This window comes from Truncatella angustata (genome assembly GCF_020726525.1).
Source record: "Truncatella angustata strain MPI-SDFR-AT-0073 chromosome Unknown BKA67scaffold_3, whole genome shotgun sequence".
NCBI lineage: Eukaryota > Fungi > Ascomycota > Sordariomycetes > Amphisphaeriales > Sporocadaceae > Truncatella > Truncatella angustata.
The window spans coordinates 1-240,164 of NW_025763383.1; the positions used below are offsets into that span (position 1 = coordinate 1).

A 240,164-nucleotide genomic window follows, 5' to 3' on the forward strand; every position below is an offset into this window, starting at 1 on the left:
TTTCTTCTTTGTATCGAGCGAGTTGGCTGGTTGACTGACTGACTGATTGACTGATTGCCCGTGCCTTGCTTTACTTTTGCTCTGCTCTGCTTTGCTTTGCTTTGAGAGATGTTGTACTATCGAAATTGATCTGGTAATGTGTGGCAGCGTGGGGTGGGATCGAAGATAGAAGAGATAGACACACTATGGGCGTAGAAAGCTAGTGAAGCAACGCTCGTTAGCGACAATGTGCATGTGACGATTGTGGTGTTGCTCGTGCCGAGTGGTGCTGGCGCTGAAGCTGGAGCTGGAGCTGGAGCTGGAGCTGGAGTTATGACTATGACTATGACTATGGCTACGATTACGGGCTATAGTTGTCCATGGTCCAGGGCAGAGAGCTCTCTCACCTTGATGCTGGGTATTGATGTGGGCAAGGTCAGCCAAGGCAAGGCGAGGTAATGTTAGCTAAGGTCAAGTCCAGTCCTGTTACCAGATAGTGGAGTCGCACAGTATCAGCAACTTGCTCAAGGCTTCCAGTGCCGGTGGCTTACTTTTGCCGGGGGGTGTGTGGCACACAGCCAAAGCCAATTGCGAGTGAACGGTTGAGGTGGGACTTGGTTGGGTCAGATAGTCCACTGTTTGTTGTACGCAATGAATTGAGTGAGCGATGCTTATACATATATGTGTCTTCTCTGCGTGGTTTTTATCTTCTTCTCCATGACCCCAAAGACCAAAGACCAAAGAGCAAGACCAAGACCCAGAGAGAGAGAGTCGCTCGCCTTTGCTTCCCCAAAAAGCTGGGGTAGGGGGTCTCGTCTTCTCAATCTCTTTCCTGGCAAGGCTGGCTTCTTTCTTAGGACTGATGGTACGGATGATAAGTTCTACTACTGTACATATCATCCTCAGTTCAGAGGATACAACTGCTGTAGGTAGCTTGATTTATACAACATACATGACCACGCCGCTCTTGCTCCCCTAAACGAATGCCGAAATGTGGCTTGCAGGAAAGGTCACGTGGTTCATAGGAATTTCCAAGCACAAAATTTTCACCCTTCCATGTTTCAGCCATTGACAAAGTGCAATAGCTCCTTGCTCTTGCTCAGCCACGAACCGTGTCCACCATGTACTATATATGTCTTGCCCCCCTGCAGCCTGGCAGCCTGGCAGCCCTGGCTCGCCTGGAAGGTACTTCCAGACACTGCCAATGCCGTTTTAGACGGTGCTACCGCATGTACGGATCCGCACTCCTTACATAAAACTTTCACAATCATCACACGCCGTCTTTGAATGGGACTTTGCCCTTTACACTGATTGAGCGTCCGATCTATGTATTGACGTATTTTCTCCCCCGCCCGCTTCTGCGAGAAGGACCCAAGAATACCAACCACATCCGCAACCCTTACAAAGGCCAGCTATGTCTAGACATGCTCAGTAGAACATGAAACCATGTGAGACTCAATTGATTTTTGACGGTGTGCAACGTGGGACCACAAAGGACCGATGAATGTGCGGCAAAATCGACTTTATATCAATCATGCTTTCGTGCGGTAACAACTGCACGCAACCATCGCAATCCATCCTAGACTAGTTCCGAGTGACACGAGTGCCGTTTGTGCACCTAGAGTAGCGTTCTAGGACCGAATGTCAAAATCAATATCTAACAGCTTTTTGCAAATAGCTTCATGGCACATCCTGTCACCAATGATTCGCCTAACCGTGAGGACAAACGCTCTTAAGGAACCAAGTACTGGCAGAGCGCAGCCAGGTTCAGCTTCGTGGTACACTCCGTTGATACCAATAAGGTCCTCCCGGACCACTGGTCCTGGGGCTTTCGTTCGACCATGTGCCAGATTGCAATCTGGGCCGTCGGCTACGTATTTCCATAGTGGCGGCCACTCTGGTTTTCCCCAGCTTTGCCTGCCACAAGCGTCCCAGCGAACAGGCAGGTATGCGGGGAAGACAGCCATGAAGCTATATACGACATATAACCCCAGATTTTGCGATCTATGTGCCAGCCCATCCAATCCACAACACCGTGCTTTCGGTCTGCCGCGGATTGTGTGTATTTAAGTTATCTGAATCAGGTTGGTGGTCGTATGGTGCCCACATTACGGACAAAACGTATTCTACTTATTCTACACGTTGATTTGGATCATATTCCGCTCCGACCTTTATCAGTTACATGGACCTACCGACTGCGGTTTGTAGGAATTCAGTAGTCCAACATGACGGATATTTGACCACGTTGTAAGGCTTACCTTTCGATCCACCGTTGGCTTTAAGATATAGCCCTAGAGTAGAGATCAAGAAGGCGTCCCGAAACGCGAAACTCGAAACGAAGACGGGCCCACGGCCAGTAACATCTCGAGAGCGCACGACGCAAGCGAAGGAGATGCGCATGATACGAGTGTTAATCTAGCGGGTTCATGGCAAGGGGTTTGGACCGTCGTCTCAGATGGATATGTTCATGCCGATGCCCATCAGCTACACGCGGCCAATAATCAAAACAGGCCCAGACAATAGAACCTCGACGGAGCGTGGTGACGGAGCTAACAACGAGACAGCTGGCGGAGAAGACAAACAAGTGACAGGCAAACAAGTCTCAACGGGCCGACGTCGCGCCTTTTCGGGCAGATCGAAGAAGTTACTAGTCAGATCAGGATCGGGATCCGAGTCCAGGTCGAGTTCGAGGCAGAGAACTGGCAAAAGGAAAATACAGAAGCGCACACAAAGCAGCAACGGTGATGGAGACAGCGGATCCGAGGCTGCGTCGAGAGCAATTGGGCGCAGGAGTAACGACTTGGGCGTACCGAAACCCAGCAGCACCAGCAACAATAGCACCAGCGCTAGCGGCGGCGGCGGCGGCAGCAGCAGCACAACCTCGCCTAGTCGGGAAGAACATGGCCGATTGCTGGACCTGAACCTGAATCTGAACTCGAACCTGAACCCGGACCCGAACCCTGTAGCCCCGCCGATTCCAATCATCACCAGGAAGGCCCCTTTCAACACCACAACCACCACTGCAGATTCCCCCGTATCTGCTGCGTCCCCATCTACAGTTGTGTCGCCAATTGGCGCAGACATTAGCCATAAACCCCTCCCTCAGATCCCGTCCGTACGTCCAACGAGAGAGAGCGCTTCCGTCATCCTCTCCGCCGCCAGCACAAACGCCGCAAGGAGAATTATCCCTCGCACTGGTCGTGGTACAGAGAGCCTATTTGCATCTGCATCTGCATCCGCATCCGCACCTACACCTACGTATACATCTACATCTGCGTCGTCCGCGTCTGCGTCTGCGTCTGCAATCGCTACAGCAGCTCTCCGGCCTCGCGCATCCTCCTCATCTCAATCACAACACGCTGCCAATGGGTCCTTGTCGGCCCTGAACGCATTCAAGAACCATCCGCCGATCCCGCCCTCGCCATCATACACCGGCGCTGGCCCCGGTGCTGGTCTTGGTGCTGGTCTAGGTGCTGGCGCTGGCGTTAGCATCCTGCCACTGAGAGGCTACCCTCAACAAGGGGAACGGCCAAGTCACAAGCAACGACAAGCACAACGGCGAACCTCGACGACGCAACATGCCGCTATGGTCCCCGCTCCTTCACAGAGCTCTTCTTCCACAAAATCCTCCTCCACCTCCGCTGCCTTCCGCCGTACCGGCAGCCTTTCCTCTACTTCCATCTCCGGAGTTGCCAGCTCTCATCGTACTGGCGTCATGACCTCCGATCACCTGCCCCCTTCCTCCCACGAGGGCTCCTCTCACATTTCAGTGGGAAACATATCCAACACATCTGGGCTTCTCAAGACCAAGATCAGCGTAGGGCCCAAGCCACTGATCATTTGCAACGGCCGCACCTACATCCACGATGACCAGCTTCCATACCCCTTGCCCGTCGATCTCGCAGAACTGCATCGCCAGTCTCTACGTACCCTCCTGCTGTTTCAGCTCTTTGGAGGGCCCATCATCTCGACCGCCTTCGCAGCAAAACCACCTCAGCGCATCCTCGAGGTCGGCTGCGGCTCTGGTTTCTGGAGTATGATGTGCCACCGCTACTTTGCCCAGCACGGCCATCACGGTATCTCCTTCACCGGCATCGATATCGTTCCTCTTTGTGGTACTGGTCCAGATCCGAATTCCAAACCCGACAAAGAAATGAACTGGCGCTTCATCCAACACGATATGCGCCGCGCCCCTTGGCCATTCCCGGACGGCGAGTTCGACCTCGTCATGGTCAAGGATATGGCTTGTGCTGCACCTGGTCAGTTTTCTCAGGTTTTCATGGACGAGTATCTGCGCATTCTGAGGCCAGGCGGCGTTCTCGAGATTTGGGAGACGGATATGAGCATGCGTATGCTGAGGCCGCATGTTCCTGCGACCCCCGCGACGCCCGTCGCAGCCGCACCCAGCGTGGCCAAGGACAGCGAGTCGGAAAGTGAGGAGGAGGACGATGCCACCCGACTAGGTGTATACGTTGTATCAGCTAATACCCCTTTGTCTGCACCACTCAACCAGTTTTTGGTAGAGTACAATGGCTGGCTGAGCAAGGCTTTGGACGCGCAGTACCTCTCTGCTGTACCTTGCACCATGATGGGCCCCATGCTTCTCCAGGAGGACGGTCTCATCGAGGTACGTTCCAAGCGGCTGGCTGTGCCACTTTCCGAAATCCGGTGGGAGCGTGAAGGCGTTGGCGGTGTCGTTACCAAAGATGGGAAGAGCTACATTGAGAGCATGAAAGGCAAGGGCAAGGCCCACGATACCAAGGCTGGTAAGGGAGGCAAGACGCTTACAGCGGCACAAGCAGCTATTCGGAGAACGGCTCTTGAGACCAGTGTCGGATTGGTACAGGCTCTCGAGCCCATGCTGCGGGAAGTCAGTGGAAAAAGCCAGGATGAATGGGACGGGTGGACGGGGAAGATGATGAACGATTTGCTTAGAGACGGCGGGACGAGCTGGGGCGAATGCCTCGAGATCGGAGCCTGGAGCGCGAGGAGGAAGAAGTGATTGGTTCAATTTTTGGCTTCCATCGGCTCGTTCTTCGTTTCGTCCTCTCATGGTGGTATTCACGCCTCTATTACCCAAGACATATTTTATTGACATGCAAACTAAAAATAAAAATAAATCCAGACAAAGTACATGCTTGTCTTGGATCTATTTGAGCTTTAATGCCTCTGCCAGGAACCGTCAATTACCTCGGTATTAAGGATCCAACCGGGATTGCAACTGTTCAGATAATAACACTGCATGCGAGGTAGAGTTCCGGAGTATGCTTATTAGTTTGCTGTCTGCTTCTTTGAGTGGGTATATGGGGGTTATCAACAGCCCCAGCAGCCGCTGGCAACTTTTCCTGCCCGTGGTTTGGATACCACGAAGGGCCGCACTGGCCTCCTCTCACATCACCTCAGTGCTTCTCAAGCTCCATCATATCTTTTCCTCAGAGTGCGGTACCGTTTCAGGTAATAACTGTGTTCTTCATATCAGCCGTTTACATTCTGGCATCAAAGGATTTGAGGTCACATGTGAGGGCGGGAGGATCATAGTCTTATACAATTGCCGTTCACTGATGCATGCGTGCTATCTTCGTTGTGCCACGGTCACTTGTGAGTAGTTCGTCATGTACACCATATGGACGAGGCCTCGCAGATGTGAGATGTTTGCTGCCAGTCACGGAGAATACAGTGTAAAAGGCGAGCCTCAGTCTTTTTGTAATGTGCAGCGTGAGAGCAGTGATCGCCGACAGCGTTGGCATAAGGGACATGGACTCACAGTGCCTCAATTTCTATCCCGCCCCCCCGGCCTGGTTAGCAATGAGTCGCTCCAATGGCGCCTTTCCTATGTAAAGTATCGGGGCGTCACGTGGAAAGGAAATAACACACCTTTGCGGACAAAATCTGCCCTGGCAATGCCCTTGCGGATGTCTTCCTCGTCACGCAAGTGGGCGTTTGCCATAAAGGCCTTGTGCAGGCGCGGGCGGAAGTAGTCAAAACCCTGCGGGTATTCCCTACCGAGGTTGAGGAGCTCTTGTTGACGAGTCAGCTGCAGCCAGTTATAACCAAGTTGCAACGGAGACACATTGCAGGCATACCTTTGTAGATGGCAATGACTTCTCTTCTGAGGGCCGGTTTAGGTGCCGGCATTTTTGCAATATTCTGACCCAAACTCTCTGTTCGGTTTGTAGTTCTCTTTTCGGACTTCGCCCTGATTAAGACGGATGACTGATCATTGACCGATGGTTGATTGGGTTAAGCGCAAATGCCACACATTTACTTGTGCAGTGGTAGTTAGACAGTATAGATGTCAAGGTCGATGTTGAGCCCGAGCTGGGTCGTCTCGGCTAAGAGTGACGCCATATTTAGCCTGCGAGATGACACGCGACGGCTAGCTTCGCCGATCCGTGGTCCCGTTCCCGCAAACATCTCCGTGGGTAGGATTTGCCCAGATGTCTACTTTTTGTGAAGTCCTTCTCTTGATGCATTTTCGATCCGGCCCAGGTGAGACCGCAATATGATTTTAAATAAGGGTCTAAAACCGGCTGCAGCAAGCCAGAGATTTGCAGGCCTTTATGCTTCGGTCAATCCAACTCCACGATTACCTGGTCTGGGCAAGCGGTGTCTTGCGACATTGACTTCCACAACTGCGGCACCGCCGGCTAGGTGGCTTGCTGATCTGAAAACGCGGCTTGGCAAATGTATCATCTTTGGCTGTTCCCCAGCAGAGGTACAGCGCGCTGCTGCCGTGCTTCGCGCGCTTGGAACCGAATGGCGGACCTTGGCTGCAGGTAGCGAGGGCTTTCTGACAGGAGGCAGGCGAGGCTTGGAAGGGCAGGCTGTGGTGTGGGGTGAAATGGACAGTTTTGTGAGTGGACGAGTAACCTTGTCAATTTTCTTGGAGATAAAATAAATACAATGTTTCTTTTGTTGTTAAGGGTACACGGACTTGAATATTCTCAAAGGCCCGTTGTCACAAGATCATGCCAAGCTATTCAAACATTACACAATGCCGTTGCTAACATGTCTCTCTAGCAACACGTCAACAACACTACATATATACGATACGCAGAATCAGCCAGAGTCAACTGGATTACACATTTCGCCTCTAGAGACCCGTCACGTGCCTCTGAATGGAAGTCATTGATGAGCCCTAAAGCTGTCGGGTTGATTTTGAAAAGCATCAAGGCCGATTACAAATTTGTATGTTCATGGCCCGGCTGCTAACAAGAAACCACTAATTCAAGTCTCATACCGTGTAGCCTTTAATGTATCCCGACCGAGTGTCGGTCTACCATAAGCTCCGCTCGCTGCCCACGCCCTCAGACACGTCTCTCATACTTGACTGTGTGATACTGTCTCACAAGCATAGGCGTATTGCTGCTCGTACGGAGGAGGACGTTGTGATATATGATTACAAGACCGCCAGGAAGACAGTGATGCCTCCATTTATCATGGAAGTATTCCAGGACACGTTCCGGCAACAGCAGGAGGAGACGAACAGATCCAGAGCCCGCATATGGCAGCTGATCAAAGAGGTAGAAAGCTTGGAGAGAGAGACGTGGGATCGTGAAGGTGCCGTGGAGGATACAGGTGCCGCAGGAAATAAATTGCCATGATGGAACGGATCAAAATTCGACCCATATGCTCCGTCGCCGTTGCTGGAGTTGAATTAATGGACCATTGGCGAGAAGTGTGGCCAGCTGAAAGCCCTGCTCTGATGTGTGAGGGGATCAACTCCGGTGCACTGTCATATAATCACGGGTTGAGTAAAAGTTGCGTCTCACCATAAGCTGCACGGTGTTTATAAAGCTGCTCGCCAAGCAGTACACATCAGTTTTCGTACATTCTCGGTTAAGACAAAGTCAAGTCCCAGCAGATGCGAGTTGGTCCATCATGGCGTAATATAGAATGAAGAGTTCCTTGAACGAATACATTGGAATAGCTTCGTGGAACATATTTGGTCATAGCAGTCACCAAACTACAGCGTGTTGATGCTACCCGAGGGACAGGTTGCAACACGGACCGTTGTCCATCGTAACGCCATATGGTTGTTCGGAATGTGCTGTCACCAGAAGGATGTCTGCTACATCTGTCGAATAATGGTTGGCAAATGCAGATCACTTGCTTCCCCGGGCTGCACACCCATTGTGAGTGTCTCCACAGGAAGAGCTTTCCATCTGCCTCGTTCAGAACCACATAAGTGGTATCATTATACGGTGGCACTACGTGACCGGTGATCACGGTCATTGCACGTATATGTTTCCATTGTCATTCTCCGTTGAATCAGATCCTATACGGTTCGGAAACTGACTTTGCTCGTTGGGCAAAACACATATGCGACCATGTATGAGCTGTTGACGCCACACCTGTGGGGCCGTTCGTTGTCTCTACTTGCGAGCGCTTGGAAGACCAAAAACTTGGGACATACATGACTGGTGTATCTTTAACCATCGGACAGCGATTAGGCCACAATGATGTCCATGCAGTGAATGGTTGATTATTGTACATGGTTGGCTGTCATTAACGGATTCGACAAAAATAACATACTAGTACTTGATGTCTACATAAGACGGGATGACGGTGTGCGGCAGGGGGTATGGCGCCATGGAGAATACGCTCAAATAGCAAACACAGAAGCTCGCATGATCCCACCGTTGATTGCGTGTGCAGCGGAACAGGTTTCGGGGGAGGAAGGGAAGACGCACGTGAACTCACTGGTAGAGGCTCAGTTGCTTGATTCACGATAATATATCCATGTGCCCCGCGCGCTGGGTGATATCTCGGGTGACTGACTGCACCGACTCTTGTGTTTTATGGCTCGACGACGCTGCAGCCCATCAAAACGTCCCGTTAACTATGCAGACTATTCAAATGCCAATAGGGCGTTGAACGCAGCTAGACCATATTTCGCCTAGCAAAGATGGAGTAGGGTGTGGACAACGGTAAAAGTCACGACTGTACTGCATAGTTACGTCCTGCAGGTAACATTTCTTGTTTCTTTCCTTTCTTTGTGCGAGTAGTATGTTAGACCTGGAGTTCAGGATCGGACTGTCTACAGAGTCTAACCATCGAGTGACCTTGACGAACATGGTCACTGTTCATCAACTAGCCACCAAGTAACTGGCTGGTAGTCATCGTGGTTCCAAGGAATTTGATGACAGATGTGGTGGAGATTGTATTTCATGATGCTGAGGGCTTTCCCAGAGCATACATACACAGAGTATTAGAAGTAAAGGATAGCAAAGATGAGAGCTGCAATCGGCCTGACTGCCTTGCCGCCATCGTCTGTCGTCGGAAATGACTTTGTGTGTTGTCTGACAAACGTGCACCAACGGAGGTTCACAAGTACTACCTACGTAGAGTTCAACGCCAGCATGCCTGGGCTATTCATGTGGGCAGGGATCAACAATGCAAGTTTAATTTGCTGCTTACTGAGTGGCCGTGACGGTCTTCGCATGACTTTGGCTGACTCCGCAAAAACCCCACTAACGATGTCGCTCAATCACCAGATAGCCAGTCAGAGATGAGCTTAATCTGGGAACTGCCGTCAATGAGGCGCTAACCAGTCCGACTGTGGATGGTACATAACCTTGTCTGCATCTCTTTTCTTCAGTCGTGCCGACGATCTGACGATTTCCCACGAGGGGGAATGCCCCGCGTTATCTCGCTCTGCTCGGCTTGTGATGTTCTGCCGTGGGTTTCGAGTGCCCACATTACACCAACCTTTGTGGTGTGCACTACAGTATTGTAGGTCTGGGCTGGGACTCTATGTCCAGCAGCCGCAAATACTATGGATAGGATTATCCGTGGAAACTGAAGTCTTGGTGACTCATGGCCGGACAAACGGCCGTCACGATACTATTGTAGCAAGCACCGCTGGATTGTACATGCCGAGGTGGGTATTTAGTTGGGCGGGACATGGTACGTAGGTCTGGGATGCGGACTACTGTAACTGGTTGCACTTGGATTGGAAGCGAAGAAAGGCTTGAAGAGGTCTCTCGGACCGCACGATGTCAAAACAAGCTCAGCGCCGGGGCTAGGTACACGAGTACATCATATGTGATATGACCGATAAGAAGTCTTGGGCCCCTCTTGGGACTGGTAGGTGGTCAACCTCGGAGGATAACTATGGTTGTAACATGGTCTAGACAAATTAAGTATTTACATATATGAAGCGCACAAGTCTCTCTGTACCGCGGCGATGCAACGAAAGATCCACTGCAGGGTTTTCAGTGCAACATAATCTGACTGGTCACGGTGCTTTATGGGGAAGTCGTTACGTGAAAGAGACCATACACGTGGAGAGAAGTGTACTAGACAGCAGAAAGAAGAAGAGGGAAAAGCGACTTGGGGAAAAAAAAAAAAAAAAAAAAAAACCTCGGCAAAAAAGTTGCTAGGTGGCCCATCAATCAAGAGCACGGCCGCCACCACTACTCGCTCGCCTCACGTGTAATTAGGTAGGGCTCGAGTCAGTGTGTCTCGGCGCAGTGGCCAAACCACACATGGCGATCTTCGCTGTGGTGAAAATATGGCCATGATCCATGGGTGCTACATTTAGATGACATTCTCGGAGAGATCACCGTCATTACGGAGGATCGCGGGGTTGTGCAGGCTATGAGGATGTTAGGAAGGCGCAGCATGAATGCCAGATGCGCATTGTGTATCATGTATGTGCAGAGAGCACACCAGACATGCATGTATTTGTTTAGCGGGAGTCGGCCGTGTGGGGGAAACCAATTTCTCACCTCAGGCTCTGACTCTTGAGGGGCCGTGTATAAGTGGTTAGGGGATGGAGCCGGACGACGACATATATTTTGAATGCGGAACAGTAAGTAATACATGGCTTACCTGCCCAAACAAAATTTCAAATGCTTAATCATTTTGTTCTATGAAATATCCATGTGTCAATTGGCCGGGATACTAATCTTCTAGACCGCCGATATGCCGTGAGGCTAAAATAAGCGTACCTGTGTACTATCTACGAAGAGCCCCCATCTCACCTACCGTATGCCAGACGCCAGGCGCCAGACGCCGGACAATGGCAGTGAGTGACTACATAAAAGCACGGTATGCACAAGTATCCCTACATATATCGGGTGAGTAAATAATATGTGTCACGTATCGTACTGTCGGTGGTCGAAGTTCCAAGGCCATCCTCCAAGACTCTCACAGTCTGCCTTCAGTGTAAATCAAACATGTTTAGTTGTGCTGTTACATAGTATGCCGCTAGGCCAAGCATACAAGTATATGCCCGGGTACAACCCACTGTAGGTGCGTACCTGGCACCAGACCCGATTGAATCCCGCTTCCCTGCTTTTTGCTTCTTTGCTTACTTAGTCTGCCCCCCTCCCTCCTAATTCATGATTTACTTGTAGGTATTCATTCCTATCACAACTTGCTCTGTGATTTTACAGACGCAGATGCAGACGCGGACGCGGACATATCCATTACAACCCACTTACTCATCCTTTTCCTTCCCCTTCACCCTGCATCCGGACCACCCACACTCATTTCGATCAATCGCCAATATTTATTATTTCACTGAACATCTCAATAACCTTGCATTACCGGACCCGGGTGCCCCCAACCATGCCAGTTCACCTCCCGGAATAATTTGTTCTGCTGTTCCGGGAAGGCTCCCACCCACACCCCCCATCTCCAGATTGCTTGCATATCGTGCATTCCACTTCGCAACCCTCCCCTAGGCGCATTCGACCTCCCCGTCAAGTCGACTCGACCGCTGCGCTGGCTCTCCGGGTCGGAACAGCCCCGACCGACTGTATTTTATGCCTCGTCCCTCTGCATCCGCCAAGCGACAGCAGGGTCCCTCCAATCAGCGCGACACGAGACATGAGGCCGGCTCTGTAGGTCCCGGCAAACGCATCTCCAAGCAAAAGAGCCAGAACCTCGCCGACTCTGCCGCCTCTTCCACCGCGAATCCCCCTCCGTCCGCCATCCCACCGCTCCCCCCGACCCCTCCCAACGTCAATGGTTATTCCAAGCACCCTGCCGACATGCCTACCGAGCCGCTGAGGAGAGGCTCTGCAGGAGGCTATTCCGAAGCCTCCTCTGCCGAATCTTTCAGTCTCGGTCACGGCCAGAACCAGGGCCAGGCTCAGGCTCAGGAGGAACAACATCGACGCATCGATGTCAATGCCACCAAGAACTCCAACGTTCACCGCGATACCGGACCATTTGACTTTGCTTTGACCGTTCTCCGCTCGTGTCCCTTGCAGGACACCATTGCCATTCTCATCATCTTGATGCAGATCCCTCCCGTGGCTTTGTCTGGCATCTACATGCTCTTCACCTTGCTGACTTTCGTCACCACCAACAGCGGCCTGTCTCTGAGCGATGTCTTCGAGTGGAATCTTGGGGCACCCTCGGTGGCTACCGTTGTCTGTATCGATGGCATCGTGCTTCTGATTTGGCTCTTTCTCTGGGGCCCCATCCAGCATGTCATACTCGATCTGGCTCAGATGGTGATAGCCCTCGGGCTAGGCGGAGGTTCAAGCTCGAGAGACGGCGGCTCCATGAAAAACAGCCTTATATGCCTGTCCATGATTTTGCTTTCCCACGTCTTGCGCCACACAAAGATGAAATATTCCCCAATCGGCTACCTGCTGGGTTCAAGCCGCTTTATGACGCCCGATCTGGACGATCCCCTCGAGTCACTTGAATCCATACGTGGTTATGACAAGATACGGTCGGGCTGGGTTAATTGGGTCCGGAGCATATTGGCTATTCACATCCTTAGCCAAGGTCTGATTAAAGCTGTACGCGATTGGTATCTACGGCGGGAGCGACGCGATAACCAGGTTCACGCCGGCGATCCGGAAGCCGGTAAAGCCTACGCTGTTCAACCTCCCACTGATGGCGGGTTTTCGACCCCTGACAGCGACGCCGCCTCCCTTCAGCAACCCCAAACCTCATTGAACTCGAAAAAGAAGAGAAAACAAAGCGCACAAATCAGAAACCGTCAGCCTTTATGGGCCGCCATAGCGAGTACCAAAATTGTCGTCGTGAAAGAGTATGAACTTAACCACAGCGCGGTCGATTCAGCTGGTTCCAACGCTACCGATATCCACAACTTGGGCAACGCACCCTTCAACACCGAGGCCGATCAGATATGGATCTCATACGTTGGTTGTGATGAGGTCTGCTTCAATACCAGCCACTTCCCTAACTTTACTGCCACCACGGGCCACCAGGAGAACGGCAACTCGTCGAGGATTGATCTTTCGAAACCTTTCTATGTCCGTGTCAACCACGCCGTCTGGCAACCGACACGCATCACTGCTGTCCAGCGCGAGGACGGCCAGGGCACAACATGGAGCGGTGATATCTATGGGCTGACGCCGCTTTCTAACTACGAGTGCGAGTTCGTCAGTACTGCCACTCATCAAGTCCTTTTCTCAACCAGTGTTCGCACCACCAGGGCCAAGACCGCAGCTATCGATTCGAATACTTCCAAGCCGAGCGGCCAATCCTCGCTTCGTCCTGATTCCCCTGCGACCACGCTCAAGACATCCATCGCTGCTTCCGAGGCCAGGCTGAACGAAGAAAAGGCAAGGCAAAAGGCTCTTCGAAAAGAGTGGCATCGTAAGGCCAATGCCCTCAAGAAAGAGAACGAGAAATTGAATGCCGCTGTGCAGTCAGCCGGTGCTGGAGACGACAAGCTTCGACAGAAGATCCAGCAGAACACCACGCAGCAGAAGCAGGCCGAGCAAGCCCTGACAACATTGGCAGCTGAGCTCAAGGAGCACGGTGTCATTCCCGAGTCTCTGAGAGCTGCCTGGAAGGCCAAGCAGACAACTTACACTGGCGAGAAATGCAAGTATGACCAGGCCAATTCTGAGTTCAAAGGATTCAAGGCAAACATCGACAGTCAGGTCAAAGCCCTGATGGACGAGAAAGCCAGCTTGGAGGCCAAGAGGAACAAGATCAGCACACGTATTGCCAAAGTCGATGGTGAACACGCACGCATTGCCGATGCGAATGCACGCGGGCTGGATGAAGCCGAACGCCGTCGTCAAGATCGAGCCGCCTTGGAGGCTCAGTTCTTCCGCTGGGAGCATGAGCTGTCTGAGAAGATTCACAGCCACGAGCAAGAGAGCCTCGGCCGCGACGAGGTTTTGCTTGCCCTCAAGGATCAACTTGATGCTTTCCACAACCAGCAACAATCCTTCTACAATGGTTCGTACGATTTTGTTGATCCTTCGGCCGCTGGTCACCTACCTACAACTTCGAGCGACCCTAGTTCTTCGATTCCTGCCACTTATGATGCTGCTACTGCCTGGTCCAACAGTGCTTATAACGCTTCTCTGTGGGGCCCCTCACCCTTGGCGCCTGGTTTCGTCCCTCAGTCTTCGGCCTTCGCACATATGCGGTCTGCTACCAAGAGAGGTCGGTCCTCCTCCATGCTTAGCGATGTCTCTGGCTTCACTCAGTCCAGCACCAACGACGAGGATCTAGCCAATGCTTTGCCGGGCGTAGGCGGTCCATTCCGGCCACCTCCCGGATTCGAGTATTCGCCGTACTTACAAAACGATGCAGATGTAATTAGTGACGAGAGTTCGAATGCAAGCGGGAGCGCAAGTGGTAGTTCGGGTAGTACGGGTAGTGATAGCATCAGGGATCCGATGAGCCCTCCACCAAGTTGATAGATTTCTCTGCGTTGTCTTCTTTCGTCGTTGAGGTGATTTGCCGTAGTAAGTTGTCTGCGTACTGCGGCTGACTAGACAGATATGATGCATCGACAAAAGTTCTCTTCGTTCTATGGAGTCGTCACTGCGCGTGATACCTTGTGGTCATGTTGCTCTACGCCATAGCCCAGGTTTTAAAGATGCATTGATGAGATTGGCGAAATTTGACCCACGTAACACGCAAGGCATCTCCCGTCAGCTTGCTTGAAATCGTGTAGTGATGTAAACTTGGGATCATCTACACCTGTGATCTGTTCCTGGTCAGTGATTGCAAATGGGAGGGAAGAAATCCACGTACCAACATCAGTCAATTATATGCAACCTATGTCACGATTGCATGTCATTCGAAGCCTTAGTTCAATTTGCTCTTTGCGGTTGGCCAACGGGGAGTCCATCGGGGGTGCTCCAGTGAGCTTTGTATTGGTCGATAGCGGTGGATCGTCAAGCTGGCTGTCGAAATTTGTCTGGACAACCATATAGTAAGAACTGTCGGATCGACTGACTGGCAGCTCTCGTATGATCATGCCAATGTATTCTTTTGTTATCCATATATGACTGGCAGGACCATACCATAGGCCAAGCAAAGCCGGTTGAAAAGGGAGTGTAAGTTTGCGGATGTCCCTTCAATGATATGTAAGCTTAGACATTCAAAAATCACAGATGCTCCATCGGCAACCCGAACTATGGCCCAAGCAGGAATGGCTGGTAAGGAGATACCGTTGGTGAAGCAATGTACTACAACTTTAGGATCGGGCTCAACGTTGATCTTGATATACCCTCATAGAGTAAATCATATCCCAGATGTTTTCATATATTGTCATAACTTAGTTTTTACTCTTGTCGCTGATTTGCTGTACGGGGCGGTTGGTCTGTAGTTATAGTTGGCCAATAGGTGCTTGTCCCATTCTTTACACACTCTCACAGAGCGTCCTAGTATTGAGACGAGTGTCTGGACGTTGCACCATTTGGCCACAATGAAATGAGTATGAGAAAAGGATGGAGCCGAGAGCTTGGCACCCCTTTGTATAGTAAATGACATGTGCTCGTAATCCAGATTGGCATCGGTCGTCGACGATAAGGGGTCGAGAGTTCGTTGGTAAGCACAGGGATTTCTTGAAGCCTATATTTACGTACCATAATTTCCACTCTCGTAATAAGAAGTGACGCGGAAGTTTACTTAACCCCAATGGCTTGTTTGAATGTGTCGCCCCTGAAGGGGGCGGGCGAGTGTGGTTGATGTACATAATTCACGATTCAATGACACAGCCGAGCTACGCCGTTGGTGATTGACACCCACGTGGTTGAACAAACTCTACATTTATCGCTTAACGATATAGTAGGTTCTAAGAAAGGCCATGCCACCTGCCTGGCTGGTGGGTAGCTCGTTCATACTGGTGGTTTGATTACATCGATTTCACAATCCACCTTGTGAGTTTCACTTGTCTTCGGCCGTATCGTCTAGAAAAGATTATAATTAATCTCCTTCCTTTACAGCTCTGTTCTTGGGGTGGCCGGTTGTGAGCATGTGGCCTCGTCACTGGTTTGATATGTGCTCCCTCGCAATACCACTCGGTATACTGATCTCCGACGTCTGCTTTGTTATGATTATATCAGAACTTACCGCGGGAACTGCCCATGACTTGCACGCAGATGAACCTGGCATGTAAGCAAGTGTGCAAAAACGCAGGACGTGAAATCCCCAACAGATAGAGCAGCGAGGCTCACTCGTGAAAATGTAGCAACGAGCAGTTTATGAACGCTGCAAAATGTCTTCTTTGGTACTATGCTGTGATTTAGGGGTTATGTGCGCGTAGAGAATCTAGGGCAACCAGCTTGGACGTAATATCGGGGACAATGAGCCACGAGCAAGAACTAGGCCACAATGGCGACATACCTTCCCTGCCAAAACAGTTCAAAGGGGACAATATGGCTGACTGAGCAGACCGCAGCAATGTGGAATGCTACTGGCACAGAAGCGGCCATTACGGTAGCTGGAATCTAATATTCCGTACTTGGCCGAATAATTAAAGCCTAGCATACGGCGCTCCGAAATGCAAGGCTGACTCTACTGCGATTTGCATTGACGGTAAACTATAGCGGTCTTATGATGACTCAAGAACCTTATACTATCTACAGGTACTCACCAATCTCGAAAATACACGCGTGTCGAGCACTAGAACATCAAACCGCCAGCTAGCCCACCGAGCATCAGCCCACCGAAAAGAGGACCAGCCATTGGCATCATTCCCATACCGCCACCGTAGCCGTAGCCATAAGGTCGGTTGTATGTGCCATATGGTCTCTGGTAAGGACCGCCGTAACCACCTGGATAGATGGGATCTGGTCTAATGTGCCTTGCCCTCTTGTTCAACGGACCGGGAGGCCTGTAAATAATCTCGGAAAGGTATGGACTGAGGCGCTCCACTCTCTGAACCCCGGAATATCGCGAACCTGGAGGTTCAAGGTAAACTTCAATTCCATCGTCATCCTGGCCCAAAAGTTGTGGCTGGTTTGTCTCGATGGCTGCTGCGAGACCACGGCGGAACAGCTGGTGTTGTTTGTACATGTCACGTTCATTCTGTTCGCGCTGCTGGCGATCCTTCGCTCGTTTCTCGTGCGTAGTTCCGGTGAATTTGTCCTTCATCTTGCGCCCCAAGCTCCGCTTTGGCCCGCTGGCATTGCTGGCCGAGGCAGACGCATGACTCTTCCCGTGTGAGTGACTATGCCCGTCTCCCTCTTCGTCCGTTGTTTCTGCGGTCACGTCGTGATGACTTGGATGGCGTGAGAGCCCGCGGATTCTTTCTCTTTCCTCAGATGACAGGGAATTCATATAGTCATCATCATCATAAGGGTGATGCCAAACAGCTCGTGGAGGATCAACCTTGGTGTTGACAAAGAATTGATGTTGTGAGTCCGGGTCAAAACTACGGACCCAGCCTGCGGGTAACGGTCGAGACTCATCCTCGATGCTTCGGCGAGCTTCAGGGGTGATGCCATTCCGGGGTTGGCGTGAGAAGGATGCAGAGCCTATGGCCTGCTCATAGGAAGGTGGATCAGCGTCAGCCATAATTGTCTAAATGCAGACTGTGGTTTCCTCTCTTCCTTTCTTCTTTTTTAGTGTCAAGGCAATTTCGCGTGTTCGGAGATATGTTCAAAGTAATATATTAATAGGTACAGAAATTTTGAAGATGATTGACTACAGACTGCAAGACATCCAAGGCAGAGAATGTTCGACGTCATATTGACGGTGGCGGGCGGACCCTAGCTTCGGGCGTACCTGCCCTATTACGAGTTGTAGAAATAAGTACAAGTTATAATGCCTGTGGTTTTCCAGTTTCGAGAAAGACCGAAAGACATATCTGGAAAAATTACATTTCTAATTATCATAAAGATGTGGTGCAAAAACAAGGCGAGCTGTTGTAGCCAAGCAATGGGTGGAGTGAAGAGACAGTCAGGAAAAATGGCTCAAGTGCGTAGTTGGGTAATAAAACATTGAGTAGTAACTAAATCATCAGCACACAACAAGCAAGTCTTCGTGGCTCAGTTGGTTAGAGCGTCAGTCTCATACTCTCTCTGTATGAAGTTTCTTAAACAGAATCGATATCTGAAGGCCGTGAGTTCGAACCTCACCGAGGACATTTCTTTTGCCAAAATGCCTTGCGCAGTGTTCTGTAACGCCCCGACAGACTCGTCGATGCGCAACAAACCCTCAACTACATGTGACGGATGTAGGTGAGGGTTTGCATGATCTTATTTTTATGTTGTTTTTATGGACCTTGAGGCTCGCATGCCGTCACTAAGTTTAGCACATACAGTGGACAGCCAACATTGGACAAGGTGGCCAGTGAAATGCCCCCACTTTCGTGGTACCCAAACCTTTGCAGAAGGCCACTTTGGCATCCAGCTGGGCAGAGGCTAGAATTAGAACTAGAATGGAGTAGGAGTGCTTAGCTAAATGCGCATCTTCTGAATTGGTGGCAGCTGCAACTTGTCCATAATAATATCCGACTCAATTCAGCTCATTCCCACTACTCACCTCATAAACGCCCCGACCTCTCTCAGCCGAGAAATCGAGAACGCGCCAGTCTCATATCACAACACGGTAAACACCCATTACTGTTGGTAGGACTTTGCGCACGCACTTGTCGCTGGCACACCAACCACGGACAACATGGACTACGAGGCTCTCAAGGAGCAGTGGAGCGAGGTAGAGGACCGCGATGGTGTGCGCCTCAGCTGGAATGTCTTCCCGAGCTCGCGTATGGAAGCTTCACGCTTGGTCGTCCCCATCGGAGCTCTCTACACTCCCCTGAAGGAGAAGCCAGATACGCCTCTGCTGCAGTTCGAGCCTGTCGCCTGCAAGCAGCCATGCCGTGCCATCTTGAACCCTTTCTGGTACGTCTAATCTACCCCTCCAAGTTCAAGTCCAAGTCAACGGCCAAGTTCAAGCTCAGGTTCAAGTTCAAATACCAACTACCTCTTTCCTTCTGCAGCCAGGTAGACGTCCGCGCTCGGCTTTGGATATGCCCTTTCTGCCTTTCCAGAAACCCGTTACCGCCTCACTATAAGGACATCACCGCCAATGCTATCCCCCCGAATTGCACCCCTCCAACACCACCATCGAGTACAGGCTGTCGCGCCCAGCTCCCAGTCCGCCCATCTTTTTATATGTCGTCGATACTTGCCAGGAGGAGGACAGTCTTGCTGCCCTCAAGGAGTCCTTGATCATGAGTCTGAGCCTCCTCCCCGAGAACGCCCTGGTCGGTCTTATCACCTACGGCACCATGGCTCAAGTACACGAGATTGGCTACAACGAGTGCGCAAAGTCATACGTCTTCCGTGGCAGCAAGGAGTATACTGCCAAGCAGGTCCAGGAGATGCTTGGTCTTCTCGGGCCTGGCTTGAGACCAGGTGTCCCCCAACAGCAGCCTGGCCGCCCGCCACTACCCATGGGCGCAGCCACTCGGTTCTTATTGCCTGTGCAGCAATGCGAGTTCCAGCTCACCAAGGCTCTGGAGCAGCTGCAGAAAGACCCCTGGCCTGTTGCCAGCGACCGAAGAGCCCAGCGCTGCTCCGGCGTCGCACTAAGCGTCGCTGTCGGTCTGTTGGAGTCGTCTTTCCAGAACTCAGGTGGCCGTGTTATGCTCTTCGCTGGTGGCCCTGCCACCGAAGGCCCCGGCATGGTTGTTGGTCCCGAGCTGAGAGAGCCCATCAGATCTCACCACGATATCGACCGCGACAACATCAAGTACTACAAGAAGGCTCTCAAGTTCTACGACACTCTGGCAAAGCGGACTGCTCACAACGGCCACATCATTGATATTTTTGCTGGCTGTCTCGACCAGGTCGGTCTCCTGGAAATGAAGGGACTGTGCAACTCTACTGGCGGTCATATGATCCTGACAGATAGTTTCACGTCTTCCATGTTTAAACAGTCCTTTGTACGGGTGTTCGAGAAGGACGGCGATGGGAACCTTCTCATGGGATTCAATGCTCTCTTCGAGGTCTTGACCACAAAGGAGCTCAAGGTCACCGGTCTCATTGGCCACGCAGTCTCCATGAATAAGAAGTCGACTTCTGTAGGCGAGACGGAGTGTGGCATTGGAAACACATGCGCCTGGAAGATGTGCGGTATAGATCCTACTGCAAGTTATGGCGTGTACTTTGAGATTGCAAGCCAAGGCGGTCCTACGCAGCACCAACAAGGGCAGCAGAAGGGTATGATGCAGTTCCTCACCTACTACCAGCACTCGGATGGGCAGTTCCACCTGCGTGTCACCACCGTGGCAAGAAACCTGAGTGGCCCGGCCGGAGATCCAGCGATTGCGCAATCATTCGACCAAGAGGCTGCAGCGGTGCTCATGTCCAGGATTGCCGTATTCAAGGCTGAAGTCGATGATGGGCCAGATGTTCTACGATGGGTGGATCGTATGCTCATCCGGTTATGTTCCCGCTTCGCCGACTACCGGAAAGACGACCCATCATCCTTCAGGCTGGAGAAGAATTTCACACTGTATCCGCAGTTCATGTTCCACTTGCGCCGAAGTCAGTTCTTACAAGTCTTCAACAACTCTCCCGACGAGACGGCATTTTACCGCCATGTACTTAACCACGAAGACGTCAGCAACTCTCTCATCATGATCCAACCCACGCTGGACTCGTATGTTCTTGCACAAGATGGCAGCCAGCCGGAAGGGCAGCCGGTGCTTTTGGACTCGACGTCGATCCAGCCTGACCACGTGTTGCTTCTGGACACGTTCTTCCACATTTTGATCTTCCATGGCGAGACAATCGCCGAATGGAGGAAGGCCGGATATCAAGAACAGGATGGCTACCAGAACTTTGCGGCTTTGCTTGAGCAGCCGAAGGAGGACGCCAGAGACCTGATCGGTGACCGATTCCCTCTGCCTCGTTTCATCGTGTGTGACGCTGGTGGCTCACAAGCCCGGTTCTTGCTTTCCAAGCTGAACCCCTCCACAACGCATACCACTGGTGCATACGGAGGTGTTGGAGCGCAAACGGCACAGACCATTTTCACGGACGATGTTTCCCTTCAGACATTTATGGACCACTTGATGAAGTTGGCGGTTAGTGGAACAAACTAATGAGAGGGCCTCGGTGGTTTCATAGTAGATGTTGCAGAGATACGAAAGCTATTTCTTGGGGCCTAGCGGGCGCAAAGATGCAAAGATACCGGAAATGACCATTGCTACCTATGATGTTACGTCTTCCCCACGGGCCATAATATATAACTGTGAAGTGTTGGACTGTTGTTCTGAAGCATAGAACTTGGCCGTCGTCGGCAGTGCGCCGGATCAAACAAAAGCAAGAGCCACACGGTAGAGGAATCACTGTCCTCGCCTTGATTGAGTAGATCCATTCGCTTGAGGGCCATCCTTCCCCCGTATGATATCAATTTGGTAGCATCGATTCACATGAGCTGCTGCGTAGGCCGGCTGTTTCTGTTCAGCTACCCATCTAACCCGTTCAGCGCATTCTCGGGCGGCTGCTGGTATGCAACAATGCGTAGCATGTGCAATTAAAAGAGGAGCTCCTTAGCGGTGACAGCGGTGACCGCAATGCGACTGCCCCGCCATGAAGCTTAAGCACGGCTCATAATTGGCCGATAATTTCAACCCTACCCCCCACAGGATTTCCAAAGTAAATTCTGCCATTTTTCCAGTCCAGCTTGACCTTTCTTGACCCGGTTTGAGAGAATCGCGACAAACACCACACCGACCGATCGATCGAACCCCAAAGACCACAGTCACAATGCGTGAGTAGCCTGCCCGACGTTGACGATGCTGCGATCCTGCGATTCCACTCTGTCGGAACTTTCACGAATCAAAGCAGGAGAAGACACAACGAGAAGAAAAAAGACCCGAATGACTGACATGATTTTCCACTCGCGCAGCTCCCAAGTTCGACCCCAATGAGATCAAGGTGATGTACGTACTTGCCGAAACGCACCAGACACGAGAGAAAGCAATTTCGACATTCCATGCCACCCGATCAACCACTGCCCACCGATGACGAACGATGAGACTAACACAAGATTTTCATAGCACTCTCCGTGCCACCGGAGGTGAAGTCGGTGCCTCTTCCGCCCTGGCTCCCAAGATCGGTCCCCTCGGTCTGTCTCCCAAGAAGGTCGGAGAAGATATCGCCAAGGCTACTGGTGACTGGGTATGAACATCTGAATCTCATCTGCCCACCCAAACCGAGACAAGAATAGTTGACTGACGGATATTTCGATCAACAGAAGGGCCTCCGTGTCACCGTCAAGCTCACCATCCAGAACCGTCAAGCTGCCGTCTCCGTCGTCCCTACCGCATCGGCACTTGTCATCAAGGCTCTCAAGGAGCCCCCGAGAGATCGCAAGAAGGAGAAGAACATCAAGCACACCAAGTCGATACCCTTGGATGAGATCATTGAGATCGCCCGCCAGCTCCGCTACAAGTCTTTCTCCAAGTCCCTCGAGGGTAGTGTCAAGGAGGTTCTCGGTACTGCTTTCAGTGTTGGTTGCCAGGTTGACGGACGTAGCCCCAAGGCTATCCAGGATGACATCGCCAGCGGTGCTATTGAGAGTACGTGCCCATTCCAGTTCATTCCGCATGTACTCTCGGTTCAACAGTCAAGCTAACATTACTCTCTAGTCCCCGAGGAGTAAAATGGGTTAAATGGATGGCCAAAACGTTTTCTCTTTCCGCATCTTTCTAGGAGTTCAGGAATGGCTTTACATTAGGCCTCGCCGTCAACGAATAAAGGAATAAGCCAAAGCCATTCATGTTGCGTCGTCCACTTGCATTTTTGTGCCTCATTACCATGAATGAAACGAACGATTCCCATTTCCTACCGGTCGATATGTTTCAAAGACGCTGGCATGTAATTGTTCCGCGCACAAGACGACAGACCGGGGGACAACGACTCACTCGTGACAGCCGTCAGTGAAATGATATACGGAGGCCTAGGTCAACTTTGTCGTGGCCAATCCATCCTTGTATGGCTCAGTTCGGTTATGTATCATGCTATGACTCATGTGCTACAAAGTGTATTTACTCATGACGGAAAACACCGCAAGGTTTGTATTCTTGTGACCATTTTCTGTTATTGGACATTTCTAATACAAACGTGTGAAACTGCCGAAAGTAGCCTGGAAAGAAAAGTGAAAGATGAAAAAGGGTTCCCAAGTGTTTTAACGAGTGCATATGGATTTTTAATTAAATGTGCCGTTTTATTTCACAATGTTCAATATCAGTTATAACCTCTTTGTATACCCACGTCTAAATCACCAGGTTTACGTATGCTGTTGAAAGGTACGTACGTATCTGGTACACATGCCAACAAGTGAATTGGACCGAATAGGCAGAACACTAGAGTAGAGAGTGGGTGCTAATTAAAGTATTGCTTAGTCGACGCCCATCCTCGCCGTTCATCTAATAAGCATTGCTTGGGTGGTGTGCTGCAAGATTATGCCGACCCAGCCGGCACCGTTTCATTCCCACCTTGGGCGATCTTCCAAACGGCCGATAAATGAACAATGCACACGTACGACATGACAAGGGGAAGAGAGACCACGGTCAAGTTTATGTTGTCATCATCCTGTTGGGGCAGGATCATCAGCCTCAGTAGGCAGTAGGAGGTCTGCCACTGCTTGTCGTGGCTATACTAGGCTATTCGTAGTAGGGTGGAATGTTTGCTGGAAAATTGAGCCATCGTCCGGGAAAAAGATATCAGTACCAACGGGTATCTTGGAAGTGCCTCACATTTTGGTCATAAATAAGTATGTGCTAACACGACATTGTCACACGGCATCCTGGTTGATTGCAGTCCTGGAGTGCAACACACTCATAGTTGCACTCGCCTGTGAGATGCAGGTGTGTGGCCGCGCCCCCAACCCGTCCCCAAGTCGCACATGGGTGTGGCGCCTCATCTCACGTTTGACCAAAGGATACGGCTTGTACCGAAGAAGTCAGGAACGACATTCCAATCATGCTTCATGGCAATTGGTAAGATTACACGAATATTGATGTCATGTCAGGTATACTTTTGTAGCAGACTGTGACTGTGGCGAGCGCAATATGAACCGAACTAAACCCAACTAAACTTTGGCTCACGTTCATATCCTCAAAAACGACATGAGCATGATTCCTCCGTGATTGGGACTTTGGGCGTATTGCGGGCAACGGTCGATCCCACGTACCACCGCTGAGCGCCAAGGATGCGCCCAGGTGGTTGAGGTGGTTCCAAACCTGGTGGTTTTTGCTTCCGTGCCGTTCCCCACCCAGTCACTGCGCACCGTCAATGCCACCATTGAAGCAGGGCGCAATTTAGTTTTTGCTCTACATGGCACTTCATATGTGACTGCGGGATAGTGTAAGTAGGGAGCAGTCAGAGTATACCGCGCAAACTTGGCGCCCTTCCCAGGACTGGCTCATGAGATAAGGAGGGGGGGTTTTCTTGTTATTGAATTTTGTTTTGCTTGCCGTATATGCTGTATTGACTTACTTTCATCTCCATGCTTGGCAGCAGGTCCTTGCTCACAAGCTGAAGCGGGGGGGGGGGACAAGGCACGACAGCGAGAAAGGTACTTTGAGCGTTTGAGAGAAAAATACATACATGGTAACGGATGAGGTGCACTAACTAGCAGCCCTGTAAAACCCCTGCCACTTTCTGCCGCCATCTCACCACACCTTACCTTAAAGGCATCCAGTGGAGAGGCAGGACCCTAGGTCGGCTGGTAGGCAGAGACGAGACTAGACGAGACTGTCAGATTCAGCGCTTGTCGTGCAGCAGCCCCGTTTCTCTGACATGCTTGACTTTGTGCCGGGTGTGTATACCTACAGTAGGTATATGGCAAACAACATCTGGCGTCCCAACAATACTAACCTTAGGCCAAGTCGTTCGCAACCCGACTTCAGCTACAACACAACGGTTGCTCAAGGAATACCTGGGCACGATTCGCAGCAGAGCACCCAACCATCGATTCCTTCCTTTGTGCGATGGGGCATCCAAGACACGGTTCCATCCAAGATCCCCACTGCACTCTATCGAGCGGAATCTCACATTTTTAGACCCTCCCGTCACTCCATAGTAGGACTCCTCCCGGCCTGCCATTGTCCCCACGCCGACCGCTATTGAAAGTCGACCGAATCCACGACTTTGTTGCGCCGTTACCATCATACTAAACTAGACTCTTATACTTGCGACTGCCGGCATACTCCTTTCACCTCCTGCCGTCGCCATCGCCGCCACCCTCGTGTCCGCATCGGCGACCTACCGAATATACATACCACGGACCTTGTCGTGTCACCACCAGCTTGCTCTCGTCATTGCCCGTTGTCCCTGGACCCCTCCGTACGTACCTCCAGCAGCCTTGCTCATCGCTAGGCACAGCGGAGGGCAGGGACAACCCTCGGGCAGAAGACGGCAGAAATAAAGCCAGCGAGGCCTCGCCACCTGGCCCGTCCGGCCACCGACATTGCTGGCTCTCCAATGCATCCTGGCCAGTCCTCCTCCTGCCGTGCTCCTGCCAGCAGCCTATGATGAAAAGACGAAAACCAAACGCTCCTTTCAACTGTCTTCCGCACCGATGCTGCCTCTAGTGCAACCGCACCAGATGGTGCAGTCGCCCTCATCCTACGACACGAACCATTCCTTCCAACAACGACAACATCAACAACAACATCAACAACAACAACAACAGCAACAACAACAGCAACAACAACAGCAACAACAACAACAGCAACAACAACAGCAACAACAACAACAACAGCAACAGCAACAGCAACAGCAACAACAAGAGCACCAGCAGTACCAGTACCAAACCCAGAACCAGTACCAGCACCACCATCGACAGCGACAGCAACAACAGCAGTCCTTCCCTTATCATGATCTACGTGCTCCGAAGCATGTCCTTCTCTCACCCCATCGCGCCTTTCCCATCCGCGCGTCCCAGCCGCCGTATTCAGCTCACCTGTCACAAGGCCATGGCCAGAAGGAGAATTATCTTAGGCGGAAGACGCCCAATGGTATTATAGATGCTGCGTATGACGGGACACACTCGCAGTTCGCCTCCGGACCACCGCCCTTGAAGCATATGATCCTCTCTGGTGCTGCCAGCCTTTCGTCCACCCCAGCTGCGGCAACGAATTACGAGTATGCTGGATACGCACAATCCAGCTGGGCCCCGCGTATGCCATCGACAGTGGATCAATCCGAGCCCAGAGGTTTCAATACCTCCGATATGGCTATGTTTTCCCAGAACGCAGGTTGGCACCAAGGTATCGAGCGTGGGCCCCGGCCTGGCATGGCCCTAGACTGCGCGCCGAACGCACCTTCGACTGCTTACTACCCATACAACACCAGTTTCCGTGTCCCGACAGTCAATCAACCAACTTACCAGCAGTCGCCAGGCCCAACCATTTTCAACAACGGCGGACTTGCACCTCCACCGGCATGGCCAGACATGCAATCAAACAGGCTGGAGCCTACTGCCTTCGGCTTTGCTTCCTTTCAGCCTTCGAATGGGCAAGCATTGCACAATCAAGCGCCTTGGACACTGCCCTTTGGAAGTGATGTTCGGCCTGGAAATCTACAAGGCTCAGCACAAAGACTCGAATCATTGAGTCTGGACACGGGCGGCTATAGCCACAGCGGAGCACACCTGTCGGACACATCGTCCCCCGCCAGGTTCCGGGAGAAGGCTTTGGCGAACGCCCATCGCACATATGTGGATCTGCTTGCCTTCTTGCACTCGAGCAAGAAATCAGCAGCAGGCCGCTTGTCCAGCGGTTCCAAGACGTCTTCCAAGATGGTCATCTATCCCAAGGTCCCAAATCCGCCTGCAACGGCGACCTTTGGTTTTGGACGTCGCCAGTCTGTCGGTTATGCCAACCCCTCGGGATCTTCAGTTTCGTATCTGGCTGAACACTCAAATATAACCGTGTCTTCACCTGTTGGCAGACAAATACAAAGAGGCATTGATGGGGCCAACTCGGCATACCTCCATCTTTGGACTGAGAGCTCACGCTACCATGCACACGATGTGCCCCGCCCGGTGGTAGTGACTTCACCTGTCCAAAACGCCAAGTCAGCTGCCGATGTGCTGCATCATTTGTGTGAACAAAGTGACTGGAAGTGGGTTGACGGTATGCTCCTGGGCGGCTGTTTATACTACGGCCTCGAAAAGTATGAAGAAGCTCTGGAGTGGTTTAAACGGATCCTGGTCATCGATAATACGTAAGTACTCGTGTAATTGCCGACCGACCGCGGCGGACGTTCTAACTAACATTTTGCACAGCCATGTCGAAGCGTTGTGCAATAAGGGTGCCACGCTTTATTGTCTACAGCGCAATAGTGAGGCAGAAGTACATTGGCTCGAGGCTGTAAAGCAGAAACCGAGCTATCTGGATGCCGTTGAACATCTGGTCGGCCTTCTTTGCTCTGCTCAGCGTAGCCAAGACGCTGTCCGAATCATCGATTCTGTGCAACGTGCACTACGTCTGCGCGAGGCCCACAGCACGGATGAGCATTCGCAATTTCTGGGCAGGGAAGCATTCGGAGAGTACTCTTCACGGTCGGATCGAGAGCTGGCTGTGGATCAAGGCTTTTTCGATGAAAGTGCCTCGGGGAGGTTGCTTCTGCCTGGATATGGCTCCAGTGGTTACCAAATTGCTGGCAACGAGAATGGACGGATGATTGCTTTGGTCCATGCCAAAGGTAACATGCTGTATGCACTGAAAGAGATCGACCAAGCATCAGAGGCCTTCGAGGAGGCTGTTTTGATCAGTGCGGGCAGAGGGGTCAAGTGCATACGATCTTTGATCGACAGAGTTCAATATGTCCTGTCGCCGCCTACTCCCTACAGAATTGCTGGTCAGGAATCTTGGATGGGCACTTCTGGACCGTTGTTACTCCCACCAGAAAAAGCCAGGCACACTGCAAAATTGGTTTTCACTAATCATGGCGAACTCCCTGGTCTTCGGTTTGTGCCGAGAGGGATTTCAAGAAAGTCTGCCATATCCACCACAAGCAATGCTCTGCTTTCACTCGCCAAGATCTTTCAGGATGGGATGTCTCATAGTGCGACTAATCGAAACCTTTTCAGGCAAAATTCCGGTGTTGGCGATATCTTAGCCCTTTACTATCTCTCCCTCTCCTTGTCGGAGAGCCCCTCGACCGCCAATAACGTCGGCATACTCCTCGCGAGCGTTCAGCAGTCAAGTGTCACACAACCCCAACCGGCGGCAGAAAGCTCAACGAATCACTTCATCCCCGGAATAGTCCCAGGGAGTGGCCTAGACCTAGCACTGGCATACTACAAATATGGTCTAGGCCTTGATCCCAAACATGTGCATCTCCATACTAACCTTGGCAGCTTGCTAAAGGATGTCGGTCAGCTTGATCTTGCTATTTCAATGTATGAACAAGCTGTTGCATGCGATGGCACATTTGATATTGCACTAACAAATCTCGCCAATGCTGTCAAGGACCGCGGCCGGATCAATGACGCCGTCATGTATTACAAGCGGGCTGTGCAGGCGAACCCACATTTCGCCGAAGCTGTTTGTGGTTTGTCTACGGCATTGAACTCAGTGTGCGATTGGCGGGATCGTGGTGGTGTCATATCACCAGGACTCAGGTACGATCGTTGGCACGTCGACGAGAATGGCATGCTTCAAGACGCCAGAAACCGCGGCAAGAGCTCTGGTCTCATCAGTCGAGTGGCTGAGATTGTCGCTAAGCAGCTGGCAGACTCCTCACACTGGGGAACCGGCGTTCTAGGAAATGGCGTACTCGAAAGTGTAATCATACAACTGCAGGCTGCTGGCGCCCATCGCACAGATCAGGGACTCAATCTCGAGGTGGAAGGTCGCCGCTGGATGGGCCGTCCTTGGGAGGGATCACGGGTTCTACGACTCATAGAGCGCTCCATCAAAAGCGCAACACGTTTGTGGTATCTGGATAAGTATGTGAACGGCCGTATACTGGAGAGTGGCTATCACAGGCCACGACTCCCAGCGTCACTTGCAGTCCCATCAGCACCGACTGTGCTCCCGTTTCACACATTCACCTGTCCGCTATCGGCCAAAGACATCCGTAGGATTTCTCAACGGAATGCCCTGCGTATATCCTGTTCCACGTTGCGATCTCCCTGGCTTCCAAACACAGTCTTTCCACCTCCCCCTCCCCCTCGGCCACACCTGAATATCGGTTACGTCTCTTCGGATTTCAACAACCATCCATTAGCTCACTTGTAGGTTTAATGTTCTTTCAATTTTCTGGTCATCTACCTCCTTCTTCTCTGTAAGATCGGTGCTAATTAGCAGCACATCTATAGAATGCAGTCTGTCTTCGGTATGCATGATATCTCACGTGCGAAGGCATTCTGCTACGCGACAACTGCTAGTGACAGGTCCACGCATCGAGAACAGATTGAGCATGAAGCCCCTGTATTTCATGATGCAAGCAACTGGTCTACAGAACGGTTGGTGGGTCAGATTGTGCAAGATGAAATTCACATCCTGGTCAACCTCAACGGTTATACGCGCGGTGCTCGCAATGAGATCTTTGCTGCACGACCGGCGCCCATCCAGATGTCCTTCATGGGTTTTGCAGGCACGCTTGGTGCTGAGTGGTGCGACTACTTACTGGCAGACCAAACAGCTGTCCCACTCTCAACTTTACGACCTGTCAGAAACAACATTAGTCTCGAGGATGTATTCCGTGACGAAGATTCGGCGGATGAAGAGGACTGGATGTACTCCGAGAACATTATTTTCTGTCGAGAGACATTTTTCTGCTGCGACCACGCGCAATCCAGCGGATCAGAGGAAAGAGACGTTAGTTGGGAAGACGAACAAGCACGCAGGTGGAAGATGCGGAAGGAATTGTTCCCTAATCTTCCCAATGACACTATTATTCTGGGCAACTTCAATCAGCTTTACAAGGTAATTTCATCCTGAACCCTTTGATGCCGAAGATGTCCCATACTAACCATATCGTAACGACAGATCGACCCGTCAACATTTAGATCATGGCTACGAATTCTTTCCAACGTTCCCAAGGCAGTACTCTGGCTCCTTCGATTTCCGGAACTTGGCGAGAGCAATCTTCGAAGGACTGCCAAGCTATGGGCTAGCGATGAGGTCGCTTCGCGAATCATTTTCACGGATGTAGCTCCTAAACAACAACATATCGCCAGGGCTCGGGTCTGCGACTTATTCTTGGATACGCCGGAATGCAATGCACACACAACGGCGGCTGATTGTTTATGGTCGAGCACCCCGTTGCTGACTTTGCCGAGATACCCATACAAGATGTGTTCACGAATGGCAGCGTCTATTTTGAAAGGCGCTCTTCCCAAGAATGTTGATGGTTTAAGGGCAGCAGGGGACCTTATAGCCAAGGACGAAGACGATTACGAAGTTCTAGCTACGAAACTGGCTAGCGGCTTGAGTTACAAGATGACCAACCCTCGATACGGGGAGGGTCGAGGTAGACTTGCTGAGTTGCGCAAAGTCTTGTTTGATGCGAAATGGACCTGTGCACTATTTGATACACGAAGATGGGTGCGTGACTTGGAGGACGCCTACGAAGAGGCCTGGCGTCGTTGGGTCTCCGGCGAAGGAGGGGATATACACCTAGCGGCCCTTTGAGCTGTTGGTATTTTCGGGAAGCGCAACTTGATGTTTCGTGTGAGGGAGGCACAGGCAAAGCAAGCAAAGGCGTTCGGGCGTTCGAATTTGAGTAACGATATTATTTTTGATCGTGGTTGGGAAATGGGTATAGCAGCCTTTACGCTAGGTTACTATTTGCATGGGCATTTTTAGATGACTCCATCACAGGTTGTTGGAATTACCAACATCGTAGCATTGGGCGTCCGACACGGTTCGGGTTTTTTTTGGGGGGGGGGGTTCTCTCTCTCTCTCTCTCTCTCTCTTTCTTTCTTTTTTATTGGTAAGGTTATAGATCATGTGACGGCTCGGACCAAGTGCTGGCAAGGGTTTAGTTACAAGTTTTGGATGGGAGTCGGCTTGTATTGGGATGCAGCTCGACCAGGAGTTGGCAGTCTGTGATGATCGGGTGTTCTGGCTAAGGCATAAATATACCCAGAGCCATTCTGGTAGATGGCTCGTGTTTTAATGGAATCGAACAGCTTTACTGGGGTTTCGGGTACGGTCAGAACCCCATGATTCTTATTTTTATTCTTTTGTCACGTTATAGCGAAGCAGCCTCACTGGAAATAATGCCACTTTGGCCGATGGCTGCATGAGCTGTTGAACCCACGTGTAGGCCATGCATGACGGCGGCACCGCCGGCAAATGAGCTGCACAAGCAGGCAAAATTGCAGCGCTCAAAATCTTGGGCTAGCCCTTTGTCCTGTCGAATAGGACTTCAGCACATGTCTCCCAACAAACAGCACCGCAATACTTGATCAGCTACGAACGGTGCCCAGCTTCAGCTGAAGGATTGCGACAATGCGCAATGCATTGTATAAGGCTATGTGCCAATGTATAGGCCAGGTACCCATAAGGAATGTACTTGTATCTCGGATCACAAGGCCAGAGGTGAGCTTTGTAGAGTAGAACATTACGGAGTTGAAGGTCAATGAGCACGATACTAAATGGTAAGATACGCTATGCTTGAAAAGCTGGGAGACATACATAGTAGAACCGAAATAATGGCATGGTGAATGGACGCAGTAGAGCTCTAATGCAGAATTTGGACCTGGGTATTATTATTGTACGAGACAGCGACTAGATGATAGAAGTCACATGCACTACATGAGTCAAAGAGTAGAAGTGCCCGTGATTCTGACCTGGTGAGCCAGGGCCCAGAACAAACCCTTATGGTTTTTTGTGTGTTTCCGTGCGGCCGATTACTGATCGAAAAATCTTGGGTGAACCCTTGAACAATATAGATCACTATATTAAGCGTCCATCGAGGACATTGCCCGGGGCGGACACTGCGGCGGTGGGAACTGCGGAACGGAGTAGGTGGGAGGGAACACCGCACGCGCAAGAGCAAGGTTCAAGACACAGTCAGCAACAACGATTGGGTGGCGTGTTGCCATGGGGCGTCGCAGGGACCTCAAATGCCCTTGTCCAAGAGGAGCGGGAGCGGTCTTGCGAGGCATGGCCAGGGTCACTGTTGAGTAGTATCGAAGAGGTGCTGCGCCCGCCCCGACAGAATGGTTTCGGCCGTTGCAATTTTCCAACTTAAGATCCCCCCCCCCCTGAAGCGAGCCCAGGCCGCGATTCAGCTGGGGAACCAGAGGGCTGGGATGTGGGAACGCCGGCTGCTGACGAGCGTTGTTGGACTGGCTGTCAACGTCGGCAAATTTGCCAGGTTAATTCGTTCATTCTCTCCAGGGAGTGTCGCAACAAGTCATTTATTTCATGGTGCCGCGGAACAAGCCCCCCTGCGTTCGCAAGATGCCTGCTGCGTTTCTCGGGACCGAGAAATGGTGGCCTAATTCCCAGACTCCATCACAGACTCCATCATGGACTCCATCACAGCGCAGTGTGGCACTTGCAGAGGCGCGCGCAAATTCGCTTGACTTTGCCATTTGAAGAAGACGTTGAGATGAAGTGGGGGGCGGGAAGGAAGATCACCAACCTAGCTGAGCTGAGCTGAGCTGAGTTGAGCTGATCTGGTAACGCTCCGCTCTTATGCTACATACCTACATATATTTCAAATACTTTCTTATGTCTGGCATATCGTGAGACGCGTTGTTACAGCGACTGCATTCCGAGAAAGAAGTCTTTAGAAATAGTCGTTATATTCTCTGCACATCATCTTTGATGAAGCTCAACGGAGGGCTAGATGGTTTAATGAGCAATAAGCGCAATATGTTGTGAACTTATAATACTTTCTTCTAAAATCGGTAGATTTCCGCTTGATCGCACAGCGAAACGAAACAGGTTTGAACCTGGTTAAAATTTGGGGGAGAGGAATTCTCCCTCTCTTTTTTTCTTCTTCCTTTTTTTTTTTGGTCTTCCCTATTCCTACTTCCAGCCGAGAGCTCGCTACACGCAAAACTCCCCGTGTTTTGACAGAACTCTAGGTTAACTTACTAACCTTAGAAACATATGTTATGAGTGGCACGATGCCAGCCGGCCCATGCAAACTCAAGCCCAGAAGTAATCAGGGCTAGAGGTAGAACTAGTGCCAATCGGCACGCCATTGTGGTCGATCCAGCTTCAGCTTCCCATGCTGACAACGGTTCTAATCTGGGTCAAAACGTCTTTTTAGTCGCCGACGCCATCCTCGTTTCTGCTGGAGCGCCCGAACCGTTCCCAAACCATTGGTTCAAGTGTCGTCATGACTACAAATAATTCGGGTTTTCTGTCTACATTGACTCAGGCCAATGTGATATTCGTGGAGTCTTTTAGTATCTACTGTATGTAGTAGTAGTGCTGGTCTTGTAGTAGATCAACGACAATTCTAGAAATGAAAGGATGACTACGTACAACACTGTCTCGAGGATCAGGGGTGTTCACTAATTAGCACTATGTAACTTGGGAATGCCTCACACAAACACCCACATGATACTTTTAGCACAGGGTCAAAGGCAAGGGGCTAACCTACAGGAGCTCCTTTGTGATGATCAGCTTCAGACAAGCAAGATGTTGCATACATAATGGAAAACTTCTGCAATCCAGCCAGGGGTCACTTGTGCTTCTAGAAAGCTTCCAATAAGTTATTTTTTCTTTCCCTGACTGAAAAAAAGCAACGATGACATGCAGGTGCATTGACGGCCAGGTTGCCAGGGTTTGATAGTTCGTCCGCTGCTTTCTTTTTCTGCGACAAATGCACCTGCAATTAATGAGGATTTCGCCCTGTGCTAATCGGTGGGCTGCGGCCAAGAATTGTAAAGCAGTTGGGAAAGGTCAGGTGTCTTGGCTATGGCCAATGACAGTTTGGATAGAAGAAGTTAGAAGAAAGGGAGTATGAGGGGGGGGGGGGGGGGAAAGGTGAATGTTGCTGATAATGTGAGTCTTGTTTGCAGATGGTAGTGATTGCAGTGACGAGCGTCGCCCGGTATTCTGTCAAACGAATTATCTACGATAGTTGGTAGGATTCTTTACTGTGTTGTTAAAGATATGCCGAGTAGCCTTGGAACCAAGCTGACGCCGTCTTGTTCATCCCCTATAATCGCCATGACAGATAACAATTCCAGCATTGCAGCATACGGATGCACGATCAGGGTAGCCTTGACAAATGAAAGTACGAGTCGTCATTTCGGTTGTGATGTAGAAGCAACATCAAGTAGGTTCGTATAGTTGCTCTTTAGAAACTGGGATCCGGGTTCCAGAGACTGGGCATGGGCATGGACATGGGATCTCACCAGTATTAATGATGCAAATAGTCACAATGATAGCTTGTGAGTTCTTTGCCATTGTCCGGGGATCTAAATCCGCCTGACCTTTCGTACGGCTGGGATGGACAATCAAAACCCAGCAGAATGGGTCGGTGGAAAGCCACCCGCGAGGATCGCCCGAAGCAGACAGGGACATTATGCTTGATAGCCGGTCATGCAAATCAGTGCAAGGATACCGAGCAAGGGCCATTCATGGCGGAGACTCTAGACCTGATTCAGGCCACCTCGTCAACTTACTGGCCCACAGAGCTGATGTGTGCTTTCCAAGGTTATCCCAGTCCTGGCCGCGGAAGAAGCCTATTCTGCTTCAAACCCTAGAGCTAGGAGCTGGACCTGACTGCCCCTCTCTACATGGCTCATCGCCTATGCTGGTTGATGCAACTGAATGTCGTTGATGAGATGAGGCTCCAGTCCGGAGACGAGCGGAATAGAACGTATCGTGCTCTGGTCTAGTAGAAAAAGAAACTCGCGATGCAGATGAGCTACGATGCCGAGCAAACATCCATGTTCTGTCGAAAAATGAAGGATAATCGCCAAGGATATACGTGCAGCTCGGTGTCTCCGCCCGCAGCTCACGTGGTATATCATGTTTGGCAGGAAAGTGCAGTCTCCAATGGTCTCCACGAGGCAAGGGAAAGAATATCCTATACCAAGGGTAATGTAGTACCTACAGCAGGTAGAGAACTGTGCTGTGGCACTGAGACATTTAAATAACACACTTACAAAACAGCGATGGGTGCTTAAGGTATGTTTTGGACGCTAACTACATACCTCACTCTGACAGCAGACACATTAGAAGAGAGGTCTTGCAGAAGAAGTGTTTCAGAAAAACTGTGCTGGGTAGCGCGGCGGCATACTGTGCTGTCCTGAATTTCGAGTGCGAACAATAAACAAAAGTGGTAGAGCGGGCCCGATGGAAAGCGTGGCATCCAAGTACTGTATCAAAAGATTTCCAAGGATATGGCCCTGTCAGATCTGTCCGGAAACAATCACACCCGCTAACCCCTGGCCTTTGCCCTGGAGGTTCATCATGACCATGGCCACACTTCTAAAAGTACGACGAGTTTGTGAGAATCCATACTGTAGCTACAGTAGGGATCGACAACAGCACTCTTGAAACCGAATTGGTGGGTAATCAATGATGATAATACTCAATGCTCCCCAATTTTCCGTCAAGAAAAAGAATGAACAAGGTTTGCATGGGGCATTTCCGGATTGCAGCTGATGTCAAGATCATCCCCATCCAGCCTGTATGTACTTGGGGGAAAGCTGGCGGCTTGCCGAGAATCCGCGTAGCTTGATAGATTATACCAAGTACACGTATTTTAGGGGCAACTTCGCTTTCTTTCCAACGTCAGTACGATGCACACCAGCGTACAGTGTCCGTCATGGAATCTGTTGAACAAGTTAGTCTCAGCCTAACAGCACGACAGCGTCGTCCACGCTCCGAGCTTGAGCTTGAGCTTGAGCTTGAGCTTGAGACTGAACCTTGATGCTTGGAGCTTAGGGGAAAAGCTGCACACCTTTGGCGGCTACCGTTTTCCCCACTGATCTGGACCCCATTGATATTTTACATAGTACCGACCTGTATCCCACTACTTGATCTACCTCGCAGAGTACCTGCTCAGTCTTTCGTGCTTAGACCGTAGTATCCCTCCGCTGAATACGCCGTCTCTCTAGTGCTATCCTGTTTGGGTCGCCCATTCCTGTCAGACTGGAATAGCCTTTCGTGGACGCACGCCACAGCCAAAGATGTGCCCTCAGAGCGCGTGTGCCAGATGAAGGCCTCGATGCTACGCAAAGACCAGATCAGTCAGTAGACGCTAGCTGCCTCGTGGTTATCCACTGCCCGGAGCAAGAGGCTGCTACTCATTTGGAGTTGGATACTGAAATTTTACACCTTTGGCTCGCCACTATGTCCACAAGCGCACACCCCTGGTTCCAGCTGCAAATCCCTACACACCCTCTCCGCAATACCAAACTACTGGCATTGTTTCGAGTACGTACGTACGTATAGAGTACTCGCCTATGCTCCTTTTCGTATTTCACGCCATGAACCCTGTCCCTTTCATCTCCATGTCTGGACATTTTGGCATTGACGCTGGCAGTTGTCCTTGGCATGTCTGGGCGCAAAAAGAGGCGCGCTCAAATCCCAGCTCTGGCTGAGAGGCAGACCATGTACATAGCTACGGTTCGCCGTTGTTTCGAGTCTGCATGCTCTGCGTCGTCCACCAGGTCGTCCGGGAACCCCTACGGATACTACATATTACTGAGAACACTATAAGTACTTTGTACTCACTCACCCTGAGTTGATCTGCAACTTGGCCCAGTGTCCGCCGCCTGGTCTCCGCCTGCCGCTGGGTCACCCTTGGAGTAGACTCCAGACTCCCTGGTCTCAACCAAGCATGGTAGCTTTTAGTAGTGGGAGTACATCTCTGCAATCCAGTACCGTGCCAGTTCCCGTCCACTGCCGAACTTTACTTTTTTTTTCGCTGGTAACCTCCCTGCACTTGCGAAGTACCCATCGAACCCAGTTACATAGTACCCCGTTAGTGATGCCAAACACCCACGTCTTCAGCCCCGTCGATAGATCGCCTAGTCCACTTGTTACTACTCTATATATCGTCCCCATCTGCCGATCGGGTTTGACTTGAGGCATACCCTTCATTCTCATCACAGTCCTGGTCGAGCATTAGTTCGTCATTATTCTCAGAGTCGACTGTCGTGCCGCTCAATCATAGCATCGACAAACCTTAAGTCGGTATATCACCTACTTTTGAGCAAGATTAGACAGGCCACGCCACGAGGTCAACGTGAGAACGTTTATTAGCTCAGCCGCTGCCCACAAACACAAAACCATCATATCTTTGCCACAAATCAGACCGTGAAAGTCATCATCTTTCACGTGAAACCAACAAGCTCTAGGTCCTCACCTTCGATACCATGGCAGACCAGAGAAGAGGACCGTGGTCCCAGCAAGAGGACAACTTACTCATGCAGCTAGTTGAGGAGCAAGGCGCTCTCAACTGGGTAAAAATATCCTCCATGCTTGGAACGAGGACGCCGAAACAATGCAGAGAGCGATTCCACCAAAACCTCAAGCCAACCCTCAATCATGAGCCTATCACACCAGAAGAGGGTGAGGAGATTGAAAGGCTAGTACATCAGATTGGCAAGCGCTGGGCTGAGATTGCTCGCCGTCTGCATAACCGGAGTGACAATGCCGTTAAGAACTGGTGGAATGGAAGCATGAACAGGCGTAAGCGGGTGGCACGTAAGAGACAGCCATACGACGACAACAATGATCTCTACCGATACTCACACACCCCTCGACTTCACTTGTCATCACTGTCCACTGTTCCCTACACGCAGACACAACAATACGCCCTGCCGTCACCTTCGGGCTCGTCCAGTCATCATCAATATTCTTCTTGGAGTACAGGATCGAACACGTCGATATCGCCTACTGTTGAATCTATCAACGACGGCGCACCTTCCCTGGTATCGGATGCAGGCTCATACTACTCGGAGTCTCCTACGGGATACCCTCCGGAGTCGCCCAGCTACACCACAAGCCTTCCACCACTAAGGTTTGGAGACAGCGCACCTTCTCCCCAGAACTACTACTACGACACAAGTTCGAAACAACAGCAACAACTACCATCTATCCGGGATGCTTTGGATGGCAGATCACAGCTGCCTACAGCGCCCAGCTCGCCGGTGATAATACCCGTACCGAGAATATACCGTTCGACACCTCGGAGTCCACCAAGGGCGGATTCACCACCACCCGTTGATCCGAGGATGAGATTGAACAACTTGTTACACTAGTGGAATGCATTTCTATTTTATTTCAACGGCGTCATGGGTTTGCTTCATCACAGCATTGCTTTATTAGCGGCTAGGTACATTGACTACGGCGGGAGCGCGGATGGGCATGCCTCCAGGCAGTTTGGAGAGTGGTAATTGAACCGAATGACGAGGATCATGATGATTATTGTAATTAATATTTGGCATACCCAAAAGTCCATCGCTGTACTTTAGATTGCGCCATGTTCGCGCTGACACACTATGATACCACAAACTATCATGAATTGCACTACTACTACACAATTACTACCACCACCACTACTGCTACTACGAATCTTTGATATTTTTTGTTTGGCCCAATACAAGTATTTCCTCGAAGGACGGCCAAGTGTCTTCTCATTTTTCTCATCCCTCTTGCGAAGATAACCCTGTTGATTAGTCTTACGGTCCAGGCAAAGGTCTAGTATGCACATGGCAGAACAGCGCGGGTCTGGCTAACCTTGACAGACCCATTGCAGGGCGCTATCAGCGCCGTTCTACATAATTATTTGTCTGCCAAAAGTTCAGGCCTTTGGCAGTACCAACCAGGATCGAACTTTGATGGAAGAGACACCAAGTGGAGGCTGCACGAGGAACGGCGTCACAGACCGGTCGGACTGCGTGCGCTGAGAACCACAGTATGACGACTAGCGTACGTTGCAGATGCATGTCTTTGCATCCTGGTTGGCAGAAAGGATCGTTGAGGACATTAATGAGCGTTGCGCTCAGGCTCTGCCACTCCGCAGACCAATCATCAGACTAATGAGGTGGTTCAACGCTGCACTTTAACGGCCGGGCGGTCTCCAGGACCAGCTCTCGCCAAGCTGAGCCGATGTCTCTCTGTTCCTGGGCCCAGATGTTTTCGTGTCAGATTCCGAACTAGTTTCGTCAGATGCCTGGCTCAGAAACGTTGGACGATCAAAACAGAGTTCGGGTCACCTTCAGATCCGACCTAGATTAGGGAGCGAGCCACCCGTGTTGAATTTAAAATCTGTCAGTTAGGTGCGAAACAGCAGAGGAACGTGCATGAACTTTTACTCAGTGCTTGACTGGTGGTGCATGCGTGCATCGAAGTCGTTCCCATGTTTATTTGATGAGATAGATAGAGTGCTGTGAAGATCGATCCTAGTCTAGCTGGGATCATATCTCAGAAACAATAGTACGGCACAGCAAGATCTGCAGGTAGATCTCCCATAGTTCGGCGACCTGAGATTGAATTCCAAATCAAAAGCCCCGATTCCGACAGGGATCCCCAAGTGCCTACTTTATATGGGGTCCCTAATGGGGAGGGCTGCTGTTCGTGCAAAGATGCTAGGACCGTTGGGAGAGGATCAACGACAGGGTATAAGCATATGGGAAAGAGACGTTGAATTCTTGGGCAGCACGAGCCCCCATACGGGACCGGCACGACGGATCAACATCCATTCGCAAATCTGGGCGATCTCCCTGAGCCGGGGTGCCTCGTCCTTCAGTAATAAGTACCGTCGCACATACACACGCACATACATACGTTGCGGAAAACAAGCTCTCCCGGCCGCAATGTGTTATTGAAATTGCGGTCGGGGAAAGAAAAGACAAGATTTAAGCCACATTTCGGGGAGAGATTCACGCATCTGTGTAGAACAATGCCCGTAAAACAAAATGATATAGTAAGGCGTCGCTAGACGTTTTATGAATTTTTTTTTAAAATTTTTTTTTTTAATTTGATTCAGTGTTTTCTTCGTCATGGGTATGCTGCACGATGATCCCGCTGGGACCTTGGTCTTTGAGATCGACATCAACCTCAACCCGCTGGAAGGGGATCGCGGATCACTAGCATCACCGTCCCACTCATTCGCCTTATTTACAACATGGCATTGTGAAGGAACAACAACAATGACCCTGAAGCTCCCCTCGGGATACTTGCCAAAATCCATGATGTGTCCTAGGAAATTTGAATTAACAAGTAATGGAGTACTGCTAGGCCGTTCCTTGAGTCATGAACCCGAAAAGCAACTTGATTGTTTCCACCACGGATGTCAGCTCTATGGGTCTAGTTGTCGACCATTCCTGGACAGGGTGTTTTGGGCACGATCAGTCTCATTCGTTGAATCGTTAGTGGTTGTTGCCAAGATATTTTGGTAGCGCATCGTGGGCAAGGATTGTTTTGCAGATTAGTGAACGTTAGCCAGCCATTTGGAAAAGATCTTCACTGGTCGGGGTCATTTCAGCTATCAACAAGCCAAAGAGGGTTCTCCTTTCAGCACTGTTGGTCGAACGATGCAATAATCATTGTGACGGTCACAAAGTTGCCTGCCAGGTATATATTGATTGGAACAAAGGTCCCAGACCGAGCCTCGTCATGGGGAGGCCACAGCACAGTGGACACCAAAGGATGACAGCACACTGGACTAAATAGTCCAAGGCAAGCGGCAGCGAAGAATTCGTGCGGTCCCAAGGATCTGACGAATTCATGTACTGAAGCAGACTCTTTGGAAAGATGAAATTTCTTGTACTGTCCCATCTATGCTGTTCTACTATGGACGTGGCAACTATGTTGCGACATTTGGGCATCACTGGCGATGGCCTTGGCAGCGTGCCGTGTGAATGCAAGAGTACCCACCACTTGGACGTGAATGAAGTAAGCCGATGGTTGATGAACGGTGCATCAGATCAACACAAAATGCATTGCTGAGCATGTGCAGCAACCGGTCAAATGCTACCAAATACCGAGTCAAGGACTGAGGTCTGATGTTCTGGCCGATGCACCTACTTGGAATGGTTGAAAGATTGGCATTGTGGTCATACAATGTAAACCACAACTGCATTGCCAACCATGATGGACCCAGGAGGCCAATGACGTACATTATACATATTGTCGTAACTTAACTAAGGTAGCCAGCCGCCCTGGCTAACCACCGTTGTGTCAGTAATGATCGAGAAATCTTCAAAGCATCGCCGCGTGCATGAACGCAACGGCCAGGCCTGCCGTTGACGCTTTTTCGGTCTTGCTGTGTCGCCGGTGCTGAAGGTAGCGTACAGTTTAATTTCGGCCTCGACACTACTTACAGTACCCGTCAGTCAGAGACCTATTTAGCGACTATGGGTTAAAAAAAATATGTCACAAAGGTCTGATGGCAAACCTGCTTTGGTGAGCCCAAGATGGAACGTGCAGTTCAGCTTCATCTCAATAGTGTAATATACCGTCCAGCTGGGATAGGGCCGCGCCGTCTCTCCCACCCCCAAACATGCATCAACGACAGCAAAAGAATAAAAACAAAATAATAATACTAAAAAATGAGTAACTGGTTGGGTGTTATTGCGCGACATCTTACACCCCAAAAGAATTTACCCAGGACGGTGCAGCATGCGTGTTCAGGAGCTTCCGGCCGAATCGATCACTTAAGGAGAGCCACCATCGGCTCCATCCTGCAGCCATCCATCCACTGCGAACTGGGGGGTTTCTGACACAGCGCATGCAACGATGAACTCTGTAGAGATGAGATCTTATTCAAGTTAATCATCCTGCGAAGGCTTTCAACCAAGACCTGCAGAATACTTGTAGACAGCGTCTCTCCAAAAGTTAGGGAGTTCAAGGACCAAACCTAATGTCAAGTAACTGTAAAGAAAGAGCATGAGCATGAGTCGTTCAAATAAGAAACGCGGTTCTTGGGAAGCACTGCTACTTGGTCACGAGTCACTGTAGTCCACCGGCAGCAAGTGGCCAGCAAGTCTCGCACCTCAAGCCCCCCCCTGCGACGCCAGCAGAATGGGTGAGGGGCCAGCACAGGGATAGAAATCCACTCAAATGTACTGTACTGCGTTGTACTGTGTTGTACTGTACTGCACTGTATTGTATGTGTGAGTGCGGCTGGGGATTACGGATGCTGCCCGCACCACCCTGTACAAAGGCCATCTGAAAAGTTGCTTTTTCCTTTGTTAAAGAATGCTGCAAATCGCGCTTGCCCGCGCAAGATGCTGGTCGTAGATGATATGCAAGATCAGCTGCAGAGGCAATCCCAATCCCTTGGCATGCCTGCACAGCTGGACGGTAGGCCGATGAGTAGGCTCAAGAATCTGGCTCCGAACGAAGTCACATGGATGCGCTGCACCCCGCCGTCGTGCTCGTGGAAATGTTTTATTGGTAAGAAAAACAACGCCCTCCGTTCAGATTTTGCCTCGTTATTACCCGCGTCAGCCGTTGACTGCTCGAGGTCACGCCAGCAATCTATTACCATGTACATAGTGCACGCAGTCACGGTCACAGCCTGTTCTGGACCACCCACCCCTCCCAATCCCCCTCCCCCAACGAGAGACATGCCGTCAAATAAAGCAGCACACGAGCCTCATGGTTTGCCTACGAGAAGTAGTTTGGGCGCTCGACTTTTGGACCTGGCAAACTGCAGGAGTCGGTGTCGGCGAATAATGACATCGTGACTGGTCGAGATGATGGTACACACGGCGGTAGATTAAGGGTGTGAAGCCGGCCAACCGCGATGATTCCGTGGTCCCAACAGTCTGGTTAAACTATCTTCGGCTATCGAGCCTTCCCGCGCCGTGACGTGACGTGACGCGACCTAGCATGGTTCAATTGTCAGCCGCCAGCAGTAAGCCGGACAATTGCACCTCGGACAAGTAACTACCCGCCGAAAGGGGGGGAGGGGGAGGGGGCAACGGGCTCCTAATGAACTCTTTCTGTTTGCCGGCCAATTAACCACCTTTATTATCAAATATACCTCACGTATGTCCTATCCCTTAACCCACACATACGAGTCTGAAGGAGCACGACAGCCTGCTTGTACCACCGTCATTTCTTTGGACTTGTGTTGCTACCAAGTAGCAATGCCTTGTGCTAGACTACCCTCACAACGCGTACCATTCTCCCAATTTAGTCCAGGGCGCTGTGTCTAATGCGCCGAAACGCCAACCGGTCACGAAAGGCTGGGTCTTCTTCTGTCGACCGGCGATACACTAACCTAACTACCTCCCGGAGGTGTCTAAAACACCCCGGTGTGCTCTCAAATAGAACATACAAATGAATCCGCTCCCGCAATCAACATCGCTGTTCGACAGCAAGTTGGCCCTTGAGCCACATATTGTGCCCCCTCAAACAAAAGAAAGTTGTAATCCCATAATTAATTATGAATCCGATGGTAACAGAGGAATCGCACCCTACTTTCCATCTGATCAGTTATGGCGAACGGTTGATTTCAAGTCAAGTTTGTAGTTGTTCAGGACTGGACAAGGAGCGAATCGGAAGAGGCCAGTGTGCATCTCAATGAATAGCATGCGCATGCGCGATGCTGCCGAATGGACCAAATTCAAAGTGGCCACATGTGACGATACCTTCGCAATACACCTGAAGGTCCAAAGCGAAAGAATGAGTCGTATCGAATCCATGATAGACATCACAACTTGACAAGGTTTGCGATGATGTGTGTGGTGGTGCAAGTCCAAGCTTGTCTCACTTGGGGATAGCATTTCGGCTGCATCCATGCAACAAACTAAAAGCCACATCCTCCTAGCCACGGATGGGCGCAACGGAATTACGCAGTACAGAGCATCGAACTGTGCGAACACGCGCGCCGGTTGACGGCATCCATAATAGGGTTGCTTCAGAATGTTCCACCATGCTTTTAGGATAACGTCTAGTACCATGAGAATTGCTGCTTGCTCCACGTTTTATGAATACAAAATGGTCTGATGTTGATGCAGCCACGAATGCTACCGATTCAGTAAGGCGCAGCGAGCTTGGTGTTTCGCTATTGTACTGAACATTTTGACTTTGACTACCGTTGAGGCTAATTGCGGATCTAGATTACTGCACCGGCGGACGAGTCATGCCCGATGCCATCATCTACTATTGTTCAGAGCCTCATGCCAAGTAGTCGTCTTCGAAGCTCGCCAGAAGACTGGTTCAAACTCTAATCCTTGACAGAAGCGAATGACCTAGCGTCTAATTTTCCTCGAATGTCTTTAGTTATATGCATGAATGCATGTGTATAGTCCGCAACGATATTGGCTTCCTTGCAACATCCATGTATTGCCAAAAGTCGCCGGTACTTCCTCATGGGATTTTCTATTCACGGACGCCGTGCTCGTAGACATGAAAGATACTTTTTCTTCTTCCTTTTTTTTTCCCCCCGAATTTTCTTCCTTCGATCTTTTTTTCAAGCTTTGTCGTTGCCATGGTCTGCTTGACTAGTTGCCAGAGTCTCATGAGTGACAGGATGTCTGAAAACCTAAACCACGCGCCGATGGCCACAGAAGTACCATGATGCGTCAATATTACTGCGAGGCAGACCTTCAGTTCGTTATCAACGTCTCGAGCCCCTTTCGAGTCCCCACTTGTGACATTTTCGAACTTTGCATCGCCAATCAAAATGTCACTATTGGCCCATTTATCAATACTGGCTGCTATATGCGACGGCTAACCGGGCCGTCCATGTAGCTCTGGTAGTTCGATGAGTCTCACATCCTACCAGAAACCCAGCTTTACCTGCTGGATTCGGATTCGCGCCAGATGTTTCTCTGCAGGGCGTGGGAGGCAGCGAGCTGCGCGCTATTCTGCCTCTGCGCCGGCTGGTTGAGCAAGCGAGAGTGTTGAACGTCACAGGGGGCTTCCGTACTTTTGTGGCGGCTTCGATGGTTCTGCCGACGATCATCTCGGATGAGGGCAATCTTACTGCTAGTGAAAGCATGTGTTCGGAGCTCTCGCCGATCCTCTGGACCAACGTTAACGACAGTATCAATGCTCCCAGCTGAGTCGGCACTCCGAAGACCAGGTCTAGTGGTATGGGTCTTGGTTCCGTGGCTCACTCTGTCGGGTGATGGAGCTTCGAGGTCAGGCACGGTCGGCGTCACACCCAGAAATATTCTAGAACCGTCATCCCATTGGCCTATCCTGTCAAGCTGTTGGCTCAATGATGTCTTATCGCTTAGTCGCAACTTTACTTCGTTTCTGGGCTCCATTTTTGTAGCTCGTATGATCGGGTTACGGCGGACCTCTTGGCATCCATGAACTGGGAAAGTAATATCGTCGCCAGGCATGAATGAGAAGCGGTTTCCAGAGGTGATATCGCTGGCCTGACGACCCATATCATGGACTGACAACATGCCAATGTCGCCGCCATTGCGACCAGTAGTATTCCCGGCCTGCGAGTACACGACGGAGGCACTAGTATCGGCGACATCGATTGGGTCGCTGTCAAGTATGGGGCGTAAGCTATCGAGGACATCGGTAGGCATGGGGGCTTGGTGTTCGCTGTCAGGGTTGGAGCTGCTTGAAGTACTATCAAAGTCAAGCTGCCCGTTGCTTTTGGGCTGCGTGCTATCGTCCTCTTCTTGCGCAAGGTTCGTCTCCAGCCTGGGCGGCCCTCCAGTGTTGTCTTGTTGAATGCCAGAGAACAGATGCTTGTTTTGGAGTCCAGGTTTATGTCGAAACTTAGTCCTGATCATCGCGTTCCTGCCCCTAAGCTCTTCACTAGTTTTGAAGTCCTTGTCTTCCCCGAGTATAGTGGGAATAACACGAGCTACGTTCTGTCAGTCTGCCTCACTTTGGTTGCGTCCCGGCTGTGGCTTTAGGTGGAAGAAGATGCTTACATGCAGATGTGCCAGGTTTTGTTTTGTTGGCGTGATTGGTGTTATCGACGCGACTCAAATCCTTCAAAATATTTTTATCCGTTATTAGTAGCCGGCCAAGGAACGCGTTGTAGTCTTCCATATCACCGAGGCTAGACGGTGACTTATGTCGTACATTCTGGTTGTGTAGTTGCTGTAGCTTGGAGACGAACTGCCTTGCGTCAGGTTCTCCTCGATCAACTATGCTGTCGGTTCTGGCCAAGGTCACTGTTTCCAAGCCATCCCGCGAGGTCCGTGCTATAATCACTTCGAGTCTTTTCACCTCGGACTTATATTGAGCTTCCCGTTTTGCCCATTCGTCTGCAACAGTCTTGAAGTCTTGCGATATCCGATCACGAGCTTCTTGTGCCTCATCCCGAGACGTGTAGGCTGCATCAATTCTATCCTGGACATCTTGAAAGCTTTCGATGAGATGGAGAATGTACGAATTATACTCGGTGGGCACTGGCTGAAGGACTCCCTTGGTCATCATAATAACCTGCAAAGCTTCGACCATCTGCTTTATGGATGGGTTGTACCATATCCTGTCTGCGTCGTTGACGAGGATATTCGCACTAGTCGATGGCGTGGGTGGCTCTGGCGAGAAGGAGAACCGGCTACTGAGGTTGATGTAGCTAGAAACTCGGTTGGGCTTTGGCCTGCGAAAGTCGTCCGCTTCCTGATTTGCAGACTGCTCTGGCGGCGGCGACCTTGGCACAACAGGCGTGCGGGCGCGTTGCCGGAACGAAAACCAACCAAGGTCTGCCATTGTTCATACTGGAAGCTGTTGTCGGTGAATGATCGACTATTACCTACTGGACGGCTTGGTGGGAAAGCAGCTGACGATAATTCGCCGGTGCGTTGTGTTGTGTCGCAATGGGAGATAACATCTGTTAGGGAAAACACCTGTTGTTATTGTGTACCGAACATCCAATGCTGGAATGGAAGCATCGGTCCAAGCCGCTATTCAATGCACTTCCGTTACCTACCATGGATGTCCCACTTGTATAATACCGGGAGTTAATATGGCGACCACACTTGTGCGTGAAACGACTGCTAGGTAGCATGGATCGTGTTGCCAAACACCTTTCATCACCGCTTGTTCCGCTGTCAGACCAGCCTGTCTACGCACAGCAGCATTGCTTTGAACTGCGGAAGAGCCTGACGAGGCGAAATTAGCATATTCCATACATCTCAGGAGTCACGTAATAGGGCTTCTGGACGGAGTTGCCAGAAATAAAGACTCATATGGTTACAAACATTCTGTCTGAGGGATGTATACAAACTGGAGATCGATATGGGCTTCCACTTTCCCCAGTGTCACTTGAGAGTTCCTTCCGCCTTGCCAGGTTCCAATCAATAATTTGTATTAATGTTTCTCGAGATATCACCCTCCTTCTGTCGAGAAGTATTCCATGAACGGCAACAAATCTTTCCAGTCTTTTGCTTGCAGTTTAATGTAATGCACAAGACTCGTGAGGTTGTACTCGGAAAAGGCCACGTGCGACGCAAAATCACCGTGCTTTGTTCAACTACTTTGTCATCCCGTACATCTCTCTTCTGGAGGCCTGTACTCCAGCCCCAAGCCCTCAAACACCCTCTTCTCTGCCGTCAACATATCAGGTGCTGGTATACCATTGGTACTCTCAAGATCCACCCAGTGTCCATCAACTCGGCTTCGAATGCCACTGCTGTCGAATTTGAGATGCCTCACGGCGTTACAATACCGCCGAATATCTCGCTGGAAAGTTGTGCCACCGCTCCAACCAAGAACAGCACACCCGGCTGTTTTCCAAGGAGCTATGATGATATCCACTCGTCGATGCGGGTTCGGGTTCTTTCTTGCCTTTGTTTCGTCCCATTTCGGATTTTGCCAAACAACCAATGCCTTGTCTAAAGTGTCGAAGCCAGATCCAGCGCTTCTATCCTCGCCCTTCCAGGCAACGGGGATCTGCCCTCGCTCCGAGTTCTTGGTGCTCAACGTTAGGGTATGGGTGATAAACTGATCCTTCTCTAAAACTACAACCAGCTCCTCAATGAAGTTGCGTGTGGCTTCGAGATCCGGATGACTCAGAACAACATCGACATCGCCACTCCCTCGTTTACCCCTTCTATAGCCACCGACAATGACCATCTGATAGCCCTTCCGTATTCGACGCGCATGTGCGAGTATGGTGTTTCCGATATCCTTCACTTCCGCGCGTGGTATCTTTAGCAGAAATTCGTCGTGGTATTTGACACCTATTTGTTGAACTCGTAATAAACTGCTCCACCCGAACTCGACAATGTCGTCCAAATCTCTCCAGCCTTTGTTATAAAAACTTCGCGCTGTGGTTTCCCCGACTCCCCAAATCTCGTAGAACAATTGTAGGACAAGTATCTGAGGGTCTGCAGTTGCCGCCTCGTTCCCTTGGATCTTGCCAGTTTCTTTCCATTCCTGGAACAGGACCGCTATTTTGGGGCCACAACCAGGCAACCTGGACACTTCTAACAACGAGGACATTAGACAGGAATGATTCAGTGTTTCGCCCATCATACCTTGAGCACTCCCAAGCAGATACGGATATGCCGCCAATGACGCAATGCAGGTTGAGTAAGCACGAACACCAACCTTATCACCTGTAAGGGCACGGATTGTTCGAATCTTCTTCAATTCTTCGATGAAGGCATTATTTGGGGGGTTGAGCGGCGTAGGACGTTGACAGGAATATGTTGTATGCAAATATTCCGGAATAGGAGGAAGATAGATATCACGATCGTGTTCCGAGGTTGTCTCTTTAAGCAGAGCAGGCCGATTCAGAGGAACGGCAGTTCTGGGATGCAGGTCGCTGCCTACGTAACCGTGGGAGGACCTATGCGATCGATTATCACTCTCACCTTCGTCTCTAGCGCGCTTGAGGATGTCCGCGGGTTTTTGAGCTTGCTTCTTGTGTGGTTCTTCTGTATCTCTGCATCCTTGGTAGATCAAATACCCTCGAACCGGGAGTACGTGCCCTTTGGCCACGGAATCTATGAACCAGCTCAGGTGGACAACCTTGACGAGGTCTGCCGGGCCTTTCTCATTGTGTGCGAAGTTCGACGCCCGGGCTTGGTGATTCGTCAGCTTAACAGTAGCCATGTCCTCTTCGCTGCCAGAGGCAGTGCTGGAGCCCTCAACTGCCGAGTGCAATTGGAAAACGGAACCCCTGCGTCGTTTAGCTGGGGGAGGCGATCCATGATCAACGTCCGAAGATACTTCAGTGGTCACGATACCCCGCCGTCTGAGCTCGAAACGGGCTCTTTCTTTCTTGGATATTTTTGCCAAGACAACGTCGGCCTCGCGGATGTCTGAGGTCAAAGACGGTATCTGACCCTCGAGCTTAGGAAGCTCGTCGGAATCGATGTGAGTCGGAAGTAAGTAGATTGCAGGCATGTCAAGTGTAGCCATAGCGACTATAGCATATGGGCTTGACTAAATGCGAGCTCACCTTCATTCTCGGTGTGATACGTGACAGATGGGATGAAGATGCCAACTGAAGTCGAGAGTGCCACCGGCGACAGTGCAACGCGGGAAAGTCTTGTGTTAGGTGGGCTTGTGGAAGTGAGCGGGGAGCAACCATAAAGGCTTGGGGGGAGTGTACGGGCCATACACGATGCTCAGCTTGCAACATCATGATGTCACATGCGGCTACAATCTTTCACTGAGAGTTTGAGGGAATAGTCCAGCGTTTACATCGTATGTCCTGATACTTTCGAGATTGGTGTGTCCTCTCCTTGGCAACAAAACAACTCAGTTTGACCTCCGGTCTTGCAACCTGCATGAATGTATCAAACGTTGAAAATTGTGGCCGTAACTGCAGGCGCCAATGCTTGTGACTTGCTCACCGCTTACATAACCAAGGTTAGACCGGGGAACGGCAACTCTCGGTTCCGACATGGCTCTTACTTGCATTCCTCCAAGCCGTTACATGCCCATCGACTTCGCGTCGTCCATCTCTAGAATTGCACATTTGATTACAGCGCCGCGTTGCTGCATTCAGGTTAACAGTAAGAAGCCGCCCTTAGGGTAGTTTTCGGACATTGAGGTTTGCGGCGAATTTGAACCTGCAGTGGTAATTGCTCAATATGCGTGGGTCGCAGCCAAGGTGAAGGCACACATGTCGCAGGGTTTCAGCTTGACCTAATTTTGCAAACTTGCTGCCTCACGACCAGGAGTGTGGACGTGAACAGGAGAATAATAAGCGAATTTGAACTGCACAAAGGCATCATCGAAAAGAAAGACGACCAAGGCTCTCTGCTTTGTCTCATCACAAAGATTCTCTGCGCGTTCCTGTCTGGAATTGCACTTGCCGGCACAACCACAACCACCACCGTCACCACCACCACCACCAAAACAACAACAAAGACGGCACAAGGTAGCTATCACTCTCTCGCACCCGACATCCACGTTCGCCATGGATCTAGCACAGACCCTCCTGCGATCTGTAGTTCGCGCCTTTTACGACCCCAAGGAGGTGGACACGAGGCACATCGTTATTGTCGATGCACTCATAACCCACTCAGCCTTGCGTGATGACGACCTGTCGTACCTGATGGCGCAAAACACCAAGGACATGACCAAGATCTGCGCCAATCTACAAGCCGACCGCTTCATACATCAACATGTACGGGCAGAACTGCGCGAGGGTCAGCAGAAGGCCACATCGCGTAGATACTACTACATCGACTATCGACAGGCAATTGATGCCATTAAGTGGAGGGTCTACCACATCGATAAGTCTGTGCAGGGTAACGCTGTTCCAACGGCGGAGAAGAAGGAGTACTTCTGCACATTCTGCCAGTCAGACTGGACTGCCATGGATGTTCTCGACAACAGCAGTGACAAAGGTTTCCTGTGCCATCGTTGTGGTAGTGTTCTTGTTCACGACCCGGAGCGCCAGTCGGGTGGACATGAGCAGTCGACGCGCCTGAACAACCAGCTCAGATTTATCACGGATCTCCTTCCACAGCTAGATAGTGTCGAGATCCCCAATAACACATTTGAGATAGCCTTGGGAGCAGCCCGGCCTGTCATACGGGACGCCACCAACCAGGTCGCACCTTCTGTGGTGGTGGAATCCACAGATAAGCCGACGGCGGTGCGTGGAATGACTGACACAGGCCCCAAGAGTATCGCCATTAGTATTACTGCCGCCGACGGCCCTAGCGAGGCGGAGAAGGATGCCGAGAAGGCTCGTAAAGAGAAAATTGCTCATCAAAATGCTCTTCCTTCGTGGCATACTACAAGCACCGTTACTGGTATATCCTACGATGACACCACTAGTAATAACGTGCCGGGCATGACAATCGAGGATAAAAAGCCTGACGCCAGCTTGCTAGATGCGCAGGAAGACGAAGACATGACGGCTGTATTCGAAAAGATCAGGCAGGAGCAAGAAGCCGAGGCTGCGCGTAAAGCCGCACTAGCCGACGAAGACGACGAAGAAGAAGAAGAAGACGACGAAGAAGAAGAGTTTGAAGATGCAATCCCCGCAGCTGCAAGCACAAATAACAGCTTCGTTGGCGAGAAGCGAGCGGTGTCTAGTGTTGACACAAGCGCTGCTGCGACTCCTGCGTCAGGTGACGATAGACCTTCCAAGAAGGTCAAGGTTGAAGAGCCAGCAGACGACGATGAAAGCGACGATGAGGATATGGCATTCGAGGACGTTTAAGGTTCAAAGCGGAGCGGATGAACGCAGTACGTGTCGAGAGCCATGTTAGCCGCAGAGTTACTGGTAAACTACAATTCGCTGCACTTTCACCTCACGGTATTGACCTACACATACATGATGAAAATCGTCATGGAGCAATGAATTTTGAAGCAGGTAAACTCTTAGGTCGTTGAAGTCTCGCCATGAACACATTCCTGCGCCATTTTGGCCAGTCTCCGCTCATATATTAACCGGCTGGGTCATCATGTTTTTGCCTTTTTGCATGGCCACTTCTATACCAATACCCAGAGTGAGTGCTCAAGAACTTACTGGTCAATCATACAGTCGTCCATGCGTGTACCCACGAAGGGAAAGGACCGGTACCTCTAAAAGTTGTAAAGTGTATTGTTCGTATTTACCTATAGATATTGAGAATTTCGGGGGTGCGAGAAAAGATATTTATTTATGCTGATGATTTCTTCCGTAGAAAAGCTTTTTCTTGAACAATTTTCTTTCCACATGTGTTTTCTTTCCTTTCTTTCCCCCTTTTCAACTACAGAGCAACCTACCCTTGACATACCTAGACCATAATTTGCGTTCCACCAGAGCATATCACCGATATATAAATCACCTTAGCGACGAGCACACCATCATGTCACGAGAAAAGCTTAGATGTTCATAGTCGATGTGTCCCTTATGCCTCAAAGGTGCAAACATCATGCTTCTATTTCACAAAATCTGTCTCGATGGAGCAAGCTCGCGTTACACTTGAACACGACTGTCCCATTTTTTCCCTACATGCGGCATAAATCAAATTGTTCCAATAAAGCGCCGTACTAGTTGAGAACAGGCGAAGTACTTTGAAAACAGCTTTCATGAAGAGGTAGTGGTCGGGACCGGCTTCAAGACAGCCCGTTAGTGGATGTTGAACCCCCGGCAGCCAGTACCTTGAGTGAGAAAAGTCGCCGAACCGCAGAAGTCTCCTTAGTTAGTAATCAGGCACGGCGAATTTGCATTGGAGAAGGCCATCCCAGCACGGAATGAGATGCATGGAGTGATGTGCCGACGGACTTGCGGCCAATGATTAGTGAGTCACCGAAGCTTCTAGCGTGCAGAATGGAGATATTCAAGGAAGAATGGGCCCGTTCAGAGCTACCCAAACGAAACGATCTGAGTACGAGCACTGAAACGTTTCCCCGTGCGTCGTCTTAATTCTACGAGTAAGTAACTTAGTCCCCATGTTCCCGGAATTGAAGTGAAATCTCTGGACATCTTCTCTTCTTGCTTGCAAAACAATCCCACGTCTCACGAGGTTATTCGTCCTTGAAGTCTAGTACCTGTGTAGAGAAGTTTCGTTGTTTATACCTATCACTACAGAGTCTTCATACCCCGGCCGGATATCAATCGCTAAAATGCCGTTCACCCTGCAGGTTCCTAGCGAATATGGGTAAGTCGCAATGTTGTCATACCTTTGGCGAACAACGACATCAAGGCCGAACTCAATTGGTCGTTTGACTCTCAAGGCCATCCTATCAGCGGCCGTTACGTCCAAGAACTTATGGCCACACCTGGCTAACTTGTTTATCTTCTTCTTTTGTAGCTACATCTTGACTGTGGCCTCGGCCTCATTCTTTGTTAATACCTACCACTTCTTCCTGTCGGCCTCGGCGCGCAAGGGCAGCGGCCTCAAGTACCCGATCCCCTATGCGACGGAGGAGCAGGCTGCCAAGAGCCCTGCCGCCTTCAAGTTCAACTGTGCACAACGCGCGCATGGCAACTTTGTCGAGAACGTCACCCCATTCTTGGGCGCGCTTCTGATCTCCGGTCTGCGATACCCCACGGCGAGTGCAGCGCTTGGTGCCGCATGGGTGATCGGCCGTGTTTGGTACGCCGCTGGTTATGTCTCACGCGGCCCGCCAGGACGTATTGGTGGTTTCACCATCTCGTCGCTCAGTGATTTGGCACTCAAGGCCATGGCCTTGTGGACTGGTGTACAAATGGTGCTCGAGTCAGCGTAAATTGATGTTGCGATATTGCCAGGGGCGGAGGCAGATGTATACTAGCATGTGATTATATGGAGATGATCTCAACTCTGACGAGCGAGGATGGCAGCTCTGATAAACGAGGATGGATTGAATACAGAACATACTCGGTACAAGACGTTTCAAACTGCACACGCAGAATTGTGCTGAAAAGTGACATGGCGGTATTTAAGGGGGGGGAAGGGAGACAACGCGGACAGCAGCGATCAGAGGTTTTCCGCCTCGAATAGATTGTTAGAGCATCTGGGCAGCAACATGCTCAAATACGAGGAACGAATGGATTCCATTTAGAGTATTGTGTACGGGTACTGTGCCAATTGTAGAGTGAAGACGTCCTCATGAATTAGCACCAAGGCAAATGAGCAGGGTAAGATGAGGTAACTTAAGTTAGGTACGTGTTAAGTTACAGAGCATGTGCCTCCAACTCCTTTAGCGCTGGCTGTGACAAAGCACCTGCAGCTCTTGAGTTTGGTAGTTTACAGTACTTGCATCCTGGTTACCCCCCACTTCTTCCCCGAGAGCCCCTCCGACCGGGATGCCGGTCGCAACTTGACTTCCAAGGTTCGCTTCAGAAGCTCTCTGACGTTAGGCTGCCGAATTGCAATTGCGATTGCGATTGCAACTTGCAACCACAACCGCAACCGCAACCACAACCGCCACCCTCTCAGAAGGCAACCTGGACGTCTTTGCTTGTTCTCCTCATAGTCACAATCCACATCAGGATGTAATTTGTTTTTGCTCCATTGGAAAGCCGCTCATCACATCGACAACCGATAGTTAGTGCATGCATTTGCGTTGCACTCACGCGCACAATGCGTTATTCGATTGTTTCATCATTCATCCTATCCGCTTGCCTTCCAACTTCGGCCTACGTCCATGCTCTGCCTCAAGAGCCCGGCCAGTTGACGCCGATTCCTCAACGCAGCCCGACACCAGCCTCCAAGGCATCGTCGTGGCTCAATGTATGGCCATTGAGTCTGGTCCGGACCGACGATGGTGCCGAGCATCGACCGCTGAAGCCAAACTATGACCGACAAGTTGTCCTTCGCTTCAACGTTTCTACCGTCGAGCATGAAGCCGCGTTCAGGAGAGCAGCTGACCAGATGCTGCTGGATGTCTGGGATTTCGGTCCAAGCTATACTGATATACGCATTCCAAAGAACCGCATACGGGGGTTCTTGGACTTGTTGCCAGAGCCCATGAGGGCAGATAGCATGGTCCTGATTCAAGACCTCGCTCGCGTAGTTGCTGCGACATACCCTTCTCGCCAGGACCGGAGCGACTTTGACGCCTTCGTGAGACAGGGACAGACACCTGCCGATACTAAGAATCGCGGCCAGGGAGTCAACGACTTGTTCAAGCACAAGCTGGACGATCTCTTCTTCAGGGACTACCAGCCAATGTCCGTAATCGCAACATGGATGCAGTACTTCGAGTCCATGTTCAAATTCCAGCATGAAGGGCTCGTTACCTTGCTTACAATCGGGAAGTCCTATGAGGGTCGAGACATCCCTGCCTTGAGGATTGGCTTTGATGTTCAGCGCCACCACAAGAAAAAGAAGCCCCGGAAGACCATACTCATCACAGGCGGCCTTCATGCCCGAGAATGGATTTCCGTCAGCACTGTCAACTATCTTGCCGACATGTTTGCCACCAAGTTTGGCAAGGATGATGTCGTCGATGCGATGCTTAAGGAATACGATATCGTCTTCGTTCCCGTGCTGAATCCCGACGGATACGAGTATACCTGGAATGTGGACAGACTCTGGCGAAAGTCCAGGCAAAGCACCACGATGCGTTACTGCCATGGTTACGATTTGGATCACTCATTCGGATACCGCTGGAATGCTGCTGAGCACCAGAGTGACCCTTGTTCCGAGAGTTATGGCGGCAACGAGCCTTTCCAGGCCGTCGAGGCTCGCCAGCTGGCTAATTGGGCGACCAACCAGACCAAGCATGGCGTCAACTTTGTAGCTTACATTGACCTGCACTCATACTCACAGCAGATTCTGTGGCCTTATGCATATTCCTGTGATGCCAAGGTACCGAACCTGGAGAACATGCAAGAGGTTGCCATGAACATAGCAAAGTACATGAGACTCTTGGGCACGGGTGAGTACTACAGTGTTGGTTCGGCATGCGAGAGTGCTGTGGCAAGCAATACCACAATCGACGAGGCTTCACGGGGAGTACATAAGCGACGGATTGAAGCTGCCGGTGGAGCTGCCATTGATTACTTCCACCACGATTTGGATGCGCGATATAGCTTTCAAATCAAGCTTAGGGATACAGGAAGTTACGGCTTCCTCCTCCCCAGTAACAGCATTGTCCCCGTCGGCGATGAGGTGTTTGCGGCTGTCAGGTTCCTCGGTGACTATATGCTGGGAAACAATGGGATCGAAATGGTTCCAGACACAACCCATGCTGATCAAAAGTCAATGTCTGGTGATTGGGACTCAGGAATGTCCGAGCTCAAGCGAAGAAAGATGAGGTGATAATCCAGGGAGGGGGAGGTCAGCATCGTATGTGATCATTTATGTTGTACATGAATTTTTGGGGGCGGGGGCGGGTTTTACTGGCGTTCTCCAAACCAGCAAGGAGTCAAGGCGGGTGCTTTCCCTGTTCTGCATTGCATCACACGTCGTTAACTGGATGGGCTTTGCAATTGCGGCTGTATGGTTTGATTCCATGTACATGAGTATACAAATTGTTGGTCCAAGGTCACCAATCTTTAAAGAATAAGTATGAGACACATCTGGATGCGTATTTTCTACTCTATCAGTGCTTCTGCTGCACTTCCGCCATATGTTATTATTTGTACTTGTGGTCGATCTATTGAAACAAAACAAACCACCCCCGGCCACTTGATTAACCTAGCCCGTACAATACTGGCGTTCTTATATACATAGTGTTAGATGCCAGGGGATGGGTATGCATTGTACAGACACAGCCACTAAAAGGAGTCTGAGTGGCGTTAGCGGGTCCTATACCTATACCATGGTCGTCGGGTACTTTTGTGTATGTATGTAGATGGGAACGAGGGAGGGGCTACCCGTCTAGGTCCGCACATAGTACTGCTACGCGAAAGTGGCCGTTTATTCAATGGCGCTTTGCCCATCTTGTCTTGACGTACGTAGCTATCCAGGTGGGTTTCGCGGAACAGACAAAAGCAAGGAGAGGTCGTATATTACAAGCTTGGTTGGCAATGGTCAATCATGAAAATCCATATCTAAAGGGAGATGCATGTGAGTAGAGTTTCACATTACCAAGTGGATCTTGACTTGGACAAGTTCCAGGGGGATGGGGGGAGGGGAGGAATATAATATTTGACAGCTGTAGGCTGGATCCGCGACTAGCGGTTTTGGCTGTCGAACCTCGAGCGAAGCTGCTGATGAAGCCAACCATGGCATTTCTTTCGAAGGTTTTCCCAAGTTCTAGTTCCAGTTCTAATTCCAGTCGGGGGGCACCCCAGCAGACCCGCGGCCACACATCTGAGAGCTCCCAGTTCCCAGTCCCAAGTTCCAGTCCCATCGCCTCCCTTCCCATCGCATCTAATCGCATCGAATCCCATCGCATCCCTCCCCATGCTCATGCTGCACGCTGCACGCCTTACGCTCTTCCAAGTTCCCACTCTGACACTTTTGCCCGCTGCCTAAGGTGCTCTAGCATTGAAGGAATTCCGGACGCTAGTCTGCATAGGGATTACATGGATATTTGGTCCAGTGTGTCCAGCTGCTTCATTCAATGTCCTATCGATCCTATCCTATCCTGTCCTGTCCTGTCCAAATTGATTGACCCTATCCTTGTATTACCTACTTCCGTATTCCGTGCATTTTGTAGTCCAGCAATTGTTTGCATTGTGCTGACCGTCTGGGGTCACTGTCTTGTCTTGTCTTGTCTTGTCTTGTCTTGTATTATCTGCCGTGACCAATTTTCCGACGACTCTCTTTCATTTGACGGATTATCTCATTTCACCTTCACCGTTACCTTTACCTTTACCTTTACCTTCACCTCCACCTTCACATCTAATCAACCCCCCAAATCTAACGTGACGTCCCGCACCACAGAGCAAATCGCCGCGAATCCCAGCAAGTCCAAGCTGTTAGGCCCGACACGACGAGGCACACGACAGGACACGACACGCCGAGACGAGACGAGAATAGACGAGCGGGAGTGAATAGGTGAGAACCATGAACCATGGGCGCCCTGCATTGTAGCACTTGACGCAACGACCATCAGCACAGCAGCTGCTGCTCGTCCGTCAATCCTGCACTGCATTGCATTGCATTGCAACAGGCAACTCAATCTTCTCTGGACTCGCTTCTGCTCCTGCTATTGCTCCTGCCCCTCTTGTTCTTGTTTCTCCCATCATGCCCTTCCTGCGTCGCCGTGGCGTCATGGCCAGTGAAAACGACATGCGGCGACACACTATGATTGATCCCGATTCAGGATCAGGCCCGGGTCCAGGCTCAGGCTCAGGCGCCAACATCTCGGGCCCAAATCCGGCCTCTCTCGGAACGAAGCAGTCAGCTCCGCGAAAGTCCCTTGGCAATGACTTGCTCGACCCGAGTGCTGCGAATGCGCCAACACGGCTTTCAGTTGATAGCACATACCGGGAACATGGTGATAGGAATGGGATTGCAACTAACGGAGGGAGGGACAACACTGTCAACAATGGCGAAAGTTCCTCGGTCGAGTCCAACATGCCCTCACTATCGACATCTATATCGATTGGAAGGCCGAGTGAAGACCCATTTGACCGGCCGGAGTCTCCCCCTATACAGGACGAAACACCAAAACATCGGCGCTTCTCCATGCTGAGGTTTAGAAATGCTTCCGACCCCCAGTTGTCCGTGCGGATGCGGCAACAGCAGATGGCCGAGAAACCTCCACCAATGCCAGATCGTATGTTCCCACTTGCAATAAGCCGTCCAGAATTGTTAGTTAACCGTTGATGCAACATTGTTTAGCCCCCGCCATTATCACAACTGCTCCTACCATGGACACCCAGCTGCACCAAAAGAAGTCGTTTATGAAGATTCCCATCAAGATTCGCCGTTCGGGCGAGCTGCCGCGAGCTAGCCATGGTGGACAGCTGAAAGTTGCGGCTAGCCAGAAGGACAGGAGGAAGTCGATGACTCTGCTGGAGGAGGAATCTACGACATCATCTAGGCCCTCCGTCACCTTCCAAGACCCTCGACCCAGGCCTTACAGCTCCAAGTCGCACCCAGGACCTCCCGCGCTTGGGGAACAAGGAACAGGAAGCTCAGCCTTGACTCCACCCGCAAATCGCCTCTCTGAGTCGGAAAGGTCTGAAGCCAGCTCCGGGGAGCATAGTGGAGGCTTTGGCAACACTCCCCCAGCGACTCAAGTCGCATCGTCGAGTAGCAGTTTCTTTCGACTAGGCCGCCGGAAACACAAGCAACCAGAGCCCCTATTCCCTCTAACGCATTTACCACAGAGGAGCAAGACCCCCGGCTTACAACCCACAGTCTCGAACCCTTCCTTGACCAACGTCGCCGAGACAGATACGTCACGGCCCTCGACCGTTCATGGCCGATCTACTCCTATCGCATCCCCTTCTCAGGGACTAGCCCTCAAAGCCCCCAACTCCCCTGCCACAGCCTTGTTCCGTCCTGGATCGCGCAACTCTGGCCAGAGCTCCCCAACACGAGCCCATCTCGCCCTAAGGGGAAGATCCTCAACCATGAGCTCTATGGGCAGGAACTCGGAAGACCACCAGCTTCCAGGCACCGCCCGTACTTCGTCCTCGATTGGGCGCAAAAGCTTCGGCGATCTTCTCGGCTTGAACCGACTACGCCAGAATCCCGACATCAACCGTCAGGGCAGTCTGACTCCAGCTACTCCAGGCTCCATCGCCTCGAAGAACAACTCCCTTCAATTACCAAGGAAAGAAGAATCCTACGTGCTACCTGAACGGCGCGAAGACGACACGCCTGCCAAATACCTAACCCGTGTAGAAGATCTTCTAAGTCGTGGCGTGATAGCGAGTGCGCTCTCCAAAGGTTCCGATCCGTTCTCTGCCTCAGTCTTGCGAAGCTATATGCGTACGTTTGGTTTCTTCGAAGAGCCCATGGATATGGCTATAAGAAAGCTGCTCATGGAAGCCGAATTGCCAAAGGAAACACAACATATCGACAGATGTTTACAGGCTTTCGCAAATCGATATCATGAGTGTAACCCCGGCATCTACACCAGCCCCGACCAAGCTTATTTCGTCGCCTTCTCCTTGCTGATTCTTCACACCGATGTCTTCAACAAGAACAACAAGTTCAAGATGCAGAAGGCTGATTATCTCAAAAACACCCGTGGCGAGGGCGTCTTCGACGACGTCCTAGAATGCTTCTACGACAATATTACTTACACACCTTTCATCCGAGTCGAGGATGAGTTTGATCTCAATGGGAATCGGACAGGTGGCCACAAGACGAATAAGAAAGTCATGTTTCCAAATGGGACTCCGGATACAATGAAGCGGACCAGGGATCCTATCGACCCATACGCTCTCATACTCGATGGGAAACTTGACACTCTAAGGCCGCCGCTCAGGGATCTGATGCCGCTAGAGGAGCACTACAACTACGTTGGTACTGCCAAGGACCTCAACGTCAGAGATCTGCAAAGAACCTTTTTCAAAACTGGTGTCCTCCAAATAGTATCTGCACGCTCACGGCCAGATGCTTTCATGACGGAAAAGACACTGACTAATCCTCAAGAGGCTGAACCAGGCATTGTCGACATCAAAGTCACAAAAGTGGGTACCTTGTGGAGGAAAGATCCTAAGAGGAAAAGGGCACGATCGCCATGGCAGGAGTGGGGAGTCATTCTGACTGGAGCGCAGCTCTACTTCTTTCGTAATACTGCCTGGGTGAAGAATCTCGTACATCAGTACGAGTCTCACGTTAAGTCTGGCCATGACGGCATCCCTTTAATTTTCAAACCGCCGCTTGAGCATTTCAAACCTGACACACTCATGTCAACTGATGGGGCAGTGGCCTTGTTTGACCAGTCCTACAAGAAACACAAGAACGCGTTTGTCTATGTCCGCCATGGAGGTTTTGAGGAAGTTCTTCTTGCCAACGACGAAGACGACAGAAACGACTGGCTGGCGAAACTTAACTATGCTGCTGCTTTCAGGACCTCTGGAGTACGAATGCGTGGAGTTGTTGGTGGCAACTATGAAGGTCAAAGTCGCCGGGCGATCAGAAGATTAGACAGCAGTGAGGTGACACAAGTCATTCAAACGCCGACTGGTGAGGTCAGTATCAATCGTAGCCGCATTGATCATCAGATGGCGCATGATATTCTTGCCGCTCGGCGATTTATGATGCAAGACCGCATTACACAAGGGGAGGACAAGCTACAAGCTGCTGAGAGACGACTAGACGATCACCTGAGAAATGCTAGGCATTTGCTGTTGCTTGCTCCAATCCAGGAAAAGACCCGCGAACAAGTCCGCACAAGTGCAGCCAGTCTCATCGCTCATTTACGATGGTCGCGCACCGAGATTTGGCGACTCAAATGTCACAGAGATATCCTACTGCTGGACTTGGAAGAGGACAGAGAAATCAATGGTGACCTTGAGACTCATCAAGCAGAGACGGACGCCTCGAACCAACCCGCTCTGGGCCACATGGAATCCATAGCAAGCTTACACAACACCGTAGAGCAAAGCCAGCGCCCACCTGCGCCTTTGTCGTTGGCTCCTTCATCTAGTTCTATGATACAGAACGATGAGGAGTCGCCCGTCACTGAGGTCTTTCAGACACCGCCGACCAGCGCAACAGCCTCAACATTCCAAAAGGCGCCAGGCAACCTCGACTCTGCAGCCGCGCATCTTGATTCTGCCAATTCTCGGAAAGCCTCCATGTCAAGCGCTACGTCGTCTGCAGCGCCGGGCCCTATGTCGCCGCCCAAACAGATTGCTAGCCCGACCGCGGGCCCCGACAGAAACCCATACGACGAGCATGATGAGGACGCCGACGAACGACAGCTTTTGGAACAAACGGGTCTGCTCAACCAACAGCTGTCGCGTACCTCGGACGGGCACGAGCCGTCCAAGGCGGCAGACGACACACCCGAACGACACAAACGAGCAAGTGCCACCGCCGCGGATAAGGACAAATTAGATCGAAACAAGATACGGCGCAGCCTTCAGCGCACTCTCAGGGAGAGCACGGGCCACTTATCACACCACCGGAGCAGAAAGGGAAAAGATTCGGCTTCCAGCGGTGGCATGTCTGATGACACCCTTCGCGATGATGTGCTGTCCCGGGGTACCGGAAGCTTCACTGTGCATGGCAAGAAAGCCTCGGTCATCACCTTTGGTGCAGACCTGCAAGGAATATCGTCCAATGAGCACATCCGTCAGCGTAAGCCGCCTCCGAGCGAGGAGCAAGCAAATTCTCCAGCCAGTGCCGATGATGACTTTCGTTCTGTCCTCGGGCAGCCTTCGTCGAGAAAAGATAGGAGAGAATCCGCTGCGAGCGCCAGTACTGCCACCGCGCGATCTTTCCGGGAATTGCACCGGAAATACTCTTCAGCTCAAAACGCGCATAGGGTCACCACTGGCGGTTTGGTTGTCCCGTCGGACGACGATAGCGACGCGGCCATTAGCTTTTCGGATGGCAGAAGAACACCTCTGCCGCCGGTCGAAGATGGGTCCGGTGACGAGGATGACCTAGCCGCCCGACGGGCTGAAGCTCAGTCGAAGCTGTCTCATTACTTCACGCCTGAGCCACCCAGCTCGCCAGTTGAAGAAGTTTCGGAGGAGGACGATGTGGAAGACAAAACGCACCAGTCTAATGAGCGGCTTAGCCCGCCAACTCAAACCATCAGTGCATAACGAGAGGTGTCACTCGGTCTTCACATTATTGCCAGCTTTTTCTCTCCTTTCCAGCAGTTTAGATCTGGATCGAGAAGCGTTTAGCGATCACTTCTTTTTACTGGCGTTTTCGAGAATGAAGCATGCACATGTTAAAGCAAAGGCATGGAATGCATACCAGGCAGATAACGTGCGTGGGCCACTCCATAGTTTATCCCTAGGTATTCCCGACGGTTTGAAGAATGGTTTCACCGTACCGGTATAGTTTTTGGGTGCCCATGGTGTACATAGAACCAGGGAGCCGAACCACGCTCTTCTTAATAAAATGCAGCATTAAAGGATAATTTAAAAAAAGAAATATCATAGTAGTAATATTGATAAACGATTAAATTAACTCGGAAAAAGCGTGGAATTACTACATGTTTCCATAAAGTAAATGTTATTTCACAATAAATCCCCGGGGGGGGGGGGGGGGGGGGGGGGGGGGGGGGGGGGATTTCCTAGTAGTGAGATGCAATAGGGAAGTGATGTAAAATGCATTGAATTATTACATGGAACCTATCGTCACGAGTTATACCGGATGGCTTGTAAGGGTGAGGCAGTATGCATGCTAGGATTAGATGATACAGCATTTAGAATACCTCTAGTAGTGAACCGCACTCCTAGCAGGGCTTTTGCCATTTGGCATCATAAGGTGTCACCAATTCGTTCCTACAAGCAAATGCGGACAGAGAATAAGACATAGTCTCCTTGATACATGGCCAGGTTTGGAGCAACATGTACGATCTAGCTGTGAGGCGCTCTCAGTCCTCTTATGCCACTATGATATCCCATGGAGCTATCTTTTCGGTAATAGATTGCACTGGGAGGGGGTGGGGGCTATGCTCATTTCTTCTTCTTATTCTTCTTTTTGGAACCCCCTGTCGCTTTCTCGACCTTGACAGCACCTGCACCGCCCACAAGCTCCAGAGTCTCCTCCTCCTTGACCGTACCGCCCTGTGTCGCCTCTTGGGCACGCTTCTTGCCCTTCTTGCCCTTGGGGCGGTAGGTGCTTCGATCTCGAAGGGGCAGCCAGCGTTCTGGATCTGGTTTGCTGCCTTCTTCATAATCCTTGGGCAGCCTCTTTTTTCTGAACCTCTTGTTCGGCTTCTGGGGCTCCGAGTCAGCAGAGCGCTTTGTACCGTGCGGCGTGGAAGTAGCCGCTGATGCCACACCAGCATTGATCAGAGCTTGGATGTCAACACCGGATGTGAGCTTGTCTACCGAAGTCAGATTCTTCAGGTAGGGCTCAATCTTGGGGTAATCTGAGGTAGCGTATGAGGCTACCAGACCAGCAGCAGCAATGGTATCACTGTTGGACCGGGCAGCAATGTCTTCGAATGTTGAACCGGCAAGTACTAGATCGTCGGGATTCGACGACTTAAGAAGCTCAATGCCTGCTTCTCGGAGCAAAGACGTAGGCGAGTCTTGAGACCGCGATTTCCAGTGGGCAGCAGCTGTGGCAAGCTCACTCCTGACCGAGTTTTGTCTGCCAAACAAGCGGTATACGGCCACCGTGACAGCGACCAGGCCGGGAGAAAAACGGACATCGTTGTGGTCAGGAGTTGTGGCCTGCTCCATGCGCTTTAGGAAAGCTTCGAGCAGGGTCATTGCCGGTCCAGGATTTTTAGTTTGTACGTAAAGCTGAATGATGGTCAGAAGCAGACCGACATCAGTAGGACGCTTTTCAAGTATAGGCAATATCTCCTTGATGGCCAACTTTCCAGTCTTCAAGTTTGCCTGTGCGGCAGCATTGATCACACCGAGCCCAGCAATTTCCGTAGAGGCCGATGGTGTGGTGGCTTGCAGTATTTGCCTGGTTGTTAACCTCTCGACACCGTCCAGTTTGTGCATTTGGAGGCTCAACGCAAAACTATTACGTCTTAAAACAGCTGCCTGATATTCGAAGAGTTTATCGTTTCCGGAGAGCGTCGTAGCAGTTTCGATCAGGCGCTGTGTCAGATAAGGGTTCTGGCTTTCGGATGCCAAAGCAGTCTGGTTGTTTTGTGCGACAACCTTGGATGACGGCTCGGTTATCCTGAGAAAGCACCCGTTAGCACACACCACAAACATGCACATGTAAACATATATAAACCATGGCCGTAGGAGGAAAGAAAAGAGAAAAAGAGAAGAAAGAAAAAGAGAGGAAAAGGTTAAAACCTACTCAGATGGGACTATGGAGTTTTGGAGGGCTTTCGCCTCGGCCTCCTTTCCAATCCGCGAAAGGACGTAAGCGTGTTGTATGATGAGGGGGAGAAGCTCGGCCTTCTTCTCTTGGTCACTCAAGTCCTCGCTGGCTTCGCAGAGATCTCTTGCACGCTTCAGCAAAATGCTGGCTTTGCTCCAGTCACCACGGGCCACACAACCACAGGCGGCATTGAAAGCGGTTTCGAAGGCCTCGAGGTCTTCGCGCGAGGGCTGCTTGTCCTCGTCGTCCACCAGGTGGCCCAGTCCAGTCCATTGTAGTTGCGCATTCGTGGCGAGGGTGTTGATGTTCAGGTCGTTCTCCTCGCCGGGCTGACCGTCACTCTGGCGGGAGAGGTCTCGGTAGATGTTGGCGGCGTGGTGGAACTTCTCGGCTCGATAGGCGATCTGGCCGGCGAGGTGGCGCGAGGCGCGAGTGAGGGGCTGTATCGACTCCACGACATGTTGGGCGTCAGGCAGGCTTCCAGTCTTGTAGAGGGCATAAGCCTTCTCGAGGGAACATTCCTTCTCAAGCTCGTGTCCACCATCGGTCAGAGCTCGCAGGGCGTCGTGGAAGCGGTCGAGCTTCAGCAGGGCGACGACTCTTGTGTGATGGGCTTGCGTGTTGGACTTGTCTGCTTTGATGGCGGCATTGGCAGCTTTGAGCACTTCCTCGTGGTCTTGGATGGAGGCGGCGCGCAGCAGCGACGTTAGAGCTGCCGCTGGGTCTGACATGGCGAGAATTGGCTGTGTCACGGATGTCCTCCCTACAGCATGATCTCCTTCCCTGGGGCAGCAGCTGAAGCTTGGTGTCTACCCGGCGTCGCTTTTTGCTGGGCGGATGAAATGCCACTCACGTGCTGCTTCGAGAGAGGGGGGGTGGTTTCTTGTGAGCCAGCTGCAGACGGAACAGGACGAGCAGGACGACGAGGACGAGGAAACGACGGGGATAGTGGGACACGGCGCTATTTCACCCCACCAAAAAGTTAACCCACAAAAATCCCATGGGATATGTATATAACTATGTGTACATGTGTGTGTACATATATGGTGTATTTGTGTATGTAAGAGTGGTTGTAAATGCACGCACTCTGTCAATTGTCTCCATACTTCCACGTACATCGTATGCCTTGCGCGAATGCGCGAGTCTTGCTACAAGTGCACCGCGTGCTGTGACGAACCTCAACCCTTCTGCCTAATTATTCATTATTCCATGGAAATTCATCCGTTGACAAAACCCCCTCGCTTTCCATTTAATCTGGGCTCTGCTCTCCAAAGTTTCTGAGTTACCATCGGTCGCTCTACATCCAAACCTCGGACAATTTGATTTCTTTCTTTTCCCCTCGCTTCTCTCTCCTTCTATTCCAACTCGTTTAGCCTCTTCTAAATAAAGAAGACGCTGATGTAGATGTGTGTATACCGTACTGTTTGTTGTCCATGGGCCGCAGCTTGATATGCTTCGGCCATGCTACATGTATGAGCTCGTCCACCCGGCGCAAGTAATAAGACTGTGCGCCCAGGAAGTTGGCGCACTGCTTCCACTTGGGTAGCCTGGAGTTCGCTGTCTTCAATTGATTGTCTGCCTCTGTTTCATTAATGGTTGGCGACAAACCGTGAGCGGGAAGCTTCGCAGAAGCAGGGAATGAATGCTACGTCGTAGCACGAGCTATACAAGGCTGTGTTGATGCAACATATTGCCGATTATGGCTGCCATCTTGCCAAAGCCTTACTACGTGCGAGCCCTCGTGGCCATAAAACATCCCTGAAAAGTTCAAGAATGCGACTGGTGAGGTATCCAAAGGGTCCGGGAATCGCCATTTTCCATCTTGTTCCAGCCTGCCTCTACGGCGCGAGGTTCCTCAAGAACATGCCGCTCTCTCTATCGTCGAGGCGTATGAGATAGCGTATCGGTAGATGATCCAATGCTTTATCCTCCATCAAATTGTAGAGAGGCTTAGGTGCAGTATCTAGTTGTCGGGGTCTGTTTCTCTCAAGACATCGACCATCTTCTTAAGAAAATTCGCAAGTTTCTTCACCGACTCCCCAACGGAGCCAATGAAGTTTAGTCTGACTGATGACGGGTCTGTTTCATCTCTCCCCGATTCTAAAAATGCGCCGGAAAAGACCGCGCTTTTCCTTCGTCGAGGCTTGATACGAATGCATGGGATAGACGGGCCGTGTATCATATGGCTCCGAAAACATACCGTCAGGTTGTTTTGTGACGCGCGAACGACGACTTGGGATCTCGCCAAGTTTAGTGCTGCCCGATGACATCGAGACATACGAAATGCGATTTGAAGTACGAATATGTATCTTCTCTCCGGAACCAATGCTCCCTGGAGGTGTAGTGCTGTGTGTATCAATATGCTTCGGGGGGGTTGATGCTGATTGTCAGACTTCTTTCTCCTCACTTTCTTCAGGGCATTGGAGTCCTTTCCGAATGGTGCAACGGCTGTCTTTGATGTATTGTCCTTTGGTGCAGACAGAGTTGCACGCCGCGCACGACGTTTATCATTAGTCGAGGAGGTTGAACTACTTTTGTTACTCGAGCTTGATGAGCGAGACCGTCGTTGCTCACGCAACACACTGGAAGAACGACCTAGACGATTTGATAAACTATCCATAGTCCGTATAGCATCAATTCTTGACGAATTTGATAAAGATATCATTGATTCGTAGTCAATCACAGGCTTTTGAACCTTGGCCATGGTAAACAAGTTTATAATTGCATTCTTCAACCTCTCCAGGATGCGCCAAAGCGCAGATCTTGAGCGAGCTTTCACGATGCCGCATCAGCATCTCTGATCCCGCATTTTGGGAAAGAATAAACTCACTGTCACCCTTTTCCAAGCGTCTGCCATCTTTTGACAACCTGGAGAAATATGTACGGCGAACTTGTGCCCTGTCAGATCGTATTGACCTCCGAAGCGACTGGACTTCTGATGTTGCTGAGCCGATAGACTCGGAATCAGAGCTTCGGCCCTTGAAAGCTTTCAGCAAACTGAGGCACTTCGTATAAGTCTCGAGGAGCGCGGACACGCCATCGCCTAAGCTTGCCATTACATCAATGTGCAGATAAAATAGAGGCGTCGAACCCTAGTTCACGATACCTTTTTGCTGGCGAGTGATCAAATCCGTCAAGGCATGGCTGAACTTCTCGATAGTTTTGTCCATGGCGAGTGCGGGGAACTGGACGTCGTTCGACTAGCCATTGTTCGTGACTAGCCGCTGCTATATATGGCAGCCTGGCCAATCAAAATATTATCCAACCTTGCACACTCACAAGAGGACCGAATAGGTCTGCCCAATTATTTGGAAGGTCTCTTCGTTGAGAGGGAAAGCCATTGCTAGCCAGTCTTTAAACAAGGCAGGAACACGTGAGACACGGAAAGTTTTCAGCTATATTACCAGAAATAACCGAGCTACAAAATCAACCATAGCTTTCCTTTCACAACCCCCCTCCAACAACAACCAAAAAAAAAACCCCCCTCTCATGTTCCGGAAAGGCCTCTCTAGACTTCCGAAATTGGTAAGGCATGCACCCGGATCTGCCTGCTAATTCGAGTCAGCTGCACGACACGATCCGATCTTCGGTTTGCGCACTTGTTTTCTACCCGTGGGATATTGGCTTGTAATATTGTAAAACTTTCACCCCGAAGCTCCATCAGGCGTGGGGGAATTGGGGCCATGGCAACTTATACCGGAGGCGACTCGAGAGTGCCCCGCGGAAACGGTCCCGCCAGGCCCCATGGACGGGGTATTTGCCCCCTTGTGAGCTAAGACCCGTATTGGTATACTGAGGTGAGATCGTCTCTTTCCCTTACATAATCTCATATAACACAAGACCAAGCTTTCAAAACTCTGTAATTGAAAAGGTCATGGTGCATTTGTGGGGGTATTACCGTGTGTAACAGCTGCGTAAAGGTGGTTGTTCCCACCTGGGCAGCTTGGATACTTTCCCCCATGCGTGATCGCAAGGCCTGGTTACACCAACTGCAAACGGCTCGGGTAATATCTAATAGTAACGTAAGATGGAGGCTCGGGAGGGATTGACTAATTCGTCCATCAGGCTTTGGGACGACAGGTGTGTATTGTATCTGGTAAGTCCTATCGAGGCAATATTGCACGAATAATACGAAATGATGAACCATCCAAGGCCATAGTCAGGAGCTGGCTTTCTGGCCGCGCTAATTGGTCGAGAACGAGCCAGCACAGTCGACCGAATTGCACTTAAAGATTTCATGTTTTTTCTTCTTGGAGCTTTTGTGCCTTTCGTCACTAGCCAAATGCGATGATGGGAACGCAGGAAGAGTGACTTTCTCTAGGTATAGACTTCCTCACGGCCTTCTAGGATGGATATCGAAAGGGTGAAAGAACGACAAACCATTCGATATGGCACACAGTAGCGAGGCGTGCGTGAGAACGACGGGCTCGTAACTGGGAACCAAGGCCGCATTTAGGCCAATAGGAAATTATCCAGCTGCCGTCTCATGGTGTTTAGGATCTTGGTGTTTGAAGTCCTTGTCGTACTGGGAGACCGACCTATGTAGATAACAGCCAAAGCTGAGTGGATGCTGAGAAGTGCCACTGCCTCACCGGAAACTTCCCCGAACCAAGAGACTCGGTCAGCCATTGCCTGCCTTATCTCTGCCATTCTGCTACGATATTGCATGATCCATGTTCAGTCATCATCTATAGTAGTTCCCGCGAACTGATAAGGCCTGGGTGCAGAAGTAAGTGCCGGTGCCAGGAGTAAAGAGGTGTACCATGTCTGCCTCAGCCCGGCTTACCGCTAGATGCCGTCAGGAGGCTGTCCCTGGTAGAATCGCAAGCCGCTGCCTCCAAATCTGCCCTTTGCTGCCAGTAACCTTTGGCACGAAAATGAGCGAACACACGCCAAAATGATGTGACCTGTACAGTGCAGTGTTCACGGTGCTACTGTATCGAGATTCTAGATACATACATCGTTCCAGGCGCTTGGCTTTTCCATTCCATCTCGCTTTACTGCGTGGGGGTTAGTGCACGCCCGCTTCAAGATGTACCTTGCGTTAGTGGTCCGGTACATATGTCCTAAAAATGAACATGTCCTCCCAGCAAAGGGTGGCCTGGATTGATTAATAGCTTATTGTGAGAATAGGTCCGTTCATTACTTAGGGCGAAATAACTAGAACATGCTTGTCCGTGAGGTAATCTTCCTGGGATTCGGTCATTGCTAGGTCGAGCTGGATTACTGTACCTTGACTGTAACTTTAGCTTTCCTTTCCTGCGGTGTGACCAAAAGAGCCCAAGTCAACATCAGGCACAATTATGGCGAATCTTCTTCTCAGCCTCTCATACCCGACAACGTGACATAGATAGTTTGGCATCATTTAAACGCAGCTTTGCGACATGCCTTATCTATTGTGAGTTGTTCTTACGGTGAAGCCCCTGCAAAAAAACACATGGAGACGAACGCATGCCATCAATTGGTCATTGGCAGTAGGGCAGTGGCTGCAGAGCCGCGGCTCATTGCGTCCGTCCCAAACGAATATTGCAATACATCAGCGTGAAACAGTGGTAGATATTGAGATTGATATCCGAATAAAGCTCCCGAGAAGCCGTCGTAGTTTATATGTCGTTATGTTATAGACTTTAATGTTGTAAAACGTACTTGATATAAATGCAATGTACTTGGTAGTCATCGCTCGCGACCTGCATGTGGGTCCATTCTTATGTCAATCGAATGCCCCATGGCGGGGTCAGGGGTTCCGTTCCGTTTCCTACCGAAAGTGAAATCGCACACCATTGTCAAGCAGAATGACACATGGTCATCCAACCGGCCCTGCAACAATTTGCCATCCATTTCGACCTAGCATGAGTGGGAGTTACAGTCTCACGCATTGATGACGATATTTGGTTTGGAATGGCGCATCCGAGACCGCTGGACAGTACTTGGTGCATGGTAAAATGGTAGGCGGCAGAATATATCCGAGTGAACAAACGACGCATGTAAACATGTTGTTATAAGCAAGCGCCAAGGTAGCACTTAGAGGAGGGTATAGTATAGCTGTATTGATAACGGCATTGCACCACTTGACGCGATGTTCCCGCCACTTGTGAGACGGTTGCACTACATAGTAAAGCGCATTCTAGTGGCACACAGATATCGAGCTGGGCGCCCAGTCTGAGAATTATGCCGCTCGGCGTTGTGTTGTCGCATGGTGGGATTCGCGGTGCATATGAGCGAATCAACACACAGGGGCACGCCGCCTTATCTAACCCCCCACAGGCCTGTTCCCTCTTCCCTATCAAGGTTTCATGGTTTTGCGACACTCCAATGTGGTATTTCGTGATGCTTTTTTGGGGCACTTGCTTGTCCTCCGTTACTGCTTGTCTGTCTGATAACGGTACAGGCGGAGGACGCTTGAGCATCCCCTTGTATTAGTACTCCATACCCCGTACCCTACCCACCACTCCTGGGGACTATCACCAGATTCATAGTGGGCTGCAGACCGCAAGCCTCCGCCGGGGAACTCGTAGCTCATTAACGTTCATTCTAATCATCTTTTCGTTTTAGTCCTGACTCGCTTCTCGTCTGCCGCCCTTGCAAGGAGTTAACCTGTCCACTCGGACTCTGTGCTTTTTGTCAAGATCCTGTGATGAACACGCACGACTGACACATGCCTGTCTATCTACATACCTTGGGAGAGATTCTTGACCCACAATCTCCAGAAGTTCTCCAGCCGGGGTGTCTCTACCATCTCGGCCAGGAACCATTCTACGTACCTGTGGAGGTCTTTACAGTGTACAAAAGCGCGCATCCCCCAAAGACATTCATTTCCAATCCCAATCGCAATCCCTGCCCCCGGTCTTGGACTCTGGATTGGATATCTCGGCCATTTCTGGCCTATCGGTTTATCTTCAACGCATACAAGGGCGAGCGCATCCCGCCAGAGGGGCAATATTAATGGTCTAACACCTTACTACACCCTCTTTTTCCGCCGTCTCAACCTGCATTCGCCATCCTCGAACCTGGCTTCGACCACCTTTTGCTGCATTTCGTGTCTTCCCTGGTGACTTGCCATTCTGCTCGTACCCGTCTACCGTCAGAGTTATCCTTGTGCGACATCCCGCGCGCTGTCTCGGCTGCATATCTCTGGTCGCCGCACGATCACAAGCTTGGGCGCATCGAGTCTTCCTTCATTCTGCACCCTTATCACGCCAACCCGCCTGGCAGCCCTACGTCTGCTCCCAGTGCACTTATCAATAGCCGTCCGGTCAGCAGCATTCGGCTCAGGTGTGTTCAAGTGATTTTCTTTTATAGAAAGATATCACACGACACTCTCGTTCATGCTCGCTTTTAAGGTTATTCCATGGACGAAGTAATCCCCACACAGAAGGTGTTTGCATGCAGGGCTCCATAGCGTCACAAACGTCAAAGCTAGAGACCACCGTGCCAAAGACTGGCCGGGAACCACTACGAACAGAGGGACTCAATCATGTCTACTCATTCCACACCATCCCCGCCACAGGGACCCGTACAGGATATTGATGAGACGAAACTACCAAGTGGGCAATGTCGTTACATTCTACTCAACCCGGAGATCAAGGGTCACCGTTGTGGTTGCGTTGGTTTCACTCTGAACCGTTTGCTACCTGGTGTTGCGTGTGAATGTGGTCATCTCTCATGTTATCATATCAAGGGTCCTGAACAGCCCCCAGATAAGGCCCAGATAGAGCAACTTATACGGAGGGTTCAGGCATTGGAGGAGCAACTCGACCGGGAGAACCAGGGTGGTCTGGGCAGCGCCCTGGGAGATGTTGTGAGGCGCTTGGGCAGTCTCGAAGAGCAGTATGAGAAAAGCAAGGAGGACCTCGGACAAGAGAATCGAAATATCTACAGGCAGATCACCAGCGTTTGGCAGTCTGTGGAGCAGACGGCGAAGCGACAGACCGAGGTGCACAACCGCCTGACGATGAATGATGAACGACTTGACGAGCATGATGATAGCATGCAGAAATTGGAGAGGAGATTGATGGAGGCAGACGATGCCGCCATCGACTTGGAAGAACGTGTAGACAGGCTGGAAGACTTGACTCCAACAAAACCTCGACATCGGCGCACTTCCTCTTTGGACTCTGAGAAGTCAAAAAACTTGGACCCGGACATCACTTGGCAGCGTGGGCGTAGTGATACACGTGGTCCGGCCCCCATCACAAGTACAACTCTTACCCGTAGGATGGATAGCACCTCCAACCAAAGTGCGGTGTCGAGTGAAGCAGCTGGACCTTGGACGGTGCATGTATCCCTCATGCCCATGGCGTCTGTAGCCTTTCCTTTTGAGAAAGACACCACGGCTTATAAGCGTTGCTTGTCACGCGGGCTCCACCAGATGATTGCGGTCCAAGGGACTGACAGTGGATCTTTTGCGAATGCAATCAATGCAGCTTTTGGTAGTTTGCTGAAAGGAAGGCCATGGATGCCACTCCAAGCACGCCTTTGCGATGCCAAAACGCTGCAGGGACTACCCATGCTCCGAACTCTCGACCCTGCTCTTGTTGACGCGAACAACTACGACCAGGACTTCCTGAGCAAGCATTGCGCAGTCTGCGGACCCAATGGCAAGCTCGATTCATTGTACATCGCCATGCAGCTGGACTCATTTTCGTGGCACTTCTTGCGACGATCACCGTGCTACATGCAGGGACTGGAGGATAGCTGGGCGTTTGAACCATTGCTGGATCCTAATTCCCCGTCCGAGGATGATAGTATGGACGAGGAGGACAGACCTTCGGCGGGTGATATATTGCCGCCGCTGCAGTCGCTGAAGAGAACGGCGTCGGAGATCTCACGAACCCCGAGTTTCAGCGCTGGTTCGGGGGAAGGACAAGGCTCACGGCCGAAGGTGGCACGGACGGGAGCTTGTGTTCCCGTGCCACTAGAGCTTCGTCGACGAATCGAGACAGTCTAGAAAGAGTTGTAGGTTAGCGAGTGCGTTGAGATAGACTTGCGATTATTGAGATAGATGCGGAGATTGGGCGTTCAAAGGAGACTGCGTACTAGACATTGGGAATGGGGATACCATAGCTCGTTGAGCTGCAGCGTTTGTTTTGTGTGTTTTCCAGGTGTCCTTGACGAGGAGGGCGGTCTGTTGTGGGAGATGGTCACGTGGAGTATACGGGATCATGTAGAGGTTGTCCCGAGTAGACCTCATTGCCGTGAGTGGCCATGTACTGCGTTCACCAAGAAAATAGATTGGTAAATGTCTTGATTTAACATGATGCTTGGATGAAATGATGGTGACTGTGTAATGCGCTGTGCTGGCAAGTATCATCGACTCTATCTCCTGCGAGGGGTGCGGAATTGTTTGGTCGAGCGGGTATTGGAAGCAACATCATTGGTATTGCTTAGATTATGGGAAACAAGTGTGAGTAGATCCCAAGGACTAGCACTGAGACCGCCGAGTATCGTCGTAGGCCTGTTTTGTTGAGTTCTGTTATTTGCGTTTGACTGGGCACGATGAGTGCTTGCTGGTGGATATTTCACAAGTTTATTTCCTTGCACATGGAGCATAAACTGGACCAGGAGTTGATGCACCCGGCAGCTTTTGGCTACCCTCAGTATGAATCATTGGTTCAAGTAGGACACCATACATAGAACAAGCTTCAAATAGCCCTCAGAATCCAGTAGCTGATCTGGAACAGTCAAAAGCATCTCACTGGCACACATGTGTAGCATAGGAAACCTGGAACCTGGGTAATGACGGCTCGAGTGACTCCAGTCGTCGGTACTAATACAAGTGTCGAGGCAACTGTGCCTGCTTAACAAGTGACTGCCTCATGATTATGTGATACCCGCCTGAATACCTACCGTTGTGGTCATGGTAGTGGTTATGGCTGTGGCTGTGGCGCTATAGGCGATGGGCGGTGGGCGGTGGGCGGTGGGCGATGGCGGTTGCGGTAGCGGGGTCCTAGCTCTGAAGGGAGTGGAGGCGCGGCGGACCGACCCTTGCAGGCCTCGAAAGTCGACTCTCGCGTGAGGCTGCCGCTAGGACTAGGACGACGATGCGATAAGAAGAGTCGCTGGTTGAAATTGACTCGACTCGACTCGGCTTGCCTGCATGTGTGCGGTTTGCTTCCCCTCGGCCTCTTCAAGCATCACATATCCTCCGGCGACGACAACGCCCAGCATCATCTCCGGGTAGACACCGAGAAGCAGCTCGCTCTATTGGCAAGATCCTCCCTGCGCAATACTTCACCACCTGCATAATAACCATCAAACTCATTAGCCTTAATACTATCAGCTCTCATACCATCGTGGATATCAACAGCTTTTCTTCCAGCCAATACCTTTTCAACACCATCATACCATTGCAACGGACAGAAAGAAAGAATAAAAGACTGCATCCGAAGCCGCAACCGAAACCCATCATTCCTTCCGCAAAGTGCGCGGCTCGTTCTCACTCCACTCCCGCCCGAATCCAACTTCTGCAGCACAACATCGGCAAAGCGCAGCAAGCAATCAAGGCCGCCAACATGGATGCGATGGAAATGGACCTCGACGTCGACATGGGCGCCGAGCTCGTCCCTGATCAACCAATTGCCTTTCAGGCGCAGGATACACCGGTATGGCCAAGACGCTGTGCTGACGATTTGGAGACATTCACGTACTGACGGATCAAACGGCAGTCACCTGGCGAGGTAGTCGATGCCGAGACTCTAGAGCAACCTGATACTCACACCCTGGTGCCGAACAAGTTGCATATAGCTGGTGGGCTGGACAACTTGAACGACAAGGAAGTAAGAGAGTATATCAAAGAGCATACGGACGTCACGTTCGAGCGGCTCGAGTGGATAGATGACGGCCATCTCAATGCGGTCTATTCCAGCCCCTCAGAAGCCCAGGAGGCCATGGTCGCTCTTGCCGCCATCGAGATTGGAGATGTCACCCAGCTGCCGGCCTTCGAGCTACTTCCAGCTAAGCCCTTCTCACAGAAGTCTGGGGTTGCCTTACAAATACGGGTCGCTGTCGTCGCGGACAAGAAACAGCCTCGTGCGGCGGAAAAGAGCCGCTTCTATCTGCTCAACCCCGAATGGGATCGCGAAAACCGTGTCAAGAGATACCGCGATCGGGACGGCGAAAGAGGTGGCCGCCGAAGAGGCAGGCGCGAGGACGAGCCGATTGATAAATTCGATGTCAATCTCTACGACGACTCCGCTGCTGCTCTGGCCACAGAGGGCGACGACTCGCGACCACGCCGCCGGCGGTCCTATACTCCCGATCACGACAACGACGATCGTAGGAGGTCCTACCGCAGCTCGAACCGGAACAAGGAACTCTTCCCTGGTGGTGGCTCTGGGAGAGACCGCTCTGCTTCTCCGACCCGCGATCGAGATGGGGATCACGGCATGGATGAAACTCGGCCTACCGATGGCTCGGCCGAGCGGAACCGTCGCGGCGCAAGAGCCATCAAAGATCGGCTTACGCGTAGCAACCAGGCCAAGGAGCTGTTCCCCGGCTCTGGTCCCTCCTCGGAAAGCAATCGGTTGAATGACGCGGATGAATTATCCAACCGCTTCGCCCTCCCACTGTACGATGGAAGCCATGATGAGCCGCCTGTGCCTCGCAGCAGGAGGCTTGGTGATCGTATCGCGGCTCCGGGAGGCAGCGGCCGACTGGCGGATCGGTTACCAGACCCTGCCGACTCGACTGGGTTCAGCATCCGAGGCTCAGCTGCGCAACGGAGTGCTGACCAAGGTTTCGCCATCAAGGGTGGCGCCAAGACAGCCAGAGAATTGTTTCCCGACAAGTTGGGAGGAGGCAATGCAGGAAAGGAGCTGTTCGCCGACAAGGCCGAAGGGAGATCACGCAGACGACAGAAAGCGGGCGACTTGTTTGACTAGGAGTTTGGAGAGTTACGATGGGAGCACTGTCATGGCAGAAATGAGAAGCAATTCATGACACTGTCTTGCTCCTGGATCTATATCAACATGATACCTTGCAGGAGCATCTGGAAAGGTTGATGCTGATATCTTGCATCGATTGTGGTGTGGCGTTGGGGGAGTTAATCTGGAGTTGGGCTCTGCTTGGAAAGCCATTTAGATACGACGAATTCATCTGTGCCATAATAAATGGCCAGTCTACGCCTGTACAGCTTTGTCCCTAGCAACTACATATGTGCGTGAATAATTCCAGAGATGCTGACTCGCATATTTTGCACAGAGCAGCCATTAAGAAACAGAATCAAAAGATTAAATAAAATTAAAATAAAAGGGAAGAGGAAAACTGTATATATATATACGTATATGTAAAGCTAGCTCATGTTTAGCGGGGGAGTATGGATGATGACGGATTTGTGAATCCAAGCTGCATGAGCAATGGGATCGGGCATGCGCAGGGACAGGAACAGGAACAGACCAGGAAACACATCAACTAGTTAGTCTCATTGACCTTTGGTTGGCGGCCAATCAACTGCATGCTTGGGTTGAGGTGAGAGCAGGTGAACCTCACGCGTTGCCTGCACGCAGCAACCACGGCCTATCAAAGCAAGCGGCCCAGAAGGCGACCCCTGGATGAAGCGCATGCAGCATGCGACCAGTCAGAAGTTGGAAAAGGTGCGAGTCGCGTCGGTCATTCTTGAAGTGCATCAGGAACACAACAAACAAACCCATGAGCGCGGTCACTGACATTGTCCCACTCCGTCCTGTATAACAAGAAAGACAGGAGCTTCGACCACGGCCATTTTTGTGGGCCTGGACTAGGACTGGTCGCAAACTCTCATACAGTACATACTGAATGCGGTCGACCTCTCGGAGCGGCATGGCCAGAGACAAGCATTGCCGTGGCGCGCTTTTGGAGGTGGGTTTAGTGCCAAGTTTGCTTGCAGTCAAAGAGACGGGATTCAGCGCGTCTTTTGGGCCGCAACTCTAGGCCCCGAAATGGGTCCCGAGACGTGTTAATTACAGGGCAAAGCAGCCTGTCAAGACTGTTTTGTTGTTGCTTCTCTCAGACGCTCTGTTGTGTTTTTTTTTGAGAGGGACTAACTTGGTACTGTGTTTTGTCGGGCACGGCAATGTATGCGCCTACCAGCCACCATAACCGTACCCGTACCCGTATGGGGCACAGCCAGAAGATTGAATTCATGTTTGTGGACAGGAAAGAAGTCCGATTTGCAATCTGTGAATATACCGATGATAACACCTTTGTAGCGCATGCGGCTTAGGGGGGGAGGGGGGGAAAACATGAACCAGTGCGTACGTGCAATATGGACATGTTGTAGCTCCTTGATTGGCCATGAGTTCAGGCGCGTAACGGCCAGAAGTCGGTGGGGTCGAATGCGTCACGGGATGGTAGCAGCGAAGTGAATGATTGACAGCCAGACAGGGGTAGCATTGAGAGTCCAAACAAGTTCAGTAACAACATGAGTTAGATGCATTTGAATAGGTAGCAGAGCATTGCAAGCGATAGTCCAAGTTCTTTGGCCTGTGCTTCTGTCTAGCGCGTCGGGGGACGTGCTTTGGGCGTGGTCCACCGCCATCAGTTCAACTCAACGGCAACCCTGGTGACAGTCCCCAGTGACAAGCCACCCCCCAGGTCCTCCTTTCATCGCCCGTCCGTTCGCCGATTTTACATCTGAGCTTCCCATTCCCACTTAACCCAAACAATCAGCAGCTCACAGCAGCTACCTCATCGCTACAGCGACCACAACCACAACCACAACCACAACATCATTGACGACGACGGCGACAACCGCGACGACGACGATAGCTCTACGACATCACCGTTCAGAACCACCAGCTTCATTTGGCTGCGGCGACAAAAACATTCATTCATTCATTCATTCATTTGTTCATTTGTTCTTTCGTCGATCCCTTCAAAGCGGGCGCTTCTCAAGGCTTCTTAAGCCAAGCATTAATCCACGCCAACCTCGCATCTGGAGCTCAGCATCCCGTTTCAACAGTACCATAGAGCATGCGATAGAGAGTGCCAGTGCCGTCGGAGGGCAGCTTTGGGGAACGTTTGGCTTTGGCTTCAGCAGGAACGCGCATGGACATTTCAAACAAAGACGACCATCACAAGCGCCCCGCAGTCGCAATCGCAATCACAATCACGCTCACAGTCGCGATTGTAGTCGCAGTCGCACTCTCCAATTCGACTCAGTCGCAGTCGAATTCCCATCATCGCCGTTGGTTGCCGATTGTCCTCATTTGCACATACCAAACACGACAGCCACAGAAACCATCCTCGACAACACTCCCAAACCTGAACACCATTCATTACCAACGTCTTGCACGAATATACTCCATTTTCGCGACCGCCGGACAACCTACTTACTTCGCCCCCTTTCCGCTTACCCCCTGACGACTGCCGCTACGCGCAAAGAACCAACATGACGATAGATGCAGAAGGCCCAGCCATGCTGGCACCCCCCAAGAGAGCAGTGGATGATATCAACGGCTCTACTGTACCAACACCACGGAGGATAGCCACCCCGCCTCCGCCCTCAGATCGTGGTCGGCTGGAGGCGAGGTCCAACGGCGACAACGGCAATGCTAGGAGCACCCGCCAAGGCGCAAGGGCTGCAGGCAGCAGCGGTGTCGATCCCGAGATTCTGTCAAAAGCGCTATCCAGGGAGATCACAGCAGACAGGAGAGATAGCACGCCTGGCGCAAGTCCTAGTAGGAAGCGCCAGAGGATAAATGGCGATAGGTATGTGGCCTCCGCCCGTCCCCCCCCCCCCTCCCCCGGCCATCATACTAGCTCTCCCTACAAGTGGCTTCTTGAACAGCGTCGCTAACAGTTCGCCAGATTCATACCCTCGCGATCAGGTCAGGACCTACATGCCAGCTTCAGCCTGCTTCACGAGGAAGGCTCACCAGCCACCCCATCAAGGCAGAAGAAGCGAACCCCCCATGGCGAACTGCATTTCCAAAGGACTGAGGAAGCCAATCGCACATTCTCAACCCTCTTACGGTCTGAGCTGTTCGAGAACACGATACCGCAGGCAACGCCATCGACGTTATCCCCAGACGGAAATGCCCCAGGCTCTAACCACTCTACTCGTGTTCATGATCCAACGAGGTCACATACTCCACCTAACAACAACCCGCCCCCGTCACTTCCCTCATCCTTTACGCCCTCGACGCCACACAAGAATCTGTTCTCCTACATGTCACCGCGCCACCACGCCAATATCGCAGGCCACCCGACGCCCTCCAGGACGCCTCAAAGCCGCCACGGCCCAAATCTCGACACAAGATCAGAAATATATAGCTTATCTCCAGTGCGCTTTGGTAGCCAGCAGATGCTTCTGAGTCCCCGTCGCCAACCTAGAGCTGTGTCAAAAGTCCCGTACAAGGTCCTAGATGCCCCTGAACTGGCAGACGACTTCTACCTGAACCTTGTCGATTGGGGCAGTGCTAATGTTTTGGGTGTTGGTCTCGGTTCCAGCGTGTACATGTGGAACGCCCAGACAAGCAGAGTCAACAAACTTTGCACTCTCGAAGATGATACTGTAACAAGTGTATCTTGGATACAGAAGGGCACCCATCTCGCCATCGGCACTGGCAAAGGCTTAGTCCAGATCTGGGATGCCGAGAGATCACGGCGGCTAAGAACCATGACGGGCCACACTGCGCGTGTAGGGTCACTGGCATGGAACACTCATATATTGACATCAGGCTCAAGGGATCGCCTGATCTATCACCGAGATGTTCGCGCTCCCGACCAATGGATGCGGAAGCTCGTCGGCCACAAGCAAGAGGTCTGTGGGCTGAAGTGGAACTGTGACGACGGGCAGCTTGCCAGTGGTGGCAACGATAATAAGTTGATGGTCTGGGACAAGCTCTCCGATACGCCACTCTGGAAGTTCTCCGACCACACAGCAGCTGTCAAGGCGATATCATGGTCGCCACATCAGAAAGGTCTTTTGGCTTCTGGCGGCGGAACTGCCGACAGGAGAATTATCTTCCATGACACAGTACGTGGCACGGTAATCAACGAAATTGATACCGGCAGTCAAGTCTGTAATATCGCCTGGTCCAAGAACTCCAACGAAATCGTCTCGACGCACGGCTACAGCCAGAACCAGATCGTCGTCTGGAAATATCCCTCCATGACCCAGGTGGCCAGTCTGACGGGACATACCTATCGTGTGCTGTACCTTGCCATGAGTCCAGATGGTCGTACAATCGTCACAGGTGCTGGCGATGAGACACTGAGATTCTGGACCACATTTGGGCGGAGACCAGGCGCCCGCGAAGACTCCGAGGGTGGCGGGGGACGGCTTGCGGAGTGGAGCGTTATTCGGTGAACGGCTTCGGATTTTCTCGCTTCAGCTGAACTCAACTCATATTCGATTACGACACCTCAACTCCATCAAACCTTGTACGGCTATAATGACCACGAGCCGCACAATCCTGAGACCTATCACTGCTACGACCCCTTGATGATCATGAGGCAAGACACATCTTGCACATAATAGCCCCACGAACCAATTACTTGCATCCGGCGGCGTTCTATATGGAAAAGGGAGATCTTTGCAGGGTGCAAAAATCGCAAATCAATTCTTTAATCGCAAACAAGCATATCGCATGTCCATATTTTGTTTTGCACGAGCGTATACATTTACTTCTACCAATATTTTAGCCATTCAGCGAAGGTGTCCTAGGGTTGGGAACAGGTTCGCCCACCTGGACTAGGAAGAGAAAGGACAGGCGATTGCTCTGATAGTAACCAGTTGTATCATAATCGTGAGCACCACGCCGTGCTCGTCTCGAGGGGCTCTCAGGTCCAATATGGTCAAGGTCGCAGTTTGGTAGATAGCAAACAATCGCACTCGGCGCAACATGGCGAAAATCTTTTGAGCTTGTTCTCATCAGATGTTGTGCAACTAACCTGGATTCACCTTGCCGTGACTTGTTTCTCTCTCTCTCTCTCTCTCTCTCTCTCCCTCTCTGTCTGTGTGTGTGTGTGTGTGTGGACTGGGAATGTTTAAGAAACCAAACCGGGTGAATCTATTTATATCAAGTAGACCATGACAACATCGCCGGTACTGACTAACCTAGGTCGTTTCAACTATTAAGAAGCCCTTTGTGGGTGGATAATTCAATCGGGAAGATTATCAGAGTTGGACCGTGCGAGACAAGAAAACGACCGTATAGAAATATACTCATACATGAAGAACGATTAGAGAGCATGAACATTGTTACTATCTATTCCTTGCTGGCTCTTAATTTCGTAGCATTCGTGTATTATAAACATGTATTGCAAGGGGTATCAAGTATTGGAAGAGAACATTCTAGTCCGTCAGCGACATATCCGTGCCCTTGAAAGCGAAACTCCATAACGACAAATATTAGACTTTCCAAATGTTCGTAATCCCAGCTAAGCAGCCATTCCATAATGATGAGGGGTGGAGACTGTTGTGATGAGACCCAAGTCCTTCTCGCCGCACTTAATGAGTCGGAGGTCCCGTTCCCTTGGCAAGTCTCTTCCTGGCCACATCTCTCGCGCTCGAATCTGTGTCGATAGAGGAAGAAACCACATCCGCCTCGGGGTCGAGCAAGGTAGCGTGCTTGTCCTCAGGCTTGCGTTCCTCGTTCAGGAGTGGAATGGACTCGACATCCATGTTACGCCCACTAGCCGGATCGACGACACGTACCGTACCCTCCTTGGCTTGTTGACGCTCTCGGGCCTGCATCTCCATCGAGGCGTCAAAGATTGGTGCCTTGCCCTTGTTCTCGTCCGCGGGCGTCATAAGAGGAGACGAAAGCATGAGTTCTGGGCTGCTTTGCCACTTAGCCACCTCGGCCTTCATGGTCTCAAGCTCTCTCTGGAATCTCTTGCCAAAGACGTCGATATAATAGGTAGAGCCGTTGTACACGCTCCAAGTGAAGACAGTCATGAGGAAAGCAGCTGATGCCCAGCGGCTGTAGAACCACAAAGGACACGGTATCATGGTGAGAACAGCATAGGAGTACTGTATGAACATGAATGCAGGCTCTTGCAGGATATCGGGAAGCGACAGCACAACCTTGCCGATCCAGGCCTTGGAATATGATTTCCGCAACCAGGTGAAGGATGTTGGTCGCCCGGCAGCGATCTTCTCGCGGCGTCGCACGGTGATGAGAAAGTAGTAAGCCAGCTGCCAGATCAGATAAGGAACAGTCGACCAGGCTAGCATAGATATGACGTTGGCGTAGGCTGTAGGGGTTCCGGGTGGCGACGTCTTGACAGCCCAGATGGCGGGAAAGCGGTCTCGCTGTAATGCCTCTGGGATGAGGTGAGTGATGCAGTGAAGGGTGACGCAGGGCATTATATGAATGAATAGAGAGGTGACCTTGTCGAAACTGTGGAAGACGAGGGAATTGCGCCACATGATGATGGCGACGGCGTTGTTGCCGAATGCGAGGCAGTACGTGGAGACGAAGAGGCGTTTGGAGGCAGGGAAGGCCCAGACACTGAGGAACACCAGCAGGTTGACGAAGTAGCACAGGTCGGCCAAAAAGTAGTGGTAGCCTCTCTTGTGGTAGGTATAGAAGCGGATGGGCATGAAGTAGAGCAGCTGGGCTGTGTACCAGATGTGAAAGAACTCGGGATAGGCGCCGATGAGGTAGCCACTGATGAAGATGTTCATGACACCACATATGAAGGAGACCTTTTCGCGGGCTGTTATGATCTTGGTGTCGTTCCACTGGCGGCCGAGCCTGTCGACGTTCTTCTTCATGCGTGCCCGGTACTTGTCGAGGCGCTCCTCGGCGGTAGGCACGCGGCGCCGCCACTCGTCCACCATGCGCTCCTTAGCAAGATGGCTTTTGGATTTGAAGGCATCTCTCGACTTGCGGACTTTCTCGGTTTGGGCAGATATTCCCTTCTGGATCTTTTCCAGCTGCTGGGGCAGGGCAAAGTTGTCGAGTAGATCGAGGACGCTGAGCCGATCTAGAGGTGGAAACGCCTCCCAGTCTTCTTGATAGGAAGAACTGCCGGAGAAGGAGGGATTTCTCGACAGCTTTGGGCTCCTCGCGGGGCCCAGGGTTGGAGTATCGCCGAGGGCGTCCTCCGGGGGTGAAGCGCTGAGCGGTGGTGAGGTAGTGGCGTCTGGGGTAAGGACTGGCTCACTATCCGTGTGACCACTGTCGTATTTGGAAGGCGGAATGGGCATGGGTAGAGTGCTAGAACTTGAGTCTGCCATCTCGCTGATAGTATGGGTGGGATACCGCTTGAGATCGTGGCGGAAGGAGACTAGCCGAAGCGCATTGGCTCCCCTAACAATCAAGACGTCAGCCATGAGTACCGGGAGACGATGGGCAACAAGTTGAGCCAGGTTCAGTGTGATGGATGGATGAAGGCATGGTCCCGACTATGTGAGAGGCCGAGAAGCTTGGAGGGCCAGAGAGGGGGAGCTCACTATATGCAAGGAAGGGCTCGTCCGTGGCCAAGTGTCGTGGGGTTGAGCTGAGTTGCGTTGTTGACTCAAGGCGGCGTATGACCGCAACTACTCTTGTGACGGATGGCGATTTTGGGTCACAACGGCAGTGGTTTACAGGGCCGGTTCAGACGCGAGCCGGGCAGGCCAAAGGTGATGTTGTGAAAGATGAGGGTCTCCAGGGCTTGTGCCTAGTCCTGTAAACGGTCGTGGTTGCAAGTCGTGTTGGTTTGGGGGCTTTTGGTTGGCCGGGAACGAGAAGACGAGAACTCAGACGGCTGCAGCTCGTGAGGGTCCAAGGTTAGAGCGCGGCTTTAGGCCTGAAATCTGTCAGGTGGCGTCGGAATTCTGATGAATGGGAATATACTGTGAACGGCGTGGGATGGCTGCTGTAGAGAGAGTTTGATGCATACCAAGTATTTGTAGTGCCGTTGATGCTCGAAGCTCGATGCTCAATGCTTGATGCTGGATCCTGGGCAGACTACTGTAGTGAGAGCTTGGGGGTTCGTATCCACCTTTTTGCGTGACTGAAGACGGGGACTGGCTGTAACTATGTAATACCTTTCGAGTTCATGAAGAATGTTGGGCTTGACAATATCGAGGATCAAAGATGGCAGTGCAGAGTTGCTACGTCAAGCGCGGTCGAAGATTGCGCGAAACATGACCACGAATAAGAAAGGTAGAAGGATTATTAGGCAGTGGATATGAATTATGTTTGAGCTGGCGATTTGCGATTTTTTGTCAGATCCTGAACCTGATCCTGTCCCTGCACCGAGTATTGAGGTTGTTGACATGTGGTCCCCTGCTCAGAAGAGTGACGTCTGACCTGCATCAAGACCTCCACGGTACTTGGCCAGAAGCCAGACGCGCCATGATGCTACTGTGCATGTCCACTGAAAACCCACTGGGAACCCACTTGGCTGCCGCTCGCTTCAATGGACGGACGGTGAAGTCCACAGCAGCAAAGAATTAGTTAGCTGTCTGCTGTGCACCACGCAGCAAGATCTGACCAGTGTCGACCAGCTGGTCAGCAGTCAGCGGCCAGTGGGCAGCTCGAACTGCCTGTCAGGTTTGTGTGGGCTCGCAGGCTCGGCAGGCTAACGGAAGTAACTAAGTACTACACGAACATGCAGCGTGCATGTTGAGAGGCAGTTTACACGTCCGCACACCCTGTACCGAGTCGGCCAACTGGGAGGTCAAAGGTCCCAAAGGTCCCCAATATTCCAAAAAGCCCCCCCCCGCGAATTGACACTGGAGGATCCAAGACACCAAAAGTCGCGTTCTGCAGGGTAAATAGCTGTGTCGTGAGAAATTGCGATAGCTTCATTTGCTTCCGCAACCTTGCCCATACTTGACTTGACCAGTATATACACCCCCTCGCATCCCATCCCGACGCACTCAATTTAGAACCAGCGACCTGCGATGCCGTGATTGCCGTCTTCATCTCGCGCCACCACCACTCTTAGGTTTCTCTAGCACGGCGCGTCGCAAACAAAGTCGCGTCTCCCCCCCTCCAACCTTCACCTGCCTTCGTACATGTAGTTGGTTGCTGGTAACGTCCAGCATCACCACTCAAGATGGGCAAGCTCATCCGCCTCGAGTTGTTCAGTAAGTCCCACATCTTCTCATATCTACCCTTCCCTTGACCCCCCCAGCTAAGCCAACCCACTACAGACTTCAAGTCCTACAAGGGGCACCACATCCTTCTGTTCGGCGACTCCTACTTCACCTCCATTATCGGCCCCAATGGATCCGGCAAGTCCAACTCGTACGTCTCTCCTCGGCTTGCCCTTCCTCCCTCCCCCTGCCCTCGAGTCCTAACATATCACAATCTCCCAGCATGGATGCTATATCCTTCGTCCTGGGCATCAAGTCGTCTCATCTCCGATCCGCTCACCTCAAGGACCTGGTCTATCGAGGCCGCGTTATGAAGACTTCCAAAGTCAACGACGACGGTTCTGCTGATGCCCCTACCAATGGTGACCCCAACGGTAATGCGACCGCCATCGACCAGTCCGAACACCGCCCAACTCGCGGTGACCCCAAGAGCGCATGGGTCATGGCAGTCTACGAGGATGACGCCGGCGACGAGCAGAGGTGGAAGCGCTCAATCACGAGCCAAGGCGCCAGTGAATATCGCATCAACGATCGCGTCGTCGCCGCCCAGCAGTACAACGAAGCCCTCGAGGCTGAGAACATCCTGATCAAGGCCCGCAACTTCCTAGTCTTTCAAGGAGACGTCGAGGCTATCGCTGCCCAGTCTCCTCAGGATCTGACCCGTTTGATCGAGCAGATATCCGGTAGCTTAGAATACAAACCCGAATACGAGAGACTCCAGGCCGACGCCGACCAAGCGTCCGAGACCTCAAACTTCCAGCTTCAGAGACGCCGTGGCATCAACTCCGAAATCAAGCAGTACCAGGATCAGAAGAAAGAGGCCGACAACTTCCAGAGCAAAACCGACGAGCGTGACGCCGCCGTCGTAACACACATTCTGTGGAAGCTCTACCACTTCCAACGCGTAATGGACGAGTCCAGCGCCCACATTCAGGAACATCAGGAGAACCTCAAGGAATTCCGACGCAACGTCGACAAGTTTGAGAAGGAGCTAGAGACTGCCCGACAGGCGCAGGCCAAGGCGACTCAAGAGGTCCACAAGGTCGAACGCCAGATAAAAAAGCAGGAGAGGTCCCTCGAGGAGAAGGAGAACAGCCTTGTCCCCATTGAGGAAAAGATCCAGCAGACCAGCCAGGCTGCCGACAAGATCCGCTCCAGGATAGCCACCGTTACCAAGGAGCGTGACGACCAAGCCAGGTCTATCACAAAGATCGAGAAGGACTTGGCCGTCGTCCAGAAGGCCCAGAAGCAGTTCGAGGACCAGTGGAAGGAGACTATGAAGAAGCAGGGCAAGGAATTGAGCGATGCCGACCGCAAAGAGTACAACACCCTTCGCGCTCAAGCCATGACCAAATCTTCTGAAAACCAGGTCAAACTCGAAAACCTCACCCGCCAGCTCAAGACGGACGAGGTTACCGTCAACAGTCTCAAAGGCAAGGTCGAGAACTATCAGGCCGCCGTGGAGAAACTGGAGGCAGAAGTGGCCAACATCAAGGATAGAAGGACCACCGTGCAAGAAGTCGCCAAGCAGATCTCGGGCGAAATCGATGCCAAGAAGAAGGAATTCAACCAGATCCAATCTGAGCGTGTTAGGACCAACCAGCGAAGGACCGAGCTAGACGAGAAGCTTCAGGATGTTCTCAGAAAGTTGCTAGAAGCCGACGCGGGCCGGCGGCAGAACGACAGGGAAGCCAGGATGAAGGACATGGTGGCATCGCTCAAACGCAGCATTCCCGGAGTCAAGGGCAGAGTAGGAGATTTATGCAAGCCGAAGCAGAAGAAGTTTGACGAAGCTGTCATTACTGCTTTGGGTCGTGACTTTGACTCGGTCATTGTCGATTCCGAGAGAACCGGCCAAGACTGTATCAAGCATCTCAAGGAACAGCGCTTCCCCGCCATGACTTTCCTGCCTCTCGACAACATCAAGGTCAATGCCGTCAGCAACGCGGTTAAGGGCATACAAGGTGCTCGGCTGACTATTGATACCATCGATTTCGATTCCTCCTTGGAACGGGCAATGACTTACGCTTGCGGAGGTTCCATCGTCTGTGATACACTAGACGTTGCCAAGGACATCTGCTACAATCGCAGGATACCAGTCAAGGCAGTGACGCTTGAGGGCTTCGTTATCCACAAAGCAGGTCTGATGACTGGTGGTCGTGGGCCTGAACATAAGGGCAAGCGACGCTTCGAGGAGCACGACGTACAGAATCTGCGGAAGGAAGCCGACAAGTATCGAGACGATATCGAGAAGCTGCCCAAGACAGACCGTCGTGGTGCCGCTGAGGAGATCCTTCAAAGCGACCTAGCAGGTCTTGAGCAACGACTCGCTTACGCCCGCAGCGAGCTCGCCGCATTTGACCAGAACCTGGCCAGCGTGAAGAGGGAGCTTGAGAACGGAAAACGTCAGCTTAAGGAGTTGCAACCCAGATCCAAGGAAGAGAACAACAAGCTACAAAAGACTCGATCCACAGTGGACAAGTTCAAGAAAGCCATTGCTGAGGTCGAGGACAAGATCTTCGCTGATTTCTGCGAGAGACTCGGTTATGCCGACATTCGTGCATACGAGGCTCAGCAGGGCAGTCTCGAACAAGAAGCAGCGGAAAAGCGCAATGAATTCGAGCTCCAGAAGTCGAAACTGAACAACAGCCTTAATTGGGAAAAGTCCAGATTGAATGACTCCGAGAGCCGACTACAGCGCATGCAAGATGCCTTGCGACGCTATGAGGAAGATATTGAGAATTACGAAGCGGAGAAGGAGGAGATCGAACAGTCCATGGGCAGTGATCAAGACACCCTTGACGCTTTGCAGGAACAGTTCGACAAGCTCAAGGACAAACTCTCAGAGCGCAATCAGAAGGTGAACGATGCGAAGGCCGACGTACAGAAGAGGAGCAGGGATATCGAAAGCAGACAAAAGGCTATCAATGCTTTGGAGACAGAAGTTCAGAAGAACAGTGCCGGCAAGTTCGCTTTACTGAGGCGGTGCAGGCTTGAGCAGATCAGTATCCCACTAACGGAGGGCTCTTTGGATAACTTACCGAACGAGGACAATCTGCTCCAACAAGACCCAGATGCGATGGACGTCGATGAAGGCGGGGAGGACGCCATGGAAGAGGCAATGAACGACTATGGAATCGAGGTCGATTTCAGCCAACTGGCGGAAGACTTGAAAGATGTATGTTTCTGTGGAGGCCCTCTTATTCGTTCAACGCTAACAGAAGCAGCCCGAGGATGAATCTGTGGAGGATAAGCTGCAAAACAAGATTTCTTCCTTGACATCTGAGCTCGAAAAACTGAATCCCAACATGCGTGCCATGGAGCGACTAGAGGTCGTGCAGACTAGGTTGACCAATACTGATCAGGAGTACAATGCTTCGAAGGAAGCCTACAGAGTTGCTCGTGAAGCATTCGATGAGGTCAAGGCAAAGCGGTTCGAACTCTTCAACAAAGCCTTCTCTCATATCCAAGAGCAGATCTCACAAGTATACAAGGACCTGACCAGGTCGGATAACTACCCTCTAGGTGGTCAAGCATACTTGGATATCGAAGAGGACACTGACAAGCCATACCTTTCCGGCATCAAGTACCATGCGATGCCGCCGCTCAAGCGCTTCCGAGACATGGAGCACTTGTCTGGTGGTGAGAAGACCATGGCCGCTCTTGCACTACTATTTGCCATTCACAGTTATCAGCCTAGTCCGTTTTTCGTGCTTGATGAGGTGGATGCTGCCTTGGATAATACCAACGTGGAACGTATCAAAAACTACATCCGTGAACATGCTGGCCCGGGTATGCAGTTCATTGTCATCAGTTTGAAGACTGGATTGTTCCAGGATAGTGAGAGCTTGGTTGGTGTTTACAGGGATCAAGAAGTGAATAGCTCAAGAACTCTCACGCTAGATGTAAGTTCCTATATCTCCAGTGTTCGAAGACTCAAGTCACTGACCTTTTCGATAGCTTCGGAAATACGCGTAAGACACGAGCAGTGGCGGGAGAAGCTGTTTTTGTTTGCGGAGTTTGGAGATTTTGCACACGGTTTCATGAAGGGTCGGTCAATCGGTTCAGGGGATCAAGACCGGGGATTCTGATCGCGTAGCTTCCGATAGGTTCCCTGTTTTGGAGCGGATTGGTCTTGTATTATATTTCGGACCGAGCCTTGTAGATAGCTGGGGCATGTCGCAGGGCCAAATTTTATGCTAGATACCCTGGTGTCTAATTATTACGCACTTGTTCAAGTTTCCTTCCTCCCACAGTATAGGTGCGTGAATGAGACACACCATACGGCGACAAGTCATAATGAACCTCAAGCAAAACAAGGGTGAGTGCATGCGGTATAGTCACCAGAAATTTCCAGGGGCCATCTTCTATATTCAGCTGTGGCTCTCGAGTTTGACATTTTGTTTCTCATTTGTTCAACAGTTCTGTATAAATCGGGCACACATTTTTTTCCGGAACTCTTCGAAACTTTCCAATACTGGACAGGTCGCTGGGGTTTACAGAGAAAGGGATTGAACGCAAGAGAGAGATATTGAAATTATTTTACTGACTAAACTCACGCCACATCTATCAAGCTTGTTGAACCCAAATCTACCCACTGGATTGCTCCAGCATCATGCATGTCGTAAGCTCTTGAACTCCTGTGAAATACGTTGAGTATCTCATGCTCGGCCCATGCCAGTGAAGCCCAAACGCCTAAAATGCAAGCAGAATTTCCCACCTCATGTCCTCTCCTCGAAAATGCCCAGTGGCCCTTTCAGTTTGGTGAACATCTCCTCTCTCTCCCCCTCGGCGGTGCTCAGCGCAGTGACAGCGCCTCCGGCCCCGATCCTCCACACCTCGGTCTCACTGCCGTCCTCATGCCGGACCGTCTCGTCGTCCCACCTAAACATGCTCCGGATCGTGACGCTCCAGTCGCCCTTCCCGGTCACGTCCATGTATCCCACGACCCCCGAATACAAGCTCCGCTCCTGGTGCTCCTCGATCTCCTGCAAGATCTCGCAGCTGCGCTTCTTCGGCGCGCCCGTCATGCTGCCGGGCGGCAGGCTGGCGGCCAGGACGTCCATGCCCGAGTAGTCTCCCCCCGGCGGGAGCCGCCCCTCCACCACGCTGATCATCTGGAAGACGCTCGCGTACTCCTCGACCTTCATCAGCTGCGGCACCCCGACGCCGCCCGGCCCGCAGACCGCGTGCAGGTCGTGCCGCACGAGATCCACGATCATGAGGTTCTCGGCCTCCTCCTTCGGGATGTGCAGGATCTGCTCGGCCTCCGCCAGCGTGGAGCAGGCCGGCGACTTGCGCACCGTGCCCTTCATGGGCCGCATGGAGCACAGGCCGTCGCGGCCGTACTCGAGGAAGCGTTCGGGCGAGGACGAGATGAGCGTCGCGCCGCCCAGCCGGACGTACGACCCGAATGGCGCCGGCTGGCGGGTGCGCAGGGTGCGGTAGACGTGCCACGAGCTGGGCGTCTTGGTGGCGCTGGATGGTGCCCAGCCGTCCGTGGTCACGGCGTCCGCCCCGGAAGCGTAGGCTGGGTGTCGTGTGATGGTCGTTTGGTCTGTCAGGCATAATTCGTACGAATCGCCTGCCGCGATGTAGTCCTGGCAGGTCCGCACCTTGGATTCGTACTGTTCCGGATTGGGAGTCACGATTATTGGTGGACTCGCGACCCCTGTGGGCGTAATGGGCGGCGTGAAGTGGCTGGTACTTTTCAGCTTGTTATGATTGACGCGCAGACCATCAGTCCAAAGGCTGGAAGCCTGCAGTGTGGTCGCAACTGAATCTGCCCACTCTGTTCCGACCTCATCAGAAGGGTGCAAGTTTTGAAGGCGCAGTGTGCCTTCAAGATGATCGACTATGATGCTTCTCGTGACCCACGCAAAGCAGAGATCTGGTCTGTGGTGCTTTCTCGAGCCTCCGGCCCGAACATCTATACACTCCAGACCCAGCTCATAGCTGATGTAACCCATGAAGCCTCCCAGAAAAGGGGACTCGGTATCCGAGATGCTGAGCCGCCTTTGGCTCATGAAGTTTGATAATAGATGCCATACCGTTTCCCCTTCCTTCAGCTGGATGCTCTCACACCCCCTTCGTCCCGATGCGGACAAAGGAGGCGGGCGAGCGATCAGGTGGCGATCGCCCACATGATACTCAAGCCTCAGTGAGTCTTCTACGCCTAGAGCGATGATACTATAGCGACCGCGAACGTCTAGCCCTATGCGGTTGGCATGAGCGCTGGCCGAATCCAGGACGATATGTTGTTGCGCGTTGCTCTGCAATAGCTCCACGATGTCCGGCACTTCGACGTGGGAAGGCAAGGAGATGCTCTTAGAAGTGTACTGCAGACCAATCCCATGGGCCTCCATTTCTGAAACAGTGCTCAGATCGGCTTGTCGCACAGCTGCCGAAGTGGCTGATTGCTGCAGGAGACTAGGCGCTCTAGAACCCGGGACTGAACCTTGCGGCCGTGATTTTGTTGTGCGACCACGCTCTTGGTTCCATACAAGTCCTCTTTTAAACCAATTGCTGATTATTGCATGGCCACTCGACTCCGAGCACACAGACTCAGGATGATACTGCAGGCCCCAGAAAGGTTTTGTCGCATGCTTCATTCCCATAAGGATGCGTTCGGTGGTATTTTCTCTCCTCTCCTCAACCCAAGCCAATGGCACAATATCGGAGAGACCTGGGTTAGACACCCATTTCGACGCAGGCCAGTCTGTCTCTGATATAAAATCTTGGCCGATGTCTGCACAGAGACTGTGGTACAGCGTCGCCTTGAATGGTTGGACTCCAGCGAATATACTTCCATCACCGGGTGCGGTCTTGTCAGAAAAGTCAATGGGACGGATCATTCCGTGGAGGCCGCCTCCGGGGATTTTCCTGATTTCCGCACCACAGCTGACTGCGAGGCTTTGGAAGCCCAAGCATATCCCGAGCACGGGAAGGAGATGTTCATCTTCCAGTTCCCATATGTGCTTTATCAACCCAACGTCGGCATCATTGGTCGGCGCACCTGGCCCAGGCCCACATACTACAGCGTCGTAGTATTGCAGCTCCCGTCTCAAGTCGTCCTGGAAATTAGTGGACTTTGGGTCAAACCGAGGTGAGTCAATGTGTAAGATATCCACATCGGCTCCTAGGAGCGTAGTTAGCAGGGAGACAACATTATTGCTGAAAGAGTCATAGGCATCGAGAAATAGGATCCTAGTACGGGCCATATCTGTATAAATTGCGAGCAAACAAATGCTGCAATGCACGAAGTATAAACAATCCTCCAGCAACTGATCGATTCTGGCACGGGAGTGGGCGGGAGGCGAGCAATGAGAAAATTCAGCGGGCCGGATCCATGTCCTTTAGCCCGTTGTGGTAAGAAATGGGTCGAACGGTACTAAGTTTAAGCTTAATTCAACCAGGACCCTGACGGGTAGAATCGGGTAAGCTCACCTAGGAAATTGTTTGTTCGATCGACGTGCAATATGAGGAGATGCTTGTATAGATATGCCCCCTGCACGAGATATAGATGTCTATAGCAGAAATTATTTTCGGACTACGTATAATGATCGACCTCGATAATTAAAGCATGTTTCAACCACAGAACTTATCGAGGTTGCCAGTTAAATCTTGAGCGTACCAAGAGAAAGCTACAAGAGAAAGATTGCATGGGAAGGTATTATATTGAGAGAGAGAGAGAGAAAGAAAAGAAAGTAGAAGGAAAATATATATCTTGAATTAAAGGGCCCTCTCGCCTTGCTAGCATTATCTACGGGAAGTAGTAGTCGGTGAAAAGAATGTTGATTGGAAAAAGGTAGGCCACGTGACCGGCATAACACGCCGTGCCTCAGACCTGCAAATGCTGAGCATTTTTTGCTTCATGTGCGCGTTACAACGCTGCGATATCTCCGAATGCACTGGAAAGTATGCACCGTCACCATTGGGATCTCTCTGCGGAGTACCAATGAAAGACTACAGCTATAGACAACTTAGTTGGTGGCTATGTGTAGAAATCCCCGCAACAAATTTACCATGGCAAGTCATTAGATCAGTGTATATACCGACAACCTCCCGGTTGCCAATCCGATGTCGAAAAACTCGTAGAGACCGCTACATCGAATTGGTAACAGGCCTTAAGTAGACGTTCAAGTCCGGCTTGAACCATAGCTGGTAAACTCTGTTCCTTTCAATCCAGTTGTTACTGTCACCAGCCAGCGTCAAGTCAAAGGTGAAAAGGAGCTTGGCTAAGACCAGTCGCATCTCTGCGTATGCCAGTCTTGTAGAGAAAGTTAACGACAGCTCTCGCTGATACCAGGAAAGAACTTACGATCGGCCAATGCAATTTCTCGGTCCTAATGAGAATGGCTGAACAGCGTCAAGACGGTCGCCAGCGAATGACTCGCTGCCAAGAAAACGTTCGGGGTGGAACTCGTTTGGTAGTTTGAAATGTCGCTTGCTTCGGTGCATTGCTAATGCCCAAACACTTACAACTGTCTATAAGTGGAACCATTAATATGAAAGACCTCTCTCTTGGGACTTGAGCAAGTGGGGCTCACTCTTCCTGGTACAAATGTGTTGGCAATGTTTGTCCCTCCAAGAGGTGTCACTCTGGGTAGACCATTCGGAACTGGCGGATAGAGGCGGAGAGCTTCATTGAGACAGGCCAGCATATACGGCAAACCATTCACAGAAGTTAAAGTTATGTCATTGGTGTCCTGAAACGTTGATCGTATTTCCTCCGTGACCTTCTGGAGGTGGTCTGGGTGTGTCAAGAGTAAGTAAGTAATACCTGTCAGAAGAGTGGCGGTGGTTTCTGAGCCGGCGACTGCCAATCCGCCAGCGTTGGCTCGCAGAGTCTCGAAGCTGAAATTCTGTAGAACGGTATCAGTATGAGACACACCGAGCTGGACTTATAAGGAGGAACCGACCAAATCGTCTTTTCTGTCAATTAGTCTGCCGATAATGTCTGGCTCGTTGTTGCCGATATCGATACGCCGTTGAAGTTTCTGGCGAGTAATGTCGTTATGCTTAAGCCTGTTTCTCCCTGCTATTTTGGAGATTAAGCCAAGAAGCGGTTTCAAGCCAATTACAACTAGGGCCGAGACAAGTCCGCCTTCTCGAATGGCGAGAGCGATGGCTGCAACCCATGGATGATACTTTCCTTCTTGCAAACAACCAAAGTCTTCTCCAAAAGCGAGTATTCCGATAACGTCAAAGGTCGTAAAGTTATCTCTTGAGCATTAGTACAAAATTATAGACAGTCGTACTTTTGGAGTCGAGGACATACACCAGTCTCTCAAGTTTACGGCAGCTGTGCCGTCTTGACAGCGCTCTGCTAGGCGCTGAAGGAGCAAATTAACATAGCGGCCAACTACAGGCTCTTGGTCTCGAATGGCTTTATCTGAAAACGAGGGAGCCAGCAGTTTGCGCAGGACGGAGTGTTCTTCTTTTTCAGCGCTGATGATAGACCCGGCCAATCTGCCGGAAGGCCGGTATGCTGGAATATACTTCTCGAGATATTCTCCCCCGGGGCGTACAGTGTAGATATCTTTCCAGGCCTCGGGGTCAAGCATGGCTAGCTCGTTGGGCTTCGTCCTGACGATGGGCCCGTATTTCTCATGAAGCTCCGCGACGTGCCAGGCAAGTTTGCCTTTAGCCATGTAATATGCCCAGGGAAGCGCACTTGCTCGATGGGACAAGGGCCCGGGAAATGACCGAAGCGGATGGAAGAGGACATTGTACGCTACTCGTGTTGAGACATAGAGAGTTGCCTAAGTCTCGTCAGATTGGACTCGAGTGGTATAAGAGGCGCTGTTACCAGGGTCACCACTACACTAAGCGCGGTGGTCGCACTACACAAGATAGCTTGTATGTTGTTCTCCATGATTCACAACTATGCGTTCCTGGATTGCATGCGATAAGGACTGACAACTAGGAATGTTCCTGTGAAAATTTCCGTGGAGCAACCACTTGACTGCTTAAATGCCCGGGCTGTGTGGTATACCTTTGAAATTTGTTTTCTCAATGCACGGATGAACGGGCGTTATCTACAAACCCCGGCTCCTGTTGCAGTCAATACTTCCGTCCAACTGTCAGACGGCTCATCCCTAGTCCGGAACAAGAACAACAGTTCCAGTGTACACTAACCTGAATGTTGATTCATTTGGGCTCCTCGTTCCCCAATCTTCCCCACCTAAAATATCCGCCTATCCTTTCTCCAACAGTATAATGGAGATGATGCATTCCTCGCGACAGATTAACTCATTTGCAGGTTTACTTGACTAGTGCATCAGAGGGGAGGACTTTTGCCCTGGCCAATGGGATGATAGCGAGTCCTGGCCTTGGGCATTTTAAGTGACCAGGTTGAGTCGGGGATGGAGTTTTAGGAGATTACGAAGAGTATAGAAACAATTGCCAAGAAGCACTAACAGAGTTGCCTGATGTCTTCCAGATCCTTACGGGAGAGCAGAGCTAGCTAACTTTAGGTTAATGAAGTCCAGCATCTATAGCGCACTGGCCCCAGCGGAAGTATGTGCCCCACCTAAATTTTACCGCCGCAAGCTAACAAGCTCACGCCAAAGCTCAGGCCCATGCCTGCAGTATCCCTCAGCTCACACTTCTCACCTTAGCAGATTCGAGATCTACCAACTTTGCGCAAGCTTCTGGAGCACCGAACAAGATCCTCGAGACCGCAGCTATCATTAGTCAGTACACGTAACTCCCCACTGACCTATTCGACTTGATATGGATCGCCGTGGTGGACGCGGTGGAGCGCGTGACCGCGACCGCGGTCACGACCGGCGAAGAGATTATGACAGACGCAGCGATCGCAGAGATGACAGGAGGGACGACAGAAGAAGGGACGAGCGAGGCCCGCGAAGGGACAGATCTCGCTCAGCATCTCCGGGGAGAGACGCCCGACGCGACCGGGATCAGGATCGCAGCCGTGGCGGCGCACGCGATCGCAGAGATGCGCCATCCGACAGGTACCGTGATAGGGAACGAGATAGGGACTACGGTCGAGACCGCGACAGGGGCGAGCGCGATGCGCCCAAATCTTCAGACAGGCGGCCCCAAGACGACCGAAAGGAACGTCCCAGAGTTGCCAGCAGAGAACCCGATGAGGCAAAGCCGAACAAGCCCGGGGCGAAAGACGTGCCGGAAAAGAAGGAGCAGTGGTCCGAACATAACCCTCCACTCCCAACACGTCCCAAGAGCGAGAGAAGTACGCCACTATCGTTCCGAGTCGGTAAGACCGAGGAGGATACGTCTCGTGCTACCAAAAATGACGACAGCCGGGAGAGGGATGCTCGAGAAAGAGGCGCAAGTCACGACAGGAGCGAAGCCATGGACGAAGACGAAGACGAGAAAGAAGAGGGAGAGGAGGAAGACGAAGACGAGGAGGAGGTAGAGGTGGATGATAGCCTGGCAGATATGCAATCCATGATGGGATTTGGGGGGTTTGGCACAACCAAGAACACGAAAGTGCTGGGGAACAATGTCGGGGCGGTGAGGAAAGAGAAGAAGACCGAGTATCGGCAGTACATGAACCGTGTCGGAGGGTTCAACCGTCCTCTGAGCCCTGGCCGCTGAGAAGCACATATCAGATAGACGCCTGTACACAAGATGCTCTGGTGTGTACAGCCAGCACAGCCTGGATGAACACCCCAAATCTCAAAAAGGATGCACTAGACTAGCAAGGGGTCGCGAGCAGATGAGATACCTATCTACGCCAAGGGATCGTGCGAAGACATCGACCTTTGCACTGGAGGTTATGTTTACTTCTTATCGATACGGTCCTCTAACCTGCCCCACCACCGGATGGATAGCGGGCTCGGCAGGGGCGTTGGGGGGTCGTCGGGGGGTCGTCGCACCACTAATAATCTACTGTTACAGGGGTGTTTTAGTCAAACCTAGGCCTAGACTAACTTCAAGAGCTTGGAGCTCGAATGCGCTGACGCAGCTCTCCAATATTCCAATCCAAAAACCGTGTCCAGAATTATCCTCAGAGGCTCCCTTCTCTGCAGCGCAAACCGGCCACAACTACATGTACAGGCTGGCAACGCAGATGGTTCAGACACACCCATAAACCATGGCAGTTCGCGATCAATTGACAGCTTTGCTGTCATGCTTATTGCTTCTTGTCCTTGGCAATCCCTTCATCGGCAGAGTTCACGCCGAGCCCCAGGCCCAAGATGAGTCCATTCTCCACGGCGAGATGGCCAGAATAAACAACCAGAGCCTGCTATGGGGCCCGTATCGCCCCAATTTGTACTTTGGTATTCGCCCTCGCTTGCCCAAGAGTATCATGACTGCGTTGATGTGGGCAAAGGTCGACAACTACAATGATGTCCAGAACAGTGAGTCCCCTACCTATTCGTCTCGGAACCCGCCTCGAGTACATGACCGGAAACCTGACCATTGCCCACCGCAGGCTTCCGGTACACTTGCGAGCAGAACGAGGGCATGGCCGGTTATGGCTGGGAGGAGTACGATACCAGGAAAGGCGGCGTCCAGACCATTCACGATACCCAGAACAAGATCGACGTCACAACCTCATTCGTTAAAATTCCTGGTGGTGGTCACGGCGGCAGCTGGGCTGCGCGTATCAAGGGTGAGCCCCGAGAGGACGCCCCCGACGACCTAAAGACGACCTTGGTCTTCTACGTAACCTCGGAGCCCCGCTGGGAAGAGATCGAGGTCGCAGCTGACGGAGACGACAACGGCTTCCCCGGCGATGTGACCCTCTTGGGAAGCTCTGAGGCCCTCGGCAACTGGAAAATCGTTGTCACCAAGGGCACTGGGGAGCATCCTGAGAGCAACCACCCCATCACCAGCCGGGACTCGGAGAAGACTACAGTGCAGTCAATTGCTGTCCCGGACGAGCATCTATGGAGAGCTCGGGATGTGCTTTTCTCACAGCTGAAGCAGGGTGTTGATGCTATCGTCGGAGAGTTTGGTACCGATCACGCACCACCTCCTTGGCAAACATACCAGCTCCCGAACCAGCCTGGAAAGGGTAACGTGCAGATGATCCAGAAGATCTTCGAAGGCCCCTTTGAGTTTGATATCCTATTCACCAGCGGCTCCGCTGGCAAGGACGTGACGAGCGGCGACCTGACACGAGAGATCAGATCGACCACGGAAGCTTTCAGCGAGAAATACCTGGACGTCTTCACCCCGCAGGCACCATTCGATGCTCAGAAATACCAGAAGTTTGGGCGTAGCATGCTCTCCAACCTTGCCGGAGGCATTGGCTACTTCTATGGAAATCACATTGTTGACCGATCAAATGCCCCCGAGTACGAGGAGGAAAACGAAGGCTTCTGGGAGGACACTGCCGAGGCCAGAGCTCGTCGCCAGGAGCAATCTGAAGGCCCCTACGAGCTGTTCACCAGCATTCCATCCAGGCCCTTCTTTCCCAGAGGCTTCCTCTGGGATGAGGGCTTCCACCTCATGCCTATCATCGAGTGGGATACTGATCTAACCATGGAAATCGTCAAGAGTTGGTACAATCTCATGGACGAGGACGGCTGGATTGCGCGCGAGCAGATTTTGGGAGACGAAGCTCGCAGCAAGGTGCCTGCCGAGTTCCAGGTGCAATACCCACATTACGCCAACCCACCGACACTCTTTTTGATCATTGAAAACTTCCTCGAAAAGCTTCAAAAGGCCAACGGAACCCTGGCCTCAAGCAAAGAGACGCTCTCTCAGCAAGGCCTTCACCATGAAAGCGCCCTTCTTGCAAATCCTTCCTTTGGACTGAAATATCTGCAAGAGATCTACCCCCTCCTGCGACGCCAGTTTTACTGGTTCAAGAAAACACAATTTGGGGACATCAAGTCGTACGAACGTGAGGCATATTCGAGTAGGGAGGGCTACCGGTGGCGCGGTAGGTCAATTCAGCACATTCTGACCAGTGGGCTGGACGACTACCCCCGAGCTCAACCACCGCACCCTGGTGAGCTCCACCTCGATTTGATCTCGTGGGTAGGCTTGATGGCAAAGACCTTGAACACTATCGCAACGGCCATTGGCGAAGAAGCAGATGCCAAGGACTATGCCGCTGTTCTCAATAACATTGAGCACAACCTCGTAGATCTTCACTGGTCGGAAGAACAGGAATGCTTCTGCGATGCCACCATTGATGCTTTCGAGGAGAATCAGCTTGTCTGCCACAAGGGATACGTCACCCTCTTCCCCTTCTTGACCGGCCTGCTGAAGCACGACGACCCCAAGCTCGGCAGTCTCCTCAAGCTCATCGGCGACGAAGACGAGCTGTGGAGTTCGTTTGGTCTCCGCAGCTTGAGCAAGAATAGCGAATTCTATGGCACAGACGAGAACTACTGGCGAAGCCCGATTTGGATTAACATGAACTACCTCGCCATCGTGCAGCTCTACGTAAGTGCAATCCTCAGACATCTGCTGGTATATCAAAAGGTGCATCGCTGACAGAATTCAGAACGTCGCACGCCTGGATGGCCCCTACAGGTCCCAGGCCACTGACCTCTACTCTCGTCTTCGTGCCAACATCGTCGACAATGTGTACAACAGCTGGGAGGAGACCGGCTTTGCTTGGGAGCAGTACAACCCAGAGACGGGCAAGGGTCAACGCACACAGCACTTCACGGGGTGGACAAGCCTGGTCGTCAAGATCATGGCCATGCCCGATCTAGCTGCGCCCACACCGGGCTCTGGTGTTCCCAAACCTGGGCACGATGAGCTGTGAGATGCCATGACCCGTGACGATAGACTGCATTTTCTTTTGCAAGACATGTATATAGCACAGCATGTGAGCGAGCGGACATGGATAAAAACCGAAATCTACCTGAAATTATACAGTTGTGTCTGTTCTCAGTTGAATTGTGGGGTGTTATGATATATGCTAGCTTTCCCTAACGCCGTCCTTGTTGCGCCCTTTTCCCGATGATACGTCCATCCATGTTTTGTTACACTCAAAACGCTAGTAATGTCCCTGATTTCCCGAGCCTCCTATTTCCCAGCATTGAACCCGTCGCCACTCTTCTGCACAACCTTTCTTTCGAGCACCTCAACGTCCCTGCTCAAGAGCTTGCGCAGTTCCGGGCTAATGACCCTGGGCGCATCTTGCTCCTTTGCCTTGCCGGTGTTCTGGGCCTCGTCCTGGCTCTGGCTCTGGCCTTCTTGGGCGGAGGGTTGTGATGAGGAGGAGGAGGATGAGATAGTCCGCTGCGCCCGGGGCTTCGGGAAGTTCTGCTTCTTATCAATAGCCTCGACCCGGCGCTGGAAGCGGCGGAAGAGTGCTTCCGCGCGGATGAGGGTGGATTCGAGGTCGATCGTGTTTGACAGCTCGTTGACTATTTCACATGTTAGCTCGACGACAAAAGCCAATTGCCGCGTTGGAACTTGCCGTATTTCAACACCTCGTCAAAGTGCTTCAGATGCGTCATGATTACGTCGCGGTGTTTCTCCATGATGGCAAGAGCGATGAATAGATGGAAGCTGCTGCTCAGATAGTCGGTCCAGAGGACCTCCCAGAGGTGCAATATGTCCATCCATTGGAACTCCCGCTTGTACCAAACGAGAAGCATGCGGAAGAAGAAGAAGAAGTTGGTGCTGTCGGCCGACTGTAGGTGGAGATACAGCTTGGGGTCCATGAACTGGACCAGGTGATCCAAGGTCAGGAGCTGATTACGCATGCCGGACTGGTCGCGCAGGAAGTTGCGCTCCATGCGCTCCATGAAGTGTTGAAAGCCCCAGAAAGCGAGAGCGTCGTCTTGCATTACGGCATAGATGGGAGCTAGCAGGTCTGACATGCCCTGAACGTAACCAAGGTCTTTATTGTACTCGTTGTAAGTCAGAAGCATGTCCTTCATTTGTTCCATGTGGACATTTGTCCCCGCCTCTGCGAAGGGAGAGTCCGGATCAGGATGAGGTGTATCTTCCCCGGCGAATATGGGTACTGTGCGATCAGTTCTATGAACATCCTTCTCTGGAAAGGGGTGTGAGTTAAGAGTATTAAGCGTTGACAGAGAACCGACAGCTTACCGATACGGTTTCTTTGCTCTCTCCACCATTCACCCTCGTCGCCCGCGCCACCGAGGTCAACCAGGCGTTCCCACCACGCGCCCTTCAGCTTGACATACTCGTCCCGTAACGAAGCCAGCTGAGCTCTGCGCTCCTCTGACGTGCTGTACCAATCGTAGACGCCCAGGATGAATAGCCAGGCCTCTTTCCGGACCCCATCTTCTGGACTCAAGCCTCCGTGGAAGACGCGCTCCTTCACCTCGTCAACCGTGACTGAGAGGCGGCCGGTTCGTGGGTCGAAGAACGTATTCCACTCCTTGAATGTGACGGGCTTCCTTCGCTCCTCCAGAGACAGGGTGCTGGTCTCAAGTAGCTCAAACTCCCCAACCTCGGTATCTTCCAGCTCCAACACATCTCGTGCGGTCCAGATTCTCTGGCTTCTATCTCGGTCGCTTTGCTCGGCCATGCCCATGGCCCATCTCGCCAGATATATCCTTGCGCTGTCAAACTCATCCTGAAGGGTCTGAACTTCAGGGTTTCGCATTAACCTGCGTAGTTGTGGGGGCACCTTTGGGTTGTCCAACACGTCCTGGGCTGTTCTCCTTGTGAATGTCGTGACTTTGCTGAACTTCTCCATGATGTTCCATCCGGTCTCCTTGACGAACTTCATTAGAGGATCCATTTGACCATCACCACGCTGACCACTCGGACCAGCGGCCGCGCCTCGCCCACCAGCACCCCTTGAGCTATCCCCTTGGTCGTTCTGCGATGGCGAACTACTGGTCACCTTGCCGCCGAATGCCTCGCTATCCTCCTTGCTAGGTTCGACTAGATAGATGTTTGGTTCGGCCTCGCTGCGCTCAACCTTGATATATCTCTTGAGCCATCTAAGCACCTCGTCGCCACCCCAAAACATCTGTCCATGCTCGCCAAAGGGATCGAAGTTATCCTTGGCCCGCTTCTTCTTCTGCAGGATTGTGCTTTGGCACTCGCTATCATGGAAGAACAAGGCTGGGAAGCTATCGCCGGCCCGCGTGTTGACGACGACGCTGCCAAACCACCAGCCTAGACTGGGTGGTCGTACGAGCAGCGAATAGATGGCGCTGACGGGTATCGCAAAGGCATAGTGGCCGATGGACCCGCGGTGGGTGGTGACGGTCGGGATGGGAGGGACCAGATAGCTCTGCTTGGGGGGCGAGTCGCCCTCGGTGAGATCGACTTTGACGTAGATGCTGGTGGCATCTCCTAGGCTTGCTTCGGGGACCCAGGCCAGCAGGAGGTCTGAAGCGGCGGGAGAGACGGATGCTCTCGAGCTGGAAGAGGTAGGACGGTCATTCTGGACAGCCTTCTGCTGCAGAAGAGCGATGAAGCCAGGGATGTTATCCTTGGCGGAGGGCGTCGGGTGGATGTAGACCTTGCTTTTCGAGTATAGGAGCTTGACACCACGACCGGATTCAAGGTGCGTTATGGTGTCGTAGTCGTTCTCCGAATCGTCAGACATGGCATATAGAGAGCCCTTTGAGAGAGTCAGTATCACGGGGCACGCAAGCACAGCTATGGCTCCCAAGCACGGGAGCAGACAGATCAGTCTGCTTGGCACTTACAGATGGTGAGCTCGTACGGTCCGCCGCGGACGATGACATCACTCGATGGAGGGGCAATATTGCCCGAGGGCTTCTTTTATATGTGAGGAGACACGCTCTGGGATAAACTCGTGTGGTCTATGCGATTTAGTATTAGGTAGACCAGAAGCGCAAGACTGAATACTGCCAATTTTTTTTCGTCATGTGCCGTGTCGTTCGACCAAGTTCTGGCATGCATGTGAGCCACTGCGTGGGGTCGGACGGGATGGCGAAAGCCTCAAGGCATCAGCAAACCCCCCCCTCCTGTTCCCCGCCGCCATCCAGCCCACGCACCTGCAAGCTCAAGCTGCTGCTCAAGCAGCTACTCAAGCTCAACCCACCTTGCACAGGCGCCTTTTAGCGGGAAGCGGGGGGGCTGTCATGCTGTATGGATCTGGTATGCAGTATAGATACCTGACAGAACCGCTAAAAGACCACTAGTCGTCGGTAGAAAGACCGACTCCCAGACAAACTGTCTGCATGCGCGTCCTGTCGCCATCAGGAGGGGATCCGGGTGACGCAGATTCTAACCTTGGTCTAAGGTTAGACCATTCAGTCAGTCCCTGTGCATCTTTGACTATCCTTCTCTGTCACTTATCGCGACTAGACTAGGTTAACCTAGCACGTATTTATCGTCGCTTCGAATCGTGACGTGAAGAAAGTCTGAAAGCTTCCAGCGGACGAAATGTGGCAGGTGGCTCAACCCCCAACGAATCCATCATCAACCTGCTGTGTTGGAGTTTTGAAAGCAGTTTACCGCATAATATCACCGAGGCTGATGCATTTGACGACTTTTGCTGCCGTTCAGTTCTTCCAGCCGATGCTTCTTTGACACTTGCACACATGATGGATGGTATGGCCGTAATCGTTCGCATAATCCTGCAACATAGTGCGCGTTAGACACGCAAGCTCGTAAGGCAGCCATCATTCTTGCCTTGTTACTCCCGCTTGACACGACGTGGTAAAACATAGCCATCGTAACACATTGCGAAACAAAACACGTAATTTATGCCGGTACCTAGTGATCTTCTTGCCGCTGGAATTTTTTGATATCGTCGATTGCAGGTGATAAGAAAATATCTTGGCCCGTAGGGGTTCGATTCATCTACACCCGTGCTGGCCGTCATGGGCTGGCTTCTATTCCTTTAAGAGGGACTGCTGTTGCGCCGAGCACATATGCGAGAAGACCACAGCGTCGAAGCCTCTATGTACGGTCCCGCCGCATGCACTGTGCTCCACGCCGGATCCCTATAACCATGACCGCGAGCACCAGAGGTCCCTAAGAGAACCTCATCTCATACGAGGGCCACTAGGCAAACCCGCCCTCCTATTCCCTCCTGGCAAGCCCCCGGATCTGCCACTGCCTCCGCCTCCCCCGCCACCATACATCTGGCTTTCGTCGCTGGCCCAGGGCGAGTTGGCAGCCATGAATGGTTTATCGCCACCTCGGTTAGAGGTCGCATCGTACATGCCACCTGGGCTGAACCGTGATTCGTAGTCGTCCATACTTCCACCGCCCTTGGAACTGCTTTGCTGCGGCGGCGGGTTGAAAGGCCCGGCAGCGGCTGGGCTGGCCGTCCTCGACCCTCCCCAAAGCCTCTGCCGCAGCCGATCTTGCGCGCTGCCGGCACCCGAACCTGCTGGTGGTGTTTGCGCACTCCCGGCGCTCTGGTAGCTGCCAGCTCTCTGGCTCGGCAGCGGCCTTGCCTGCACGTCGTCTCGTCCCCCGCCTGCCCCGCCTGCTCCGCCAGCACCAGGCGCACTGCTGTTGAAGGGGTTGTTCGGGTTCGCCCTCGGATCATTACGCCGCATGGGGGGCGGTGCTCCTCTTCCTTGCCTCAGACTCTGGGAATCTTGTGGCTGGGACACCGGGTTGTTGTCCCAGAGACTGCTCAGACTACCTCCGCCCTGTTGTGTGAGACCGCCATAGCGTGACCCGACGCCACTTTGCTGGGCGAGGACGGGCTGGGCGGGCGGCGGGGCCTTGGGGTCGGGTGGGAGCCAGCCGGGAAAGGGACGGCCTTTTTCGGTGTAGTAGTTTCGTAGAACTCGACAGACGTGAGTGTCGTCTTCGGTGTCGCCGTCTGTTTCGCCGCCGAGAAAGCTGCGCTGTAGGTTGTTGATGCGCGAGGTTGTGTTGGTGAGGATATTAGAATACCACGACATGTTGGCGGGTTTCAGGAGCAGGATTTGTCGCGAGATGTCCTACCGAGGGCGACGTTGGGCAATGTGTAGTTTTATATGTGCGACACAATCCGGGCGTGAACTGTCTCAAGCTGGTCGCAAGAATTGATGGCCGCGATGTTTGGTGGCAGCCCCCAAAAGTGGTGTTCAGGTTCTGGTGCTGGCCCAGCCTATTATGAGACACGAACAGGCGGCTGAGGTTGCAAAAATGCTCGACCATGAGACGGGCAGGACGCAGCTCGAGCAGGGAAAAGTAGAGATAGAAAAACGGACGCCTGAGCAACACAACGAGTATGTATTTGTAGAATCTTGGTCACCAAGTGGGCGGGTCAGGTCAGGTCAGGTCAGAATGAATTAATTACGTGCCTTTGTCTGAGCTTGAATGGCCACTGTTTCAAGGCAATTAATGGCCCCGAGTCTGCGGCAGGGCCCCCGGGGGATCAGAGGATCAAGGATCAAGGTGAGTGGAGTGGGGGGGAGGGTGTCTAGCACTTATTCTTTTTTTAATGCGCGCCTCGGGCCGCAACAGCTCGGATACACATTAGACTTCAATCAACGTGTTGAACGTAGTCAAAGTTATTTCATCATCTTATCTTATAGACTTCCCCGCCGTTTTTTAAGTACCTGCTCAAACAAAGGACTCTCGCTGCTTTCTGCAAACCACGGAATGCTCTCCACAAAATGAAACCTCAGAACTGGACGATGATATTTCTTTCTAGCAATTGGTATCATGAATTAACGCCTGTGATCTGTAAACCTCGGGCAGCCCGTCAAGACTACGCATCATGTACGTGCCGAGTAGCCCCCTTAGAACGCCAGTTCCTGAGTCCGCGGTTCATATTCCACCTCATGCTCCACCTCCTTTCTTCGCTTCGTGCCCTTCGTCGGCTTGCGGGCAGGCGCTGCTGGAGCCTTCCTCTTGCCGCCGGCCGCCAGCTTCTTCTTGATGTCGACCTCTTGGGTCTCCTCATCATCTTCATCGTCCTCTTCCGACTCGTCCTCCTCGTCGCTCTCTCCAAGCCAGTCCTCCATATCATCCAGGTCATCATCCGTCTCATCCAGGTCAGAAACGTACTCCACTGCGCCGTCCTCGTCATCTTCTTCCTCTTGCTCATACTCATACTCGTTCTCGTTCTCGTCCTCCGATTCGATACCCTTGTCCATGTCCTTGTCTCGGGTGCCGTCGCCCTCTCTCTCCATCTCGTTGAGCACCTTCTTCCAGATGTTCTCGCTGACATTGAGCGGCTGGTCGCCATACGCACCCTCCCTAAGTCTCTGTAGAAGTTCCCTCTCAATTGTCCGTTCAAGCTTAGCCGCTGCTTCTGCCTTTCTCTCTCTCGTAGCCTCTCGTCGTCTGATCTTGGGGGCTAGCTTGGGCGTCAACTTCTCTCCCAGCCTTGCTTCCTCGGCTGCGATCCGGCGCATTCGAATGGCTACTTGAGTAAGGCGAGTCAACCTCTGAGAACTGGTTAGCAACGTGGCGATTTTCAAAGCCGGCCTCAATGCAGGTCGCCAGGATGTTAGATGCTAGTAGTGCCCTCTTATCCAGTTTCGCCAGTGGTTTTATATGTAGCTTGAAACTTGTGGGACAATATTGACGTATTTCCATGGGTGAAAGTCCAACTATTCAGTGATAGACGGCTGGTTTTCGGCAAAATTAGACGAGCTGCCTTGCAGTAAGTGGGCGGACTCCTGGTCTGGGCCGGTGTTAATAGGCTCATATTGCGCAGGACTGCAGCGTCGCCGGACAAAGTGCGTGTAGAATATCGTCGATCCAATTGGATGCATCATGGTTCGAAATGTCGGCGAAAGCGCATTGCGCATCGTTCAAGGAGATACCCCGTGACTCCCTGGGCGCAGACGTCCACGGAAAACCAGAAGGCTTTTTTTTCTTCTTTTTTTTTTTTTTTCAGGGCTACTAGCATCTAACAAAGTTGCGACCTGTACTCTGTCGAGGCGGAAGGATGTGGGTTATAACTTGCCTGTTTGGCCTTGTGAAGCAAGAAAGGAGGCCAGTATAGCATCATGTCATCAAGCTGTTTCAAGGCCGTCTGGTAATTAGCACTCAGCTTCCTCTTTTCCCAGAGCTTGGAGGGAAGGTGGGCGCGTTCACTATCATGTCAGGTCAGCATGCGGTCAGCTGTGGGAGTATGGCAGTTTTGGCTCACATGGTCTTCATATACAGATACAGTGTACCCTTGACAGGATCGGCTCGAACTGTGGCGTAGCGAGAATTCGCCAGCGGGCAGGACTAAACGAAGTCAGTATAGTTCTGCTCTGGATTGTTTTCCATTTCCGGGATCCATACCTGCCGATTGCATAGGCCTGTGACATTGTACTCGTTGCGACAGAAGTTTTTCTCTTTCGTAGTCTTCAACTTGAAGGAGCAGAACTGCTGATTGATGATCTGCCACACAATCTCGTCCGACGCCATATTGAGTGTGTTGATGATGCAAATGCACCAGAGCGCCAGGCAGTATTTGAGTGGTTGACGCTGTTCTTTTCGCGAGAGCAGCGAAGAGTAGGGCGGAAGAAGTAGATGGGCCTCGGGGAACTGGGAAACCTCTCGACTCGTTCCGGGGCAATGTATGAGCAGTCTGCTGGAGAGGGTGGTCCAGATGGTCGTAGAAAACTTGGAATGCTACTCGACAATGGAAGGCTTTCTTTCGCTACTTGGAAATTTTTAGAGGGGCACTGGCAGATGGGCTTGTCGCTGGACTTTTTTTTTTGGCATGTATGCTCAGCGGGCGGTGAGGCTAGTGTCCCCACCCTCGCGTAATCCAGCCCAGCCAGCCCCGGACTCCAGACCTTGCACGCGCGACAACAATTCGACCAACCATATATCGTTCAATCCAGACCACATGTACATACATACATGCATACATGCATAATACCGTCTACCGTAGACATTTTTGTTTTTGCTTTATTCCCTGAGTATACTAGGGCCAGGCGGTTTGCCTGATCATTCTCATTTCTACTGTTCTCTAGTCTACTCTATTCTACCTACTCTGATCTCGGACACAATACGGAGCCCGACCTTGCTCATCCCTGCGTGGCCTGCTTATTTCAGCCAATGCTTCGTCAAGCTATCAGGAGAAGCAGAAGGTCACTCCTATCGCACCACCCTAGCTTAACTACTGCTGCAAGGAGCTCGGTGCAGTCCGGTGCGCTTACAACACCACCATGGTCTAGAGTCTGCGGCTCCGTTCTTCATTCCGAGCAGACACATGGCAGCAGATCTTTCTTCGCCGCTAGCAAGAGGATCGACACTGTATACGCCTTGTCGACAGCCCAGGGCAAGGCTGGCATTGCCGTGATACGCATATCTGGCCCCTCATCCAGGAAGGTTGCTCTTTCCCCCATCAACCCACAACCACCAGCAGACTGACAGTCTTCCAGGTTTATCAAGGTCTCTGTCCATCAAAGCCTGTCCCAAAGCCTCGATTTGCTGCGGTGAGAACTTTGTATCATCCCAACTCGGATGAGCACATTGTGCTGGACTCGGACGCGGTTGTCCTGTACTTGCCAGGCCCGAAGACAGTCACTGGTGAAGATGTACTCGAACTGCATGTACATGGCGGTAGCGCCACCGTGAAAGCAGTCCTTTCTGCCATTCCGGCCTGTCCTGCACTGGGTATTGTTCGATATGCAGAACCAGGCGAGTTCACCAAGCGTGCCTTCGTCAATGATCGTTTGGATTTGGCTCAGGTCGAGGCCCTCAGTGACACCTTATCCGCCGAGACAGAGCAGCAGCGGCGTGCAGCCGTTCGTGGTGCCTCTGGAAACCTGGGAAGAACATACGAAGACTGGCGCCAGCAACTACTCCAAGCAAGGGCCGAAGTCGAAGCCATAATCGACTTCTCCGAAGATCAACACTTTGACGAATCGCCGAGGGAGCTACTGGCCAATGTGTCACGGCAAGTTGAAGAAATCCTCAACAGCATCGAGGTACACGAGCACGCTAGTCAGCGAAGTGAACTTCTCAGAAATGGTATTCGTATAGCTTTGCTTGGCCCCCAAATGTGGGCAAAAGTTCCCTGATGAACCGCATCGTGGGTAGAGAGGCTTCTATCGTTTCTGGAGAAGCGGGTACCACTCGCGATATCGTCGAGGCCCACCTAGATATCCGAGGGTACCTGTGCACTTTTGCAGATACAGCGGGTTTCAGGAGTGCCAATATCGATGATACCCCTCTTGGGGCCATAGAGAAAGAGGGCATCCGCCGGGCTAGGGCGAAGGCCCTTGAGTCTGATATTGTGGTAGTGCTCGTGTCGGTTGAGCAGGCCCCCTCTGGGGATTACTTCCTTAATTATGACAAGCAAACCCTAGAGCTACTCAAGACTGTCGGCCAAGGGTTTGTTGTGGTGAACAAAAAAGACATGTTGCCGGAAGACCAGTTACGAGATTTGATACAAGAATTCCAGCCATCAACGCTTGACAGTTTGGGCGACGTAACACATGCTGAACCAGTCTTGGTTTCATGCAAAGATGCCCAGCACAAACCTGTCAAGGGAATTGATCCAGGAGGTGTGCAGGGGGTGGCTGATCGTCTGGGAGAGCTGTTTTTGGCCATGACCGCGTTGCCTAGTGGCCAGGAAGATCTCCTCGGCGTTACCCAACGCCAGAGACAGCTCCTCATACAGTGCAGACGACACTTGGAGGATTACGTTGGCAATACCACATCCGATGAAATTCTAGATGAGCTCAATTTCGTGGTTGCTGCGGAGGACCTCCGTTATGCCGCCAACTGTCTGGCACGCATCACCGGCCGCGGCGAAACCGGTGATATTGAGGAGGTGTTGGGTGTTATCTTCGAGAAGTAAGTCCCAACACATCTATCATCATAACAGTGTGCTAACGCCAAGACAGGTTTTGTGTAGGGAAATGAATGAATTGATGGTGTTCGAAAACATGATACCCTGAAGACGAATAACTAGCAATTGCTCTATCCCATATATCTATCATACACCAACAGTCTGCCAAAACAATTCCCGGGAAGCACCCGAGAACACCCTCTAATCAACGTCTCCCAACGCCGCCCTATGCAATTTTTATGGTACATGTGTCCGTTGCCGGTCTATTCTATTTTCCCCCCGAAACCCCTTCTACAGCCCACGTCTATACAGTTTCGAAGAAAGCAATGCTGGAACACCATTCTAATGCCACAAAGGAAACCAGCTGCTGGTAGAAATACATGTGTTGTACAGAGACTAACTGTCTCGATTGTCGGGACAACTCGTCGGATAGTTGGACGTGTTTTCGTCAGATGTTGACAGGTATTTTGCAAAGATATTGCTCAGACTGGACGATTTACTCGTCGTCATCGTCTGTCTTGTCGCTCTTGTTGTAGCCAGATCGGCCAAAATTTCTCTTGTCGTCATCGTCATCGTTGTCACCATCCTTGTTGTATCCAGATCTGCCGAAGCACTTCTTGTCATCCTCATCGTCGTCACCATCCTTGTTGTAGCCTGAGCGGCCATACACGATGGTGTTAGGGCAGTTGGTAAAAGCGAAAGCAGCCATTGCGATTCAGAGGATCAGTGGATTTGCGTGGAAAGAAGGTATGTTGGAGATGTGTGTGTGTATGTGTGTGCGTGTGTGAATGAAGCTGATTGTGTAGTAAATGTTGGTTGTTTTGGTTGAATGACTTCTGGATTGGTGATGACCTCAAAAAGCAGGAGTTCCTAACGACTTATATACCCATGGATCGTCGACTGGAAGTCAGACTTGCCAGTCAGTGTACGCCTGCTTCCAAGCCCCCAAATGGGCATACCCATGCACCACGGCATGTCTGCGATTGCAATTCTACGACATTCTTGGGTCGCTGATGACATAAGGGCACCATGGTGCCTAAGTTTACAGCCCCTTTGAAGGGTCTCGGTAATGAGAGCCGCAAAAACGTGGAAGTCAGGGGTGGCGCAAAGGACCATACCGCATCGTTGCAGCCAATAAGCATGTCTTGATCGTTCCCAAGTAAGCACATCTGCACCCGGCTAAGGATAGGTATGGCCCCAGTTTGGATGCAGAGGTCTGCGTCCTATCCCCAATCGAGAAATGGGGGATACCACCTGAATGATCCGACCGCAGCATCTATAGTTCCACCGCGTGGAAGGTCCCTAGAATGCAGCGAAGCTCTAAATTTGGGGGCCACACTGCACGGGATAGGGCTGAGCGTAAGACAGGCTGAGCATCTAGTCACCGATGACTCTGATTTCTGACACCCTCGCATATTTGACAAATGTTCCTGGAATACCTCAGGCATCCACACACACACATTCTCGAGATTTTTGACATGTGGTTTTTGCCAAATCACTACTCGATGAGTGCGAACGTTACAAATCCAAACCGTGTTAGCTGCATATGCAGCAGAATGGCCATGATTTTCGCCTGTAATAGAAACTCCTCCTGCAGACTTATCGGTCAATCCCGAATAATGGCACGTAGAACACCGGGTAATCCGCAAGTACCTTGACCGCTGTACTGTCAGATGAGTCTGGCGACTCACTTTGCCGTCACTGACAAATGCTTGATGGCTACAACACTCTTGATCGCCGTCTATTTCGGGGAACTTGAGCCTAACTCGGCTGCGGTAGCGGTAGCGGTCCCGAGATGGGGTCCAGCTGCCAAGGATGAAGGGTCCCCGGCGGCTATCCGCAGTGCAAACAGATTCAGCGATCCCCCGCCTGTGAAACTTTGGTTTTCTTTTCCTCGGGCAAGTTCAGCCACGCAAATCCCATTGCTCAAGGTCAAGGTATCATACAGCTCTCGCACCTCAGGCTATTTGCTGGATTAACCACCAGCAATCCAAAGCCCTTGACGGATATCCAGGTTTGTGTGGAAGAAAGCCGCTGGCACTAGTATTAGCGCTTATTGCTCGGTACCGTTCACCACGCCCAAATCTCACCTACCTATTTTTAGGCCCCCATTTTACTGCGTTACTCATTTCAGTAGAGTCCGTTACGCAACATAGCCACCAAGGCTTTCCTTATTGTTCTTTATTCTCGGCGACGTCTGTACTCGCCGTCTATGGTATTGTTCTCTATATACCTCATATTTGTCTCAAGCTGTCACCAAGATACATATTATGTGAGCAGTATCTTGTCAGTGTGACCGCACTTTGCTCACTACATAACAGCCATACTTACTAGCTGCATTAGGTCGGCCCCCCGAGTGGGTGGCGCTGAATTTGGACGGGAATTAATTCCAGCATACTGTAGCAAGCTGCAGTGTATTTTTTACGGGCCCCGTCTCATTAGACCATCGTAGATCGTCATTGTTTACACCGAAACAATGGGCAAAAGAAAGTTGGCCGCGCCATGTTTGTGCATGGAGAGACCGTCTATGCTTAGAACAGCGAGAGACCACGGCACTATGTCGGTCGTACTGGTTCACCGGCAGCATGAAGTATGACTATACTCGAGGTCTCCATGCCAGCTCTTCAGGGACTTTGACAGCTTGATAAAAGCCCCAAGACATGAACAACACAGCCACAAGAACGCCTAAGCGGAAAAGCATTACAGTAATTTTAGGCGGTGCTGAACATCGTTGACCAAAGTGTCCTCCGGGCGCTGCAACTGGTGCGGACTCCAAAACGTTTTGCTTCGTTCACCTCCGCGAACCTCCAGAGGATTTGAGCGGCATGACTTGTTTCATTGGGCCATTGTACAGATTCAAGAACATCGGGGAATCGTATAGGGGCTCAGTGTAATGCATCGCTTCGAGGTCCGGGACGTGTCATGTCAGATCACCTCAGCACGTAGCATGTCAAATATTCGTGGGGTTCCCGGCATCCCAAACGATACAGCCAAATTGGGGTAAGATTCGGGGATAGAACCAGTTTAACTCAAAAGAAATGCCACTGCAACTCGAGAGAGACGCTCCATATACATGAAACGGAGTCCTGTATGTGGCAGTCTTCGCTTTCTATTGGGACAGGACGCTTTCTCCATCTACAGTAACAGAAGAATGAGGATATTTTGATTTGCTGGATTGATACTGTTCCATCATGGTTCGTTCTGCGTCAGAAACCTGACATAATTTTAGGCTTATCGGATATGGGAGCTTTCCATTAACATAAGATCAGCGGATCAGCAAGCTCTCTATTTCAAATTTCTGAGCAGCAGGACTGTGTTTGTGGTGAACTGTATAGTTTCAGTCGAAGACTACAGCATGCGGCAGCAAGGGGCTACCTCTCCAACACCATGCTAATACAGCGGCACCTCAACGAGCAAAACACAATGCCACATGGAAGAAGCTGCAACTGCTTGAGCTCAATGGAACCCCCACAACTAAGGAACCAAGGATCATGCACGTCAGCAAGGCACACTGAGCTATAACCCATCCCGGTATTGAAAGGACATTACATGCAGCAAGTTACGACGAGAGAGCTCCACTCGGTGAGAGGTATTTCAAGCTGGCCATGGCAAATATTGATGCCATCTAGGCTACCAGTACTTGTTTCGGTGTAGGACCATCAAAAGGATCGTCAGCCAACGTACAGGGCAAAGGCTTTGGGTCTCGTACATTGTGATGCTAAAGTGCTGGAGGGCTAGGATCTAGCATGCCGTACAATGCGATTCAATATTTGTAAAGTTATATGGCTGCCAGCCAGACATGCATTGTCGAACTCGTCGGTGGAAGACTCCTGCTCTTTGGCTACCACAGAAGTTCTTAGCCATGAGCACCCCCATACATCGTCTTACACTTTCAAAAGCTACCCTCACCTCCATCTGCCGACGATACATGCTTAGGCTGTCACATCAACAACGGCTGTGTTTTTTTTTTTAGAAATAGTTTAGATACTGCACAACTCGCCCTTCATAAATTTGCCGCATGTCAAAGGTTATTTTCGTGGTGTTCCTTGAGATCACGCATTCCGTGACCATAGAATCTGCGGATCTCAAGGTGACAATTCAAATAGTATATTGCCAATTTGTAGTGTATTGTTTGTGAGAGAATTTCACGACCGCAAGTCCGAGAAAACGGCAGCTAACATGATCGGCCGGTAGACGTAGCATAAGCGGCAAATGCCGCGTGCCAAAGGAAGCGCCTCCCCGTCGCCTCGTTTTAGGGTACCGTTCTACTGGTAACACAGGAGCCAGTCGGGAGAAATGGAACTACTGATCGGGCATTTTCCTTCTTATCGGGACAGTGTATGGGGCCACTATGACGATGACAAAGTATACCATCACACTATATTCCGTTTTGTGAAGGCCAATCGAGCAAAATTCTTGACGCTTCGCGTCGCCACAACGTAGACATCGTCTCTGCTAACTTTCTCAGTCTAGATCTTAAATAGCAAAGCGTTGATGATTGTCCGTGGCTGCTAGTGCAGGGATCCCGCATCCGATGCCCACAAAGACTCGTGCTAAAGCAGAGCTCGAGGTCCACGTCCCTGGCTCTGGGTTAATTGCCGTTGAGACATTTCTGTTGTAGGTCGACAGGTGAGGGGGAAAACACATAGGCCATTTCGCATTCGATCATGATCTGATTCCCACATTGGCTTTTCTGCATGCAACGGAGATGATTTGCAACTTTCAGGGGCAAGCTCCGGGCGACACCTTTCAAGCACTACATCATCATCATCATTCGACTCGACTCATGTGCATCTTTCGTAAACCGGCGGCCCTCACGTCCGTTGGACAAAAGTACGTGAACAAGCACCACCACCTTTAGGGCAGTAAAAAGAGACACATCGCAAACGCTAGCGTGACCTATCGCAGCCGGCTGCAGGGTTGGCATAGTCTTCTTTCCAGTATTCCGCACCTCCTCCCGCCCTCCACTACTCTCATTCGTATGGGCATGGAGTCGCGAAAGTTGGACGAGACCACCAACAAGACCTCCTTTTGATGCCCCGCTTTCAATACTTCTACCATCCTGACGGATCATCATCAACGACAGACTGGACATGGAGGAGGAAAAGCAATCACACACACACACACTCTCTCTCTCTCTCTCTGTGTGACCCCCGACTTCTGGTGGCTTGCTATTTACCATACTATCGCGCCATCGAGAACTGGAGTCATTTATATCTACCCACCCCACCAATTGGACCATGGCAACGCAGAACGGCACAACAGCAGCAAACCTGCCGGTTCTAATCATTGGAGCCGGTAGGGCACAATGGCCTTGCTTATAAACTTATATTACAAATTACTTGTACTGACAGTGTGACAGGCAGTTGTGGCTTGGCCGTAGCTAATGGTCTAAAACGGGTGAGCTGCGTCAGATTCTTGAAAAGGAAGTGAGTATGCTAAACCGGAAAACAGGCTGGGATCTCATATAAAGTTCTCGAAAAGGATGACTCCGTCAAGCTACGGAGCGATGGAAAAGAGCGCGACTGGGCTGTAGCATGCCATGTAAGCCGCTTTGCATCCCCCTCAATAAGTGTACAGCACTAATCAATACCGTAGTGGTCGTCGCCTATTCTTGCGGAGCTGATTGGACCCGAGAAGTGGTCCCGAATTCTGGAGGTCCAAGTTGATCCTAACACGCCAACGCCAGAGCTGGACGTCGGTAAGGTGCTAAATGGCGCCACGGGTGAGGTTATCAACGAGCTCCCCTTCCCCAAATTCTATCGATTTCTTCGCTCGCGCCTCCGGGCGCTGATATCTGAGAGTATCGACATCAGTTACGGCAAGAAGCTCTCATCCCTGTCCTACGCGGACGACGGCACCTCTGTAACAGCGTACTTCGAGGACGGAACCTCAGAGAAGGGCAGGCTAGTCATTGGTGCCGACGGTAGCAATTCCAAAGTCCGGCGACTCTTGGTTGGCGCCGAGAAAGCGAAGTTGAAGCAGCTGCCCTTCAACGCAACGTTCATCAACGCCTCATTCACGCGCGAGCAGGCACTATTCCTGCGCTCATACCACCCCCTGGCGACAGTCATAGTACACCCGGACAACATGATGTCGTTGCTCGCCCTGCTGGACGCGCCTGACGCCGATAAGCCCGAAGGGTGGCGCTTCTGTTTCTACATCTCGTGGGGGGCGTCCGTCGAGGAGCAGGAGGCCGAGGCGGCTGTGATGGGTGCGAGGGAGAGGCTGACTCAGGCCAAAGAGAAGAGTAAGGTGTACGCTGACCCCCTGAAGAGCGCGCATGCTTGGTTGCCCGATGATCACGAGGCGGTCTATTGGACAAGGAATATGAACTGGGATCCGAGCTTGCCTGAGCATGCGTGGGAAAATCACAGTGGCCTAGTGACGTTGGCCGGAGATGCTGCGCACCCGATGACCTATCGTGAGTCTCACTGCCCCTGTGCATTACTGCCATCAAATTTTGCGTTGTATACTAACTCAAGTCTGTTTGTCTAGACCGAGGGCAAGGCCTAAATCACGCTCTTGACGACGCTGGCAAGATTGTTAAACTACTTTCTACCTCAAAGGGAAGGAGTCAAAGCGAGATCATCGACGTCTACGAGACCGAGATGCGGGCGCGTGCTGGTGAAGAAGTGCGGCTCAGCGAGATGAACTCACGCATGTTGCATGACTTTTCTAGACTACAAGAGAGCCCGTTAATGAAGCGTAGTCTAGCAAAGGGCTCGATCGACAACCCACAATCGGAGCCAACTGAGACAGCCTAGGCACAAGGCTCAAATTAAGCACGACAGAGAAGGAGGTAAATGGAAGTCGATACATTTATATACACTTCTTGTTTATAGAGTTGAAGATACCTTTGAGTGCTGTATGCAAATTGTTCGACGGATTGAAAAGACCAAGCGTTGTAGTGATGTGTTGATGCCTCTCTCCTGTATGATCCATGATACCCCACTGCCTTTAGTGGTTGGACCGATAATACAACTCGGAGTTATTCAGTAAGTCTTACATTAATTGGTGTTATCAAGTTTGATATCATCATGGTATTTCTTTCTATTCAACATTTATTGATTTTTGAGGCCCGTAATGATCCATAGCCGAACGTAAACACCAGCGTCTCGGGACATCGGTTCTTCCTATTCCACAGTCTTCCAATGCTGCTCCAAGACATAATGTTGTCGCGTATAATGAAGGCTGTAACTGTGTCAACGCGAGAAAGTTCCCCTCGGCCCTGTAGGCTAATAGTGCCGAAGAGTCATAGGATGACTGTTTCTGGAGGAGTCCTAACCCGCTGGCCATTGTCCCAGCCATGCTCTAGGTCATGTCACGTAGAGCTGAGTTCACTAAATTGACGTGAAGGAGTTACAGCATCGTCGTCGCCTTCACTGTCAGAGGCGAAAAGAAAATCTTTCAACCAATGTTCCGAATCGCTGGGAGAGTGTGCTTTAAGCTCCAAAGACAAAGCTCTCGCTGGCTTTCAGGTGCGGAGAATAGAGAACAGCTTCCAGATTGCGTCTCTTCTGACAGAGTCGTGAGATGATGTCTAGGAATCTGACTCTTGCCATTCGCAACATCGACTTGTAAACTTTCGTAGCTCAACGTCCAGCTGAATATGATGAATTAGCTTCCTCTGCCGAATGAGTATGCCTTGGGATTTATCTAGGCAAGATACTTGGAGCTCCGGCCTATGGGAGTTTCTTTCCTCAACAAAAAGCTGCCATTCTTTGCGGACAGATGCCAATGAAACTCACCGCGATATTTCTTGTGTGTAATTGCCGTTAATATCATGAGGCAAATCTCTGCTGGAAGATACATTCAGGATGTGATTCTTTTTTTTTTTTTTTGTTGAGTTGCGAAATAATTATCATCCCATAGCGTCTGGTAATGCTGTGCCTGTCCGCCATATTGATAGAGGACTAGTGTTTGGTGGCGGAGGAGGGAGATTTTAAGATGTGACGTATTGAAATTGGGCGAGGCAAAGCTCAAAAGAAAAGATTAAAATTGAAAGTATCATGGGCTGGTGCAGGCAGACATGGAGGTAGCCGTCAAACCTCAGGCGATGCCGAGGCGTGACTTCGCATTCAACACACCCTTGCTCTAATTATTAAGCTTGCTATCGGCTCCGTAATGTTTCTAGATGAAATGTATAACCAAGTCACGTGCCCAAAGATCCTTTAGTACTTGATTGTGTGGATGCGGATGAAAAAAGGACAAGATATCATCACAGAGGGCATGATTCTCTTAACATACTTGGTATACTACTCGCCGTCCATGATACGCTATGCTAGGTGCGATTTTTTTGCTTTGATATCGTGGACGGGGAAGGGAAAGCCTTGCGAAGCCACTCTAGAATATCGCCGGTGAGCAGCGAGAAATGATGGGAAACAGCAGTACTATGTCTACAGAAAGTAATCAAGAGAGTTAATTGAGTGTGGCTGTAAAATTTCCAAGCGGCCATCGTCATGAATGGACTTTGGTCAATGCGCTTATCGCCGTGTTGACCGAAAGGCATGAGATTTGGTGTGGGCAGACAGTCGAGTGCAGGAGTGCATACAAATTCAGCACGCGACGGGTGTTATGTGCAATGTCTTCTGAGCACTGAGTATATTGCCAATATCCATAGCACCTGACCTAGAAATTTAGACATTTATTCTATGGTGTGATAAATCTAGAGTGATCGACAGGGATTTGGAAAGACTCACAAGAGGTTCTATTGCAGTGCCCAACGCTCTTAACCTACGGTACGGAATATAGGACTGTACATGCCAACCCGATTTGAGCATTCTCTCAACCAAAGCAAACAATCAATTGCAATCTACTATCGCGAAAGTGTCGTATTCGTTGGCGTACCCTCTGGGGGTCGAAGTCTATCAACAATAGCACATTCAATCGAGTTCTTATGCTTTACGCATTTAAGCTTGTGACTCAAATTTGTTTTCGACGAATGTTGGAACATTGATCTTGTGTTGTAATTTTGTCAAGGTTCTGCATCGAGTCAACGCCATCCATAACGCTCGCAAAGGCAAACACTCTTCAATTCGTCTCGAGCTGTACCTCTGTTCCTGTTCCAAAGGCATACTGGGCTTTTGAGCATGCTGGCCGAACATATATCGTTATGGAGAAGCTCATAGGCCAAAATTTATCACGGGGATGGTTACAACGGTCGGAGGCATCTAGAGTACGTATCCTTGGACAATTGAAGTCCATGGTCATAGAACTAGGCAGTATTTCAACTCAGAATGTTGGTGTTGCGAACGTCAACGAAGGTCCAAGATATGATTAAAGATTTTCAAAGCAGTCGACTAGGGGGGCTTCTGAAACAGTACGGGACTTTCACAGAGAGCTCCGTAACGGCATCGAAGCGCAGGACTTACATGGCCATCCAGTCGCAGCGGCACTCGGTAAGCTGGTTTCCTTCCACAATCAGCCTTGGCTAACATCCGTCTTCACACACGGCGATCCAAGTAGTCTGGACATCATTGCACGCGGTAACGATGTCGTCGGGATCATCAATTGGGAAACTGTAGAATGGATGCCCCCTTACTGGAAACATATTTCGGCATGGAATTTGAATCCTCAGAATAAGTTCTGGTAGGACGAAGTCAATAAGTTTCTCACACCAATGGATTGTGGACTGGAGATGGAAATGATTCGACTAAACTACTTTGGAGATGTCTAGCCATGTTTGAAGAGTACTCTACAATCTAAAATACTGAGTGCCCGTATTTCTCAACCTGGATATTAGCCGCGAGACTTTGATGATGTTTTTGACTCGAAATGTAACATAGCTTTGCATTTTTTACCGACAATCTCTGCCAAGCTCGATTAAGTCATGTAAGTTTTATCAGGCGGACTGGATTCCTTACTTACGCTTCCATGGTTATTATGTTGATCATGTCCGTCATACCAGGCAGTTTTGCATAGCATTCGTGCTTACTTCAGTTTTGATCTTATCTTTTTAGGCTGCTTCCAGAAAAGACGACATTCGTTTCACGAATTTACACTAATCAGTATCTCCTAATTTTGTCCAATTTCGAATTGTATAGATCCATGTAACGCACGTCTTCAGCTGCTACCCAATCGAGCATTGGTCTATACTGAGTTGCCATTAATTCGTCTATTAGGATGTCGAGTTCGTCTTCAAGATACAAGACAAGAAACTAGCGGTTCCTTGCTTTCAACCCTTCACTTTTGTAACGCTTTGTTCACCCTATGATCATCCTTATCCGCTTGTCTAAGTTATAGTACGCCGGGGGTATAAGGTTTGAGCCCAATGTCGAAACCCGTCTCCGTAATACCTGCATTAAGAGCTATCTTAACGTAGTATTATGACCATCACAGCACGCTGCTATCGAATCACAAACTTTATCTTCAGTGGTTCCAAGTTCTCTCGTATGTCCTTCATGATCCACATCCGTGAAGCCAATATCATTTTTCTTCTCACACCTACTCGAAGGTTTTCTCTGTCGATATCCATCGTGTCTTCAGTCCAGTCCACAAGAAGACTGATGATCACATCATCTGAATGAGGGTCGACCCAGTAGCACTGCATCATCATGAATAATGAGGCTGATCCATTGCACAAATCCTTGACATCCGAGCTTAGCAAGTTTTCGAAGCCAAAACCGGCTGTGCCTGTAGGGAGTATATTGATCTCCTCGACGGGGAAACAAAATCCTTCGAGGACCAAATAATGGATACCATCTTTTTGGCCAGTGTCTAAGCTGTCAATATCAGGCAATGTAGTGATCCTTGCGTTCAATCTGTCTAGAAACCCTACAATATTCATGTATATTTTGAAATCGTCCTCCCGTGTTTTCTTGTCGAAAAACTGGCCCGAACAATGGAAATATCGTGTTCCGTAGAAGTTTATGTTGCTACCTTTCCATCCCGCCCACGTCCAGGATGGAAACTCAGGTGGCTGAACTAGCTGCCAGCCATTATCATTCTGCCGATCTTCACTGGAAGTGTTCGGATACCAGCAAAGATTTATTGTGAAGGAAAACTTCTGATTGTCGTAGGTATCATTCAAAGCACCTTGTTCAGGAATAGAGGTGTATGGGATGCCCTGGATGCTCTTGATTGCATATGTGGACATTTCCAGGAGGTTTGAAACCCCACGAAATGCTCGGATGGTATCTTGCACCTCGGAAAGCATTCGTGAGGAATAAAGCTCGACAGACCGAAGGTACAGAGACATTATAGGTCCTTGTGAGACCAGCCGATCGCTGAAATATTCGTAAGATGTGGCCCTTCCATCTTGGACTTCAGCCAAGGACTGGTGAATACTTATGAATGAGTTTGGTAACCTAGATTTAATGCAGAGATTGGGAGCGGAAATAGGCAGAATGTCAGTCCAGCTGCTCCGGCCGTTTGAAAGAAGGGTATGTGTATCCGTAAAATAGAGTATCTGACGAGACATAGCTTTTTCTTGATAAGTCCAACCCCGCCAAGCCCAACACGATTTGTTGATCAAATCGTACGCACTGGGACCTGTCTCTAAAATTGCGACATCATGTTGAGGAAACACCACAATCTCGCGGTGAAAACTTTCGACATCGTCGACGCCCGGAAGGAGCCCATTGCTGCTTGCAGCGACGATAGTCAGTTCGGCACCTGAATAGACCTTATCCATGTTTGATATTTGAAGAGCTGTGTCGACATGATTATCCTGTTCGATACAATATTTGTCCACCCACAAATAACGATAACCAAGGTCTTGTGTGACTTTCATTGCTTGTACGACGACCTTCGGTATCTGCTTGTCGTTGGTCAAGTTTTGTGCATGTTGTCGATCCACTTTATGCTGGTCTGCAAGTCTCCAGACATAACTCAGCGCGATCCACTTAAGGTTAGGTTTCTCTATATCAGACGCCTTAACAACGCTACCACTTTCACAGTCGATGAGTCTCATACTGGCAAAGCCATTGCTGTCGCAGGATTTCAGCATTTCCGGCCAAGCAGTCATCTTCGCCTCTTGTAACCAAATGCTAACCAGCCTTGGATCATAACGATTTCTCAGGCTCCACGAGTCGAGGTCCGGACTTGCCTGAATGTCGCAGGGTTTGCAGCATAATGTCAGTCCTTCGCTAAACGGGGTGGTTCTGCTTGCTCGGAAGGTCACAGGATGCGACGCCAGAAGTTTTCCGAATCCATACCAGCCGGTTTCGAAACGAGCGAGGCAAAAGTAGCGGCCCGGTGTGTCTGGTGGTTTAAATTTATCTGAAGTATGGCGCATGTTGTATCGTTCCTCGTGATGCCAAACATGCCAAAAGTCAAAAGCCCGGAGTTGCCAGTTTCCTGGAGTGGATGGGTACAAATCAATGAAGTTTCCTTGCCCATCATCTTCATCATGGCCCATACGATACAGCTGGGATGCACATACGTCGTGGCGCTGTAGCAGCTTGCAGAGATGACAGAGCACACAGGGAACAAAATCTCTCCCCAAGTCTGCAAGTAAAACCCCTTGAAGACTGCTTAACTCATGGGGTTGAGCATCTGACAGTCGCTGCCAGTCTATTTCTTGACAAGCTGGACATAGAAACATATTGGAAGAGGATTCGAGCTAACCAGCAAACTAGATTTCGCAATACGTATCAGGAGTTCTCTCATAAACCACGATTATATTGGTGATGAAGACACAGTCAACGAAATGGGAATGAACCGGGACAGCCCCTCTTTTACATGTGGACACAGCATACAAGCATGTGTGAGAACTATTGTACAAAGTATGTAGCAAGTCCGCACTTGTGCGCTATACGCAGCGGGTCCGTCACGACGACCCCACCTTTTGAATATCATACCATCATTCACTGACAGCAATCATACAATGATTCAATATTTCTTATTAGCCGGCCTAAAAGCGCTAGTAGCACTGACATTCAGAGCTTCGACAATGACCCTGTGTGGACTCTGCAAAAGAGCAGACTTTCAGTCGCTCCTTGTCGCCTGTCTTCACCAATGCCGAGAGAGGCAGGAGGCTCATTACGGCGGCGGGGATGGACTCTTACCCTCGCCTGACGACTCGTTGTGGGTTAAACAATACGACGATATCTTCCAGCTCAAAGAAATGGCCAGGGGATGCGGTCTTTGCAAGATCATATTTCAGGCTTTTGAGCAAAGAGAAGACGCTAATGTGGAAGAAGCAAGAGGTTTGCCAATTGGCTTTCGTCCGTTTCGAAACAAGATTGAAGTTTGTTACAATTCGGAAGAAGGACTGATCAATCTATGCGGTCTCGATGTGTACATGAAAGAAGCTGATGGTGAGCATGTGTTACGTTAAATGCCGAGCTTGAACATTGACATCATGGCAGTCAACGAGTGTTTCTGTGTTTACCAGATCAAGGAGGACATGTCATCCCCAATTCTGAAGATGATTGAGAATGATCCCAAATCCGCAGTATCTACTAAAGCAGTGTCCAATTGGTTACAAAATTGTTTAGAGAATCATGACTCATGTAATCGTTTCCCTGAAAGCCAGAACAAGCCAAAACGCTTGATCTACGTTGGCGACGAAAGCAGAGACCCGTTTCTGGTAGACGCAGAAAACATTAACAAGCGAATCAAGTGGCTATCTTTAAGCTATTGTTGGGGAGGAGAACCTTTGGTGAAGCTTACCAAAAACACTATGAACATGCTTAGAAGCGGAGTACCTCTGGCAGAATTCGACCACACGATTCGAGACGCAATCATCGTGACCAGAGCTCTGGGAATTCCGTATATCTGGATAGATTCGCTTTGTATCATTCAGGACTCGGGAGGAGCAGATTGGAACGAGCAGGCTTCCAAAATGAATGAGATTTATGGGGAGTCAACAGTCACTCTCGTTGCCGCCAGCTCAGACACAGTTCAGAAGGGGTTTCTAAAAGAGCGTCCATCACGATATGTCCCTATATCATCGTTCAATATTTCAAAGACTGAAGGCACCGACACCGATTCTTCTTTGAAGGTGTACGTATCGTCGGAGTGGGACAAAACTGAGGATTCCGCTGATGGACCTTGGAGCAGCCGAGGATGGACAATGCAAGAAGGTTTACTACCGAATCGACTGCTATACTACACGTCTTCTCAAGCAATTTGGAAATGCTGTAAGGAGGAGAGATTTGAGAGAGGCGTGGTGGAAAGTATTGAAGATATAATGACTTTATCTCATCGCTTTGCAGACGACATGGGTGTTGCTTCCGAATGGCTCTGGGAATTGGAAATATTCACGAAGTTCAAAAATTTCAAGGACTATTTAACAAGATACCCAAGCAAATCCTTGTTATTGGAACCGGACGTGTTTCGACTGTGGTATGACCTGATCGAGAATTACTCTCCCCGAGAATTCAAGGATATTGGTGATCGCCTCGTGGCATTGTCGGGTCTTGCTAAGGTATTCGGCGATACAATAGGATGTGATGAATACGTCGTTGGTCTCTGGAAACCAGATTTGATTCGAGGATTGATGTGGAACATCGATGGTGCAAGGCTTGTACCTCGAAGTTCCTCTATACGTATGCGAACTGTTAACAGTGCCATCCCATCTTGGAGCTGGGCTTGCGTCGGGTACGAACATGTTGAGTTTCGTCAGAAGAGCGACAGTCGTTTTCAAGCTCTATCACGAGTTGAGGAAATACGGGTCGATCTTGTTGATCAGTGCCAACCATTTGGCAAAGTAAGAAGTGGTAGCATAAGCTTGACTGGCCCCTTGAAAATACTACCAGCACTTTTCAAAACAGCGTGGAAATCTACAGGCAATTCGTTGTCAAAATTAGAGCGGTATATCTCAGAGGTTATCGAGGAGGAAAGCGTCGAAGGTGTTGATTCGAGATTCTCTTCTCCGCCCGGAGGACATTTTGCAATACTTCAGATGCTCCGGCACCAGTCTACGCTGGAGTTGCTTGTGTTGGAAGCGACTGGAGAAGTCTCGGATGGGATCTGCATGTATCATCGTGTCGGAGTACTTACGTTGCGTGACTCCCGTAGGTGGCCGGTGGCGTCGCCAGGTCTTATCGCTCTGGGTAAAAGGACAAGAGCCTCTCTCGCTGCTCGCCTTGGCCCGAAACATAAGCCGCCTAGGAGGTATAGATGCAGAGGATTGGTTGCGGAACTAAACCAAAACCCTTGGAATACCGAAACTATAAGTCTAGTCTAAGTTTAGGTTACAGTGGTGCGAAAAAAAGAGATGACGATCAAAATCACCCATTACGAATGGTTTACGCACATATGGATGATTCCACAAAGCGACGCTTCAAATGCAACGATTAAAGACTATCGTGAAGTCAATAGTGATTCACATTTGGTATTTTTCTTCCTCCAGGGACGTCGCACGCAGAGCGAGTACCTACAGTACTAGGTTACCGGTTCATGGATATTCCGAATGAAACCTCAAAATATATTCTATATTCGGCTAGTATACCAACTATTCTAGACTAGTCTAGTTACTTTCAAGCTTAGATCATGTTTCATAGTATAAGCCTATAGTATGGCCACCAGTACCATCATCTTGAGTTTTTGTTTCCATCACCCGGTATGGGACTACTCTTCACATCTCAGCTTTCCCTCTTTATAGCTGATATGCGGCCGAAGTACGACGGTCAAAACGGATTGGATTGATACATTTCGAAATGCGCCTCTAATTAATCTATTGATAGGTGCTGAATGCTTGCCCGTATAATGAAATCAAGTACAGACCCGACCCAACTCCACGCTCGTGCTCATTGTCTACGAAGAATCCGTTTCACCATATCGCGCTTCTAATGCTTGCTGTAAGGAGGCGGCTGATTGCTTGGAGCTGGCAAGGACCTAGTCATGGCAGACAGCTCGCCTGCCTTCAACATCATCTTGGGAAAGTACTGTTGCACAAAGCTCTCGGTGTAGAAGCTGTGTTGGGCATTGTGTACCTTCTCGATGTTATGCGCAAGTTCGTGAGCGAGCACGACCCACCACCATATGGCGGCTTCTGCCTTCTTCTGCCCATCCGCCATGTCTGCTGCATGTAGTTGGTTAAAATACCGCAGATTACAGAATATACTTCCGTCGCTATTGAACGCGATTGTTGTGCCAGAATCATCATAGAATATGTGAAGTGCCTTGGCTTTCACGGAATATACGTCTCCAACATGGCGGATAAGGGAGCCGAACGTATTGATGTTCTCATGGTTTTGAGTTAGGAATTGTTGCACATCCATATTCAAGTCCCTCATAACAAAGACAGGCATTCCGTTGGATGCCTCGGCTGCAAGATGAAGGTTTTGTCGGGGTGTCTCGTCGCAATAGGTCGCTTGCTCCTTGACGTCTTGTGTTGTTGGCGGGCTGAACAAGGTCGAGGAGCCGTAGCCTCTTGTCGAGTTGACAGCCTTAAGTAGGTTGTCGTTGACATTTGACATACCATCCTGCTTGATAGTTCCCTTGGCTTCCTTTCCTTTGAGCTGTTTCGTTTCATTTGTAGGCACTTGATTAGCATCGTTATTCTCTTCAAGACCCAGCCGCTTCTGTATATTCGAGAAGAGGTTCCTTCCCCATTGCGGGAGGTCAGGCGCGGGAGCCGGTGCGGTGGGCGATTCTGGGCTGTCGAAAGACCCTGGCATCACTGGCATCTTCGGTCGTGCACGAGGCGTTGATGGAGACGATGGACCAGGCTCAGTTTGCTGTTGGCTTTGGTGCGCCTGAGCTCGGTCTCTTTCCTGGTCACGCATCCTTGCTTGCTCAGCTTCCAAAGCTACTCGCTTCTCTTCCTCTGCCATCCTTGCTTCTGCCGCTTTGACCCGCAGAATACGATCAACATTGTAACCACGAGAACGCAAGTCAAGTAAGTCGAGCTTCAGGAAGGGTTCGAAAAAGGTATACGCCTGTTGGGACGGACGGTGGAGAATGTGCTGGCATATTGCATATCCAACTTGGTACATGTCTGGTCGCGGACGATCTGAGGCAACGTAAAGAACAAGGCCTCTGCTTGTGATAGCGGCTGCTGCAGACTTTTTCTCCGTATGAGACTGACTATGGCCACGCAATGTCCGGCGGAGAGCTAGGGAGCGAACGACTTCAACAACCAGATTCTTCTCCAACCATCTAGCATCATGCTTGATGGGATCTCGAGCATGCTTGGAATACTCGTGGATGAAAATCTTGGATCGCTCGACAACGTGCTTCCGCAACCATATTGCGCCGTCTTGACTCTCACTATAACCACCGACTTTTAGGTCGTCCGTGACAAGGCTGCCAAGGCTTTGCGACCCAAGAGCAGCATAGAAGGTCTCCAAGCCGTCTTCTTCAGGTGCACAGAGAAGGCCCTCTTTGAATAACCGATAACTTATGTAGTCGTCAAGAATGACAACCTGATCCGGTGAGGCCAATTGATACTGTCTACTGGGAACGTCGTCTTCGTCAAGTTCTGCCGCCTCACCCTTAGCTGAAGGGGCCTCCTTGAACGCGAGCAAGAACTTTGATGTCTTCAGCTTCCTCCAAAGGTCTTTGTCTCTCTTCAAGGTACTGACATCCTCAGCGAGCGACCTGAGAAGGTTGAGATACTTTTCTGTACTCTGGAAAATGGTGAGTAAGCGAGCAGGCTCTCCTGCTGCCATTTGTGCAATCTCCAACTTGGTCGGCTCATTCTTTGCCCCAAGCCTGAATAGGAAAGAGTTGGCTTGCTGACCAAAATCGACAAAATCGAAGATATCGCCGTATGTTGACGAGCTACCGAGATAACAATTCCTCGGGCTGATGTGCGTGACGATGCTCTTAGTGGATTTTTCCGACACCGCGGTTGGCAGTCTTCGACGCAAGACGGGCACGATCGGAGCGTCTCGCAACTTGATGTCTATCGTTGTGTCCAGCTCATTGACACGAGTCGCAAAGTAATTAAACACTGTGATGGCAGCTTGCGAGTCCTGAGGTATGCTTCTGAGTAAGCGACTGACACAGTCTTGGATGGGTGGATCTCTTTTAACACCGAATTTGGGTGCGTGTTCATGCAGGTCCTTCTTTAATATGTTGAAGCCAAGTACAGAGGATGCTTCATTGGTATAACACCCACCGGGGGAAACAAGATGGCCTGACTTTCCTTCTAAAGGAAGAAAGGACTTCCCACATGAGGCGATGTCAAATGTGCCATATCTATTACTGACATGGTTGGAGACAAAATATTGCATGGCATGAACACGCAGCTCTTTGTCAGCCGAGGACATGAGTTCAACAAGTTCTGGGGCCGAAGGGAAGGCTTTCAAGCCCAATGCTGACAGAAACTTGCCTTCCGCAGAACTAGCACGGTATAACCCTGGCCAGTGCAGAATCTTGACACCGAGCGGTCTAAGAGCAGCGTTAGGTTCGAGCAACTCCGAGACTTTGTAAAGTTGTGTGCTCGCTTTGGTAAACTCTTGTCCAGCCGGACCGGCCTCTGCTGGACAGATTCGTTGTTCTCTGAGCATCTTAAGGTCGTCGTTTGGAATATCTGCGCGGACCGAGGCAAGGTATTTGATGAGGTCAACATGACTCCACTTGGCTTGTCCTTCGGACGACGGGTTGAGCAAACGCTGGAAGATGATATCCAATGCCACTGTCTTCCGGACACCAAGAGCAGCCAGAAACTTGTCTTTCAATCCCGCACATTGCTGGGAGATGGTCGGCAGGTCATCGAAAAGCTTGACTGACGGAAAAAATGAATCTGTAGGTTTTCTCATTCCCAGCTTGGTTGGCATCGAAGTATGGGCCTTGAGTAACGCGACCACTGTTTCCCTCGAGCTCGGACTAAGGCCGTCCCACCCTTTAGAAAGCACCGTCAATACCTGAACCGCAAACTCAGGTGTCTTTGTGAAGTCTTCGCGGTCGGATCGACTCGACCTAGTCTCTAAGAGGAACCGAAGCCAGGGCACAATTTCCAAAGACTCCCAACCCAACGATCTGAGGTCATTGTTATTGATCGATTTGGTGAACTCGTAGGGAATAGTCGAGGGTGGAATCGGCAGGCCGGAAGGAATCTTGTTAGGGATGATGAAGTGCTTGATGCTCCCCAGAGTAATGATACCACCCTGACCGGCACCGTTTTCGTCTAGTGTTGCAATTGCAGCATCAAGAAGTCGATCTTTATCCGCAGCGCTGAGATCGCCTTGAGCGGCTCTCTTGCAGGCCCATTGGAGAAAGGCAGAGAGTTGATACTTGTTCATTGGATATTCAGATAGCTCTTGTCGAACATCGTCCACAGTGATCTCCGATAAGAGATCGTAGTAAGTCAACTTGTTTACAAACTCGTTGTCTCTGAGCTCTAAAGGTATGACTGGAATTCCGGGCACAAATTTCATATGCTCCTCAGAGCCCAGACGGACTTGAGTGGTCAAGCGCACGCCACGAGTGCTGTATATCTCGATGTGTGCCTTCTTATAAGAAGTCCAGAACGCTTCCTCGATGATCTGGGAGACTTGTGCGCTCGGCGTGGATTCCCCAAAGGCGAAGGAGTTCAAAATGTGCATCGCTTCTGGCAAATGCTTCGCTATTACCTCAGGACTGACCTTCGCTCCAGGTGATTCAGCAGCCCGCTGCAACTTCTGCTGGAGCTCACTCATCTCGTTGGCGAAAGCAAGTCTCGTCATGATACCAGCTGCTCGAAGCATTTCGATGTTCCAGTTTCTCACCCAGCGCGCATTAAGATCAATGGCCTCGCGCTCAACAGTCGGAATAACCGATGGAGCAGAAATATGCATCCCCGCACCGGTAGTCTGTGTAGTTGGAAACCCAATAAAGATACGACCGTTCGTCTTCTTGGTTGTCTTACTTGGTAGTACCGATGCAAAGACATCAATGGCTTTCGAAAGAGATGTGGACTGGGTGGAGCTTTCCGAGGCTTTCACTTCGTCATAGGACGAGGTCAAGATAGCAAGCTTGGTCATCTTGGGCGGGGGCTTCTTGGTGGCTCGCTCCAGCTCTGCGGAAAAGCTCGCCGTGACAGAAGTCTTGATGTTGGCGGTGGTGACCCTGAGGAAGATGCTCGAGTTGGTCGTGGCGGTTATATCTTCTGCGATAGCCTCCTGCACAGCCTTTTCTTCCTTGGCGGCTTTCTTTGCCTTCGTAGATGCCGTGTTAGCTGTCAGCCTCGAGAAAAAGCTGCGCAACGAGGGCACTTCAGCGTTGCCCATGCCATACGATTCATTTGCCTTTGCGGCGATCTGGGGTTTCCAACCCATGGCACTCATATATGAAGCATCAATCTGAACACTAGCCTTGTCGACTTTTTGTATCTTCATGATACGGTCCTTGGTAGTGGTCTCGATATCTCTGTGCAAAGTGACTTCGGCACTTGGACTCGTCTTCTTGTGCAAAGACAAGATCTGATAATCGTCGATCCAGAACTCAACGTGCTGCAGCGACACAAACGTCAGACTCGTGGCTAAGAATTGCCCGACTGAGAGTAGATTCGGCAGAGTAGTCGTGGCGTTTCGATAGTCTAGGACGAAGGCAGTGTCGTTTGACTTTTGCTCGTCTCCGAGTTGTAGCTTCCTGGTGAAAAGAGCGTTGCCCTTCCAGTAGAATGCCATAGCCTCACTTCCCGAACTGATGAAGGGCTCCTCACAATCGGCGAAGACACTGTAGAATCCAACACCAAAAGCGCCAATCTTGGTTTCATCCGGGTTTCCCTCGGCAATCCTCTTGAGCCTCGCCCAATCCGTCTTGGCAAAGGGCTGACCATTGTTGGATACCACCAAACGTCGCAAGGTATGGTGTTGCAGAACATGTTTGAGTATGTCGGACCTGTTGGGGGTCGAAGGAAGGGGTACCTGTGTGGAAGGCAGTGTCTCCCATTTTATCTTGACCGTGGTCGCCTGTGCATCGGCGGCGTTCTGTATAAGCTCTCGCAAGGTGGTCCATTCCCCCGAATATCTAGCTAACACCTTGTCGATTAGGGCTCGAGTATCGACCGTGACGGCTTCCTCGTCTTCGCCGTGATTGAGCGCGGCCGCTCGCAGCTTGCCATAATCCATGATGGGGGTTGTTGCTCTCTCAGGGGGTCGTAGGCGGATCGTGACCGTAACAGGAGTTTGTATTCGTGGGTTCGATATTAAGTATCTAGGTGTTGAAATAGTAAAATCTTGCGCAAAAGAGCGCTCTAACTATCAGGACTTGGGCAGAGTGTGTAATCGAAGTACCGCTCCTGCACGATCATCGGTGGCGACGCGAAATACCAGCAAGGCTACCTAAAAATAAAAATAAACGGATGGGCGCTGCATTCCAAGTAGAATATGGTTTTGGAACAATGTCACCACTGGTGGCCTTGACAGGGGGACATATGTCATTAAGGAGAGGGAGGGAGTTGAAAAGAGTAACAAGTAAATAAATAAATCAAAAACCACTGAGTGAAAGCGATTCAGCAGAAGCTGTGCTGGAAGGAGTTTACTGCCGGAGGCGACAACACCTTTGCGTGGCCTCTCGAGGGGAGCTCGGTGTTTATGTTTAGTTGGATGACGATATGCGACAGTTGGCCCCCGGCCGCTGAAACAAAGCCGATTGGGTGTTTCTCAGGTCAGGTCTCAGACACATCAGGGGTCCCCCGTGATCAGCAGCCTTGCCGCTAAAGTCCACTAACTCCGCTGCGCTTGTGCGCCAAACGGGGACCCTGCAGCTGCTTGTATCAAGATATTGAAAATGTACCAGGTCACAGCGGCCACAATAGACAATCCAGATTCAGATAAACTCGCTTGGCATGAGCCTCACACTCGTCACTTGCCACACAATTGCACCCGAAGAGACATGCCGGGCGGTTTGCTTTGGTAATTTGAGCTAACTAAGGCAAGGACTGAACTGAATGGAAAATCGCCACGCCTGCCATGTGTAGTCTCTCTCAATATGCAGATTTAGAGTCCCTACGCTCTGGGCCATCCTTATTTCCGCCCGTCCGTCTCTCCCTTGAAAGTGCTCTATGGCGTCCTTCTCTGCCATGGTCGTTCCTTGGGCTATGACTCCGATCTCTCCTTTGACTTCGTTGTGGTCTGTCATCGTCCCTCTCCTGGCTGTAACTCCTTCTGCGCCTGTGTTGGTGTCTCTGGCCATGATCATCATGGCGCCTCGACGGACCATCTTCTGCGCGGACCTGGGCATGGTCCTTTGGCTTGTCGTTCTCGCGCCGGTCGTCTCTGTGCCTGCGGCTATTGCCGTCCCTGTGTCTCGGCGACCTATCGCGGCGCCTCTCTCGACTGCGACTGCGACTGCGACTGCGACTGCCGTTTCTGTGTCGCCGCCTATGCCGTCCTTCTGAGTCGTGGTGTCGTCTGTGTCTTCTTCGGTCTGAGGCGTCTTCTTCCTTGGGCTTTTCGGGCGCCTCCTCCTGGGGCCCAATCCGCGGCTTGCCCACTTCAATGGAATTGGCACCGGTCTGATTTCGCTCTTTGACTGGCAGACCAAGGGCTCGAGCCAGAGCGTCTTCCTCGGCTTCTTTCACTCTCTTGATTTCTTCTCGACGCTCGCGGGCAGCCCTTTCCTCTTCGGTTTCATCCGAGGGACCAGCGTTGGCATCATCACCTTTTGCGTACCAACTCAGGTCACGGCCTTTTTGCCATCGGCCTACTGGAGCCTTAAGACTGTGGCCCAGGTAGTTCTCGCGATGGGCTGAGCCTGCCACTTCGTCCCAGCTGAAGTTGACACCGCCGCGCGAACCTGATTTGCGGATACTGGATACAAGATCCATCTTGGCACGTTTTCGATTGGTCTTTCGGATCGTCTTATGATTGCAAGATTGGGACTGCGTGCAATCGTAACATGGGTCGATGCCGAAGAAGAAGAAGAAGAAGAAGAAGAAGAAGAAGAAAATGTAGGCGTGTGCGATTGTGTCATGCGCTACAAATTCAATAGCAAGTTCACGCGCAAGACGAGTTGGCTGACTGAGCGAGGCGAATGAATGAATGAATGGAGATGGCGGGGGCGTTTCCGTGACTTGAGCTGCAGCCTTGGACGCTAAGGTTAGGCGTCTTTCGCTAAAGAGTAGCGGACCTTGGGACCTCACAGGGGTCTCGAGCTTTCAGAAGCCAAAAATGCCCCCGCCAGCCCGCCAGCCCTTTGCAGACAGACAGACGATTGCCCATAGCCCAAGTATGTGACCTAACCTTGCAGTAACTAGGTTAAGGTTAGTGGTTTATACACAATCCTGGTCGCAAGTCGTGACAAGCATTAGGTTAGGTCAGTTAACTTAACTTGGCTGGAGCTCTGTCAGGTCCATCTCTCTCAAGACCACATTCCCGTTGCTTCACCTACCGTTCCCAATCCATTCCAATCCATTCCAATCCAATCCGATCTTCTTCTTCACCCAACTGCGTACAACAGCAAGGACAACAGACGTCAAACTCAGATCACCTTCGCAGTCAAACCCCCGGGCAACATCGAATCCATGGGGTCCAACGATATCCCGCTGGACGAGATCCAGTGGCATCATCCTCAGCTCGCCGACTCCATGCAGGGTATTCATAGCAACAGCGTGCTCTTCTACTTTGCCGAGTCCCCCTTCTTCGACAAGACCTCCAACAACGCCGTTATTGCCAACCAGGCCATGTTCAACCCCGCAATGTATCAGTATATACAAACACGCGAAGCCTTCGAGGCTCGTCTGAAGACCATGAGCGGCGTCGAGTTCATTGTCGCCGAGCAGCCTGCCCAGATGGCCCCCGGGACAGGAACTGGCGTCTGGGTCATCCGCAAGCAGACCCGACGGAAGCGGCCGGGAGACGACGACGAAATCAACGTCCACTCCACCTACTACGTCGTCGGCTACAACATCTACATGGCTTCCACCCTCGCCGACATTCTGAGCTTCAGGATGGCCACCATCACCAACTCTCTGCGCAAGTGCTTCCCAGCTGCAGATGACGCAAGAACCTGGTCCCCAGCCCAGGGACACGCATACAAGCCCTTGCCCGTGGCCACAAATCCCAAGGAGCGTCAGTTGGCTGCCTCGAAAGAAGACACTCCCCTGCCCGACAGCCAGGCGAGCAAACCATCCGAGACAAAGAAGTCAGCACAGTCCTCCGTGCTCGACGCCCGCCTGGCCGAGCACTCCTTCGCCATCCAGATGCAGTACGGTGGCGAGTACATGGACGAGAATCCCATCACAGGCCACCCTGGAAGCTTTCATCTCTCCTCCACCGGCCGCAAGGACACCAGACCACGTGCCACCCCCGCCCTCAACCCGCTGAACACCAACTTGAAGAACCCAGTCACAGCCAAGCCCGCCGACAAGAAGGAAGGGAACAAGGAGGCCAAGACCCCCAAGACCCCCAACAGTGGCATCTCCAAGCCCAAGCGCAAGAAGACCAAGTCAGGACTGACCCCCGGAGCTACCCCGACAGCCATGTAGCCAGGCTTGCTCCATGACATTTACGACCCTAGACTAGTTTGAGTTTGAAGAGCATAGCATATTTACAGGCGTTCACCACAGGATAGTTGGAAAGCATTTTGATACCCCCCACTATAGAAGACTGGAGAGGCTCGAGTCGTGTTCAGGTCGAGTGCGTATGGTGGAAGACATGCACCGGGATCGAAGAACACTTCAAGGCTGGGCACCCACTCAAACTGCAGTCTGGAGCTCTAGTCAAATACCGATTCAGATAAAACGTTTGATTTTACATAACCATGCATTCCCTCTTTTCTACCTGTAGTATGTGGTCAATCTCCCCACCCTTATTGCACAACCCAGCCTTTGCCAGGAACCTTCTTCTGCACAATCTTCTTGACCGGCAAAGCCCAACCCTGGCCGCCTCCGCCGCCCTCTGCCCTCAAGTAAGGTACGACGAAGCTCTCTCGCACCGCCGGGTCGTCCGTCTTGACCTCCTTGATCGGCTTTCCGTAATTCAGGAGCGGCGTCCCCTTGGCCAAAGCCGCAAGCTGCGCGCTCGTGACGTCCGTGAGGGCGAGCATCCTGGTTTTCGGCTTCCTGACTGCGTCAATCCCCGGCGCCGCCCGCTGGAGATGCGAGTAGACGATGTACTCGGGGCACTCCTGCGGGCTGAAATGCGCGAGGGACGAGGCGGGGTGGATATACACGCACTTGTCCACGTCGTCGTCGCTGAGCGGGTCGATGGGGTGGAGCGGGACATATGGCACGTCGATGGCGCGGCGCGGCTTCCTGCCCTGCTCAGGTGGGTTGGGGGCCAGGTCGCCGCGGATCGCCACCTGGTCGATGAAGCCTGCCGCGACCATCTGCTTGAGAGCCGTGACTTGCTTGGGCGTCGGCCGGTCGAGCTTGTCCTTGAAAGTCAAGTTGGCGAAGGCTGGGATGTCCTTCTGCAACAGGCTGGTGATTTGTTTGCGTAGCTTCTGCGCTTCCTGGAGCGCCTTGAACCGGACAAAGTGGTTCTCGCACCACTGCTCGCTCGAGTCGTGCGCGAACTCGCCGACGACTTGGAGGAGCTTGATAGCGTCCGAGGCGTCATCGAGCGAGCGGAAGTTCTGGTGCACCTTGTTATACTTTTGCCTTACTCGTGCTTGCTGCGTCTCGGCTATCACGTCCTCGTTTGTTCTAAGCGTCCCTTCTTCGCGATCAGATATTGCTGGAACTGCAACGGTTTCCGGGATAAATATTTCTTGGGTAGAAAGACCTGCTACAAGAGCGATGGTGTAGGGCATACAGTCGTGGAGATGTCCGATCAGAAGGATGCGGGCAAACCGTGGCGGCAGTGGGAACTTGGCCATAGTCGAGCCAATGTCTGTGGCCTGACCCTCCGGTGTGATGGCGGAGAGGTATGTTAATAATCGCTCCGCCTTGGCTAGACTGGATCTCTCCGGGGGTGTCGGAAACGGGAAGTTCACAACGTGCTGTAGCCTCATTGCTTTGAGTTGTAAGACAATACCCTCGATAGGCATCCGCAAGAGTTCCGGGTCAGCAAACTCAGCAAAGTCTCTTTCGTATACTGCTGAAGAGTACAATCTGTAACAATGACCAGGTCCCGTACGCCCAGCACGACCAGATCTCTGATTTGCGCTAGCTTTGCTGATCCAGCCAATCTCGTAACTTTGCACACCGCTCTCCTTGTCGAAACGCCGTGCCTTGGCCCTTCCGCAATCGAACACGTAACGAGTGCCAGGAATGGTCAAACTGGTTTCAGCAACGTTGGTTGCCAAGATGATTTGACGGTGGCCTTCGGGGGTGGTTCAAATACTCGCATTTGCTCTTTCGTCGGCAGAAGCGAAAAAAGGGGCAGGATATGCATCTTCAGAGGTCCAGTTCCTGCTTCTTCGTCCGGTATATCAAACTCCTTATCGTCATCGTCATCCTCCTCTTCAGCGTCGTCGATGAAGTTGATCTCGTCGTAATCGTCTTGGGTGGCATCGGTCGTTTGACCAAACTCGATATCCTCCACTTCCAACGGGGCATCATTGGCAGATATTTTTACTTTTGTATACGCTGACGAGGCCCAACCTCCCGTTGCTTGCTTCAACATCTTGCTCAAGCGCGAAATTTCATCATGCCCAGTTAGGAAAACCAGCATGCCTCCTGGAGGGAGCTTTTTGTGACCTCTGGTGATCTTCTTGTACGCCTCTTCAACGTAGTCGTGCTTGGTTTGTCGGGCAAAGTGTACAGTCACAGGGAACTGTCTTCCCTCCACATCCAGTACGGGAGGCGGTATGGGGAAGAGCGTGGGGTTTTTCGTCAAATCATCTATCCTCAAGGTTGCTGACATGATGATAAGTTTCAGAGGTTTTATCGTTGGATCCTCCTCTGCCAATTCTTGTCTCAACTTGACCACACGACTAAGCATACCGATAAGAATATCTGTGTTTACGCTTCTCTCGTGAGCTTCGTCGATGATAACGGCGGAATATTTGCGAAGAGCAATATCACTCGAAACTTCTCGCAGCAGTACACCATCAGTCATGAACTTGATGGCCGTCTTCTCGTCAGCGGTGCCCTCAAAACGTATCTGATAAGCAACCTTCTCCGAGTGGTTACCCAACTCTTGTCCCACTCGTTTTGACATACTGACGGCGGCCACCTTTCTCGGCTGGGTGACTCCAATTAGACCCGGTGTGGGTGAATCTGGTGATCCATATCCAGCCTCGAAGAGAAATTGTGGGACTTGTGTCGTTTTACCGGAACCTGTAGCACCACAAATGACGACAATATTGTTGTTGTGAATTGCCTCCATGATCTTCTGTTCCTCAGCTACGACTGGCAGCTTCAATCTTGCTTCCTGTATCTCTGTCGATCTCGTCACAGGCACACTGTAAGCTTTTCTGGCATCATTACTCGTTGCTTGCAACTCCATGGGCAAGGGTTCTTGCTCAAGAGGCCGCGGTTTGAAGTTTTCTGGTTTTGGTATGTCAAGTATTGCCGATGCTGGGTCTATGGGGTCATAGCCGAGAGCTTGGTTCCTTTGTTGATGAGCCCATGCCTTGAATGCAGAAGATCGTTGTTGCGTATCCTCCGGCTCATCGCCTGAGTCGTCTTCGCTGTCGTCGTCCGACATTTCCTCGTCTTCTGAGCCAGACTCTGCGCTGGAAGCGTCTTCCTCCTCGTCTTCACTTTGGTCATCCCCAGAGCTATTGGTTCCATCGACAGCTTCGCCGTCTGAGTTGATACCACCCCATTCATCGGTCGAGCTTGTTGATGACTCAAGCTCTGGTTCAGGCTCCGCGATTTTTGGCGTAGAAAATTTCGACTTGACGCCTCCTCGTTTTTGACGCTTTTGCATGACGGGGCGACCGTCGTCGCCAAGCTCCAGGGGGCGTTTCAAGCCCGAACCAGCAGAAACGGGCTGCTGAGTAGATGCGGCGACAGCATTTGTTGTTGGGGGTGATACTGCCTCTGTGGAGTTGGCCTGTTTTTCTGGTTGCCAACGTCCTCTTTGGAAGAAACAACAGTGGTCTTTTGTAGTGAAACTTCAGGCTCACTATCAGTGTCGTTGCGCTGCTCGAATAACTCCTCATCTTCTTCATCGCGCAAGCCAGCCTTGTGCTCTTGAAGTGCCCTCTTCAAAGTTTGCTTTTTAGTCTCCTTGCCTTGACCAAGAGTCCGAGTGCTGTAGAACAGACTAGTGTCGACCTTGCTGTTGGCCAGCTTGGCCAATAACACCCTGTTCTCATCGGCCTTCAATTTGTTGTCGATGTACTTTTCGAGTCTCTTGGCCTTCTTGCCGCTGACTTTGACGCCTTGGTCCTTTAGCTCCTCGCGAAGCTTTTTGGTCTCTGTATCCTTCTTGCTAGGAATGATCTCAAGCGCATTGCTGTCGGCTGCAACATTATCTGCGCCATCTGATGATGCTTCACTTGCCTTCTGCCTTGCAAGGACCTTATGCTTCCGTTGCCGGGGTACGTATTTGTTTGGCATCTTGATCTGAAGAATCCAGTAAGTGGAGTGATTGTGCCAACAATTAAGCAACGAGTGTTTGCGCAGGATCTGGGAAAAACTGCATGCACAGGGTGGGCAGAATCAGGACTAATCACGGTGCTCGGTAGCGCAAAGCATCCACAATCATCTCCCGATATTCTTCTCAATGCCTACACGATATGACGGACTGCAAGTCAAGACAGGTACATTCAGTATGCGACTTTGAAAATTTTGACCGCCTGGCAGAAACGGACCCGCGGTGCCAAGCCCGGTTAGTGTGAGGCGCCGCACAAGGGACTTGCCCCACCAAACAGTAGGGATTCGGGGGCCTGGCGGAAGCTCCACACATACATAAAGTACATGGACGGACCCTAACTAGATCAGATCCAACTTCATAATTGCGTCGTGGAGCATATCTACGTTCTCGCTTTCGATAGTGTATTTGGCAGGCTTAACTTAACATTCTGCACAGATACAGAGACTGCTTTGTATCAACGCATTTGCAGATCAGGGTCGCATTACGGACAGTATCCGAAGTTTCTTCAAACATGGAAAATATAGAGGTCAAAGAAGACCCATTCCCGGCGTCCACAAGGCACGCGGTCGGACTGGTAGATGGTGTCGAAACGCAAGCTTCGTCAACCTTCTTCTCGGACAGAATTATGGTCACCTTGTCACAGGAGGGTCGTCTCTCGCAATGGGTGAGTACTTTCTCCATCGACAATTTATTGCTCTCGTAGCTAAGATGACCATCAACCAGATCCAAGTGTCATTATCAGCGCCGTCAGCTGCAACCGTTGATATGGCACTGCCAGACAGGAGTTTGTTGCCTTTGTCACATCTGACACCAAAGACTCTCCTTGGCGGTGGTGGCGAGGACAGAGAATCCTCTGGTCAACTTTATGCAGTTCAGATTGGCAGTCTCATTGCCCGCAGAGATTCGGATGAGAAGCGTGTTCTCCTTGTTGGTCTTGGACTTTTGAAGTCCAAAACGGACAGAGAATCTTTCTTCGACGTTATCGAGCTTGTTCAGCAAATTCTATAACTGCAGCAGTGTTGATGACTGTGCCCCAAACCACAGCCGCACAGCCTTGAAAACAGTACATATTTAAGTGGCGTCAAAGCCAAGCTTTCACATATCTCACTGCAACCGGAGCAGCGGTATCTTATCCTTACCATAAATATGCAATATTGTTGGAGTCGTGTGTCACGAGCCAATGCAACCGCACTGCGTCTAGTGATGCCCTTGGTGGAAATCATACATCGGCATCAAACTCTCTGATCAAGACTAGTCTTATTACCAGTTCCCTCAAACTGAGGAGCGGCTTGGTGCTTCTGCAATTAATCTTAGAGATTTCTCAACTTTATCGATTGTGTCTGCTCACTAAGGAATTGTCAATACCATCCCGATCTATCCTACTTAAGCACATCACAACTCCCAAGGTCTTACACTCTGCCCTTAATCTTGAAGCCTTTCTTCCCGTACATCTTCCCATATAGAAGTTGTCGAGCGAACAAGAAGCAGATGCCACCAACCATGACTACTGCTACATACAGCCCAGCCAAGGCTTGAGTGCCAAACGTTTGAAGCATCTGACCGCCTAAGGGACTGGCAAGGAGTAAGGTGAAGCTGACGAAAAAGTACATTGTTCCTATTCCAGTAGAGTCAGCTATACGAGCACGAAACATATAAACTTCAAGTTTCCACGAACCGAAGTATCTTCCGTAATCGTCTGTCTCGCATGTTTTCCCCATGCAGACTGGTGTCAGGGAAATGAAAGAGCCACTTCCAAAGCCCCAAAGCGCAGAGAAGGCATACAGTGCACCTAGTGACGATGCACCGAAAGGGACCAAGATCGCGCCAGTGAAAACTGCCGTACTCAAGATCATGCAAAGCAAAACGTTAAAATGGCCAAAGTAATCACCAGCTATTCCCGGAAGAAGTCGGCCTGCTGTTGAGGTGGCGTTGGCAATAGCGACGAGAGCAAAACCATTATCAGAAGTGAAGCCAGCAACAGTGGCATACGTGGGTAGGAGTGAGAATACCCCAAAAATGGCAAACTCAAGGGCGGCGATTCCAATGGTCACAAATGTGAAAGTACCGCTCGTCAAAGCCATGAAGTTGAGCGCTACCCTCTTACGCCGGTGCGTTTCGGAAGCTTCGGATCCTTCTCGTCTCGGAAGAGGTTGCTGTAGGCAGAACACACCACCTATTAATACAGCTGTTATCACGAAGGCGAGAATCCTAATGGACCAGGCCCAACCGAGCTTTGGAAGCAGCTCACGCAGCATCAAGGGCATGACAACGCCGCCGATGCTTGATCCGCAAAGAGCTATACCCATAGCCAGTCCTCTACGACGGTTGAACCATTTACCGATGACCGTGATACCAACCATGGAAAGTATGCCTGCCCCAGTTCCGCCCCATATTCCGAGAACAAGCATGAACTGCCAGTACTGGTGGCACTCGGCAACCACAAATAGAACTGGCGCGTACACAATACATCCGACAGGCCCAAGCATTCTAGGTCCATATGCGTCCAGAATTGGGCCAATTTGAATACCTAGGAAGAGTGCCAACGAGGTGAATACTCCTGTAATCCATCCTATGTCACGTGAGGTATATGATGACAGCTGGTTTAGTTCTAGATACGACTGGACTGTACCGATCGTCTGCATAAAACCTGTTTGGGTCAGGATTGGATGGACCACACCGGGTATTAGGCTCTGCTTACCATAGCTTGCGAACAAGAACAAGAAAGATCCGGCGACAGCTAGCCATGCTTTGGGGTCCCTCTCTTCGGAAGATGGCTGTTGCACTGAATTTGTGGACGGGCTCGCATCCTCTTCAGTAATCAGAGCTTGCGTAGAATAGGGTGTCTCTGAGGGGTTCGGCAGCTCATGGAGGGGTATAGAAATCGAGTTGTCAAGCGTAGACATGCTTCTGGAACGTTCAAAGTATTAAAATTTCTTGCAACTACTATAGCATTCGTACGATGAGTATATCTATAAGAGAAGAGAGGCTCGACGCAAGCACAACAGCTCTTGCATAATGGTGAGATGTAAAGTTATATATTGCTAATTCGACCTTGCGCACACCTTATCTGATAGCTAAGCACGCTTTTGTTACGACATTGCATAGACCCACACAATGTCTCCCCCGCGGGTCTCCGTCAACGGTATAGCTCCCGAAGCCGCTCGTCTTTCATGACCAAGAAGAGCCGTTCGTTCCAGGTCGGCACTGCTGGATTCATACTTCGGCCACAACCCCCAGCTCAACTGATGACTCTTCTTTGACTAGCGCAGTGACACCAATGCAAGGCGACAATTCATTAGCTGGGATAGTCAAAGAGGATCGTACAGTCACCTACCGAGACCGGATGTGGCTGCACAAACTTCCAAACCACTTACTCCAGACTTGGTCAAACTTTCGGAATCCGGTCAAGTTAATCATGTAAATCCTTCTTCGCGCGACCTTGTCCAGGTTAGACTCATCGCCATCTAACATAGCTCTGATATTCTAAGGCGATTGTTTGGTCTGTGCTTCTATGCTACCCTCAATAATCTCACCTGTGCCGAGATCATCACCCATGAAGCCGCAGATGCGCAGACTGTATCCTTCTCGGATATAACGGTTGTAGTTACCGTTTGACATGGGCGTATTGCTTGTGTAAATCGCTTTTTGCTGGGACGCAATCTCCGTTGAAAGTTAATATATAAGTCAGCAGTAGGATTTCTGAAGTGTGGTTAGGTTTGGTCTTGCAATCTGATACAACAAACCCGAACATCATCATATATGGTGATCCTATGTTGGCTTATATTCATCATATGACGGGGCTCTATCATGGCGTCAATTTGACATCTCCACGTTTGGTTGATTGCTATATAATCTTTAGTTGCTTATTACAAGAACAAAAGAAGGCATTTCGGTTCGTGGTATTCACTTTGCATATTTGTACATAATCTACGAAAGTCTCGATACTAGTATAGTGGCAGATTTGAATATCATCCGTCGCAGTCGTAAATTATTAGGAAAGGACATCTCAACCCGTTGTTGTAGCTCACTATCGCTTAATTCTGTGTGTATGTCGAATCATGCCTAGTCATGGCCAGAGACGGTACCGACGATTGTACAACGCGGAGGGCAGAAATTGTTTTTTCAACAATTTGTGATATGGAAGAAACGGGCTTTGAGGTCAATTTCTACACCTAAGTTTGGACTACTATAGCACTTGGCGCTATTGAAGCTATGGCTGCTTTCTTTTCGTCGAAAGATTCTCGTTCAATCTTGAATCGTAATTGACACCCTATTTGGTCTAATGAGATGCGTTCTGGACCTTTGAAAATACTGGCACACTTACAATCACCACAGGAGATCGGCTCGTACTTGGCTGGATTAGTTTCCGAAACACAGCTCGGTATTACGCTTTCGACGCAGTTGAAGTTAAGCCCTGCAGACAGTGATCAAGTTAGGCCAAGTATTGCTGAAAGACTATGGAGCACGATTACCAAAGAAAAAAGGCATCGAGACACGTTCAAGAAGCGACTCATTGGTAACTCGATGGACTGTGGACTTGTACGTATCATTCGAAAGACGCATCATATAGTCACCAATGTTGACAACAAATGTTCCCTCGATTGGTGGAGCCTATAAACAATGAGCATTGAGCTGGTCTTCAGGGGCTTCACCGTACCTTAATCCACTGACCCTCCTTGGTCAATACCTGTAATCCACCTATGCTGTCTTGCCATAATAAAGTGAAGAGTTGTAAGTCGGTATGACTACCAAGACCGACGAAATCCTCTCTAATCTCTTGCTCGCTCCTTGGACGATAATAATTGAACACAGAATCTGCGCCTGGGTGCGTCACCTTATCATCCCAATAGCTCTCTTCTAAATCCAAGGAGAGAGCGAAGGCGCCGACTAGCTTTCTAGCCAATAGCAAGCAACTCGACCAGTACGCCACAAGGTCCTTCTTGAAATCCAGCAGATGCGACGTACCATCCCAAACGAAGTCTTCACCTCTGATCCACGGCCTTACTTCCTCTGGTATCTCAGAAATATTCGCTGGGTGGTCTGGATCAAGTTCAGGGGAATATCGAAAAGAGAACGACTCTCTGACGTCGACACTCTCACTTGGAGAGATATTGGTGGTCATTGCACCGGAATAGCCATTGTAGTACTTGCTATGTTTCCTAGAAGATATCAAGTCCTTTTTGTCCATAGGCTGTCTCATAAAAGCCAGTCCTTGCTCCTTTGCTCTGGCGATAGTCTCCTGGGAGATTCCATGGTTCTTGATATAGAAGAAGCCAGTGTTGACGGCTGCTGAGTGAATCTGCCGTGCGACCTTCTTTCGCTGACCCAGCTCGGAAGAAAACATTGGCGCCAGATCGACTACCGGTATTTCCTCAGCCGTGCAATCTCGAGGCGGATCAAGCAGGACATCGCGGTACACTGGCCCGAGGGCTGTGCGAAGCTCAAGTTTCGTGGTAGTCATTATTTAGCAAATTGACGTTGGTTCTGGTAGTATACGAGTGACATAATATGAATAGATAAAAAGATTTATACGTTCTTCCTTCAGTCGACTTTGATATAGGTTATCAATCTTATCGCCCTAAATCGGCGGCTTATGAACTATGAGCTGACAGAGCCATATGCCCTCGGAACCCTAGGTTCGCCGCCGTAGTTCGGTGGACTCTGCTGGCCTAAGCTCCGTCGGTCGCCGATGGGCCCTACCGCAGACATACCATAATACACCACCACTAGTCATATTTCGTGGAGGCATGCTCGATGTGGCAATTTCACCATCCAGCTAGTCCACTTTCGTAGTCAAGTTAGTTGCACATTATATCAATCCAGCTCCTGATATCACTGTAAACCATATTCACAGCCATGTTAACCAACCGCACAATACTTCCATACGTCTACAGTCTCAGGAAGTTGCCAGTCCGTTACCGAAAACCCAGGCGATTAAAGCTGCGATCGAGGGCTTCCATTTTTTATCCGAAATACAAACGCACTGTCATCGTTATCGAATTTTTCGTGGCCAAATATGGTACTCATATACTGAAAAATGAAGGTCATGTGTTACGTCTCTACGCCATGTAGCGAGAGATTCAGGAGCTCTATTTCATTACACAGTTAAAGCCAGGAAGCCACTCTGGGCCGAGACAGCCAGAAGTCTCCGCTATGGTAAAATGGGAAGATGCTAGGTGGTACCCAAGCTATTAGTAATATATAACATGCTTTATAGATTTCCAATGGGGCGGATAATTGGCTAGAGCATATCGAGCGCAATGTTAAGTCTTATTCTTCAAATGCTGTAGTTCTGCGATGAATTTGGGAGTTTTGAATGGGTAATATGTCCTGGCTAGACATCGAGGTAGATGTGGTAGCTGGCGAGTCGCCTGTGACCTGTTAAGTAGGCCGGACTCTAAGGCTGTTATGGATTACTATTGCTGAAACCACTGTTAATCGTGCTATCCTAGCATCTATGCCAATAATATCATGGTCTTATTGGGTAAGGTTAAATGCAGTTGATGCACAGCATAAGAATTTGATTAAGCGGCCATGCTAAAAAGTCTAGTGATAAAGCCTCGACCGTACAACGTTAAAGACTATAACACAAATTAAAGAATAATGATTAGCCTTAGGTCCAGGGTGAAACATGATAACTAGATATACCACAAGCAAACAATGCGAACTTCTAGTATAATAGTTTTTATTGAGGCGCAGGTATACGTGGAACCCACATCGCCGACTGCCTAGAGCTCGTTGGTATGGCATGTCCATATTGTTGGAAGATGTTATGAAAATCATCACTAGAGCCGGTGTTGTTGCTCGCCGGTACCGCCAGGCCCAACGTCTATTGCTGCTTCGAAAATGTCAGATGGTCTGACCTCGGTAGGCGCTGATAAGATCCTACTAAGCGCTGCCCCCGATACTTCAGAGCTGCTTGATCAACCCAAAACCAGTCGAGACCCTCTTTGATCGCCATAACGCGGCAACCCTCTACTTTCTTCTAATCAAGCTTTTTCCCGACCACTATACACTTAGGAAGCCCCAGCTATCAAGGTCATCAAATTTAACGTGGCTTTCCACGTATGAGAGAGAATAGCGTACGGGGGAATCTAGCATCCGGAGCACTCCTTAAGCATCAGCGTTTTGATAGATCAGAGGGCCACAGTCAAACCCTGTCTAAGCTTTTAAAGATGGTCAATTGAGGAATATAGTGAGACAGTTTGAGCAGTGGCGCGCATACTCCGTCTGGATTCGGCCCACGAAGGTGGCAACGCAGCGACAGGCGACCAATCAGACGCACACAATGTTCGCGCGTCCACATGTTTCAAGTCCTCCGCAGTGCGCATTCCTTTCGGCTTATACCTGTGTTATGTCCAACTTATACCCGGTGCAGATGCGGGGGAGCTATTGCGACTGCATCCTTCATAACGTTAAATTAATACCAAGTCGAATACGTCGTGAAACATAACTTGAAAGTATATTGTCATCGTATTATTCTTCGTTCGCTGTTCAGCTCCTGCGTAACGATGAGATAGTTGTGGAAAAATTTTGGTATCGACCTTTAAACACAACTCACAAAGTATTAAGAACTTAGAGCACAAGTTACATTGTAGGTCATTGATAATCGCGACCATGGCACCATTCGTATCTGATGTAAAGGTCAACGGCAACGGTATTCCTAATTTTGAAGACCTCCCACTGAGAAAGTCGGACCCTCACCATTCTGCTTGGGGTTTATATGGCGATCATGACGAGCTAGGGTTCCTCAACCGGCTCACGGACGAACGAGTCGCGGCTGCGGCGAAGAGCGAGATCAAGACAGGCCACAGGTAAACCTGACCTACAAGTGACGAGTCACGACTAACGATGCCACCAAAAGAGTTTCGCTCAACTGGCCTCTCGACGCGCAGGAAAGACGGTCGTTCTTCCAGAGGGCAAGATTTCACCAGGACATCTTTCCAAAAGCACCGGCAACCGTAAACGATGATGTATGGACGTTCAACTCTCAAGTATCAACCCAATGGGATGGCTTGAGGCACTACGGTTATCAGAAAGAAAAACTGTTCTACAATGGTGTCACGATGAAACAGATTCATGGCTTCGACGAGGGAGGAAAGAGTACCGTGAACGGCATCCAAGGTGGTATTGTCCCCGGTGACTCCTGACTCAGTCTCACTAACAATTAACAGCATGGGCGGAAAAGGGCATAGTTGGTAGAGGTGTGCTCATCGATCTTCATAGCTGGAGAGAGTCACATATCGATCTCAACGCTTATGATACGTTTCAGTCCACTCCTATTCTCTTGTCTGATATACGGGAATGTCTTCAAGTACAGGGGACTGAACTCAAATTTGGCGATATCCTCTTCATTCGTTCTGGTATGCTTGAACCGACCATGGTCTCTTGATCGCAGTTCATTGAGTGTTTCGCCAGGTTTTATGGCACAGCATGAGCAGAAAAGCCAAGACGAAATCTGGTCCCATCAGGACCAAACGCCACACCGTTTCGTGGGAGTGGAACAGAGCGAAGACATGCTGAGATGGATATGGGAGAACTTTTCTGCGGTAGCCGGAGATCAACCCGCATTTGAATGCTGGCCAACGCAAAAGGACTGGCTTCTTCACGAGGTGTTGCTCGCTGGCTGGGGATGCCCGATCGGCGAATTGTTCGATCTCGAGAAAATCGCGGCGCACTGCCAGAAAGAAAAGCGGTGGAGCTTTTTCGTGTCGAGCGAGCCTTGTAATGTGCCTGGTGGTGTTGCCAGGTAGGCCCGTTCAGCCCCGTTCTTATTGAAACGCTCACTGATCTCAAAAGTCCCCCTAACATTCTGGCAATCTTCTAAGCCTAAGGGAATAAAGTACAAGAATTATGTGAGAGCTGAGCTAGTTCTAACAGTGGTGTACATGTAAACGAGGCAGGCTGCAGACAAGCGGATTTTCTGCAAACACTCTGGGGCTCGAGGCAAAGTGAGCTGTTAGTTGCGAGTAATTCACCCGAAAAATCGCTTCGTGTGAAGAGGAAGAGGATACAGTGAAGGCTGACAGTTTTCGGCTCATGACGGATTCTGCGCTGCGTAAGCTGGATAGGTCAGGCAGTGAGGATGGGTAACGCAACCTATGAAGTTGGCATAAGATAATTGGTTTTTGTGATTCAACTTTCCAAACCACGAAAGTTTCAATGACATATACTTAAGATTCAGAACGAAAATTAAATTAAATGGAATATGACATCTTGGGATATAATTTTCAGTCTTCCGCTAGTGTTGACTCTGCGAGTTTTCACTTGTCGAATCTATTCGGCCTTAATGATGTAGACTTGGTGGGCAATATGGCGAGACTCCTCGGGGTCCGAGAGTTTCTGAAAAATACTGGAGAATACTGCATTTTGAGAGTGTAATTGCAAATTTGCAATGTGAAATTATTATGTTGGATAGTCAAGGTAATCATAAATGCCAACGAAACATCGACTGGTGGACTTGGAACCAGTGATCATTAGCAATTTACGGGCATGTACACCCGTTATTTAAACACCATGCTGGAATAATACTTCTCATCACGTATTGATTGGCCAGCCATTCCAATTTCGCTATTCATGTTTTCGAGGTATAACTCCACTCAGCCTCATCAGACCAGGTCAAGAGGGTAAGCTTGTTCCACTGTTTTTGAAGCTGTTGACATTCTTGGAATAACCAAGGGTGTATTCGTCAATGGTGACAGTAGAGACTGATTACCAAATACCGCCTGCAGACAGCTCAGTACACATACGGCTGTTGGCCACAAAAAGGTATTTGCAAAGCCCAAGTACGAAGCGTGATGATATGTATTATAGGGTCAGCGTAATCGCCAATGCCCTGTTGTCGTGTTGTTACGAATATACTACTACCTGCATCAATCAAATAAGCCTCCATGACTTGAGTAGACACTATTCTACTTTACGACCAACCTTTCTTTAATTTTTTAATTTTCAAAGGAGCATTTCACCAATCATGCAACACTGCTTGACACGAGAGTTCATAGTCAACGCAAGATAGTAGGATATATTTGCTATTCTCCTAATAATCTAAGTCTTTCTGCATACCAAGCCCTGCACCACTTTAAAAAAAAATGAGGCCAATGGCTTTTGTATGACCCTTAAGTATTCTGGGACTGGTGGCTAAGCTCGTCCTGTGCTTGGCCTGACGTGCCTCCACGTGTCTCTTGGGCGATTACAGACCTTAGAAAGGTTTTCTTTCATGAGTACTGCTTCAGATTTTCATAACCTCATTAGAGGCAGCGTTCATGCTATAAAGAATCATAGCCACATCGTGGAAGTTGCGTTGTAAACAACGCATCGAGGTATTGTTTGACAGCGTTAGGCTTCGGCCTTTTGTTCAGCTAAGCGTATCTATCGCTTGCGGTCACTGAGAAGAAGATTAGTCATTGGATCCAATGGCCACAGAATGTCGCTTACCTTTGGCTAAGCCTTCTTGACAGCGTCTGTAACTTCGTGTCATTATCAGCGTCTCTTTTGGCTCTTTCCATAGCAGCCTCATGTTGCTCCGACGCGGCCTTTTGGACCTCTTCGTGAGTTGGTGGAAGACGCTCGTTTTGCAAGTCGACTTTTCGGGCGTCCTCGAAACTGCTAATTGCGTTCTTGATTCCCTCTGCGCCGAGCATGAGGGTACCAGCAGGCAGCCTTCCTCCAGAAACTGTCTTAAGCTCGGTGACCTTTTCTGACTCCTCACGGAGAACTTGGAATACACGTGATAATCTACCAATAGCAAGAATCTTGTTCTTGATCGCACGTCGCTTGTACTCGATCGAGTTGGGGTCGTTGAAGGGATCCTCCAGGGATGGCGATTGGGGACCAGGAGATGTGGTGAGGGGCGTCTCGTCCTTGAGTTCTTCCTCGGAGCATGTGTGCAGAATGGCAATCAGCATGTCGGTGATCTTCTCGCCCACAAATGGCAAAGACCACGTGAAGACGTCCATGAAGTTAGGAAGCCAGTACGGGTGAGGTGTGCAGTTGAACTGGCGAATGTTCATAACGTTATTCTCGTACTTCAACACGGCCGCCTTGTTGTTATAGACGTCCAGGTAGTTGGGCGCAGAGAAGATTGTCATGACACTAGGGAAACCAGTGGTCCTGGTCTTGCGATACATTCGGTAGCCGGCATCTTGCGCTTCGTGCGCTCGGATAACAGACAACAGGTTGTTCTTTTCCAAGAAAGCACAAGCGGCTGGATACGAGAAGAAGTATGAGCATCCTCGGACGTGGTTGTGCATGAAGAATTCGCTGGTTTTCTCTTGTCCAAAATCCTCGAGTGGATCGGCCCAGAGAATGTCACACATCAGGCCTTGTGTAGGCGGCTCGCGGAAACGATCGATATTCCGGATGTCGTCCAGCGTGTGCAGCTCAGGACTGAGACCGCCATGGATACACAAAAACTGCTTGTTCATGACGGCGGCCAAGGGCAAGCAGCAGAAGGACTCCATGCAAGCCTCGTAAATAGCTTCCGAGTACTTGTGCTTACACTCGAGCTTGAAGGTGAAATAATCAGTCAAATGCCGGCACTCGTGGTTTCCGCGTAGTAGCCACAGTGTCTTGGGATAGTGTATCTTGAGGCACCATAGATAAAGGACACACTCGATGCTGAAATAACCGCGGTCGACGTAGTCGCCCAGGAAAAGGTATCTCGTCTCTGCGGGATCGCCACCAACTTCAAAGAGCTTCATGAGATCGTAGTACTGGCCGTGGACATCGCCGCACACGGTAATGGGTGCGTCCATCTCCAAGAGATTGGGCTCCTCGCGGAGGAGCTCGGTGCCCTTCCTGATGATCCATAGAGCCTGGTCCTCGGTGAGGCGGCCTTCGCGGTAGAAGTGTTGCTTGAGAAAGGTGATGTTGGGCTTCTGGTGAGTCTCGTCCTCGAAGAACTGCTCGTCGCTGGGGGTGAAGGTGGCTGGTGCTTGAACATCTAAAGAGCAAAGTTGTCAGTCATGCTCCTGGTCACGGTCATAGTCCTAGCAATCGCATATGGCGCTCGGAGGGCTGCAAAACGGCAAGGGGCCGCGAGGTAGAGCGGCGGCGGGGTAGATGCAGGACAGTTCAGGAGCCATACCTTTGCAGACTCGCTCCTGTGTGTTGACCTGAGTTCCATCCTCCATGGAGTGGATGGTGAAATCAATCTCAGGTACGGGCTTCTTCTCCCGTATGGCGCGGATGGCATTATCAACCTGCATGTTGCGGTTATCCTCCACATTGGAGGACGGCTGGGCGTCGTCCGCCTCCATCTTGAAGCCGCGTGAGGAGTTGCGCCTTGGGAATTCGGGCGGTCTGGGTGCGGACGCGGGCAGGCAACAGGACAGCGGTGTGTTGAGGGTCCAAGTCTAGTTGTCTTCACGTGTTCGTTCGAGGATCGGGGATCGAGGCGTAGGCGGCTGCGACTGCGAATGATCGTGTTGAGAAGTGAATAGGGCTGAGAAGGGGGAAAGTTGGGCGACAGAAAGGCGGGCAAATGTACAAAAAGGGTCTGCACAGAAGGTTCGTAGACAGGCACAAGGTTGGGTTTGGGGGGGTGGGTGCGCTAAAGTGCGGGCGGGTTTAAGTGCTGTACCTTGTACGGAGAGACGGACTAATGACATTTCTGAGAGCTGAGTGAGTAACTATGCACTCTATTCCCATTCTAGACAACCAAGCCATCCATCAATTACACGCACGCAAGGTCTTGTACCTAGGTACCGAGCCTCCAATGAAGGAACGAGAAGATGGATTATTGAAGTGACGCCAAGCATATCTGTAGCCTTTCGCCTGCCCTGCGATAAGCGGCATCATTGCCCCAGGTTCCATGTCCATTGAGTTGTGTCCATCTTCACCTGTTCGGCTGACTTCCAAACCCAATAGTTGCATTTCTGAAATCAAGCGTATTCCTCATCCTGAATTGTCAGCATTGCTCCTTGATCTCCCCCGGGTGGTAGGGGGAGTAGGGGAGGAGGCGACCTGGGGTTGTTACAAAGTCACACTAGTGTAGCCTCCGTGAAGGCTCCTGGCAACTTGTCAGCTCCTTAACTACCATCAACCATCAGATGGCCCAATCCCACAGAATGCCAAATTCCAGCCAGGCAACCATGACACTGTTGAGCTACCCACACCGAAAAGGCTCTTCATCTGTAGTCCTACCTTGCTTCCTTTGCGACGTCCCGTAGGCCAAGCATGCGTGAATCTTGGTCAGTACAAAAACAAGTATGCTCTTGGAGCTAAATCATCATTAGTCTAGGGGCTCACTTGAGAGACCCATCAACCAATGACTTCATAACCGAGCATTTTCTCACTTCTTACCGGCTATCCAGAACGTGCTCGCTGCGCTACGGTCACACTTCAGAAGACAATCATGGCTGCACACGTGACGAAGACAATCCTACATGCATTTACAGCATGCATTTTCCCGCACACATTTGTGTACTTGGTTGCGACTAATTATGCTCAAACTTGCTGCATGCATCCGCCGTTTTTCAAACCCTCGTATTTGACATGACTATTAGCTAAGAGCGCCTTTATCAAATACGCTCTAACTGCGTTCCAATATTGCAATGCATCCACCGTCACGTTGTACGGTTCCCAATCAATCCATGTACGAGACTATGTTGCGGGCTTGGGATACGACATAATGAGGGTGGTGGTTATTGATTTTCTTATACCGGCAGGTAATTTGACGTGGAACTTGACACCAGTCGTCCTACTCCATGGTAGCAACCAACTTTTATAACCTGTACTAGTCTAGATCTAAGAAGAGCGGCTCAAAAATCCTGATGCACACCTCCAATCTCACACAGCGCAATATCCGCCATCTACCAAGAGGTCGGTTCCTGTCGTATATGATGATGCATCGCAGGCGAGATACAGATACGCGCCCTTCAGCTCTTCCGGCTCGCCTTCACGACCTTTACGGGTGTTAGCGAATGGGACAGTCAAAAATACCTCGGACACTTACCCATAGGGATCTTGTCCTTGAAGTAGCCCTTCGTCTCTTCAGGGATGAATTGCGTAATGTCAGTCTTGATATAACCTGGACTGACACTATTCGCTCGAGCGAAACCGACCCATTCGACAGCAAATGATTTACCTATGACCTCATTGAGCATTTCAACCTAACCACAGCCTGTTCATTTACTTACATGCATGGATCACGGCGGCTTTCGAGGCGTTGTATGCTGTTTGCATCTGGGGAATGTTGGCAATATGGCCAGACATTGATGCAGTAGCGATGAAACTTCCATAGGTAAAATTCTCTAGTTCCTGTCCATCGATTGTCGTCCTCTCCTTCTTTTGCCGCCTCCAATGCAAAGCAGCTGCCCGTGCGCAATAGAAGGTACCGTCGATGTTGACTTGGAGGACCTTCGACATCCTCTCGATGGGGCCATCGATGAACGGGCCGTCCTCCCAGGCGATTCCCGAGTTCGCTACGAAAACGTCAAGTCTGCCATTAAATTCTTTGACGATTTCGTCTACAGCATCCCGGACCGCCTCCCAAGATTGAACATTGACTGGATACGCCTTGCCTAAAGTCAGTATCAGTACTACCGCCTGATAGACAACCAAAGATCAACGTTGGCGTTGGATCGCAACAGACTTACATTTCACACCGAATTTCTTCTCGATGTTGGCAGCTTCGTCAAGAGCTTTCTTATTACTATTGTACCAAATAGCAACGTTGGCTCCGGCCTCCGCAAAGGCATGCGCTATCGAAAGGCCGATGCCAGCTCCTGCTCCGGAGACGATCGCTGTTCGTCCTTTCAAAGAAAAGAGAGGCATGACAAGGCCGTCATTTTTCGGTGGTGCTGGCATACCATTATGGGCAAAGTTGCCTCCGTTCATAGCAGCCATTGTGCAGGTTGTTGCAAGCTCACAAGAATGCTCACAATTACAGAATATTACTTTTCAGTGATTTTCTTGAGCAGTAAAGCACCATGAGAGAAACCGGTCCGGGATATTGTTGTCAATCATACATGTTCTGGGTCTGCGACTTATATCCATGGCAACGGCTGCGTGATTAAATAGCTGCAGTGTACGACATGTGCCGTTTCCTGGAAACCGGCGTGCTTGTTTGACAGACATATCTATCCAATGCGGCACAACCTTAGTGGAGCGCATATCCCCAGGAAAATAGATTACGCTAGGAAAGCCGCGATTTGCGAGCTTCAAAGTCGTTTGTACAGCATCATGTTTACTGTTTACCTCTTCCCGATACGATACGAAGGTGGGACTCAAAATGGCACACATGCTGTCTGCCTCTACACAGGTTACACACGGTGGGCACCCGCAGATTTTGGACGCCACGACCTTGATGAAACCAGACTCCCATATATTGAGCAATATTTGTTTGCGCTCTACAGTCACACTTCTGGGCGGGCGGGGTAGTTTCCATCTGTTGCCAAGTCTTGATTCGTGTCTTTGCAAACCAGCGAGCTGTTCATGCAAGATGATGGATCCTAGCTAGCAAATAAGCGGTCAAGCATATTCCCGATCACAGAGGCCCGCAACTGATAGACGCAGCCAAAATAGTGGTTCTAATTGCGCTTTCATCTCATGAAGAAGCCCAGCTGTGTATTTACTTTGCATTGCACTTGCAGTGAACTGGAATCAGCCGACTACCCTTCGCATGATCTCCTCGCGAGGATAGTTGGTGTTTCTCCACCGTGAGATGAAATCATCTCGATTGACTATGTTATTGTTAGCCTCACTTCCATCCATTAAAACGAAGTTTGGGCAGGTAGACGTACTGTAACCACCGCAAATCCGTCTCACGCCGGTGAATGCACTGCGACCATGCAAGACTCGCCAGTTGTCAAAGACTGAGAGCAAGGTTAGCAGGTGCGTCATGTCGGTTTTGGAAACCCACTCACCAAGAAGGCTACCAGGTGTAAGCTGAAACCAGTATTCTACCGATTTGCGCCTCAAGATGGCATCCCATTTTCTGGCAGCATCGTACCACTCCTCTGGTGAATATTCGCTATGGAAAGGGACGACACCTCTATCGTCATTGTTCCACCTTACACGTTGTAACTCACCCGTGGCCTCGTCTACCTCCAGCACGGGGTAAAGCTTATCGGGTGAGATGGTGATGCCCTCGTTGCCGCTAGCATGCCATGGTAGCTTGACGCGGCTCAGCACATTCCATGCTTTTGGATCTTCGTCTCTAAGCAAAGCTGCAGCCCAGAACCCGTCGACCAGAAGTGATTGACCCCCTAGCGTGGCCTTTCCATCTTTGGCAGAAGGGTCAACGTGTGACAAAAGATGAAAAGCCTGCAGCCCTGCCGGGTCAGAGAAGTAAGTGGTGTCAGTGTGTGCTGCTAACGCAATGTTTGTATAGGCCGTGTCAGCAAGGGCGAGATCAGGTATAAAGTCGTAGAAGCCACCGTAGTGTGTTTCTCGTATGAAAGCAATCTTCTCCAGCAACTTTTGACTGGGCTCTGCCGTGTCATACGGCACATCAGTAATGAAGCCAAACCCATATTTTCTCTTAGAAGTGTAAGCTGGCGGGTTTACAAGTTCGGGGTTAGAGGATAGACTGACAATGTAGCCTGTTAAACGCCCAATCGCATCCTTCTCGTCCTTCTCGATATCGTTGCTGCTCACGGATGGTGGCCATCGCTTTGCCAGAGCGCTACCTTTGGAATCGAATGTATTGATTCTTCCCACATCAGTCAAGACTCGGTAGCAGCGGACAGTCCACCTACTGCGTTTCCTCCGCTTTCGGTTGATCTTCTGTCAAGTAATACTCAATAAAGTCCCACGGGTAGAAGCTTTCGTGCGAGTTGTCGGACCCTGCACTTTGTTACTTGCCCGTGTCAAAATCATAACTTCAGTGAGTTGACATACATCGAACAACAACTCCCGCCTCGCGGCTCTCGATGTGCAGTGGCCGGATATCTTGTGGGATCTGATGGTCTGTGAGCTATTGCTTGAATGTCTACCGGTGTCTACTCTCACCTCAAATGTGTTGAATCCTCTCTGCATAGTATCTTGGTTTACGCATGCATTGCATCGACAGTTGTCTCTAGTCATCATAAGCTCCGATTTTTCCTTTCACTCTTATACATTTCGACTTACCGCAACCAGATATTTGGCCTGGTGTATGGTTAGCACTGCAAATTTGAAAGATCTATTGACGTTGCAAATCAAAGGCCTTAGCTTACAGGGATGTTCTTTTGAATTGCCAAATATCGCCCGCGCTTTTGTATGCAAATTTGAGGCTCCCGTCATTAGCTGTTACATGAGGTGCAGGCGATCTTGTTATTTGAGACAATGCACGAATAAAGTTGCGGCTTGCAGAAATATTGCCCAATGTCCGACTATACACTAATTAGACGTTGCTCCGCGATACGTTACGATGGTTTGAGTATAGATGTCTCACCGAACGAGGGGCAATCCTCGCGCCACTCTTAAAATCATCGTATGACGCGGCAGTACGATCTTTGTCAGATGATGCTAAGAGGATATGCTGCCGAGACTTGAAGAGAAGGCTATGGTCTGAAGTTTCAAGGTACTCAACATCAGCGATAGTGATAGCCAATGAATTGTTGTCCGTGAAAGGACATATATCACGCGAGCGTCGGCCGATGTACAATGGCCGAGGTAAGGACTGGCCCTGGGTTTCCAGTCAGGTGTGGCGCAGTCCACAACGCCACATCGACGAACTCCGTTAAGATACTCGATCGTCAACAACACTTATTTCGTTAAAGGTGTTGACTGATTCAGTCAAATCCTTGTCTGACAAGTTCTCTCAGAAGTCATGGGCTACTTTAGCTCCGACGCTGCGAGAGCGCCGCATCTGACAAGCAACAACTTACAATTGGTAGACTTAGACGCGTGAGCCGAGCAGCTCATTTTAGCGTGGTCTGATCCTCCCCTTCGGCCAGTCTCGTCGTCTGATTAATCGCCGGTGCCAATCCATCGGAACTGGGCTGACAAGGATCTTGTACAGCACTTCAAAATGCTCACCAATTCTGGCTCATATGTCATGAAGAAAAACCCTTAGTCGATAGTTGTGTTGCAGCGGCCAGGAACGACTCACTGTTCGGGTTTTGTTGAACACAAACTTTGGAATGGCCATACATGGCCGGGACTCCGTGCTGTTAGAATGGTTCAACACGGCCAACGGGCGCCGGCCATGATGTATGTTTAGACTTGACTGTGCCATGAGGCTCCTTTGCGACGTAACGACATGGTCCTTTCCTTGCAATTGCCACCGCCATTCTCCTGGGCCGCAGATCAGGCCGCATTCATTTTTGTCAAGGATCTCTGGGGCGTGCAGATTGACACGCCCCCTGTATTGAGACGACCTTGTTGTTCAAGTGCTCGCGTATGTTTTATACGCCTCACTCCTGCATAGAAAATGTGCTGTTGGTTATTGTCGCGGCAAAATCTTGACTTGGATTGGCTCATTAGTCGATCAAGCGCCTGGCAGTGCTTGAGTGTGGGTACGGGCTATATCTATAGGTTGATCATACCACGGCCCGAGCCAGACATAAGGCAGAATTTGGAGACTGTATCCGACAAAGGAAGTCAATATATTATCACAGACTCTTGGTAGATCTAGGACTCTATTCCAGAGATCATGTTTTTGGCTCTTGGTGCTCATCTTTTCTTCCATCATGGCTCAGGTAGCTGCCGTGTTTCTACTTCTATTTACCAATCTTACGCTGTGCTATTCTATATCATACCCTCCTTTGTACCAAAGCGAACATTCTCCATCATCGCCTCGCTCGGAGCTTAACAAGTGCAATGCCGACGGATACTCGACATGTGGCAAAGGCCTTCCCGACGACTTCTGTTGTCCTTCTGGGAGCACATGTCTTTCGATCGCATCAAACACAACTGCACTATGTTGCCCCAAGGGCCAGGATTGCAGCATAATTCAAGTAATTACTTGCGACATTCAGCAGCAAAATGTGACTGCTGCCCCCGAATCCGGAATACACACAACAACTCTTGAAAAGTCTTTGCCTCTATGTGGCATCGATTGCTGCCCTTTCGGTTATCACTGCAACGAAGATTTGAGCTGTGAGCTAGATAAGGATGTGGCTGTGACCACAGGAGACAAATTCAACATCTCGACTATACTGTCGACGACGCAGATCACGACCGTACCAAGTTCTACTTCACAAACTTCATCACCCACCGTGTCTTTTTCATTGGTCACGACGACAATAAGAGTATCCTTATCGACAGCAACATCAGTAACGGGCGACACGCCTGCTGCTACCACCGAATATATACCTACCCAATCCTCAAATAAAACCAGCATAGCTGTGGGTAGCACCATTGGTGCCGCTGGGGCTGTTTCAGCCATCGGCGCTGTCATCTACCTCTGTATGCGACGGAGGAGAACACGAAGATCGGCGCAAATACAAAAGAGTTGGCGGCGAACGTGGAGGCAGCAGCGACCTCAACATGATTCGGGCCTGACCAAGTTTCATACATGGCGAGGACAAAGCTACTATGCGAAAGCCGATGCGAGACCCATCGTTAGAGTGCCTGTCGTGCCGCCGGAACCTGTCTACTATGCAGAACTGCCTGCAACGCCTTTGTCTACCTTGTTTTGGGATAAGAGCCTACCCAGAGCCCCCCAGACACGCCCACAATCCACTTATAAGACATACATGGGCACAAAGGCTGGAAAGTCGCAGGATAGATGGAGTCTTCAATGATATATAGTAATTTTAGAGCACAACCTGATATTTTGAGACCATGGTTTGTTACCTGTGTACCTTTTTTCACTTGTATGTTTGCGAATGTCCCACCGTAGCTCGATTCTGAGTTCCGCGTCTTCTTGAGGTCTTGATGGTTCTTATTCTGTCTAGAAACAGGGTGAAGCGGCAACTCAAAGAAACAGAGTGTGTTCTTGAGACGAGGAGTCTCATATTTTATACTATATAATCATTGGCTTCCTGACAATCTCTCGCCGTTGAAACCTTTTACACGTACTTGATGAAGTGACTGTGGTTATTACACTGCCAATACCGACGTCCTGACACCTCAAACTCACCAAAAGTCAAAGTGGCATCGAATCTGGTCACGCAGCTACCAACCAGTGAGCCCCATCAGATGTCACCTGATCATCACCTGCCCAAAGAACAACACACCAAGCTGCGCGAGTGTACCAACAGAGTCATCCCCCTGTGCGCCGCCATCCTGGTCATCTTCTCCATCGGCGGAGGCCTGGGCTACACGTTCAACCAGCAAGCCCTGCCACGGAATGCAGTAGTCGGCATCTCGATCACGTTTCTCGCTCTCGGGCTCGCCTTCGGGATCGGCTGGCTGAAGATACACTACAGCACCCACGAGAGCCATATCTCGAGACTGGAGGCGGCTCGCAGCGCGTACGAGCGCATCCGCCAGGACACCGGCAATCTGCACAACCGGGTCTCCAGGCTGTTCGGAGCGAGCCCGGCAGAAGCGGCCGGGACGAACCTTGAAGGCTTCTTCCCCGTCCTCGGCCAGGCAGAGCAAGGGCTGTACCACGTGGCAAACGACGATAGCACACCCTTGGCCAAGACCCAAGGAATAGCTCTAGATGCTACCCATGCCGCGAGTTCGCAGGGCCAGGAAGGTAATATCCGGAGGGCGGCAGTTCGCGCCGGTCCATATCCGCGGAAAAGAGGTCACGGAGGACTGCAGAACAACGGCACAAGCTCTTTGATCCCGACAACTCGGAGCACTTTCATTTCACCACCACTACCACCGCTACCGCCATCTCCTGCGCTGAGACCAGATCGCTCGGATCATGAACACCCATGGGCGCCGGCGGAGGTGTCTGATTCCGGCTCCATGAGCAAAACGCCTCCGCACATGATCGCACAACGCAAAGTAGCCCCCACAGCGGCTGGATCTGGGTCTGGGTCTGCACACTATATTATTTATGAACAGCAGCGACCACCCCGACTGACGACAGGTCACATGGGGTACCAGCCCGCCGCATATTCGCCGGGGGTCGCCCCAGTAGACCTCGACACGGGAGCACCAGGGAGTCCGGCCCCGTGCCCAGACCAACAGGACCCAGCCCTGTCCACCAACCTCGCCTTCCTGCCAGACGACCTGGGCCAGGCCGTCCTGCAAGATCTTCAGGAGCCGCAAAGCCCGGTCCAGGTCGACAGAACGATGCGCCGGGTAGCAACTCTGACCAGGATGCCGAAAACACAGAAGGACATTGATGATGGCGCCGGCGGGCTGATGCTCCCACGGTCGTCGAGCAGGAACAAGACGGGACCTCTGCCCTCCCTGAGAGTCTCAAAGCCCGCAAATGAGGGTAAAGAGTCGGAAGGCAGCGCGAGATGATGCAGAGCAACAAAAACAACAGGAGAAGTATACTAGTCATTTCGCCAATCATGGCACTGTCTTTGATAACACCATCTTTCCGGAACCTGCTTTTGTATGTCGCAAGCCAGGAGTTGTTGACCTGCGTGAGCAGCAGAACCAAATCGTACTTCTGGAACCAGCGTATTATTCTGCTGAGGCAATGAATCAAACGAGTGGTTTGAAGCGAATCTATGGCAGGTCATTGACGGAACCTTGGACTGAGCCGCGGCGAAAAGAAGAAAAGTAACGCGGAGGAAAGCGTGGGTATGGACATTTGATCAAAGACGTAGATAGATATTAACTATCTATTGCGAGAGTGCTTGCCAGGAAAGCTTTCAGAAACAGGGTAGATCCGGCCAACCTAGCGTAGTGCACACACAATTCAGGAAGACACTTCAACACCATAACACCATTGTTAATCCCAGTTACCGCAAGACTCTCTAAGCAGACACAGCTCCCCGAACTCTATCCCAGAAGGAGATGGAAGGCTTCGCGCCGTTGACAATTTCAGGAGTTACGACGACGGTGTTCCACTTCTCCTTACCGTCGATAAAGAGTTGGTAGAGCAAGCTGCTACGCTCACCGTCTGCTCGATTCTCAATGGTTAATGATCCAAATTTGGAGTTGCCAGTGTTGATATATCTGTTTGTATTAGCAGTTGTGAGCTCCGATAGCGAGTAGGAGGACTTACTTGAGTTCCACGTCCTCCTCATCTGTTTGCTTGTATGTTGGGATGGGAGAGTAGAACTGATTCAGTGGGCTTGCTGAGAACTCATGCACAGTAACACTCTCGGGCCATTTGCTGTCCTTGGGAGGCGGGAAGGCGGTTGCGCCGAACTCGTGGCGGTCTCCGGATAAGACCACGACACCGTATCCTGCTACACCAGCATCCCACATGGCCTCCAAAATAGTGCGGCGCTCTTGGAGGAAACCTCCCCACGTGTCCTTGGTGTTGACACGCCAATTTTTAGTGAGCGGAACAGAGCTGGCGACGATTTTCCACTTGACACCTTGTGGTTCTGGACGACGCAGCCAGTACAGAAAGTCCTCTAGCTGGTCCTCGCCAAGCATGGTTTTGTTGACGCTTTCAAAGGGCTCGTTGTTCTTGGAGCGGTAGCTACGAGTGTCCATCAGGAAGAAGCTGGCAGGACCTTGGGCGAAAGAGAAGTATGTGGCTCCAGCACGGCTAACAGCACCTGCGGTTCCTGCTCTCTTGGCGCGGGGCGGGTTGACTTCTGTTTGGTAGTGGTGCCAAGGTTCGACGGCTGTCTTATAGACTCCGGTGGACTTGGCATCCCAGTCGTTGAGAATTTCATGATCATCAAGAACGTGAATCCAGCTCAAATTCTGACCTACTGGGGCCCAGTCTGACGAGGCGTACACCTGCCGATATTTCTGTCTGTAGTCTTCTACGTTACCTCCAAACAAATTCGGGACATCAATATAGATGAAGTCGCCCATGAACAACATGAACTGAGCTCCCAGAGAGGGAAGAACCTTGGCGAGATGCCTCATTCCCGGTATGGCCAGTGGATGGTCCAAGGGATTGTAGGGCAGTCTGGGAAGAATACACGAGGTAGCCAAGAAAGTGAATTTTCCATCGTGCAAGTCTGGCATGACACCTGGCTTTGGCGCACTCGTAAATTCGCCGGAGTGGTTGTTTGAGGTGGTCCACTCATATGTACGCTGTTTCGAGTGTGTCAGGGGGATGGTGACGGCGGCTGTATAGTCAGTCACGTTCGTGGTCCATCGAACGCCTCCAGCGGTTTGCCATAGTGGGTTGTCAAAGGGCGGCTGAGCATCCTTGATGTGCACCTGAACAGTAACAGGCATCTTGGACTGATCTGGCTCTCGGATCAGCAGTCGTGCTTCCGTGTCGGAAACATAGCCTATTCTTGCAAAGGACAAATCCTCGCTGGGATATTGCCAACGCGGTCTGTAGACGACATCGGTGATCATAGCCAGACATGCTGCATTGATCAAGAAGGTGATGAGGGAAGGCAATTTGCTTGCTGGGTTGGGCAGACCGTTGATGAGAGTTCTGATGGGCGTCGGGGCACGATCGACGAGGGAAACTGTCTCTTCGATGTCAACCTCTTCCTCTACAAGAACTTCATCTTCCTCGCCGCCGGCCACTTCATCCTCATTGAGTAGCTTATCTGTGACGGTAACGTCCACTTGGTCGACCAGAGCCACTTCTGGCTCCTTTATCCAGAGAGAGATGAAGGTCGGTACGTAGATGGCGAAAAGTGTATAGACGATATATACAGCAGGCTATTAACTCAATTAGTCACAGTTGCTCGGGTTGAAAGACTTCGGCGGTACAACTTACTGGCAAAGCAGCCTGGAAATGGAGAGTCAGTATACTCGGTTATAATAGGTTCAAGTGGTTGGTGAAGTAGACTTACCCAACGAAGAAAGAAATATGAAAGGATCCTGATGCCGGCGGAGGCGATGGACGCGCCTCTTCTTTGGTAGTCCATGGCGGTAGAACGCGAGGTGATCTCGCGGCGCAGTCCTCCAGCTGCTGCCTCGAACTTTGGGTTATGATTACGACTCATTTAAAGGGGATGCGAAGGAAGGGAGAGAAAGTCAAGGGCCAGAATGGCAAGTTGGCGAGGATCAAATCAAGGGGCGCCAATGGCTTGTATGGAAGTTCAAGATGAGTTCACATGTGAGGAGTTGGTTTTGTTTGTCAAGTGCTACAGTAATCTAGGCGACTGGGTGAAGTGGGCTGTTTGGTGTTGCAACTCGTCCCCGAAGCTCCTGGAGTGTCTGGAGCGTCAGGAGCGTCATCTGTGACGACAAGGGTACATCATGGGGAAATCATGGGCATGAGCTCCGTGTAATCTGCACTTTATAGTGGGGGGCAAGTAAGCAATTCACGCTGTTTGGCATGAATGATTGGGCCGATAAGACAGCCAGCCTATCAATATGCAAGCTGGAAGCAAGCCGGAAGGAAGCTGGGAGCAAGCTGGGAGCAAAGCTTCTGTTTCAACGCGCCGCAATTCATTGGAGACGCTAGATCGCGCGCTTGAGCACACTGCACTAGAGCAACACCCCCCAGGCGCCCCCCAAGCCTCCCCTAGGCCGCCACCCCCCTAAGTGCGTGCCGAGACACGCTAATAATAACAAACTGGAGCATTTTGGCCAGCTGTGCTTTATTCTGAAGCTTGAATCAAAAGCTGGGATTTACCATTCCCCGTGCCGATTCGACTCGCGTGGCAGCTTCAACCGCACCACTGAACCTGAACGGAACTCAACTGCACTGGACTGGACTCGACTCGCGACAAGCGTCCAAAGCCGAGCCATCCAAGAACAGCAAACACCATGAAGTCCGCACTCGTGTCAGTCGGCCTCTTGGCCTGGCTGATCTCCTTGGTCTCTGCCACCGCCCTGACATATAGACTTGGTGCCAACGAGAAGGCTTGCTTCTATGCCACCTCTCCCAAGGAGAACACCAAGATGGCATTCTACTTCGCCGTAAGGAGCCCCCTGTCGATCGCATGACACTGGTCGCTAACCCCGGGATCATCGCAGGTGCAATCAGGAGGATCTTTCGATCTTGACTACGAGGTCACAGGCCCGGAAGAGAAGATAGTTCTTAGCGGAGAAAAGGAGCGCCAGGGCGACTTTGTCTTCACTGCGCAAAGAGCTGGAGACTACAAATTCTGCTTCAACAACGACATGAGCACCTACACAGAAAAGATCGTCGACTTTGAGATTGCTGTCGAGGACGAAGTGCGAGCGCAGCTCCCCGCCAAGCAGGGCACAAGCCCCGAGCAGACTTCCGCCCTCGAGGAATCCATCTACAAGATCTCCGGACAGCTCTCCACAATCACACGCAACCAGAAGTACTTCAGAACGAGAGAGAACCGCAACTTCAGCACCGTCCGAAGCACAGAAAAGAGAATTGCCAACTTCAGCATGATCCAATGCGCCATGGTTATCTGCATGGGTGGTCTCCAGGTGTTCGTTGTTAGATTCTTCTTCCAGGTAAGCACCACGACCGCTATTGCGCTCTGGGTTAGTGATTGCTGACATTTCGTTCAACAGGGCGCCAGGAAGGGCTACGTGTGAACGACTATTATGTCGCATGGATTGGAGTCATTTAGCCGCGACGTAACCAAAATTATGCGTAGGAATTGGGTCTCTAAGCGGTATGACATGTATGTATCAAAAGGCCGCTCTAGAACATCCACGGGCGTTCTGGGCTGCTCTCAGACCATTTGGCTGGTATTTATGACAACAAACTTGCAATGCTTCGACGACAACATTTGCTCCCTGCCGATTACGATTCCATATCAGGTGGGGTTCGAACAGTGATCTAAACGCTCGAAATCCAGCGTCTTGTGACCCTCTGGGTCTCGGGTTTTGTAATGACCGTAATTGGATAATGAAGTTCGTTGAAGGTTGTTCAATCCAAGGTAGTCGCCTTGGACAGCAGTGAGCATCCAACAGACCTGTTCAAGGCTGACTCATGGTTCACTCCCTGGTGCGCCGCGGCCACACATAAGAACATGATCTCGACAGAAACACACAATTCCATGTGTTCAAGTAGAGTCCATCCTTTTTGCATTCGGATCATCTACCATCAGAGATCCGTATCAAGCTAAATGTGATCTGTTATGGAAGGTTAAACAATAAGAGGTCAAGGCACAGATAAAGTGGAGCCCCTCAAGCTCAGGCCCAAGCCACTTTTCTCCATTGCTCCCAGCCACGCCCCGAAAATAGGTGCACGTCAAGTCAACCAAGTCACGTCAAAAGCTAGCTCTTGTTGCCTGGTCTTGGTTTACAACAAGACGCTGCATGGTTTTTGCTCAAAGTTTCAGCAGTCAACATCATCATCGTCGTCACGCAACACCGCCATGGCATCCATAGCAGCGTCCTTGGCGCAAGCTCTCCCGAAACCGAGATACACCGGCGAAGATGAAGAACTTCCTGCTCATGCTCAGCAGCGCGGCCCCAGAATCGTTGGCCCAGGACAGATAGACGAGTCGCAAATTGTTTTAAGAAGGTCCGGACCCCCAGCATACGGGCAGAGGACAGGATGGCGACCCAGAGAACAAGAAGACTTTGGCGATGGAGGAGCGTTTCCTGAGATTCCCGTCGCCCAGTATCCTTTGGGCATGGGCCAGAAGGGCTCATCGACAAGCAATGCTCTTGCCATTCAGGTCAATGCCGACGGCAAGGTCAAATACGATGCTATCGCGAAGCAGGTGAGCTCAGCGGCCACATTCTATCGCTCCTCTAATCATGCTAACCCCGGTGGACACCAGGGACACCGTGAAAACAGAATTGTACATTCCTCCTTCAAGGACTTGATTCCGCTGCGACAACGCGCCGATGCGGGTGAGATCAATCTGGCCAAGCCAACCGAGGAGGAGATTGCAGAAACCAAGAATCGCACACAACAGGCTCTGGAGAAGCTGATCAGCGGTGCCGTCGCATCGCAAAAGCCAAAGAATGTCAACGCCGGCGGCAAGCGAGAAGCCACTTTTGTTAAATACACCCCCGCAAACCAGATGGGAGACAATTCAAAGAAGCAGGACCGCATCATGAAGATCATCGAGAGACAGCGCGACCCTATGGAGCCCCCAAAGTTCAAGCACAAGAAGATCCCCAGAGGACCGCCTAGTCCACCTCCGCCCATCATGCGTTCTCCCCCAAGGAAGTTGACCGCCCAGGATCAAGAAGACTGGAAGATCCCTCCGCCCATCAGTAATTGGAAGAACCCCAAGGGTTTCACTGTCCCACTCGACAAGAGACTGGCTGCAGACGGCCGAGGTCTTCAAGATGTCGCCATCAACGACAAGTTTGCGCAGGTGTCCGAGGCACTCTACATGGCGGATCGACATGCTCGCGAGGAGGTCAGACAGAGAGCTGTCATGCAGCAACGCCTCGCAGAGAAGGAGAAATCTCAAAAGGAAGAGAACCTCCGCATGCTCGCCCAGCAAGCTCGACAAGACCGTGCTGCGGCGGGCAGGCGGCGAGATTCAAGCGGGTCACGCGACTCTCGGGACTCGCGGTCCCGGTCTCGCAGTTACAGCTATTCAGACTCAGGTTCTGATAGCGAAGACTCCGAGATTCGTGCAAGAGAAAAAGCGCGACGGGAGAGGCAAAAGGAGGAAGAGCGTAAACTGCGGCAGTCCCGTATGGGTACCGAGAGGAGGATTCAAGTCATGGCACGTGAACAGAATCGTGACATATCTGAAAAGATTGCTCTTGGCTTAGCCAAGCCTACGCAGCAAGCCGAAACTATGTACGACTCCCGTCTGTTCAACCAATCGAGTGGTTTCGACAGCGGCATCAATGAGGACAACCCCTACGACAAGCCGCTATTCGCAGCACAAGATGCCATCAGCAGTATCTACCGTCCCCGTCAGAATGACGAGGATTACGAAGATGAAGCCGCCGGCGATCGGGAAATGGCCAAAATTCAGAAGTCCGCCCGCTACGGAGAGGTTCTCGGCAAAGGCACCTTCAAGGGGTCTGCTGACGCAGAGGCTCGTGACGGTCCTGTACAGTTCGAAAAGGACGGCGGTAATGATCCCTTCAACGTGGACAAATTCTTGGAGCAAGTCGACCAAAGCTCATCATCCAAGAGGGGCTACGGTCTTCAGGAAGAAGACTCGAGGCAGTCCAAACGTGCCAGGATGGACGAGGACGAGGACGAGGACGACGCCTAGTCGGCATTTACTTGTATTAAAATAAACCTGGTGATCTGAGAATCTAAAAAGGCCCTGAAAGCGCCAATCCTACCTTCCAATCTACAGACGTGTCTAATCTATTACACCCTAAGTTTGTGAATGGACTAAGTATTCGACTCATTCAATGGCTCCAAAAGTGACCATGCGGTTTACAGTCTTGACCTTTTGTTCGGGCTCCTGCGATGAGAAACTTGAACAAACAAGTATTCTCTGCTCGTCCAAGTTGCACTAGTGTGACGTACGCATGCACCTACAGAAGCATGTGCATATTCAAACATCAAAACAACAGCGCTTTTGCGACTTCGCAAACAGGGTATGAACTTCTTCTTCTTCTTCTTCTTCTGCCTTTTAAATTCGATGTGCCCAACGGTTCGGCTCCCATCTAATCTTTTCGAGCTCCCCGGTCGAGATGAAACACAATAATCAAATTCGGATTGTCGGATCTGGATGCCAAGATCAATGGCATACCCCAATCTCGCTCTGGGACGCGTAGTGTTTCCCCCGTCACCTCTTGCCGAGGGTCAAGGGCTTACCTCAGCTTTCGCTGAACCTGCAGTGGACTGGAGAGCGCAAAAGTGCATACGAATACCATTACGGGACATGACGACGTCCAGTGGATTCTCTCGAATAGTATAATGGAAAAGGTCTAGCGCCGGCTGTTGGTGGGCAGCTTTGAAGCTGGCCCATTGCCGAATCACGACATGAAGATTTGCGGCTCGTCCGACAAGTGATCAACGCTTAACGTTTGCGCTAGCCCTGCTCTGAATTCGTTCTGGAACAATTCAAGGTCCAACTCTCAAATGTCCCGAACCATTTTGTCTCGCAATGTTGCCGTTATGTCTCGACGCGTCGTCACCACAAGCTCTGCGGGTCCGCGGCTCCGTCGGCTAGAATCAAGCTTCTTTCGTGGGCGAACTGTTTCCTACGTTGAGCGGAACAGTTGGCCCAGCAAATGCGCAGACTAAGTCAGCGTCGTCGGATTGAAAAAGACCCCATTCTGCTTCAGTCGATTTCATTGCGAGCAATTGATTCAAGTTGCATTGAGGGCACAGGCTTTCAATCGACATGATGAGATAGTGAAGAGCACCATGTGAGTGGGGGTGTTTGATATTCAGGAGTATCACATTCCAGACACTCAGACATCCAAGGAGAATATCTATAGGCCGCCATACCTCCACAGCAAACAAAACCAATGCTTTCTTTGGATCGCACAACTCATATGATATGATCCTTTTCGTTATACCTTGTGGTTTGCTTGTTTATGCCTTATCAGACCTTTGATCAATTATTTGGCATCCACAAGACGCGTTGCGTATAAGCCCAGCCGGTATCATCGTCCCTCTTCCTTACCGTTCCTGGCAGTAAACGCAACTTACAACGCGTCAGCCTGGCTCCAGTTTTCGCACAAGCGCAACCCACTAACCTGACCAAGAACCTGGAGCTTTTGTAGGCGCAGCCATTGCCAAACAGAGGGTGTTAGTCAAGGGTGGAATAAACTTGATGCAATTGTGGTGTGTTTGAGTTGTCAAAGTCGATAAAATTGGTCGGGTAGCCACCCGCGGCCGTCGACCATAATGTCACTTACACCTTCAAAATCAGCAAGAAGCTCGTATTCCCAGGCAGCAGCATTTCAGAAAGCGAGCCTGCCACGCACCCAGCTCGGTTATACCCCATTTGAGTATTGGAAGGGTCCCAAACCGGTAATACCAGGGTCCAAGCGAACACCCGGTTCGATTAAGACCGGGAGAACTACCACCATTGTGGTTACAGCAGTCAATACTAGCCGCAGCCCTAAGGCACAGCGACTGACAGATGCAGTAGCGTCTGTTTATCCAAACGAAAAAGAGGACCGATACCGAGGTGACGAAGATATTAAAATGGGCTGGACCGATACATATAACAACGGAGCACGGTCGGCTGGTCCCAATTCTTTCCAAGTTCAAGACCAAAACGGTGCTGTCGAACTTGTATCTGGTCGACCACCTTCATACATAAGTGCAGACTTGCCGCCCAGAGACATGAAGGCGCAACACTCGAAATGGGATCCCCGTGGTTGGCGGAAGCGGACATGGGCAGGAATTGCAGCAGTCCTGATCATCGCTATAATTGCCGGAGTGGTCGCAGGAGTGTTGGTCGCCAAGGCCAATCGATACCCCGACTATAGCAAGTTGAGCTACTCGCTAGAGGATACATGTAAGCCAACATCCTGTACGACTTTCACTCGCACCTCGATACTGACACTGCTTTCAGACTCCGGGACGGATTTCTTTGACAACTTCGATTATTTTGAAGGATATGATCCCACCTCTGGTTTCGTGCACTACGTCCCCCAGGCGCGGGCCGAGTCACTCGTGAGCATTTGCCACACTCGCTTGTGCATCGATATCGTAAAACTAATGGTATGCTTTAGAACCTCACATATGCTTCCTCGAGCTCAGCTGTGCTCAGAGTGGATACGTCGGTCGGCAATACATCCAGCCCGGATGCATCGACCGGCCGCTTCTCGGTGCGCGTCACTTCCAAGACGCAATACGACAGTGGGCTCTTCATCTTCGATGTCAAGCACACACCGTACGGCTGCGGAACCTGGCCAGCGCTCTGGCTGTCCGACGTGGATAATTGGCCAACGAACGGCGAGATCGATGTCATGGAGGCCGTCAACCTGGCGACGGACGGTAACCAAATGACGCTGCACACGGACAGCGGTTGCGAAATGAACGTCAAGCGCAAGATGAGCGGCACGGCGCAGTACACGGACTGCAAAAATACGACCAACGACAATGCGGGCTGCGGCGTGTTGGGTTCGACGTCGAGCTACGGCAGCGGATTCAACTCGGACGGCGGCGGCGTCATGGCCATGGAGTGGCGCGACGAGGGCATCCGCATGTGGCAGTTTGCTCGCGACAGCATCCCCTCCGACATCACCAACAAGAGCCCGGATCCAAGCTCTTGGGGCACGGCCTCGGCCGACTTTCCCAACACCGACTGCTCCATTTCGAGCCACTTCACGAACCAGAGCATCATCGCCAACATCGACCTGTGCGGCGACTGGGCCGGCAACGTCTACGCGGACAGCGGGTGCCCGAGCGATTGTGAGACGTATGTGGCCAATTACCCTCAAGCGTTCACCAACGCGTACTGGGAGTTTGGTGCATTCCAGGTGTATAAGGCCTCTTCGTCGTCGAGCAAGAGAAGCTTGATTGCGGATATGCTCAAAATAAGATGAGCTGTGGCAGAGGTTCTCAAAACGGTGTCGGATTACATGTGGCGGTTGGCGATTGTCGTATTTATACCCTGGTAGCGCGGCGTTTTATGGGATTTGCAAGGGTGCTACATACGAACGATGCAGCAAGCCATTGGAGAGATATATAAATATCAAAAATATAGCTAGAGTATAATGATAGAGTATCATGCACGGGCTTTCCCAACAGCAGTAATGATTGAGGTGGGTTGGCTACAGACGCTTCAATCGCTTGAGAGCTTTGTACAAGAGGCCTGAATTAGATATACAATACTATTTCTTGTCGAAACTCTATTGAGTCTCAAGACCGTGGCTTCCACAGCCTTGGTTGGACTAATGCCTAGTGGAGATGTTTGTTGTCCCTCTCTATGTCTGAACCCTGAACGCCACGATGCTATGCAAAATCCATGTCTTGACCAGCGTTCATCCGCTTCCTACCGTTGGTGTGGAGGTCGCTGATCTATTTAAGAAACCCCCCTTACTGTACAATTCATCGTACATCAAACCAGCCCGTGAATCGTGCCAGGGACGTCACTTGAAACGCGCTTTCCGTACACTTCGTTACCATTCCCTGAACCCTCGCCCCTTCCTCCCTCCCTCTAGTCGTCAGTCGGAGGACTCCTCATGTACGCATCGATGGCGGCCGAGAACGCGGCAAACGCTGCACACCCACCGCCGACAGCCATGGGACCGCCTCCCCGCGCCAGGATGCCTCCGGTCAGGCATCCCGCGGCGACGCCGTTCGCCAGGTCGTTCTTGGCCCGGAGGCCCTCGATGCCGCACTCGATGCCGGCGAACAAGGCGCCCACCTTGCCGAAGTTCTTGGCCATGCCGTACGACCGCGTGCCCATGTCCTTGAAGCCGGTCGAGAGCTGCTGGCGGAGCGGCAGGGATGCGATCTCCTTTGGCGCGGCGCCCGGTGCACCGGGGACGTGGTAGGGGGTGTCGTAGGACATCTGGGGGTTGTGCCGACGCGTCAGGAGAGTGCGTCCTGGAAAGATGGGAACTCATGTGAAGGGGGGACGTGTCTGACGTACCGAAGCCATGAACATTCCGAACAGACCACCCATGCCGAAGCCCATCACTCCGGACATGACCGTCTTGCCGAAGCAGGACTCCATCATGTTGTTCATCTGCGAAGCTCACCCCAGTCAGCATCTGCGCGGGCCTCCCACATGGACTGCAGGGCAGGGAGTGGTCCTGGGGGGACGTACCATCTTGATGTTGGGGTCGTTTGGGTCCATACCGCCGCCGGCGGCAGCGCCGATGTTGCCTGGTAACGCGTTCATGATGTCGACGGTGTTTGAAGGAGTGATGCTGATCGTCGCATCCAGAACGCCCCTTCCTTACGCTTGGCCCTTAGAGCTTCCCTTATCGGCAGGGACCGGATGGCGATAATGGGAATTTATTTCTGCCGCATCTTACCGCCCTCTAGTGACGAAACCCGGGCCTCCGGCGCTGCCCCACATCCCTAGGCCGTGCCGGTGTATGCATGTATGTATGTATACATTCACCATATTGTCTTGCAGACGAGAAAGAAGAAACAAGACGAGCATTGCTAACAATCAAGTCCATACAGCAGTCCATCTGGTCATGTCCAATACATGTTATGGCCTACGTGGTGGTTGGTTGAAAAGTGACTCACATGCGACAAGGGGGGGTTTTTTTTTCCTCAAGCGTTTTATTCTTTTCTTATTTCTTTTCCATCATGGTTGGTGTGACGCTTAACATCTAGAAGACATGATGCGCATGACACGAACACATTCATCAAATATGTGCTGTGTAATGGTGATGAAGCATATGTCGTGGTCAGAATGCTCAGTTGTGGCATTCTTATGATCTCCTGTAACGATGCCCATCTTCACAGCAGTCACATGTTGTCAATGCTCTACTGCAGTTTCCAACGAACATCCTGCAGGATAGCAGATATATACGGCCCACGGTGATATGCGGCCAATATGATCCCAGTGGCAAGACACCATGAGGCCGGAGCGTCCGCTCCAAGTCTTCTTGTGATAGAGATCAGTCCACATTTGATATCCCGCCCCTGACCTCCTCCGTTATGTACGTTCTGAGACCAAATAAGGCATCAGTGTTGTTCTTTTTCACTATAGGCCTGTTCACGTTGGTCTCGTCAATGAGCTCGCACCGCGCACTGAACGGAAGACTGAATGAGAATCTTCGGTCACAATCCTCTCCTATATACATTGGCAGTATAATTACATTATTTAGACTGGCCCCCTTTTTCTCTTACAGAGAACTCACTAAAACAAGTCTTGCATACTAAAACTCAGTAAATCACACATCACCAGTGTCTACTGGCTTGGTTATCGCCACCGACTTGATATCAGACTATACGGCTGGTATCCCACTGTCATCACTACTAGAGTCTTGAGATTTTCGAAATTGTTACATATCTTAATATGTTTAAGTTCTGTAGTAAACGGCCAGAGATATCTAGCTATTCCATGTCGCTATTCTTGCATGAACCGTTACCCTGACCACGCCGATTTGCATGTTTGGTTCGTGGCAGAGATCATGGGTAACTGTTTAATTTTTGCTCTTCGACGATCACCACTAATTCTTCAAGCACCATTTGTTCAACGTTAGACATCAAAATCTCTCACAGAACCGCACTTACACAAGAAGCAGCAGAGGCAATATGCCCCCGCCGATCGACCTAAACACGATGCCACAGACGCGTGATGAGCGACCCCACAGCGACCGCATTACTCTCAACGTCGGCGGTCGTCGCTTCGACACTACCCGTGAGACACTCATGGGCGGTTCTACCTACTTCGCCGTCAGGCTATCAGAACAATGGCCGAGCGAGACAGACGAGGACGGATCGTACTTCGTTGACGCAAGCGACGATTTGTTCGAGCACATCCTGAGTTACCTCCGCACAGGAACGTTTCCTATTCTCTTCGACATGGACACGCTGAGATTCGACCTGGTCAAGTATTCGGCTCTGCTGGGCGAGGCTCGCTTCTTCGAGATTGGAGAGTTGGCCAAGTGGATCCAAGATCAGAAGTTCAAGAGCGTCGTTACGGTTACATACCAGGCGCAGTTCTTCGATGAGGTTAGACAGCGCAACGTCGCCAGCGGCAGCTTTACAGAGAAGATGTCAGGTGCCGCCAAGATCGAGACGCACCTCGAGAAGAGTGCCGAACTTGTCTACCGCTGCCCACGGGACCCTATGCACCATGGACAGAACGATTGCACCGAGCGTTGCTTGGAAAACGCGGGGAGGTCGAACGGATGGATGGAGAAACCAATATCCAAAGCGCTGGTGGTTTCAACCAGGGTCAACTTCAATTTCGAAGTTGCTAACAAAAGGTGAACAGCTGAGAGAGCCACCTACGCTGAGAAGGGGAAAAGTTGTTGTGAAAGTTTGACGGAATCGGAGAGAATTGTTTTAGGGGATCTATATTGGTCTGAGCAAGTCAGGCTTGTATAAAGTATCTGAGCTTCTTCACCAGCTCTCAACTATTATAATGACCCTATGGCACACAGTTGCTTTCTCTTGCATATGCTCCAGGGAACTTCATTTAGCCAGTAGTTGTATAGAAAGTCTCCCGCATCGAGCTTCTAGCCAGGGGTATAATGTTCTACCCCAGAGCGGGGGAAAGCCTCAAATGTAGATACCGTCAAGGAGCTGAGTACGATCTTTATATAAAGAGACTCGTTTCATATTCTTTGCTTACTTGGACATATTCACCAACAACATATGGTAATGCATATTCTGTATTAATAAAGCAGGAGGATAACGCGTGGCTTGTCCATGTCATGTCTCACACCTGAAGTTGTAACCAGTAACCACGACACATTGGTATTCCACTCGGGTGTGACTGACATCTTGTCTCGGCGACCTAGAAGTAGTAATTCTGTTTCCCAAGTAAAGAGCTCATAAGCTTCTTTGGGTGTAAGGAGGGGGAGCCGGTTCTCAAGTGATCAGGCAAGTTACAAAATAAAGTAGTTTTGGTGTGCCGGTCCTGAAGCCTACATGCTCTTGAGCACACATTTGCGAATCCGCGTTTACTGGTCGGGCGGATAGCAGGACCAGGAGCCATGGATATGGAGAAGCCAAGCCATGGAAACCACCGCGTTACTCGGAATATCATCATCTCTTCAGAAAAACTAATTATCCTCAATCAACTCCCCAGCCGCCCGCCTGATGACCCTCGCAGTCATGGCCGGCCGACTGACAAAAGGCGTATGGTCCGCGTCGCACTTCACAACCTCAAACCTATGTCCCTTCGCGCCCTCCAACATAGCCTCCTGCCAGGGCACCGAGATAGCATGATCATTCTCGGTTATGAGATATACGCCCGGGATATCCCGCCACGCCGCATACGTAGTCCGGCTCATGAAGGCCTTCCAGGCTTGACTCTGGAGCCTGGAGACGAGGTCCTGCTGCTGCTCGGGCGTGCACTCGTTGTAGAACCACTGCTTGGCGAGCTCTCTCTCGGCATAGCACAGATCGCCCTTGATGATGGTCGTCTTGGGGTTGATGGGCTTCCCGCCGGACTGTTCCCAGCAGTAGGTTCCGACGTCTAGAATGAAGCCCGCCAGGTACACAAGCTTGACTACACCGCCGGCAAGACCGTGTCCTTCCCGGTCTGCCCTGGCGAATCCCTTGCAGGCCTCGGAACCGACAGTCCCGCTGTAGGAGTGTGTGATGAGAACGATGTCGCGGCCCTCGCTGCTGTATTTAGACAGTACATCTCGGACCGCTTGAACATCTTCATCCCAGCTCTGTTGAGGCTGAACGTTTCTCAATTCAGTCCCGATAGTTGGAAAAGAAACCCCTTGAATCGTATAACCCTCTTTCTCAAGAAGAGTGCTCGTAGGTGCAAAGACCTCTGGCGTGTGCCAGCCCCCTGGTAGGAATACAAGAACAGGTTTGGCGCCCGGCATATTGTCTCAGAGCCGATCGTTGTCGAGCTTGCGGATTCTGCTGCATAGAATGCTCGGCGATGTCTCCGGACGAAAGACGGTTTCCATGCTGTCTAACGGCTGAGATGAATTGCCGTATCCCAAGGTTCAAAAAGAAATTGCAGCTCGTGGAGAATCCACAGTGGATGCAGGTTGCTGCACCCCCTCATGAGGCAGCTTGCCAGCGCCGTGATGATTGGTACGCTGTTCTGCACCAACCATGTACATGCATGCAGTACGACTCTCTAGTCATGCAGTTCTTCTATGCGCTACATTGATATCACAATAGTCTGACGATTGCAATCTTCGTGTGTACGTTGTAGTCGACTCACCAGTTCACTGATTGCAAATGTCGGTGGTTTGCTAAGTCATGATTTCTTGTTATTGTAGGATCCTCCTTTCTCTATGGTTACATGCATTCAGGTTGGCTTGCTGACAATGCTTTACTCAAACCCGTCCAGTTCCTGAATAACCATGCAATCCGAAAGCTCAGGTAATCTTCGAGTCGCGTCACGCTTGATTTCATGCTTGCCATTAGACGAGGATTGCGCCCAAACCAATGTGAGGACATGATCTTGTGAACCAAACAGCGTCAATGATAATTCCAGAGGATGCTGATTTGTGGGAGAATGCCGTAGACTCTCTCCTGTTATCCTGTACAATTATCGTAATCCGTGCATCTCAGAACGCCGCGTTTTCGTCGTCTATGCGTTGAACGGTGGAACGAATGTAATGCAGTGAAATGGTAGAGCTGCCACCTCTACTTGAGGAACATTTCCTGTCCATTTCGTATCGTCCTTGTACGATCAACGTGGTCCAACCCGAGTGCGACATCTTCGTCAGCACCGGCTTCTTCGAAAAGAATATCATCTAAGCAAGGTCATCAGCTGTCGTCATCATAGGTGGAGGATATGATAAATGTCTTACCATCGTTCAAATAGGTGGGCTTGCCAAATCTTCTGATCAGGGCAAACTTGATCTTCTCAAAAGCCTTGCCCTTGATACCTGTTCGCTGTTCCAAGCGTTTCTTTGTTTCCGAAAACGGTTCACCCTGTAATATCGTGAGCACTGTCTGTAATGAGGAATGAGAAACAAACATACCTCTTTGAGAAGAAACTTGAACGGCATGCCATGTGTGCGACTGGTATCTTGCTGGAAGTGCTGGACTTTGATGAAATCGCGTTCCTCAGCGTCAAGCTCTTCCTCGGGCACCCGTTCCGCTACCACGTCGCAGTATTCATTGATACTCAGAACAGGATAGGTTGGTGTGAGTTCGCGGAACAGTTTGTTATGGTGGATTTCATAGACACGGATGCGTCCGCCTTCCTGCTCATCCTTAAGCTGGGCCTTCTTGACCAGTGCCTGAATTAGATCCTCGATATGGCCAGCCTTATTGACAAGGACATCGTAGGTATCCTAACACAGTTAGTATCAACGCAGCAACGACAAGCACAAGCAATGCGACTTACAAGCTTGGAGATCCCTTCCGCCAACCAGGTGACCTTGACACTCTTCTTTGTATCCAATTCTGCAAGACTCATATCTAACACCTCAAAGTAGAGCGTGTCCGGTTTCACTTGAGCATTGGCAGGATGGTTGCTTGCCGAGCTGAGGATCTGAGCAAGATTCTGTTGCCCGGCTCTCCTGACAGGGGTTTTAGGGTTCCCATTGGCTGCGTTGATCGTGAAGAACCTAAGATGCGTTGGATCGACGTTCAGTTGTTCTCCAACGCGTTCCGAGAGCTGGTCATAGTTGATCTTGCTAGGCATAGTCAAGATGAAGCTTTCGTACTCCTTGTCACATCGAGGATGCGGCCAGAATCGGACATCCTTCTTCCATACGAGGAAATCGTAGTACTCGCGAGCATCATCGAAGTGATCCCACTTCTTTAACGTGCCATTCGCCGGCTTCTCGCTAGCTCTTGGAATCTTGGCCAGACCAGCCAAGGCTTCACCAGCCTTGCGCTCCGGCACACGCTGGAAACAGATGATATCACCATCCTGAAGCTCGGCAGCTTTCAACGTCTGCCGCGGCTTGAGCTGCTCAATCATTTGCGGCTTGATCTCCTCCCACATAGCTATTTGTTCGCCTGACGGAAGTTTGTCGCCCCACTCCATCTTCTTTGAGATGATGGGAACCAACTCTTCGACCTTCTTCTCTTTGCTGACGTATATGTGGCCTACACCTTGCAAAGTCTGCTTCTCGTGATCAAAGTACTTTAGGAATAGCAGGATAAGGTCAGTCTTCACTACAACGCCATTGCCGTTGGGCTTATCTGATTGCACTTGGTAGGTCGGCCAGACGGCCTCACCTTGATCGTCAACTTCCTCCGCGACCTCGACCCAGACTCGCAAAGAAGCGTCGCGACTGGTGCTGGCCGATCGCGCAAACGTCTCCTCGACAGTTGGCTTCAAATCCATAATGGGCTGGTCGGGTCTCGTTGTCTTGTTCTGTCGATTAACCATGATCCATAAGCGAACTTTACGCGGGTCTTGACCGATATCCTGAGCAATGGTCTCCAGAAGTTGCTTCATCGTGTCTTTCCTCAGCGTCTTGTAAAACCTTGGTGCTGCAGCATCCTCCTTTGAATCGCCATCAAAATTGGTCAGATCTGTTGCTCCATGATTCTTGAAAGTCTCGGGGGTCACAGCCTTGACAGGAAGATAAAGGTGCTGTTCCTCGCGTTCCTTTTGTCTAGCTTTGCGCACTGCAGCCTCTTCTTCGAGTCTTTGGCGCAGGTGTGCGGGGGTGTCATCTTGAGCAACAGGAGTTAAGACCTGGTCCAACCGTGATTCTCTGATGTAGACCAGCATGTATGCGTTCATCTGACGCATCACAGGCTTCTTTGACGTTGGTGTGCGGTAGGGGCCCTGCGAGGTGCGATACTCGCCGCCGTAGTTCTCCTCCAATGTCTCACGGATGGTGGCCTTTGTAACCTTATCGTCATCGAACCGATAAAACCAACCGTCCTGGTTAGGCTTCAGAAATGCATAATAGTGACCCGCATTAAGATCTCCGCTATGGACAAGCACGCCATGGAGCTTATAGGTCCAAGGCTCGGACAGATCAGCCCCCTTTTCAAGGAAGGGTGCGGCATCGAATCTCTCAGGGAACTCGAAACGATCGTTGACCTTCATCATGGCATCACGCTGGATGTCATACTCGAACCGCTTCAGGTGCAGATGAAGAACTTCGGGAAAGCTTTGGAAAATGACGCCCTTGTGTGCATCCTGATACTTGAACTCATCACCAGCCCAGTACTTGTTGTCGCCGTCGAGGGTTTCCTGCTGAATATAGTCCTTGAAACTGTCCTCGAGTGTTGGATTGCCACGCACATTCAACTGGATATCCCAGAAATCCTCAACCCGACTGGACTCGTAATCAACGTTTATGCAAGAAACGTACGTCTTGACTTTGCCGCTAAGCATCTTGGGAAGAGCATCCTCAGCAGCGGTGCCCTTCATGCGCTCTTCCATCCGCTCGATCAGTTTCCGGGACAACTCCTGCACGTCTTGTTGTTCGAAAATGTGTCGCGTGTCCCATCCAAAAGACTTGGTCAGTTCGTTTGTTCCAACAGCATTATTCGATGTCTGTAGCTGATAGAATAGTCTCTGTAGGGTGTACACGCTGTTTGTAATGCTCTCGTCGTCTATGGTGGGTATCTGGTAAACAGCCTTTCGGAAGGCATTGGTAAAGTACAAGGATTGCAGGAGGGAGTTGAGGTAGCAGGTGGCGCCTTGGTTCTTGAGACCAACGTAGCCGGTCTCCTTCTTGGAGTCGTAGTTGTTGAAGTTATGCCACAACACACCAGTTTCGTCTTCAACAATTCGAACATAAGCTGTGAGGATGACGGAGTCGCCTTCGGCAAGTGGGCGCCCCGAGCCCTCGAAATCGGCATTAAACATTCGACGCAGTTCAAGAAATCTTGTGAAGCCCCAATCGCTCTCTTCCTTGGTGAAACGATGATGCGCTTGGTGGTGGACGTAGAGGGAGGGGTCGTTAACATTGGACATGACCAAGCCGAATTGCACACAGCAGCTCCAATCGTCGGGGATTGTGCTGGGATCTTCGAAGCCGTGCTCTAAGTAGATGGAGCATTGGTCGACGTTGTTGCCATATGGGAAGAGCAGAATACGCCTGTTGGCCAGTGTCAGAAAGCAACCAAAGAGGTTTTTTCTTAGGTGCATACTTGGACATACCATGGAAAACCGCCAGCCTGGAATACAGGGCCATGCTCCTTCTTGGCTTGGAAAGCCCTCCAGTCCTCGATGTGCCAGGTGGACACGACGTCTTCTAGTATTCTAGGCTCTTCCAATATAGGAGGCAATACCAGGTCCCTCATGGCCTCATCTGTTGCGAATTGTCAGCCGATGCACACGCGGTTGGAGGTTAGGAACAGAGCTCAGGTTTGTTCACGTACGGTCGGTTGCTAGAATGACATTTTCCCTGTGCTCAGTACCGTTCTCTAGGCCGTCTGGGTTGATATCGATAACCTGTTCCTTCTCGTTCTCAAGAGTGCCGAGCTCTTCGGGGGTGTCGAGCACCATGTCGTTTGGCGAATGCAGCTCGGAATCGTAACTCTTTGGAGGGGAGAGATCAGCTTTGGGTCGGTTGCGCAAGGGGAAGGCACGAAAGGTAGTATTTGGGTGTAGTGGCTGCATCTTGATCTTGATCTCTATCTCGATCGTGGATGAGGTGCAAAGCAGTTGTTGAATGGGGCAGAAGGACAAGCGCATAAACAAGCGAGTTCATGCCAGGCGCCGTGGTAGACACCAGAGCTCAAGGGCTAATCACTGGCAAAGGAAGGTGACGTAGGAAGGCAACGGAGATGGAGAGAGACGCATGGAATGCATGCAGTGTAGAATGATGCAGGTAACAAAGACTTGTTGTTGACTGTGGGTTGCAGTATGGAGCGATCTCACCATGTTGGCTGTCCGTTGTGGGATCTGGATCTCATGTCAGGGGCACAGAGTCGTGCGTTTGCGTCTGCGTCTGCGTCTGCGTCTGTGTCGAGGGTTGAGCGTTGAGACTGACGAGTCGTGATTTCCAATGGCCTTTGGGTCGGCGGGGTCGGATGACGCTCTGGCGATGAGAGGCAGGTGCTTGCCAGAAACTGCTGCTTGTCGGGCAAACCAGCGGCGCAGTCCTGATACGGGAGCGGCGACAGTCAAGGACGGGCGAATATAAAAATAAATACGAAGATGAAGAAATAAAAGATACAGGAGGGAAGTGACCAGACGCCTTTGTCGCGTCAATGGAAGGTGTATCGACGATTGGGGAATGTCGTCAGTTTGTGTGAGGCAAAGAGAGAGAGCTTTCCCATTCACTTTCACCGTGTCGGCGATTACGATTGTCCCAAGCCAAAGACAGAGAGGGAGCATTAAGTGGGCTGTACCAGACTAACTAGCGTCACAGGAGGCGCAGCCTTGAGACCTTTGGGAGAGACCTTTGGGAGACCTTTTGAGACCTTGACTGCTTGTGAGCTGGAGACTTGGATGGGTTGCCAGCTGGAACTGCCCAAACTCAGTTTTCGAGGAATACTAGCTCGGCCAAAATCAAGTCGCTACCAAGCCTGTTGACAAGTAGGCTTTCGAGGGGTTTCCTTCTTGTACGGGGACACGATATTCTTTTGCGTGATTACAGACACACATACATCCATACATACAGACAGACGCTATAGTGTGCAGATACATGGCAGTCTCCATGAACAGGCAGCACTGGACAAACGGAGCTCTTCTTCTTCTTTTCTTTCCTCTTCCTTTTCTTGGTTTTGGCTATGCCTTGTCAGTCAGTACGGACCCGTAGTGCCTACAGTATCAACGGGCTCTAGCTGCGGTTACCCCACCATGGTTTATGTATATCGTGTGTAGTCAATGCATCCATGAACTGTACGGGGACCTCATACCTGTGACATGTTTGACACAAATACTACCATGGATTTGAAGCTATCGGTTGCCTTCTGGACGTACACATATCCAGGCCCTACTGTAGATATGGGCAGGTCTCGAGTATCCACAGAAAAGTCGCATTGAGGTCAGACGTTTTTATGCTTGCGCACTATACATACTGTATGAGACTAACTAGGTACGGATCCGTATATTCATTGACAATATGTAGCTTGCCCCACTGTCGGTGCTTAATGACGTGAGATCCTCGCTCTTCAATGCCAGTCATTTTTTTAATTGGACACGGGAGCTGCTCATCCCAGCATACATACAGTAATCAACTGCCTACCTGCCTGCCTGCCTGCCTTGCTCATTACATGGACATAGAACAAAGCGAGTGCACACATTTCAAGAAAAGAAAAAGAAAAATTCGTCTGCGTACCGAGAATGCGCCCTTCTACATGTGGACGATTCCGTTTAAAGGGGGCGACGTTGCCTTGTTCTGCTCTGCATTGATGGACACCCTGCAGCACACGGTACGTACATATACTAGACTACTGTAACCTAGCCCTTGCAAGTGGTAGCCACCAGAGCTCTCAGCTCCTGGGCTTAGTTAGCACCAAGTAACTCAGAAGAGCTCCAAGAGCTTGCAGAATACTTTTGATCCGGACCAAATCCTGTTTAATTCGTGGCTTGATTCGAACAGAGATATCGGTGATAATGTATCCAGAACCGCCAATCAAATTGAATAATCAAGAGAGAGGCCCCTTGGTGAACATGCCGCGTTGCCAAGCTTTGCTTCACTTGAGTGCCATGCAGATAAAGCCAAAAACGAAACGTGGGGTAATGCAAATGCCACACAACCTGCGCAGACTCGACTCCGTACATACTCACATGTCATGTCATGTCGAAGCGCTAGAGTTCAATTGCGGCAGACCGGTCAAGCCTCGACCGTCACACGTCAAGCATCAGAGCTCCTCGTTAAAGCTCTCTGCGGAACATTGCACCATCTCATATTTCCCACCCATAGTCATACGTTGCGAGACCGGCCGATGCCCAACACCTCGCATGTTGACTGTCTGATACATCTTTTACCGACTTTTCCTAATCCACCACTACATAACCAAAGCAACCCGATAAACCCATTGAACAGGTCTCTTTGGATCGGAGCAAGCCACGCGCACATATGGAATTGTCGCAATGCTGCCATTCGCGGTGCACTATGCCACCAAGACCCTGCGGTTGACGAGGGCTCCTGGCATTGCGATCAGGGCGCTGCACACAGCTTCAAGTTCTTCGTGGGAAACTAAAACAACCAAGGATCAGACCAACTGGCAGAGTCGCAAGATCCAGACAGCGACCAAATGGCGACCTGTCCAGGTCCTAGACGAGTGAGTCTGCGCCCTCCGTATATATATACACAAAACATATGTATATTCACACATGCATCATCTCTCTTCTCCCAGGAAAGCTAACCTCATGCCTCCCCCAGGTGGGTAGCCAAGGAAGCCCGCCCAATATCTCTCCGACAACTTATGGTTTTCGGTCGCCAACTCACCGAATCTCGACTCATCTCCTCCGCCAACTATGTACGCACGGAGCTGCCGACCCGTATCGCCCACCGCCTCCGTGACATGCAACGGCTGCCGTATGTCGTGGTCACCAACCCGCACATTAGCGATGTCTATGATCTGTACTACAAGGCATTCGACACGTTCCGAAGGATCAAGGAGATCAAGTCTCTGGATGACAACGAGCGCTTCTGTCAGGACATTGCCCAAATGCTGAGAGCGCATCTCTCTGTCATCCCCAAGCTCGCCATGGGCATTCTCCAATGCAACGGACTTATGGAACAGGAGGAGCTGGACCAGTTCATGAATACCATTTTAAGATCGGTACGTCTGCACTTGACACCACACGGACGAAGTTGGAAAGCACGATAGATAGCTGACACGTTTTTACCCACCAGCGCATATCCCGTCGCGTCATAGCAGAGCAACATCTAGCTCTGACCGAAACATATAACTCGCCGTGGTTCTCTCCTGGCGCTACACTCTCCGAGTCAGAGTTCATCGGTGAGGTCTTCATCAAATGCGGCGCAGCGGATGTGGTACAGCGCTGTGGAGAGGCCATTCAAGCCCTGGCTCGCAGCGCCAACGGCCCCGACGTAAGGATTCCCGAGATCAAAATTACAGGGCACCTCGAATCGACATTTCCATACATCCTCTCACATCTGGAGTATATCATCGGCGAACTGCTGCGGAACAGCGTACAGGCCGTAATCGATCATCACGCCAAGAGCAAGAACAAAGATCAGCCGCCGCCACCAATCGAGGTCACGCTGTGCGAGGCACAACAACACGTAATCATCAGGGTGTCGGACCAGGGCGGAGGCATTCCGAGAGACATCCTGCCGTATCTCTGGTCTTTTAGCAAAGGACCCCAGAGCGGGCAGCGGCTCAAGAACCTTACCCAAGTCCCGCTGATGGCGGCGACATTACAAGAACTGCGCGTGGACGGCAACTTCAGCGGCCTCCAGGACGGGAAGGCAGGCCATCACATGCACGACGGGTCGCTGACCTCGATGTCGAAACGGCCACCGGACCTGAGGCTAGGCGTGGGCTTGCCCCTGAGCAGGGTGTACGCCGAGTACTGGGCGGGCAGCCTGGAACTGCATAGTCTCGAAGGCTATGGCGTAGATGCCTTTTTGCAGATCTCCAAGCTCGGCAACAAGAACGAGCAACTATCCACGCGGGCTACTATGGACTCGCTATAGGAGAGTTGAGCCGGCCACCATTGGATCTTGCTCTGGTTGACGCGAGTCCCAAGGCCCGTCCTGAGGAGTATCATGGGGATTGTTAGGTGTCGTGTAAGGACGGGATTTTTTTTTATATCTGACAAGACAGCAGCAGTAAAGAGCATTTACATGGAGTACATATTTTGAATTAGGGTTGTGCAGGAATAAATCAAGGATGGGTTATGATATTCGACGGCTGGGATCTGTTCAGCCACATGCAACAGAGACCTCCAGACCTCAGGGCTAGACCTTGAATATGAGCTCTTCATTTTGCCTACAACAATTAAAGCATCAGCGTATTTTGTATTTCGATCTCAGATGTCCTGCCTTCTTGGTAAATGCTGCTGGTTCACGGTTTATCGGGCAAGATGGAAAAGAAGATTCAAAAGAGGGCGTTTGAGGGTTGACTGGTATCAATAAGAAACTCAGAATTACATCGTTCACTAAAAAGCCTAGCCTATCTCATGGAAGAACAGGATGCGGAAAAATAAGCGGCATCCTACTTGAAAGGAGAAATATTTGGGTCTCTCGTCGTCCTCTCCAAAAGCGTCCACAAACAGCCCAGCACCGGGTCGACGTCATGTTTGTTGCATTATTGTCTCCGGGCTCCAACTGAAAAGACATAAATCAGCTCTAAAGCATGTCTCACCATGGCCAACCCCGGAGGTCTTAAGTGTCGATGCTTTTGATCAGTACGCCGATGTTCATTATAACCGAAATGGCTGTTCAAATGCTGGTAATCTCGAATACGCTCGACGTAACAAGAGAAGGAAGCGGGTAGGGGGTATAAAGAAGAATGCGCTTAACGACGACCGCTGCGAGCAACGCTGCCCTGCATTTGCTCGAGCTCGGTCTCGAGCGTCTTGATTTGAGCATGGGTCTGCTCGAGATCCTTGTTGAGGCGGTCTCTCTCGGCGATGAGCTTCTGTTCCCATTGGCGGAAACGCTGCTCCTCGACCTTGACCTGCTCGGTGAAACGCTTGCGCAGCGCTTCCTCCTCCTCCTTGTACTTGGGGTTGTCGAGCTTGCGGGGGCGGGCCTCACCGAACTTGCGCGTCTCCATTTGTTGGGCGCGGTAGGCCTCGTAGTGCAGCTCCTCGGTGGTGTGGATGAGGTCGAGCATGTGAGTTCGGATCAAGATGGATCGTAGCTTCTTGAAGTCGCAGTGGTCCTCGTTCTCAACCTCGGCAACACCCCAAGAGTATTGACGACCCTTGACGATGCGGCCATCGCTGGTCTTAACATCCTTCTCCGAGCCAATGACAGCGAAAGGCATGGCAGCAGCCAGCAGTCTAGCGTGTTGGGCGGCAGCCTCGTCGTCCTCCTCGACAGGGGGCTGGTAGATCTTGATGTTCTGTGCCTCAATGACAGCTCGGATCTTGTGGCAGTGTCAGCGGCATCTAATTCGGGCCACGAAACTTCAAGTACATACCTTGGCCTTGAACTTGGCCAAGTCGGCCGGGCTCAGGGTGTCAGCCTTGGCAATAACGGGGATCAGGTTGACTCTCGAACAGAGCCTCTTCATAACCTCGATATCCAGAGGCTTGAGGGTGTGACCGGTGGGTCTGATGAAGTACAAGCAAGCATGTACACGGAGATCGATCTTGTCATTACGGCGGGGCTGCTGCTCCTGGAGCATGTAGGACTCATGCTGATCGTCGAGGAACTCGATGATGGGCATCCACGAGTCTCTGTTGTTGACATAGTCGCCGAAGCCAGGGGTATCAATAACGGTCAAGCGAACTGATGGGGCAGGTTAGAGTCAATGCATGTCGGAATGTGTCTGGGGCCAATGTGGTGTTCGCATACCCTTGAAGAACTTCTCTTCCAGCTCAGCCTTTGTGATCTCGATCTCGACGGTCTTGTCGACCTGCTTCTGGTGTCGTCGCTTGTGGTCGGCATAGTTCTTGATTGTGGTGGAGAAGAGGGTGTTGATGAAGGTGGTCTTGCCCAATCCAGATTCACCAGCAACCTAGGGTGTGAGTGTAAGCCGTGAGTACGGGGAGGAGTGTGTTATTGTCGGGGGAGGGAGTTGTTTCCTTACCATGATGGTAAAGGCAGCACCTCTCTTTGCGACAATCTTGTGGCGCTCTAGGAAGCAAGTCAGCTAGTCGTCGAACGATGGAGCGAGGTTGCAGGGTGCGTACGGTTTGGCAGGTTGGCAATGCCAATCGCCGTGGCAGTTCCTTGCTGAGCGGATGCCATTTTGGCAAGTGATGACCGAGCGTGACTTGTTTTGGGGGGAGGTATGGACGCGTGAAGTGAATGGGTCGTGATGCAGCTTGCACTCTTGGGAATCGGCGTTCTGAAGGGTCGGATGTTGTTTGGGGATGGGCTTCCACCAGAGCCAAAGCCAGAGCCAAACCAAAGTTTAGGGGATCAAATGTGGGGGCCCAAGGTGCCGTCCAGTCCAAAGTGTCCAGTCCAACGACACCGCTAGACTTGGACGGCCCAAGCGCCATGGGGAAATTTGGCAGAAGTACTGCCCACTGCGACCGCCCCCAACCCCCTTGTCCACGAACATGGGCAGCCCCTGAAACCGACACCTAGTGAGCCTAACGTTTAGGCTAACCCAAGGGTAATAGATTGATTACTGTACCGGTTGTTGCGCAGTATGTGAGGTTAGACAGTAGTCCAACCTAGGTGGTGGAATGGCATTCCTGTGGATTGAAGGCAAGCAAGCGCCAGGCACGAACGGAACTTAAATCACTCTCACTTACTCTTACACAGTGCTTACGTGTGTTGGAAGGAGCCTAGACTATCCTTAGCCATGCACGCCGGCCAAGTTAGGAACACCAGCGAACAGTGAACAGTGACTGCAAGCCCCGAATGCGAACTGTGATCAGTTCACTGCCTCGCCTTTGTTCAGGCTTGTCATTATAAGTCACTTGTTTGTCCCCGAAAACCAGAGACTTTTGTGCTTTGTAGCCACGAACAATGAAGTATTTATTGTTCATACTCTTGGGAAGAGTATATGCCCATCATCCTCATTACATTGCCTACATATACATGCCATTGCAAGGGTTTGACGGCCGTGCCTTCTTTGTATACGCCACTATAACCACCTCAACGCAAGGAGATCTTACCTTGAGCACTGCACGCTAATCTCGTTCACGATGTGCTGCACTCAGAAAACTGCCATTCTTGTACTCATTATCTTTGCGCTAATCAACAGCGGAGTGACGGTGTTTGCATTATCAAAAACAGCATCCTCGTTAGGCTTGCAGCATCGACAACCTGCCGCGCGCGAGCAAACATGCTACGTAGTAGCAATTGTCCTTGTCGTCGGTGTTGCGGTTCTACTGCTATGCGCCGCGTTCTTCATGTGGTGCTGTAAAATGCACATTCCCAGGGCATGAAGAAATACATCAGCATGGTAGGTACAGTAGATACTAGGAACGGCCGCCATCGCTTCAGATCAATTTTATTTACTCTCGTGGGTCCCGTGGAACCCAAACGCCTTTTTACACTCTAAATATCAACAGTCTACAGTCTACACCCTTTGTGTTAGGCATGATCTCCTGTACACTAAATACAAGACCACGGCCTAGCCTACTGGACGTGTAAGACCTTTGACTTGGAGGCCTTTTGTTGTAGCAACGCCTCAACCCACTTGTCCACCTCGTCCAAAGCTTTGAGCGGGTGCTTCTTGCGCTTAAGCAGGTATCCCTGGATCTCAGCCGGCGAAAACCTTCCATCAGGGATCTTCTCTGCAAACCGCGTTGCGATCGCCGGAAGTTCCTCGACGGCTATATCCAGATCGCCTGACTTTATTGCGCTCTCCGTCTCCGGCGCGACAATATGTCCGTTGGTGTCGTTGTCCTCCTTGACGTGTCCATTGGGCATCTGCTTCTGCCGTTGGCGACCTTGGTCGGCCTCGTACATACGGATGAAAAGCTCCTCGGCCTGGGCGCGCGTGGCGTTGGTGAAACCGACCTGCAGGTCGACTCTGCCAGGCCGAATGAGAGCTTCATCGAGAGATTCGGGGATGTTCGTCGTCATGATAAGGACACGGCCTTCATGGGAGGCGACACCATCGATAGCGTTCAGCAGCCCGGATAGAGAAATGCCCTTTTTGTCATCATTTCCTTCTTTCTTGAGGGCCTTGGCCAGATCGCTAACCTTCCAGTCGTTTGGCGTCTCCTTTTGGTCTCCTTTGCTTTCCTCCTTTCTCCCGGCTGCATCCTTTGCCATCTCGTCGGGATGACGCTTCAGGCCAGCCGTGTCTATATCTTCTAGGAGAACAATGCAACGTCTTGGAAGAGTGCTGAAGAGAGCACTGAGGTCTTCTTCAGTGAGAGATGGTTCCAAGAGGGAAATAACGTAAATGTCAAGTCCAAAAACTCCAGCTAGAGCGAAAGACAGAGACGTCTTGCCTGTGCCAGGGGGACCATAGAATAGATAGCCACGACGAAGCGGAATGCCACGGTTGGCATACCAGCGAGGAGTAGTCGGGTGGAGGTACTCGTTGATGTCGGCGAGGACCTGCATCTTCTGCTGCTTGTCGAGAACGACAGTTTTCATGTCTCGAATCGGCCGATCCGCCACCTGTTGCCAGCAATTCCGTCCACCAAAACGGCGTAGATTTTGCGGATTTGGTCGCTTGACAAGCGTTCTGGCGTGATGGTTGTCGTAGTGAAACTCTTTGACATGCCTGAGAAGCCTCTTGATAGGTTCTTTATGAATTTAGTAACAATGCCCACTATAAATATTTACATAGAGCAGTAGGGGAGGCATACCTGGACTACGACCAAAACATGAAATAATCAGATCTTCCCTATCTTTGATTGACGAGAAGCCGCTGTTGGCGCCATCATCGAAGACGGATTCTTGCTTACGGTGTAAGCCGTAACGCGTGCCGCTCCAGCGAAAGTTATGCAGACCAATGGCAGGAATGAAGCGAGGTGGCTATGGATAATCTTAAGCAGCTGTGAGACGTGCAGGAAGTTATGACACTTACAGATCTAGCCTCCTGGTTTGCGAAATTCAAGTAGAGGCCCGACTTGTCTCTCGAGACGTTTGAATCGTCCTCATCTTCCCATGCAGTCTTGCTGACAGTTTCGGCGGTCAACGACCTTGAGTTGGTCAGTCGAGGCTGCTGAGCAAGCCACTTCATGAGGTGAATGTAGATATCATCATTACTGCTAATATGGATGTTGCTCATCAAATTTTCAGTCACGAATCCATAAAGAGTGCCATAGACTTGGCGGCCTAGCTTGTTAAAAGCCCAGACCATACCAAACAAGGTCAGAACCCAGGTCAGATCGAGACCCAGAGAGTTTCCGATGAAGCCGTACATGGGAACGAGGGCGCGCAAACCCAGCAGCGGGAGCAGAGTCTCGACTATATTGCCGTCCATATGATCTGGACTTGACGCATTTTTTGTGGCGCTAGTCGCATTTTCCGCTATCGTAGGCAGAGCCCCGCGGAACATAGAGCTGATGTCCATAGTCACTTCTTTCCGATAACTTCACGTACTCACGTATTGGACTGAAGTTCCAGAGAGTAAGAAATAAGCATACGATCTAGAAATAGTCCCAGATATTCGGAAGAGTGACAAATGATGGCGTGGGAGAGATTCCAGCGAAGGTGGCGAGAGTGTCAAAACTCAGCTTGAGATTGAGTCCGATACTTATAGTCTTTAGTCGGACTGGAGATAGTTGGAAGTCCCTTGCACACTCGACTGGTTTGACTCATATGCATATATATTATTCAAAAAAGAGTAAATAATGGTTTAGGCTACTTGCATTTCAAGTGGCAAACGCCCCGGTACAAGCTGCAAGTGGTGTGGATAAGAGTCAGCTTGTGATTCACACTACAAATAGAAGCAAAGTCACCATTGGTTGAAAACCATGGACTTGATCTGGTCAATCACTGGAAAATATGCGGTAGTGGCCCCGTGTGTGAAGCTCCGTTAGTGGCACTACCTACTGCCTTACCAGACGTCGTCAGCTACCGGTGAACTGGTTAGGTACAGCTCGTGAATTAGAAAGTTATCGAGCCTGTGCGAGAACAATTTACTAGCCGATAGGCCGCTCGACCTGGGAAGCACAAGAGGACGTGATTCCAAAAGCAAGGTACACTGGTCAATTAGTTTGGAGGAAGCATCAACACTGGGAAGAATGTTTGCGTGGTGTAACTAATGGGCGCGGAACATTTCACATCAGATTCTCGCTGCGTAGGCACAACGGAAGGGCTGACGCAGGATACGTTCACATCATGTCGTGGCGAACCTTTCGAGCATCGGTAGGCAAGGCAGAAACAGTCTTACAATATGCACCTGTCTAAGGCAGCAGCATCATGACGCACATGGGGGCCAATATGGATGAAAGGTGGAGAAATATATAGTGGATGCCACGCAATTTACATCTTCTGTTTGGCACATGCAACTGCCCTAGTTCAGCCTGGTCGCTGACACGGAATGCAGTTCATCAGATGATCCATAAGTACAAATGTATATGACTCTAGTATCGATGCTGCATATTCAAAATCAGGCAGTCAGGCAGTTGAGCAGGGTTGTAAACCAACTATGAGTGCGTGAAACATTTAATTCGTCCATTATAATGTTTGTGATCGCAGCCAATGTAACATGCGTACTGCAAAATCCCGGAGGCACTAGGTTAAGTTTAGATGGTGCATATTGTACTCCAACGGCCAACTTCAATTTGTTTCAGGTTTGCCTTATGCTGGTTAGACTTGTTCGCCGGAACAGCACAAGTTAGAAGCGATGAATGGTTTCCGTGTGTAACAAACAATTTTTATACTTCATCTTTGTTTATGATTTACATGCTACTTTAAACGCCATACCCACGCAGACGAAAGACCTCAATCCTCGCTAATTACCCGACTCTTGGTCTGCAACAGGTGCAGCCGCAGGGCTAAGCTGTGTGTTTGTATGTCTTCTGAGGTAAAAGTCCGCCCCCTGATCCTCGGGCCGTATCTCTATGGGCATCACACCTAGACCCTCATGACTTGACGTGACGTATCGTATGCACGATGCTCTTCGAGACGTTTACGGCCCTTGGGTTGGTATGGCGATTTTTGACGCCTCAAATCCGCATGCAAATTTTGCTCCTGTTCGTCGGTCCAGGTCTTCTGCAGTACAAGAACCCCAGACTCTCATTAAGTCGGCGATGGGCCGCCGGTCAGGCGCTCACTCTAGTCCAATCCACTCATTCTCCGATACGTTCTCCTCCTGATTCAAAATATCGGCTAATGTTTCCTCCTTGGCCATCAGGAGGTTGACTGAATCGTTTTGACCATCTGCAAGGGACAGTTGCACCTTTGCGTCTTGACTCCTGTCAGTCGCTTGGCCAAGGAGATAATCCACCATGTAGACGTTCTCATCAGCCAGCCTCCTAATATCATCTCTCATTTTGGATATGGCCCTTGCAACAATACGAAGCTCTACGTCCACCTTGCTTCGGTTAGCTGTGAGCCACTTTCCATGCTTGTCCATGAGTGCCTTGATCCACAGTAGACAGAATTCCATATGTGGAGAATCCTCGGTCTGTGCTGCCACGAAGCGCAAAAGTCTTGAAACGTAAATAGTCGGGAACTGCTCAACAACGAGCGCAATCTCAGTGTATGGGATGGCTTGGAAAACTCTCTTGATCAAACCAGCTTCGTTGAGACGGAAAGCCATAACAAGAGCCTTGAGGTAGTCCTTGTCGTTTTCTAGAACAGCGAGAGTCGAGGCTGGTGTAATTTCAATGTTTAGGTCAAACGGATCGAACTGGAGATTGCTGTCCAGGCTGTAAACAAGCAGACCTTCAGTTGACGCGGCACAGAATGATGTACCGGCAGGCGAGAAGCCGACACCAGTAACTCTGACTTCTGGGTTCTTCTTCCTAGCTGAAGGATCACCTCGTTTCGACCCAGGTAGCAACGTGTCCTTTCGTGCCTCTCGATCGGAGTTTTCACCCTCGTCATCCAACAGACCTTCAGGTCCGGCTTCAGTAAGCAGTTTGCTGTTAAGGAACTCCTGAGTTCCAGACAGCGAGAGATTGACGCTAACAGTATACTTTTTGAGGAGGACCATCGTGCTAACAGAGTACAAGCAGATATATTTGCTTGATCCAGCAGCTAACAGACAACTGCCGTCCGTACTGTACCGAATAGTGTTAAAGCTCTTGTTACCACTAACATTAGCCGCAGTTCGGCGATCTGAGATCTTGCGACCTCCCGACACATCTCGGCGGCCATCAAGACCTGATACTTGTTCGGCGTCCGAGATGGACCAGAAAGTTAATTGGCCATCCAATGTTGATATAGCTAACTGAGCCGAGTCAGGTCGGATGGCAATGTCCAGAACGTCGGCTTGAAGCTGTAGCGGTTCGCTTGTCTGTGTTCGATCGAAGATGGACCATATTCTTGCAGTCTTGTCCCAACTTCCGCTGACTAGTAAACCGCCATTAGGAGCAAATGCCAATGACGAGACAGGTCCTTCGTGACCAGATAGCTGATCGAGCAATTGACCGGTTTGCACAGACCATATGTGAACGTCGAAAGAATCTCGCGACCCAGCAGCTACAACCTCTCCGCTAGGATCCACGGCCATACAGTCCCATTGAAGTCTTGTAGGTGCAGTGAAGGTCCTGAAATTTCGGTATCTTATTAAGTCCCAGGCCCTCACAGAGCCGTCGAAACTTGAGGTAAACAGAACATTACCCTTTTTGGCGAACTCGCAAGCCGTTACACCGCTGGTATGTTCTGTGAAGGTGACAATACAGAACCCGGAGTCAACGTCCCAGACTTTGATCTTGCCGTCGTCGGCAGTTGTGATGATACGCTGGCCGTCTGGTGAGTAGACTAGAGAGTTTATCGAGTCGAAGTGGCCTTGTTGCTTCAGGATGTACGACTCAGACTGCCACTCCCAGACCAGCAGCTGCCCAAGTTTCGAAGCGCCAAAGGCGAGCCACTCTCCGCTTTGGTTGATCGTGACAAAGTCGATATCGTTTTGGGAGATACTCAGCGTATGTATCATGTTGAATTCGGGCATCTCATAAAGGCCAAAGACACCGTTGGAGAATCCTGCCACCAGCAAATTGGACGCTGGATGGTAGGATGCGCAACGAACAGTCGCGCTGCCTTGCATGAAATAGTGTTTCTGTACTATCCTCCAGCGCATGTCGGCTGCCTCGTCATCTTCCATTTCGTCATCAGAGTCTTCCGGCGGGGGGGCATTGGGGTTCCTAGTGTATTGCCAGTCGAAGACGGCTCCGTCTTTGCTCACAGTGTAGATGGTTTCTTGGTCCTTGGAGAACCAGGCACCAATGACGGCTTGTTTGTGACCAGACAGCACTGTAGGCTGGAAGCCGTCTTCGGGGTTTAGGCTCCATACCCTGGCGGTTAGATCCTTGGAAGCAGTAAGAAAGAATCTCGAGTCCGGGGACCATTCTATATGTCGGACGTCATCAAAATGACCAGTGTGGGTATGGTGACGGATGAAAGGTGCAAATTCAAGGTCTCCTTCGGCATTGGCGTCGGGCGTTGAAGGGACTTGCCATACTTCTATCTTCCGACCTAGTCCCACAGCAAAATGACGACCGGAGGGCGAGAAGGCGAGGGCGGTTACCTTGGATCGAAAGGAGAAGTGGTATATGGAGACTCGGCGAGGCACGTTGGTCAAAATGGCATGTCCATCATCGTCAACCGACAGCAACAGATTGCCCCGTGGAGACAGGCCGATCCGAGCGATGTTCTTCCGATGCGCAAACGGCAAAGTGTGCGACTTGTTTCTAGGAACAAGTCAGTCAGCGAGCCTGTGCCAGCGTATGGGTTGGGATCCGTCTTGCGCACTCACTCCACGAGGTTGAAGACGGTGACTCGATTCGAAACTGGAGAGAAAAGGCAGGTGCCATCTGGGCTATAGAGCAGGTTACCCTGGCAGTAAACCGTGCCTAGCAGGTTCGAGAACTAGAGGGCAAGTTAATAAAGTACCTCCAGCATATGGCGCTGCTTCTGACCTTGAAATCTGTCTTCATCGTCGCAATCTCTCCATAACAACCATGAAATCGAAGGTCCGGCGCACGCTCATCTTCAATACAATGCAAGCCTGCGCGCCTTCCTCCCAACTTTTTTCTTATCGCTCTTATCAATGATTAGATTAGCCTGCAAGTGGTTAAGCCGCCTGCTGCAACTGGCTCTGACTGGTGCCAAGCATAGTGGGGTCGACAACCGCCACCTGCGCGTGGAAACCCTTCCAGCCGCTCGGCGGATCTGTATTCAACTAACCTCCTAGTCTACGTTAGTGCTACAGTCGCCCCCCTCCCCCCCGCCTGTAAATAGGTACAGTACCGGTGTAACTACCACAAGTCTCATCTGAATATAAATGTAAATATACTCGAACAGCCAGTTATTTCAATATCACGATTTGTTGAAATCCCATCTTTAGAGACCACCGGGGCCAAATCCACCACCGCTACCCCTGAACAACGCTGCTTCGAGTGTTCATCAGAGCTTCGATAGGTCTCGTTTTAAAGACTAAATGTTGTCTATTCATCGAGTATACCAACACACGAAATGCATGAAGACCAGCCAAGACGAACCACAGCCCATAACGGACCCCCTTGTTTCCGATTGGTTTGTGCCTTCAGTAATGGAACATAGATATAGCACTCAACGAAATAAAGGGGAAGATTTTCTCGAGAAAGAAAAGTATACTGAACATGTAGAGCCGACTTTGCAGTTTGACTTCACAGATGGTTGAATCGAAGTTCACAATTAATATGACGGTATCGAATTTAGCAGCCGCCATAACTATCATCAGCCATTAATCCTAATCTCCGCGCTTACCAAGCTACCAAGTACAAGGTTCACGAACGACGTCGAGGATATAACCCAACCAAATGTTCTAACATGCGGCTTGAAGCGGTCTTTGGTTCTGGGTGTTAGCAATATCCGCAACTTTGGATTTTGATGGTTTGATCGGTGACCTAGCTGGGCCTTTGATGAAAAAGAATACAACCATCACCGACCCACTTGTATTTTGTCCTAGAATCTTGCGGCGAATCAACTGGACGGTGACTATAAATGAAATCAGTTGTGTGGTCTTTCGTCAGGATGTCGACCAGTCCTCGATCTCACATGTTGGGCCGACCCACGCTTGGACAACAGTCAATTTCACTGCAAAGTTGAAGTTAGTGATCGACTAGCTATACGAACTGGCACACATTTGGTATCGGTGGCCGTATCTAACACCAACAGCTTTACCCTCAAGCACACCAACCTTCCTTTTTCCTTTTGAAGTCAGAAGACAGTGTCACACAGATTGTCATTTTAAATCTAATATGGGAATATTGGAGCTAGCGTGGACCGATCAGGGTCAGTGACACACAAATACTGATTCTTAACTTCAAGTCGCGGTGGCTAGTGGAAAGTGATATAGCTCAACTTTGGGACATGATACTTTATTTTTACCTAAGATACGCATCATTGTTGTGTCTGGTGCCACCTGCCGGTGCTTACTTAGGTAGGTCATGTTATAATATACTGCGTTTTACACAGTCAGTACTATACCGGAAAGTTGTAGAAGGCTTGAGGTGAGGCTCTGGATTGATGCCAGCGGAACAGATGCTTCTGTTCCTACATTGCATCCCATTATGTTGCCCAATGCCTTGGCTGCGTAATTGGTATGGATGGCGGACCTGGCAAACAATCCAGGCAAGCCCGCGGCTGCTTGAGCATCATCCGCGGAGCAATTGGATACGCCCGCGGAGCTGGCGCCGGACGATGTATTATCTTCGGAGACATGACGCGGATGTTCCAGACTCGCCGCGCCGCTTCTTCAAACATTTATATATAGTGTCTGTACTGGTTCGAATTTACGGATCGCACTGCAGTTTTAATTCCCGACCGAGCGTGGGTTGTAATCTTCAAGGTTACTGCACCCGACCAGCCTCCAGACCACGACTTTGGGCTTCGCTCACACAGACCGCCAGGAGATCTCCGAGATCAGCCCAAGCAGCAGAATGCCCAGTTCAAAAGAAGTTTCGTCAGATGACATGGCTCCTGAGCCTGAAAGAGGCGAGGACGGACGCCTGTCTGAAGGCATCACAATAATTGACTGGAACGGACCAGATGATGCTGCAAATCCGCAGAACTGGCCCAGCGGCAAACGATGGTCACATATCGTTGTCGTGTCTTTACTGGCTCTTGTGACGTGAGTCTCACCACTTGCTGCGCTTTAATCCGTCCCAGCCTTATGTGCTTGAATACAGAAACATGGCGCCGACAATGTGCGCCCCGGCTATCAATCAGATCAACGAGGAGTTCGGCATACATTCCTCAACTGTCAGCACCCTCTCTGTCACACTCTATGTCCTTGGCCTTGGAGTAGGACCTATGTTCATCTCACCAATTAGTGAGGTGTATGGGCGCTTACCTGTCTATCATATTTCTACGCTCGTTTTCATCGCTTTTCTCATTGGCAATGCGCTGAGCCAGAATATTGCCCAATTTATGCTTTTTCGCTTTCTTTCTGGCTGCGTAGGCGGGACACCTATGGCTCTTGGCGGAGGTAGTATCGCCGACGTTACCTCCCTCCAAACAAGAGCAAGTGCCATGGGATTGTTCAGCTTAGGTCCCTTGACAGGACCGGTAAGTAACTACCCTTTGGCACAAAGATTCGGGCGCGTTTAGATACTCATAGTCCCCAAATCAGGTCTTAGGTCCCGTCATTGGAGGATTCGTGGCGGCCGGCCTCGGATGGCGCTGGGTATTCTGGCTTCTGACCATCCTCGGGGGTGCTACTGAGATCGCGGCCGCCATAGTCATGCGAGAGACGCACGCACGGACTCTCCTGGAGCGCAAGACAAAGCGTGTTCGTGTTGCTACTGACAATACGAAGGTGCACTCCAAATTTGCTACAACGCACCTCACCCCGAGCCGCGTGTTGGCGCAGGCTCTCCTCCGGCCCACCAGACTCCTCATACGCTCGCTTGCAGTATCTGTCATGTCCTTATATGTAGCCATTGTCTTCGGACTACTATACTTGCTGCTTACCACTTTCCCTGACGTGTTTGAGGGAAGCTACGGTTTCACTATATCTACATCCGGGCTGTCCTACCTTGGACTTGGCGTGGCATTGATAGTTGCGATGGTGGTTTTCCGGACTCTCGGTGAGCGTGTACGGGTATCCCATTTGAATTCGGACGGTAGAGATCAACCACGGCCAGAGCTCCGCCTAATCTTGATGATCTGGTTCAGTCCGTTTGTAGGTCTTGGCTTCTTCGTCTATGGCTGGACAGCCGAGAACCAGGTGCACTGGATTGTACCCATTATTGGCACCTCTTTCATCGGATTTGGAGCCTTTTTCGTATTAGTAAGTCTTGTATATGCCGTTAAAGGAGAGATGCAAGGTTCTAATATCACTAGATGCCGACACAGCTCTATCTTGTCGACTTGTTCGGGCCCGAGGCAGCTGCTTCTGCTCTGGGTGCTAATAATTTCCTGCGATTCTTGTCCGGTACGTTTCTGCCACTAATCGGACCGCCCATGTATCGGGCGCTGGGCCTTGGATGGGGAAACACTTTGCTTGGATTTCTAGCGTTAGCTTTCGTTCTAGTTCCAATGTTGTTCTACAAGTACGGGGAGAAGTTGCGGCAAAAGACGATAGAGTTGCTATGATAGGAAGCAAAACCCAAGATTTGGCCGGTTGGCTTTTCGAAAATTCAATATTACTTCGAATGTTTACTTCATTCATTACAGGCAGATTCGGCAACCAAGGATGGTCTGGTCGGTGTGGTGTCCTTTTCTTTGACACATAAAAGCCGTAATATAGTCGGCACAAGTCCAGAATGTAACCAAAGAAATATCAAATAACCATAGCTGACCTGGAAGACCAAGAATATATTCTAATAGAATCCCAGGCTGTTTCATTATTGAAGCTAGAGTTTGCAAGATGGGTGAACAGAAAAAGAAATTAGGTACATATGTATATAGAAATCGCAATGACTCATTTACTATATAACTTACGATTTTGATTACTGTATTTTTTCTTCTTCTTTTCCTCCTTCGTATATGCGTGTTTTCTGTGCGGCCTTCAGAGCGTGAGGCGGAGTGACGGAGTACTTCCGGACATTGCAATTGCATGCTTACCACCGCATGTTCCCTCGACGCCATACGATGTAGCAACCAAAACGCAACGCCCCACCCACCCAACCAGATTCAGAGTGTTATAATACAGTAGATGACATTGCCCTAGCTAGTGAATCCTCCTGCTTGCCCAAGGCTGTCTTTCATGACATTTATTATGCGGTTTTTGTAATTTGCATGCCATCTCTCCTTGCCCGATTCCTACAAATAGTTTGGTTGATCCTTATTCCCGACCCCTCCTGGAACGTGTCAACTTGAAACGCAATTAGATATTGGCAATGTCGTTCGCTTCTTCACCGATTCTCGCCTTGTCGCCATCAATGGGACATCAGGATTCGGGCACACCTCCCCCTGGTGTTGAGTCTTCTGCATCTATTACGCAGCCTCATACGAGTCACGCACGGCGCCGCCGTGATAAACCGCAGCTTTCGTGCGTTGACTGTCGCCGCCGCAAGTGAGGACAATTGCCACCATTTCCTTGTCTTCATCCCTCAAAGCTGATGGGTAAGAAATTGACCTGGCTGTCCCCTCAGATCGCGATGTGACCGCAAGCATCCATGTGCCAATTGTTTTACCCGTGGGCAGATGTGTGTTTATCCAGAGAACCATACGGTGGCCTCAGCACCATCAATTCCACAGCCGTCGCTGGCCGCAACCCCCAACCTACAGGACCGACTGGATCACCTGGAGCGTCTTGTATTATCACTGAAGAACGAGACGTCAGACGTCAAAAATACCATTTCAGGCCCATCCATTGAACCCAGTGGCAGCGTTCAAGATTCAGTCAGAGATGGGAGTTCGGAAGGCGGTAGCATGCATTTTAGTGCTGCGGAACACCGCTACATTAGTGGCGACCATTGGGCTGCTATCCTCAACAGCATTGCTGATCTCAGAGATCACTTTGATCGACAAGAGCACCTTGGACTGGTCTCTGCGTCCGATGGGGTGTCTACCAGGAGTAATGGGGGCCAAAGTGCTGGCGTAAACAAGGGACAACGTGCACTTCTTCTGTATGGCTGTCGACCCGCAACTTCACGTGCTGACATACTTGCTGCGCTGCCCCCTAGAGAAGCCGTGAGCCGCTACGTATCCCGCTATTTCAATCGTATGGATCTTGTATCTTCTGGTGAATGCCCCGTTGCTATATACTCCGATGAAAAATGATTCTGAGGCCTCGTTGGCTGACCTTGGGAAAACTTTAGCTGCTGTTCATGGCCCTACTTTTCTCCAAGAGGTGAGCAAACCCTGTGAAGGGTCGTCAACCAAATGCTAAATTGGTCACAGTACGAAAATTTCTGGCAGGATCCATCCCAAGTCCCAATCATCTGGCTCGGGCTACTCTTCGGCATGATAGCGCTGGCTGTTCTGTCTTCGGAGATGCACGAAGTTGGCAATGGTAACAGTACGGAGCAGCTTTTGCTTCAAGTTCAGTTATATCGCGAAAAGATCACGCAGTGCCTCATCATGAGTGAGTACACAAAGTGCGGGCCATACGTGTTGGAAACGATCATCCACTATGTCTACGTGGAATACCTTTTGAAACCGGACGCCGATCAAGACCTTTGGTTTCTACTAGCACTAGAAGTCAACACAGCCAAGCGCATGGGTTATCATCGTGACCCTCGCCACTTCTCAGACATCTCTATTCTAGAAGGAGAGATGCGGCGTCGCTTATGGGCCACAGTTCTGCAAAGTGATATACTGATATCCAGCCAAATGGGCATGCCGCGCATGACGTCCGACTGTCAAAGTGATACAGCCGAGCCCCGCAACCTGAATGACACGGATTTGGACCAAGACACAACAGAACTGCCGCCGTCACGACCTGAGACTGAACATACAACGACAATAGGAGTCATAGCACGAAGACGATTACTGGTGGTTCTTGGTACTATCTCGGATCTAACAGCTAAAGTCAAGCCTGTCAGTTATAGTGAGTTCCTGAAAGTCGACAATTCTCTCCATGAAGCCGCGGATAGCATTCCCCAACCCCTGAAGATGAAGCCTATCACCTCGAGCATGACCGATTCGCAGCAACTGATTATGGCCCGGCTGTTCCTCAATCATATGTTTTACAAGGGACAGCTTTTACTTCACCAGCGATTTCTTTATATGCCGTCGACGTCTTCTGATAAGGATACATTCGAGTACTCACGGAAAGCCTGCATTGATGCTTCTTTGGGAACCCTTCAAATACAGCAAGTAAGTGTCAAGTTTTATCAAGTTGACTGGAGTGGTTCGTGGGTGATCTTTTGCAAATTCGTCGATCTGATACAGCTGGATGCAATAGACTTTGGATGAGGAGACTTGTCCCGGGGGCCAGCTTGATACGCTGCGTTGGCGAGTGACATCTATCATGAACCATCAGTTCCTCACCGCCACCATGATTCTGTGTTCGCTCTTATACCGTGGGAGAACAATACAGCGGATAGATGAGATCACTGCAGCATTGCTTGCGTCCAGAGCCATCTGGATGAGGAGAAGCGTAAAATCTCGTGAGGCACAGAAGGCTGCTGAAACAGTGAGCATGGTCCTTGCAAGGGCAGGAGCAAGCGACAGATTCGTGCCTGAGGATCCTTCTCCACCGACTAGCACTACTACCACATTGATGAGAGATATTGAGATCAGCCTAGGTTTGGACCAAATCGGCACCTTGACAAATGTAGACCACATGTTATTCCCCCAAGGTCAGTATTTAATCCATCTCCTATATGACAACGCTGACAGTATGATGTAGTCCCAGGACCTACAAATCTTCCATTTGCGGTAACGTTTACGGAATCTGATCTTCAGCAACCCATGGAGTATTCTATGAATATGGACATGATGGATAGAGCTGGCTGGGCATTGCCTCAATGGTTAGCGACAAGTCAGCCTTCAGAGCCAGAAGCGTTGTGATAATGATGGGCACACACAAAACGGGATTTGAATGGACTTGGTAAGAGGATGATCTCAGAGCTCGGCACTGGCAAGTTACTCTATATAGGACAGCTGCACTGCCTATAAGCACCTGTCCATCAGATAACCAATTTGAAGTAATCCTACTGTCACATCGATAAGCTAGGTTTTCATGGTCTTGATCTTCTGCTTAAGGCGTGCTCGGAACAAATCTATTTCAGTATGCTGAGAATACATAGGGATGCCCGCCGACACGGACATAAGTGGACCTTCATGAGTTTCGTGATTCCTAGCATAATCTAGCGTGAAGTCCTTGATTCTACATTCATGGGCTCTGGCTTCCATTAGAAGATTGTAGATCTTTAAAAATGCTATAAACTCTACGATGATCACTGTTTCCCTCCCTCCTTTTTGGGGGGAAGGGGGAGGGAGGAGGTCTACATAGCCTTTCAAACATCCTGAGCTGCGTTCTGTACCTATTGTAGTCTAGCAAACCTGGAATTTGATGCCGTTTATTTACTTGACCACTATTTATTGGCAAAGATGCACGTCATCGCCCCGCTAGACGCTCCGATTATCAGGTTGCCGAATGACCATGCAATAAAACTGGTACCGAAGGATCCAAGACACTATTTGCCGCCTGGTTTCATCCGGGTAATAGCCAACTGTGGTCCTTGTATGTGCCAGTCTCGTCCGACATGGAAGCTACCATGACCAGCAGGCAAGGATCGCCCGTAGGAGCCGCTGCTCACATTGCCGCAGTGGGACAAATTTACTAAAGAAGACGGGGGTTTGTTGGCATCGCGACTGTAGCTCCGGATATCGATACATCCCTTCTCGTGAGTGTTACCGTTGCGCAAGCCGATGATGAATATGTGTCGCTGCTTCGAGAGTCACTAGCCGTTGCAACACACCCACCTGGCGTGCATGCAAATACTCTGGCTATCAACGGTGGAATCACTAGATCTGTGAACATGCTCAGCCAGCGGGTTTCTCATATCATGGGGTCCCGGTTCCTGCGAACTGAAATCTTTCATACCGGACGCAACTTCGCATCTTCAAACATGGCTTCGTCGAAAGGACTCGTCCAAAAAAGAAACATATAATGCCAAATTTCATGAATCGAAGCTTTCGGGGTTTATATTCGATTTACTGATTTTCTCATGAACAACCAAATTTTCTGCTTGCGCGCTAACTCATGCGACGTTGAGCTGTGCTCACACTGGACACCCAGCCCAGCGTCGCAGCAAGCAGCCACAAGGGATGAGCACCACAGGAGCTATTTGAATATTGTCTGCCTATTCATCTGTCAAGTATTAGTCTGCGGTGATCTGGCCATCGGCATAACCAGGATCATGGGTGTGATATGCAGCGCAGCCTCAGTGGGTGACATTTAGTTGAAAGTTACCTGGCTCAGTCACTCTATGAAGCCCCTTAGACTTATCCGTCCTGGTTGTATGGACATTGCCATCAGTAATTGTAGCTGAGCATCGTCAATTTCTACTTATTTGCGCCCAGTATCGCCACCCCACACGTACAGTCGACAGCCCACTTACTAGAAAAAGACTATTCGGAGCCTATTCCGAAGAGCCTCACCCTTTATGTACACCAGCAGGGGTAACACATTCATGAATCGCCTCTGGACTGAGACTATCCAGGCACTGGAGTTCGCTGAGGTGCACGATGCGTTAGAACATCTACGTACGAAAACTGTGATCTAGTTTGATAGATATTCCAAGCCAGTCATAATCGCAAAATGCTGTGAGGAATAACTGGAGCCCGGCGGCAAGACTCAGGACAATAGATGACTCCCAACAAGGTAGGTGGCGAGGCAGTTTGGGCTAAGAGTGATATTAGATACCAGAGGTGGCAACCAAAGTGATACTATCAACCCATCCAAATACAAGAACTCCTTATAAAACATAAGCTAGGGAGGTAACTCGACCACCATTCTTCAAAAGCCTAGGCGATTCTATCCAGTGATTGATTTCTACGTTGTATTTATTTTGGTGGGTCGGTCTCTTCAGCCCAGACTTCCACGGCAGCTATTTCGTTCCCATCAAACCACGAGTTGGATTTGGCATCCCTGATGCTGACTTTTCCGCCAACAGTGGCACCTTCCTAGAAACGACGCCACTTATGTCAGTAAAGTGGCTAATGAGACTGAACAGGAGTTTGTCACCTGTGGGATCGGGAACGAATACATACAGTACTGGAATCAGACGGACAGGCTACCCCATTCACGATCCAGCCTAGTGGGCCAGTGCAGAGGCCCGACTTGATAGAGACAGCCGTGACTTTGTTGACTGCTGCAACCATTCTGAGGTATCTTCCGCCTTGTCTCTCTTCCAGAGTTTCCGCTTCTTTCGTGTCCAAGTCCCGTTTTACGTTGTTGGTATTATCTTGCTGAGGTGGGGATCGCCAAAACCACCTGGTTTAATTCGTTAGCAAATCATTCAACGAAATGAAAGAAAAATACTCATCATGTAGAAAGAACTGGAGTAGAATTTGCCTCACCTTCCCGTTGCAGAAGAAGTGTAATACTCATCCAAGCCTCTACAGATCATTATAGAGCCGATAGTACGCAGAACTGTGAACCCGAGACCCCCAGCACCGTGGCAGTACCACTTCGCTTTGAGCTGATTACCGCTGGAGTCTTCTACTTGGTCGGTGCCGTCCCGTTTGGCCAGAGCGTTGATCTCGTCTTCACTTACGCCGCGCTCAGTAAGGTCTCGACGACGCTTCGCACGCTCATCGGCGATCTCTCGTCTTGCCTTTGCGGCGGCGGCAGCATCTACCTTGGCTACTTCGCCGCCGTCTGGTACCGCTTCCCAGTGTAATTTTCCTTGGGAATCGAGTTGCTTGTAGACTGACTGTAGGTCTACGTCGCGGGGTAGGAGGTCGCGCGTATCCACAGCTCCAAAGTCGGCATCTGCAGGATGCGCATAACCCAAACCTGAAAGGGCAAGGACTGTGGTAAAGGTGCGAATAATCTGCATGATGGCGAAACAGTAGGGGACTACAGTTGAAAAAGATGTTTCTCGTGATATAGAATTCGAAGTTCCTTAGACTTGTGCTATAGTCGTAATTGATATAATGACTTTGATAATTATTGAAAGGACTTTTCTCGGTTCCGTGGTCGATATTTATGCTTAGAATCTAGATGTGAGTAGACGTGGCGATATCATTGCTGAGGCTATGAATACCATAGCGTGAAGCATGATGTGTAGTGGCGGTGCCTAGACTCAAACTGCATTGATCAACACAATATAGAACAATTACGCCCGCATGGGATCATGGGATTCGTGGCCTCCATGTTCTAAACTTAGGAGGATATAGCTTGATCCATTGAGGTGTGTTAATTGTTCCTGATCTTATGCTTATGGCCATGTTATGCGACATCAATCGTAGTAGTTAAATGGGCAATCAACGCCCACTGCAAGGGTCTATCACACACTTGGCAGACTGGTATGGCCCACAGCATCCAACAATCACGCGTGAGAGTCCTCCAGACTCTACGCGTTAAGATATACGTTATGATCCTATGTACTCGGTTCCAGACCGAATAATGAAGCAGTCGAACCCCCAAGCACCACAAATAATCTCATCTAACCTCATACGGATTTGCATTGCCGCAGAATCCTCGAGCACTAAACTGCCATGTGGTATACTTAAGCTAAGAACAGCAATTTTGGGTTGTTGATCAGTCGATCATCCATCATCCTTCGTTGACCGGTAGCGTTGGCCGCTAAGACATCCAATCACAATTTAGGTAGATCCATCGCAGGGATATCAAATTCGCTGTCTCAGCACTCCACCGCTCACCACGAAACAGACGTTACTAGAGTTTGAAATGGTTGGAGTTTATACCACTGAAGCTCATTTGATCGACAATTATATCGAAGCATTCGTTAGTAAAGCCTTGTGATTTCTAGCCTGACTAATATCTCGGACGTGCTAGTATGTCTGTCGCTTTTGATCATACGGTTCCAAACAGGAGTATACATGCTTCTTGACCAAACATCACTGCTAATTCGGTTCTTAGTTCATATCACATCAAGACAAACCTGTATTACAACCAAATACTCCTAAAATCCCACTCCGAAAGATGAGGTCATCTAACAACCTGAAAGGATTGATCGCCTTTTATCATATCATATGACAATTGTGCTGTGCCATAAGCTCGGACCTTTCGCTGAGTTCATGATCTACCAAGTGGGTTTAGCCTTACCAAATGATAGCAAACGTAGCATTGATTTGGCTTAGATCTGGATGCCCGGGACGTTGGAATTACGTATGAGGCGCTTCCAATCGTCGAGATTGGCTAACAGCTTTGGGGCTGAGATGCTTATAGTCTTGAAGATCTTCGTCATATTCTCATCCGTCTCTCTTTTCATCCATCTATATTTCCAATTATCTCTATTTTTATAAAAATGCCTAATCATATCAGATCGATCCTCCATCCTGAGGTGTTTGTGAACTACATCGATGTGCGTCCCACTTGAGATACGCTGAGTACTGCGACTGTATGTAGGGGTTGAGACATGGCGTCATGAGGATTTTGGTTACCAAAGAAAGCAGAAAGAAAAAAGGCACACACAGACTCGTGCAACATATCGACGCCATGTGTAATGACGGACGCTTGTCTCATTCAACTATAAAACCACAGTCATCGCACCTGAATAAACCCTCAGAATTATCACAACAATTCATCCAAACAAGAATCAAGCCTCAAATTAATTCAGAACCAAGCAATACGTGAGTGCTGCGAAAAGAATTAGCAATACTCATTTTTATATATATTTCCCCCCTAGACGTCAACCGCACTCTCATCATGTACAAGATCACAGCCGCCTCTATCCTCCTCGCTGGACTATTTGCGGGCCTCTCTCAAGCAGATCCAAAGTGCTATACTGGACCGACTCACCGAGAGAAAGATAATACTGCTCTGTGGCAGTGTGTAGACAGTGAGGAGAAAAACCGTATGTGACAAAATGGCAATTACCTTCCTCTTTATGGTATTATACGCAGGCCACTGACTCGATACCTGTTAGCACAATGGCATGACTGGACTTGCGAGCAGAAGCACTTTCAGTACTGGAGTAATGGTCATTGGGGAAGTCCTGGTGATTGCCTTGGTGGTTGTGTTCCCTGCCTCGAGGGGGCAGCCGAGCTCGGCGCTGAATGGGTGAAATGTGACCAGGAGGTGAGCTCTGCTCACTGCGCGGTGGGATGGTCCCCCAGTGGACTTTCGTTCTGCTCGAATGGAGATTGGGGTCCTTGCTAAGTACCAAAGAATTCAAGCTTTGCAGAGTTTTTTGTCTTACGAGGCTGGATATGATAGTGCATTCCTTTGGTCGTTGACGTGATAGCGGGTGGATTTTTGGTTATAGGGAATGACTTAGGCATACTTGTATCGCATCAATAACAGTCACGCTCTCTATAAAACAGGGACAATTTCATGCTTGAATAGAAACTTCCCAAGGTCTTGGGAGCCACGAGATCGGATTACACGCAGTCTGAACTTAATAATTCATCAACCAGAACATGGAATACCTGGGATGAAGCAAGGTAGGATACGTTTATTAAGCTTTTAGAAGGGATATTTATCAGTGAAGAGTCTACAAAAGATAAAGAGGGTTGGCTTGAGCTATTCGTTGCTTCTAGTACTGGGGTCGGACCTTACCTGATGGCGTCAATTATCATTTCAATGCTCTCTTACCTGCTTATTTTTGCTAGCGCACGCCATTCTAACTCCTCATCACTCTCATACCAGTGTGATATATTAAACAACGATCGGTACTGACCAGTGCTACTATAACTGGGAAGATCACATGCTTTGGTTCAATGGCGAACACGGTCCGACGTTTGACTGAAGCCATTCTATTGAATTTATTGAGCCACCGGCTTGAGCATACAGGTTTGAAGCATATCAAAGTACCGGACTTAATAGCCCAAGCTCTGCACGAACAGTTGTGTCCTTGGGCTAGTGAGAATGATATGCATCATAGTGTGACTGTTGCAGGGTCTATCAAACAACTCGTCCGGGCAACGAGTGAGAAAATTATGTAAAGGGCATCATGGGATCGAAGTATTAGCATCGTTATACGTACTAACGCAGGGAACGAACCAATTCTATCCATATTTTCATGCCATGATAACACTGCTTGGATAAATCTGCGGGAGCGAATATGATTGCAATGTTGACAGGAAGAAACCGATATGGGTTAGGTTTTTTTTTTCAAGCATACCAGGGTTTCGTGGAAGAGCTAGGACCGGCCGTGGATCTTGGTAATGAGACGGACCATACCCTCTACTTTTTCCGTCGTCGAAGATGTTTTCACGTAAACGCTACCCGGGTACCGAGTTTGGAGTAAATTCTCCATAGAGAAGCCGGTAGTAAGATCTGCATAAACGGACGATCGGAAATATGCTACATCTAAGTACAGTCAAATCATTGAACCTGAAGAAACCTCATATTCTGTTTGATGCGACGCAAAGCCTGAGACTGACTTGATATCCTCTCGTGTGGGTTTGTCTCATCAAATTCCTCGAGAGCCCTCCACGCAATTCCATAGAGATCAAGGGGGCTCTCCAAAGCATCAAATATACAAGCTGGGTAGATATCCAACTTTGGAAAATATCTACTTAGATCATACGAAGAACCTGGATTTCTGTAAAGGATGGCTTGGAACCGCTGGTCGAAGTCGTATATCTTGGTTTGCCTCCGCATATTATGGGCGATATGTTGGGCAGTCATCTAAAATCTACCTATTGTCTATTGTTTCAAATCTGACAAGAACTTACGCGTGGTAAGGCTGGGGAAGGTGACATGGACCATGAGCGCTATAGTATCTTGTTCAATTATGCAATTACCAGCAGTAATTTTTGGACAAGCCGTATCCAGAAAGTTTTCGACAGAGTGAGAAGTGCCATCCACTAACGATTTACGGAAGTCCCATAATGGTTGTCATACACGCACCTAATTACACTAATGTAACAGTTTATCAAAAGAGATCATGTCGAAGCGGATGTCCAGGCGCCCAGTTTGCCACCATGCAGGTATTTCTGAATACACTATCGAACGCCCATAATGTTACGCAGGTCATGCATCCGAGCGTGTGATCAATCGTGTGCGGTCTCGTTGTATAAACGAGTCGTCTAACCGATATTGCAGATCTCGAGCGTTTATAGGTAAAGAAATTATGGAGGGTCGTTTGGAGAATACCACCTCGATAACGGATGATAGGTGTCTAAGACGGTGTTATTAATCACAGGGGACCACACGCACGCGGCGATTCGGAAAGAGTCGACTCATGACAATTTATTTCCAAGCAGAAGATATCAGATCATCGTACTCAGCCCTCCCAACTTTAATATGTTCCCCGAGCCCGCGATGATGCGGCTCTACGAATGCAGATGCTGAGCAACCGTGTCATTGGCGGAAATACTGTGATTGTCGGCAAGTTCCTTCTTCTCCGTCTTGGCACGCTGCAATGGAGGAACCGGGGCCGTCGCAGATAAAGATTTAGAGTGGGAATCAGCGAGAAACAGTGGCGCCAACATGGATTAACAGAACGCCTGCAGGGGAAAAGGGCCAAAAACAAAATGAAATGCAGGAACACCAAATATTTCATTCGGGATAGCTCTGGCCATGTAGTCCTTGGCATCGCTCTTGGCACCCCTGATGTTTGCATCCAATTCAACCCAAGCTTTGGGTTCTTATAAAGCCGCCTCACTTGGCGATCTCTTGTTTTCTTCTTTCTCGCGGCTCAGAAGTCAATCGCCAAGTTTCGCCAGGACGCCGATATTCCAACTAGAGCCACTCCTTACGACTCGACACTTCCCAAGCTAATCATAATGCGATCCTCTACTGTTGCCATGGCTGCCCTGCCGGTTGCTGCCCGCGCTGTTTGCAACCCGAGGTATACAAACGATACCACGTCTGCAGCTTGCATTGTTACCGAGTACTCGGCTATCGCTGCGGCCGTCGCCAACTGCACAGACATCGTTCTCCAGGACATCTTTGCCCCTGCAAACTCGAGCATCAATCTCACCAAGTTGCAGGCTGGCAGCAGAGTCACCTTTGCTGGTAACACCGTGAGTCGCAACACCGCGAATTATGCCTCCGGCGCAATGTTTAACTAACATCTCAAAAGACTTTCGGTGACACACCTGACCATGACTTCATCCCAATTCAGGTCTCGGGAACAAACCTGACCATCACTGGAGCCGAGGGCCACGTGATTGAGGGTAACGGAGCTGCGTACTGGGATGGTCTGGGTTCCAACGGCGGCGGTTCCAAGCCCAACTGGATGTTAAAGCTCTCCAAGGTGTACAGCTCCACCGTCAGCGACCTGCACATCGTCAACTGGCCTGTACACAACATCCAGATCACGGGCAGCAGTGGTGTGACCATCGACGGCCTGAACCTGGACAACAGCGCCGGTTTCGCGCCCAACGACATCTCCGACGGCTTGGCCGCTGCCCACAACAGTGACGGCTTTGGCGTCGCGAGCAGTGACAGCATCTCCATCATCAACACCAGGGTTATCAACCAGGACGACTGCGTTGCCGTCACTAGCGGTACCAACGTGCTGGTAGACAACGTCTACTGTGAGGGAGGACACGGCCTCTCGATCGGCTCCATCGGCGGCAAGAGCAACAACACCGTCAACGGAGTGGTGTTCAGCAACAGCCGGCTCGTCGACTCGAGCAACGGTGCCCGCATCAAGTCCAACTCCAACACTACCGGTGAGGTCTACAACATCACTTACAAGAACATCACCATGTCTGGCATCACCGACTACGGTCTCGATGTGCAGCAGGATTACCTCAACGGCGGCCCGACCGGTGAGCCCACCAACGGTGTCAAGATTGCCAACATTACCTTCATTGACGTTACGGGTACCGTCACTGGAGATGATGCTTACAACTACTACATTCTTTGTGGTGATGGCAGCTGCACCAACTTCTCCTACACGAACGTTCAGATCACGGGAGGCAACGAGAGTTGCAACTACCCTGCCTCTGGTTGCCCCAGCTAAAGGATCCAAGTTGCAGAGAAACTGTATAAAATTTTTATAGACTGTATATAAATTGTTCACCACCAAAATAGTATTACTTTCATCCCGCAGTGACGATACGCGCTTGACAAGTCGTCGCTCTACTGCAATCAGCATATCACATAATCCAATTCTTGAACCAGATTGGTTCAAGAAGCTGTAGAGCTACCTACCACATTCCCAAGGTCCAGTGCATCCGGTGACTGGGTAAATAATCAGGAACGCCGGCTTTCCTATTGTTCTTAATCTGGTCATGTGATACTAGCTCAAGGGCTTCGCTGCAGACAAGAATGCGCTCGTCGCACTGCTTGCGATCCCTGTATGTTAGCTCTAGTTGACCCTTTCCCCTCTTTCTTTTTGCCCCGTATCATAAACTAGTAATTCAGGCAAGGTCAAACTGCTGGAGTAACACAGACATGTGGAGTTTTTTATTTTACTGACGTTGTATGAGCTTTATAAATCATCTTAACTGTATGAAAGAGGTCGCTGGATTCGTTGTGACATCTGTATTCATACAGAATTAGGGACTCCAACAGTAGCGACAACAAAATTCTCGCTGGAACCATAAGAGTAACGAGTGTAGATCTAGATTAGCCAATACAAAGAAACCAGATCATGTATCTATTCGTCTAATCCAATTATTCTTTTTGGAAGATAATCAAGATACCTATCAATAACGACCATCGAAACACACATCGGTATAACTATCGCAGTTAATCAATAGTGCTCTCCCATTTCATTTCACGAGTAGGACTGATGAGGCCCTATTATCCTGGCGGTGTCTTTTGCTGGTGCTAATCGTCTCTGTAGCAGCGTAGTATCGCTCGCATATTTGACTCACGACAGTTGCGAGTGACGGGACAGGCCGTATACGAATTTTCCGACGCGAACTCGCCGTGGCCGATTCTTCTGTCATCGGAATCATAGAGCCCAATGTTGCGATCCTTTTGAAAGGCTACAACACCATGTACGTCGCGCCAGGATCATGAAAGAAGAAACTTGAAAAAGACGAAGAAGAAGAAAAAAGAAGGCGAAGGAGCAATCGAGAGAGACTTGATGAACTTACTGCTGTGAGGTAACCAGCTTGCATAAGCACTATATTCAAAGTTCCACTCAGCGATTTCCGGTCCATCCGGTCTGTATGAATGACCGACAAGTCGAAGCCCTGTATCCACCGCTCACGTTACGGCCGTTTTGAATCTCAAATCCCGTTGCGGTGCCCGTAGACCGACACGGGGGTAAGTTTGTGGGCTTCTCCCTAGAAGCGAAGAAGTACTCCCAAATAATGAGACCTAAGGGGTTACATTTCCAGATGGTGAAATGGCGGGGAAGACTGAAGAGGGCTTCTTTATAGAAGATTTGTGTAAAGTGATGTAGAGCTTATATATTTGGGCTTGTGTGGTAAGGCTGTTTGCGGTGAAGAATTTCCAGAGACGAAATAAAAATCGTGTTTTGGGAGGAGTGATGTTTCTTCTTGTAGTTAGTCCCAATGCTGAGAAGATTAGTGTTCCGCATTTGCAGTGAGTAGAATATAGAGCATATCAGCAGAGACTTGTACATATATTAGAGCATATTTTCTCTCTCTGGTTGAAACGACTGAAGAATCGTGCAAACTTTGATAACGCCGCATTTTCATGCCAAAATCTATCGGACTTGTGGCATAAAGTAGCGGGTGTCTCCGTTTTGGTGCTCATTCACGCACATACTGATGGCGTAGCCGGCTAAGACGACCAGTGTCAGGAGGGTGGTAAATGTTCTCTGGTTCCGAGGTGAGTCAACTCTCTGGTATTTCCAAGCGATGTGAACTCATGATGCGACGGCACTCAAGGTTTTGCCCGGTTTTATATCCTTAGCCAAAATCGATTGTTTTCTTCCCCGTCCTCAACCCTCGTTTTTCCTCTTGTTTGTCGCCACAGGTACCACGAACATATATCCCACATTTGGAATAAAATATCGCACAGCTGCGGCATACTATCGAGAGGACCAGCGTTTTCATCTACCGCCTCCAACAACATCAACAAATTAGTATGGACATGACGATGAAGTCGAGCATGATGCTAATGCTTGCGAGTCTTTGCATTGCCGGACAGGCCGGAGCTATGGGACCACTTGTCGTGGGGTTCGAAGTTGACTCGTTTGAGGGTATTGGGTCATGAGTTTTCCGATGCGGTCGCCGGAAACACCGACGAAGAAACGGCTTCGAAAGTAGGGAGTTGAAGTAAAATGTGTAAAGCTTCTGAAAGCGGCAAGTAGGTCGCAATCAAACTTCCAAATGGCGGGCACGTGAAGTAGAGATAGGCAGAAAACAAATCCAAACCTCATGGCAAGGGGGGTGTGGGTGGCAAGTAATTTAGATCTAGCAGAAGTAGTGATGCGAATCCATGCATTATTCATTAGTTTGAACGCTTCTATTGGCCCTCAAATGTTGGGCCTTTCTCCTCGACCTTCACAACCAGGTCATGTTGAACACGGAGGTATTGACTACTCGACAACGCTCTGGCCACAGTGGTCTCGTTCTTCTCAACGACCATTCTCCTAAGCGCCCTGACCAGGAAGCCTGCAACCAAGTCAACACTCCATGAGTCTGGTATCAGGCTTAAGACTTCATCAACGTCGAACCAGCCACCAAAACGTTCGAGTAGCATGCCTGTTTGCTCTACACGGTCGCTGACATCTTCAATCTCGAAGAACTCGCCGAGTAGAGCACGGAAGAGTCGTGCCTGTTCATTCTCAGTGGGTGGTGCGCTCTCCCGTCTCTTTGGCGCTTTGGTAGTTGCCGGGGCTGTTGGATGCGGGGATACCGGAGTGGCTTGGTAGATACTGTAGATACTAGCACCACCACGCAAGCAATAAGCTACAGCGGTATCGTAATCACCGAGGCGATGGACTAGCAACCGTAAAGCGTCTTCGTGTTTGCGCTCCCGTCCATCCAGTATGATGGTCTCCGGCACTAACAGATCCGGAGCAGTTGCCCCAAGACTAGTAATGCGATCTCTAATCGCAGCTGAGTTATAATCGTACTGTCCGCCTAGTAGCTGCAGCAGACGAAGTCTGCTTTGCCAAACTTCGTCATCTGGCGGTGCATTTTCTGACAAGAATTGACGGTAGGTGGGTTTCATCGGCCGCAACGCGCGATAGGCAGCGTACGTCGCGGCGAACATATCGCGACCCTCTGAGGAGGTCTCAAGATAGGATATCACAATATCCAAGTAGTATGTGATGAGCTCGTTCACGTGTATGGTGTGGCCTTGACCGAAGACCAAATACTCTAGGTAGTACTTGACAGCGTCAGGAGCTTCTTGGCGCAAAAGCTCAACCACTTGTGTCGGCTCAAACCTTGGCGCACGCCCCTTTTCTTCGGCGAAGACTTGCACGCCAAGTTTAGGGTTCCGATTTGCGAGCCATACACCATACTCACGTACTAAGGCCTGGTTGCTGATTTTTGCAAGATAGTCACGAATGCGTTGTTCGCCGTCACGGAATTCTCCACCGTCATCTCGCTCTCCCTCAACAATTCGGCGCCATGTGGTAAGCACCTCTTCAGCCATTCTGCGGCTTTGGTACAAACGGCTGAGCACGAACAATCGATGATAGGATTCAATCAAAGTCTCAGCTCTTTCAAAGCAGTCAACGCCATTGTCCACGAACTCGTTCAGCTCGGAACGGATCGTCTTCCCTCTTGGTGAGCCTGGGGGTGAGTATTTATCAAGCTCCAAAAGGACCGCTAGAAGCGCAGCGTCCACCGTCCGGAAGACCTCATTCTCGTCTGGGATGCTGCCAAATCCTTTCTTCCGCCTCCATGCGGTAAGAAAACGCTTCAAGAACTGAAGTGTCGGTGGTGGCAGAACATTCACACCCGACCTGCCTTTATCGAAGGCATCCGTGGAAATGTAGTCCTCGGCTGTTTTCTTCACGCCACCAAATATCCAAATACCCCTTCGGGTTTCTATTACTTCGTTGCGGACGCCTGGCATGAGTGACAAGACAACTCGAGGGTCTAGTAAGCTATCGATCAAGACTTCTTCGAGAGCTCGTAGTTCTGGTTCACTGAATGGTTCTTTGTCTGGATGTAAGAAGCTCGTCAGTAAGAGCACACCGGCTCTCTGTCTGATGTAATTAAATGTCAAGAACTCAAGTTCCGACTTGGCATCGCGGCCACGGAACGAGTTAAGAACACTAAAAAGCTCTCGTCGCTGGGCGACTGTAACAATCTTCGAGGTCGAAGCTTTTTCGAGCTGTGCATCTAGCTGGAGGATGAGAGGGTTGCGTAAAGCCCACCATATCTGATTGCCAGACCATACAGCAACACGCCCCGTAGTCCCCGCTAGTCTCCGGGCGAATTCCTTTTCTTCGACTTTGCGACTGCTTTCCCAGCCCTCAGGCAGGGAGTCGTCGTCTGGAGAGTCATTATCCCTTTCGAACAACTCCTTTTCTTTTGATACCTGCTCCATGGACGACGCAGTTCTGGAGTCTAGGCTCCGGAGAGACAAAGTCGACATTTCTGGGCCACCAGAAAATGGCTTGAACCGCTGCTGACAGAGTCTGTTCACGATGTCTTGAAAGTGAGTTTCATCTGAGCCTATCAAAGATCGGACGCCTATGGGCTGCGAAGGCTCGACAGTATGCGAGCCAGCCCTGGGCGGTTCAAGCCAATACTTGCTAGTCTCGGGTTGAGACCCGTCAGTATCCCATCTCTGGATCTCCAGGCCGTTATGGATACCATCCCCGAACTCTCTGCCCATTGAGGCCAAGACATATCCTTCCTCCTCCTCGTCCAGAGTGGGCCGGGAAGACGATAAGTCCGAGACACCACCGTCGACGACAATCTCCTTAGGATATCGATCGAACTCGATGGTGGGCCTCGTGGGATCTCCGTCAAGGTTCACAAACATACCTATGCCCGGTTCCAGAGGGCCGGTTCCCGTGACCAAAAGAAACTCCTCTGGCGTCGGCGACACAATGTGGGGCTTCAAAAAGACGTGGCGCGACTTTGGGGTTGCGGTCGGTTGAGGCAACCCTTCTGCTTGGGGCTGTGGTGTGCCATCCCTGCTTTGGGGCTGCTCTGGTGGTTTTGGACTGGCGGTCGGCTCTGGTGGTTCCTGGAAGACGGAATCCTCCTGATCCTTGGGAGGCTGCTCCTGCTTTCTGTTCCCAGAGAGCAGGTTTCCCAAGCTCGCTCCTCGTCGATGGGATTGAACCCCGTGGCGCTCGTTGTCGGGACGGGCTCGGCCGGCTGAAGATGAGCTACGGGCTATGCCTCCACCTTCACTCCCCGAGACATCCTGGGTTTGTCCTACGGCTAGCTGATCATCATCGAGTGATGATATTGACATCAAGGGGATCCTCAGTTGTCGTTCAATTTCCAGGAGGGAGTAATTCCGAGAGTCGGCGACGCAAGCAATCGTATCTCGTCTCACTGTGAGGGACGTTGCAGGAACATCGATCTTCTTCAAGCCGCGAGCATCTTCGCCTATCTTGACGACTTGTATCCTGCGGTTCAGAGAAAGCAATATGGTGACACCTGTGCCTTCAGCATGTTGGTAGTCGTCGCGTAGCTCGTTAAGATCGAGGCCACCGATCCAGTTGCAGTTCTTTACCTGGGTGTTGTTGAAGACGGGGCTGAGCTCTGGCAGCGAATAGAAGGTGACGGTCCAGTTGCACAGTATGCATGCCTTTCCCACTCGGGGCAACAGCAAGATCTGTTGCACACCAGGCTTGGAGCTGCTCGAGGACCCTGGGGTCTCTGCGTACGCGGGCTGGAGTCGCGAGGCCTGGACGAAGACGGGGACGGCAGATGGGTCGGAGGGATCAGGAGGGATCTTGACGAAGTGAATGAGCTCCGAGGCAGAAGTTCCGACATATAAGTTGCCATCTGTTCAAGAATGGGGCAGGCAAGTTAGGATTCATGTTTGAGTACGTGGGCGACGGTGTGAATGCTGCGAACCTAGGTAATCGACGCAATTGATCTTGACATCGTCATCCGTCGCGCCGTCGGCTGAAAGCGGGACGTCGTTTAACAGACTGCGGAGGACGAAAGGCCCAGATTCAAGATTTGGCTGGATTGGATCTCCCTGAGTGCGCTCGTCATCTTGCGCATCGGAAGCCATTATATTGTCGCAACACCATTATGAAAGAGAGTTGCAGTTGATAGTTATCACGGCGGCGACAAAGAGGTGAACAACTAAATCTAGCCTGTGACCTGGGGGGGGGGGCTGTAAAGTACGTGAGTTAGTGGCCTGGCGTTTGCCGTGTAAGGGCGAGGCTGGACGTTAAATGTTACCTCATCCCACTAAAGATGCTGCGGGAGGGCTGCCAATGTCACTAATTATAGCGTTATCTTATCACCGACAGGCACCACAGAGGCTCATACAGCACATAGCTCACCGTACAGAAGTGGATTGCATAGAGCTTATTGGGAGCTCTGGTTACGCAAGCACCAGCAACCCTAGAGTGTAGGTCCAGTCATTACGTATCCCATCAGAGCTTTCAATCTTCTTGGCCTCAAGCTGCTGCATACACCGGAAGCTCCTTCTTCCAAGAACGACGACGACCAAATCCGAACACTTTACCTCGGAAAACCTATTGCAATATCTCAGTCGACGAAGGCTCGTCGCCTCCACATACAGACGCACCTTCTCATTGTATACCATCTTTTGGTTTCGCTGAGCTGAAGCAGCTCACAGGTTGCTGAGATGAGTGGCGGATGGAACACCAGTTAGTAATGCGCACTGCATGATACTTTTATTGCCCTGCTGACCCCATCTCCTAGTTGAGTCGGATGCTGTATGCCCAGCTTGTTCGAATGCGCTCGAGGTACATACTAACAACTGCATTTAGGGCGTCTTCACCTATCTGCTCGACAACCTCGGGGTCAAGGATGTCCAGTTCGAAGAGCTATTAACCCTCGAGCCCGATGCCCTGGCATCTCTGTACCCAGTCTATGGTGTCATTTTCCTCTTCAAATATCCCACCGACAAGCCCTACACGTCAACCGACAAGCCCCTCGACGGCGACTTTGATCGCGATGCTGCCGAGAGCAACTTCTTCGCCGCCCAGACCATACAGAATGCCTGCGGCACCCAGGCTCTCCTATCCTGCCTTCTAAACAAGGAAGGCGAAGTGGACATCGGCTCCTCCTTGCGCGACTTCAAGGAGTTCACCATGATGCTCCCACCTGAGTTCCGCGGTGAAGCCCTCAGTAACTCGGAGCTCATCCGCGACGTTCACAACAGCTTTGCCAAGAGCAGCCCTTTTGTCGACGAGACACAGCGCACCGGCGGCGAGACGGAGGATGCCTTCCACTTCATCGCCTACACACCTATCAACGGCACACTATACGAGCTGGACGGTCTACAACCAGCACCCATCACCCACGGCGCATGTACATCCGAGGAGTTCCCAACCAAGGTTATGGATGTGCTACAGAAGAGAATAAACCGCTACGACACCACCGAGATCAGGTTCAACCTCATGGCTATGGTGCGGGACCTGCGGATAAAAGCACGCGAGATTGGGGACGTGGACATGTTGGAGCGGGAAGAGCGCAAGCGCAGGGATTGGCAATTCGAGAATGCCCTAAGGAGACACAACTTCGTCGGCTTCGCTGGTGCCCTCATGAAAGGCGTCGTCGAGAAGAAACTCAAGCAGGGCGACGGCGCATATGAGAAGTGGATCGAGGATGCCAAGGAGTCAACCAAGAGGCGTCTTGAGAGCAAGAGAAAGGGCGGTGCTGAAGATGTTGAGATGGAGGGCTGATACTCGAAACCGCAAAACCCACATCCCGCCAAAGCCAGCGCTTGTCAAGGTCCATCGACAAGACAGCAATGAAAGATACCCTTAACTAGCTTGCGATTGAGCCACTATTCTGGCATTTAGCCCAATCTTATCGGAGCCATGATGCCGTATGCTTTGCGCAGACGCTGAGTGCAGTATTTAGCCCACACGAGCTATACTAACTTCCAATCTATTGGGCAACAGGCGCGGTGCAGGCTCGATGGTCGCGCTTGTTTCGATACTGCAACCCAGCATGTTCTGCTATCTGACAATTCCCATATGCACTCCAGAAGTGTTTGATCCATACAGCTGGAATCACCATTAGACATGCTGCTGCCATGTGGTTACGATTGTGTATACGGCTCGGCGAACAGCAGCCGAAGGATTTCTGTGCATGTCCAGTTGACAGGCATCCTGAAACATGAGGGCCAACCACCAAATCAAACAAGATCGTACCACCTTTTGGCGTGCCCTTCCATCGCTCAGACTAGTCTAGGTTTGAAAATAACCTTTGAGAAGATCACATCTTTTTTACTTAGCCACCTGGGCCATCGAGAGCTCCTGCAGCAGCTCAAACGGTGTAAGTGTATTGGCTAGTTGTTTCCAATGTTTCAGCTTCCTCCTGGCGGGCAGGGGATGCATGGACGCCACAACGCGAGAGGCTAACAGGAAGGGACCCGACGTTCTGGAGCGAAGGATTTCTGACGAAACGACTGCCTTGACCTAGTTATCGGATGCCCAGTGCGGGATCCCCATGGGATCTTCGACGGGTTGTTGTTTATTGTCAGGGATCGAGGTCTCTTTGAACTGACAGTCGCACTTTTAGGCTGCGATGGTACCATAGTTACATAGTAATAGTGATTATATTTGACCCCACTTCAACATGCCAGACCTGAAAAGAAATTTGGTTTCCCCTTGGAAAGATTTGTTTCTTCTTCTTCTCGGGACGAACGAGAAATCAGGAATTTGATAGTCTCTCAAGTCGATATCGTGCTATTACCTATGAGTATAGCAGTCTGAACCAACGTCGCGACACTGCTGAAGTCGGGGCTCGCTTTCCCCATATCTCCAGCCCGGAGCCCGAATGCGACCCGGCCCGCCGCGTCTATACCATGAATGTTTCCGCCGGTACTTGAGTCCTGTGATGAGTTCAGACGGGGTTTCAGGTCCTCTCCATTTGCATGCACGGCCCAATCCTTCCTGAAACATGGCCGTGCTCTCTTGGCCTTGGGGATAAAGTGTCCCCCGTTGTCAGCTTGCCTAGGAAGGTCGGCGTATACTAGGATCCACAATAGGCTAAGTCTAAAATTCCACCTCGGCTGGGGAGGTGCATAGTGTTTCAGTCCGCCAGTCACGACGATCTGTGCACTACCATCCCGCTGGGACGAACACGGTATGCGAAATGAACCAAATCGGAAAGGGCTCGCGTTTCAGAGCCTGTGATCGGATCTCGTCAGCCCAAGACAGGCCGCTGTGGGAATTGGGTTTTGCAGAGCTGACTGCGTCTGGGCAGGGCCGGTCGTACACAGAACAAGGCTTCATGAATCTGATCACCTCATCTGCACCCCTGGGATCATATCCAGCCAGGCGGTATAGTCCGAGTTTCTGTGCGTGGTTGAGAGGTCGGCCATGTCCCTGAACATGTGTCTGGATCGTCGACAATGCATGTGAAATAAGAAAAGATCTGTGCCCAGGACCAGAGAACATACTGCTCGTCAGCTTCGGCGCAAGGCAGCAGAACCTCTCGCACCCCTCTCATGGGACAAGGGATAGTCAAAGCCCGATAGTCGGCTTGCCGAAGTGTGACGGGTTTGCCGATATGCAGGAACCAATGTGATGTCTCAGAGCGCATGCTTCTCTGACAGAAGACAGCCAGCAATGGGATGAAGACTCCCGGTTGCGCCTAGTCTAGTATATCCGGGAATAAAGTTGACAGGGGGCCTGAAGAAGTGGTCGTCGGGGTGCCCAGGAACCAACGGCGCAGTCCCAATGTCTCAAAAATGGGTGGTTGATTTCCGGGGGAGGGGGGAAACCTCGTCATCGTTGTTCATAGGTTACATGTTAGTAACTACTCCAAAGACATAGCGTAGACTTCCAAAAAGCTATATTGGTGTGTGCTATAGATGTCGAGAGGCAGGTGTGTAATAAAAGGCTGCTTCGGGACTATGGCGTGCATGGGGGCGATCTTCGCCAGGTAAGAAGGGGCTGCCGCTGCTACCCACACCCAGAAGGGCCCTGTTTCGAGATCAGCTTCAGATTTCTCTCAATCGGAACCAACAGCTGGCTGACTTGCAGACGAACTACTCTGGCCATGCTGCATGCAGCTTTCTGGGTCTTGGCCGACTCTGACAATGGCGAAGTTGAAGCGACAATGCAAGCAGACAATCATAAACGAAGCAAATACGAGGTTGTTGGAATGATTTCTTAGTATTATCGAGTCGATCTTTTGAAAACAAGATCTTGTCTTGTCACACTGGACCTTCGCATCGTCAACCCAAGCAGAAGCAGAATATAGTTCCAGCCTTTAGAGCACTAAAAGTAATATGTTTCGTTTCCTCCACAATACTGACGGCTTCCCATACTTGCTTCGGGAAAGCCTCAAAACACCTGAACGCCAGGCGCGTAAAAGGAAATAGTTTATAGAAATTCCATGGCGCACCACCCATGCACAATACCCTTTTGCCGTATCTTACACTTCGATAGAAGCTTGTCCCCAATATTTTGCCCTCTGGTCGCGATTGCCGGCGACTTTATGTAGGCTTGGGACCCGCGAAGAAGAAGTATCTGTACCATTCATTAGTGTCACGGTCCTTGTGAGAAACTGGATACGAGCAGGTGATGACTTACTGTGCCGAGTATTGCACCTCAAACGTAGCAGTCTTGCCTGCACAGGTCGCTGGTGCACTGCCTCCTGCCGTCTCAACACGGTAGACCTCCTGTAGGTCACCAGTGGCGCCATTGCGAGTCGACAGCTTCAGCCATGGAACTGCTGCAGCGCCATCAGGTCCCTTGGCGGCATCGGAGGGTGCATTGGTCGCGTTGAGCTTCTGCGTGGGAGCCTCACCGAGCTGCAGGTTGGGTCGGTCCAGATTGAAGAAGGGCGTTGTGGCGTTGGTAAAGTAGTGCTGTCCCGAGATGAGGAGATTGCTAGGCCCAAGTCTCGATTCCTCTGCGGTGAGGGTGAACTGCAGCGCCATCTTCGTGATCATGTTGGCCAGATCAGGATAGCTGGATACGATGCAGCTGGCGTTGAACAGGGTTGCCAAGGCTCCGGCTGCTACGGGGACCGCTGTCGAGTTGGTGGTGTCGCATGTGTAGTTTTGTGTGCCGCGGCCAACGGCGACGTGCTTCAATGTCAAGCCCGCACTCACGGATGGTAGAGGTACGGGAGCTATAAGATGTTAATACTTCGTTCTCGCCACAAGGTGAGAGGACGTTGCTGACCTTCCGGTAACTTCACCGTCGAGAGGTCGCAGACTGGTGCTACTGCCATCTGTCGACCTTCCTGGACTTTCGTCGCAAGCATATTGAAGTAGGCCGAGACGGTGTCAAGCGAGCCTGGCTGGGCAGCGTTGGTGTTCAGGGACGGCCACGTGGGAGCAGCGATGGTCGTGATTGCACCCAGTGCCGCGGCCAGCAGTGTCGAAGGACGCATTTTGATGTGTCTGGGATGTGTCGTGGAGGTGTAGAAGGTGTATCTTATTTCGATCCCCGCAGATAAAGCCTTCGAGAAGTCTCGAGGTTGAAGCGAGTCTGGTTATTCGGATTGAAGAACGGGTCGAATAACTGCTAGTCGTTTTTGTTTCCTCTTGCTGTGATAATCGAGGGCAAGAATCTCCAAGCAACCTGCTGCACTAAAAGACTCGATGATTAAAGAAAACCGAAATCACAAGACGAAATCAAGAGTAAGGAAATCGAAAAGGAAATGATTCACCACCTGGGTATATGAGGTAAATCGTATCAGAAGGGTAATACTGAAATTCAGCATTGATCGCAGGAGGGGTGGGACGAGATATCTTTATTATACAATGGATGCAAGAATGCCAGCGGCACGGCGTTGAACCACCCACACCTGCAGGGACCCAAATCGGTCTTGCAATAGAGTCTGTCAGGTATACATGTACCTACCAGCCTTTTCTGGTATGTGTGGTACACCAGCTGATCGAGAAGCCAATCTTCTGCAGCCGCCCTGGGCAACGTCGCCATGGGAGGACAAGCCGGCGAGAGTACCTAGACGCAGCGGGAGTGGATTATTGGATGCTGGATTTAGACCCCCCTGTCATGGAGAAACGGGTAGCCGACATGGATGATTGTCTGGAAGAGCCAAGCGATCTGCAGCTAGGGGTCCGCGACATGGGCTAATAGGCTGATGATAGCCCATGAGTGGTCGACACCACCACCCATCCCCGTCATGCAAGCGCCAGGGCCGCCTCTCCCTAGACCGCCCAATTTATTACCAGTCAGCCACTTCTTGGAGCATACACAATCTTTCCTCGTCTAGTCTGCCAGGAGGGCGTGCAGCGGCAAAACGCTTGGTGTTTTAAAAGCTTGGGTCTGGTTGCCCGTACGCTGAATGCCAGCTACCAGATCACGACAGCTGAAGGCTTCCGCCGGCCCGGCAAAGCAGGCGGATTATAACGCTTGCCAGTCTGTCAAAGCGAAGGAGTTTGTTTACTAGACTAGTCTAACCCACCTAAACGCCCGTCGCTCGCTTAAGCAAATGCGCAACGCAAAGCATCAGGTCGTGTTGATGATTGGGAGGGACTGAACTGCAGTAGTCACAAAAAGCCATGCAGTGGTCAGAGTTCATGGAAGGTATTGCGCGCCAGCAATCGGCTGTCAGCAGCATCGGGTAGACTTTGCTCGAATTCTGCATGCATATAGTGCGTGGTCGTGTCGAAAAAGTCTTTAGCCACCTTCTCTTGATAACGTGCATGTCGACATTTGTCCGCCGCTCCAATGCTACAGCGGGAAGAGCCAGCATCTCCGCTGCAAGGACCACGAAAAAAACCGGATCTTGCAATAGTTTGGGGAGCACAAAAAGCATTTCTTCACCAGATGTTGACCAACCAGGACGCGCAGATGCCAGGTCCGAAGATCTAGAAGGTGGGTTAATATGGAAGACATGCTTTCCGCGTGCCAGCCCATCGTGAAATTTGCCCGGATTATTGACCATTCTCCTGCAAGAAGATGGAGCAGTGGGTCTCAACGGGCGTTGGGCCGGGCGCTTACGAGCTGAGAATAGCAACAAGCGCGCAACCCTGTCAACTCTATATTAACCTGGACTTGATGGCACCAAGCCTGGTTCAGTCAATTTGCCCGTTCATTGGCTGGCCAATCAAGAGAGCGGCCCCGGATATCTTGGCTCTGCATCTTGATTTCTTCAGCAGACCTTGCTTGTGCTACGAAGCGGGAGCCTGGTATATCGATTTTGGCTTTCCTATGTAGGCAGGTCTCGCAAGCGTCTCGCTCGTTCTACCTTATTTTCCCCCGAGGACCCCCCGCTTGATTGATGTCGTGCGCGTGAGAGCCTCATGGCCCTTTCCGCGCCGTCGAGGGCTGCTGATAGGCCACCGCTCAGGCGAGACAGTCTTCCCCCGGCTAGCAGTCCCTACTAAGCGTCTATCGAGGACATTGAGAGCGTTAGAGTGCTTCTTCGGCGGAGAACCATTTGTGGGAACTGCTTATGCTTTTCGTAAATTCCTGGAGAAACCAAGATAAATACGCCGCGTGGCAATCTGAGATGCAGAGAGGGCTGCTCGCGGTTCGCTACGAGTCGTTGAGAGCCAATGGATTCCGCCTCTGCACCAGAAATGTCGTTTACGAATTTACAGAGCAGCATACAATTATCAACGGCAACGTTAAGATTCCAATCCATTAATAGTACATCGAGTGTCCACCCACAAGTGCGCTCCTGGGAGATTTGATATAGCCGCATAGCAAGAGTCATGATAGACTGAACTCTAGTCAAAATGATGTACGTATCATGTTCTAAGCCTCAGCCCGTGTGCATAGTTGCCATTAGACCAAACACTCGGAATCATCCTCGTTATTCTGCGTCAATATAGACCGTCATCTACCAAGAAATCGTGTCCTAGAAGTCAGTCGACTCTTCACCCCATTTCCCATGGCCTGAACCGGTGTCAACACCTTGGCCACCAGCCGTTCCTGCCAGTGCTGCAGCACCTGCAATGCCTTGACTCAGATTGCTTGCGTGTTGCTCGGCTTCTGTAGTGCCCATCCAATACAGCGACAAAAAGACGAGCAAATGCAGCGCCACGCAGTACGCCGCAAACAGATTCCGGCTCGTCCTGGTGGCGAGCACCATCCGCGTGACCGAGTAAACCACACGCTCGGGGAAGCTCATACGCTTGTATGCCCTTGCCGATTCCCGGCCCCTGAAGGCCGCAAACGGTGATATGTTGGACTCGTAGGCCTTCTTGTATCTATCTAGCGACATACCAGGGTTACCTGTGCCACCTATCGCTACTGTCGAGGGGTTAGGATTCGAAGAATACGCAGAGGACGAGGAGGCCGACGGGGTTCCGCGATTATATGTCGAAACGTATCGAGTCTTTTCGTACAGCTGCAGATTATCTTTCTGTAATGCCGCTGTCTCCGATCGCAACTGTGATATCGTGCGATGCGATTCGGATAACTCGTTCTCGAGTTGTGTAATTCTCTGCTTGAACCGATCTCGCTGGGCAGTGATCATTGGTAGCATGCCCGATCCGCCTCCGTATGCTTCCCCGCCACCGTCGCGAGGGTTGAACCCGGATATGATGGAAGAGGTTGGCGAGGTCCGGCCTCCTCGCCTGCCCGGCGCCAAGGAAGGCGCATAACGGGCATATGTGCCAGCTATGGAAGCTCCTGACGGGAATGCATTCTGACCTTCTGCTTGGAGGTTGGCCAAATCGTTCTCAAGCTGTGTATTGAGGTTTTGTGATCTCTCCAGATCGGCATTCGTCCTCGACATGTCCTCTTGGAGGGTTTCCAGACGGGCCTGAAGATCGTGGTGAGATACGCGCAGAATGGTCAGCTCGTCGCTAAGCTTCTTGTTTCGAGCCAATAGCAGCTGCTCGAGAGTATCTCCTTTGCCCTTGACAGCTGTCCCGTTGGAATCCGCGTCAGCGACCAAGGCGTCGTCATCGTCCCCTGTGGCAAACTCGATGCTCTTCAGGACCTCCAACTCTTGCTTCACATCATCATAGTCGTGCCATTTTTGTACTTTTGCTTTCAGGTTATCTCGGTCTTCTTTGAGCAGACCCACTTCTCTCTCCAGGCCTCTGAGTCTGGAGTTCATGTCTCGCTTGAAAGCTTCCTTCTCCAACCTCGCCGAGTCCAATTTTCGGATGAGAGATGAGTTTTCGGAGCGCATTCGCATGTAGCTTGGGTCATCCTCGAGTGCTGGTGCCTGAGTAGTTACCTGTGACTTGGCTTGCGCCAGCTCCAATCGCATTTGCTCATTCCGGGCTTCGACCTCGGCAAGTCTCGCGCTCGTTCGCTCGAGATCAGCGTGGACCATTTCGAGCTCGGCGTTGGTGACGTGGCCTCGTTGTCCTTCAGATTCAGCATCTCCCGAACCCTTGAGGCGTTGGTTGACTTCGTAGCTGGCCTTGATCTCCGTCATTAGTCTCTCCTGGTTCTCAACCTTCTCCTCCAACGCTTTCTCCTTGGCTTCCCAGTTGTCCTTCTTCTCTTCCAGGACTGCGCTCCACGATGCCTCGACCTCCTTGACTTTGCCTTCCAAATTGGTTTCCAGCTCCTTCCGTGCCGCGCTTTCGGATTGCCATTTCGACTCTGTCTCTTCCAGCTGTGAGGTGAGTTTGGAGATGTTCTTCTGGAGATGTTGGTTCTCCTCGGTAAGTTTGGGTAAGGTGTCCTCCGAAACCAGCATGGAGTCTACCGAAGCCTCTAGTAACGGATATGGATCTGGCGCGTCGGATAAAGCTGAATAGACTTGGAGGAAAGACGAATTGGTGGCCTTCGAATGGTTGGTCAAAAGATCGATAAAGGTTTGGTAGGCTGAACAAGAGTTGAGTCAGCTGAAGTTCAGCATGCTGGAGGAATGTAGTGTATGCCAGATTAGTAGCCGCCTACCCTTGAGAAGAGCCTTGATCTCGGTCAACTTGTTGGCATCATCTAGTTTCCTGAAGTCCTTTGTTTTCTGAGCAAGGTCCTTGCGCTGGACTGTCGAGTCTCGCTGGTAGGCGACAATTTCAGATGCTGTGTTGTCTAGGGTCGAGACCAGAGTGGTCAAGTCGATGTCTAGATGTTTGTTAGTCCCCCAGGACCGACCCAAGCTTGGGTTTACTCGTGGTGCTTACTCCTCCATGCTGATATGGCATGTTGAAATTTGTTGGCACTCTCAGCGACAGCAGCGGACGTAGCAGACGGCTTCTCCGCGGATGCAGCTTGAGCTTCCGAGGCCTCGAGCCCGGCTGTATATTCGGACACGTCGGCCATGATGGCTTCTCAACGCAGATGTCGCCGCCTCTACGACGGATGCATGAGCAATAGACCGACTCGGATTCGCAGCCAAAGACGGATGTCGCGGTCGAAGCGTCTTCTTCAGGGTCGTAGCGCGTGGTTGGTGGTCGGGTCATAAACTTTCGTCAGCTTGTTGAGGTACGAATTGAACCTTGAACGTGTTCGTATGGATACTTGGTGCCCAGAAATGGAGCTGAAGCCAGCCGGGCTGGAGGCTGCTGCAGGGGAGGGTTTGCAGGGCCCACCATCACTAGCTACAGTAGCAACTTGCACTAGGTTAGGCGGTTTAGCACCAATGGTGGAGGTGTCTGACAGCCTGGTTGGTGCTTGTGCCTGTGTCGGGTGCCTTGCCTGTGGCCCTGCATGTGCCCAGGCACACCTCAAGTAAAGTCAAGTCCAGTAAGTTAGTAGTAATAAAAAACCACCCAACTTGCATGCTCATCAAGCACAACAGTTCCCACACGCAGAAGCTACACCTATACAAATGACTCTGCCGGAAACACTCCATGGTCCCTGACTCATGATAGCCGTATGGTCATGAAGTTTACCTGCTTATCTATTGTTCGAAGGGCCATTCACTCGAGCCATCATGTATCAAGTACTGCTGCCTCGATCGAATACTCACGTCATTAACCTAGATCAGCACCGTCGCGAATGATTTTCTCAGTGTGTGTATTGTTTCACGTCATACTATTTATTGCCTTGCCAACAACCCAGCAATATGCAGCCTCATCCGTCGCGCTCAAAGTTTCCAAGCAGAGAGTACCCTACATGTCAAAACACATCCCCATGATCTGCCTCAGTTGATTCTCTCAATCCACACGCTGTCTCCCAGTGCAGGTCTCTTCATCGAGTCTACAGCATTCACATCTTCCGGTCATACACACACCCACCCCTCTACCAATACATAATAGCGCTGCTGCTGCTGCTAAAGACTACACCGGCATGCATCAGCCCGGGAAACCCTTAGGCAAACGACAGGTCTCCTTTGGTTGCTGATACATGGAGTCGTGCTCTTCGCGTTGCTGTTGAGGATACGGGTACGGCTCAAGCATGATGCCATCTTTGTCCGCCTCCGTCCCATTATGCGAGCTGTTGCGGATAGTGCTGCCTGAATCAACCGTCTCGGGCAACTCGTCGCGGATAAAGCCGGACTTGTCACTACCCGAGATCTTGTCTACGATTCGGCGCATCCATTGCGGCATATCTCTTTTGCCCATGGCCCAGCTGTATACTATCTTGTCCTCGTAGTTGGTCGGCGTGATTTTGCCGTTGCTGAAGTGGACTACGGTCCATATCATAGTATTGAGGGTAACATAGATGAACATACCACTGGAAATTCCGGGTTAGTCGGAGAACAACGAGTTGATGCTGGGGAACCACTTACGCGATCATGCCGTATGCTACGCTGTAGCTCATCGGCATGTAGACTAGTGTGACAAAAGAAGGTACAGAGTCACCAATGTACTTCCAATTGATGTTGCAGACCTGACGAATCATCATGCAGCCTACCTAATCGTGATTGTCAGTTACCATTCTGGAATAGCTTGGAATGATCATGTCGGAAATATTACCAGGATGAGCGTGGATCCTGTGGCCCATGGCGGGATGGATGCGAATATTGGTGCCAGGAAGAGAGAGAGCAAGAAGCAGAGACCTGTCGTAATTGCAGTCAATCCAGTCCGGCCACCTTCTGCGATTCCGGCACCGCTTTCAATGAATGTCGTCACTGGAGAGCATCCAAAAAGTGAGCCGATAGATATACAAGCTGCATCGGTGCAATATGCCAGTGTCGACCGAGGGAAATTTCCCTCTTCGTCCACCACACCGGACATGTTTGCCATCGCATATAACGTTGCGGTACAGTCGATCAAATCAACATATAGAAACGTGATGAGTGCAAGCGCGAATTCAGAGCCAGTGGCACCGCTTAGACCCCAATCTTGGACAAACAGGGTGCTCTGAATCGGATGAAAAGAAACAACCTGCTTGAAGAAATCGTAACGCGCGTTTCCTTCTATAGTGTATGGGAAATAGGTGTAGCTCGTATCACGTCTGTGAAGAAAGTTAGCCAGATTTCGTGTTTTTTTTTCCGGCCCAACTCACGGCCATGACAGTACTGATACGAGAGCAATGCCAATGATAATTGCGCTCTTGACCCTGAAAGCCATTAGGAAAGCAACAAGAATACCTCCGAGGGTAACACCAATCCAGAGCTAGATTGTCCAGTCAGTAACCACTTCAACAAGTTCAGACGGTTTAGGACTCACCGCTGCGTTGGTCATAAGATTTCCAACACATTCACCTTTTGCGTTGAGGTCCTTGACGGGGCAGCCACCAAGGGCCACTGGCGTCGAGTTTCCAGCAGTGATGGCGCCAATGCCAGCAGAGTAGGACAAGCCAACCATGGTCAAGAAAAGCCCTATGCCGACGCCTGAAGCCGTTTTGATCGTCGAAGGTATCATTTTCACCAGCCATTGTCGTAACCCTGCCAGAGCGAGAAACATGAAGATTAAACCCTCTACGAAGACAGCTGTCAGAGCTATGCGGTATGAGACCATGCCTCGGCCTTGGGCACCGACAACCTGGTACGTGAAATATGCGTTGAGCCCCATTCCGGGACTGAATACGTTAGCAGCTTGTAACTTGTAACTGGGACTTTGGTACTAAAGGTGACTTACCCCAAAGCAACAGGCAGGTTTGTTAGAAATCCAAAGAGGATACTAGACAAGCCTGCTATAGCAGCAGTAGCGGTTACCAAATCTTGTTTCAGGACTTTGGTATCCAGATCAGCTAATGAACTGAATCTTCTCGCGAAGTACTCACCTATCTGGCATTCCAACCAGCCAGGAGCGTTCCTGCAATCGTCGAAAAGGTTGACGTCGCATTCGCATGTGCCTCCAGTTTCAGCAAGCACTTGTGACTAGCAAAGTAACCGTTAACCTTTCAACTTGTGATACACCTTCGTTAGTCCTCATGTGACATACATTGACGGCGATGATATATGCCATAGTAGCAAATGTTGTCAACCCGGCCCGAAGTTCTCTGAAGAAGGATGCGCCTCTGATTTGCTTTGGCTGTTGCACATCAGCATATTGTTGCTCCATCTTTAGTTCATCTCTCCAAACCCAAAGCATATCTTAAATACGTTGGATATTCTAGATCAGCTGGTGATGGGTGAGGTGGAAAGAAAAGAGGGAGAAAGAGAGAAAGTAGTGATTGAAACATACGTGACCAGAGCCATCGAGGCGGAAGACCCGTCCGAATGTTGATCGGTTGATGCATTCCTCAATAGCTTTGAACCTGTCAAAGACCGACTGCATCTTACTTGCGAAACCCATGGTGGATGCTGAGCCAGTGATTTGGGGTGGCGGTTTGCTGCCAATGGCTGTACGTTGATTGATGGTGTTCTTCTCGAGTCGAGGCAGAGAACTTTATCAACGTTGTATGTTGCGCATTGTCTGCTTCACAGAATGTTTATCGTCAATGCATTGGCGATAAACAAAGTTTATACAGTGATGGGGGATGGAGGTTATCGCGGACGAAAAATGGAAGGAATGTTTTGTGTTTGCTGAATTTCTGGCCCAAAGTATTGGATATCTGTAACGACGAACTCGAATGATGAATCAAATTCAAAGGTGAGACATGTCAGCACCGGTAATGGGCGGGAAATCAATTCCTTGTAACGAAGGGAATTGGATTTTGTTTTGCGCGTTTGAGTTGGAATCACAACTCTCAACTGTGGGGGAAATTGATGCACTATGCGAAAGTTGGGAAGGATCGTGGTTGTCCAGTTAGAATAAGATAGACAAGACCTTAACCCAGATTGGATCCGGTTCAGCACGACTTCTTGCATTAAAGGTGGAACCGTCTATTAACAAAATCATCCTTGAGTCTTCACACACCTCTTTCATGCGCTGGCTGTTGCACAAGTCAAGGGGCTGGCAGATGTGTGTTTACGGCTCTGCAGGAGTCTTGCAGGATGGACGAAAAGTTGAAAGTATGTTGCCATCCCTTGATCCTTGTTATTATTCCGATCTTTCGCATGTCCACATTGGTCCTGCAGGACAGCAAGTTCATTGAATCAGTTTGAGGGCGTGGTGACTACTCTACTATCCCAAGGATCATAACTACATAGGCAATTATTGTAGTCTATCCCGGCAACGGATTCTTGCAGCAGCCCACCATCGACAACACTAACTGACCTTCACGTGCATTCAAAATCGAAGATTCTTTGGCATTTCAAGGCGGTATTCAGACTTATCAGTTGATCATGAAACTATGAAAGAAGGCGGCCATGATATTCAATACCACACAATGACACCTCATATATGAATTAGAGAAGGTAATTCTGCTATGGCTTAAGAGAACCTGAGCTCTCCCATTTCTATTGAGCTTAGTAGGGCCACTGAGTAGGCTCCTCAGCTAAACAGCTCATATCGTCGATGCCGATCATCACTGAATACATGTACGAAGATACATATGCAAAGAGCACATGACTACATCAGTATGTATGTGTTGTATTTACACGAGTATCATCAGTGCCCAGTTGGCGATCTAGGTCATCGTAACGTAGGCTTTCAGCTTTTCTTTCCCCATTCAAGCATAACATTACGCATAGTAAACCTGGAGTCAGACGAATGTGTATCTGCAAATTCCCCTACTGCTTGATCTTTCTTGGTTTGTACTATTAGCACTAAAGGTACCGCCAAAATCTGGTTGTCGTGGACCCGGATAGGACAAGCCTGACCTCGTAACGGATAGTCACATGAGACAGGTAGCACATTCGTTATCTACTGATGCTGATATCGCGCCCGACGCAGCTTCGTGGTTCACAAAGGCCACTTTGTAGGTCCTCAACTCATCACATATCCTTTTTGTGTATCTCGGGTCGTTTATGTCGTGCGTAGCGGAAGATCTGTCGTCCCAGCAGGGATGATATTGGCCTGATCTGGAGCTAGTATCAACAATCCTAAATAATTTTTCTGGAGCTGGAGCTTCATTATCTTTATGCTCTACAGGAACCCATCCCAGACCATCAGGGATCTGCAAGGACATAATAATGGCCTGACCAGGATCTTTTCGGGAGAACCAATTCTAACACAAAGAGTACTGGGTCGTGATCAACTTACAACATTGTCTTCTGACTTATTCATAAATAAGTTGTGTAAGAACGGCTATACTTGTCAGGGAGAAGACTTAATTTCAGTGGTACCGCGCTACGGGCGTAAAGGTTTTTGTGGGAATATCCTTAATATGACAACACGCAATGGTGGATTTCCAATTCTTGCGCGGATATCTAGAATTGCACGGAGATTTTATGGTACCACTGGCGCATTATCGATTCAATAGTTTTGAATTTATTTCAACTGATCGAAAATCGGCGCTGCTGCCTACGTTCTTCGTTCTATTGGATACTCTTCATGCCCACCCCGTGGATCATGCCACGACACTCAAACGACCGAGCTGAGTCTGTCCCCTAAGCTATTATCAGTTCCCAGTGACGTAAATTGGGGAATTCAGTCTTCCATAGCCAAATTTGGCAGCGAATGAAATTCCAGCGATGACCTCAATACCTTGACGGGCTTGTTTTGGGCAATGGCACCAAGTGTATACTCATGGTCTCAGATGTTTTCTCCAGTCGAACATTCGTGTACTACGAACGAGATGCTCGCTTGTCCGTAAGGACCAACCGGAAGGGCGAACTTCAGAATCGTCAGCAGACACAATTTCTAGCCGTCAGATAGGTTTTATGAGGCATAATCATTCAATCGTTACGCTCAGGGAGAGAAATCAATAGCTTAGCTTTCGGGTGTACACAAATAATCAAGTACATACAGCTTCCATCCTATGCGATTTCATGTTGGTGGACGAAAGTCTCGGGTTTAAACGGCTCAACAAAGTAGGTGAGTTGAGATTCTAGGGGTTTCCAAATTCAAAAGGGGTAAAAAGAGCGTGTTGATATCGGACACTCTAAGCGCGTCATCGCGATAGTGAGTGACTGCACTTTTACGATATTCATGCTGAAAGATCCGTTTTCCAAGGCATTATTGACCCGCCGTAGAACTTATAAATATGGCAATTCCTGTGCTATTCTTCTACACTCATCTAATATTCTTTCCGCTAATGTCTAGGTAGGACTGGATCTAAATGCACCCGATGGTTGTGAAGAGGATATCGCAAATGATCTGATGATTTCAAAATATGAATGCATAAGCCTAGATTCTATTTAGAAGAAATCCAGTCTTGTTAATATGAACAAAATATTTGTAGTATCCACAAGTAAATATTTAAGGTTTGATTATAGTCGATGAACGGAGTAACAACATCCGAGGAGGTTACTATAGATCGTAAGATGACAATGTACTTGGGAATCGGTATTTTGCTGGGAAAGATTGTTGGATCGAGTACCTGTCGTATTGATAGGTAATATTATTGTCAGCCCTTTGCTGTGACACCTGTCAAGCTGAGTTGCATTGTCAGTCCCAACCAGAGAGTAGCCCGTGGGCGGGTGCGCATCTTTGATATCTCAGGCACGCTTTCCTCTGCAGCATTCCATGAGGACTCAAAGTTCAGGTGTTTGAAGCAACATTCGGAACAAAAATCCCTTCTGGACCGTGGGCGAATTTTCATTCCTACTCTACCGTGCATCGATTCTTACATTTTTAGTTTGCCGGTTGCCGAATTTTGTACGTTCGAAGAAAAGATTTCTTGGTCCGTACAGACATTATAGATTCCGCAGTCGCCCACCACACTTCTTTGGACCAACAGCCGGTTTATTCGAGAATAAATCGCACTTTGCGCGTCGCGGCTGCTGGTGGCCCGTTTGAGTACTGCGCCGACAAACCCCACTGTATCACAGCATATCGATCAGCACCAGCTCTTAAGGAGCCGAACTGCTTGAAACAGACCTCAACATTGAAGCTTGCATTTTCCCTCTCTCACTGCCCGATCAAACACAAGCTACCGTCGGGTTCGCCCGGCCGCATCCGAACCCTCACCGGTGAAAGCTTGCCTTCAACACACCTCATTATATTTTGATCAATCAGTCCATCAGCCACCATGCTCGACATATATTGGGCTGACCACAAAAGGGAGCGCGTTGGTGATAGGAAAATTAGAAAGGAGCGCGAGGAGCAGGAGGCCAAGGCGAAGGTGAACGAGGGGGACGGGAAGAAGCATGAAAGCTTGCGCAGTTCGGTTTCCATCACCAGCTCCGCCTCGAGTGAAAAAGCCTTTGGGCTCTTTTCAAACAAGGGCCGGAGAAAACTTGCGGCGTCATCAAGCTTCGACTATACCACTGGCCCACCATTGTCACCGACTGAGAGCCCCAGAGGTAGGAGCGAGGCCGCGCATGGCGTAAACAGGCTTCTCTCACACAAGGGTACTTCAGAAACCTCTAAACCACATGGTGATGGGGCCTGTCTACCTGTTCAACAACCTCAATCTGTCGATGTCCATTCCAGTCCTTCACCAAGAGGTCTGTCGTCCGTAGCCCTCCCTAGATGGAATAGCGGCTGATGCTTATCTCTAGATTCTATATTTTCAAAACGAACTCAGCTGTCGCTTGCTACTGCAAGTACACTGGACGGCTCTCCACCTAGAAACTCCGTTTCAGGCAAGTCAGAACACGTCATGCAGACTTTGGGCCCCTCATCTTTTGTGGTGAAGACAACCCAAGTTATGGTTGCGCCTCGAAGCATGGACTGCGATATTGATCACTTGGTGTCGGAAGTAAACATATCTTCGGATCGTATCAAAGCTCCTATGCCCCCATCGGAAAGTATTCCTGAAGAAGGGTATGTTGCCAGCCGTGGATTTATATATGAATGAGAAACTTATCGCTTGCAGAACACCAATGCCATTTGATGGTTCGGATTCGGCTCTTCTTCTCACTAGACTTTCGCAAACGCCACCACCTCTGGAAGCCCTTGGTGTCGCTGACAGATCCATAGCGGCGGAGGGAATTCTTGAACTATCCAATCTCGATCCTTGGAAACCTCATCATCAATGGGATCGTGCTCAGCCCCAAGATATTCCAGGGTCTTTCTTCGAAAAGAAAACTCAGAGCCCTGCAGCATCCAATCATTACATATCGCCGAACCTCTCAGCACTACAACGAGAGATTCACATGATGGCAGCAGCGAGCCCTGAACTCATGCTTGCCAACCTCAGGTCGGAAATGTTTGAAGCGTCTGACTCTAGGGTATATAAGGAGCTAGAGATGACGAAAAAGAGATGGATGTTCTCCGCTCTACATTACGGTGCGAAACTTGACCAAGGAAGCTTCATCCCAGGGTTCCAAAAATCATCTCGAGTGGCTAGAGTTCTAGCAATATACGAGACTCATGGTCAGTGAATATTGGCCTAAATTGACTATAAAAGAAATTTGCTGGCTAACATTTGGCTTCACAGCGTCGGCTACATTCCTCGCGGCACTCTATCCAGCAATCAAGATATATCATCTGTCGCCAAGTCCCATCTCCCCAAATCTTTTCCCAAATATCCAACCGATCCTAGTCCCCGCGATCACAGTAACGGCTGCCTCGCGACCGCTTCCACCTCAGCTATTCTCATCAGTCATATGTTTGTCGATGCCATCGTTGTTTTCTTCTATGGATATTCCCCCGCTCCTGCGAAATGTTCACCGTTGCTTGTCGGGAGGTGGAGCGCTCCACTTGATGATTGTAGACCCGGAACCAGTCCCCAGTTCAATGGGACCCAAGTTGCGACAATGGCTAATTGAAAACCTACTGACAAACCTCGAACAAACATTCCGTACAACGTTGCCAAGCCGGACTCTCCCTACCTGGTTAGCAGTGAGTCGACTACGCGGAAAGGGCAGCACGATTATGTCTCTATCCATCCCAGCGGTTTCGGAGAGCTTTGCCAAGATCAGGGGTGTTAAAGACCCTGGTCCAGTGAAGGCAGAGTTGCGATGCGAGACCATAAGGATGCTTTGGAGAGAGGTTTGGGGCAGTTTTGTACATGCTAAAAGATGGTGGTGGGAAGAGGAAGAAATTCTTGAGGAGTGTGCCATATTCGGCACATACTGGGTGTACTCGCATGTCATCGCAGTCAAGGAGGACTGACAAGCACTGCTTTTATATCACTGATGAACCTCTGTCCTCGAGCACAACGCGCGTTCCTTCTCCAGCTTTCTTGTATTTCGGATGCACAAAATGATGGATTGTCTTCATGGTCGTTGTCAATTGCCCTACATCCCTAGTTAATAGACACTCGATCGGAAATTTATAGCATTTTCCTATATCATGAGTATTTTCGAAAGGGCTCTAACGCTTCCTATAGCACAACTCAGGAGAAGGCGAGGACTCAAAGTATTTAAGTCATAGCATGTTACAGGATGGCTGGATCTGCCATGACGTTCTTGTAAGCTTAAACCTGAATTACCTGCACGGTGATGCCTTTTCATTTTGATCCACATCTCGTATCTTTACAGGCATACATCATAGCATAGACTGTGAAATATGAGGGGGATGTAGCATCCAATGCCCGAGCGCTAATTACTGTATGTCTGGTATCCCAACCCTTACTTCAGATCATATCTGTTCCTGCTGTAGTCAGTGGCGACAGGTTACGTCAAATTGTCGCTTGTGGCTCTCAGAGGCTGAATTTTTTTTTTTTTTTTTTTTGGTTACAGACAGTAACCGAGTCAGCATCCTTGATCACTCACCTTCCTAGTGCACCTCATTGCGTACTCTTTGCTACTTTTTCCATCACCTCCTTTGACCAGCTTCTCCGTATGAGCTTATTGAGTCGATCTTTCGCTCCTAGGTTCCAGTTAATGAATCAGGAATTGATCTCAAAATTCCAAACCGTCGCTTTCTCCTCTTCTGTGAGCCAAGACTGGGATACATGTCGTGACGCTGTCGGCGTCTGCAGATAGCGTGAGGACAAGGATGTGCGTAGACCCAGCGAACTTCCCCGGACCCATCTGAATCAGACCCCTGAATGCTACAGCGTCCGGGTCTTCCGGTGCCTGACATGACCAGTGCTGATGCAACATTCGCAAGAACGGCGGCGAAAGCTGCCTGCATTAAGATCCCCGCAAACAAATAGGTGCTGATTTTTTGGAACATAATCTGATTGACAGTAGCGTCGAAAAACATCCTAGTCCAACAGGTGAACCACAATTTTGCCTGATACCACATTCCTGCGTCTTGTGGTTCAAGGAACACGGGATAGATCATAGTTGTAGCTCCTAAGACAAGGGGATACACTCCGTATTGAAGCGCACATTTCCTCGTTACCATTCAGGGACCATGTACGGGTAATATTTCTCGTCCTCGCTAAGGCTTTCGAGGTTTTCATACCCCATGCTGCCTTTGGACCAGCCACATGATTCCGACGTCACGGACAACATAGGCGAGTCGGCCGCCAAGGCCGCTGGCAAAAGCTCACCGGTCCGCTACATATCTGAGAGGATATCTTCGTGCCAGGGCGTATCATCGGCGACATTCTGACACGCGGAGGGCGCTGGTCTGGACAGTGACTGCTGCGTTCTATCAACGTTCGCTTATCACAACATTCAAATCTACGCACATGCAAGCCCCCACTACGCAGGAAGCCAGGCATAGCGAGTAGAAATGGCAGGTAATATACATATCAGGCACCATTGGACTCATGACGCTGGCCTGTCGGCCCCTGAGAGAAGTGAGACGGCTTATTCGATATGGTTCATAGCTTGTGCATAAGCGATCATCTCGTTCCTTGCTGGGCGAACTTATCAACCGTACAATCTCGCGATTTTATCCAATCAAACATCGGACCTAAAAACTTAAAATCATGCCAAAGTGGTGCCCCATTGTCTGGAACCGAGGGATGAAAAATATTCCATGATCCTTGCACGTACAGCTTGGCCTCCCTCAGTTTACCATAGTACACAGATGATGTCGGGCCGAACTTGATTCGATTGCACACATTCTAAACGATGTTTAGCTGCAGAACAGTATCTCAACTGCGGAGTATGAACAGTATGAACTTCGGCAGATACTTTGTCCCCGTGGAGAAATGTGATAGTGCGATCATTTGCATGGAAATGTCACGGGGATCTTTAATCGTTGAAATGATCGCAGCTCCACCGCTGGGGAGATCTCTTGCATTCCGTTAAGCCCCTATGCTGATATGTGTGAAGTCTTTCTCAAATGGGCTTGAGTGGAATCAAGTGCATATCCAGCAGGGCTACTTCACGGAGAATATCCCCTCTCTCCACTTTGCATACCATTGGGTTGTTGGGGTAGAGACCAGGGTAGAGACCAGGGTCTTTACGGTGGACACGTGGAGTCATACCAAACTGGGGGTGGGGGGTACTTCTAATTCTCCAAAGGTACATGGAGTGTCTTGGACTCAAGTCACAGAAGTTCTCAGTACCCTGGCGTAGAGACGGCATGCATGGCCATCACCGGTCTCGACTGGAGAAGCAGCAAAACTTTCCAAGTGCTTTTACAGCTGGGCTGCTGAGTGGCGGTCTCAAGACCCTTCCTTCAGTAGTTGCGCGGCGGTCTAAGAATGGTATTTCTGTAGATGCGCATCGTAAGACAAATCATTGATGGTTCAAACGAAGCCCGCATACTCAGGAATCGGCGATTTCACAAAGCCATAACGATCCACTGGCTACATATTACTGAACAACGGATAACCAACAATTATCTGGAGGAAAAGGCTTACTTGGAGCATTTTACGCCACAATCTCAAGATTGCCTGGGGCTTTCAGAAACGACACAGTTTGATTGCAAAATGATGTATGTATTGCCGGCGCAAAACTCGGTGACGGACTACCCGCCTGCGCCATAAGGCTGTAGAGCCCCCAGCCCATTTCAACATCGACGAGAATAATAAGCTTATGGCTGAGCCTATGCTGCTGTGTAATTCACATCAGAACATGTAGTCAAAGCTGCGAAGCTGTTTTAGATCCCGCCTTGTCCCATGAGCGCATTTGGACTGCTTTGTGTAACACGTTCAATGCAGAACATTTCCAAATACACTAGACTAGTATCATCATACTCTGTTGGGAAATATTGGAAAATGAACATTGAATGCAAAAGATCGTTCATGACGCAATAACACCAAGCCACAAGAACGAGGTATATGAATGGGCTGAGGCTCAACTGCGATCGAGTTTGAAATGGTAGTATTCAACGACCTTGAAGGCGTTGTACGACTGCTTTTCCAAGTTGACGGATCTTGGCCCATTTAGATGACATCGAGGTCCTGTAGCTCGACACCAGCGTTCCGCAGTATATCCGGTCGTACATGTGATAGATGTAGTTCTCTTTGATACCCTAGACGTTGATTACCCATTCGTCCAAGATAAACACGGGATCCCGTTGGTAGATCCAGACCAATGGTCAAGCATTGCAAGAGCCCGCCCATCGATCATTTCTCTATTTTCAGAACAGTCAATAGGTTTCTAATGACTAGGTAAAGCGCCATGTGCAGCTTCGCCAGACATCAACCCATGAGCGTAACAAGTACCAAAAATTTGGCATCTGCGCATACCAGCCTCGACAAGACGGTATAGGATGGAGGATGTCCGGCAACCCAGCAGTATACAAACACGACCACCAATTGCAATACCAAGTGGCGCGAAGCCGGAAAACCTATTCGAAGCCTGGAACCAGCAACGGCCGCTCAACAATTCATGAGAGAAGCATAGATAGCGGCTTAGAGTTGCCCCTCCCCCTTTCCTCCCTGTGGAAGTTGACAGTTCTCCATAGTCCGCTTGGATGGCCATATCGACTGCAGGCACTCGTTGCGAACGACCCTTTTATTCATAGCCTGGCAGAACGTTTTCATGGTATGTGGTCGAATCTTTCTGCTGCTAGCTTCCTTGAAAGCTCCCTGAGTCGGTCGTAATTGCCCTACAAAATTGATCATATTGTCCATTGCCAGGTCATTCTTATCGTATTAGCTTATATTGACGTGTTGCACCATGGATTGGAACAATTTGAACGCATAGCTAATATCGTCCGTTTCAGGTCCGAGCCAGACGAGAATGCATCTTGTGAGCTGGTAAATATAACCCATGAGTGGAACTTGTTCAATCTTTACTTCATCTTTCTAGTCGAACCAAACGACATCAACCCACGTCAGGCGTTGTTCACTCTCGTACCGCATATATTTTAGGGTAATATCTAGTAAGGTTTTGCGCAATCATGAACTATTTGCTAGAGCTTGGACCATTGCAAGTAAATTCGCTTCTGGCCCAGTCCTTTGTGCGACCCCATGCGTACATGGCGGAGAAGTCCACCCTACCTCAATCAAGGTGCACGTCACGTCATCAACTAGTCAACCCTGTCTCGAACGAAACAAGCAGTTCGTCTTGCCAGCCCCCAGGGTGAATCTTGGCTAGCCTGATCTCATATGACTGCTCCTCCAAGGCCCCAGACATGTCGAAATTGATCAGACATGTCTTAGGGCTCTATGGCTTGCAAGCCTGTTTTGCCATAGCAGTGCATACATAAGACAGTGCGGTCTATCAAAAGCCCCATACATTGGCCCAGACTTGTGGCCGCGATACCCACCTCATTACGGAGCTGGATTTGGGCGGATCGGGAGCCATTACTGTATGCGGCGCTCGTGGCCGTTGCGCCGAGCAAGCCACAACGATGCATGCTTTGAAAATGTGACCGGTCAGCCGGTGTAAGATCGCTGGTGATACAGATCGCAGGAAAGAATTACAGCAATACATGACAACTTTGCGTTCGTAATCACTAAAGATATGGTTGCTCCGAGATTGGCATTTTTCGTCTCCAAATCTCCAAGTGCATCGTGAAAATAGGGCCATGCAAGACGTACTTTAAGTTTGCTCGTCTTGTGCTCCTTTATGTAGGTATCCCCATTTGTGATTGACCTCTCAGGCACAGGACCATTGATTCACTACAGCAGACCAAATTCGGATGGGTAGACCATGCCAATCAAACATTATATAAGCGATGAGATCTGATGCTAATGGATGACGCTACTAAGTATGCTGGAGCACGAAATGGCAGTTTTGAACGAATGTGTCTGACTCGACTTGGTTCTACCCGCTGTGACGGACAACATGTATTTATCTTGAACCCATGCCTGCGCCAGACCTCGAGGACTTAGTCTGAAGTGCAATAAATTGACAGCAAGAGTAATAGCGTAAGCGAGCATATCACTTGTGATGGGCCCAAAAGGCAGATTTAGAATCCGGGGTA

The 240,164-nt window shown here is 50.5% G+C and overlaps 72 protein-coding genes and 1 non-coding gene across 73 annotated transcripts; 38 read left to right on the forward strand and 35 right to left on the reverse strand.

The window, feature by feature from the left end:
- Nucleotides 1-2,434: 2,434 nt before the first annotated feature.
- Nucleotides 2,435-4,981, forward strand: BKA67DRAFT_533881 (uncharacterized protein; the record flags this gene model as incomplete). Its single annotated transcript, XM_046099769.1, has 1 exon — nucleotides 2,435-4,981. One exon carries the CDS (start codon nucleotides 2,435-2,437, stop codon nucleotides 4,979-4,981), a length of 2,547 nt encoding a protein of 848 aa, XP_045959197.1.
- Nucleotides 4,982-5,534: 553 nt separating this feature from the next.
- Nucleotides 5,535-6,114, reverse strand: BKA67DRAFT_533882 (uncharacterized protein; the record flags this gene model as incomplete). The annotated part of the gene is made up of 4 exons (XM_046099770.1): nucleotides 5,535-5,676; nucleotides 5,744-5,774; nucleotides 5,854-5,997; nucleotides 6,063-6,114. 4 exons carry the CDS (start codon nucleotides 6,112-6,114, stop codon nucleotides 5,535-5,537), a joined length of 369 nt encoding a protein of 122 aa, XP_045959198.1.
- On the forward strand, nucleotides 6,009-7,701 carry BKA67DRAFT_221446 (thioesterase-like superfamily-domain-containing protein). The gene is made up of 3 exons (XM_046095567.1): nucleotides 6,009-6,832; nucleotides 7,000-7,167; nucleotides 7,227-7,701. The coding sequence occupies exons 1-3, from the start codon at nucleotides 6,482-6,484 to the stop codon at nucleotides 7,581-7,583; spliced, it is 876 nt and encodes a 291-aa protein (XP_045959199.1). The 5' UTR covers nucleotides 6,009-6,481; the 3' UTR covers nucleotides 7,584-7,701.
- Nucleotides 7,702-11,753: 4,052 nt separating this feature from the next.
- On the forward strand, nucleotides 11,754-14,630 carry BKA67DRAFT_533884 (uncharacterized protein; the record flags this gene model as incomplete). The annotated part of the gene is made up of 1 exon (XM_046099771.1): nucleotides 11,754-14,630. The coding sequence occupies one exon, from the start codon at nucleotides 11,754-11,756 to the stop codon at nucleotides 14,628-14,630; it is 2,877 nt and encodes a 958-aa protein (XP_045959200.1).
- Nucleotides 14,631-16,731: 2,101 nt separating this feature from the next.
- Nucleotides 16,732-18,160, reverse strand: BKA67DRAFT_558996 (uncharacterized protein). Its single transcript, XM_046102359.1, has one exon. It carries the CDS (start codon nucleotides 17,737-17,739, stop codon nucleotides 16,846-16,848), a length of 894 nt encoding a protein of 297 aa, XP_045959201.1. The 5' UTR covers nucleotides 17,740-18,160; the 3' UTR covers nucleotides 16,732-16,845.
- A 41-nt stretch (nucleotides 18,161-18,201) lies between these two features.
- BKA67DRAFT_t72 lies at nucleotides 18,202-18,310 on the forward strand. Its single transcript has one exon. It is a non-coding gene; the product is annotated as a tRNA-Met (tRNA).
- A 533-nt stretch (nucleotides 18,311-18,843) lies between these two features.
- BKA67DRAFT_591570 (uncharacterized protein) lies at nucleotides 18,844-22,842 on the forward strand (the record flags this gene model as incomplete). The annotated part of the gene is made up of 7 exons (XM_046104736.1): nucleotides 18,844-19,067; nucleotides 19,166-19,175; nucleotides 19,298-21,259; nucleotides 22,095-22,120; nucleotides 22,238-22,358; nucleotides 22,435-22,759; nucleotides 22,829-22,842. 7 exons carry the CDS (start codon nucleotides 18,844-18,846, stop codon nucleotides 22,840-22,842), a joined length of 2,682 nt encoding a protein of 893 aa, XP_045959202.1.
- A 2,718-nt stretch (nucleotides 22,843-25,560) lies between these two features.
- On the forward strand, nucleotides 25,561-30,919 carry BKA67DRAFT_221694 (glycosyl transferase family 41-domain-containing protein). The gene is made up of 4 exons (XM_046095568.1): nucleotides 25,561-27,413; nucleotides 27,475-29,430; nucleotides 29,515-30,124; nucleotides 30,188-30,919. Exons 1-4 carry the CDS (start codon nucleotides 25,765-25,767, stop codon nucleotides 30,830-30,832), a joined length of 4,860 nt encoding a protein of 1,619 aa, XP_045959203.1. The 5' UTR covers nucleotides 25,561-25,764; the 3' UTR covers nucleotides 30,833-30,919.
- A 3,494-nt stretch (nucleotides 30,920-34,413) lies between these two features.
- Nucleotides 34,414-34,733, reverse strand: BKA67DRAFT_559012 (uncharacterized protein). Its single transcript, XM_046102360.1, has one exon. The coding sequence runs from the start codon at nucleotides 34,694-34,696 to the stop codon at nucleotides 34,445-34,447; it is 252 nt and encodes an 83-aa protein (XP_045959204.1). The 5' UTR covers nucleotides 34,697-34,733; the 3' UTR covers nucleotides 34,414-34,444.
- Nucleotides 34,734-37,041: 2,308 nt separating this feature from the next.
- On the forward strand, nucleotides 37,042-38,679 carry BKA67DRAFT_559016 (Homeodomain-like protein). The gene has a single exon (XM_046102361.1). The coding sequence runs from the start codon at nucleotides 37,504-37,506 to the stop codon at nucleotides 38,389-38,391; it is 888 nt and encodes a 295-aa protein (XP_045959205.1). The 5' UTR covers nucleotides 37,042-37,503; the 3' UTR covers nucleotides 38,392-38,679.
- Nucleotides 38,680-45,617: 6,938 nt separating this feature from the next.
- BKA67DRAFT_559031 (uncharacterized protein) lies at nucleotides 45,618-46,157 on the forward strand. Its single transcript, XM_046102362.1, has one exon. It carries the CDS (start codon nucleotides 45,785-45,787, stop codon nucleotides 46,076-46,078), a length of 294 nt encoding a protein of 97 aa, XP_045959206.1. The 5' UTR covers nucleotides 45,618-45,784; the 3' UTR covers nucleotides 46,079-46,157.
- A 1,391-nt stretch (nucleotides 46,158-47,548) lies between these two features.
- On the reverse strand, nucleotides 47,549-49,435 carry BKA67DRAFT_516331 (uncharacterized protein; the record flags this gene model as incomplete). Its single annotated transcript, XM_046097801.1, has 2 exons — nucleotides 47,549-48,495; nucleotides 48,547-49,435. The coding sequence occupies 2 exons, from the start codon at nucleotides 49,433-49,435 to the stop codon at nucleotides 47,549-47,551; spliced, it is 1,836 nt and encodes a 611-aa protein (XP_045959207.1).
- A 1,006-nt stretch (nucleotides 49,436-50,441) lies between these two features.
- Nucleotides 50,442-51,698, forward strand: BKA67DRAFT_656913 (uncharacterized protein; the record flags this gene model as incomplete). Its single annotated transcript, XM_046107022.1, has 1 exon — nucleotides 50,442-51,698. The coding sequence occupies one exon, from the start codon at nucleotides 50,442-50,444 to the stop codon at nucleotides 51,696-51,698; it is 1,257 nt and encodes a 418-aa protein (XP_045959208.1).
- A 1,157-nt stretch (nucleotides 51,699-52,855) lies between these two features.
- BKA67DRAFT_559035 (MAPEG family protein) lies at nucleotides 52,856-54,126 on the forward strand. The gene is made up of 3 exons (XM_046102363.1): nucleotides 52,856-52,897; nucleotides 53,055-53,124; nucleotides 53,278-54,126. The coding sequence occupies exons 2-3, from the start codon at nucleotides 53,090-53,092 to the stop codon at nucleotides 53,693-53,695; spliced, it is 453 nt and encodes a 150-aa protein (XP_045959209.1). The 5' UTR covers nucleotides 52,856-52,897; nucleotides 53,055-53,089; the 3' UTR covers nucleotides 53,696-54,126.
- On the forward strand, nucleotides 54,117-56,483 carry BKA67DRAFT_559040 (zinc carboxypeptidase). The gene has a single exon (XM_046102364.1). It carries the CDS (start codon nucleotides 54,532-54,534, stop codon nucleotides 56,212-56,214), a length of 1,683 nt encoding a protein of 560 aa, XP_045959210.1. The 5' UTR covers nucleotides 54,117-54,531; the 3' UTR covers nucleotides 56,215-56,483.
- A 1,116-nt stretch (nucleotides 56,484-57,599) lies between these two features.
- Nucleotides 57,600-62,949, forward strand: BKA67DRAFT_621012 (uncharacterized protein). Its single transcript, XM_046105481.1, has 2 exons — nucleotides 57,600-58,624; nucleotides 58,690-62,949. The coding sequence occupies exons 1-2, from the start codon at nucleotides 58,090-58,092 to the stop codon at nucleotides 62,583-62,585; spliced, it is 4,431 nt and encodes a 1,476-aa protein (XP_045959211.1). The 5' UTR covers nucleotides 57,600-58,089; the 3' UTR covers nucleotides 62,586-62,949.
- A 500-nt stretch (nucleotides 62,950-63,449) lies between these two features.
- On the reverse strand, nucleotides 63,450-65,522 carry BKA67DRAFT_533896 (uncharacterized protein; the record flags this gene model as incomplete). The annotated part of the gene is made up of 2 exons (XM_046099772.1): nucleotides 63,450-64,641; nucleotides 64,768-65,522. The coding sequence occupies 2 exons, from the start codon at nucleotides 65,520-65,522 to the stop codon at nucleotides 63,450-63,452; spliced, it is 1,947 nt and encodes a 648-aa protein (XP_045959212.1).
- Nucleotides 65,523-66,722: 1,200 nt separating this feature from the next.
- On the reverse strand, nucleotides 66,723-68,208 carry BKA67DRAFT_222028 (uncharacterized protein). The gene is made up of 2 exons (XM_046095569.1): nucleotides 67,622-68,208; nucleotides 66,723-67,563 (listed from the first exon to the last, which is right to left on the reverse strand). Exons 1-2 carry the CDS (start codon nucleotides 67,845-67,847, stop codon nucleotides 66,755-66,757), a joined length of 1,035 nt encoding a protein of 344 aa, XP_045959213.1. The 5' UTR covers nucleotides 67,848-68,208; the 3' UTR covers nucleotides 66,723-66,754.
- A 4,057-nt stretch (nucleotides 68,209-72,265) lies between these two features.
- Nucleotides 72,266-73,738, forward strand: BKA67DRAFT_656918 (uncharacterized protein; the record flags this gene model as incomplete). The annotated part of the gene is made up of 1 exon (XM_046107023.1): nucleotides 72,266-73,738. One exon carries the CDS (start codon nucleotides 72,266-72,268, stop codon nucleotides 73,736-73,738), a length of 1,473 nt encoding a protein of 490 aa, XP_045959214.1.
- A 1,564-nt stretch (nucleotides 73,739-75,302) lies between these two features.
- Nucleotides 75,303-76,670, forward strand: BKA67DRAFT_533899 (uncharacterized protein; the record flags this gene model as incomplete). Its single annotated transcript, XM_046099773.1, has 2 exons — nucleotides 75,303-75,392; nucleotides 75,456-76,670. The coding sequence occupies 2 exons, from the start codon at nucleotides 75,303-75,305 to the stop codon at nucleotides 76,668-76,670; spliced, it is 1,305 nt and encodes a 434-aa protein (XP_045959215.1).
- A 2,513-nt stretch (nucleotides 76,671-79,183) lies between these two features.
- On the forward strand, nucleotides 79,184-81,079 carry BKA67DRAFT_591575 (WD40-repeat-containing domain protein; the record flags this gene model as incomplete). The annotated part of the gene is made up of 2 exons (XM_046104737.1): nucleotides 79,184-79,476; nucleotides 79,576-81,079. The coding sequence occupies 2 exons, from the start codon at nucleotides 79,184-79,186 to the stop codon at nucleotides 81,077-81,079; spliced, it is 1,797 nt and encodes a 598-aa protein (XP_045959216.1).
- Nucleotides 81,080-82,222: 1,143 nt separating this feature from the next.
- BKA67DRAFT_591576 (uncharacterized protein) lies at nucleotides 82,223-83,929 on the reverse strand (the record flags this gene model as incomplete). Its single annotated transcript, XM_046104738.1, has 2 exons — nucleotides 82,223-82,354; nucleotides 82,430-83,929. 2 exons carry the CDS (start codon nucleotides 83,927-83,929, stop codon nucleotides 82,223-82,225), a joined length of 1,632 nt encoding a protein of 543 aa, XP_045959217.1.
- Nucleotides 83,930-90,341: 6,412 nt separating this feature from the next.
- Nucleotides 90,342-93,254, reverse strand: BKA67DRAFT_559066 (ADC synthase). Its single transcript, XM_046102365.1, has one exon. It carries the CDS (start codon nucleotides 93,028-93,030, stop codon nucleotides 90,532-90,534), a length of 2,499 nt encoding a protein of 832 aa, XP_045959218.1. The 5' UTR covers nucleotides 93,031-93,254; the 3' UTR covers nucleotides 90,342-90,531.
- Nucleotides 93,255-93,523: 269 nt separating this feature from the next.
- BKA67DRAFT_559071 (cytochrome P450 ClCP1) lies at nucleotides 93,524-95,825 on the reverse strand. Its single transcript, XM_046102366.1, has 6 exons — nucleotides 95,622-95,825; nucleotides 95,091-95,574; nucleotides 94,732-95,033; nucleotides 94,360-94,674; nucleotides 94,131-94,297; nucleotides 93,524-94,079 (listed from the first exon to the last, which is right to left on the reverse strand). Exons 1-6 carry the CDS (start codon nucleotides 95,685-95,687, stop codon nucleotides 93,914-93,916), a joined length of 1,500 nt encoding a protein of 499 aa, XP_045959219.1. The 5' UTR covers nucleotides 95,688-95,825; the 3' UTR covers nucleotides 93,524-93,913.
- Nucleotides 95,826-96,547: 722 nt separating this feature from the next.
- On the forward strand, nucleotides 96,548-97,396 carry BKA67DRAFT_533905 (uncharacterized protein; the record flags this gene model as incomplete). Its single annotated transcript, XM_046099774.1, has 1 exon — nucleotides 96,548-97,396. The coding sequence occupies one exon, from the start codon at nucleotides 96,548-96,550 to the stop codon at nucleotides 97,394-97,396; it is 849 nt and encodes a 282-aa protein (XP_045959220.1).
- Nucleotides 97,397-97,895: 499 nt separating this feature from the next.
- Nucleotides 97,896-100,532, forward strand: BKA67DRAFT_515791 (glycoside hydrolase; the record flags this gene model as incomplete). Its single annotated transcript, XM_046097754.1, has 3 exons — nucleotides 97,896-98,163; nucleotides 98,238-100,204; nucleotides 100,266-100,532. 3 exons carry the CDS (start codon nucleotides 97,896-97,898, stop codon nucleotides 100,530-100,532), a joined length of 2,502 nt encoding a protein of 833 aa, XP_045959221.1.
- On the reverse strand, nucleotides 100,526-103,756 carry BKA67DRAFT_222207 (rab-GTPase-TBC domain-containing protein). Its single transcript, XM_046095570.1, has 4 exons — nucleotides 103,414-103,756; nucleotides 101,831-103,325; nucleotides 101,193-101,774; nucleotides 100,526-101,139 (listed from the first exon to the last, which is right to left on the reverse strand). The coding sequence occupies exons 1-4, from the start codon at nucleotides 103,450-103,452 to the stop codon at nucleotides 100,796-100,798; spliced, it is 2,460 nt and encodes an 819-aa protein (XP_045959222.1). The 5' UTR covers nucleotides 103,453-103,756; the 3' UTR covers nucleotides 100,526-100,795.
- A 965-nt stretch (nucleotides 103,757-104,721) lies between these two features.
- On the reverse strand, nucleotides 104,722-105,597 carry BKA67DRAFT_533908 (Sec1-binding region of Mso1-domain-containing protein; the record flags this gene model as incomplete). The annotated part of the gene is made up of 1 exon (XM_046099775.1): nucleotides 104,722-105,597. The coding sequence occupies one exon, from the start codon at nucleotides 105,595-105,597 to the stop codon at nucleotides 104,722-104,724; it is 876 nt and encodes a 291-aa protein (XP_045959223.1).
- A 493-nt stretch (nucleotides 105,598-106,090) lies between these two features.
- BKA67DRAFT_559080 (ribosomal L28e protein family-domain-containing protein) lies at nucleotides 106,091-108,301 on the reverse strand. The gene is made up of 4 exons (XM_046102367.1): nucleotides 107,924-108,301; nucleotides 107,784-107,866; nucleotides 107,598-107,727; nucleotides 106,091-107,073 (listed from the first exon to the last, which is right to left on the reverse strand). Exons 1-4 carry the CDS (start codon nucleotides 108,047-108,049, stop codon nucleotides 106,423-106,425), a joined length of 990 nt encoding a protein of 329 aa, XP_045959224.1. The 5' UTR covers nucleotides 108,050-108,301; the 3' UTR covers nucleotides 106,091-106,422.
- A 497-nt stretch (nucleotides 108,302-108,798) lies between these two features.
- On the forward strand, nucleotides 108,799-110,503 carry BKA67DRAFT_533911 (GTP-binding protein TrmE; the record flags this gene model as incomplete). Its single annotated transcript, XM_046099776.1, has 4 exons — nucleotides 108,799-108,801; nucleotides 109,015-109,563; nucleotides 109,602-110,434; nucleotides 110,485-110,503. 4 exons carry the CDS (start codon nucleotides 108,799-108,801, stop codon nucleotides 110,501-110,503), a joined length of 1,404 nt encoding a protein of 467 aa, XP_045959225.1.
- Nucleotides 110,504-110,630: 127 nt separating this feature from the next.
- Nucleotides 110,631-111,138, reverse strand: BKA67DRAFT_656931 (uncharacterized protein; the record flags this gene model as incomplete). Its single annotated transcript, XM_046107024.1, has 2 exons — nucleotides 110,631-110,655; nucleotides 110,930-111,138. The coding sequence occupies 2 exons, from the start codon at nucleotides 111,136-111,138 to the stop codon at nucleotides 110,631-110,633; spliced, it is 234 nt and encodes a 77-aa protein (XP_045959226.1).
- Nucleotides 111,139-115,669: 4,531 nt separating this feature from the next.
- On the forward strand, nucleotides 115,670-117,196 carry BKA67DRAFT_656932 (uncharacterized protein; the record flags this gene model as incomplete). Its single annotated transcript, XM_046107025.1, has 5 exons — nucleotides 115,670-115,727; nucleotides 115,792-115,829; nucleotides 115,884-115,973; nucleotides 116,028-116,853; nucleotides 116,928-117,196. The coding sequence occupies 5 exons, from the start codon at nucleotides 115,670-115,672 to the stop codon at nucleotides 117,194-117,196; spliced, it is 1,281 nt and encodes a 426-aa protein (XP_045959227.1).
- Nucleotides 117,197-120,561: 3,365 nt separating this feature from the next.
- Nucleotides 120,562-123,137, reverse strand: BKA67DRAFT_559093 (heterokaryon incompatibility protein-domain-containing protein). The gene has a single exon (XM_046102368.1). The coding sequence runs from the start codon at nucleotides 122,974-122,976 to the stop codon at nucleotides 120,778-120,780; it is 2,199 nt and encodes a 732-aa protein (XP_045959228.1). The 5' UTR covers nucleotides 122,977-123,137; the 3' UTR covers nucleotides 120,562-120,777.
- A 3-nt stretch (nucleotides 123,138-123,140) lies between these two features.
- On the forward strand, nucleotides 123,141-125,766 carry BKA67DRAFT_559094 (heterokaryon incompatibility protein-domain-containing protein). The gene is made up of 2 exons (XM_046102369.1): nucleotides 123,141-123,691; nucleotides 123,743-125,766. The coding sequence occupies exons 1-2, from the start codon at nucleotides 123,259-123,261 to the stop codon at nucleotides 125,563-125,565; spliced, it is 2,256 nt and encodes a 751-aa protein (XP_045959229.1). The 5' UTR covers nucleotides 123,141-123,258; the 3' UTR covers nucleotides 125,566-125,766.
- Nucleotides 125,767-125,867: 101 nt separating this feature from the next.
- BKA67DRAFT_559096 (uncharacterized protein) lies at nucleotides 125,868-131,848 on the reverse strand. The gene has a single exon (XM_046102370.1). It carries the CDS (start codon nucleotides 131,378-131,380, stop codon nucleotides 126,167-126,169), a length of 5,214 nt encoding a protein of 1,737 aa, XP_045959230.1. The 5' UTR covers nucleotides 131,381-131,848; the 3' UTR covers nucleotides 125,868-126,166.
- A 389-nt stretch (nucleotides 131,849-132,237) lies between these two features.
- Nucleotides 132,238-133,080, reverse strand: BKA67DRAFT_656936 (kinase phosphorylation protein-domain-containing protein; the record flags this gene model as incomplete). Its single annotated transcript, XM_046107026.1, has 1 exon — nucleotides 132,238-133,080. The coding sequence occupies one exon, from the start codon at nucleotides 133,078-133,080 to the stop codon at nucleotides 132,238-132,240; it is 843 nt and encodes a 280-aa protein (XP_045959231.1).
- Nucleotides 133,081-133,776: 696 nt separating this feature from the next.
- On the forward strand, nucleotides 133,777-134,739 carry BKA67DRAFT_533917 (MED6 mediator sub complex component-domain-containing protein; the record flags this gene model as incomplete). The annotated part of the gene is made up of 1 exon (XM_046099777.1): nucleotides 133,777-134,739. One exon carries the CDS (start codon nucleotides 133,777-133,779, stop codon nucleotides 134,737-134,739), a length of 963 nt encoding a protein of 320 aa, XP_045959232.1.
- A 162-nt stretch (nucleotides 134,740-134,901) lies between these two features.
- Nucleotides 134,902-138,795, reverse strand: BKA67DRAFT_674971 (P-loop containing nucleoside triphosphate hydrolase protein). Its single transcript, XM_046108771.1, has 3 exons — nucleotides 138,262-138,795; nucleotides 136,541-138,199; nucleotides 134,902-136,427 (listed from the first exon to the last, which is right to left on the reverse strand). The coding sequence occupies exons 1-3, from the start codon at nucleotides 138,706-138,708 to the stop codon at nucleotides 135,063-135,065; spliced, it is 3,471 nt and encodes a 1,156-aa protein (XP_045959233.1). The 5' UTR covers nucleotides 138,709-138,795; the 3' UTR covers nucleotides 134,902-135,062.
- A 461-nt stretch (nucleotides 138,796-139,256) lies between these two features.
- BKA67DRAFT_656939 (uncharacterized protein) lies at nucleotides 139,257-139,753 on the forward strand (the record flags this gene model as incomplete). Its single annotated transcript, XM_046107027.1, has 2 exons — nucleotides 139,257-139,409; nucleotides 139,469-139,753. 2 exons carry the CDS (start codon nucleotides 139,257-139,259, stop codon nucleotides 139,751-139,753), a joined length of 438 nt encoding a protein of 145 aa, XP_045959234.1.
- A 175-nt stretch (nucleotides 139,754-139,928) lies between these two features.
- On the reverse strand, nucleotides 139,929-141,822 carry BKA67DRAFT_222544 (riboflavin transporter MCH5). Its single transcript, XM_046095571.1, has 4 exons — nucleotides 141,444-141,822; nucleotides 140,421-141,392; nucleotides 140,094-140,360; nucleotides 139,929-140,043 (listed from the first exon to the last, which is right to left on the reverse strand). The coding sequence occupies exons 1-3, from the start codon at nucleotides 141,646-141,648 to the stop codon at nucleotides 140,155-140,157; spliced, it is 1,383 nt and encodes a 460-aa protein (XP_045959235.1). The 5' UTR covers nucleotides 141,649-141,822; the 3' UTR covers nucleotides 139,929-140,043; nucleotides 140,094-140,154.
- A 1,095-nt stretch (nucleotides 141,823-142,917) lies between these two features.
- BKA67DRAFT_656941 (uncharacterized protein) lies at nucleotides 142,918-144,206 on the reverse strand (the record flags this gene model as incomplete). The annotated part of the gene is made up of 4 exons (XM_046107028.1): nucleotides 142,918-143,015; nucleotides 143,070-143,159; nucleotides 143,218-143,356; nucleotides 143,403-144,206. The coding sequence occupies 4 exons, from the start codon at nucleotides 144,204-144,206 to the stop codon at nucleotides 142,918-142,920; spliced, it is 1,131 nt and encodes a 376-aa protein (XP_045959236.1).
- A 299-nt stretch (nucleotides 144,207-144,505) lies between these two features.
- On the forward strand, nucleotides 144,506-145,027 carry BKA67DRAFT_559107 (uncharacterized protein). The gene has a single exon (XM_046102371.1). The coding sequence runs from the start codon at nucleotides 144,602-144,604 to the stop codon at nucleotides 144,815-144,817; it is 216 nt and encodes a 71-aa protein (XP_045959237.1). The 5' UTR covers nucleotides 144,506-144,601; the 3' UTR covers nucleotides 144,818-145,027.
- A 1,075-nt stretch (nucleotides 145,028-146,102) lies between these two features.
- BKA67DRAFT_559110 (uncharacterized protein) lies at nucleotides 146,103-147,972 on the forward strand. Its single transcript, XM_046102372.1, has 5 exons — nucleotides 146,103-146,559; nucleotides 146,610-146,869; nucleotides 146,920-147,108; nucleotides 147,164-147,494; nucleotides 147,545-147,972. Exons 1-5 carry the CDS (start codon nucleotides 146,363-146,365, stop codon nucleotides 147,570-147,572), a joined length of 1,005 nt encoding a protein of 334 aa, XP_045959238.1. The 5' UTR covers nucleotides 146,103-146,362; the 3' UTR covers nucleotides 147,573-147,972.
- A 774-nt stretch (nucleotides 147,973-148,746) lies between these two features.
- On the reverse strand, nucleotides 148,747-151,301 carry BKA67DRAFT_559122 (calcineurin A CNA1). The gene is made up of 3 exons (XM_046102373.1): nucleotides 150,831-151,301; nucleotides 149,180-150,686; nucleotides 148,747-149,129 (listed from the first exon to the last, which is right to left on the reverse strand). The coding sequence occupies exons 1-3, from the start codon at nucleotides 151,000-151,002 to the stop codon at nucleotides 149,114-149,116; spliced, it is 1,695 nt and encodes a 564-aa protein (XP_045959239.1). The 5' UTR covers nucleotides 151,003-151,301; the 3' UTR covers nucleotides 148,747-149,113.
- Nucleotides 151,302-152,533: 1,232 nt separating this feature from the next.
- On the reverse strand, nucleotides 152,534-153,592 carry BKA67DRAFT_533923 (uncharacterized protein; the record flags this gene model as incomplete). The annotated part of the gene is made up of 4 exons (XM_046099778.1): nucleotides 152,534-152,649; nucleotides 152,700-152,831; nucleotides 152,884-153,267; nucleotides 153,343-153,592. The coding sequence occupies 4 exons, from the start codon at nucleotides 153,590-153,592 to the stop codon at nucleotides 152,534-152,536; spliced, it is 882 nt and encodes a 293-aa protein (XP_045959240.1).
- A 645-nt stretch (nucleotides 153,593-154,237) lies between these two features.
- BKA67DRAFT_222743 (trimethyllysine dioxygenase) lies at nucleotides 154,238-155,948 on the reverse strand. The gene is made up of 8 exons (XM_046095573.1): nucleotides 155,905-155,948; nucleotides 155,699-155,836; nucleotides 155,588-155,648; nucleotides 155,446-155,533; nucleotides 155,282-155,399; nucleotides 154,612-155,227; nucleotides 154,489-154,560; nucleotides 154,238-154,428 (listed from the first exon to the last, which is right to left on the reverse strand). Exons 2-8 carry the CDS (start codon nucleotides 155,774-155,776, stop codon nucleotides 154,349-154,351), a joined length of 1,113 nt encoding a protein of 370 aa, XP_045959241.1. The 5' UTR covers nucleotides 155,777-155,836; nucleotides 155,905-155,948; the 3' UTR covers nucleotides 154,238-154,348.
- Nucleotides 155,949-157,362: 1,414 nt separating this feature from the next.
- BKA67DRAFT_675002 (uncharacterized protein) lies at nucleotides 157,363-158,503 on the forward strand (the record flags this gene model as incomplete). The annotated part of the gene is made up of 1 exon (XM_046108772.1): nucleotides 157,363-158,503. The coding sequence occupies one exon, from the start codon at nucleotides 157,363-157,365 to the stop codon at nucleotides 158,416-158,418; it is 1,056 nt and encodes a 351-aa protein (XP_045959242.1). The 3' UTR covers nucleotides 158,419-158,503.
- Nucleotides 158,504-158,815: 312 nt separating this feature from the next.
- BKA67DRAFT_656947 (uncharacterized protein) lies at nucleotides 158,816-160,045 on the forward strand (the record flags this gene model as incomplete). Its single annotated transcript, XM_046107029.1, has 1 exon — nucleotides 158,816-160,045. The coding sequence occupies one exon, from the start codon at nucleotides 158,816-158,818 to the stop codon at nucleotides 160,043-160,045; it is 1,230 nt and encodes a 409-aa protein (XP_045959243.1).
- A 461-nt stretch (nucleotides 160,046-160,506) lies between these two features.
- Nucleotides 160,507-162,549, reverse strand: BKA67DRAFT_533927 (alkaline phosphatase family protein; the record flags this gene model as incomplete). Its single annotated transcript, XM_046099779.1, has 4 exons — nucleotides 160,507-160,708; nucleotides 160,758-162,340; nucleotides 162,399-162,410; nucleotides 162,475-162,549. The coding sequence occupies 4 exons, from the start codon at nucleotides 162,547-162,549 to the stop codon at nucleotides 160,507-160,509; spliced, it is 1,872 nt and encodes a 623-aa protein (XP_045959244.1).
- Nucleotides 162,550-163,396: 847 nt separating this feature from the next.
- BKA67DRAFT_533928 (emp24/gp25L/p24 family/GOLD) lies at nucleotides 163,397-164,146 on the forward strand (the record flags this gene model as incomplete). The annotated part of the gene is made up of 3 exons (XM_046099780.1): nucleotides 163,397-163,549; nucleotides 163,607-164,062; nucleotides 164,123-164,146. The coding sequence occupies 3 exons, from the start codon at nucleotides 163,397-163,399 to the stop codon at nucleotides 164,144-164,146; spliced, it is 633 nt and encodes a 210-aa protein (XP_045959245.1).
- Nucleotides 164,147-164,934: 788 nt separating this feature from the next.
- BKA67DRAFT_515795 (SKIP/SNW domain-containing protein) lies at nucleotides 164,935-166,755 on the forward strand (the record flags this gene model as incomplete). The annotated part of the gene is made up of 2 exons (XM_046097755.1): nucleotides 164,935-165,285; nucleotides 165,346-166,755. The coding sequence occupies 2 exons, from the start codon at nucleotides 164,935-164,937 to the stop codon at nucleotides 166,753-166,755; spliced, it is 1,761 nt and encodes a 586-aa protein (XP_045959246.1).
- A 2,039-nt stretch (nucleotides 166,756-168,794) lies between these two features.
- On the forward strand, nucleotides 168,795-170,002 carry BKA67DRAFT_516085 (concanavalin A-like lectin/glucanase domain-containing protein; the record flags this gene model as incomplete). The annotated part of the gene is made up of 3 exons (XM_046097782.1): nucleotides 168,795-168,969; nucleotides 169,027-169,127; nucleotides 169,187-170,002. 3 exons carry the CDS (start codon nucleotides 168,795-168,797, stop codon nucleotides 170,000-170,002), a joined length of 1,092 nt encoding a protein of 363 aa, XP_045959247.1.
- A 614-nt stretch (nucleotides 170,003-170,616) lies between these two features.
- BKA67DRAFT_656952 (Tim17/Tim22/Tim23/Pmp24 family-domain-containing protein) lies at nucleotides 170,617-171,486 on the reverse strand (the record flags this gene model as incomplete). Its single annotated transcript, XM_046107030.1, has 4 exons — nucleotides 170,617-170,973; nucleotides 171,055-171,150; nucleotides 171,232-171,358; nucleotides 171,443-171,486. 4 exons carry the CDS (start codon nucleotides 171,484-171,486, stop codon nucleotides 170,617-170,619), a joined length of 624 nt encoding a protein of 207 aa, XP_045959248.1.
- Nucleotides 171,487-172,679: 1,193 nt separating this feature from the next.
- BKA67DRAFT_644546 (BTB/POZ protein) lies at nucleotides 172,680-173,487 on the forward strand (the record flags this gene model as incomplete). Its single annotated transcript, XM_046105850.1, has 1 exon — nucleotides 172,680-173,487. One exon carries the CDS (start codon nucleotides 172,680-172,682, stop codon nucleotides 173,358-173,360), a length of 681 nt encoding a protein of 226 aa, XP_045959249.1. The 3' UTR covers nucleotides 173,361-173,487.
- Nucleotides 173,488-174,157: 670 nt separating this feature from the next.
- BKA67DRAFT_656954 (Alpha/beta hydrolase fold-1) lies at nucleotides 174,158-174,937 on the reverse strand (the record flags this gene model as incomplete). Its single annotated transcript, XM_046107031.1, has 1 exon — nucleotides 174,158-174,937. One exon carries the CDS (start codon nucleotides 174,935-174,937, stop codon nucleotides 174,158-174,160), a length of 780 nt encoding a protein of 259 aa, XP_045959250.1.
- A 778-nt stretch (nucleotides 174,938-175,715) lies between these two features.
- On the reverse strand, nucleotides 175,716-179,502 carry BKA67DRAFT_515271 (uncharacterized protein; the record flags this gene model as incomplete). The annotated part of the gene is made up of 6 exons (XM_046097714.1): nucleotides 175,716-175,825; nucleotides 175,883-176,006; nucleotides 176,057-176,371; nucleotides 176,425-179,092; nucleotides 179,155-179,305; nucleotides 179,376-179,502. 6 exons carry the CDS (start codon nucleotides 179,500-179,502, stop codon nucleotides 175,716-175,718), a joined length of 3,495 nt encoding a protein of 1,164 aa, XP_045959251.1.
- Nucleotides 179,503-181,739: 2,237 nt separating this feature from the next.
- On the forward strand, nucleotides 181,740-183,616 carry BKA67DRAFT_591593 (branched-chain alpha-ketoacid dehydrogenase; the record flags this gene model as incomplete). Its single annotated transcript, XM_046104739.1, has 4 exons — nucleotides 181,740-181,800; nucleotides 182,198-182,231; nucleotides 182,333-182,735; nucleotides 182,810-183,616. 4 exons carry the CDS (start codon nucleotides 181,740-181,742, stop codon nucleotides 183,614-183,616), a joined length of 1,305 nt encoding a protein of 434 aa, XP_045959252.1.
- Nucleotides 183,617-184,100: 484 nt separating this feature from the next.
- On the reverse strand, nucleotides 184,101-186,099 carry BKA67DRAFT_222901 (septin). Its single transcript, XM_046095574.1, has 5 exons — nucleotides 185,785-186,099; nucleotides 185,682-185,728; nucleotides 185,447-185,609; nucleotides 185,070-185,380; nucleotides 184,101-185,015 (listed from the first exon to the last, which is right to left on the reverse strand). Exons 1-5 carry the CDS (start codon nucleotides 185,840-185,842, stop codon nucleotides 184,440-184,442), a joined length of 1,155 nt encoding a protein of 384 aa, XP_045959253.1. The 5' UTR covers nucleotides 185,843-186,099; the 3' UTR covers nucleotides 184,101-184,439.
- A 608-nt stretch (nucleotides 186,100-186,707) lies between these two features.
- Nucleotides 186,708-187,092, forward strand: BKA67DRAFT_222994 (uncharacterized protein). Its single transcript, XM_046095575.1, has one exon. It carries the CDS (start codon nucleotides 186,754-186,756, stop codon nucleotides 186,994-186,996), a length of 243 nt encoding a protein of 80 aa, XP_045959254.1. The 5' UTR covers nucleotides 186,708-186,753; the 3' UTR covers nucleotides 186,997-187,092.
- A 97-nt stretch (nucleotides 187,093-187,189) lies between these two features.
- Nucleotides 187,190-189,086, reverse strand: BKA67DRAFT_533937 (BCS1 N terminal-domain-containing protein; the record flags this gene model as incomplete). Its single annotated transcript, XM_046099781.1, has 3 exons — nucleotides 187,190-188,313; nucleotides 188,377-188,545; nucleotides 188,598-189,086. 3 exons carry the CDS (start codon nucleotides 189,084-189,086, stop codon nucleotides 187,190-187,192), a joined length of 1,782 nt encoding a protein of 593 aa, XP_045959255.1.
- A 1,704-nt stretch (nucleotides 189,087-190,790) lies between these two features.
- BKA67DRAFT_656959 (periodic tryptophan protein 2) lies at nucleotides 190,791-193,623 on the reverse strand (the record flags this gene model as incomplete). The annotated part of the gene is made up of 3 exons (XM_046107032.1): nucleotides 190,791-193,377; nucleotides 193,443-193,555; nucleotides 193,606-193,623. The coding sequence occupies 3 exons, from the start codon at nucleotides 193,621-193,623 to the stop codon at nucleotides 190,791-190,793; spliced, it is 2,718 nt and encodes a 905-aa protein (XP_045959256.1).
- A 1,696-nt stretch (nucleotides 193,624-195,319) lies between these two features.
- On the forward strand, nucleotides 195,320-197,481 carry BKA67DRAFT_559183 (putative MFS transporter). Its single transcript, XM_046102374.1, has 4 exons — nucleotides 195,320-195,800; nucleotides 195,859-196,237; nucleotides 196,302-196,961; nucleotides 197,015-197,481. The coding sequence occupies exons 1-4, from the start codon at nucleotides 195,610-195,612 to the stop codon at nucleotides 197,264-197,266; spliced, it is 1,482 nt and encodes a 493-aa protein (XP_045959257.1). The 5' UTR covers nucleotides 195,320-195,609; the 3' UTR covers nucleotides 197,267-197,481.
- Nucleotides 197,482-197,841: 360 nt separating this feature from the next.
- On the forward strand, nucleotides 197,842-200,798 carry BKA67DRAFT_559187 (uncharacterized protein). Its single transcript, XM_046102375.1, has 6 exons — nucleotides 197,842-198,188; nucleotides 198,268-198,860; nucleotides 198,937-198,968; nucleotides 199,019-199,936; nucleotides 200,025-200,421; nucleotides 200,472-200,798. Exons 1-6 carry the CDS (start codon nucleotides 198,013-198,015, stop codon nucleotides 200,630-200,632), a joined length of 2,277 nt encoding a protein of 758 aa, XP_045959258.1. The 5' UTR covers nucleotides 197,842-198,012; the 3' UTR covers nucleotides 200,633-200,798.
- Nucleotides 200,799-202,498: 1,700 nt separating this feature from the next.
- On the reverse strand, nucleotides 202,499-203,631 carry BKA67DRAFT_675017 (uncharacterized protein; the record flags this gene model as incomplete). Its single annotated transcript, XM_046108773.1, has 3 exons — nucleotides 202,499-202,753; nucleotides 202,841-203,063; nucleotides 203,150-203,631. The coding sequence occupies 3 exons, from the start codon at nucleotides 203,629-203,631 to the stop codon at nucleotides 202,634-202,636; spliced, it is 825 nt and encodes a 274-aa protein (XP_045959259.1). The 3' UTR covers nucleotides 202,499-202,633.
- Nucleotides 203,632-205,218: 1,587 nt separating this feature from the next.
- Nucleotides 205,219-206,197, forward strand: BKA67DRAFT_644556 (uncharacterized protein; the record flags this gene model as incomplete). Its single annotated transcript, XM_046105851.1, has 3 exons — nucleotides 205,219-205,614; nucleotides 205,687-205,838; nucleotides 206,177-206,197. The coding sequence occupies exons 1-3, from the start codon at nucleotides 205,467-205,469 to the stop codon at nucleotides 206,195-206,197; spliced, it is 321 nt and encodes a 106-aa protein (XP_045959260.1). The 5' UTR covers nucleotides 205,219-205,466.
- Nucleotides 206,198-208,185: 1,988 nt separating this feature from the next.
- BKA67DRAFT_559192 (family 28 glycosyl hydrolase) lies at nucleotides 208,186-209,754 on the forward strand. Its single transcript, XM_046102376.1, has 2 exons — nucleotides 208,186-208,732; nucleotides 208,792-209,754. Exons 1-2 carry the CDS (start codon nucleotides 208,493-208,495, stop codon nucleotides 209,677-209,679), a joined length of 1,128 nt encoding a protein of 375 aa, XP_045959261.1. The 5' UTR covers nucleotides 208,186-208,492; the 3' UTR covers nucleotides 209,680-209,754.
- A 2,351-nt stretch (nucleotides 209,755-212,105) lies between these two features.
- BKA67DRAFT_516191 (uncharacterized protein) lies at nucleotides 212,106-215,804 on the reverse strand (the record flags this gene model as incomplete). The annotated part of the gene is made up of 3 exons (XM_046097793.1): nucleotides 212,106-212,479; nucleotides 212,519-215,569; nucleotides 215,642-215,804. 3 exons carry the CDS (start codon nucleotides 215,802-215,804, stop codon nucleotides 212,106-212,108), a joined length of 3,588 nt encoding a protein of 1,195 aa, XP_045959262.1.
- A 349-nt stretch (nucleotides 215,805-216,153) lies between these two features.
- Nucleotides 216,154-217,625, forward strand: BKA67DRAFT_223131 (ubiquitin carboxyl-terminal hydrolase). The gene is made up of 3 exons (XM_046095576.1): nucleotides 216,154-216,411; nucleotides 216,467-216,480; nucleotides 216,535-217,625. The coding sequence occupies exons 1-3, from the start codon at nucleotides 216,390-216,392 to the stop codon at nucleotides 217,450-217,452; spliced, it is 954 nt and encodes a 317-aa protein (XP_045959263.1). The 5' UTR covers nucleotides 216,154-216,389; the 3' UTR covers nucleotides 217,453-217,625.
- Nucleotides 217,626-220,220: 2,595 nt separating this feature from the next.
- On the reverse strand, nucleotides 220,221-221,125 carry BKA67DRAFT_656965 (uncharacterized protein; the record flags this gene model as incomplete). The annotated part of the gene is made up of 3 exons (XM_046107033.1): nucleotides 220,221-220,254; nucleotides 220,318-220,861; nucleotides 220,915-221,125. 3 exons carry the CDS (start codon nucleotides 221,123-221,125, stop codon nucleotides 220,221-220,223), a joined length of 789 nt encoding a protein of 262 aa, XP_045959264.1.
- A 2,439-nt stretch (nucleotides 221,126-223,564) lies between these two features.
- Nucleotides 223,565-225,936, reverse strand: BKA67DRAFT_515040 (CASP C terminal-domain-containing protein; the record flags this gene model as incomplete). The annotated part of the gene is made up of 3 exons (XM_046097694.1): nucleotides 223,565-225,495; nucleotides 225,571-225,738; nucleotides 225,798-225,936. The coding sequence occupies 3 exons, from the start codon at nucleotides 225,934-225,936 to the stop codon at nucleotides 223,565-223,567; spliced, it is 2,238 nt and encodes a 745-aa protein (XP_045959265.1).
- A 974-nt stretch (nucleotides 225,937-226,910) lies between these two features.
- Nucleotides 226,911-229,283, reverse strand: BKA67DRAFT_515870 (xanthine/uracil permease family protein-like protein; the record flags this gene model as incomplete). The annotated part of the gene is made up of 9 exons (XM_046097760.1): nucleotides 226,911-227,292; nucleotides 227,348-227,472; nucleotides 227,535-228,015; nucleotides 228,067-228,176; nucleotides 228,231-228,582; nucleotides 228,642-228,735; nucleotides 228,787-228,883; nucleotides 228,948-229,037; nucleotides 229,191-229,283. 9 exons carry the CDS (start codon nucleotides 229,281-229,283, stop codon nucleotides 226,911-226,913), a joined length of 1,824 nt encoding a protein of 607 aa, XP_045959266.1.
- A 3,518-nt stretch (nucleotides 229,284-232,801) lies between these two features.
- Nucleotides 232,802-235,196, forward strand: BKA67DRAFT_644563 (uncharacterized protein). Its single transcript, XM_046105852.1, has 4 exons — nucleotides 232,802-233,440; nucleotides 233,495-233,759; nucleotides 233,812-234,311; nucleotides 234,376-235,196. The coding sequence occupies exons 1-4, from the start codon at nucleotides 233,023-233,025 to the stop codon at nucleotides 235,050-235,052; spliced, it is 1,860 nt and encodes a 619-aa protein (XP_045959267.1). The 5' UTR covers nucleotides 232,802-233,022; the 3' UTR covers nucleotides 235,053-235,196.
- Nucleotides 235,197-237,104: 1,908 nt separating this feature from the next.
- On the reverse strand, nucleotides 237,105-237,356 carry BKA67DRAFT_559210 (uncharacterized protein). The gene has a single exon (XM_046102377.1). It carries the CDS (start codon nucleotides 237,311-237,313, stop codon nucleotides 237,122-237,124), a length of 192 nt encoding a protein of 63 aa, XP_045959268.1. The 5' UTR covers nucleotides 237,314-237,356; the 3' UTR covers nucleotides 237,105-237,121.
- Between the last annotated feature and the right edge of the window lie 2,808 nt (nucleotides 237,357-240,164).

What these genes read in the sequence shown, in the direction of transcription:
- BKA67DRAFT_221446 (XM_046095567.1), top strand. Translation starts at nt 6,482, where the DNA reads ATGATTTTAAATAAGGGTCTAAAACCGGCTGCAGCAAGCCAGAGATTT. An exon ending in GGGGTGAAATGGACAGTTTT is followed by an intron (nt 6,833 to 6,999) that starts GTGAGTGGACGA and finishes ATGTCTCTCTAG; the next exon opens with CAACACGTCAACAACACTAC. An exon ending in TCAAGGCCGATTACAAATTT is followed by an intron (nt 7,168 to 7,226) that starts GTATGTTCATGG and finishes CATACCGTGTAG; the next exon opens with CCTTTAATGTATCCCGACCG.
- BKA67DRAFT_558996 (XM_046102359.1), bottom strand. Translation starts at nt 17,739, where the DNA reads ATGGCTGACGCTGATCCACCTTCCTATGAGCAGGCCATAGGCTCTGCA.
- BKA67DRAFT_221694 (XM_046095568.1), top strand. Translation starts at nt 25,765, where the DNA reads ATGCTGCCTCTAGTGCAACCGCACCAGATGGTGCAGTCGCCCTCATCC. An exon ending in AACCATCCATTAGCTCACTT is followed by an intron (nt 29,431 to 29,514) that starts GTAGGTTTAATG and finishes GCACATCTATAG; the next exon opens with AATGCAGTCTGTCTTCGGTA. An exon ending in ACTTCAATCAGCTTTACAAG is followed by an intron (nt 30,125 to 30,187) that starts GTAATTTCATCC and finishes TCGTAACGACAG; the next exon opens with ATCGACCCGTCAACATTTAG.
- BKA67DRAFT_559012 (XM_046102360.1), bottom strand. Translation starts at nt 34,696, where the DNA reads ATGTCCCTGTCTGCTTCGGGCGATCCTCGCGGGTGGCTTTCCACCGAC.
- BKA67DRAFT_559016 (XM_046102361.1), top strand. Translation starts at nt 37,504, where the DNA reads ATGGCAGACCAGAGAAGAGGACCGTGGTCCCAGCAAGAGGACAACTTA.
- BKA67DRAFT_559031 (XM_046102362.1), top strand. Translation starts at nt 45,785, where the DNA reads ATGCCAGAGAACAGATGCTTGTTTTGGAGTCCAGGTTTATGTCGAAAC.
- BKA67DRAFT_559035 (XM_046102363.1), top strand. Translation starts at nt 53,090, where the DNA reads ATGCCGTTCACCCTGCAGGTTCCTAGCGAATATGG. An exon ending in CAGGTTCCTAGCGAATATGG is followed by an intron (nt 53,125 to 53,277) that starts GTAAGTCGCAAT and finishes CTTCTTTTGTAG; the next exon opens with CTACATCTTGACTGTGGCCT.
- BKA67DRAFT_559040 (XM_046102364.1), top strand. Translation starts at nt 54,532, where the DNA reads ATGCGTTATTCGATTGTTTCATCATTCATCCTATCCGCTTGCCTTCCA.
- BKA67DRAFT_621012 (XM_046105481.1), top strand. Translation starts at nt 58,090, where the DNA reads ATGCCCTTCCTGCGTCGCCGTGGCGTCATGGCCAGTGAAAACGACATG. An exon ending in ACCTCCACCAATGCCAGATC is followed by an intron (nt 58,625 to 58,689) that starts GTATGTTCCCAC and finishes AACATTGTTTAG; the next exon opens with CCCCCGCCATTATCACAACT.
- BKA67DRAFT_222028 (XM_046095569.1), bottom strand. Translation starts at nt 67,847, where the DNA reads ATGGCAAGCTTAGGCGATGGCGTGTCCGCGCTCCTCGAGACTTATACG. An exon ending in ACGCTTGGAAAAGGGTGACA is followed by an intron (nt 67,564 to 67,621) that starts GTGAGTTTATTC and finishes GCATCGTGAAAG; the next exon opens with CTCGCTCAAGATCTGCGCTT.
- BKA67DRAFT_559066 (XM_046102365.1), bottom strand. Translation starts at nt 93,030, where the DNA reads ATGGCCCGTACTAGGATCCTATTTCTCGATGCCTATGACTCTTTCAGC.
- BKA67DRAFT_559071 (XM_046102366.1), bottom strand. Translation starts at nt 95,687, where the DNA reads ATGGAGAACAACATACAAGCTATCTTGTGTAGTGCGACCACCGCGCTT. An exon ending in CGTAAACTTGAGAGACTGGT is followed by an intron (nt 95,034 to 95,090) that starts GTATGTCCTCGA and finishes AATGCTCAAGAG; the next exon opens with ATAACTTTACGACCTTTGAC. An exon ending in ACACATTTGTACCAGGAAGA is followed by an intron (nt 94,298 to 94,359) that starts GTGAGCCCCACT and finishes TTCCACTTATAG; the next exon opens with ACAGTTGTAAGTGTTTGGGC.
- BKA67DRAFT_222207 (XM_046095570.1), bottom strand. Translation starts at nt 103,452, where the DNA reads ATGTCATCGTCCGCGGCGGACCGTACGAGCTCACCATCT. An exon ending in AGAGCAAAGAAACCGTATCG is followed by an intron (nt 101,775 to 101,830) that starts GTAAGCTGTCGG and finishes ACCCCTTTCCAG; the next exon opens with AGAAGGATGTTCATAGAACT. An exon ending in TGACGAGGTGTTGAAATACG is followed by an intron (nt 101,140 to 101,192) that starts GCAAGTTCCAAC and finishes CATGTGAAATAG; the next exon opens with TCAACGAGCTGTCAAACACG.
- BKA67DRAFT_559080 (XM_046102367.1), bottom strand. Translation starts at nt 108,049, where the DNA reads ATGGCGTCGGACGAGATTGTGTGGCAGATCATCAATCAGCAGTTCTGC. An exon ending in CAGGCCTATGCAATCGGCAG is followed by an intron (nt 107,867 to 107,923) that starts GTATGGATCCCG and finishes GACTTCGTTTAG; the next exon opens with TCCTGCCCGCTGGCGAATTC. An exon ending in TATCTGTATATGAAGACCAT is followed by an intron (nt 107,728 to 107,783) that starts GTGAGCCAAAAC and finishes CTGACATGATAG; the next exon opens with TGAACGCGCCCACCTTCCCT.
- BKA67DRAFT_559093 (XM_046102368.1), bottom strand. Translation starts at nt 122,976, where the DNA reads ATGTTTCTATGTCCAGCTTGTCAAGAAATAGACTGGCAGCGACTGTCA.
- BKA67DRAFT_559094 (XM_046102369.1), top strand. Translation starts at nt 123,259, where the DNA reads ATGATTCAATATTTCTTATTAGCCGGCCTAAAAGCGCTAGTAGCACTG. An exon ending in GTACATGAAAGAAGCTGATG is followed by an intron (nt 123,692 to 123,742) that starts GTGAGCATGTGT and finishes ACATCATGGCAG; the next exon opens with TCAACGAGTGTTTCTGTGTT.
- BKA67DRAFT_559096 (XM_046102370.1), bottom strand. Translation starts at nt 131,380, where the DNA reads ATGGATTATGGCAAGCTGCGAGCGGCCGCGCTCAATCACGGCGAAGAC.
- BKA67DRAFT_674971 (XM_046108771.1), bottom strand. Translation starts at nt 138,708, where the DNA reads ATGCCAAACAAATACGTACCCCGGCAACGGAAGCATAAGGTCCTTGCA. An exon ending in ACACTGATAGTGAGCCTGAA is followed by an intron (nt 138,200 to 138,261) that starts GTTTCACTACAA and finishes CCAGAAAAACAG; the next exon opens with GCCAACTCCACAGAGGCAGT. An exon ending in CGACGAAAGAGCAAATGCGA is followed by an intron (nt 136,428 to 136,540) that starts GTATTTGAACCA and finishes GGAAGGGCCAAG; the next exon opens with GCACGGCGTTTCGACAAGGA.
- BKA67DRAFT_222544 (XM_046095571.1), bottom strand. Translation starts at nt 141,648, where the DNA reads ATGTCTACGCTTGACAACTCGATTTCTATACCCCTCCATGAGCTGCCG. An exon ending in GTTCTTGTTCGCAAGCTATG is followed by an intron (nt 141,393 to 141,443) that starts GTAAGCAGAGCC and finishes TGACCCAAACAG; the next exon opens with GTTTTATGCAGACGATCGGT. An exon ending in CGATTACGGAAGATACTTCG is followed by an intron (nt 140,361 to 140,420) that starts GTTCGTGGAAAC and finishes CTACTGGAATAG; the next exon opens with GAACAATGTACTTTTTCGTC.
- BKA67DRAFT_559107 (XM_046102371.1), top strand. Translation starts at nt 144,602, where the DNA reads ATGTTAACCAACCGCACAATACTTCCATACGTCTACAGTCTCAGGAAG.
- BKA67DRAFT_559110 (XM_046102372.1), top strand. Translation starts at nt 146,363, where the DNA reads ATGGCACCATTCGTATCTGATGTAAAGGTCAACGGCAACGGTATTCCT. An exon ending in GAGATCAAGACAGGCCACAG is followed by an intron (nt 146,560 to 146,609) that starts GTAAACCTGACC and finishes TGCCACCAAAAG; the next exon opens with AGTTTCGCTCAACTGGCCTC. An exon ending in GTGCCTGGTGGTGTTGCCAG is followed by an intron (nt 147,495 to 147,544) that starts GTAGGCCCGTTC and finishes TGATCTCAAAAG; the next exon opens with TCCCCCTAACATTCTGGCAA.
- BKA67DRAFT_559122 (XM_046102373.1), bottom strand. Translation starts at nt 151,002, where the DNA reads ATGGAGGCGGACGACGCCCAGCCGTCCTCCAATGTGGAGGATAACCGC. An exon ending in ACAGGAGCGAGTCTGCAAAG is followed by an intron (nt 150,687 to 150,830) that starts GTATGGCTCCTG and finishes TTTGCTCTTTAG; the next exon opens with ATGTTCAAGCACCAGCCACC.
- BKA67DRAFT_222743 (XM_046095573.1), bottom strand. Translation starts at nt 155,776, where the DNA reads ATGATGACTAGAGACAACTGTCGATGCAATGCATGCGTAAACCAAGAT. An exon ending in GGCGGGAGTTGTTGTTCGAT is followed by an intron (nt 155,534 to 155,587) that starts GTATGTCAACTC and finishes AACAAAGTGCAG; the next exon opens with GGTCCGACAACTCGCACGAA. An exon ending in ACGGATTTGCGGTGGTTACA is followed by an intron (nt 154,429 to 154,488) that starts GTACGTCTACCT and finishes ACAATAACATAG; the next exon opens with TCAATCGAGATGATTTCATC.
- BKA67DRAFT_222901 (XM_046095574.1), bottom strand. Translation starts at nt 185,842, where the DNA reads ATGGCATCCGCTCAGCAAGGAACTGCCACGGCGATTGGCATTGCCAAC. An exon ending in GGAAGAGAAGTTCTTCAAGG is followed by an intron (nt 185,381 to 185,446) that starts GTATGCGAACAC and finishes CTGCCCCATCAG; the next exon opens with TTCGCTTGACCGTTATTGAT. An exon ending in TGGCCAAGTTCAAGGCCAAG is followed by an intron (nt 185,016 to 185,069) that starts GTATGTACTTGA and finishes CACTGCCACAAG; the next exon opens with ATCCGAGCTGTCATTGAGGC.
- BKA67DRAFT_222994 (XM_046095575.1), top strand. Translation starts at nt 186,754, where the DNA reads ATGTGCTGCACTCAGAAAACTGCCATTCTTGTACTCATTATCTTTGCG.
- BKA67DRAFT_559183 (XM_046102374.1), top strand. Translation starts at nt 195,610, where the DNA reads ATGCCCAGTTCAAAAGAAGTTTCGTCAGATGACATGGCTCCTGAGCCT. An exon ending in TCTTTACTGGCTCTTGTGAC is followed by an intron (nt 195,801 to 195,858) that starts GTGAGTCTCACC and finishes GCTTGAATACAG; the next exon opens with AAACATGGCGCCGACAATGT. An exon ending in TTGGAGCCTTTTTCGTATTA is followed by an intron (nt 196,962 to 197,014) that starts GTAAGTCTTGTA and finishes TAATATCACTAG; the next exon opens with ATGCCGACACAGCTCTATCT.
- BKA67DRAFT_559187 (XM_046102375.1), top strand. Translation starts at nt 198,013, where the DNA reads ATGTCGTTCGCTTCTTCACCGATTCTCGCCTTGTCGCCATCAATGGGA. An exon ending in TATGGATCTTGTATCTTCTG is followed by an intron (nt 198,861 to 198,936) that starts GTGAATGCCCCG and finishes GGAAAACTTTAG; the next exon opens with CTGCTGTTCATGGCCCTACT. An exon ending in CCACATGTTATTCCCCCAAG is followed by an intron (nt 200,422 to 200,471) that starts GTCAGTATTTAA and finishes AGTATGATGTAG; the next exon opens with TCCCAGGACCTACAAATCTT.
- BKA67DRAFT_559192 (XM_046102376.1), top strand. Translation starts at nt 208,493, where the DNA reads ATGCGATCCTCTACTGTTGCCATGGCTGCCCTGCCGGTTGCTGCCCGC. An exon ending in TCACCTTTGCTGGTAACACC is followed by an intron (nt 208,733 to 208,791) that starts GTGAGTCGCAAC and finishes ACATCTCAAAAG; the next exon opens with ACTTTCGGTGACACACCTGA.
- BKA67DRAFT_223131 (XM_046095576.1), top strand. Translation starts at nt 216,390, where the DNA reads ATGAGTGGCGGATGGAACACCA.
- BKA67DRAFT_644563 (XM_046105852.1), top strand. Translation starts at nt 233,023, where the DNA reads ATGCTCGACATATATTGGGCTGACCACAAAAGGGAGCGCGTTGGTGAT. An exon ending in GAAAGTATTCCTGAAGAAGG is followed by an intron (nt 233,760 to 233,811) that starts GTATGTTGCCAG and finishes TATCGCTTGCAG; the next exon opens with AACACCAATGCCATTTGATG. An exon ending in AGCAATATACGAGACTCATG is followed by an intron (nt 234,312 to 234,375) that starts GTCAGTGAATAT and finishes TTGGCTTCACAG; the next exon opens with CGTCGGCTACATTCCTCGCG.
- BKA67DRAFT_559210 (XM_046102377.1), bottom strand. Translation starts at nt 237,313, where the DNA reads ATGTACCTTTGGAGAATTAGAAGTACCCCCCACCCCCAGTTTGGTATG.